At 48.6% G+C, this 282767-nt stretch overlaps 8 protein-coding genes across 47 annotated transcripts in view; 3 read left to right on the top strand and 5 right to left on the bottom strand.

Annotated features, from left to right (window-relative positions):
• Window positions 1-104, bottom strand: part of CPLANE2 (ciliogenesis and planar polarity effector complex subunit 2) — an 8865-nt gene extending 8761 nt beyond the window's left edge. Inside the window, exon 1 of one of the 4 annotated variants that reach the window (XM_023635694.2) lies at window positions 1-104. This exon is cut by the window's left edge and continues 82 nt beyond it. The gene's annotated coding sequence lies outside the window, so the exon portion shown is untranslated. The other 3 variants (XM_023635693.2, XM_070260904.1, XM_001488699.5) reach the window with 3 other exon arrangements.
• A 9268-nt stretch (window positions 105-9372) lies between these two features.
• Window positions 9373-97423, bottom strand: FBXO42 (F-box protein 42). Of its 2 annotated transcripts, XM_023635692.2 has the most exons (11): window positions 97149-97396; window positions 67055-67142; window positions 57091-57357; window positions 53031-53147; window positions 44425-44559; window positions 21645-21798; window positions 20749-20859; window positions 16088-16184; window positions 15547-15603; window positions 14723-14839; window positions 9373-14228 (listed from the first exon to the last, which is right to left on the bottom strand). In XM_023635692.2, exons 3-11 carry the CDS (start codon window positions 57338-57340, stop codon window positions 13122-13124), a joined length of 2145 nt encoding a protein of 714 aa, XP_023491460.1. In that variant the 5' UTR covers window positions 57341-57357; window positions 67055-67142; window positions 97149-97396; the 3' UTR covers window positions 9373-13121. The 2 variants fall into 2 exon arrangements, with proteins under 2 accessions (XP_023491460.1, XP_001488712.2); XM_001488662.7 differs by lacking the exon at window positions 67055-67142 and having other exon boundaries at window positions 97149-97423.
• Window positions 97424-103456: 6033 nt separating this feature from the next.
• SZRD1 (SUZ RNA binding domain containing 1) lies at window positions 103457-125059 on the top strand. 2 transcript variants are annotated; one of them, XM_005607493.4, is made up of 4 exons: window positions 103457-103592; window positions 118309-118358; window positions 120139-120390; window positions 121933-125059. In XM_005607493.4, exons 1-4 carry the CDS (start codon window positions 103542-103544, stop codon window positions 122033-122035), a joined length of 456 nt encoding a protein of 151 aa, XP_005607550.3. In that variant the 5' UTR covers window positions 103457-103541; the 3' UTR covers window positions 122036-125059. The 2 variants fall into 2 exon arrangements, with proteins under 2 accessions (XP_005607550.3, XP_001488645.5); XM_001488595.7 differs by having other exon boundaries at window positions 103465-103592; window positions 120136-120390.
• Window positions 125060-125624: 565 nt separating this feature from the next.
• Window positions 125625-179058, bottom strand: SPATA21 (spermatogenesis associated 21). Of its 12 annotated transcripts, none has more exons than XM_070260876.1 (15): window positions 176357-176584; window positions 175543-175658; window positions 174793-175037; window positions 172580-172731; window positions 170388-170607; window positions 167759-168057; window positions 167325-167373; window positions 160706-161154; window positions 160243-160331; window positions 159251-159388; window positions 157175-157246; window positions 156944-157061; window positions 127376-127551; window positions 126347-126524; window positions 125625-125803 (listed from the first exon to the last, which is right to left on the bottom strand). In XM_070260876.1, exons 4-15 carry the CDS (start codon window positions 172705-172707, stop codon window positions 125746-125748), a joined length of 1974 nt encoding a protein of 657 aa, XP_070116977.1. In that variant the 5' UTR covers window positions 172708-172731; window positions 174793-175037; window positions 175543-175658; window positions 176357-176584; the 3' UTR covers window positions 125625-125745. The 12 variants fall into 12 exon arrangements, with proteins under 12 accessions (XP_070116977.1, XP_070116980.1, XP_070116981.1 ...); XM_070260879.1 differs by having other exon boundaries at window positions 167759-168054; XM_070260880.1 differs by lacking the exons at window positions 174793-175037; window positions 175543-175658 and adding an exon at window positions 174208-174331 and having other exon boundaries at window positions 167759-168054; window positions 176357-176552.
• On the top strand, window positions 178460-195272 carry NECAP2 (NECAP endocytosis associated 2). Of its 2 annotated transcripts, none has more exons than XM_070260885.1 (9): window positions 178460-181390; window positions 181696-181956; window positions 184071-184171; window positions 186444-186548; window positions 186634-186715; window positions 187702-187810; window positions 190031-190205; window positions 193094-193178; window positions 193995-195272. In XM_070260885.1, the coding sequence occupies exons 2-9, from the start codon at window positions 181865-181867 to the stop codon at window positions 194041-194043; spliced, it is 798 nt and encodes a 265-aa protein (XP_070116986.1). In that variant the 5' UTR covers window positions 178460-181390; window positions 181696-181864; the 3' UTR covers window positions 194044-195272. The 2 variants fall into 2 exon arrangements, with proteins under 2 accessions (XP_070116986.1, XP_070116987.1); XM_070260886.1 differs by having other exon boundaries at window positions 181177-181390; window positions 181728-181956.
• A 417-nt stretch (window positions 195273-195689) lies between these two features.
• Window positions 195690-248129, top strand: CROCC (ciliary rootlet coiled-coil, rootletin). Of its 7 annotated transcripts, XM_070260865.1 has the most exons (38): window positions 195690-195920; window positions 199583-199694; window positions 208410-208551; window positions 209791-209945; window positions 214700-214885; window positions 214981-215064; window positions 215139-215200; window positions 215284-215449; window positions 215998-216104; window positions 218467-218703; window positions 219162-219258; window positions 219917-220000; window positions 220435-220668; window positions 221462-221661; window positions 224053-224235; window positions 225150-225294; window positions 226010-226156; window positions 226584-226814; window positions 227578-227771; window positions 228043-228170; window positions 229285-229454; window positions 230955-231134; window positions 231909-232043; window positions 232392-232535; window positions 232953-233191; window positions 233667-233826; window positions 236059-236226; window positions 237394-237766; window positions 241158-241327; window positions 241432-241552; window positions 241857-242020; window positions 243411-243626; window positions 244309-244533; window positions 244948-245097; window positions 245453-245653; window positions 245838-246149; window positions 246691-246870; window positions 247559-248129. In XM_070260865.1, exons 2-38 carry the CDS (start codon window positions 199650-199652, stop codon window positions 247643-247645), a joined length of 6222 nt encoding a protein of 2073 aa, XP_070116966.1. In that variant the 5' UTR covers window positions 195690-195920; window positions 199583-199649; the 3' UTR covers window positions 247646-248129. The 7 variants fall into 7 exon arrangements, with proteins under 7 accessions (XP_070116966.1, XP_070116968.1, XP_023491424.2 ...); XM_070260867.1 differs by lacking the exons at window positions 195690-195920; window positions 199583-199694 and adding an exon at window positions 207456-207600 and having other exon boundaries at window positions 245838-245969; window positions 246691-246849; XM_023635656.2 differs by lacking the exons at window positions 195690-195920; window positions 199583-199694 and adding an exon at window positions 207456-207600 and having other exon boundaries at window positions 245838-245969.
• A 1206-nt stretch (window positions 248130-249335) lies between these two features.
• Window positions 249336-256642, bottom strand: MFAP2 (microfibril associated protein 2). 9 transcript variants are annotated; one of them, XM_023635670.2, is made up of 9 exons: window positions 256521-256642; window positions 253246-253323; window positions 251879-251968; window positions 251642-251668; window positions 251475-251561; window positions 251313-251357; window positions 250430-250517; window positions 250085-250158; window positions 249336-249846 (listed from the first exon to the last, which is right to left on the bottom strand). In XM_023635670.2, the coding sequence occupies exons 2-9, from the start codon at window positions 253280-253282 to the stop codon at window positions 249743-249745; spliced, it is 552 nt and encodes a 183-aa protein (XP_023491438.1). In that variant the 5' UTR covers window positions 253283-253323; window positions 256521-256642; the 3' UTR covers window positions 249336-249742. The 9 variants fall into 9 exon arrangements, with proteins under 9 accessions (XP_023491438.1, XP_023491441.1, XP_023491439.1 ...); XM_023635673.2 differs by having other exon boundaries at window positions 251879-251965; window positions 256521-256633; XM_023635671.2 differs by having other exon boundaries at window positions 256431-256608.
• Window positions 256643-258682: 2040 nt separating this feature from the next.
• ATP13A2 (ATPase cation transporting 13A2) lies at window positions 258683-278539 on the bottom strand. Of its 9 annotated transcripts, none has more exons than XM_070260869.1 (29): window positions 278333-278539; window positions 271401-271495; window positions 271101-271283; window positions 270724-270782; window positions 270491-270605; window positions 270134-270213; window positions 268816-268893; window positions 268551-268620; window positions 267565-267699; window positions 267409-267475; window positions 267203-267334; window positions 266455-266610; window positions 265829-265939; window positions 265698-265744; window positions 265423-265611; window positions 264021-264227; window positions 263446-263541; window positions 263202-263361; window positions 262973-263093; window positions 262708-262832; window positions 261848-262008; window positions 261607-261723; window positions 261411-261490; window positions 260939-261091; window positions 260754-260850; window positions 259705-259928; window positions 259469-259620; window positions 259190-259359; window positions 258683-259098 (listed from the first exon to the last, which is right to left on the bottom strand). In XM_070260869.1, exons 1-29 carry the CDS (start codon window positions 278361-278363, stop codon window positions 258967-258969), a joined length of 3543 nt encoding a protein of 1180 aa, XP_070116970.1. In that variant the 5' UTR covers window positions 278364-278539; the 3' UTR covers window positions 258683-258966. The 9 variants fall into 9 exon arrangements, with proteins under 9 accessions (XP_070116970.1, XP_070116971.1, XP_070116972.1 ...); XM_070260870.1 differs by having other exon boundaries at window positions 270134-270210; XM_070260871.1 differs by having other exon boundaries at window positions 270134-270183.
• Between the last annotated feature and the right edge of the window lie 4228 nt (window positions 278540-282767).

Below are 282767 nucleotides of genomic sequence, written 5' to 3'. Positions count from 1 at the left end.
GTCCCCGCGAGCGAACCGGCGCGGGCAGAGACTGTCCCTTTAAAGGCCCGCCCCGCGATCCCACCGCCCAGCGCGCCGGGCCGCTTCCGCCCGGCCTGCGTCCTGCTTCGGCGCGCGCCGCCAGCCCTGGCGCCGGTGCTTGAGACGCTTGGGGAGGCTGTTGTCATGGAGACGCGGGGGGCGGGGTTGGTCTCTCCTGCATCTGCAGCTACCACTGCGCAGGGACACCCTGAACAGGACCTGCGCCTCTGGGCCATGGGTCTTCTCCTCCACTGCTCATTCCGAGCCCGAGCTTTTCCTCCAAAACTTGATCTAATCCCCCTTCTCCAGGAGCCTTGCCTGCCGCTCGGTGTCTCAGAGACGAGTTTCCTCTTCTATCAAGTAAAGGTCAAATACTATTACCTCCCAGGGTTCTTTACGACAGTGCCGGCCCATAGCAGTGCTCAAGTTTACTCATTATTGTTGCTATTATTGCTCTAATAATCCTGTTCGGCAGGACCTCAAGATGAGTTAGACACCTCTGGCTTCACAGATGGGGAACAAGCAGCTGAGAGGGCTCGAGGGATTTGCTCAAGCTCTCAAAGGTGAGTCAGAGGCAGGCTCACTGGACTGTACCTTCCAGTCGTTGATTGATTGACTGATTGATTGATTGATCCCATTCATTCAACAATAAGCACCTACTACGTCCCTGGCAGTTCGACCTGCTGGGAATACAATGGCGGGTGAGACGTTGTCCCTGCCCTCCTGGAGCTGACGTTTCAGCACTGAGGCCATGAGCCCCTCTCCTCTGTGCCAACAATGGGCACCCGGCCTGTTGCCCAGTAGGCGGGTGCTCAGTAAACGCCCGTCAGTTGGACAGGATGCAAGTGGGTCATTGCTGAGAGGTTGTCTATTACACTTAATTTTTATCAGTATCTTCACAGGAATAACCTTTGTTAAGTGCCAGGCAGTGGGAGCTTCATAGAGGTTACCTCATTTAGTTCTGTAAATAAATCTGTGTAGGAAATATCATTATCCCTCTTTTCTCTTACAGTGAGAAAACTCAGACAACGTAATATTCTGAGGTCACACCACACAGGTGGTCAGTGGGAAAACTAGACTCAGAACCCAGGGTTCCTGGACTCTGAAGTATGTATTTGTTCTGCCAGATTGGGTTTTGTGTTCTTAAAACTTTGCCCCAAGCCACTAGGAGGGCTGTTCCCACTAAAGCTGAAAGCAGGCAGAGGGCCACGAACTCACAAATCATTGAGGCCCATTATGTCCAACGGGGTAGAGGGGACGAGGACGTATAAGCCAGGGCACTTGCCCTCAACTTGCTTCCACTACAGCTAGGCACAAATGCAACAAATGTATAACCATCTGACAGGATTCTGCAGCTTGAAACCATTGCCCATACTCCCAGGTTCCCCTTCTTGCAGTTCTTACCACATCTGCCCAGGGTCAGGCATATTTTTACAGCTGTGTGGAGCTCTCTCCATGGACCAGGAGTGCCTCAGTGGCAGGGCTGAGATCTGACTTATCTCTGGGTTTCCAGACTTCACAGCCAGCCCCACCCCAGTTTGGCTCATGGAGGGCTCAGTGAGAGTGAGAGGGAATGAAGCAACTTGGCAGAATGAGCTTGTCGGCTAACCCAGAGGCCAGATAAGATGTGAAGTCCTCTTGGGCACCGAGAGGGAGGCTGGCAGTCAGACGAGCTAGTGGCCAGAGGGTTAGGGGAATCAGTCTTCACTGCACTCAGGAGCTCACGGAGAGGACACTTCAGTGAGCACCAGGAGCCTGGCCAAAATATGGATTCTTTGCCCCCCCGGGATTCTGCTTCAGGGCGTTGGATGGACCTGTGAGCCCGGGCATTTACCAAGACCACTGGGCAGTCGGGCTCTGTACTAGTCTGCTTAGGCTGCCGTAACAGAATACCGCGGGCTGGGCTTAAACAACAGAAATTTATTTTCTCACAGTTCTGGCCGCTGGAAGTCCAAAACCAAGGTGCCAGCGGGGTTGGTTTCTGGGGAGGCCTTCCTTCCTAGCTTGCAGGCGGCTGCCTTCTCAGTGTCCTCACATGGCCTTTCTTCTATACATGCACACCCTTGGTGTCTTTTCCTCTCTTTACAAGGACACCAGTAATACTGGATGAGGGTCCCACCATTATGCCTCATTTAACCTTAATTACCTCATTAAAGGCCCGAACTCCAAATAAGTCACATTGGGGGTTAGGACTTTAACATACGGGCTTGGGGGTGTGGGAGGGACACACACAATTCAGTCCATAACCGGGTCCACAGACCTCACTTAGATAAACACCACAGCTGAGGACAGGAAGCCAGGCAGTGTGGGGGCCTGGGAGTGAGGTGGTCAGAATTGCGTTGCAGAAGGATGCCTGTGAACCACCTTGGTCTGGTGAGCTCCCCTCTCCTATGCCCCTCTGACCATTAAACTGTGTCTCGCTAAGCAAGCTGCTCCTCCTCTTAGGGACTCAAGTAAAGCAGACGGACCATCCACCTACGGGCCTTTCTAGTGTAGAACTCTCAGATTAATCCACTCACTTCTTCACAGTTTGGTCTTCCCCCAAATTGACTGAGCACCTCCTGGACATGGTGCCACAAGGCTTCAAGAAGAGGATTTATCAAGGCAGGGACACAGTCACCAGCCTGGAGGAGGTGGGCTAGGTGGGCAGACTCACACACAGGCTGGAGGATCCGGAAGGCAGGGGTGGGGGTGGGTGGGACACCCAGGGAGGGTACATGAAGGGCCAGGGTCAGATTTGTGTTTCCATCTTTTGCCTGGACTCTGCACCTGCTTCCCTCGGGGTTTCCCTGCTTGCTCTCTGGGACACCACACAGGTACCAGAGTGATCTTTTTGCACCATAAATCCAGTATATCACACCCATCATAGTCTTCCAATAGTTTTCATTGTACTCAGAATAAAATCTAAACTCCATGCCTTCCTTCAAGGAATGGAACACATGCCTTCTGTGACCCGCCCCCAACCACCTCTTGCTTTCCTTTCAACTACCACCCTCTTGCCCGCGTCTACTGTACTCCAGCGGCCCTGCCTTCTGCTCCCCCTTGGGGCCTCTGTGCTGCAGCACCCCCAGTGCCTCACACCGACAGCTGCTTCCCCTTGCTCAGGCCTCGGCATGAATGTCACCCGCACAGAGGCCTTCCCCTCCACCACTCAAGGATCTGTCCCCGAGCCCCAAGCTCACTCTTTCACACCATCCTATTTTTGATCCTGAAATCTTAAAATTTATTGTCTGACTCCTTCACCGAGGACACACGCTCCTTGAGGATCGGGGCCTTGCCTCTTCCTTCTCTTTTGTTCCTGGAGTAGTTTCCTAGAGCAGTGACTAAGTGCCATGGACTGAGTGGCTTCAACAGACATGTACTTCCTCAGTTCCGGAGGTCCGGAATCGGAGATTAAGGCGTTGGTAGCGGTGATTCCTTCCGAAGACCGTGAGGGGAGGAGCTCTTCCAGGCCTCTCCCTGTGGCTTGCAGGTGGCCATCTTCTGTCTTCACATGGTCTTCCCTCTGTACCAGTCCACGAACAGATTTTCTCTTCTTTATGACACCAGTCATATTGACCCTAATGACCTCATTTTACTTTAATCACCCCAGTAAAGACCCTATCTCCAAACATGACCTCATTCGGAGGTACTCGGGGGGCTAGGACTTCAACATATGAACTTTTTGGTGGGGGAGGACACAATGCAGTCCATAATGATCCCTACTACCTAGAATATGTCTGACATTTAGTAAAAACAATAAAAATGTGTTGACTGACTGACTGGCTATGGCTACAGCTTAGAGAATGGCCTGAAGAAGGTGAGCCTGAAAGACAGACCCGTTAGAAGGCAGGGTGAACATTCCAGGCATGAGTGGACAGGACGTGCATTTGCCAAGTATTTACAAGCACTCTGTGCCAGGCCAGACACTGGGAAGACAACAGTGAAAGAGATACACACCTTGCCCTTGTGTATTCCACACACTGGTGGGGACTAAAATCAAATAACTACACAACTGCATGTATAAGCAGGGCAGTAGGGTACAGAGAAGGGGCAAATTAAACATGTCCAGATTCTATCTCAATATAAGATTTGGGGCTGGAACTTCCAAATCATACCCAGGGAGCTCTTTTGAGGCTGGGATATGCCAGGCCAGGACCTGGCAGCAAGGCTGGTGTCCTTGATCTGAATAGCCTCATCTGTCACTCACCTGCTTAAAACTCCCTAATGGCTTCCCACTGCACCTAGAATAATGTCCACCACCCGCCCCCCCATAGACTACAAGGCCCATCTGCACACTCTGCTCCCACTCACATACTCTAGCCAAAATGGCCTTTCCTCTCCTCCTTGAACTTGTCAGAATTCATGCTGGCCTCAGGGCCTTTGTTCTTGCTGTTCTCTCTGTATAGGATGCTCTTCCCCCATCTTCCCAGGGCTGCCGCTTCTTACGTTCAGGTCTCAACTGAAATGTCGCCTCCTCAGAAAGGCCGATGAGCCCCACTCCATCACACTTTTGTCACATCCCATTTTTATTTTTATGATACTCATCTGGAATGATCTTGCTTACTTGTTTACATATTTGTCTGTCCCTTCTCCCCCAACCCCCACTGCAATGTAAACTCCACAGGACAGGGACAGTGCCTGGCACACAGCAGGTACTATATATCTGCTTAATGCAGGGAAGAGAGCTGGCCAGACACTTCCACCTCCACCCCTAGATCCAGTTGGCCACCAGAAGCTGATTTTTCTTCCCATATGCTCTATCCTCGTTGTTGTCACTGCCTTGGTCCAGGCCCCCATTCCTGGCCCTGACTGTCCCCCCCATCTCCCACTCATTCTGCAGTTCTGCCCTGTCCACTCCAGTCACAATGACCTTTGCAAGGTTCCGCAAGGCCCAGTCACACTCGGATCTCTGTGCCTTTGCATGGGCTGTTCCCTCTGTAGGAGTACCCACCCTTTTCCCTTCTTCCTCCAGCACTTGCCATAACTCCTCTTATCCTTGGTTCTTGGGGCTCCCAAGCACTTTATCTGACTTCTCTCCTTCTAATTGGAGTACAAGTTTTTACCTTCACTGACTGAGAGGTTTAAGAAAGAGAGCTTTGTTTCCTCCGACTCAGTTTAACCTGTCTCCGCCATGCAGACATTTTAATCTGGTAATTTCCTGGTAAGCTTCAATTCAGTGGTTTCTCATTCTCTATAGCTTGAACACTGTCTCTTCACAGCTGTTTCTTTTCATCTTCCCCTCCTCTTGCCCTGGGGCTCATGTTCAGTGGGGTGTGGGGTGGGGGTGGCGGGGCTTACCCAAATGCCAGGGAAGTGTGGTGGGGTGGGGGGTTCCCACTCCTTGGGCATCAGCCCTCCTGGGCCTCTGTGGGCCTCCTGCTCCAGAGAGAATCTCCTCTGGGCCTCTGCCACGGCCGCACTCGTGCTGGCCTGTCAGAGACGTTCTCCTCCCACCATGGATTCTGGTCATGAGCTTCTTTCCCTGCTACGTCTGAGGATATGACCTCTGGTCATCAAACCCACACAGGTCACTCTGCATTGTCCTCAGCCCCAAGCACAGGCCCCTGGACATGCAAGACCTTCCACAGCCCTTCTGCACCCTTCCTGGAGCACAGCAAGTCTGCCTGTCCAGTCTGAGTCCTGCAGGCCTGTCAACATCCTGCACCACCGACTGCCAGAAGCCAGGCCTGGACCCAACCCATCTGGGAACCCCCAGAAAGGCTCTATCCTCATCTGCCCCCTGCCTCAGTTTAGCAGGGTGAGGCTGCAGCGAGAAGACCAACTTCTTAGCCCTCTGACTTCCTGAACAGCTGTCCCACCCCTGGCTGGCGGTGTTGGTTGCAGACAGTTCTAGACTCTACCTCTTTCCTATCTTTTTAGTATGACACCTGGACTATCTTTTGGCTTCAGAAGCTCAGGATTTGTCATCTTTGTTCAGCCCAATGTGACACCATCCTGGTGTGTGAGGTTGTGAGCTCCTCCAGGGGCAGGTTTCTTTTGAGTCATGTGTGTGTCCACGTGCCTCAGAGGTCAGTGCATGCTCAGGGAATGCATGCTGAGAATGAACGATCCCCAGGGCAGTCCTGGGCTCTCCTGGCCTTGCCAATGGGTGGATGGCAGCCCTGGCTCCCCAGCCCTGGGGCAGGAGCTTCCTTCTTCCTCCCAGGCTTCTGCCTGGAAAGGCTGGGCTCTTACGCCTCCTTCTCTTCCCTGCAGTGGGTAGGCAGACAGGTTCCCGGGGGGAGACGGGGGGCATGGCACACTCTGCCAGGCCTCTTAGGCGTTCACTTAAAACGTTAGCTCAGCTTTGTGCATGCTGACAGGGCCTGGGCCCAGTGCCCAAGCCCAGGGCCCAGCCCCACAGGGAAAATACTGGCTTTCCCACAGCTGGGGGCTGGGGCAGAGGGCAGGCTCACCAGCCTGATGGTGCTCAGAAGCATGGCAGAGGCCAGAAAAGGGGTCCTTCCCAGGCTTTACCAACAGAGGCAGGAGAGAAACGGGTAATTTTTCTCCTCCACCTCATTCAGTTTCCTTCTCAAGACTGCCTCTGATAGAGCGCCCAGGACTCAAAACCTTTCACAGGGTGCCCCCACGTGGTCTTTTGGGGAATCACACCCACTCCATAGGCTGGCTGCTGGTTCCAGCTAAATTGCTAACTTGTGAGGCATCATTGGTTTTTAGTGATAAAACTGAGGCTCAGAGAGGTGGATGACTTGCCCCAGCTCAAAGTGACAGGGCCATCTTTTGGACCAAGGTCTTTCCTTTGGTCTAAAGTCCATGCCTATGTCCCTGTCCTGCAGCCTCTTTAGGAAGTCCTTTCTGAGTCCACAGAACCACTTCTCGAGAGTTGAAAGGGCATGTAGGGGTCCCTTGATCCCATTCTTATCTGATGCATAAATCAACTCTGTCATCCCCTCCCATGCAAATGATTAGTCTCTGCCTGAACACTTCCAACAATGGTAAAATCATTACCTCACCAAGAATCCACAAGAATGCTGAACCGCTTTTGTCAGTGGTATACTCTAAGGAGAAGAGCAGAAGGCAGACCTTAGCTGGGGATGCTCCCCTCTGCCTGCAGGTGGTGAGAGGCACAGAGAAGCAAGGGCACACTGCAGTCACATGTGGCAGCACTAAAAGCAGGCCAGCCTGCAAGATTTCAGGGTGATGCCTCTTGTCCTGCCTGACCCAACGATGCTCAGAGCCTGGTCTTCCCCGGGTTCCCTGGATTAGGGTGATATGAGGCAGGCGGCTGAGGAGCTTGCTCGGGGTAGTGGTATGTGCAAGGCCTTGGTCTTCTTGTCTGAGTTGATGATTCCTGCACTGCCTCCTCACAGAGCCAGCTGGATAAGATTGCAAAGACCCAGGAAGGAGAAAGGACAGTGTGGAGCTGCCCGTTCCCTGGCCAGGTGCTGTAATTTTGACCCAAATGTGGCCCTTCAGTACCCGGGGGAGTGGCCAGGGAGCATGGTGCTAGGCCTACACGGGAAGGCAGTGGCTGCCGACTCCTGCAAGGCCTTGGGTGAGTCATGCGTCTTCTTTGAGCTGTGTTCTCCTCAACATTATCAGCCAAGTTCCCCCTTCTTTGCTCCCACACATCCTCTGACCTGGGGCCGACCACATTGCTGTCTTCATGTTCTGATCTCTTTCAGAGCAAGAGGAACATGCTCATCAGAGGCTGTCCATAGTCTCTGGCATGAGAGACTGAATTAGGATGCAGTCAGGGAGCCTTATGGGACTGACCTGCCATGAAGGCTGGGCATGTGGGGACTTCCCCAGGACCACCAATTACCATTGGCACTCTGTTCACCCAACATCATCTCCTCTATAGCATCCCACAGACTGACTATCCAGGCAATGCTTGAATTCCTCCAATGATGCCAAACTGGTTCCACCCACTACACAGAGCTCTGACCAGAACAAAGTTCTTCCCAATGACCCTGGAATCTCTTCCCCAGAGCTTCTACCCACTGGACCTTGTTCAGACCAACAGATCCACAAGAAGCAAGTGCAACCCTTCCATAAGGGCAACTGTGGAAGCAATCAAAACAACCATTCTACTCCTACCACCACCATCTCAGTAGCTGCCAACACCTAGTGCTAGGCCCTTTGCACCCAAGGCCCTTCCTCACGCCACCCTCTGGTTTGCTATGTGCCTCAAAGTAGAGTAAACAGCATAGAAAGCATCAGATCACATGTTGTTACAAATGGAAAAGTTTCATCCTGCAGCCTGGGAAAACAAACGTGCAGATAGGATAAGAGCTGCAGGCTTACAGCACTTGAGCCAGCGACAAGGCTGATAGTTAGTATGTACTGCATGAAAAGAATTAACAGTGCTCGAGACAAACACTCAGGGGTATAAAAAACTGGCACATACTCAGCAAGTGGCTCCAGGGCTGTAGTCCCTACCCTCATGGTGCCTGGCTCTTCCCAGGCCCCAACACGGGTGGGCAGAGTCATGTCATCAGCCCCTAACTGACATTTCCACAGTGGAAGCCAACTGAGTGTGCCTCTGAATCCAGGCAGAAGAATACATTATGTGCCAGAGGCTGAATTCAACTGGCAAACCAAAGAATAAAGTCCAAAAGGGAGACTAGACAACTGAGCCAATTCTGACTCGACTTATGGCAGCAGATGCTACTTATTACTCTCAGGAGGCAATAGCCTCAGAGGTTCTCATGGCGACGTCTAAAAGATGACCTAGACAACTGAGAACAAGCACAATCCTTAGATTGGCATGCTTAAAACAATTTACACACTGAGTCCAGCCCTTTCCTACAAGACCCCATATCTTCTTCGAGCACTAAGTATGAATAACAGCCACCATCAATTGAGCACTATGTGCCAGGCACTGTGCTAGTGCTTTTCATACACAACTTCAATTAATCCTCATGATCCTGTAAGACAGGAACAACTCTATAGCTGAGGAAACTTGCACCCAAAGTTAAGTGTAAGCAGAAGGCGGCAGGATTAGATCACAGGCCACTAGGACTTCAGGCTTGTGTTCTCAACCACCATTTGCTATGCTGTTTCAAGAGCCTGGGGCCCTGTATCTTCATCTTTGCTTAGGAGACCAGTGATGGCATGGATGTCTCCTGGCCCCTGGGCCTCTCCTCTAAGCTCTTCACCTCTCCTGTGTCTCTACTGCAAGGTGGTACTGAGGCTCTGAAACACTGAGTCCTTCAAGCATGATGGAGAGAGCTGCTTCACTATTAAACGGCACTGTCCTCAGGGAAGGGCAACTCTCCACCTCCACCCGAAAGCACAACCCTCCTAGAGGAGAATGAATAGCTTTCCAACTACTTTGCTTCCAACCTCAACTGAATACCATCACAGCTTTCTTTCTTTTCTACTAATAAAACAGTAAGACAATTCTGTCCATTTTGTTTTATTTGTTAAATTGCTAAAAAGTCATCAAGGGAAACATTAACAAAAAACGAAATTGACAGATTTAAATATCAATGAAATCAAATCCACTTTTCATTCCTACACTGTATGTGCCTAAAATGATCATCTCAGGGTAAGCCACCCGGGACCCCTGAGTCGTATGGAAAACATCACTCACAGCACCAGCTTCGCCAGGGCACAATGGGTGTGCGCTGACATGAACCCTGGTTGGTGGGAGGGGAGCAGAGCGGGGAGAGAGAGTACAGGTGGAGCCAATGCTTAAGGGTTGCTTTCATTTGACAATGAACCTGGTGAGAGGGAGCCACTTACTGGTGACCATGCAGAACATGCCTCCTGCAGTTCGTGGGGAGGCTGCACCGGGACGCAGGCCTTGCAGTTCAGCTTCCTTGCCCCTGGGTGTTCAGATCCTCCCCCTGACTTGTGTGCTGGCAAGAGACCACAGATAATGCAAAGCAGAGCACATCACCATGCCAGGATCGCCACACAGACAAGGACAAACAGACAAACCAACCAGGAATATCACCTTTAAGGGGAAGAAAAGCAGCAGAGCAGAAGGAAACCCAGAAAGACAGAGTGAAAGGAAAGGGAAGCGCCCCTTTGTTCTCCGTCAGCTGGCGGCATTCTGTCCCCCAAAGTCAAGACTTCTTACGTTGGTTTTCTTTCTTCCTCCTCTTCTTTCCTTTATTTTAAAGAGTTCCAACACAGTTCCTAAATAGTTCATGGTTTCAGCTCTTGATATAAAACTCAAACATTAAAATCAAAATCAATCCGCAGAGGGCTGGGAGGAAAGTAAGCCCAGTATTGCCTTACAACTAAACTTAAGCTTGTTTCCCCATCTAATTTGTGCTCCCAAAATGTGTGTGTGTGGGGGGATCATGGAGCCCACCACCCAAGTGTAGAAGGGTGAGAATATGAACGAAAATACAGAAGCCTCTCTGCCGCACAGCCTGCAAAATAAGAAAAGCGGAAGCTCTGTCCAAGAGGGTAGGAAGAGACTAAAATTCTCACGAGGTCAACGAGGTGGCCGATGAAGTCAATTCGACATAGGGGCTCTCAAAGGCACACTTGCAGGAATGGAAGGGGTTAAAGCTTCAAGTAGAAACAAAATGCATTTTAAATACTTAAATACTGATAAATATTTGCTTTAGGTGCTCCTGGAGGGTTAAAAAAAAATTCTGTCTCATTTTTCTCAGCGAATTTTAAGACAAAATTGGCATCATGTCAAAACTGGAGCTGCGGTTAAATCTGATCCAACTGAAGCATCCACGGCGCTGTGGAAATAGTCACTCAGCTGAGACATCTGAAGTTCCCCTGCACGTGGCCTGAGGAGACGATCGCCTTGACTGTGCTGAGTTGCTCTCCCAAGGTGTATACGCCCACAGTGCCCAGGAGCCACCACGACGAACACCGCTGGGTGCAGACGAGGCAGATTTTCCTTCAACAGCTGGAAACAGACAGTCCGGTTCTGAGGGGTGTGGGTAACACTGGGGTGCCAGGGAGTTCCAGGGAGCTGGGGTACTTTCTAGGAGAACCAGCATCTCAATGCCTGCCTACCTGGGGAAAGTAGAAGGAATCAATAAGCTAACAGCTGGCTTAGGAAGGCCACAGGACAAAGGGAAAGATTACAAAGTTGAGATTCTGAACTTTCAGGCTTCCAAATACTTTCTATTTAAATAGGAACTGAATTTGGAAGCACTGTTCATGCACAAGTGCAATGTCATAAACAACGTTCAGCAGCAGCAATAATGCCAAAATTGCTTATCTTCTAGGCTAGCTTTCTCTTGTAAATAAGGATCCCATATGATCTAACAGTCTTTGCCAAAGAAGGGCTGCAAAAGCCCCAGAGCAGGGAGTCTGGAAAGCGAAGTGCTGAGCTACAAGCAGCTGGACACCACAGTACGTAGGCATATGGTAGTTTCCTCATCTAAGGGAACACAGAGAAGCTTCTGGAATACATATCCCTCCCTGTGAGCTGGCCTTTCCCTGGGCTTGGCACCAGGGGGGCTCTTCCAAGACCACATTGTAAAAGCTAATGGCTAGGGGAAAGGATTCAACATGATGTAACAGGAGAAAACACACTTATCAGACAGACTGCTAAGTGCTGAGTGAATGCCAGGACCCAGGGTCAGCTGCAGCAGGCTTTGCTTGGGAAATGTTAACAAGACAAAGGGGAGTGTGGGGATGGAAAATGCAATGCTTTGAAATTTAAATCCTAAAGGCAAAATAAAAATCCTCTTTCCACTGATAAGAAATAACCAAAAATCCACATTTATGTGGTGCCAACATCTCCTATGTCCAGGCCATGGGTTAGAGACTGGTAATTTGTAACTTCCCGTATCAACCAAAGAAATGCTCTAGTTGGTTGCACCTTATCTCAGAAATGACGTGAAAGTAAAAACCCAAGCCTTGCTTGGGTGGCATGTGAACAAGACAGTCACAATGAAGGAGCTGCTCCCAAGGTCAGCCATGCATCAGAGGCCAAGCAATCACCACTCAACAGCCAAGCAGAGAAATGCATGTCATGACAGGGGCAAAAACCATTTCTAGAAGGAACTGTTATTGGGATTCCCTTCTAAGATCAATTTCCACATTCTACAAATATAGATGGGTGTGCCCAATGGGCTTTGAAAGTAAAAAGCGGCCCATATGGAAAAAAACAGCATCTTTTGATGCTTCAACGACTTCTCATGATACTGGCATCTTGGAATTCCCTACTGGCCCCCCAGAGAAAGGTTCCAGAAATATTTCTAAGAGATTTCTCTGGGTACTTGAGCTTTGTAAAAGAAACAGAAAGTGAGAAAGGTTTTAGGGCCTAAAAAAAAGAAAAAATCCACATACGTTAAAAAAAAAAAAAGAAAGAAAAGCAGTCTAGAAATGAAAAGGCAGCCTCTGAGGATCAAGTTTTAAGGGAAGGAAAAGAAGAACAAATGTGGTTTTTGGCAACTTGCAACCAAATATGATTGTCAGAAAATTCCACAATCAGACACCAAAACATTTTCAGAGACGTGGAGGGAGCACTCAAAAGACCAGTGCACACTAGGTGGGCAGGCACAGCTGCATAAACATTGTTTCACGATGATCCTGGCACACAGGCGCAGAAGACAAATCCCTTGTTGGGTAACTTTCCTCAGTCACCAAGGGCAGAATGGGGCCAAGCACAGGGCACTACTACAAAGAAGTCTTCACAGGTCCTCTGTGGTTTTAGAAGGAGAAGAACGATTTCCTACAGGTTACTTTACCTTGCCCGCACCTGAAGGATGTGAATCTGAAACCTCTACTTGTGCATCTTATGCATGCCCTTTCTTTTTCTAACTCCGAGAAGGCCACACAAAGATTTACAGGGGGCTCTTCAGTTTCTGTAGGAAAGTTCTGATGTTAGTCTGTTCCCTAAATTCTTGGTCTAGTTACCAGCAAAGTACAAAAAGGCAGCACAGCCTCTGCTAAAACACAGCAACAATTTATCTGAACCAGGACGGAGATCTCTCCCTCTTTGTAAACAGAGTTGGCTATATAATATATATTTATATGTTTATATATAATCTTTTTTCTTAATGGAGATTTGATCCCAGCCTGGAGTGAGTGAGGTTGGGAATTGGGGTTTTGGTTTATGGGAGTAATTTTGTCCTTTGTTTTCCCAATTCTCAGTCCAAATGCTTGCACACTGGAAAATTCCAAATTAAAAGCCACAGAGAGGGAAAGGGATTTAGAACACATTATCTCTTTGCTCGCACAAAGTACAAGGCGTTTGTTTTTGGATAGTACTTCACATTCTGCTTCTTGTCCATGAGCCCTCCAAATACGATGAGCTCACCCCTGCCTTGCACCACTGTATGCAGGCTGGTTTCAGGGGGCCCGACCACAGAGCTGCTATTAAACACTTTCCATTTGACCCGCCCCTTCTCCTTGGTGTCTTTAATGTCCAGCACGTACATCTGCATGGGCTTGCAGTTCATACTCTGGTACAAGGGTTTGCCAACATTTAAGGACTGTGGAGGGTGGTGGCCCAGACGGCGGGCAATAGGAGGTAAGGAATGTCCATCTCCTTGGGCAGGCCCCGAGCGGGGAACGGGCGCTGTTTCTCCGCTGCTTAGGTTCTGGCTCCCGGGGGAGCCTGGAGAAGACCCCAGAGGAGGACTTAGTGCTGCAGAGGCCGAGGGGCCTTTGGATGACATTGCTTTGATCGCTTCCAGGCTCCGACGCAGGGCACTTGGGGAGACAGCTCCTGCAAGGGCACTGGCCACATGTGGTGGGGTATGCACACCATTCGTCTGTTCAGGAGGGTGTCTCATACTGCCCCCAACTGTCCTGTTGTCCACACCATCCATGTTGGAACTGGGTTTCAGGTCCCAAGCTAGATCTATTGCCCCTAATCGCAGGTCTTTCTGGTCTGGCAGTGACCCTCGTCGGGGGCCCAAAGAAAGCCCCCTTTTTAGGTCACATCCTTCAGTGGCAGAGGGGGTGCTGGGAGACATGGCTTGGACCGGGCTGTCCAAGGAAGGGCCGCCTACAGCCGCTGTTCCTGGAGACAAGCTCCCACCGTTGAGGAGGGGAGAGCCATCTCCTCTGGCTGGGGAAAGGCTCCCTTCCCGGGAACTTGACGGGGTCTGCCTTTGAGCTCTGGGCCTCAGTGTTCCCCAGCGGCCATTAACACAAGGAGCTTCATCCATACTTCTCACTGGAGACTGAGAGCGGTACTCTCGGGTTTCGGGAACCAGGGCTGGAGGAGTGGCACTGATAGGTGAAGGGCGAGAGTTCAAACTGGGACTGAGTGGGGCTCTCCCACTAGGAGCCTGGCTGAAGACCACCACACACTGCCCCACCTGGAAGACACAAGACCTCTGTTTAGCTCTGATCATTCAGCCATCAAAATTTTATCATGAGGATCTGGGATGTGGCACGCATTTTGTAGGTACCGAAATATAGAGATTAAACTGATATAGTCTGCCCTCTGGGCTAGGAGGGGAGACAGACGTGGGAACAATTTGTTGCTATAGTGTGACCTGTGCTATCATTAGAGTGATGCCTACAGAATAGGGGTAGAGTCGGGGGAAGAATCAGTTTTCGTTTAGGGGATCCTGAAGAAAGTTTCATAGACAAAGAGATGCTTAAAGCTGGCACTGAAGGAATGAGTGGGATCCGCATAAGTTTTCCCATCTAGCGGCTCACATATGTGAGAAATGACCAAATGTCCACCTCTTTTGTGACATCTAGGTGTTTTCAATTTCCATACAAATTTGCTTGGAAATCTGAAAAGTTAATTTGGCTTTACAGTTTAGGACCTCTCCTCCTGCTGGCCTGTCAGTTCTCCACTTACCCGGCAAGCTGGATGGCACCACAGTTCTGGGGCCCCATGATCTTCGTTTTCTACCTTGAGTGGCTGCCAGGCCCAGGGACCTGAGTGAATGTGCAACAACCATGCATCCTTGAACAGCTGTAAGAGAAGGACCGACAAGAGGACTCAGGTGTGGTACATGTTACAAAAACATGCACAGCTGGAATCTCAAAGCTGTGCTGTCTGGTCTAGAGAGTGTGTGGACTCTTCAGAGAGTGTGTGGGCTCTTCAGAAAGAACAGCAAAATCTTTGGCTATTCATTCATTCAAACCTTCATTCATTCATTCATATATTACCACTGCCCTGGCACATGAAATTATGCTTATGACCCATAAATCAATTTTAAGTGGTTTTGAATTTTGCCTATGCTTTTTATATGTGTGCGTTTATTAGGGGGATGGAGAGGTGGTGGGGGAGAGGGTAGATAATATCCATAACTTTCTGAATCTGCATTCTTAAATAAATTCCATGTGAACTCTGGCAGTTATCAACCAGCTTTTCTGTCCCACTCCTCCTTGAAAAAATGATAGCAGCAAACGTTATAGTCTAAAGACGAAGTGGGAGTAGGAAGAATATAGATATGAATACTGGAGACAAATGTCTCTGATTAAAAGCACTCCCGGTGCCCCAAAAAGAGCAGAGAAAAGGACCAGGAAATGCAAAGACTACATCCAAAGTGGAAAAGGAATTCTCTAAATGAAAATACTACGGAAATGGTCTGTACATTCTTACAAGATGAGACAGGGGAAGCAAGTTTTGAACATTTAGCAGCATGTGCATGGAAATGCCACATCAGCAGTACTCACAGCATTGGGACCACCACACCCTCCAAGGATTAAGATAGTTGCATCATCTATGACAATCTGGGGAGAGGAAGAAATTTAAAATAAACCTACAAAGACACAGTTATCTGACCTCCTATGCTTTAGTGGTACATGAAAATAGCCTATCCAGCTCCCACATGAGAGTATTCTAGTTACCATAAACTTTCCATTCTCCCAAAACCACATCAGTTCTGACTCCTGTGAACAAATTACTGACGATTCATCTGAATGAATATATTCTTTGTTGATCAAATATTAACATGAGAGTGTCAACCACATAAAATGCAAGGTTCTCTTGAGAAATGAAATAGCAAAGTAAACGCTTTCGAGAGAGGCATAATATAAAGCTACTGGAAATAAATATAACCCATTAGAAGTTGAAAAACAAATACCAGCAAAAAAGAACGATAAATTCTCTTTGGCTTGTGCACGTTGGCATCTTACCTGATTCCCTCCTCCCTCTCCTGTCCTAACTGAAAGATGCTACAGTGTTTGCTGAATAGTTATTTTAATTCCTGAGCACCTGAGATTGGCCACCTCGAGGATGAGGACTAGGGCCGGAGATGTTCGGCTTGGACCATGCCCACTGCTCAAGGTCAAGGACCCAGACATCGTTGCTCCTGTAAGATAAGAACATAAGGATGAAGGAGTTGGGAGCCCCTGGGGACCAGAGCTGATATAAATGAAGGTACATTTATAAAAATGCCCAGCAAAGTGCCATGATCATAGCTAGAACTTAAACTATATTTTTCTTCCCCTCCTTTCCCTGGAACCCATCTCAATACTTTCAAACCTTTGCTCTTTCCATTGACCCATAGGCCTCATTTGAGTCGTATCTGTAGCCACACACTAATATCTAAAGTAAGAGCTAACTGGTGATAGCAGGAAATAGCTACTGGTCAAAATATAGTCTTTCAAAAGCAAAAATCACAAGGAAGACAAAAAAAGTTATTCAAAAGGTAGTTCTATCATTATCCAGGAGATAAAAGATTTATCAATTCTGGCTACAAAAAGTAATTTCACTATGGCTAATGAGAGCTGCAGTTTTATCAAGGACAAAGTGCCACCTCTTACCCTCAAGGGACCAGTATGGCAAGCATAGACTGCTTGATGGCAGTCTCTACTTTATGGTCCCTTCTCTAAGGTCATTCAGAGACCTTAGAAACACAGGAATAAGATCTCCAATACTTTAAGCCCTAAACCCTTCTCAACAGAAGGGGAGTTACATAGTCTCTCCCACAACTGTCTGAAAATAGGAAGATGGACAGTACCCTGAGAGAGAACAGGGTTGGGTCTGGAAGGGTTTTATTGCTGACAGCTCATCAACTTCCATTTCAGAACACAGGGGAAATGACCACCACTACACTATTACTACTGAATTAGATAAACAGTGATTCAGATGGACTGCTCTGGCTCTGGACTCTTTGGCCTGAGCAGGCCAGAGGTGGAGAGGACAGTGGGTAGGGAGAACAGCCTCAAAGAAGTGTGTCAGATCTGACACAATTTCCTTGCTCCTACCCACTCCCCCAGCCCATCTCATTTGGAGAGTGAACCATTTCCACTTGTCCTGTTAATCTACCTCTCTCCTCTAAAGCTCCAAAGGACACAAGCTGGGCCATAAAGGAGAGCAAGCAAAAACACTCTGAGCTTCTGGGAAGGTAACCTTCTGTAGGCGCAGGTAGAAACAGACAAGGTGGTGGCTCCATCAGAATCTGATCGCACTGATAGACTCCATACCAAACAAAAAGAAATTCTACATAGCCCTGATTTTATGGAACAAGTTTTTCAACTTATTGGTCTGTGACTAGGGGATCAAAAAATGGAATGCTAGGGTGAGATAGCTGTGTACTGCTTAATGACGAGGATATGTTCTGAGAAATGTGTCGTTATGTGATTTCGCCGTGACGTGAACATCTTAGAGTGTATTTACACAAACAGAGATGGTATAGCCTACTATACACCGAGGCTATATGGTATATAGCCTATTGCTCCCAGGCTACAAACCTGTAAAACACGTTACGGTACTGAATACTGCAGGCAAGTTTAACACAAGGGTAAGTATTTATATATCTAAACATATCTAAACATTGAAAAGGTACAGTAAAAATAGAGTATAAAAGACAAAAAATGGTACACCTGTTCGGGCACTTACCATGAATGGACCTTGCAGACTGGAAGTTGCTCTGTGTGGATCAGTGAGTGACTGTGAAGGCCCAACGCATTACTGTACCCTGCTGCAGACTTATAAATACCGTACACTTAGGCTACACTACATTTATTAAAAAATTTCTTTCTTCAACGATAAATTCACCTTACTATAACTTTTTACTTTATAAACAAAATTTTTGACTCTTTTGTAATAACACTTAGCTTAAAACATAAACACATTGTAGAGTTGTACAAAAAATATTTTCTTTCTATCCTTATTCTATAAGCTTTTTTCTATATTTATTTAATTATTCTACTTTTAAAATTTTTTTATTAAAAACTGAGACACAAACACACATTAGCTTAGGCCTACATAGGGTCAGGATCATCAGTATCACTGTCTTCCACCTCCACATCTTGTCTCAATGGAAGGTCTTCAGGGGTGACAACACGCATGGAGCCGCCATCTCCTGATGATAACAACACCTTCTCCTGGAATACCTCCTGAAGGACCTGCCTGAGGCTCTTCTTTTTTTTTTTTAAAGATTGGCACCTGAGATAGTATCTGTTGCCAATCTTCTTTTTTTTTCCCCCTTCTTTTTCTTCTCCCCAAAGCCCCCCAGTACACAGTTGTATATTCTAGTTGTAGGTCCTTGTAGTTGTGCTATGCGGGACGCCGCCTCAGCATGGCTTAATGAGCGCTGCTAGGTACGCACCCAAGATCCGAACCGGCAAAACCCTGGGCCGCTGAAGGGCGGCGCGCAAACTCAACCCCTCTGCCATAGGGCCAGCTCCCTGACGCTCTTCTTGAGGAGGTGTCACTCTTTCCAGAAATCCATATATGGTGGTTTGGTTTGTTTCTTTTCTTCATCAAAGATTTGCTTATAAGCAGATAACGCACCATGAACATTCCTCTCTATTAATGAAAACCTTTTGGTGTTCAGGTCAACGTTTTCAAACTTTTTAAGAAGCTTGTGAGGGCTGCAAAAGCTTCTGCTAAACCCTTCACTGTGTATTTGCTTGGGGGTTCTTCTTTTTCTTCTCCTGTGGTCTCCTTTCCTCTTGCTGCGTCTTCATCTATGCATTCCTGTTCCCATTCCAACAATGCGTCTTCAGCCAATTCCTCAGGAACAACCTCTAGGAGCTCCTCGGGGCCATCCTCATCCACACCCAGGTTAAAGTTGCTTGCCATCTCAACTACAGCCTTGTTGGTTTTTGCATCTTCCTCATCTTCCCCATCCTTGCCAAATCCTTTGAAGTCATGGACAAACCTCTTGAGTTTCTTCTTCCAGATGCCATTCATGCACTCCTTGGTGACATCACCCTAAGTCCAAGCGAGGTTCTTGATGCAGTCATACATGTTGTAATCCTTCCAGAATTGTATCAGTGTCTTCCCCAGTCGCAGCAATAGGTCCTCCTCAGGCACTAGGCCTCAAAAGCTGCTACAACTTCTTGATCCATTGGTTAGATCACAGAGGTGGCATTTGGAGGGAGAAACACCGCTGCGATGTTAGGATGAAGACTGCCAATAAAAAGGAGGATATCCTGGAGCATTAACAACAATAAGCAAAATCCTGAAAGGTATGTTATTCTCAAAACAGTACTTCTCCAATTTGCTGGCACAGCAATTCAGGAGGGCATCTTGGAAGAGGAATTGGGTCATCCATCATTTCTTATTACTTCTGTAGTACACTCGCATTGTGTGCTTACTGGTATGCTTGAAGGCCCTAGAGTTCTCATTGTGCCTGATCACAAAGGGTTCCAACTTGTAGCCTGGAACATTGCCCCCAAAACAAGACTGTTATTCTGTCCTTAGCCTTGAAACCCGGCATTGAGTTGGCCTGCTTATGGATGAAAGTCCTTTCAGGCATCTGTTTCCAGAATAGGAAGGTTTCATCCACACTGAATATTTGTTCTGGCAAGTAATTTTCCTCTAGAATCAGTTTATCTATAGTTTCCAAAAATTCTTCAGCTGCCTTCACAAAAGCATTCACAGATTCACCACTCACTTTCACATTATGCAATGAATAACAATTCTTGAATCATTTAAATCACCCAGAGCTAGCAGTAAATTCAACATCATAGTATGATCCAAGCTTTTCTTTGAACATCACAAACAAACTTCTTACTTTGGCCATGACTGTCATGGTGCTGAGAGGAATATACTTCTGTGTCTGGTCTTCAAGTTCTGTCATTACAAATTTTTCCATGTCTGATATAGGCCCTTCTCAAATTTTTGTTAGTCTTGTTGCCTTCAATGAAGCAGATCCTTTAACAGCTTCCGTCACTTTGTTCTTGTTCTTCAAAATCATAGCTATGGTGGAATGGGACATGCCTGACTGGTGAGCAATAACCATCACTGACTTTCCACCTTTGTAGTCCACAATCACTTTTAATTTCGTTTCCAGGTCAACCGTTCAGTGTGGCCTCTTACTGACAACATCAACAGTGGATTTTACACGCTTAGGGACCATGATGCACAAAACAACACAACATTAAATCAGACACAAGAGAAAATGACGTAATCAAGAGACAGAGTAAACACGAAATGTAGGAGGCTGCTGCCGGCATAACATAGCATAGAGTTTTACAGTAAACATTTTTTTTATAAGTAGGAAGACCACACTCTAAAATAATGACAAAAAGTATAGTATAGTAAATACATAAACCAGTAACATGGTTTTTATTATTATTATCAAGTATTATGTACTGTACATAATTGTATGTGCTATACTTTTATATGACTGGTAGCAAAGGTTTGTTTACACCAGCATCACCATGAACATGTGAGTAACACACGTTGCACTATGATGTCCCTCGGCGGCAGGAATTTTTCTGCTCCATTATAATCTTATGGGACCACCGTCACATACATGGTCCATCACTGACTGAAATGTCATTATGCGGTGCGTGACTGTAACTGGGTTAATTAGAACCATGTTCCAGAACACTAACCCTGACTAGTTCACTTTTCTGACCTTTATTCCCAGGGGTATGTATTTTCAGGTTGATAGGGAGCGAAGCAAACATACTTACATTTGCCGGGATCCTAAGGAGCCACCAAAGACAATCATTTTATCATCTATCACACAGGAGGAATGGCCGGCCATGGGGGGTGGCCCATGAGTCGTCACAATGCAGTTCCACCTAATATAAAAAGACAAGAGGAAGCCAAGAAGTCAGCACTGTCTGCTTCTGGTCTTATGTGTTCAAGGTGGAAAACAGTAAGTAGGCATCCATTTAAAATGACAGTCCTATCACCTGAGGATAATAAATGGAGGATGGTACAAGGTATTTATGCCTTTCCTACAAACCTGCAAAAGTTATGTTCCCTTTCAAGTTCTCAATGTGTATGGCTTGGAGGTAGAGTGTGGGGATGAGAAGACAATGATAAGGGACTCCATCACAGTCCCCTGGCTGCTTCAGCCTAGTTTGCTGAAGGAGTGCCACCTGCCACTTCTTTCTACAGTCCTGATCAGTAGCAGCTACCAAGAGCCCTGTACTAAAGAGTCCATTCCAAGAAACAGGTTACCATCATTTAAAAAAGACATGGTTGAAAAACAACTGGGAGTGAGTGTGGGGGACACAGCAGAGCGTAAGGATCATCTGGCTCCATGGCACTCCTGGGGAATTGGCAGCCAAGGCTGAAGAGCTCCCTCTTCTTCAATTGGCTCATTCATTTTTCTTGGAAAAGGAATAAATCTCTTCTACTTTTTCTCTTTGGAAGAAGGGTTCTTAACTTTAGGTGTTAAGGGGGTCCTGTAAACCCTCTGAAACTGCAGGCAAAACCTGTGCCCATGTAAGATTCTTTTTCTGGGAAGAGTCCAGAGCTTTCACCAAATTCTCAAGGAGATTCCTGGACACAAAAAAAGATAAGGAATCCATTCATTTAAAATCTTTTATTCCAGATTGAACGGATCTTTGTGGCTTACCAGTTTTTAGAGGGTGAGTAAGTGTGTATTTCATCAAAGAATCTCTCTGGTTGGTGTAGGGGATAAGGGCTTGGCCGCGTCCAGCCACCAAACAGCACCAGCAGGTCCTTGTACACGACCAGAGTCGCTCCAGCTTTGGGTGAGGGATAGGACCCTGTGAGAAGTCACGAACAGCACGGTTAAGATTCAGGGTCTCACAAGAAGCCAGAGGTACACTGTCTATAGATCACTTTTCCCTGAGTGACAAAATGGGAACCAATACTGCAACGCGTAAGGGAAAGAGGGAGACAAAACTGGGTTTCCAAGTCTGAGAGAAAACCACCACCCATTTATACATCTTTTATAATTAAAACAGAAATCTCAGTTAGAGGAATGTTACTTAGCCTCTCTCAGGCTTAGTTTGCTCACCCGAAATCAAGGATGAGAGTACCTACCTCACAACGCTGTTTTCATTATTAAATAATACATTCAAAGCTCCTAGGCACAGTGCCTCGCACAAAGCAGGGGCTCAGTATTTGCTGACTTTCCTGCTCATTCCTTTAATAAGCTTAACAGAGATCACAAAGAAAAGAATGTAAGGGGTCCAAGGAGGAGTATATATAGAGGCTAGATAAATGGATACAACAGAAAAACAACAGCGGCTACCAAATACAGGTTAAAAAGGAGGCAGAATGCGGTTCTCGTTTTCCCTGAGTCAAACGTTAACACAAGCACCTCTAGGCCCCTCTGTACAGGCTTCTCCAGCACAAATGGGAGTAGACTCTGAAGGCTCGGTATGAAGGTATTCCAACGAAACTGCATGCCTTACACCAAGAGTGGCTACTAAGGCCCTTCAGGCTGGATCTCTGAGCCATGACGACCAAATTTTGAAACAGAAACTTGGCTTATGCTGGAAAACTTTAGGGATAACAAATGTCCCATAAGAGCATAATTTTTCAGAGCTTTTTGTCTTTGAAACAACAATTGCTATTTCTCCCAATCCCTTACTCCACACGCCATCTTTAGCTTGCTCAAGACTGAAGTAATTTGTCTCAATATCCGGTTATCAGTAAATATTGGAATATTAAAAAGAATTTTGTTGTTGTTATTAAAGCTGCAGGATCCATTTTTCAAAGGAAATCTTAAGTAGAAGGAATTCAAACAGTCTATTAACCTGATAGCAGCTGAGGCGCTCCAATTTAGGTAGAGAGCTTGGCCGCCCCCTTCTGAAAGGGGTTATGGCAACGTGGTTTGAAAAGCTCAGACTGCTTCAATGGCGTCGATTACAAAGTGTTGTGGTGGAGCAGAGGACTGTTTTCCTTGGGATCCAACTTAAGAGTAACTCAGCATGATTTACTGAGAAGGTAGCAGTCCTCAGAACACGGAGTGAGCATCTAAGAACACCTTGTGGCATCAGCTATTCTGAAGACCTTCCCAAGAGAACAGACATCAATCCAGACAGGATCTGGCCACAGAAATGAGCCTTCTCTAGGAACAGTTCTTGTGTCAATCAGCAGCGCCGAGACACTGGCTTCAGTATTACACGAATTAGTTCTTGCTACCCTCATAATCCACAGGAATCATGACTAAGACGGCTACTCATGATCTGTTGTCCTTCATAGAGTCTCGTGATCTCTGGTTAAAAACTTTTGCCTTCCTAGGAGGAAGCTTCCTAGTCCAACTAGAAAATCTAACTAATATAATGGGTCTAGTTAAAATGCTAGTGTTACCCCAGAATGATTTAATTTGTGAAATACTGAACAAAGCTTCAAGTTCTTGCCCCTATCCTGGAACTCATAAGTACTGTGAAAAAGCTGGAAAAAGCAAATAAAATAAGCAATAGACTTGGGCAGCGTAGTAACTTAAAAACCTTCTAGACTGAAATTTGGATTTGGATTTGAGATACTAGAAATCCTGGCTTTTAAAATCAAGCGTATAAAGCGAAGAAACAGACCAAGGGTCTCCAAAATAGTGAAACACAGAAACAAACAAAAACAAAACTTTTAATGTGAACTGGGCAATTCATATCAAAAAAATTTAAGTGCATATGCTTTGAATAGCAATTCCATTTCTAGGGATTAATCTAACGAGATAGCTGGGCATTGAAAAAAGAAATAGAGACAAAGATGCTCATTTTCAGCGTTTAAAGAGATCAAGGAATATCCATATAAAAGAATACTATGTGGTAATTAAAAATTATGTGGCTCTTTATTTATCTTAGAACAATGCCCATGCTCTAGCAAGTAACGAAACATGAAATAACAATAGCTAACAGTTGATGGGGATTATGTTCCCGGCACTGTTCTAAGTGTTTTATGCATTATCGATTCACTTACCCAAGGAGGCAGGCACTATTGTAATCCCCATTGTACAGATAAAGAAACTGAGGGACAGAGTGGTTAATTTCCCCAAAGCCACATATTCAATTAGTGGCAGAGAAGGAATTTGAATCTAAGCAAACTGAGCCCACTTAAAATAATCTATTTTCCTGTATGTGTTCATTACACATACAAGACAGTTTAGAAGGTCAGTAATAGTTGATCTCTCTGAATGGTAATATTACAGATGATTTTCATTTTCTTCTCTATAAACAACTTTATGTATTGGCTGAACTTTGCAAAAAGTGATACTTGATCATTGTGATGAGAAAAAATAAAGCTATTTCAGTTGTTAAAAATGAGAAATATGGGGGCTGGCCCCGTGGTCGAGTGGTTAAGTTCGTGCGCTCTGCTGCAGGCAGCCCAGTGTTTTGTTGGTTCGAATCCTGGGCGTGGACATGGCACTGCTCATCAAACCATGCTGAGGAGGCGTCCCACATGCCACAACTAGAAGGACCCACAACGAAGAATATACAACTATGTACCAGGGGGCTTTGGGAAGAAAAAGGAAAAAAATAAAATCTTAAAAAAAAAAAAAAAGAGAAATATGACTCCAATGCAACTCTCTTTTCCTGCACCTCACCTAAACTTGCTCCATTTGATGAAGGCCTCTATGAGAGGCCATATGCAGCATACATTCTCAATCCCTTACTCAAAATTCCAAATCCTCAGAGTTTTGAAAACCCAACTTTTTAAAAACTCATTTGGCAACAAAACTTGACCTGAAAAGATGAGGCTACATATAGTCTTTAATCCGCTTAGTGTGAGAATTCATACGTGCTGCTGAAGAAACAGTAAGAAGTTTGATTACAGGGTGCTGCTTCAGACTCCATCAGAGGTATTATGAAGGCATATGAATCATACTCCCACCTAAAAGATGAAAAATTCTGAATCCCAAAATGCAATTAGCACCAAGGTTAAGTTTAACACCAAAGAACCAGGGTTAAGAGCAGAGGCTCTGAAGTGAGTGTGCCTCGAGTCAGATTCCAGTCCTGCCACGTAACTAGCTGTGAAATTGACACCAGTTGCCAGATAGATCTCTCTGCCTCAGTTTCCATATCTATAAAACGGAATAAGAACAGCACCTGCCTCACAGGGTGGCTGTGAAGATTAAACAACTTTCAATGCACTTAGAACAGTGCCTGGCATTGTTACCACTGTTGTTAAAGTAAGTTAATAAGGGGTTAATACCAGGTCAATGAGCCACGGACATCTGACAGCACAACTAACTACACGGCACAAACTTTCTGGGAACAGAACTAAACTGGTAGGCATATTTAACTATCAGTATACTGTTAGAGCACTTCTGGCAGAATAACTATTTAACTCAAGAAAGTACAACAGAAATAAAATTATAACTGAGAGTAGATGCTATGAACTGGAAGTCATCTCAAGTCCCAGAAAGGTAAGTCAAATACACTGAACGTGATTTGGAAACAAAAAACAATGGTTAACATGAAAAGACTAGCTTGGGTTTGCTCTTTCATGTGTACTGTTTCCTGTAACATCTTTTAAAATAAATTAGTGACACTTTATGAGGCAAGGCAAACCAATGTTTACCAGTTCTGGGTTCAAAGAGATTACAAATGTAGTGTAAGAATACATACCTCTTAAGGGGAAAAACTATTCACAGAATTAAAAAGAGTGTTGATAAAACATAATGATATACATAATCAAACCCAATGGAGGACTACACTTTAGATCTGCACTGTCCAACACAGTCACCATTTAGCCACATGTCGCTAGCGGTTACAGAATCGAAAGTACAGATATAGAACATTTCCATCATTACAGAAAGTTCTACTGACAGTACTACTTTAGAGACAGTATTTTAACTTTATAAATCATGTGCCTATGTTTAGGGGATGTGGGGAAGGTGGTAGAGAGAGATGGGTGACTTTATCGACTTTTAAGTGAAATTACAGTTACAGCTACTTATAACTATTACTACTGCTACTATTACTAACGATGACTAATATTTATTGAGTATTTATTATATGTTAGGCACCTTTCTAAGTGCTTGGCATGTATTAACTAATTTAATCCTTCCAAACTAGTTTCATTTCCATTTTACAGATGAGAATACTGAGGCACAGCTCATTTAAATAACTTGCCCAAGGTCACAGAACTAATAAGTGGCAGAGCCAGGATGCCAATCCAGGAAGACTGGATTCTTAAAAATTTATTTTTATTCTTGTTTTTAAATTTTTCCTTCTTCTCCTCAAATCCCCCCAGTACATAGTTGTATATTTTAGTTGTGAGTCCTTCTAGTTGTGGCATGTGGGATGCCGCCTCAGCATGGCTTGATGAGTGGTGCTAGGTCTGAGCCCAGGATCCGAACTGGGGAAACCCTGGATTTTTAAAACTCATTCTCTTAACCATTATACTAGACTGCTCTTCATTCATACAGATACATTCCTTCTGAGTAGTTGCCACAAACAAGTCAGACACCTTAAAAGGTCTGAGTATTTCAAAGCTGAAAATGCTCTTTCTTAAATCTTAATTTAGTTAAGCCACAGACCTAGAGTAGACAGAGAAATAAATAAACTGAACAAAAGGCTATTCTTAGGACCTGTTTTTCTCCATGAGGTTCTGGGTCACACTCTACCTCTAATACAGGAGCCTTTACTTGTTCTCTGGACTCTCCAAGGAAAGGTAAGCTAAGGCCAGTGACAATGACAAGTCAACCCTTAGGGATTATCTTAGGTAAGGGCTTTCGAAAATGACTTCTCAAATATCTTGACCGGCTATCTATCAAATCTATCTAAATCAATCTATCTAAATTTATCTATCTATCTATCTATCTTGCTAAGGAAGATTGCCCCTGAGCTAACATCTGTGCCAATCTTCCTCTGTTTTTTACATGGGATGTCGCCACAGCGTGGCTTGATGAGCAGTGTGCAGGTCCATGCCCAGGATCTGAACCTGTAAACCCTGGGCTGCCAAAGCAGAGCACAAGAACTTAACTACTACACCACTGAGCCAGCCCCCATATCTTGACCCTTTATAAAGTCAAAATCTTTCCCCCTACTTCCTATCTCAAGGATTGGGAGGGGGCTGGCCCCGTGGCCGAGTGGTTAAGTTCGCGTGCTCCGCTGCAGGCGGCCCAGTGTTTCGTTGGTTCGAATCCTGGGTGCGGACACGGCACTGCTCATCAAACCACACTGAGGCAGCGTCCCACATGCCACAACTAGAAGGACCCACAACGAAGAATGTACAACTATGTACCTGGAGGCTTTGGGGAAAAAAAGGAAAAAATTAAAAAAAATCTTAAAAAAAAAAAAAAAGGAGAGGGAGAACTCCCTCATCCAGCATTTCCAAGGTCTGTTTTATGTTACAAATAGGAGCTTTAATTTCAGCATCTTACTTAAATATCTCAACAATTAAGTAAGGTCATACTAAAAGTTAAATTAATTGTGCTCCTCCACCTCTATTTGTAAAGAAAATGGGAAAAAATTACCATACAATAACAAAGAGGAGAGAGGGCACAGAATTTAACATACAATCTCTATACAGTAGAGGTCAAAGATACTGGCTATAAAATTTTCTACAACTCAACTATGCAAATCATGTTTGCAAATTGGTACTTTTAAATTCTCATTTAAGAATCAATATTGTGAAGCCTTTGTAGAGTCCCTAATTTAACCATTTCTAAAAATCTACGTATTCCATATTTTGAATTTGTTTAAAGCAGAGGATCTTTAACTCCCCTGCCAATTATTTTAATACAGGGTCCACAAATCCAATGAACTAATTTATGGTGAGGACAGAGACTGCAGAGGTCAATGAACTTCGGTGATCTCTATATCTTAAAGAATAAGCAGTCTCCTTAGCCAAGTGGAGTTCTGGAAAGCAAACAGTAAGTCTTAACTAGAATTGTGAGAAAAACAAAAAAACTCACGTCCACATTACCTACCTTTATTCACTGTTTTCAAGTTCCAAGAAAAGCAAGCTATTTAAAGAGTACTTACAAACTTTCTAAAAAATACATGACCGTACATTACTAGACAAGGGAAATAACTTTTAAACGGACTAGCTCTAGATAACATGTCTTCCTAAACTTGGAAGAACAGCACCTATGTGCACGCAAGTCATTTCGTACAGCAGCTAGAATGATACCACATAGTACAGACCACACAGTACTAACCTATAACATTACAGACTGACTGATTCATTGAAGATCTTGTTCAATATAGGGCACTCTGACAAAAGCAGACCCTCCAGTTAAAAGGCCCATCATCGTCATGGTGACATATGATGAAATAAATACCCTTCCCCCAAGAAAACTTATAAATGAAGGTTTTATACTCAGTAGGACATTTGCTGATCTGCCTTCAAAATAATGAGGCCACTGGGCCTCTAGACACAGTCTAAATATCACTTTATCACAAAAGTGGAGGGAGAAAGAGTGTCGCTCCCATGTAGGTTCTCATCAAGCACCAAAGGACCAAATGTGCCCAAATCAAACTTAGATGGACATGTTTCTCGAGCTATTCCCCCAGAGCCAACCGTTATCTCCACAGACTTCATTCTCCAAACACACCAAAGGCCTCCTAATCACACGGCAGATAGGATCAATGAAGCAAATTTCAAAACAAGGCACAAGCCCAAAAGGCAGCTGTGGGAAACTGGATAATCAGATAGGCAGCCTACACACAGAACTAACATTCCCTAAAATTGCTAACCGGTTCAGATGTGTCCCAAGTTTCCTACAAAATCAGGAGAAAATTTCACACGTGAAAGACAGTGGTAGAATCACAAGGCATTCTTGTCTACTTTTGCAAAGAAGATAGTAAAACAGTGAAGCAATTTCAAGTTCTGGTTTGGTTTCTACGCCAATTTCCCACAGTTGTAGTTTCTATCCATGTAGAACCTAGGACCAGAAGAGCAGCTCAACTGTTCGATACAAGATAAAACAAGCACCTGTTTTACTTGGCAATGCCTGTATTGTTATGCAAGACTAAAAAACTATTTTTACATCTCCATACCTGATCATTATTTATTAACATTATTAATTTATTATTAAGGTTTCATAAAAAATAAAAAACCATTCCCCTAGAGCTGTAGTTCTCAAACTTTCAGCTGCATCAGAAGTAGCTGGAGCACTTGTCCCAACACAGATAGCTGAGCCCACTTCCGAGTTTCCCACTTGGCACATATCGGGTGGGGTCTGAGCAGTTCCACTGCTAACAAGTTCTCAGGTGACGCTGAAGTTTGAGGACTAGACTCTGAGAACTACGTTGTAGAGAGTTAAACAATCCTTGAGTGGACCTGTTGGACAATGCTCCAATATGACAGTAAAAGGGCATGCAGTCATCCTTTTGTCTTATTTCCAATTTTAAGCGGTTTTTCTTAACACTGAATCTATCCAGACTTTTTCTGTGCATACACTCTGTATATGACTCTATGGAACCCTTCAATTCAAGAGCAGAGTAGGGACTTGGGTCAAAGTGGCTTTTTCTTGACAGATGCTTTGATTAAAACGGTGCTGAAAGAAACTACTTCAACATTTTCAACGTACAAACATTTCCCTGGTTGTGATCATCTGCATGTCACTGAACCTACACTCTGCAGTAAATAAAGGAAAAAAAAATTGTTCCGCCTACTGCCTTCAGGCAAATCACTTTAAGTCTTATTTACAGCAACATGAGTGACTTGCTAAGAGTTCTCCATGACTGTGAAAACAGAAACATCTAAGACTAGGAATTAGAGACTTACAAGAGGTAGTAAAGTTTGAAAACCAGAAAACCATGAGCATGAAAATTTTAACCACGGTGCTCACTAGCATGCCAAAGAATCGAGCAGAAAAGCATTGGAGAAAAAAATTTCCACTTCGCTCATGGAATTCCAGAATGTTTTGGTGTGTGATTTGCTTTTTAAAGAGGGCAAAGTCAAAATTCCTTCTTAACTGGCAATCAAAAAATTTTCCCTGGATGCTTTCAAATTATTTTATTTTATAGTAATGATGCCAAAGGGGACATTAAAGAATGAATAATGGTACTGAGGTTTCAGGTCATAGTCTCCATTTCATATTAATAACTCTTCACATGCACTCACTTTCTCAGGGTAGGTCCAATGAAAGGCATCCACTCGCAGTTCCATATGCTGTACACTAGTCCTTCCCACACAAAACTGGCCTTGAGGGCAAAATAAGATCAGATAAACCAGATTAACCAACAACCCCATCTCACAGTTTCTTTTGCGTGGGTACTTTTATGTTTGGTAGTGAGGAGCCTTGAGTTGGTATGTGTATGGGGGTGGGAGAGATGAATTTTGCTGATAAGACCCAAGCTGGATCTTGGGAAGCTGACCAAGCCTTTGTCTTGAGAGAGCTGTCATCATGGTAGTATGGTAGTGTGTGAAGTGACTGACCTTGATAGCAAGAGTTCAGAGGTCAGGAAGATAATTTGGAGAGGCATTTCCCAGAACACCATATTAGCAACTGAATCAGAAAACCTAGAGGGCACAAGAGGACAGGCTGGCACTAATGACTTAGGAGGCAAGAGATTCTTTAAAGAAAAACTACTAGAGTTATAATTTAACTGCTTACATCTCTAAACTTTTGATTTTATAGGTAATATTTTGTAATGGGGACAAGAAAAGCATGTTTCAAGGTTTTTATGGTTTGAGGAATGGGGAGACAAAAGGAAAATTGAGAACACTTCAGAATTTATGAGTATAAAGTCTGTCTTGGGCTGTAAATCCTTGAAGACAAATCCAGAATGGTCTCCAAAGTATACAGTCAGGGCCACAGGGGTTCTATCTGGCAGATATCTTCTGATGATAAAATGTTTCCAATTTAACATCAATGTGGCCAATAATAATTACAATGTCTTTGCATTTATATATGTGCCCATAGAGGATACAAAAATATAATGCTTACTTTAAAGAAAGAAAGTAAGAAGCAAATATGGTCACTCTTTGGCAAAGTCACTACAGAACCCCTAAACTCCTGCTTTCCAAGATCGGTTCTAGCTAAGTGTGCTCTGTAACTCAGTCTAAAACAGGGATTTAAAGTCAGTCATCAAGGACATGATACGGGATGCAGAAGATTCTTCTGCCTAGGCAGGGCTTTCTTCCGGACCTCTGCCAGCACATCCCTTCCCATGCTGGGCTAAAAGTTGTCTTAGGGGAGGGGGGGTGAACAGGGAAGGGACATCCTATATGGACCTCAATCCAAGCATTTAGCATACCATGTTGAAATTAGCCATTTAGAGTCTCCCAATAAGATTATACTATCCTAGAGTACAGAATTATTTCTTATGAAAATGTTTGCTGAGCTGAACCATCATGGAAGCCAAATGGTTACAGATCCCTCATGAGGTGGGAGGAGAGCTGGCTCCAGTTAACCACAACCTACCTGGAGGCACCAGTGGGCGTTTCAGCAGGGGAAAGGTCAAACACTTCTTTGGGTGTTCTCTCCACACTCCAATTTATTTATTTATTTTTTGCTTTTCCTATTTTATTCCTCAGTTGCAACATGGCCAGAAAGTTACTGACTGTTATCGAAACAACTCACTGATAACAGACAAAGCTTGTCTGGATCTCAGCCTTCAGAGCATACATTTTTATTATTACAATTATACCTACATATTTAAAAACATCACTCCTTGGGTCGCTTACAGAACATCCAAAACAAGAGGAGCTTTTGTAATGGGCATGAGAAACTTTTAGATCCCGTATAACTATACATGCTACAGGCATCAACAACAAAAGAATTTCCCACTGGCATTGTTTTCACTTCTAAACAAACCCACATGAAAGACCACTTGATGAATAGGGCAGCACACATCAGCTAAAAATTAACAACACGAAAACCAGTAACAGCTCTTCTTACCATTTCAAGTAGTCTTTTGATTCAATTTCTGGGGAAGGAGAGGAGGTCCAGAGGCTCAGTTTAATCTGATAATTTTCTAATTGTAGTGCTAATGGGGGGGGGGGACGGGGGAGTACTCTTTTAAGTGGCTCCATTTAGAAGTGAAAACAGTGTTGCTAGTCATAAAGTTTCCAGCCTGGTGTCAAAAGAGGAAAATTCTACTCAGGCAGGAGAGAGTTAAACTGAAATATGGTATAATCTTATTTATTCTCTCCTTTGGAGGACCCAGGGTATTTATGCTATGCAAATTTTCCCACTCTTCTCACCAGCAGGAGAGAATGTGTACCCACTTTAGAAAACCATGTACTCTGGAAAAAACCCAGGATCTGAACTTTATAAAATAAACAGGAAGGATTCCTTCCCTTTCTAGGGGAATCCACTGGCTCTGCTCTCATGCATATCTCCCAAGACCACCATAGATCCAGGTTGTTCCAGGACTGCACAGGGCTAGGGGAGGTAAGGAGACATCAGCAACTCATAAGGAAGATTGACCAGGACCAGGTCCATGGATCAGGAAGGAGCTAATACAATAAAGAACTTAAAGTAATCACTCAAGTAACATCCTATATCTTCTTCATAGAGGTTAGCACATGCATGTGGTGTCTGGGCCTTGGGTACCTTCCTTCTAGGAAAACAAAAAAACGTAGATGAAGATTCAAATTCTCCATAGTCATTTTAATCAAAAGCAACATCATGTTAATGTTAACAAACAATTGGCCTCAGAAATAAAATGTAACAAATTGTGAACAGAATCCTAATTCGTTAGCTGGCTACTTTTCTCCTTATAAACTAGATTTCCTTTAAAAATCTATCCATCCTGGGGCCTGCCCCGTGGCTAAGTAGTTAAGTTCGCCAGCTCCTCTTCAGCGGCCTAGGGTTTCACTGGTTCGGATCCTGGGCGTGGACATGGCACCACTCAGCAGGCCATGCTGAGGTGGCATCCCACATGCCACAACTAGAAGGACCCACAACTGAAAATGCACAACTATGTACTGGGGGGATTTGGGAAGAAAAAGGAAAAATAAAATCTTAAAAAAAAAAATCTATCCTTATAAGTCCTAGCTCTATACACATTTTATAATTATTTTAAACACCCCCATCTACTCTCTCGAATCACCAGTTGTTTGCTACTTAGTTCTTTATGTTTTCTTTGTATTGATTTATTTCTTTATTGTCTCTTCCCCCAGCAGACCTTGCTTCTTGTGCACACCTATGTCTGCAGCACTCAGAACAGCACTGGGTATAAATGCTCAACAAACAAACGCATGAAAATGAATAAACAAAGGACTGAATGCAGTCACTTCAAGCTCCAGGAACTCAAGGATAACTCAGGACCACTCTCCACTCCTTGGCTAGTACTTCAGCACACACAAAGGTGTCAATTTAATCAGTCTCCACAGCCCACCTCCATCTGAGTATTGTACTGTATGTAATCTGAACTAAAACTAGGAAAGGTGGCTATTACCATCTCTGCCCTAAAGGAGAGGCAAAGGAGACGTTAAATCACCTAAGGTCACCTAGCTACTCAGCAATAGAGATGGGATGCAAACCTGTGTTTGCCTGGCACAGAAACTCTGCTCTTAATGGTTTTACCAACCGGCCTCCCTCCCTCCCACAACACATTCCTCCCATAACTTTAGGTCATGAGGCAATAATAATAATAAAGAAGAAGAAGGAGACGGAGGAGGAGGAGGAGAAGAGGTCTTTCCTCCTTAAACCTCTATAATACTTAGTTATATCATCAGATTTTCCCACTTAGAGCAGGACTAGGTGAATAGAGAACTCTCTGGGATACTTACTGTGTCTAGAATATTTCTTAAAGTTGACAAGTAAGTCTTAAGTAAGAAATGAGTACATATGTCCACAAACAAACTTATATAAGGATATTGAGGGCTGGCCTGGTGGCGCAGCGGTTAAGCGCGCACGTTCCGCTTCGGTTGGCCCGGGGTTTGCCGGTTCAGATCCTGGGTGTGGACATGGCACCACTTGGCAAGCCATGCTGTGGTAGGCGTCCCACATATAAAAGTAGAGGAAGATGGGCACGGATGTTAGCTTAGGGCCAGTCTTCCTCAGCAAAAAGAGGAGGATTGGCAGCAGATGTTAGCTCAGGGCTAATCTTCCTCAGAAAAAAAAAGAATGTTGATTGCAGCTATATTCAAAGCGGAAATAACCCAAGTATCCATCAACAGGAGAATGGGTTAAAAAAAAAAGTGGTATACATATTCATAACATGGAACACTCTCAGCAATGAAAAGGAATAAAACCACTGATAGATGTAACCACGACGAATCTCAAAAGAACCAAGACGAATCTCAAAAAAGTTTGTTAGACATCAGAATAGTGGTTACCTCTGCGGGGAGAGGTATTGACAGGAAAGGGGCATGAGGGCACTTTCTGAGGTGACAGAAGTGTTTTTATCTTGATCTGGGTGATGATCACATGACTGTACATACATGTAAAAAAGTCTTCAAGTTGTGCACCTAAGGTTTGTTCATCTCTATATGTAAATGATGTCTTAATAAAGTATTAAGAAAAAAAGAACGGCTAATGTCAAAGCTGGCATAGTGAACTGTAAACCGTGTTTACACTGTTGTCACATGGCATCACCCATTGCTTTCACTAGGAAACAGAAAAACCAGCAAAATACCAGAAATACCAGAAAAACAACAATATCACCAGTAAAGAGCAAGACCAGCAAATACCAGCAACTGTCAGAATTAAAACACATTATACGAAGTCTTCGAGAACACATTCCTCACATAAAATGCAAACACTCTGCAACCTGCATATGTAAATCAAACAGCAAGAAATATTTTAAGATTAGGCAACGGGATTTCAGAAGGCTTACTAAAATGGGAGAGAAGGCGAAACAAGGAACACAGTGTAAAAACCAACAAATCAAATATAAAATCCATAGCCCATAATCACTTCGAGAGAGAACTACGGAAAAGAGGAAATTATCAGGGCACTACTTGTGTGAAAAGCAGAATTCATTAAAGCATAGTTCAAAAGTTTATCTCCCAAAAAAGAGATGAGGGGTAGCTTCTGAGCCTTGATAGGATAAGGTAGTCTCCCATAACCCAAGCCGCTACTTGTAAGTTAATAAACGACCAATCATCACTCTCACCCACCCAGGAAGAGCACTCTGTAGAGTCTTTACAAAATCTCCTCGAGTCCCAAGAGCTGGAAAACTCGAGAAACTGGCCTGATCCTGATTGTATAGAGAATGAACAGCCAAACAATGTGCACTGGGCATGAGGTGGTACATGGCACTGCAGAGTGTCTTGGGAACCAACACGGTCATTCACGGGGTTAGAAATGACTCAAGGACAATCTCTTTTGTGTTCCCAGGTACAGGATTAGCCTTCTACAGTTTCATTCAGGACATAAAACAAAGTTAATAAATCCATACTGCATTGGAGATACACGGGGATATGGCATCATACAAAATGAAGTTTACCGTGGTCATGAAACATGAAGTGTTGTTGGGGGGATTACGTGGATGCCTGGAACAAACAGCAACACTACACGGTCTGAGAGTTTTACTGCACAGGGAACCCAAGAGCAACCAAAAATTGCTCGTCAAGATGGCAGGCAGACAGGATCAGGATGCGTAGATGTGAAAGCTCAGAATTCTAAGGGAAGTCACTGCTTATAATCAGTGACTCTCTGGACTTCTATCTAAAATAAGGAGGTTTTAACACAGGATAGAAAAGGGTCATGAGTTGGATCAAATGAATAAAAGTTAAAGGATGCAGGATTTTCAACATGAAAGACAAAAAGCTAAGAACAGATTTCAATATATTTTGGTAATAAAGATCCGTAGGTAGAAATAATTGGGCCTTCTCATTCACAAAGAAAATATTAAAACAGTGAGATCAATGACCTGTGTTTAAGAGAGAAAATAGAAGCTTGGAGTGTATCTGAAACGCACGCATGCCCTCTTGTTCCGTGGTCGAATATTTACCACTTGCTAAGCACCCACTTCTCCCCGATCTCCACAGACCACACGTTCTCAGAACACGTTTGCATATACTGCTAATTTCATAAAATGTTTAGATGCAAAACAATGCTAAAAAGCAGACTCTAATGCCATTGAGTACACTAACACATTATTCTTAAAAATTCCACGTCCAGCTATTTCTATATCAGCATTAACACCTGGGACCTAAGCTAAGGGAAGGACTGGGTGACCTTTTCCAGAAAAGACTCTCCTGTCAGCTGTTTCAGTTATACCTGGTGCCAGGTATCAGTCCCAGACTCCCTTATTTGTTTTGACGTTTCCTGGCACCACTACCGCAGGCTCAGGAAAGGGTAGTAGAGACCCTCAGAGTAAGCTTTTCCACTAGACACAGAACAGAAAACTTCATCAATGGATCCAAGAGCCCTATGTGCACCATTTTCAAGGTATCATTTACATAGTAATAGAAACAATGACACTCTGGGCAGTTTTTTTGGATAGTTCCAGCATTTTCCAGCTTCTAAGGATATCCTGGCCTTTCTACAGACATCTGACATGACCAATACTCTTTTCTTTTTCCTGCCTCTGTCTCCAAAAGTAAACTAGCTTTTCTGCAGGATTACTCAGTGATTTTGGAAAATGTGGTTATTCTTTAAAAGAACAAAATTATTTCCAATAGAGCTTCTGACTCTGGATAGCTGGAAAGATCTTGATTGTGTTAGGTCATTAAAAAAGAGATATGCTGGGGCTTGCCCTGTGGTGTAGTGGTTAAGCCTGGCACACACTGCTTCAGCGGCCCAGGTTCACAAGTTGGATCCTGGGAGTGGACCTACACCACTTGTCAAGCCATACTGTGGTGGTGACCCACACACAAAATGGAGGAAGACCGGCACAGACGTTAGCTCAGGGGTAATCTTCCTCAAGTAAAAAAAAGAGGAAGACTGGCAACAGATGTTAGCTCAGAGTGAATCTTCCTCACCAAATAAATAAATAAACAAATAATAAAAAAGAGGTAAGTTGTCTTCAGCATCCTGCTCCCCACCAAAAAATTTTAAAAGGCAAGTCATGTCGACATTTAAAAATTCTCTAAGCTGTGAATAGATTTCTTCTAATGACATACCCTCTGCCCATTATCCTTTCCTGACTGTGATGACAGACATAATAGCCAGAGAGTTTAGTTAAGCCCCCAAAATTCAATAGAATGTCAAGGACCATGGGCAAAAGTAATCACAGGAAAAGAAAGAAAAATAAACCATAAAAAAGAATTTTAAAAGGGTGAGAAAAAAAGGATAATTTTACAGTGGAGAAATCTGAAAAACTCTCCTCAGCCAGCCAGGTGATCAAGGTTAACATCAACGCAACACATCAGGTTGGCAGTATGTAACCTGCATACGATGCGATTAGAAGGGTACTTTACTGCTGTGGTCTTTCTCCTAAAAACTCTTAACTCTAGTCTAAATACAAGAAAAACATCAGACAAACCCAAACTGAATGATAGTCCACAAAATATCTGACAGTATTCCTCAAAACTGTTAAGATCATCAAACAAGGAAGTCTGAGAAACTATCACAGCCAAGAAGACCTAAGGAAGACAAGAAGACTAAATGTAACGTATCCTGGATGGAATCTTGGAAGAGAAAAAAGACATTAGATTAAAAAAAATAAGGGGGCCAGCCCGGTGGCATAGTGGTTAAGTTCACACGCTCTGCTTTGGTGGCCTGGGGCTCGTGGGTTTGGATCCCAGGTGTGGACCTGCACACTGCTCATATACAAAATAGAGGAAGACTGGCAACAGATGTTAGCTCAGGGACAATCTTCCTGTCACCAAAAGGAAAAAAAGGAAATCTGAACAGAGTATGGACTTTAGGAAATAATAATGGATCAATATTGGTTCATTAATTGTCATAAATGTACTACTACGACCAGACGTTAACAACAGGGAAAACTGGGTGTGGGATATATGGGAACTCTGTTCTATTTTAAAGTTTTTAAAAGTCTGTTTAAAAAGTTTTTAAAAAACTGATAATGTGAAGTAAATTACAGAAAAAATAAAACTACTCACAGCATGGCATGGTAAAAAATGAACACAGACTTTAGGGACAAAATCTCAGGTTTCCATCACTGCTTCATCATTTATTGGCTGTATGATCTTAGGTAAATTACTAGGTGATTCTCTGAGCTTTAGTTTCCTCATCTGTAAAGTGGGAATAATAGTGCCAACCTAATCGGGTTGGTCTGAAGGTCAGATTGTACGCAGGAAGAATCTGGGGCATCCAACACCCACCTCCAAACCCTCTCACAAGCACTTCCTCAGACAGCGGGCCTCTCCGGACTGACTGACTGAGTGACTCACTGACTAGGGTAAAGGCAGTATTTTCAGAAAGGAGCATGGAAGAGAGCACAGAGCAGCCTCCTTCTTCCCCAATAACAACAAAGGAGTCCAGTTTGGCATGTTACACACCCACCTAACGGACTGTGATAACAAAGTGAGGTCGCAGATTGCACAAAAAGAAAGCAAGAAGATACACAGGAATCCAGGGTTTCCAAATTTAGGTAGGTTTAGAATCAACTGAGACACTTTCTCTTTTTTAAAACGCAGATCCATCACGCTATCCCCAATCCCCTGAGATCAGGTGAGTGAGTCTGCTATCAGGCTGAGGAATCTACACTTTTAGTAAGCTTCCTAGGTGATCTGGACAAAGGTGATCTGCTATGTGGTTTTTAGGAACAGCTATTTGTCCAACCTCCTCTAGTATGCTCTGCTTTGTTCACTCTGTTCCAGTCACACTGGATTCCTCATCATCCCTTCACTGTCCCAAGCACACTCCCACCTCTGGACCTTTGCACTGGTTATTCTCTCTGTTTGGAGTGCTCTTTCCTTATATACCCACACGGTTCACTTTTTGCACCCATCAAGTCTGTGTTCTAACGTCACCTTCTCCACGAGGCCTACCCTGATCACCCTAGTTACAATCCCCCCGATTCCTGATCTCCCTTACCATGCCATAGTTTTGCTTCAATAGCATTAACTGTCTTCTAACACACTATATTACATATTGGTCACTTTTAATATCTGTCTTCCCTCATTCGAATTTAATCTCCATTAAGAGTGGGTTTTTTGTCTGCTTATTCATTCATGTATCCCCAACATCTAAAACACTACCAGGCACACAGTGGGTAAACCATAAATATTTGCTGCATGAACAAACGAAGGATGAGAGAAGAATTAACTGAACAAAAGGAAGGATTGTGCTGTCATTTAGGGGAATTCAAGTCCTCTACTTTAAATGCCAAACTCTCATAATAACAATTATATACATGATACCACCACTTAAATGCTTAAAGAGACCAAAAACTAAACTTCCTCCAAATATTTATTCTCCATTTCAGCAAATGGCCCTACTGTCTACCTAGCTGCACAAACCTGAAACCTAAGTCAGCCTTGAGTGCCCCCTCACTCTTCCATATTCAATCCATCAAAAAGTCCTGTCAATTTTAACATAAAAATTCAACTCAAATTTATCCACTTTGCTTTATCACCACTACTAGGACTCCAGTTCAAGCCATCAGTCTCTCACTTGTACTATTTTTGATAGCCTCCTATCTGTTCTCTTTATTTTCTTGACTTCTTCAATCCATTTTGTATATAGCAGCAAAACTGTTCTTTAAAATGTAAATTGGTGGAGGCCAGCCCCATGGTCAAGTGGTTAAATTCGCGTGCTCCGGTTTGGAGGCCCAGGGCTTTGCTGGTTCAGATCCTGGGGGCCGACGTGGCACTGCTCATCAGGCCACACTGAGGCGGCACCCCACATGCCACAACTAGAAGGACCCACAACTAAAAATATGCAACTATGTACCAGGGGGCTTTGGGGAGAAAAAGGAAAAATAAAATCTTAAAAAAAAAAAAAGATTTTAAAATGTAAATTGGATCATAATACTCCTCTGCTTAAAATCTCAAAATCTCACAGAACTTGGTTTATGAATGAGTTGGCTCCTGTCTACATTTTAACTCTATCTGTGCCACTCTACCCCCTGCTCATTATGCTACATCCACAAAGGTGTGCTTTCAGTCCTCCAATACATCCTAGTCTTTGCTGCCCCAGGGTCTTTGCACATGCTGTTCTCATTTCCCTTCACTCTTCATCCTTAAAAACTCAGCAAAAAAATGTTGATCCCTGATCATATAGGTAGTACACTCTTTGACAATGAACTTAAAAAGAATTTTTCGAATACCATGTCTTCTCAGACAAGGGAAACAAAAGAAAAAATAAACAAGTGTGACTTCCTCAGACTAAAGAGCTTCTGCAAGGTAAAAGAAACTAGGATCAAAACAAAAAGACAACCCACCAACTGGGAGAAAATTTTTGCAAATCATATATCCAACAAGGGGTTAATCTCCATAATATATAAGGAACTTACACAACTGAACAACAAAAAACACAAACAGCCTGATCAAAAAATGGGCAGAGGATGTGAACAGACATTTTTCCAAAGAAGATAGACAGATGGCCAATAAACACGAAAAGATGTTCAACATCACTAACCATCAGGGAAATGCAAATCAAAACTACACTAAGATACCATCTTACGCCTGTTAAAATGGCTATAATCACTAAGACTAAAAATAACAAATGTTGGAGAGGGTGTGGAGAGAAGGGAACCCTCATACACTGCTGGTGGGAATGCAAACTGGTGCAGCCACTATGGAAAACAGTATGGAGATTCCTCAAAAAACTAAAAATAGAAATACCATATCACCCAGCTATCCCACTACTGGGTATCTACCCAAACAACTTGAAATCAACAATCCAAAGTAACACATGCACCCCTATGCTCATTGCAGCATTATTCACAATAGCCAAGACATGGAAACTATCTGAGTGCCCACTGACAGATGACTGGGTAAAGAAGATGTGGTATATATACACAATGGAATACTACTCACTCAGAAAAAAAGACAAATTCATCCCATTTGCAACAACATGGAAAGAACTGGAGGGAATTATGCTTAGCAAAATAAGCCAGTCTGAGAAAGACAAACATCAGATGATTTCTCTCACATGTGGAGTATAAACAAGCACATGGACAAAGAAAACAGTTCAGTGGTTACCAGGGGAAGCGGGGTGGGAGGGTGGGCACAGGGGGTGAAGGGGAGCACCTGCGTGGTGACAGATAAGAAATAATGTACAACCAAAATTTCTCATTGATGTAAACTATTATGAACTCAAATAAAAAAAAAAGTTGCTTCCTGTATAAAGTAGCTCTCCCCTTCCTGTTCTATATTTCATTTCTTGTTTGTTTCCTTCATAATTTCTAAGAATTTGCTTACTTGTGTTTTGTTTCTTCCTCATTACAACATAAGCTCCATGCAGATAGGGACCAGAACACCAGGTGTAAAAGGGAGGAGGGGGAGGGAGGTGTCTCACTGGAAGCGTCCGAGAAGTACCAGCTTAGGTCTCCCTCAGCTCTAAGAGGTGTCACTACAACACTCTTCATCACCACGCTCCCTCCAGATGGAGCATTTCTATCATTTCAAAAGGAACTAAAGACAAGGTTTCATTGACAAATTACATTAATTCCAACTGTTAAGGACTGAATTATGTCCTCCCAAAATTCATATGTTGAAGTTCTAATCCCAATGTGATGGCATTTAGAGATGGGATCTTTGGGAGATAATTAGGTTTAGAAGTCATCAAGGTGGGGCCCTTGTGATGGGATTAGTGCTCTTATAAAAAGAGGAAGAGACACCAGAACTCACTTTCTCTGCCACATGAGGACAGAGCGAGAAGGCAGCTGTCTGAAAGCCAGGAAGAGAGCCCTCACCAGCACCCTGATCTCAGACTCCCAGCCTCCAGAACCGTGAGAAATAAATGTCTGCTGTTCAAGCCCCTCAGTCTGTGGTATTTTGTTATGACAGCGTGAGCCGACTAAGACACCAAGCAAAGTGAGGACGCTCCAGTCTCACCTGCAGTATGACTGAAAACATAGAAAGAGATAACCGAGGCGGCAGTGTTCTCTATCAAGGTTTTCTCTCCCAACCCACAGTGCTCCACTGCGTGTTTGATGCTTTTCTCCACAGAGCCATACTTTCGGAAACTGCTTGCAAATACTCAAATGATAGAAGGAGACATCATACCTGGCACCAAAGGATGGTGGGTAGCACCCTCCCCTCAGCCACCCTCCAACCGACCCACATCTGTGCACTACAATGGGTGAATCAGGCACACCAAGACATACCAACAACTGCGTTCTGTTCAGAAAGACTCAGCGGTGTTTCAGTTAGGAAGCAGTTTTGGTTGGGACTCATGACAGCAAACAGAAACGTTTCCTCAGGCAATCTTCCCACGGGATTTCTGCCTAAATGAGAATCTCATAGGACTTTTTATTAAACTATTGTTTGTTTGTTTTATTAAAAAGTAGACATTTCAAAAAGTTCAGTTTTTCCCCTCTAAAACTAGGCTCTAATTGCAGATTAGAGTAAAGCAGCAACTAGATTCTTTGAGACACTGTTAGAAAATTACTTTAAACATTCAGGAGCTTATGTTTTAAAAAAGGGAACAGTCTAACATTGTATTTGTAAAATACACTGTTTTTCTCTGATACTTCTACCCTGGGGATTTCAAAACACTCTTCAAACTTAGTGGTTTAAAAAAAAAAAAAAAATCCCATGTCCATCTTACAGAAGAAATGGGAAAAATAAGGAAAGTAGTTGGCAACAGGCTACGAAGGCCCCCAAGTCCAGAGGTCTACTTCTACAAGAAAGAGAAACACTCATGCCACATTATCAAAGGCATAAAACTTGGTTACAAAATAGAGAAAGGAAATATTAGTATTTCATGATTGCGACAATCAAAGCTGCTCTGAAATTGGGCCTGGACACCAAGTAGAGTGGCAATAGGATGCTTAAGCTGAAAAGATGCTCTACATTTTAGAATCTGTGATTCTAAATATTAATCAATATTGCATTACGTCCAATAGTGAAGAAATGGCTAGAAAAGGGAACTCTCTGAAGTGTAAAATTCTGAGAGTACTAAAATAAAACTAACCTTCAAAATTTTTAGAAGATTAACACTATTTCATCTTTCCAATAATTTTAATAAAGAACTTCATCTATACAAAACCCAGCCCCACTTGTAAGCATCCAGTGTCAGTATGCTCCTCTCTCCTATATTTGCCTATTGCAGGGGGAAGAGACAGGAGCTTACAGCTTTGGGGAAGCAAAACGTAGCTTCTTCTCATAAAAAGGTTTTAAGCCACTGGCCTAGACATTCATAGCAGTTGTCATAAAAATTAAGGGAGGGGCCGGCTCCGTGGCCGAGTGGTTAAGTTCGAGCGCTCCGCTGCGGCGGCCCAGGGTTCGGATCCTGGGCGCGGACATGGCACTGCTCGTCAGGCCACGTTGAGGCGGCGTCCCACATCCCACATCTAGAAGGACCTGCAACTAAGATATACAACTATGTAAAGAGGGGTTTAGGGGCATAAGGCAGAAAAAAAAAAAAAAGAAGATGGCAACAGTTGTTAGCTCAGGTGCCAATCTTTAAAAAAAAGAAAAATTAAGGGAAACATAAACTAGCCTTCCCAATCCATTTAAAAATAGAATCTAGTCCTACTCTGTTATTTCTCCCAGAGAGATGCAGTCACTTGTTCATAGTCACATGGAGAACTGGTGATTACGCCAGGAAATGAAACCCATGTCTCCTCACTCTTAGTCTGGTACCCTTTCTAATATACCATGTTGCCTCCCATTTAGTAATCAAAGTAGCAGTAAATCAAGACCTAAAGAAGTAAGGAATCTGCCTAAGAAAAACCAGAGTCTCCTTAGTCCTAGAATGAATTCTAACCTTGAAAAGCAAATGAAGAATGTTTGAGAAAAGCTTGCCACCAAATCTAGCAGAATACTTTATACCTGGTACTCTGTTTCTCTATCACGCTAGCTCCTCCAATCTTATAACTGTGCCTTTTCAAATTGTCCTGCTTCATGAGTACAAAAACAATTGTGTTCTTATTCCCCCCCCCCCCCCCCAGAAAGGTTAGGTCAGAAAGGAGAAAATAATCTAGTTTCTTTCTTGCAGCATTTTGGCATACTGGGACTGTGCAGGAATGTACCTACTTGTCGAATATTCCCACACTCCTGAGTCGTTAACAGTAACCAGCAGAGGCATGTTCCACACACACCCCAAATATCTGAGCTGGCAACAACAAAAGATATTCAGAGATCTTAGCCCTGGGACAATAGCTTCTGTCAGTCAACTACAGTTCTCACGACTCTGTGTTTCTGCTCTTACTTCAACTTCATACCAGAGAGCATATTACACCTGTGCAAGTGCTTGAGAAATCACGCAAACGAATTCGCACATTAGCACAATTTTGGCAGGGCACCTATACTAATAAAAATGTATAAATTTTTTAAAAAAAATTCAACTACCTTACACAAGCATATTACTCTTAGCATTTACACAGATTTGACAAAGGACCTGGGACCCCAATAACTCTTCCTCAAGACCAATACCAAAAAGGATCAGGTGGAGTTTCCATGCAAAGGGAGTTACCCAGTAAGAAGGCAAAGATGAGCATTTTCTCTCTTACCTGAAGCCAAAGGTCGGATCCACTCTTTGCTATTTAGGTCAAGTCTCCAGAGGTCATTAAAGGCGGCATTGCAGCTGCTCTGGGTACAGCCTCCAAATACGTACATAGACTGATTAGCATCATAGTAGCATGCACCTAGAAAGAACACAGTAAATTAATAACTGATGTCTAATTCTGAAGTCCCTCTAACACCTTAACCAAGGCCCATATCTTTCAAAGATCAATTTTCACACATTTTGCAACTCTGTTCCCAGGTAGCAACCTTCTATAATCAGGCTCTTGTTTTCAGGTTGGTCAGTATCACACTAACCTTTAAATAAGGCCCAGAGAAAAGCTATGGAAATCTTATTTCTGAGCACACTAAGCAAACTGACAATGATGCCATTAAATAAGACAATGTAATTCCAGCATGAGCATACAAGATTCATATTAAGGGTGCTCAATGAGTGAAATTTCAGAGCAGCTGCATAATTAATCTAAATCTGCAGCATAATCCTCCAGGGCTAGGCAAAAGATAGTCAGTGCTAACAGATGTACTCTGTCCCCATTTCTCTCCTCCAGTCCTTCACTTATTGCTTTTGCTTTCAAATGAAACCTGGAACACAAACCAATAAACAAATCTTTATATGAAAGAGAACGACAGAAAACAATTTTAATCAATCCCAGTAAGTAACCACACATAAAGACCAATGTAGCTTGGGGATCGCAAAAGTAGGATGGTCTCAAAACAACTGAGAGAAAAAGCATGAAAGTCATTAAGCCCCTAGATGTATAAAAAAACCCACCAAGGCAGGCTGGTTGACGTGGAATAGAAAACCAACGCAGCAAGGAATATTTACAAAGCACCAAGGTCTCTGAGAAGAGCCTTTTAAATTAGATGATTATATACACTTCATGAATGGCCACCATTCCAAAGAAAAGAGGCAATGACTGTGAGAGGGGCTGTTCTCTAAAACTAGAAAGACCAGCGTCAGAGTCTAACGAGAGGCATGAGAGCTAAGCTCTGGACCTTGCTTCTCACTGGAAAGCTCATTTAGTCTTTCTTTTGGAAAAGATGACCACATTCCTTACAGTCCTACATTTCCCAAGTTGGATCTCAGGAAGAGAGCTGAGCAAAACTTTCCTTTCCATTGTTTTCACGCATACCAGCAAGGAAAAAAGACCTCTCAATGTTCACGTGAAACTATGCTAGAAGAGTTAAGCGTCACATAAAAAGAAAGGGAAAGGGAAAAGAAATTAGGAGATCCAACCCACTAGTGCAGGGTTTCAGTGACCATCCAGCTTATTTGTAGGTCTAGTTCAGTTCAGCACACCACTGTTTTTAAGATCTCTTCTGAAATCTGGCACCACTTACTCAAGTTCAGGAAAAGGGAAATGCCACTGCTATAATTACCTCTGTGAGATATACTAACTCTGGGAATAAACCTCTTTTTCCCCCCCTTAACTCAGCCCATCTGATTGGCCCTTTAAGGAATCTACACTAGGGAGGCCAAGTTAGAAAATCAGATGAGTTAAGAGGTAATAAAAGCAGTGTGTTTAATCACTTGACCCAGGAATCTCAGTCAGTAGGAGTAAATCCAAATCATCTGACCTGTGACACTGCAGTAATGGAGCTGCAGACTTGTCAAATTAACAAAGAAATTAAAGAAACTAGAGATGTGAAGAAATGAAATATCCTCTAATCATCAATAGGTTCACAACTGCAAAATACTAAATACATTCCCAGAACTCAGACATGCTACAATGGTATATGAAGATTTAAATGATCTTACATCTTCCACTTTCTTTGCCTTTGAAAATAACTTCTAATCTATATGTAAATCAGTTTTTTAATCCACAGCCCAATAAGAATGGTTAAGAATTGCAAATAACAAAGGATCGAGTTAGACAACATTAGTTAAACAAAAAGGAAAATTACTGAAGTCACATTTTAACCTCCACTACAGGAGGTGAGCTTCAGATATGCTGGTCTTCTCATACCTTTCTTGAACTAGGTACTACAACAAAGGGGACAATTTTGAAGTGAACCAACTGATGCCAACTCATAAAAGAATATTCTTTCCCTCTTGATAATCCATATCACCAGAACAGAAATTAGCAACGTCCTATGGCTTCTGAAACCTTAATTTGTGTACATTATAACAATGTTTAATAAGACAAGTCCATGATTTCCCAACTAAAAGAGTCAAAGGCTCATTCATGCCTCACCATTCCTCGAAGATCAACTCTCGCCAGCTGCTTCCTTTGTGCAGCAAAAGAGCACAGTGCCTTTCTTTCTCAAAGAGGCAGCAAACATGCTGCTTCTCTATTTGGAGTGAAAACCCAGCCAGCAGCTGGGCCCCAGGAGGTCCTTACCACGTGTATTTTAATCCCATACTAAAATAAGACAGTCGGCATTTTCCTGCTTCTCTTTGAGCAAACAAAGGTTTCTGGAAGAGGAAGGTACAGCCCAAACTATGCAAAGCTAATGGAAACTGAAATGACCAGTTTCACATACTGTATTTTCAATGTCCAGCAGTCAATTATCAACGACACTTGGAGAGGAAGGGAGTCAACTGAGGCAGCTATGTTGAGAACTCAGATAAAACGCAATGAGAAAACCATCAATAACACACTCAAATATTTTAAGCATCTTACTGAACTTTGTCTATTTTTATTTAAGATACCTCCACGCTGGTATGGGTGGGGATGGGGGGACTCAACAACTTCAATAGGCCTTTTAGAAGAAATTAAGAATTTAAGCAAATACCAGTGCTCAAGTAGTCATTTCCCTTTTACCAAAGTTCTCCACCCAAAGAGGTTTCCCTTTCAGAATATTTAGACCATTGGAATGTACTATAAAAAAGTAACAGTTCAGAGTACAGTATGAATACTCTACTAAGAAATAACATGGAGAAGGTTTATTACAACTACTAGATTTTTTCAAATTTTCTCAAATGTGCTTGACTGCTCCATGAACAACTAGTGCAAGAGATACTGGTTAATATCTAATAATCCCTATTAAAAGACAAGTCAAATATTCACAATTACGCACACAGCAAGCAAATGGCCCTTTAACATTCTGAATACTTCCCTACGGTATTATAATCCTCTTGAGTGTAAGGTCTTCCAGTTGTTTCATATTTTCTGTGGTGCCTGTAGTCACTCAATAAATGTTCACTGAACTCTTTTGCACTTTCAGATGTTAAATACTCTTTTGTTTCCCCACTGTTCTCCAGGGAAAGGTCCTGAGGCATTTATCCCATACTTCAAGAGACTATGCTGTCATGTGTCTTACATCCACAAGCCAGGACATATTTGATAAGGCCTGTAATTACATAACTATGGAACAAGCAAGGTTGGTTATCTAGTCCAGGCCTGCTGGCTACTGCAGAAGCACGATTAGCTTGCATGTGGGATGACCTGACCATATTTGGAGCCTGAACACTAAAATGTTTTTCAAAGCATGATGCTGGGGACTCACCAGACCCCTCCGTCAATCTGAAAAGGACATCCTACAATCTGAAAAGGATATCCTATGTTAATCAAGGCTTGCATAATTGGTCATGCACAAACTCACCAAAAACTAGGGCTACTGGCTTCATTTTACTTCCCCTGCCTTTTTTGTCCCAGACTTTTACATAGGCAAGAACCCATACTGCTCAATGTTTGTTAAACTTAATTCCACAGAATTTAATAGATATCAACTCTGACCAGGTGTTATGAAAGGTGCACAGACGTCTAGGACACGGAACCTGCCTGTCCTCAAGCCGACAACAACCTTGTGGAGGAGGCATCACCATCATCTTATCATTTTTCAGTTTAAAACATGTTTTTTAAAGCGTTTCCTCAATTAAATTTCCTAGCAATCTTGTGGTATAAACGGAATTTGTCACACACATTTTACAGATGAGGAAATTTGGGTTACAGAAGTCAAGGAACTTGCTTCCCAAGTCTAAAATTGTTCTTCTGCACGCAGCTTCTCTTAAACAGACAATTATGGTAAAAGACAGGTGGCAATAAACCGTCAGAGGAAGGTATGAAGAGTCTCTCAGGGGAGTGCAAGCAGAGGAAGAAGAGCTTAATCTCCATGGTGGGGAATTTGAGAGGAGTTTGTGAAAAAGGTAGCTTTTGGCTTTGTCTCTGAGATGGGTTTTGGAGGACAGGACATTTTCAATCAATTAACAAGGGGTGAACAATTCTAGGGATGGAAAAAAATGGGAGGGAAGCAGAGAATGAAATCCGGGCATCCAAGCAAAGCTGTGAAGTGGAGAAGTTTAAAACACAACAAGAAGCCTCGTGTGGGTGGAGCCTGGCTGTGTGAGGATGAGGCAGTGAGTCAGGCTGAAGGGCGAGCTAGGGCCTTGAAAGCCAGATGGACTGGTAACTTCTACAAGCAGTGCAGAAAGGCTGAGCCTTTTGGCAGAAGAACGACATGGCTGGTTTTACGTTTCAGACTTGCGATGTTCCCTGACAGGGGCTCCCGTCATTTTGGAAGATCACAATTCTTTATGTGTAGAATCATCCCATTCACTGCAGGACATTGAGCATACTTGGTCCTTGCCTACTAAATGCTTGTAGTGCTTTCCACTCAAGATATCTAACAATGACCTTACCCATTTCCAAAGGCCCCAGTTTTAGAGATGGTTGCCACCAGTGTCTATTCCAGGTTCAGATGAAGAGAGAGGACAAGCAAGAAGACCATTTAGGAAAGATTCAGCAAAGACTGAATGATTAGATCCTAAGTGTGAGTAATGGGGAAAAACAGGAAAGATATGAGAGAGATTGCAGAGATGGAATAGAATCAATAGGATTTGACTTTTGTTGTTGAGGGAAGGATAGGAATTGAGGATGAATCCAAGATTTTAAGCTTATGTAACTGAGAGAATGATAATGCCATTAGGGAGAGGAGAAAATCTGGGGGGAAGTGAATTCCACTTTTAGCTGACTAAATATGAAACATCTGTGTATCTCTATGGCAATATGAGCAAAGAATTAAAAATGTCAATTTAGACCTTAACATGAGTCAGGAATAAGAAACAAAATTGAGCCCAAGAGAGAAATATACATAGGAAGAGGAAAGAAATTAAAGGAATTCTTTGCTTTCAACCTATTTTGAAAACTGCCCACTTCCCTGCAATTGTCTGCTTCAGTGTGCCACTTAGATAGCATTCAGAGACAGACAGAAGGAAACAATGTGGGACAGACCAAAAGAGACAATGAGACACAGAAACACCTTTTAAAACAATCCATGACAACTTTTCTTGGATTTCAAGTGAAGATATGAAAAAAACTTTTGAATAAAAACAACTATCAGAACCCACCAACCTCTGAACTTCTGTGAGCTGATTCACTGTACTATTCCTTTCCACTCCCCCTTCAAACAATTGCCTCTATTTTGTGGTAATACTCTTTCCAAACGCTAGTTAAACAAAAAATATTTTTTTTCCTCTCTCATCACAAAACTGAACTATTGCTATGATAATTATTCACCTCTGAATATTTCCTATTCTCGTTTCTATTTTATCCAGATTCATTTAATTTTCCTCATTTAGGGCTCCAAAACTACTCGTTTCAAAAAACCATCAAAAAAACCCAGTCTTCATTAGAATGACAAAAATAACTAAAACTAATAGTAACAAATGTTGGAGAGGTTGTGGAGAAAAAGGAACCCTCATACACTTCTGGTGGGAATGCAACCTGGTGCAGCCACTATGGAAAACAGTATGGAGATTCCTCAAAAAATTAAAAATAGAACTACCATACGACCCAGCCATCCCACTACTGCATATCTATCCAAAGAGCTTGAAGTCAGCAGTTCCAAACATCCCATGCACCCCAATGTTCATTGCAGCATGATTTACAATAGCCAAGACGTGGAAGCAACCTAAGTGCCCATCAACAGATGACTGGATAAAGATGTGGTATATATACACAATGGAATACTATTCAGCTGTAAAAAAAGAACAAAATCATCCCATTTGCAACAACATGGATGGAACTTGAGGGAATTATGTTAAGTGAAATAAGCCAGATAGAGAAAGACAATCTCTGTATGACTCCACTCATATGAGGAATTTAAAAAGGTAGACAAAGAGAACAGATTAGTGGCTACCAGGGGAAAGGGGGCGTGGGGGCGTGGGCACAAAGGGTGAAGGGGTGCACCTACAACACGACTGACAGACAACAATGTACAAGTGAAATTTCACAAGACTGTAACCCATCATTAACTCAATAAAACATTTAAAAAACAAAACAAAACAAAAACCCAGTCTTCAGCCTTTAGAAACCGTGTCTCTATTTCTTATTCCAATTATCTACAGGTAATTGAGTCACCCCTCTCTCAACAATAAATACTGGGCCTAACACAGATCCTCCTGTACTTTCATTAAATATTCTCAGGAAGGATTCATTTACAGTTTATTGCAGCAACTGTCAAAGTGTGGTCTGTGGACTCCTGAAAACATCTGTGACCCTTTCAAAACTATTTTTACAACAATAATAATAATGAGGAGGATGAGGAGAAGGGCGATAAGAAGGAGAAGTAATTAACTGCCCTTTTCAGTGTGTTGACATTTGCACTAACAGCACAAAAGCAATGCTGGCTAAAACTGCTGCAGCCTGTGCATGAATCAAGGCAGGGGCACTCCACTATTGCAGAGATCACTATATTCTTCACTGTCACCCACTCACCATCTAAAATAAACAAACAAAGCCTGTTCTGACTTCACAGACCCCCAAAAGGGTCTCATAGACGCCCTGCTCCCCAGAGGTCCAGGAATCCCACTTTGAGATCCACCGCTCTAGAGAGTTGACAACAGCACAAGTAAAAATAGCTCCTTGAGAGAAATGAAAACACAGCAATAGTTTGGCCTGTTCCTTTGATCTATTTTGATCCAATTAAAAGACAAGACTTGTAATTACAAAGAGTTGTAATTATTTACTAAACTCTCTTCTGGATAGGAGAGTATAACTTATGGTCTGGGGCAGCCTCCGAGATGGCCTCCAATGATCCTCACTTCCTGGCATTTACACCCTTGGTCAATCCGTGTGTGACCAAGAGAACACAGCAGAAAAGACGGCATTCACTTCAGAGGTTAGGTTGTAAAAGACACCATGGCTTCCATCTTGGTGTGCGTCTCTTTCTCAGATTATTCGTTCTGTGGGCAGCCAGCTGCCAAGCTGTGAGCAGCTCTATGGAGAGGTCCATGTAGTAAGAAACTAAAGCCTCCTGTCAACAGTTCCTGGAGTGAGCTTGGAAGCAGACCCTCCAAGCCCCAGTCAAACCTTGTCAGCCCTCACTGACTGACTCACTGCCACCTCATGAGAGACCCTGAGCCAGAACTTTCCAGCTAAGCCACTCCCAAATTCCTGACCCTCAGGAACTTTGTGAGATACTCGATGTTGTTTTAAGCTGCTAAGTTTTCAGGTAATTTTTATGCAACATGGATAACTAATACACTCTCCTTACCCTCAAGAGTTCAAAATATAGTTAAAAGAAAAAAAGACACATACGCATAAGCTAACAATGAAAGACAATGTGAGTTCAGTGCCAAATTAATATTCCAGACAACAACATAAGCTCAGAACAGGAACGTTTCTTCTGTGGGCTAGAGTTGAGAAAAGATTTTGTGAAGGAGCTAGAACTTCAACTGAGTCTTCAAGGAGAGGCAGGCTTCAGCTAAGTGGATGGGAATACTCCAGGGAGAAAGAAACAAATACGGCAAAATGACAGCTTGAAAAAAGAGAGCTCTTGGAAAAAGTTGGGAGATCAAGTGGTAAATTTAGACATAGGTCAAATTAAAGAGGGCTTTGAACATAAACTAAGTTTAGCTTTTATCTTGTAGGCAACAGACAGGCACTGAAGGTTTTTGAACAGGGAAATAATATAATGAAAGCAGTAATTATGAGAACTCTCTAACAGGTCCCTCCTCCCCGCAATGAGCTTTCTTTATGCAGCACTATTAATGGCCTTTACCGGCCTAAGATATGCCACATCTCAACCTCACTTTGATGGAGGGATATGAATCACTAATAGAATAAAATGGTGTCTACAAAAATCAATTAACATGGAGAGTTAGTTCTAGAATAATTCAAAAACCCTAAATTATGTCTATTTGCCAGAACGTTTTATTTATAATTTTACTATTTAAATTTGAATTTTATAATCAATACCCTTTAGGTTCAAAATTTTTGTGTGATCCCAGTCAAATTCAGTGTTTGCTGAACATATAGTATGTTCAAATAAAGACTTATTGTTAAGACTTCGTGCTAAACTCTGGCTACTCCCTAAGCAGGATCTTAGAAATACCCTCATGTACACCTTTCCCTTGTTGTCCTCTTACATGTCAGATGTTTAAAAGTCTAATCAGCATAACACCTTGACCTCTTTGGAGCAGAGATATGAAAATCCAATGAAAAATTCAATGAAAAAGCAGAATATAAAATTAGAGTGCCTACAATGTATTCAGGCTCATGCTCTTCCCTAATTCTGACTGTAAAACTAATATAAACCCTCATTTTACACTCTCTTCATTAAAAAATCACATAATATCCATGCCTCCAAAGTAGTTTTTGGAAACATGACCGCAGGCAGGGTGTGATCCGCTTTCACGGTAAACACTTACTGTGTGAGAACCGCTGGGTGATCGGGGTTCCAGGATAAGGGTAAGTCCGACTCTCCCACTGAATGTTTCCTTCCTGGACAGCCTTTATGAAACCATGGTAACACTGGTGGGCTACACCTAAAGACAAAAATAACACATGCCTCAGCCGGGACATTTCACTTGTAAATCAAATTAGTAAAACTGCGTCTATTAACTGTCTTATCATTTTTATAAGACACAGCTTCTTTGAGGAACTCCAAATTTCTTTGATTTTTCATTCAAAGAAAGAAAATCACAGAATCTCCAAACTGGAAGATCCAATCGTCTCACTTTACCAAGGCTGGGTAAGGTTAAGTGACTCACTCAAGGTCACCAAATTAGCTCACACTGTAACTCTGCTCCCCTTGCTGTCACAACCATGAGGCAACACATCAAAATACCTGGGATTATTCACTCCAAGGCAAAGGAGCTGGGGGATAATTCAGCTTTGTGAGAAAGAGTACGCAGATCAGCGTCTGGAATATGACAGGCGTTTAGTAAATACCTATGGTTAGACCATAGCAATCAAGCATTCTCCATCTTAAATAAGGAGATAGTAGCTGACAGTGGATTATGAAATGATGAAATTATAACTAAAGAAAGCTGTTTTAAAAAGAGAGCTTTTACTATAATGGGGTTCCATGTCATTATACATTTGTCTAAACCCACAGAATGTATACTAAGTGTGAAGCCTAATGTAAACTATGGACTTTGGGGGATAACGATGTGTCAGCTGTAATAAATGTACCACTCTGGTGGAGAATGTTCATAGTAGGGGAGGCTGTGCACATGTGGGGGCAGGGGTTATATATGAAATCTCTGAACCTTCTGTTCAATTGGCTATAAACCTAAAACTGCTCTAAAAAATAAACTCTGATAAAAAAACAGTGAGAGGCTGGCCCCCTGGCCTAGTGGTTAAGTTCAACAAGCTCCACTTCGGTGGCCCAGGTTTAGTTCTCGGGCACGGACCTACAACACTCGTCAGCAACCATGCTGTGGCAGCGACCCACATACAAAACAGAGGAAGACTGGCAACAGATCTTAGCTCAGGGCATATCTTCCTCAGGAAAAAAAAAAAAGAGAGAGAGCTTCATGTTTCTGGAACAATCTATTTTTCTAACACAAGAAATGACCATTTCAAAGAGCAACATTTTGAATGAAGAGTACAACCAATTATGTTACATTTTCAAAGAATGTATCATTCTTGAATTTATGCTACCTTAGTGTATCCTTAAGCAGGATCACAGTACTTATACATTTTTTCCAATGATGATCATCATCTCTTGGTTGAACTCACAGTTAAGAACGGGAACATTAAAAAGACATGGCCATTTTTAATGTGCGACACCACTGCCAACTATATACACTGGTGAAGAAAGTAACAGATTTGCAAATCTTTTAAAAAATTAATTAATTCTATTGAAGGATAGTTGACATTCAATATTATATTAGTTTCAGGTGTACAACATAGCAATTCAACATTTGCATACATTATGAAATGACCACCACAAGTCTAGTAACCATTTGTTACCATACAAAGTTACTACAATATAACTGCCTATATTCCGCATGCTTTACATTACATCTTGTGAATTATTTTGTAAGTGGAAGTTTGTACTATTTAATCCCTTCACCTACTTCATCCATCCTCCATCCCTCTCCCCTCTGGTGACCACCCAATGTGTTCTTTGTATCTATGAATTTGTTTCTGTTTTATTTTGTTTGTTTAGTTTGCTTTTTAGATTCCACATATAAGTGAAATCATACAGTATATCTTTCTCTAACTGATTTCACTTAGCGTAATACCCTCTAGGGCCCATCCATATTGCCATAAACAGCAAGATTTCATTTTTTATGGCTGAGTAATATTCCATTGTGTATATACACACACTACATCTTCCTTATCCATTCATCTATCGATGGACACTTAGGTTGCTTCCATACCTTGGCTACTGTAAATAATGCTGCAATGAACATAGGGGCGCAGGTATCTTTTCAAATTAGTGTTTTCCTTTTCTTTGGATAAATACTCAAAAGTGGAACTGCTGGACTGTATGGTAGTTCTATTTTTAATTTTTTCAGGAACCTCCATACAGATTTGCAAATATTGAACTGAGGTAAGGCAATAATGAATAAAAGACAGATACATAATGATTGAGAGGGCAAAAAAAAAAGCTGTCTTGGCAGTTACCTCCCCCAAAAGATCTAAGACTGTGAGTACTAGGTTAGGGTTCCTCTCTCTTAAGAAAAAGATCAAAATCATAAGAACAGCAAATAAAACCTAAGAATAAATTCACATATTTGATTAGATCACAGTCCCTCACCTGTGATTCTTCCACCTCTGTTTTAGAGGTTAAACCATCTATTTCCACAGTGTGGGGAGCCAATCTCTCCTGAAGAGACCATTACCTCTGCAAACAGAAGCAGGCTGTGCACACCAGTATTAGCAGTTGTGAGCAGATGAGCACAGGGCCCAGCGAACAGTTTCAACACAGATGGTCCTCAGCTCTCCAGGCTGGACTCTAGGGAACTGACAATGAACCCACTCCCCTTGAGAACCACCCCAATGCAAGGAAAAGATTTTAAGATTGATTCTGAACTCAAGTTTTTTCTCTCTTATCTCTGGTTCCCTTATTCCCACCAGGAAAGAACAAATTGATACAACCCTTGCTTTGATCAAAGATTATTCAACCATTCAAAAAATGGGCTCTTTCCACCTAAAATGGAATGAAGCCAAATAACTTCCATCTATTAATTAAAAATACAGCACAGCTGGGGCTGGCCAGGTGGCATAGTGGTTAAATTCACATGCTCTGCTTCAGTGGCCTGCAGTTCACGAGTTTGGATCCCGGGCACAGACCTACACATCACTCATCAAGCCATGTTGTGGTGGCATACCACATATTAAAAAAAAAATAAAGGAAGACCAGCATGGATATTAGCTCAGCAATATCTTCCTCAAGCAAAAAGAGGAGGACTGGCAACAGATGTTAGCTCAGGGCCAATCTTCCTCACACACACAAAAAACAACAAAAAATCCCAGCACAGCTAGTAATCTCAACATTTAGCAGAAGTTGAAATCTTGATTAGAAAATGAATGGCAACAAAGAAGAAACTTATTTTAAAAAGTAAAAGATAGGGGCCAGAAAAATGGCATAGTGGTTAAGTTTGCATGCTGTGCTTTGGCAGCCTGGGGTCCGCGGGTTTGGATCCTGGGCGTGGACCTACACATCACTCATCAAGCCATGCTGTGGCAGCGTCCCACATACAAAATAGAGGAATATTGGCCCAAATGTTAGCCCAGCAACAATCTTCCTCAAGCAAAAAGAGGAGGATTGGCAACAGATGTTAGCTCAGTGCCAGACTTCCTCACCAAAAAAAAAATAAGGAAAGAAAGAAAGAAAAGAAAGTAAAAAAGTAAAAGATATGTAAAAGTAAAAGATACAAAGCCTGTGATGCTTAGAGATAAAATCAAGTAGCAAATGCTTTCTCAACCCCCTCATTTGCCACAATTAGTTGCTTTACAATATGGTATCCTCATAAAGAACATGGACTCTAAAGCCAGACTGCTTGAATGTGAATCTTTGATTTTCCATTTACTACCTGTGTGACCTTGGGTAAGTTACTTAACTGTCCCTCACTCAGTTTCTTCATCTATTCATAGTTTGCTGAAGATTGTAAAGCAGTTACAATAGTGCCTGACAATGGTATGAACTATATTAATGTTAGCTATTACTGTTATCCCATATTCATCTCTACTTTGCCTATTCAAGAACAAGAGAATTTACCAGATCAACTCTAATATGCTCAAAAATGACTCCTCCTTTTAAAACTGCAAATTGGGTTAAGTACTACAGCATTCAAGCTATTCATAAAACTAACCAGGACAAAGAGAAAGAAAAATGTACGGTCTTGTCTAACACTAAATTTTAGAAGCACAATAAATTTAAGGAAGAAAACAGAAAATGAAATTGGAGTTTAAAAATAAATCACTCAAACAAATTTTAAATCAATCGATCCATCTTTCCACTTTGCACAGTACCTTTGATAAGTCGATACCACTGTTTGCAGACAAGGGCTGCAGTTTTGTGTTCCTGGTACGGTGAAAGAAAGGACAGGATATACTCCAAAACCTCTTCTGGCAGTTCAGACATGGACCTATTATGTCTAGTCTCCTCAACCTCCAATACTGGGTGGGGCTCCTCATCTTGCTCCATTGTCCCTTCCAACACAGTTTCTTCTTGGTCCACAGCCATGAAACTGTCATCTTCACTGTCTGAGGAGCTGGCCATGACATTCCACTTGATAGCTACAGTGGGAAAGAAACAAACATCAGCATACATTGTCAGAAGCTCTGAAATAATGCAGGCATGTGCATACACGCTGTTCATTTCTTTTAGACCCTCAATATGAAATCTGTTCTTCAGCACTTTCCCACACTAGTTTTCAGCCACCTTAATTTGATAGGTGCAGCTCAAATACCAAGCCCATCCCAAATATCTAACAAATTCCTAAAAGCTTTTGATTGTATTTTTTTCTTTCCACTGAAAACCAGAATGATAGCCAGGTTCTGGGATTACCATAAAACCAGAAAACTTATTCTCTAACAATTCCTCTAACTCAAGGATCTGACTGAGTAGTCGATGTCGAAGGGAATAACAACTAGCCTCCCTTGGTCAGTAGCATGATTCAAGACCTCCAACTTAGAAGGAAAAACCGTAGGTCCTACAAAGAACAATAAGAATACTCTGAAGATGTGGGTTAAGAAGTAACAGTGTTTCTAGCTTTTACACAAGACTGTTCACTTAGGAAGATAATAAATTTTCCAAGAATAGGCTTAACAAGCTAAAATACCAAATAAAAGGCAATATTTATACTAGAAAACGAATTTCCTGGATCATTAACAGATCCAGGGAGTAAACAAATGGAAACAATACAAATGCCCATCAAGAAGAGAACAGATAAATTGTGATGCATTCACATGATGAAATACTATACAGCAAGGAACCACAGACATACAGATAAATCTCTCAAACATAATAACAAGCAAAAGAAGACAGAAGAGTACATTCTACATGACCATGCTTATATCAAATTCAAAACTAGGAAAATTAATTTATGCTGCTGCAAGTGAGGATAGTGGTTACCTCACTAGGAGGCTCCTGGGGTGCTGGTAAAGTCCTTTCCTGATTGGGTAATGGTTACACAGATGTGTTTACTTTGTGAAAAATTCACCAAGCTGAATACTTAACGCTTAATACTCTTCTTATTTACCAAAAAAGTCATTATCAACAGTTACCTCTAGTGGAGGTAATTAATTAAAAAAAAGCATTACGGGTAATTTTTTTTTCTAAAGATTTTATTTTTCCTTTTTTTCTCCCAAAGCCCCCAGGGTACATAGTTGTGTATTTTTAGCTGTAGGTAGGTCCTTCTGGTTGTGGCATGTGGGATGCCGCCTCAGCGTGGCTTGATGAGTGGTGCCATGTCCGCACCCAGGATTCGAACCGATGAAACACTGGGCCGCCTGTAGCAGAGCGCGTGAACTTCACTCAGCCACGGGGCCGGCCCCTGGGTAATTTTTAAATTTCTTCTTTGTGCTATCTGTATTCCCTAAATTTTCTAGAAAGAGCACATGTTAAAACACACACACAGGCAGGCAACTCATTTACACCACTCCCCTGACGTTTCATGCAAAGCCCGAGGTAAAAATGGTAAAACGAAGGAAATAGGGTAATTTATGTAAATAGTGTGTTGCAGGTTAGATTCTCCAGGAAGCAAATGCTAAAATAGAATTAGGAATGAAAAAATTTTAATGGGAAGAACTCTTGTGAGAAAGAAAGGAGGAAGCAGAATGGACAGGAGAAGCCATCAGACCACAATGAGCACCTGACAAAGCCTGTCCAACAGAGAGCTCAGGAGCAAGGACGGCCAGTTAGGACTAGTATTGGGAGAGAAGGCGAGGCTCTTATACCTCTACTCTGCCCAGCCATTGGCTGGGGGCTGCCCTGAGAAGAGCACGACCTTGGCTCCAAAGCTGAGGCAGATCCTAAAGGGACTAACAGCTTTCTTTAGCTACAGTCCTTACAGATGGGCAGCAAGTCCTTTCTTGACGGGGCACCTGAGTTCATTTTACTATTTTTTAATACATCTATTCCCCATGACCATACATACCTACCCAGACCATTCACTATGCCATCCACCTTACGAATTTCCAGCATTTCCTCTAGCCCTGATGAGAAGAATAAGAAACAACAGGAAGAGAAGAGTGATTCTGAAATGTACTTTGGGGCTTTGAGAAAGATCTGAAACATTCCAAAAGGTGAGGCGGGTGGGGAGAGCAAAGAACAGAAACGTCCCACCTCGTCTCTACCACTGCTGTAATTCATATACGTGATCTGGATGATCACGTTAAAGAAAAGGAAAACAGGAATCAAAACTCATGAAATTTCCTTCCAAGATATTTACCTACCAAATTAGTTCATAATACTGCAATGTGTCCCAGCAAAGAGACTGCCAGAATCCTGACGATGATGAACAACTGGTGGCTAATTGAAAGCAGTGGCATAACCTAAGTTCTCCCAGCTGGAGGAGGGGAGCAGTGGCAGAGGGAGGGCAGCAGCAATTACCTCCACTCCCCCAGAGTAGAGAAACGCTGGAACAGGTTTGCTATAAACCGCATTAGATAAAGGATCCTAGAGTTAGCTTCCTCAGCCTCACTTTGGATGAGCTGTTTTTCCACATGCTTAACTTGTTAAATGAAGACCCACAAGCCCTAACTCCTACCCTGAAGAGTGCAGTCATCTAAAATACAAAGCAAAATTAAAACTGTTTTCTGGCAAAAAAAAAAAAAGAGATGCCTTTTTCTACTAGAAAAAATATCACTTCCCATGTTCCCTCTTACTCTTTTCCCTGCAAATTATTATTTCTCATCTCCTATTGGCTATGCTATCTCCCTTAATTTACTGACTTTCTCATATTTTTAACCCCCATTCAGCTCTGAAATTCACCAAGGAAAAAAGAGTTAAAAGAAACAGATTCTTTGAGTTTGGCTGCATCTTTTGAATATAGCATCTCAAATACAATTGTTCTCTTACACATCTTGACAGATTTTAAGCCTAGGGTCTGCTTCAGAATAAACTGAATCAATGAAGACTGCAAAAGGTTATTTACGGTACTATTTCTTTTCCCAAGCAAAAGAAATCTGTTTGGCTCAATAAAACAACTTCTTACTCCCTTTCGAATTGTCAAAGTACAATTAGCAAGCCTAAATAAAGGGACTCACACTTTTGTAATACCCAGTTTGAAGCAATTCTCACTATTCAACCACTTCACTGCCCATAAAAGCATCAAACCTCAGGCCCCTGAGGGCATGTTTGCTAACTTGGCCCTGAGCACAGATGCCAACGAGAATGCACGGGGATGGGCTCAGATGCAATTCCTCTGTAATTACATGCCCAGCATCAATTTGCACAGCCCTTCATTTTCACTTCCATGATTAGGTAATAAAATCATCACTCATACTCTCAGAGGATAAAGAGGCATTTTGAAACAGTTTTTTGCTTTTTCATGCCAAAAGAAGCCCTACAAAACATTTCACATGAAAGTGTATTAACTCAATGAATGTGATTTTCATGAAAGTCTTTAAAAGAAATCTTCACCCTTCTCAGTTTCCCCAAAGTGATCAAGTCTTTGAGAGAAACCACAAACTGAAGTCAACTTGCTGGAATCTGAGCTCCTTGAGGGCGAGACCATTTGCCTAGGCAACTTGTCTTCCTAGCACTAGTCGTTCAAATGAGCATAAGGTTTACTGACATTTCTACTCACAACCTTGAGCTGACTTGATGTTATTTTATAATAGAAATTACATCATTAGTACATCCAGGAAGTAGCAGACCCTACCCTTATGCGTCACTGGATGCTGTCAAGATATTTTATTGGTCAGAATGAATATACATCTCTGGTTCCTTGAATTTTGACCTTTTAAGGTGTACACTGGCCTGAGAGTCTGCTGCCAGACTCTTGAGCCATACCCAATGACCCTTTGCTAGATCAAGAGGGATGGTACTGAAGAAACCATTTATTTGGCCCAGTAGTATCTCTTCCTTTGAAAAAACTACTATACTACATCCAACTAAATACAAACCAGTGTTTAAAATCAAAACACCTTACCCTTCTGAAGTACAAATTAAGGTCAACATTTTAAGACTGGGAGATGTGGCTACGTTTCTAGCTGTAATGCTGTATGACCTAGGCTAAGTCATACAGAGTAAAAACAGAAAAATCTCTCTACCCCTAAGTAATCCTAGTTCCCCACCTACTTCATAAAGATTCTGGAAAGATAGCAGATATCAACAAACTACTCTGAACTCACTGGAGGAAACTGATTAACTGGTGAAGAGTTAAAACCCATTCAAAGAAATTCAAGATGGGAATGAAACTACTCTCTTATCCACATAAAAATCACCGCTAGATCCTAGTACTATACTTGATTAACTGTGCCTCTGATACCTATACAGCTAGACATCTGACAATCCTCTTGGAATAAACACATCTTAACAAAAATCAGAATACACTTCACTTACCTAAAAGGAAGCTGTAGATTTAAAATGCAATTGGGCTTATTATTCACAATTTCAAAAGGTTTTAAAAAATGCAATTAAGGGAACTCCTTACTGGTGTAAACAAAGTGCTGAGACTTAACTAAAGAATGTGTGGCTGGACTGAACAGAAAGTACCCAGTCATCCCTCAGCAGGAGGGCTTCTGAGGCTTCAGGAGCAAAGCAGCAACCTTGCACAGATCTCATCATGAACTCATGAAGTTACCTCAGCTACACTAATGTGAGCTAAAAAGTACTAAATGCTACTTTTGGTGGTGGTGGGAGAGTTGGCCCTGAGCTAACATCCATGCCAATCTTCCTCTATTTCGTATGTGGGACACTGCCACAGCTGGCTTGACGAGTGGTGTATAGGTCCACGCCCAGGATCCAAACCAGCAAACCCTGGGATGCCAAAGAGGGGAGCAGGAACTTAACCATTATGCCACTGGGCCAGCCCCTAAATGCTACCCTTGAAAATATAAAACACTGTTGAATGAGGATTTACAGAAGACCACAATATGATTCCAGCTAAGACGATAATAAGCCTTCTTATTAATACACCACCTTATTATTATCACTGTATTAAGTCATATGAAAGTTACAGGAAGTAGAAAAATGGTAAAATACAAATTTCTACCTTACCTCATGCATTTAACAAACATCAACGGAACATTTGCTACATGTGAAAATACTGTGCTTAGATCCCATGGGAGTTACAAAAAGAGGCTACGCCACGCCACTATTTCCTCCCAGAGATTAACCCAGTAAGAGTCAAAGACACATAAAGAATACCAACACAGGACAGACCTGTGGCACAAAACAAGAAGCTTTTAGCAGTTCAGGAAAGGAAGACATGGCTTCCAACTAGTATGAGAAGGGAGTTACACAGAGGCAAGCAAGTGAGCTTTGAAGAGTAAGTAGGATTTCAAAGAACAGAATGGGAGAAGGTGGAGAGATGAAAGACTCTCAAATTGTTGTCTCTTGAACTGATACTCTTTGCCACTTACAGAATTACCTTTAGGACAAAAGGATAAAACTGCATTTTACTTGATGGGTGTTTCACCACATGCACATATACTTAATATTTTATCTACATTAACAGACGCTCATAATCTGGGGACTCTTTAGTTCCTGACTGTCAATGTTTTAACAAAAAAGTCTAGAAATAGAAGAATTTGGCATAACTACTGTTGCTATTAGCAAACTGTGAGCTGTTCTGACGAGCAAATTCAGAGAGTTGTTTCTATAAAGCATGCCAAATTTAATACCAGATATCAGCTGCAGTGAGTTTTTTTAAATGGTTAACTCAAGTGTGTGTTATCCAATTAAGATTCCCTTTAATGAAATAGAAAAATAACGTATTTCCCCAAACGACCCATCAGTATAACTTTCTTATCATTCTTTACAATGGTTGATATTAAATGAAAGTGCTTTATGTGTGTTAAACAGAGTACTAGCAGAAATGGGCCAGTTCTCAGGGCCATTCTCCATATTCATACATGGCAAAGGATTGTTATTATTAAGTATAAACTGTCAAGAAAAATGTACTGGTTTCAATTATCAATGGAGATACTCTAGATTCTGAAAATTCCCTATGGAGAACCATACATTCTAGGTTCAGCAAAACATTTCATTTGGTAGAAAAAGTACAATGGAACTTTAATACCCAAAGTTATACTGTGTAAGAGCTTGAATTTTCAGATTTTAAGAGAAGCTGGTAATAATATACAAATACAGAATAATTCTGATTGTAATAATTTAAAATATAATAGTAATTTTAAATAAAGCACTTTCATTTGAAATAGAGTACAAATCAGAGGGGAGTTAGAGGGGAAAAAAGGTGCATTAAAAGGTGCATTTTGGGGCTGGCCCTATGGCCTAGTGGTGAAGTTCTGCACGCTCTGCTGTGGCAGCCTGGGATTGTGGGTTTGGTTCCCAGGTGTGGACCTACACCACTCATCAGCAGCCATGCTGTGGCGACGACCCACATACAACACAGAAGAAGACTGGCAGTGGATGTTAGCTCACGGTGAATCTTCCTCAGGAAAAAAAAAGGTGCATTTTCTGGGCTTAGAAATTTTTTTCCCTCTCAAAAATATTTAAGAAAGTAAGAAAAATGCAAAAGGGGCAAATAACCATATTGTAACAATAGTAAACTGTATTAACTCAAAATTGACTGCATCAGGCTGCAGAAATGCTCAAAGCAGATCTATCTCTCCTTCTGTGCTCACAGAGTACTAAATACCTGCCTCCACACTAGCAATTACTACACTTAGCTGTCTGTCTGTTTCCTCCTTTCCCCTTGGAGCACAACAGAAATAATTGTTTTCTGCACCCACGTAAGCACTCACCAAAAGTTTGCTGAATATATAAGTAAACATAGCTTTATGGATTCATTTTATTTTATTTTTTATTTTATTTTTTTCTTTGGGTGAGGAAGATTGGCCCTAGGCTAACATCTGTTGCCAATCTTCCTCTTTTCGCTTGAGGAAGATTATCCCTGAGCTGACATCCGTGCCCATCTTCCTCTATCTTGCATGTGGGACACTGCCACAGCACGGCTTGATGAGCAGTGTAGGTCCGTGCCCAGGATCTGAATGTGTGAACCCCGGGCCGCCAAAGCGGAGCAAGTGAATTTAACCACTATGCCACCGGGCCAGCCCGGGATTCATTTTAGAGTCAACAAGAAAACCTAAGTGTTTATTCCTAGATATTCTGATGAAAAAAACAGAAACTTCATATCAAAAATTAAAATAAAAAAATAAAATCAGAGTTCAGATGGCTAAAGACAAAACTACAGGAGGGAGAGTAGAAAGGAGGCATGAAGAAGTAGGAATTCTTATTCTTAAACTAAAAAATATACAGTATTCGAAGCAATTCATTATGGTTTTTAAGATGTTCAGCTATTTCTGCCATTGTGCACCCTCACTCTGACAACAAGGGAAGAGTGTGCAAAAACCACTACACGCCAGGATTCTCCCAGCCTTTCGGGGAAAGGTTCTATCACAACGGTTCCCAGACTTCTGAATTTCACAGATCAGCAATTCTTTTTGGACCGACATAGGAGAGGACTGACATAGGGGTCAATAACTTTATTTCCCCAAATAAGGACAAAACAAAACCCCAGACACATGCACACCCCTTATCATCTACTATCATCATGATTTAGTAAAAGGACATTTAAAAACCTGAACAAGTCGGAAGACCATAATCTCTGAATAAAGGCCTCCCCTTCCAAGATAGGAAGCCTTACACACATACACATACACACAAGCACACACCCTCAAGACAGTAGGAACATGAACCAGTATTTTTGGGAACCACAACTATGTCATGCTGTTTCATTTTACTACTTATTTGCTTTGCAGAAAAAAAATCTCACAATTAAAACAAGTCATATAGTCTGAATTTTATTTTTAAGAAGTGTGTATCCTTTTTCAAGGCTAATTCAAATTAAAACTAGTTGCTCCCAGGATGCTGGGAAACCATTTCCTAATGCTAGAAAAACAGAGATACGGCTACTGGAAAGAGTGTATGAAAGATGAATGCAACCTGATTTCTTTTAGAAATAGCTTAACTGCTCCTTTTTTCAGCTGGCTGGTAAACTCATAATGTTTTTTTACTCATGTGTTTCCCTCAATAAATCCTTAAAATCCATATTTTTAACAAGATTTCACTCAGCACTTTTTCTCTTTTAAATTGCAATTGAGTGCATCAGTCAGATTTATTGCTCTTACTGAGGTACTACAGGGAAACCACGGAGCTTCACAACTTTCCCCAGAAGCAGTTTGAACCACCAGGTTCTCGTGCAAGATGCTATTTTATGCTACTTTCAAAAAACAAAAAGAGGAACAAGTCCAAACCTCACTCCAAAATGATGTAAGTTAGAAAACTCTCCAAGATCCAGAGGAAAGTCTGCTAAATAATAAGGAAAACAAAAGTCTCCCCTGGGTCAAGGATGGCTAACACAATCACTTCCCGGGCTTCAGTTTTAAAAAGGGCTAACCAGCACCCTTCCGGTTCATTTGTCCACTGCAGATCTATTTCAACGAAAAGAATAATTTTTTTCAAGCAAATGCAGTTTACTTTTGCACAATCGGTTCTGTATCATTAAATGAATATTTTCCCCACAATTAAAAAAAATTAAAGGCCACTTCTACTTTGATTTTAAATTTCTTCTAAATATATCTAAATATCTTACACAGGTATTTCTGCTATTGCACAGAAATACCTGTATAAGTATTTCCTTCTTCAGAAGGAGGAAAAGTTCATATAGAAGAAGGAAAAGTTCAAGACTGTATTGGATGCGGCAATATTTATCAATTTAAAATGTGCAAACCCTTTGACTCATCAAGTTGATATTCAGCTATCTGTCCAATACAAATATCCATACACATGCCCACCATGTATGCAAAAACGGAGGTTTCTTGCATCTTCTTTGTGATGACAAAAACTTGTGACTACCTAAATAGCCATTAATAGGAGAATGGTAGATAAATTATGTTATATCTAAACTACAGAATTTAAGCACCAGTATTACAGCAACCAAACCGAAATCTCTGGGGGGTTGGACCCCAGTCATTTTCACTTTTAATGAAGTACCCAGACAGCTCTCTCACAGCTAGTTCAACAACAACAACAAATCAAAATTATATATCCACATAGATATCTGTCTATATATATATATATATATATATATATGCATAGAAAAATAATCTAGAAGGACACACATCAAACTTAAGAGCACTGTCTCTGAGGAGGGAAAGAAGAAGCCTTTGCCTTTTTAAAATTAATTAATTTATTTATTAATTTGGTGAGGAAGAGTCACCCTGAGCTAAGATCTGTGCCAATCTTCCTCTGTTTTGTATGTGGCACACTGCCACAGCACGGCTGATGAGTGGTGCAGGTCTGCACCTGGGACCTGCACCTGTGAGCCTGGGGTGCCGAAGCACACCATGTGGAACTTTAACCACGTGGCCATCAGGCCAGCCCCTTTTTAATTAATTTTTAATAGCCAAACAAACTGTACATATGAAACTGCATAGAGGTGCAGCCACTATGGAAAACAGTTTGCTAGTTTCCCAAAAAATTAATCGGAATTACCATATCCAGCAATTTCACTTCTGGGTGTATACCCAAAAGAATTGGAAGCAGGGACTCAAACAGTATTTATACACGCGTGTTCATAGCAGCATTGTTCACAATAGGGAAAAGGTGGGAAACAAACCAAATGTCCATCAGTGGACAAATGGATAGACAAAAGTAGTGCATACACACAATGGAATGTTATTCAGCCTTAAACAGGAATGCAACTCTGACACATGCTACAACACGGAAGAGGCCTGAAGACATTATGCAAAGTATAACACAACAGACAGAAAAGGAGAAGCACTGTATGATTTCACTTACATGTGGTACCTAGAGCGATCAATTCATAGTAGTAGTAGTGGTAGTGGTGGTGGTAGCAGTCAGAAAATAGAATGGTGGCTGCCAGGGGCTAGAGGGAGGGGACAACAAGGAGTTACTGTTTAATGGTTAGGGTATTTCAGTCAGGGAAAATGAAAATGTTCTAGGATGGACAGTGGTGATGGTTGCACAACAATGTGAATGTACTCCATGCCACTTAACTATACACTTAAAAATGATTAAAATGGTAAATTTTGTTATATTTTACAATTTTAAAAAACTGTATAGAACACAGATGCACAATTTAAAAAATAATAAAATGAACCACTGTGTACCCATGTCCAAATTAGGAAACAGAACATCACCAAGATCTTTAGAAGGCCTCTGCATGCTCCCTTCATTACCATCCACTTCTGACTCGATCAGAAGTAACCGCTATGCTGTTTTAGTTATCACTTTCTTATTTTTCTTTATAGTTTTACTACACAAAGATATCATATAAAAATATATTCCTAAGGAACATATTGCTTAGTTGTTGGATGAAGTTGTAGCTCATGTTCACTGCAGTGTAAAATTTCATTGTATGAACACATCACAATGTATCCATTCTACTGTTAAAAAGAATCAATTGTCTCCGATATTTTGCTCTTAGGAAATAACGAGCATTTTTCAGTTTCTCTAGAGTGACAGCTTTCAAACTTTCTTGACAGCAACCACAATAAGAAAATACATTTCACCTCACAAATCAGTCCACCTACACATACACAACTGGGAAGAAGTTTCTCAAAATAATATCTTTACAATGAGGTACACTGATATTTTCTACTGTATTTAATACTTTAAAAGTTGTTGGATGGGCCAGCCTAGTGGCCTAGTGGTTAAGTGCAGCGTGCTCCGCTTCAGCAGCCCAGGTTCAGATCTGGGGTGCAGACCTACACACCGCTCATCAAGCCATACTGTGGCAGTGTCCCACATACAAAATAGAGGAAGACTGGCACAAATGTTAGCTCAGCAACAACCTTCCTCAAGCAAAAAGAGGAAGATTGACGATGGATGTTAGCTCAGGGCAAATCTTCCTCAGCAAAAAAAAGAAAGAAAAAAAGGTTGGTCAGATGCCATTAAATTGTCTTCATTCTTACTACTGGGCTGCAAGCCACAGATTGGAAAACCATGCTCTAGAGTACATATTTTGGAGTGAAATTGTTGGGTGCAGGGTATAGGCATGTACATCTTTACTAAGTAACGTCAAATTGTCTTCCAAAGTGATTACTCCAATTTACACTCCCATGTGCAGTGTATGCTGCAAGTGATTTTAATTTGATTTGATTTTAAAATCATAAACAAGTTTTTAAAGTTTATCAAATGTTTTGCTGCAATTATTAACATATCACATGGTTTTCTGTTAGTCTTTTGGTGAAGCAAATTACATTAATCAATTACCTAAGGTTAAAACAAACTTGCATTCCTCAGATAAACTGAACTAGGCCATGATTTATTATATTTTTAACAATGCCAGATTCAGTTTGCTAATGTTTCATTTAGGATTTCTGCATGTACATTCATGAGAGACATGGCCTATAATTTTTTCCTTCTTGTCCTGTCTATCTCTGGCTTTGGAATCAAAATTACTCTAGTTTCATAAAGTGATTTGGGGACTGTTCCTCCCCCCTCCCCCCCCCCCCATTCTCTGGAAGAGTTTTTAAAAAACTGAAATTATTTGTTCCTAGAATACTTGGCAGAAATTGCGTGTCAATCTATTTAGGCCTGGTGTTTTCTTTGTGACATTTATCTGTCCATGGATGCCATTTCTTTTCTAATAGGACTACTTGAGTTTTCTGTTTCTTCTTGAGCTAGTTTTGATACATTCTATTTTTTTCTGAAAATTTATATGTCATCTAAGAGAAAACACACTAGTCAGAATCAATTATAGCTTTCCTTACCCACATAATTTAAACTCAGACTACTGCACTGACAAAATGTAGAGATTAGCTACAAATGTCATCTAAGTAAAGGGTACATACCCTTAAACAAGGTACATTTGCTCTGAAAACTTTCAGTTTATGAGCCATTTAACCTTTTCTAATCTCCAAAAGATGTCACCAGAAAGTCTGTTCACCTATACAGCCCCTTTTCTCTTTATGACCTACTTCTAAATTTCATTTTACTTCTTTGTATATCTTCTTTGGAAAAATGTCTGTTCAGATCTTTTGCCCATTTTTTAACTGGGTCGTTAGTTTTTTTGTTGAGATGTATGAGTCCTTTATATATTTTGGATATTAACCCTTTATCAGATATATGGGTTTGCAAATATCTAGATCGTACTAGATCGTACACTACTTGAAAGCAGAGAGTAAGTCACATCATCTTATACATCTGGCACACCAGCAGACACCTTATCAATATCAATACTTTTTTAATGAATGAAGATCACAAGGTCACTCACTGAAGAGGTTAATGTTACTGACTCACTTCTGGTTGCCAAGTGTACTCTCGAGGTGTTTAGTGCTTAGTGCTGAAGGACTCCTATCGGACCATACTTTCACATTATCCTTGTGACCAAAAGCACAAGCCTTCTGTAAGACAGTTTGCCTTAGTTGAGAGTAGAACACAAAATAGGTTTTCCTTCACTGATGAAGTTACTGAAATAAAAATAAATCTTAAACTACTTGCTGCACTGAACTTGCTAATCAAATGAGCCAACCACCTAAGTCTAAAACTGTAAACTGACAATAGGGATAATACATAAAAATAATCTGGGGGTGGGGCCAGCTCCGTGGCTGAGTGGTTAAGTTTGCGCACTCCGCTGCGGCGGCCCAGGGTTCGGATCCTGGGGGCGGACATGGTACCGCTCGTCAGGCCACACTGAGGCAGTGTCCCACATCCCACAACTAGAAGGACCTGCAACTAAGATATACAACTGTGTACGGGGGGGGTTGGGGAGATAAAGCAGAAAAAATAAAAAAGATTGGCAACAGTTGTTAGCCCAGGTGCCAATCCTTAAGAAAAAAATGAAATAAAATAAAATAATCTGGGGGTTATATGGAACAACAAAAGACCCGGAATAGCCAAAGGAATCCTGAGAAAAAAGAACAAAGCTGGAGGTATCACACTCCCTGTTTTCAAAATATACTACAAAACTACAGTAACCAAAGGAGCAGGGTACTGGCACAAAAACACAAACATAGATCAATGGAGCAGAATGGAGAGCCCAGAAATAAACCCACACATTGATGGACAGCTAATTTTTGACAAGGGAGCCAAGAACACAATGGGGAAAGGAAAGTCTCTTCGATAAATGGTGTTGGGAAAACTGGACAGCCACATGCAAAAGAATGAAAGTAGACCATTATCTTATACCATACACAAAAATTAACTCAAAATGGATTAAAGACTTCAATGTGAAACCATAAAACTTCTAGAAGAAAACACAGACAGTATGCTCTTCAACATCGGTCTTAGCAGCATATTTTCAAGTACCATGGCTGACCAGGCAAGGGAAACAACAGAAAAAATAAAGAAATGGTACTACAACAAATTGAAAAGCTTCTGCACAGCAAAGGAAACCAACAAAACGAAAACACAACCTAACAATTGAGAGAGGATATTTGCAAACCCATATATCTGATAAAGGGTTAATATCCAAAATATATAAAGAACTCATACATCTCAACAAAAAAACTAACGGCCCAATTAAAAAAATGGGCAAAAGATCTGAACAGACATTTTTCCAAAGAAGATATACAGATGACCAACAGGCAAATGAAAAGATGTTCAACATCACTAATTATTAGGGAAATGCAAATCAAAACTACAATGAGATATTACCTCATGCCCTTCTGAACGGTGATAATTAACAAGACAAGAAACAACAAGCGTTGGAGAGGATGTGGAGAAAAGGGAACTCTCATACACTGCTGGTAGGAATGCAAACCAGTGCGGCCACTATGGAAAACAGTACGGAGATTCCTCAAAAAATTAAGAATAGAACTACCATACAATCCAGCTATTCCACTGCTGGGTACTTATCCAAAGAACATGAAAAGACAAATGCATAAAGATACATGCATCCCTATGTTCACGGCAGCATTATTCATAGTAGCCAAAGACTTGGAAACAACAAATTCACCCATCAAGGGACGAATGGATAAACAAGATGTGGTGTATATATACACAATGGAATACTACTCAGCCACAAAAAGATGAAATCTTGCCATTTGTGACAACATGGATGGACCTCGAGTGTATCATGCTAAGCTAAATGAGTCAGAGGGAGAAAGAGAAATACCATATGACCTCACTTATAATTAGAAGATAAAAACAACAACAAACACACACATACAGAGATTAGATTGTTGGTTACCAGTGGGGAAGACAGAAGGGAGGAAGGCAAAAGGGGTGACTAGGCACATGTGTATGACAATGGATGGGAATTAGTCTTTGAGTGGTGAACATGATATAATTACACAGAAATCAAAGGAAAATGATGTACACTTGAAATTTATGTAATGTTATAAACCAATGTTACCTCAATAAAAAAAAATTAGGTCAACAAATATGACTAGAAAAAAAAATGATCACGGGGAAAAATGCCAGGAAACTATTCTATGTCATATTATGACTAATTGTCATCATTCAATTTCAGATTCTATGATGCCTGGCTTCTTCAAAGACACAACTATTCCTTTATGAAAATCTGCATGTTACCAGGGGCCTAGGTGAAAAAACAACAAACAAGCAAATCCCCCAAGATCACGACTTTCAATAGTGACAGGTCCCAGAAGAAAACATCAAAGGGAGACGAAAATGAGAAAGATGAATGTTAGAATCATAGCACTTTAGAGTTAAAAGCAGGGCCTAAAGTCATTTTGGCCAAACCATTTTTTTAAGCACCTTAAAATTCAAGTAAAACTTTCTGTCCCAATCCACATGTGTCAAAACCCATAGAACGTTACAGCACAAAGAGCAAACCTTAACATATGCAAACTAAAAAAGAAAAAAACTTACTAGGAAGGACTGAGACCAGGACAAAAGAACCTAACTGTATTACAAACAGTATATATAAAACAGCCAAGGGTGGAAGAAAGGTGCTGACCTAAGTAACTTTGAAAATAAGTCGCATTTACAAGACTAAATAAATGCAAAAGGAACTGTACATGAGCACTAGATTCTACTTGATGAAGCAGCTTCCCACAGGAGCATAGTTAATAATTCCAACACAACGATACACGTATACCGGAATTGAACAATTAAGTAAATGGATGGCAGATGGCTGGAGCCAAATTTCTCATTGTTGGAGTGGGAATTCACAGATAAGCAAGGAGAGGAGAGGAGGGTAGAATGATCATGTGATAACGGATTAGCCTGAGAGGCATTAAAATGAACTCATGTTTAGCTTAATATAGATGCAGATGGTTACATACAGAAATATTTACATATTTATGTATATACATGCATTAGTATACACACATATATTTCCTTGCTCTGTCAGTTGCAAGGGCCTAGGATCAACACCACCCTCAGCAACAACAAACATACTTAGCACTCAGATCTTGATTTCTAACACCATTCTCCAATGAAAGGAACTAAGGTTCCTTGGCGAAATGGCAGAATCTAGGACTGGGACGGGAATTATACAAGATGAGCCTGGGTAATCTTGTAGTGCCAGGAAGTAAGGATGTGATTAAAAACAAAACAAACCACTTAGGGAATGGTGTCAAAGGGACACAGGAGACAAATGAAAAGAGCTCCTGATGGCCAAGGCTGAAACAATTTGAGCACAAAATAAATATCCCTGAGTTCATACTAACATAAATGATTGAAAAAAAAAAACAGGAGACAAATCTCCCCTGCAGATTTCCAAACAATTCATGTGGATTCTCCCCCTTCCAGCAGGTGGAGCTTAATTTCCCCCAACTTCCCAACTTGTCTTCACCTAGGTAAGATTCTTAGCAGCATACAATGTAGCTGGACACTAAGGCAGTCTTATAATGGAGAGAAAATAATTTCAACCAGAAGACTGATACAGCACTTCATTCTTCATATCTTGTGCTAAGAAAACTGTTGTGTATATCTACGCCAGAAAATTCATAACGGGGAAATGAAGATTAAAAATAAAGAAATGAAAACCCCTAAGTACTTTCCATGAAAAAGCATCACCAAGGCCCCCTAGACCTCATCTCCAACTGTCCTATGATTTCCAAGCTTTGCTTACCCCCAAGCATCCTTCATGTTTGCACATCCAGAACTAGACTCCGCTAGTTTGAGTAGCTGACTTAATAATGAAATAAGTCAATCACAAAACTGTTGCTTACAAACTATTCTTCCCTTAACCGAGGTGAACTATCAACATTTATTAAATATATCAGCTTCTGTGCAAATGAAAAATCAAACTAGGGATGGTAAAAGAGCTGCACATTAAAGGCACATCAACATTAAGGAGGCCTCCATCGACCCCGTGAGAGGATTTTCTGAAGCCTGGTTTTGATTACGTTATTAAGCAAACTCTTAAGATCTGCTATTCATTTCCTTTGGGAATTTTCTTGAAGTGACAAAAACACAACGTGCTGATGAGGAACTCTCAGTCCCCTCTGTTACGGACTGAACGTTTTGTGTCCTCCTCAAAGTCGTATGCTGAAGCCCTAACCCCCAATGCGACGGCATTTGGAGATGGGGCATTTGGGAGGTGATTAGAGTTGGATAAAGTCACGAGGTTGGGCCCCTTATAATGGGATTAGTGCTCTTATAAGAAGGGACACCAGAGAGCTTACTCTCACCCTCTCTCCCCAAAGAGGTCATGTAGGCAACAAAAGGAGAGGGCAGCCTCCTACAAGACAAGAAGAGAGGCCTCAAAGTGAAACCCACCTTGCCAGCACCTTGTTCTTGGACTTCCCAGTCTCCAGAACTATGAGAAATACATTTGTTGTCTAAGCCACCTAGCCTTTGATATTTTATGGCAGCACAAGCTAAGACACCCTCCTTCCAAAACAACCCACAAAGGTCCAACCTAACTAAGTACACAGGAAGTAAACTACAATGGATTTATAGAATAAATCATAATAAACAAACTAACATTTCAAAGGACTTAGAGAGAATATATAGTATCAGTTACTGGTAATATTTCATTATCTTTAATATTCAGTCACTTCTGATAGAGCATATTTTTCCTCAGAAAAGATCCATTGATTTAGGAATGTCCTTTTATACATGTTCCTTTGTTTCCCCCCAAAAGTTACTGATAAATTGATTGATTCTGGGATAACAGATATGGGGAAAGGGGAAACAAACAAAATAAAAATGTCACTGCCTCTTTACCATCTTCAGTAAATTTAATCACATATACCGAGAGCTCTGCTTATACTTAAAAATGATACTGCATTTATAGACTAAACTTTTAAAATTTCTCCAACATAGTAGGAAAGGAGATTACTTTTATTACTATTATTATTACTGAAAGAAGGAAGATTAAATATATCTCTTTATCTCCCCAAAAAAAGAACATTTATGGAACAGATGAAAAGATTTAATGGACACAACTTTGATATAATGTCACCTGGACAGAAAGCAAATAAAGGTATCCTCCTGGACCCTGCAAAATCTATCTTACTTGGTTTAATTTTCCCATCAACAATACGATTGTTTTGATAAAATGAATAAAATTACCAGGCAATAGCTACCAAAGCATGCCAGGGATTTAAGAATGAGAAGATTAACTGCTCTTTCTAACAGATTGCAATTCAGCCATTTTGAGCTACTTGTTCCTGAAATACTCCTCTTCCTAAAATGCCATTCTCCTACTTGCCAGCATGGCAAATTCCTACTCCTTATCTAAGAGGTATCTGTTTTGTGAGACTCTCCCATCCCCTCCAGCCAATTAAGTACTTTCTGGCCTTCTATTTATTCTGTGCAGTATCTTCATTATCTCAGAGTTGTATAAATATTTGTTGAGTTAGGCGGCCCACAAGACCTAAGCCAACATTAGATAAATAATTCAGATAGTTTCTACTTTCCACCACTTCACAAGTTACAATTCTGCTCATTAATAACTTGCCTAATTAAAACCCGTCTTTCATTTCTTATTGCTATGGTTTCCAAAAAAGTCCAGACAAAGGCAACAGCACAAAAGGCAATCAAGAGGCAACAAGCATAGACAGAACTTTGCTTTAAGGCAGGCGATATGTGCTAAGATAGGGTATCTTAACAAGACTATGTGAAAATTGCCAATGCCAATTGCCCTTTTATATGTGTTGCATCATACTGTGCACATAATGTACAAGGGGTAGTGTGATGGCTGAAAATCTTTAACAATGTTTCAAATTTAGGAGTCTACATTTAAAAAGATGGAACTAATTTCCATCTTTGACTTTCTTTAAATTCGCTATGATCTCAGAGAAACTGATTTTTCTTTTTCTTCTTTAAGATTGGCACCTGAGCTAACATCTGTTGCCAATCGTCTTTGTTTTTTTATCTTCTTCTTCTCCCCAAAGCCCCCCAGTACATAGGTGGTCATAGGTCCTTCTGGTTCTGCTACGTGGGATGCTGCCTCAGCATGGCTTGATGAATGGTGCTAGGTCTGTGCCCAGGATCCAAACCAGTGAAACTCTGGGCTGCTGAAGCAGAGCACAGGAACTTAACCACTCGGCTACAGGGCCAGGCCCTGATTTTGCATAATATATCAATTGTCTGGTAAAAAATAAATTTCAAAATGCAGTATTTTGCACCATTTCTATAAAAATAAGTGAAGACTGTGCAGAATACAAATGTATTCAGAAAAAGCTTATAAGATTAAATTCAGCTACCAGACAGAAAGAAATACGTGAAGGCAAAATTTTGTACTTCATTTAAAACTGATTCTCCAGACAAGACTAACGCCCTCATGAAACACCTCACTGGTGCTTGGAGCCAAAGGTGAACTGCACAGTCTATTCTAAATAGCTGACTTTTAAATATTTTTTAAAAGAAACCCACAAGTAAGAACATAAAATGAAACTAAATGCCCCTAATTTCATTGCTTCATATTTACTATTCTGGATCAATATACAAACTCTAAAATCAAACTGCCATACATTTATAGAATTCCCAACCACACAATAACATTATCACACCAAAGAAAGATAACACCTAGGTTGTTAGGAATTATTTACTTCTCTGTTACTTCTTTTAATCTGCAAACCTTAAATCAAAAGTTCAAACAGCAGAAATGTTAGAGTGCATGAAGATGAACCATATAGGCAAACAGGTATGCAGAAACATTCAAATTCTCTTATTCTTGTAAATTCTTTGGATGAAAGCAAACATACATTAAATGGAATTTTAGAAAGGCAAACAGTGATCTTGAGATATTGTGAGGAAGAAAAGAAACTATTTTAAGAAATAAAATTACCTATTTTATATCAAGTTGGTGGCATAACACCACAGAGAGAAATTAGTTCAAATATCTTTAAAATACAATATTTTTGACTACACATCTTTCGTGAGCTACATTTTACGTATTAAAAAAAATCCATGGGAAAAAATAAAGCTGTATTTAGTAGCCTTATTTGTAGTAAAAATATTGTCAATATTATTTTGAAACTACTATAGGTATAGTGTAGGATAAAGCAAATAAGTGATTATGTTAACATCATTAAAAACCAAAAAAATTCAGCATAAAAGAAAGGAGATACAAGTATAAAATTAAAGATTAAATAAAAACCCTGTAATTGTAACTTTGGATCAGACGTATTAGTAGGAACTCATTTTTTTCCTTCTTAAAAGAAACTCTTTCCTAGCCTTGTCCACTGGAAAAAGATTCAGCAGCAATGACATTTCAGGAGCAATGAGTACCCCTAGCACCCAGACTGTGGCCTTTAGACTCTCTTTTCCACTAAAAAGAAGCAGGCCTCCTTGGAGAAATGGCTGTTTGTAAAATTGCAGCAGGAAATGTACAAGATGAACCTGGAACATCTTCTTGTGCCTGAAAGCAAGGAGACCACTAAAGACTAAAGTGGTCATGTTAAAAGGTCACAGGACCCGACTTGAAGGCACTTCCACATGCCTAAGAAGAAACAATTTGAGCATCAAAAACACAAAAATCAGGGGTTGGCCTGGTGGCACAGCAGTTAAGCTCGCAAGTTCTGCTTCGGCGGCCCGGGGTTCACCGGTTACAATCCCAGGTGCAGACCTACACACTGCTTGTCAAGCCGTGCTGTGACAGGCATCCCACATATAAAGGAGAGGAAGATGGAAACTGATATTATTAGCTCAAGGTCAGTCTTCCTCAGAAAAAAAGAGGAGGACTGGCAGCAGATGTTAGCTCAGGGCTAATCTTCCTCAAAAAAACAAAAAACAAAACTACTGTGGATTCAAACATATGAAATATACAAAAATCTGTAAGTTTAAAATGATACTAAAGAAAATTAATTGGTTACCAGGGGAGGCTGCTAAGGGACTAATTTATGATTACTGTAAAACTTGATAAATAAAAGGAATGAATCAAGTCCTTTTCCTGCCTTTCCTGTAGTAACCAACAGTTCTTTGTGAGGAATCCCATTTACATGAAGAAGGAATGACAGAAGAAAACTATCATTTTGCAAACCCTAATGATTTATAAAATCAACAAAGGGTGCTAAAAATATTATATGAAAGATTGATGGAAAACATTCTAATGGACAGATCAGGCTAATATCATCTGAATCAAGAGTTCAATCCAAACATAGGTAAAAGAGAGATCACCAGGAATTATGCCTCATGAGGGATACAATCAGAAGTATGCAGCACTGTCTGTGAAGCATTCTTGCTTTAAATTATTAATTTAATCATGCCTCTAGATCAAGCTAAATGATACCATGAGGAAGCAAGTAGATGAATCCAAACTATGGGACATTCTGCAGTTTAAAAGACTGATTGCCCAGGCTTTCTGCCTGGAGGCAATTTTTGGACCTCAATGAAGTGAGGGGGAACCAAAGGAGCCCATCAACCTCTCTGAGTTGACGAGACAGATAACAGAGTTCACGGAGGATGAAGAGGCTGGAACTTGGGGGGCAAAATTCCAGAAAGGAAGGAGGCTACACAGAAAAAGAACTCCAGAAATCTGCATAGCATCCTCTTGAATCTTTGCTAAGTACTGGGTAACAAATGCATAATGAAACTCCACAAAGTCAGGCAAACAATGACAGAGAATTTGTAAGCTGATCAATTCCCATAGCTCACGAGCAGGAAGATGGTCAAGCCCCAGGAAATCAGAGTGGAAAGTCGTTGGTGATCACCTAGGATATTCAGTGGAGATTGCAGAAGGTTCACCCCTTAGTACAGGGCTGAACTGTCCCTGAAATGAAGACTACTCTAGATGCACTCTAGCAAGACTCAAAAACAGACCTCAAAAAGAAGAAACTGACCAGCAGTCAACTTAACTGTTTGCCAAAATGCTCTTTAAAGAAAGACAACAAAAGCCAGACAGTCATCTAACACCTACCCAAAAATCATAGATGTGCCAAGAGACAAAAAAGAAAAGAAAGACCCATACTAAGAGAAAAGTCAGTCAATAAGAACAAACCCACAAATGACAGATGGAACTAGAAGACAAGGACATTAAAATAGCTATAAGAAGTATACCATTATATTTTCTTCTTCTTCCTCTTCCTCTTCCTCTTCCTCTTCCCCCTCCCCCTCTTCCTCTTCTTCTTCTTCTTCTTCTTCTTCTTCTTCTCCTCCTCCTCCCAAAAGCCCCCCAGTACATGGTTTAGGTCCCTCTGGTTGTGCTACGTGGGACACCACCTCAGCATGGCTTGAAGAGTGGTGTCATGTCTGAGCCCAGGATCTGAACTCACGAAACCCTGGGCCACTGAAGGGGAGCATGTGAACTTAACCACTGGGCCATGGGGCTGGCCCCAGCAGTATACCATTATTATGCTCAAGGACTTAAAGGGAAACATGACCATAATAGAGAAAGAAATGGAAGGAAGATACTTAAAAGAAAAAAAAGGAGCTTGTAGAGATGAAGAATACAAGAAATGAAATATCACTCTATGTAATTAACAGATTTCAGCACGCAGAAGAAAAGAATCAGTTGAAATTTAAGATATAGCAATACAATCTAAAATGAAACACACAGAGGAAAAAGACTGAAAAAAATTAGCAAAGCCTCAGTAACCTTTGGGACAATATCAGAAGGTCTGACATACATGTAATTGGAGGCCTGGTGGAAAAGAACAGAGGGGCCAGATAAAGATTTCAAGAAATAATAGTGAAAAATTTTCCAAACTTGATGAAAACTATAAACCCAGAGATCCAAGAAACTGAGCAAACCAAGCAGGATAAACACACACACACACACACACACACACACACACAGACAAAACCACACCAAGGCACATCATAATCAAATTGCTGAAAACCAGTGATAGTGAATAACAGTCAGAAACTGTGAAAGCCAGAAGACAATGAATATCATCTTTAAAGTGCTGAAAGAAAAAACAATCAACTTGGAATTCTATATGCATGAAAATATCCTTAAAAATAAAGGTGAAGGGCCGGCCCTGTGGCCAAGTGGTTAAGTTCGCACGTTCTGCTGCGGCAGCCCAGGGTTTCACCGGTTCGGATCCTGAGCGCTGACATGGCACTGCTCATCAAGCGATGCTGAGGTGGTGTCCCACATGCCACCTAGAAGGACCCACACCTAAAAAAATATAACACAACTATGTACCAGGGGGCTTTGGGGAGAAAAAGGAGAAATAAAATCTTTAAAAAAATAAAGTAACATAATACAGGTGACATAGCAGGCAAGGTAGAAAGAACGTAAGACTAGTACACCTGCATGACAAGAAATGTTAAAGGGAGTCCTTCAGGTGGAGGGATGATTACAGCTAGAAATCTGGATATACACTAAAAAATGAAGAGCAGAGGAAATGATAGATATATGGGTAAATATACAAGACTTTCGTTTTCTCACTTTTAAAAGGTACATGTTTAAAGCAAAAATAATGTATTGTGATGTTTACAACATATATAGAAATAAAATGTACAGCGACAATAGCACAAAGAATAAGGAACAAGGAAAGTATACGGTTTTATATGCAAAGAGGTATAATATTACACCTCTATATAACAGACTGTAGATAAACTTCAAATTCATATTGTAGACTATGACAAATTAAAAACGTCTATTGTAAATCCTAGAACCACACACACACACACACAAATGAGGTATAGCTAATAAGCCAACAGTAGAGATAAAATGAAATACTAAAAAACATTCAATTAATCCAAAAGAAGGTAGGAAAAGATAAAAGGGAAAAAGCACAGATGGTACAGAGAAAACAAATAGTAAGATAATAGATTCAAATGTAACTATATCAAAATACATTAAATATACATGGTCTAAACACTCCCATCAAAAGACAGAGATTATCAGAATCATTAAAAAAGCAAAGCCTAACTATACACTGTCTACAAGAAATGCATTTTAAACATAAAGGTGCAGAGAGGCTAAAAGTCAAAGGATGAGAAAGATACAAGCGAAACAACAAGGGAAACTACTAGAAAGATACAGTGTCTGTATTAATACCACACATTGTAGACTTCAAAACACAAAGTACCATGAGGAAAAAAAAGAGGGACATTTCACAATGATAAAGAGGTCAATTCATTAAGAAGAAATAACAATTCTAAACGTTTACACTCTCAATAAGAGCTGCAAAATACAGGAAGCAAAAAATAAAAACAAAAACCCAAGACCGAAAAATCAGTTAAAGATGAATATCTAAGTATTTATTAGTGAAATGATAGGATATTTAGAGTTTACTTTAAAATACTCCACCACTCTTCTGCCCCCAAGTGGGGAGATAGAATGAAATAAGACAGGCAATATATTGGTAATTCTTGAAGCTAAGTGATGAGTATATATAGATTCACCATATTATCCTACTTATGTACATATTTGAAATTTTCCATCAAAATTAAAAACGGAGGCCGGTCCCTCCTTCTGGCATAGTGTTTAAGTTCAGCACACTCCACTCGGGCAGAATGGGTTTGTAGGTTCAGATCCCGGGTGCAGACCTACACCACTCATCAGCCATGCTGTGGCAGTGTCCCACATACAAAATAGAGGAAGATTGGCACAGATGTTAGCTCAGGGCTAATCTTCCTCAGGAAGAAATAAATAAATAAAGTTAAAGAAGGAAGAAAGAAAAAGGGTTTACTGAACTACCAGGCACTAATTAAAGGCACATTACTGATGGGGGGTTGCTGAAAACAGTGGCAAAACTGTGATTCTACGACAAGAATCTTCAAAACAAAGGCACCATTTTAGTTGTCCAAATGTACAAAAACACCTCTATACACATATGAATAAAACCAGACTTGAAAAGAAAGTATTTCCTGGAATCACAATTGCCTGAAAAAATTATATTTAAATTTTTAAGTTCTATTTTAAAGTTTCTTTAAAAAGCCTTAGTTTCCTTAGCTATAAAATGTGGGTAATAATACCTATCTCATAGAACCATTGTGAGGATTAAATGCTTTAATACATATAAATTCTTGGAAAAATGTAAGACATATAGTAAATAGTCAAACGGTTTTTGCATTTTGTTTTTACATTTCTATTTGCAGAAGTTATGGTTAAAGTAAAACATTTTAAACAAGCTGGTAGTGAAAATAAACTTGTTTTACCATATATACCAACTTTACACCAGAAGATGTATTTAACTAAACAGTTTCCTTTGAGGAAAGTAGCTGTATATTCTGAAACAATAAATTACAAGAATCAATCCTTTTAAGAAGCACAAAAATATAAACATACTCAGCTTTATTTCAAAGCGCTTAGCAAAACAGTGTGCCTTATACACTTACACTGGGAGACAAAAATTATTCAACAAAAAATCTGCCCTATATAATCACTCATGTCAACAGTTTTAAGCCTAGCTAAGAAATTTCCATTGAAAGCAGGCCATATACCACAGGTCCAAAGGGAGACAAAATAGTCTGCCAGGATCAGTTTCACTTGATTTTGGTTTCCAATGAGCATAATCCTTTAGTCAGAGCTCATTTGGAGTTGTCTTTATACACACAAGGCACACGCAGACAAATAATAATCTATATGTACATCTCTATATATTCTCTATCTTTTTAATGTCAAGTAAGTATCCCACAATTCAAAATCTCATGCTATCTTTAAAATTTCCTAAAACTATTTTTCATCATGAAAAAGAATATATTTCTTGATTTCCAAATGATTTTATAATCTCTAGTTTCATTTTAACAGAAGAGTCTGCTACCATTACTTCATACAAATAATATTCCTATTTCTGCCTTCTGAGTGGAGCAGAACACTTTGCATATAAATTTTAAAAATATTTTCTTTTAAATTTCCAAAAGCAAACAATTTTCTAATTAAGATCCTTTACAGAAATTATATTTACTGGTAAAGTAACTAAACTTAGGCAATTTATTTATACTAATACTCATCTGCTTAAATATTCTTCTCTTATTCCCCCTCCAGAATGATTCCCAGTTGACTTCTTGACTAAAGTATTCCAATTCAGGAAGCCTAATGCCAAGAAAACTTTCTTTTAAAATCAGCTTAGCCACAAGTTCTGTTTATGTAAATTTTTATAAAATGCAGCAGTATTTGAGGGAAGTCCAGAGTTTTATATTTCTAAGTGTTTATTTTAATTTTATTTTTAAAAAGCCTGAGGCTGGCCCAGTGGCGCAGTGGTTAAGTGCACACACGTTCAGCTTTGGCGGCCCAGGGTTCACTGGTTTGGACCCCGGGTGCAGACACGGCACCACTTGGCAAGCTATGCTGTGGCAGGCATCCCACATATAAAGTAGAGGAAGATGGGCACGATGTTAGCTCAGGGCCAGTCCTCCTCAGCAAAAAGAGGAGGATGGGCAGCAGATGTTAGCTCAGAGATAATTTTCCTCAAAAAAAAAAAAAAGCCTTCCAAACTAAAACAACAGATTAGCATAATTAATTATCTTTATTATTAATTCCTATTTACATAGTGCTATGGCCAAAAGAAGGAGCTATCTGCAAACTTAAAGAATTGAAGGAAAAAAAATATTCTTCAAATTTGAACAACACAATTGAACCAAATTCTCAAATGTTTGCCACCTACCAGAATCTTTTTCAGAAAGAAATGCAAAAATCACACGTGTGTATATATACATATTTGGGGAGGAGGATTTAAAATTTAGATGTTACATAAAAATTTTATTATTAATAATATTCACTTGCAGTGGTACTGATATCAAATTTGTAATAATCAAGATGTAGTCACTTATATGCAGAGATGGAATCACCAAGATTCTTCTATTTTACCTTTTTTTTAGTAACTGCTTTTTCTCCCCAAATCCCCCCAGCACATAGTTGTATATTTTAGTTGTGGGTCCTTCTAGTTGTGGCCAAGATTCTTCTATTTGTCCTACTTCTATACTGAACTAAATTTTCAAGTTTTCTAGTCAGAATTGACAATGACAGTTTTTAACACTGCTGAGCCCCCTCTGCTGGTTTAGCAGCAGTAGTTACCCAAAAATTAGCTGAAGAACTAATGAATATACTTTTCATTAAATTAATGAAATACATTAATTAATATGTATTTCATTAAATATACATTTCATAAAATGTATACTTTCAACTTTCAATTAAAAGCAAGTTGTATGAACCTTAGACCTAAAAAGTAAGGGAAGTCATTAGTAAAAAAAAAAAAAAAAAGAAAGTTATGTATGTTAGTAACGAAAGAGATGATTCACCAACTCAATTTTTTACATTCACAAAAATGACTTCATAAAACAGAATCTAAATTGTACAGTACTGCCCATTTAAAAGTAAAAATTGACAGACCAGCCCGGTGGCGCAGCAGTTAAGTGTGCACATTCTGCTTCGGTGGCCCGGGGTTCACTGGTTTGGATCCTGGGTGCGGACATGGCACCGCTTGGCAAACCATGCTGTGGTAGGTGTCCTACATATAAAGGAGAGGAAGATGGGCATGGATGTGCGCTCAGGGCCAGTCTTCCTCAGCAAAAAGAGGAGGATTGGCAGCCGATGTTGGCTCAGGGCAAATCTTCCTCAAAAATAAATAAATAAATAAACAAACAAATAAATTTTAAAAAATTGACTGTCATTAATATTAAGTAAACACCTGCATAACAATACTATCACTATACTGTGTTATGAATATATAGTAAACATACAAACATGCATAGGAGTGATAAACACCAAATTCATCACGGTTATGTTAGAGAGACAGAAAGGCAACTGGGATTGGAAGGGGAACACATAGGGTTCCAACTGTTACCTGTATCTTGTATTTTCCTTCAAAAACAAAATTCTGAAGCAAATATAGCAAAAGGACAAACTTGGTAAAGTTGAAAGCTTAAAAAAATTGTATTGTACCTAATAATATTTTTCTGTAAAATGTGGTATAAAACATTGTATTTCTTTTTTTAAAGAAACTAGGAAAATGCAGTATCATTCTTGAATCACTCTACTGGGTATGTCAAATCAAATAAGTTAAACATTACAGTGAAATTAAACAAACAATCAATTTTATATATGGGAAAGATGAAAAAACTGCTAGGAAAGAGGTTTGTTTTTTAAAAAGTAAGAATAAAGAAATCTATTACTGTTTACATAAAAATGTGAATATACTTACTGCACTAGACTATACATTTAAAAATGGCTAAAATGGTTAATTTTATGTTACATATATTTTGCCACAAAAAAGAAATGTATTATGAGCCAGGCCAATTTAAATTGAAGGAAAACAGTATTTTATTTATAGGTAAAAACTAAGGACAAAAATTCCAGATAACAGCAGAAATCCAAAACTGAAAGCACAGCTGACTGGCACACTAATCAGTTATGGATCAAAAAATACGGAAAATGGCACAAGAGCAAAAGGAAACTTAAGATTACCCTGTCATCACTCCTATGGACAAAATGAAGTGAAAGTGCAAACCTTAAATTTATTTGAAAGAGGGGGCCGGCCCCGTGGCCAAGTGGTTAAGTGCGTGCACTGTTTCAGCAGTCCATGGTTCACCAGTTTACATGCCGGGCACAGGACCTACACACTGTTCTTCAAGCCGTGCTGTGGCAGCATCCCACATGGAAGAAGCACAACGACCTACAACTAGGATATACAACTACGTACTGGGGCTTTGGGGAGAAAAATTTAAAAAGAGGAAGACTGGCAATAAATGTCAGCTCAAGGCCAATCTTCCTCACCAAAAGAAATTTATTTTAAAGAAGAAATTTCTGAAAATTTCCAACTTTGTCTGTTATCACTATTTTGCTTCCTCAAATTCAGTTTAATCCTTGATGACTAAATGTTCCCCTTGGTCTCTACTGCTTCTCTGACCCCTCATTTTGAGGTTCTTTTCTCCTTTCATACAGTAAATGTGGAGGAGGCCCCTAAAATTCCATTTTTGTCTTCTCCTTCCTTGCTACATTTTCTCCGTAGGCAATCATATAGTTTCAAATATAACCACTAAGAGAATGACACACTAGATTGTGAGACCCTCGAGGTTACAGACTGATGTATTCATTTGATATGCCTGGCAAAAGGCAGATGCAATTAAACATCTGTTCGGATGGATGCATGGACAGACAGATGGATGAATGAATCACTCCAAAACTCATCTCTAGGCCTGATTCTCCTGAACTATACACATCTCTCCATTTTCTTATTTTCAGTTGCCTTCCGGACAGCGGACACCAAATTCATATTGAACATTTTCCCAGCCACCTGCTTATCCTCTTGTTTACCTGACTCAAAACCTAGGAGTCACCTTTTATTTTTCCTTTTCTCTTTCCTCCCACATCTAGTCAGCTGTCAAATTTCTCTCACAATCACCCTTTCTCCCAATTTCCTCCACTGCCGCCCTACAGGCCCAAGTCATCTCTTAACTAAACTACTGCTATAAAGAGGATTAGCTGGTTTTCCTACTGCTTACTATTTCCTTCTCCAATCCAGCCTTCATTTTGCTTCAGGATTACTCTTCATGGTGCAAATCTGGATCAAAAACTTTCAGCGATCCCTCAATGTCTATTCTTTAATATTCAAGGTCTTTAGCATTGCATTTTTTTGTGTTTATTTTATTATTGTAGTAAAATACACAAAATATAAATTTTTACGTTTTAATCATTTTTAAGTATACCTTTCAATGGCATTAAGTGCATTCACATTGTACAACCATTACAACTATCCATCTCCAGAACTTTTTCATCATCCCAAACAGGAACTCCATATCCATTCAACACTAACTCCCTATTTCCCCCTCCCCTCAGCCCCCAGTAACCACTATTCTACTTCCTGTTTCTATGAATTGGACTACTCTAGGTACCTCATATAGGTGGAATCATACAATATTTGTCCTTTTGTGTCTGGCTTATTTCACTTGGCATAATGTCTTCAAGCTTCATCCATGTTGTAGCATGTGTCAGGATTTTGTTCCTTTTTAAGGCTGAATAATATTCCATTGCATGTATATACTACATTTTGTTTATCCATTCATCTGTCAAGGGACACTTGGGTTGTTTTCAACTTTTGGTTACTGTGAATATGCTACTATGAAAATTGATGTACAAATATCTGATTGAGTTCCTCCTCCCAATTATTTTGGATATATACTTAGAAGTCAAATTGCTAGATCATATGATAATTCTATGTTTAATTTTTCGAGGAACTGTCTTCTACAGCCACCATAGCATTTTAAAGTCACCACAATCTGGATCTAACCTCACTTTTGTGTCCCTCTCCCCACTCCAGTCTAGTCCTCTATCGTTTGACCAAAGTGAATTTCGATAGAAGCTCTTCCTTCCTCCTTCTATGATCCCTTGCCCTTGGTGCTCTCTGTTTGGCATACAACTTCATACGTGCAAATCCATCTATCTTTCAAGGCTGGCTCAAGCACCACCTACTCCAGCAAACCTGCCTGATTTCTCCAACTAGAAGAAATTTCTTTTTCTGAATTCCCTTTATCTTTCCTTCTCACTTTCTACCATATATAATAATCAGGTACACTTCTTTCTCAGCAAGAATGGGTTATTTGTCTAATTCATATATGTACTGCCTTCAGTAACTAGCAAGTAGTACACAACGGATAAATGAATAGACTGGATCAATGATAAAGGAATAAAGATAAAATATAACTCAAGATTTCCACAAAATCATTCCATTTGCAATAACATGGATGGACCTTGAGAGAATTATGTTAAGTGAAATAAGCCAGCAAGAGAAAGATAATCTGTGTATGACTCCACTCATATGAGGAATTTAAAACTATGGACCAAGAACAGTTTAGTGGATACCAGGGGAAAGGTGGGGTGGGGGGTGAGCACAAAGGGTGAAGTGGTGCACCTACAACATGACTGACAAACATTAATGTACAATTGAAATTTCACAAGATTGTAACCTATCAATAACTCAATAAAAAAATATATAACTCAAGATTTCTAATCAAGTTAAGGACTGTCAAGGAAAATTAAACACTACCTGTTAAAACCTTTTAAAAAATGTTATCTGTCAACATTTTAAATGCACATATCAGATGACCCAGACATTCTACTTCTAGGAACATGTCTGAACTAAACCTGGGGACAAATGCAAAAACGATGTTCAATGCAGTGCTGTTTTAACAGCAAAAGAAAACAAAAACACAAGAAACAAACTAAATGTCCATTCATGTAGGAGAAGACAAAAAAATTATGACACAACCATAATCCTAAGCAGCTGTTAAAACGGAGGTAGATTTATTATGTACTAACTCAATACTCTACAACACACTGTGAAAAAGTCTTTTCTGCCTAAAAATGTGAGGGTGAATTTTTTTGTAAGCACAGAAAAAATTTCATTTCAAACTGTTAAAAGTAGTTATCCATGGCAGTTTGTAAAAGGATTCACTCAGGTGAATTGGTTACAACAAGCAACTACTCTGTAATTTCTTAAAAAGTCTCCCAAATTTTCAGTAAATCCAACTTAGTTCGATTTTAAAATGTAGACATACACATTTAAAAGTAGAATATTCTGTAGTATAACTTTAAAACAAAAGATACTCAGGAGAGTTTACAATATCCCTGCCAAAAATAAATAAAACAAAGCTAGCAACTTTGTAATATTTAGAATCAAAGTGCTGAGTGGTTTGCCCCTTACAACTGTGTATCTTTAAGTGTGGGGGGGAAGCAAACGGTATAAATGAGTGTTCTTCAAAAAGAACTAAACCTCAAGATTTAACACTATAGCTGAAATTGTTTAAAACTGCCCAGACTTTTTCAGGCTTCATTACTTTAAAAAGAAAATCTATACAATGAATGGATACATCTCAAATATTGAGCAAAAGAAGACAACAAAAGAATACATACAGTATGATTCCACCTACGAAAAGCTGACGAACAGGCAAAACTAAACTGCTGTTTAGAGATATACACAAAGGTGATAAAACTTAGGGTGACAAAAAGGTGATAGCGTATAGTAAAACCAACCTGCCGAGGTAAAAAGAGCAACCACACGGTTAGGAACTCAGATGAAAAGGAGGAAGAAATCTCACCGGAAATCTCTTAAGGTTCTGATGTTTCTCAAGTTTTAATGTGGATCTCGAACTACAGATCTGGATCCAGCAGGCCTGGAGCGGCACCTGACAGTCTGCATTCTAACCCTGGTGATGCCAGTGCTGCCAGTCCACAGACTCTGAGTACCAAGTCCTTAAGCAAGGTCTTTAAGTAACTATTAGTCTTAATAGTCCTTAGTAACTTAATAGTTAGTAACTTAATAGTCCTTAAGTAACTATTAAAATGCAGTGGCTGTCAAGACTAGATGACAAAAGGAAAGGGAATCAACAGATATTGAGAGTATGCGCCAGGTGCTGTATCTCATTTAATCCTTACCTCAACTCTAGGAGGGCCATATTATCAGTCATGTTTTACAGATGAGGCTAATGCGGCTCAGATAAATTAATTTAGCCAGGATTACACACATAGCTTTGTAAAAAGAGGAACCAGAATTTGAACTGAATTCTATGATTCCATTTTTTTTAAAGAGATAGCACAAATCAGTCCCTGAAATTAATTTAAAATAATCCTCAAAAAAATAACTATAACATGGTCATTACATGGTATCTTGCATACAGACTTTCACCTTCCCCCATTTGCCCATTCTTCAAAATGTCCTTCCTTTATTGTTTTTGTTTTTGCTGAGGAAGATTTGCCCTGAGCTAACATGTATGCCAATCTTCCTCTATTCTGTATATGGGTTGCCACCACAGCATGGCTGACGAGTGGCATAGGTCCACACCCAGGATTGAAACCTGCAAACACCGGGCTGCCAAAGTGGCACGCCGGACTTAACCACTATGCCATGGGGCCAGCCTCTCCCTCCCTTTATTGTCATTCCCCCTGCTATGATGCTGGTAATTGTCACTCATATTTAAACTACTGTAGCAAACACCTATCTAAATCTAACATCCCTGACTCCAGCCACTAGCTCCATCAATCTGTTCTGAAGTTTCTAGGAAGGAATTCGCTAAATGTGAGCAAATGAGCAGAACGGTGAATATGATGTTTCAGGAAGTAGAATTCAAAGTACTCTACAACCCCACAATCTTCCTATCAAATCTCACAGTTTGCATATAGAGCCAGGTTCCTCACTGACACATAAAAATATTCTGCAAAGAACATAATACATTTTCACAAGATGCAGTAAGGGAATGGAAATTTTAGATTCTGCTCATATTTTTTCTGGTGGTGGTCAGAGCAAAGGAATTCTTGAAAGGTAAGTAATGTCTTGACTACTCCCTATCCCCAGGAAACTTAAAGGACAGTCAGACGCAGATGAAGTAACTCTTTGTTTCACAAGCTTGCTTGACCATAAAAAATCACCTAGTAAGTAAATTTCCTAGAGATTGCTTCAGAAAACAGGGATGGGTCCAGGAATCTTAATTTTTTTAACAAGCACCACAGCTAATGCAAGTTCATAAAACTATTAGTACTTGTAAAACTTAACCTTATGTTCTCTTTTAAAGTATTCCCATTCCTTAAATAGTTTATTGAGCAATAGTTTAAAATATGGCTAATGCAACTTCCAGAAATATATAAAATATTATACTAGGACATCTTAGAGATTATGAAGCAACTGAACCCTTATTTTACAAATGAGGAAACAGGTCAGAAAACTTAAGTGACTTCCTTAAGGTCACGCTGTCAATTAGCAGCCAAAGAGAATCTGTATCTTCTGTCTTCCAGCTCAGTGCTCCTTCTAATACACCACACCAAAATCTATTTTTAAAAATCAGCAGTAACACACTACTTATTGATGTCCATCAAGAGGTAACTAGTTGAACAAATCTGGCACACCCACACAACGAAGCTGTGGAAACGATTAAGTATTATCTCTATTCCAACATGGCATGGTCGCCAAGAATAAGTGAAAAGAGAAAAAGGCTGAACAGGGTACATAACATGGCAACCTTTTGTGTAAGAAAGGCTAAAAAAGAATATATGTAGATATTTGCCTATTTTTGCAAAAAGAAACACTGAAAAGATAAACCAGAAATTAATAAAAATTAAGAAGAGGATGAGCCAAGCACCAGCCATGTGGTACATCCTAGCAATTCCTTCTCATGGTCCCGGCTCTGAAAGTGGCGGCAGTGCTTGAGGTGGTAACCCCTTCGCCATGTTCTTTAACAGTTCCGGTAACATCATCCATCCCTTTTCTTCTCCCAGCTCTTGAGGTAATAGTTTCACCCTACAGTTATTAATCTCTAAGTTACCCTAACCTACTTTTTTTTTGCGCTTTCAGTCTTGCAACATACATATAACCAATTCCACATTTTAAATCTCCTCTATTTGATACATCATATATATTTTCCATTTTCTTGACTGGATCCTGACAGAATATTCTAAGGATAAAAAGAATCACAAAGAAATCTTAAATTCACCTCAGTAATTTTGTTAGTAGTAATACAGATACTATATTTTTAAAACTTATATATACTGTAGGTTAAAGCAAATGTGAATAGCACTAAAAACCAAGATTTTCAGTTTAAGAAGAGACAAATACAAAATCTAAAGGAAAAAAAACCATCATATGTTCAAATTAAAGTGGAAATATCAATATGAAGTTTTGATTTCTAAAAATCATATTTTCTAGCTCTGCCCATCGAAAGGATCTAGAAATAATGAAGACCCAGTAACACGAGCATTCCTAGCACTCAGATCTTAGTTTCTACTAATGATGTTCCCTGTACAAGAAACTAAGTCTTCCTAGAAAAATGACTGATGTCAGGTCACAGACAGCAAGAGCACAAGGTGAACTTGGTATTATCTTGTGACAGAAAACAACCTAAAGACCAATGCGGGTATGTCAAAAGGACAACATGAGCTTGAAGAGACTGATACCGGCCAAAGTTCAGCATCAAGAAGACTAATGGCTGTAATTAAGTGTAAGATAATGAATAAATAAAAATTCATGTGCCTAGAGTGATACAGAAAATAGCAAAGAAACTCATTTGCTACCACGGAGGTGACTATTCTTTACTAAGAAAATTTACAATGAAAAGGAAAGAATTAAACACCCTGCCTTATTAGGAGAGAATTTCAGTAGCTCATTCTCAGTTGATGGTATCTTGCCAACTGATAAATGTGGAACAATCATCATCATCATCCTTTTGCAACCTCCAATGAAACAACTGATTCAGGCAAGATCATTAATGGATGCTAGAACCAACAGGTGAAAGATGGTTGAGGAACAGCATAACTGCATTGTGTTAAATTGCCACCCCACAGATTACTTGATCACTGTAAAGGGAAATCTTCACAGTGGAAAGATCTAGGACTTTCACTTAACCAAGTGATGAAATTTAGCACGATTATAACAAAAAAATCTGACATCAAGTGTGATACAATATGAGTACACAGTATCACAAAGGAGTGCAAATATGAACATAATCAAGCCTTCAGACTTGTCTTAAAAGGCAATAAAAGAAAGGAGTTACATGACACAAGGAAACAGAGACAAATCATGCATGTGGAAGAGTCTACCAGAGAACCAGACTGGTCTCTTCAAAAAGTCAACGTCATTGAGGGAAAGAAAAGAAAAGTGGGGTGGGGGTTGCTTTGATGAAGCAGCAAAAGCTAAATAACAGTCAAATGCAATTTGGGAAACCTGACTGGATCCTGGTTCCTACTTTAGTCCTCTGGACTTGCTGTTTCCTCTGTTCCCTAAACTTAGCATTAAACATCCTGCCTTGCGTCTTTGAGCCTGAACATCACCTTCTCACTGAGGCCTTCTAGCCACCCAATCTCAGTGAGTCTTCCCCTCTGTGCCATGTCATTATCACATCACCCTGTTTTAATTTCTTCAGATAGTGCTTATTACTGTCTGAAATTTTGTTCACTCATAAATTGCTTTCCCCAATCTCAAATGTAGGATCCAGGAAATTAGAGACCTTGCCTATTTTGTCCACTGTATCCCTAATACCTTGAACCACGCCTAGCACATCGGAGCACTCAATAAACGTCTGCTGAATGAATGGACCAATGGACAAAAAGGCAAGAAAGATTCAACAGACACCTGGGATCACACAATGCCTCAGAAAGCTCATGAGGAACACCAACCCATAAAAATCAAACGTCTACAGTGAATGACTATTTGAGTGCCTAATTTGTAAACACTAAATGTGCCTACGAGGCACTAAAAATATTACATAAGAATTATACTGCCTGATATACCCCTTTTAAGCTACTTGGCAGGAATCAATTAGCACGATAACTTTCTTTTGGGATCTTAACTTTAACCTAATTGCAGAAGGGCAGCAGCGGTTAATGGCAGAGCACACAGGACGTACTCTACAGAGCCGCGCAGAGTAGCTAAACGAAAAAAAGGCCTCCTACCTAGGAAGATGAATGTTCCAGCTGTAGAAATGAACATGATATACATGAGAGGCAGTGACACCAGCCTGGATGGAACACTCTGCATGATGGGTGTCACGGAAAATAAGACTGGAAAGGAACAATGAGGGCCATACGGAGAACTTCAAAGATAAGTAGGGGAGCTAGGCAATAATGAGGTACCACAGGTTCTTGATCAGAGAAGAAACATTCAGATAGTAGTCCTTTAAGACTGATCTGTCATAATACTGTCACCTCAATCTTTTTTTTTAAGATTTTATTTTTTCCTTCTTCTCCCCAAAGCCCCCCGGTACACAGTTGTATATTTTTGGTTGCAGGTCCTTCTAGTCGTGGCACATGGAATGCCACTTCAGCACGGCTTGATGAGCGGTGCTAGGTCTGTGCCCAGGATCTGAACTGGCAAAACCCTGGGCCGCTGAAGCAGAGGGCACAAACACCCAATCGGCCACAGTGCTGGCCCCCGTCACCTTAATCTTAACCATTTCCAAAGATTACCAAAGAGAAAAATTCAAATAATAGCAGCTACTGCTTATTGAGTGTTTACCATGTGTTAGGCATTTAGTCAAATATTTTACACATATTATGAGGTAGGAATTGTAATTCCCATTTTGAAGATGTGAGAGACTGAGATCATACAAGTAGCAAATGGCAGAGTCCTGGCAATAACTAAATAATAAAGTCCCAGCGAAGAACTGTAATACTAATGCAGGCTGCCTTCAGCTCATGAAAGTCTGGTCTAGCATCATGGCAGCAAACACAATGAGGAAAAGAGAAATCTGAGGGATGCTGAGGAAGGTAATACAGAACTACACGGCAGAATACAAGAGATGAAGGAGAGTATAAAAAAGCGATTCCCAGAGTTACGGTCTATGAGACCACACCAAAATTATTCTACCTACAGAAATGTGAATACTGAGAAGGGCATCTGGTTAGTGAAGGTTTCTGTCTTAAGGGAGGAGAGAGATGAAATAAAGGACTCAGTTGTGAACACTCAGACAGCTGAGTTAGAAGACATGCTCTATAAAGTCCCTGGAAAACCCAGAGGCATAAAAGAAAGATCACATCTAGATGGGTTTCAGAGACATCAGGGCAGTGGTGTCAAATGAAGCCATGAATAAGCCCAGTTCTCCAATCAAGGATAGAAAGAGAAGCACATGGAAAAAAGAAAACATATTCTTGCTACAGGACAAGTATGCCACTGGGAGTACACTATAAGGAAGTCAGGAGATAAGTTCCCCTGCTACATGTAACAAACTGTCACAATATAGAAAAATAAACCGATTCTATAGAATACTTTAGTCTAGTTCTGGTGTAAGCTGTCAGCTTCACCCAAAAGGAAAAAGACCTTCTCATGTTATTTATTATTGAGAGAAAGGAGACAGTACTGATAACCACTTATAGTGAACATTCTAAGTGACTGACAACTAAACATTAACTAAAAGTCAGCAAATTAAAATCATACAGTGCTTCTTATCCCAGTTTACAAAATAAAAACAAAAGCTTTATCACTCTGAAGTTGTCACCACTTAGTAATCTGAGATATTTTAATTGCAGCTGCAATGTTTGTCTTTGTTGTCTGTGCGTATGACTCACTCTCAGAAAGGTTCTCCCAACACTGTTGGATTTTTGAGAATGCAGAACCCAGAAGTGGGCCATACTGTGTGGGAAGTGTCATGACAATGAATGAATAAAAAGGGAAAAGAACTTATGACAGAATTTTTTAACTTTTTATAAAAAGAAAGTCACTCTCAAAAGGCAGATTTTTCTGCAAAATAATAGGAAAGGTTGGGGAAAGCCATCCTGGCTCTGCCTTCCTGATCTCAAGCCTTCCTTGATTCCCTTGGTTGGATTCGATGCACTTTCTACACTACAATATATTTAACTGGTTTCCTTGTCTGGCTCCCCAACCAGACTGCAGGCAACTTGAGACCAAAAGCCATCTTAACTTAGAATCATTAGTATCTACTTCCCCAAATGCCCAGCACATAAAGGGCCTTCGATAGGTGTTTTCATAAAATTGATTATTCAGTAATCCATCTTACATTTGCCTTTTATTTTATAAAGTACTTTCACAAACATTACCTCTTTTGATCCACATAACAATCTTGTGAAGTGGGAAGGGCATTATTTAACCAAATGGCTTTGGTTTTATGAAGAGTTAACTCACTGACTAAAACAACCCTGAAAATCACAAAGATAATCACATTTTTGTTCCTCTTTGAGATAACTTCTGCGGACCTCAATATCCTTCTAAAACCCAGCGGTTTTGCTAGCATTTTCTACGCTTGCTCTTCATAATAGGTAGGAATCATACAGCTCTGAATCTTACAGAAAGGTTTTAACTACATAAAGCAATGTTAGACGAAGGCTCTTCTAGAAATCAGACATTAAGAAACAGCCTAAGCTATTTTCTCCTGACCTTGTTCTTTTTATGATTCTGAGAAGGTAAGGAATTGCAAAAGGCAAAATGCTGGAGAGTGAATGATGTCATGGATGTCACGAACTTGCATCAATACCTGATGATGATGTAGCACAACAATGCAACACATTATGCCAAGAAGCAGAATGTCAAACTACCAGGATGTTCCACTGCATTAATTTCAAGACTCTTTATTAGCAAATTGAAATGTACAGGGGCTCTCCAATTTTCTACAACAGAGAAGTTGTTGGTCCAGGTTTACGTCCCCAGCAAAGTCACTAAGAAAATCTACAAATCTCCACGGAAAACACTTTAAGAAAAGGGAAAAATGGTCAAAAGATTAGCTAACATTAAACTAAACAGTTGCCATTTTAATACTTAAAAGCTTTTCGAAGGAGACAAAACACCCGTAACTCGACGCAGACTGAGTAATATATTTATACTGGGCTCGTCAAAAACAAACAGTTACAGGGTATAAAATGACAACATATGATAGAAAGGGCACCCAATCAGATTATACACATGAATATGACCAAAGTTAGGAGTTTGATACAGAGCATCTCTATTCACTGTAAAAGCTACTGACTGAATTTTAAATGTTCAATTCTAAATGATGATTATTTCTCTCAAATTTTCCTTGTCCCCTTAAACCCACGATGGCATCATTCTTAAGCACAAGCAAAACGAATTTAAGTTACAAAAGGTATTTGGTGTGTCCAAACCAAAGCCATCGCCTCAACAATTCCCCACAGCAGAATTCCAACTGAAGCCATCATTCCTCAAGGAAAAGACCACAAGGCTTCAAACCGGCTTCCCTACGTGAGAGAAACTAAATCAAAGTCTCCAAATTAGAATTTGAACAATCACAAAAAAAGTTGTTCTCAAAAAGGAATAAGCATAGCTGAACGGCCCTGCTAGCAAATGAGACCTGGTAACGTGTCTGAATCTTCACCCAGAGGAATTGGAATCACACCAGAGAAAAGTCCAAAGACTCTGGCAATTGAGAAACGAAGCTTTTACTTCCCTAATAAAATCAGATTTAACAGACAAAAGCAATTGGCTATTCTGAATCTTAACAACCCAAAGGTTTCAAACGAAACGAGGACTTCGTTAGTACGAAGTTACTCTGCAGAGACTATCAAGATCTCAAAATTGTTTTCAATTCGTTTACAAATTCGTCCGCACCCTCCACCGTTCCCTTTGCACAAACAATTCTCACCAGAAGCCTTCCACAGTCACAACGTGGACTGCTGTCTCAACGAAGGAGATCCGCAGTTCCCACTTCCCGGGGGCACACTCAAAAAGCTAAGGGGCAGGAAAGCCTGCTTGTATTTTATTTTTAAAGCCAATTCCAAAACCTTGCCTTTGCAGCTGCAGCTTCAGAGATGCTGGCCCCTCGCCGCAGCCTCTATTTTGGAGGGCACCGCACTCCGGCTCCTCTCGCGGCGTTAAAGATTCGGGGGCGGGGTGAAAGATTATCTGACACCCCTACAGCCATCCCTGCCCTGGTCGCACACCCCTTCGCGGCCCCTGTGAGGGGACGAGAACCGCCCTCCTTGAGGAGAGGGGCCGGGTCCACTCCCATCCCAACAGCAAGCTGGAAAGGGGCTCTCCTCCACCCTGCTCAACCCGGGGACGCCGAGGATGACGACAGCCAGGCCCCCAGCCAGCCGGCCCCGACCCTCGCGCGGGCAGCAGGGCCTGCGCGGCCCCGGGGCGCCCACTGCCCCCTGCGAGCCCCGGCCATAGAGGGCAGGGACGCCGGCTTCCCACCGCGGCCCCGGGAAGGGGAGAGGCCTCACCTGGCCCAGCCCGCGCCACGCTCTCGGGTTCGCTCCGCTGGCGACGGCGGGGAAGGAGCCGGGGACACGGCCGGAGCAGAGGCGCCCCGCCTCAGGCCTCGCTTGCCGCACTCGACACTCCTCACCGACGGCGGGACCTGGAGCCGCCCGGAGCCGCCATCTTCCTCCACTCAAACGCCGCCGCCGCCACCACCGCCACCACCGCCACCACCGCCGCAGCTGCTCTTCTGGCCGGGAGAAGACAGCACAGATCGCGCATGCGCCAGGGCCCGGCGCGGAGGACGCGCGCGCGCAGTCACGTCAACGCGACGGGCTCGCGCGGGGCGGCCTAGATGTGGCGCCATGTTGGGAAGGGAAGTGGTCCGGGGCGGAGATTCTCCCGAGTTTGGAACGCCGATTGGGAGAGCGGAGCTGGAGTAAGGAAACGTCGGTCTTCCGCGCCTGCCTTCCTTGGGTCCCTAGTGCCGACCGCAGAGCTGCACTGCCTGGGGCAGCTGGGCAAATTTGCCAATGACTGGGGATTCTGGTAGACCTTTGGCCAGGAAGTAGCTCATTTGTACCCCCGCGGCCCTGTGACCACCAGGGAGGGCTGTGGCGGATGAAAGTGCTCTTGGATGTGAACTGAAGGAGGGAAACTCAGTGCCTTGGTTGTACAAGCGACACCTCCCTTAACTGAGCAACCTCTGTGTGACTTGTTACTAGCTCCATTTTGAGATGAGGAAACTGAGGCCAGAGAAGCATCAGTCGTTTTCCCAGGCCACACATCTCGGGGATGGGGAGAGAGCCGGGCAGAATTTGAGCTCAGGCGAGTCTGGTTCCCAAGCTCCCGTACTTCCCACTGTCACTATCACCAGGCGGTGGGTTCCAGCAAAATCCCCCTTTCAAGGGAGCAGGCTGGTGTGTAGATGAAAACCTTCATGAACTCATCCGTACTGCATGAAATGCCAGAGATTCATAGTCCAAGGGCTTCAGTCTTCACCCCTTGCACCTAAAACTGAAGCAACCTTGAGCTGCCAGCCCACCACTCTGGATAAAGTGGGCCTTCTGGGATATCTCTTGGGACATCGGGCTGCGTCCAAAACCAAGTCTCCTCTCAAGTTGGTAGGGCAAGGCTGTATTGAAAACATTTGCGTCAGGCTCACTCTAGAAAGCACTAGATCTGTGTTCCTCAAACTTGAATAATGCAGAGACACCTCAGAATTCACTCACGGAATCTCTGTATGAGAAACACTGGTTTAAGAAACTCGTCTTTTTTTTTTTTTTTTTTTTTTTTTTGAGAAAGATCAGCCCTGAGCTAGCATCTGCTGCCAATCCTCCTCTTTTTGCTAAGAAAGACTGGCCTTGAGCTAACATCCGTGCCCATCTTCCTCTACTTTATAAGTGGGACGCCTACCACAGCATGGCTTGACTAGTGGTGCCATGTCTGCACCCGGGATCCGAACCGGCAAACCCTGGCCACTGAAGTGGAGCGTGCGAACTTAACTGCTGCGCCACAGGGCCGCCCCGAAGCTTAAGTCTTTCAGTTAGGAAATGTCACTGCAAAAGAGAAACTTGGCGATTATAACTGGTAAAAGAAATATTTAAAAAGCCCAAGCTTAAAAATTGTCATCCAACTTGTCACCAATCCTGCTACCCCCCCAAAATACCCTATAGAGCTCAATATTAGAAACACTGGACCAGCTATTAAGTGCTTCCTTTTAAAAATGCACGTTCCAGGGCCCACTTTAGACTTTTTCTAAAGCTCTGTAGGGATTCTGATGCCTAGAAGGGTTGGGAACTGCTGGATCACAGAACAGGTTCAATTACAGAAACCACTCCGCTGTGAGTCTCCTAGCTCGAAGACAGCTGGGATTCTTGCCTGTTTTGTTCACGACTTTACCACCTAATATAGAGACTGGCACACAGTGGGCACTCAACTGGGAATTTGACAACCAAGAAGGCACTCAGTCAATAAATATTTAGTAAGCACCTACTATGTGCCAAACCATTGATATGTATAGTAATATATTTTTAAATAAAACTAAGTCCCTGCCCTCAGGGAGGGTCCCTGTAGTCTACTGGGAGAGACAGACAATAAACAAGTAAATAAGCTAATATAAAATTATGAATTGTGATAAGTACAAAAGTATCATTATTAAGATTAAATCTTCAATAATAATCACAGTTGATGTTTACTGTGTACTCTTATTATGTACCAAACACTGCTAGTAGGTGCTATTATTCGGCTTATTTTGCAGATGATGAAACTGAAGCTCACAGGGATCACAACCCCGTGGTCACAGGCAGGGTTTGAACCCAGGTGGTCTACTTCATAGCCTGTGCTATTGAACTCTACACAAGGTTGCTTCTGACAAAGAGGAAGAGGTAAGATTGAGGCCAGTTTATATGTGGTCTAAAATATCAGGAGGAAAACGAGATATGACCTCCTAGGTCATGGAGCTTTGGGGGCAGGAAGGAGATGTAATGACAATGGTGTTTTAGAATAATGTCTGCAGTGTGGAGGCCATTGGGGCATGATTGGAGACCAGGAGACAAGGGATGAGGCTAGGATGAGAGGTGGCTATCACCTCTCTAATAAGTATAAATGAAAAGTAAGTTTTCCTTGAGTCTGTCCCAATAATCAATTACTGAAATTCATTTTTCATGTATGTACTTATTTAGAATAAGTAAACTATGCACATGGAACAACATTCAAAAGGTACAAAAGGGTATTTAATAAAAATTAAGTCCATCCTACCAGTTCCCCAACTACCTGGTAAACCTCTCTCCTCCACCAAGGTGACTACTGTTACAAGTGCCTTATTATCTTCCCAGAGATGCGTACAACACACACACACACATACAAAGATAAATAAATAAACATACAAATAGCAGCAAACTACACACACTGTTCTGTACCTTGCTTTTTTCTTTTTTTTAACTTAAATAGTTCCTTGAGATCACTCAATGTCAGCATATTTAGGACCATCTAAATTTTGTTAAGAAATTGCATTCCAGGGGCCAGCCTGTGGCATAGTGGTTAAGTTCTGCGTGCTCTGCTTTGGCGGTGGAGGTTCACAGGTTCAAATCCCAGGCATGAACCTATACCACTCATCAGCCATGCTGAGGCAGCAACCCACATACAAAATAGAGGAAGATTGGCACAGATGTTAACTCAGGGCTAATCTTCCTCAAGCAAAAAATAAAAAAAGGAAAAGAGGAAAATTGGCAACAGATGTTAGCTCAGGGCAAATCTCCCTCACCAAAAAAACAACAAAAAAAATTGCATTCTATTCCTTTGTATGGATGTACCATATATTTTTTAAACAAGTCCTCTAGTAATGGACGTTTAATTTATTTCCATCCTTTTTTGATTATAAAAAAAATAACAGTGAATATCCTTGTACTTTTGTTATTTGCATATGAACAAATGTATCTACAGGGAAATTTCCTAGAAATGCAACTGCTGGGTCAAAAGGCATGTACATTTTAAATATTTGTAAGTTGCCATTTATTTCTTAACACAGTTGTCCATGTAGCCTCAGCTTGTGCTTCGGTTGGAAAGTTTTATCTCCCTATGGGCTTTGCTCCTGTGTTCCCATCACACGTCAGGGTGTTTAACGTGGTGTATCAAAAGTGCCTGCAGTCAGGATTGCAGGTCTCTAAGCCCCAGACATGAATGCTGCATCAAACACATTTCACAAGAGAGCACCTCATGCTTGAGGGTCTCTGCCAATAGCTGTGTATGCCACTGCCTCAACTTTTTGGGGTTTCCCCCTAGAGGAAGAAACCACCACCACTTCCTCAGTTTTACAGCTTACTTGGTCCCGTCCTCTCGTTTTACAGTTGAGGAAGGGACTTGCCCAAGGTCACAAGGGACCTTTGATTAACTACGGCTGACCTCCTGATTGTTCATTTGGTGGAGCGAAAGCTATTTCCTTTGCAGCATCCTGAAATGATCTCCAAGATCTCTATCTTTGTGGTCTCCCGGAAAATTCAGTCCCAGGAAAGCCTAATTCCTTTGTTGGGGCTCAGAGCCAAATATAATCAAATTGTAAGAAACTATCTCCCTCTGCTGGCAACATGCTATAACTACAAAGACTAAAACTAGAGTTGGATCTATGGAAAATTAATCCTGCCTCAAGAGTGAGACTTAAGTGCTGTCTGATAGTCTCATCCACCATGCTGTCACCAAGGCTCAGTCAGGATAATTCACTTAAAAGAATGGTTCACGGGAGAATATACTTAAAGTAAATATCGTTCCAGAGAGTGAAGAATGATGCGGGGTCGGTGAGCGGAGGAGTCGAAAGAAAGATTTCTTGGACTCTCAAGGTCTGGCAGTAGTGCTCTTTTATTTAGAGAATAGTGTGGAATAGCATGGGGACAGGACCCATGGGCAGTAAAGAGCTTCTGCATGGGGACAGGACCCATGGGCAGTAAAGAGCTTCTGCATGGGGACAGGACCCATGGGCAGTCAGAGCTCCTGCTGCTGCTCCGAGTTGAGGGTTAGGGCTAAATTTATAAGGCATGGGTACGTGACTTATTTTTACTGGAAAAAGAAAAGATGATGTAAAAAGTCGTTAAATGATTTCAGTGCAGATGGGGTCTGGTTATTGTGCGGTCATATAACTTTAGATACGAATCTAGTCATATAGATCGGCATGTAGGTGAGGATGCCCTGGGCTTCTCCCTGGGGCAGCCCTAATTCATACCATAAAAATCCACCAGGTAATATAGTTCGGCATGTAGGCCAGGTCACCTTGGGCTTCTCTAGCTGGGGCAGCCTTAATCCACATCAAACAAGACAAAATCTTTCATGTTTGAAGTTGGTCAGGCTGTTAACAGAATTAGTTGTATTTTAGACATAGAGAATTTGAGCCGCTAGTGGCACATCCATGTGGAGATGCCAATAAGAAACTTAGAGGTATGACTCGGAAAGAGCAGGTCAGTTCAGGGCTGGAAGTCAAATTTAGGAGTCTTTAGTATACATTGGGTAGCTTATAACATGAGCATCTAGGTAAGACCAGTGGACTGAGGACAGACCTAGAGATGAATGATATTTCAGACAGGAAGTCAGGAAACCAGAGAATTAGTAAGCATCTCACTTTAATTTCTAAATAAAGACTAGTAACATTCAACACATGACTGCAATTTATAATAATAATAATCATTAGGAATACAAGTTGCAAGGTTTCACGACAGGAAGCTGTTACTTCAGAAAGATTAATGACATACTCGAAACATGAGAAAAAATCTATTCCAATTCAGATAGCTTTATTATAGCAGCCAAATGCAACACTGTTGAATGGCGTATTTTTAATGATGACAGGCCTATAGGAACATGTCAGTGAGAAGAAAAACACGTGGTGTTTGCTTTTTCCCCTGCTTTTCTGTTTTGGGGGGGAAAAAAAGGATGATTAAGAGAGATGAGAATTATGAATCTTCTTAAGGCAGACAAGACACCTCCATAATGATAATAGCTAACCGTTAGAACTCTTACTATGGGTCAAGTGCTGTTATAAGCTTTTCAGCATAGTAACTCGTTTAATCCTTACAATCTACCTTCGAAGCAGCTACTATTATTATTATTTCTTTTTTTTTTTTTTACACTTTGGGAAACTGAGGCACAGGAACCTTAAGTATAACATCATACAGTTTGTTCAAGTTGGAAGTGGCCAAAGTTGAACTTTAAAGTCCAAAGTCTCCATTTCTATACTGGCGAAAAATAAAACAGGAACATTGTTTAGGAAGATGCATAAAGTTTTTAAGGTAATTGTAATAATATATTCATCCGTCATTAAAGAGTCAGGAGAACTTTAGTAGTTCTGGCTGTCCAGCTCAGGTGCAGTATTATCAACTAACAGTAATGTTTTTACCTCAGCGGTAGAGGATATAAAAGTGTTAATAGGTGCTTGGAATACTGCTTTATTAACAGGAAATACTGTAATCATTTTCACCTTATCAGAAATAAAATGTTTTATGCATCAGCAGATATTTTTCATCCTTTATTGAGGTATAAATGTTTTCAGAATTTTGAAAAAAATTATCTTCACTTTACGAAAACTACGACTCGCTTTAAAAAAAAAAAAAAGTTTTCAGCAATTGCCTGCCCTTAGGAAAGATGGCTCCAAAAAACACACTTCCGGTACCCAAGAGGAGGACTTCACGTGGACCCCCATTCGGTACGAGAGAGAACTCGTTGCCCTTAAGGAAAATGGCAACCTTCGGCTTTCTCTGCCCCCTTCCAAGATGGCTTCCTCAATGCTCTTGGGCCCTAGCCTGGTGCCTCTTCCGGGCTGGGCAGGGGGCGGGGTCCATTGAGTAAAGCCTTGCGTGCCGGCGCCCGCGACGGAGGCGCGCTTCAGGGCGCAGGCGCGGGGAGAGGGTGGGGGAGGAGGGAAAGCGGCGAGTAAGATGGAAGATGAGGAGGTCGCTGAGAGCTGGGAGGAGGCGGCAGACAGCGGGGTAAGGAGGAGCCGCCGCCCCGGGGCAGGGCCGGGCGGGACCTGGCGTGAGGGAAGCCTCCAGGGAGCGGGTCTGGGGATGGTTCTCCCTAAGGAAGGGCCCCCCACGCCGGGCCGGGGGTGGAGGAGAGGCCCCCCGGTCCCTGAGCGCCTTGAAGGCCTCTTAAAGGGGCCGCGTTCCATTTCTCCCTCCACCTTTGCCCAGTGCGCCTTCCTCCACCCCCCCAGAGTGCGCGTCACCCTGGGCACCCCACCCGCCACCGAAGGCCTCCTCTCCTGGCCCCCGCGCCCACTCGCCCCGGGCCCCTTTGACCCTTCCTTTCTCGTCAGATCCCCCGCCCGCGGCACCATTTTAAAGTTCCTGTGCTGTGATGAGGAGCTACACACCATGTGGGGGGTGCGCGGACCGGGGCGGCGTGCCCGGCTCCGGGGCAGAGCGGGAGGAGGCAGCGGAGAGCAGGAGGGGAAACAGTCGTCTCCGGGCGCCTCACCTCCGCTAAAATCCCCCACCGCTTTGCTCCATCCGCCACGGTGGGCAAGTCTGGGTTTTTTTCTCTTTCAGTTTTACTGAGAGCCCGTTGCAGGCGGGTCTCCCGGAGATCCTGCCAGAACAACCGAAACTCCAGCGGGCAGCCCCTCTCCCCGGTACCCACCCAACGATCTGAGCCCCGGGGGAGGGTCTTGGGGGGTGCTCGCCGGGGCCGAGGGGGGAGGGGTGCGATATCTAAAGTAGACGCATTCTTAGGAGGGGACCGTTCGACTTGCTTTTGGAGTTTTTTGCTGTTCTCCAAAAGCTGTAGGAAAATAGTTTATCCCGAGCCGGAACAGCCAATTCTGTTAGATTCGTGATTAATTTGGTCTTTTCAGAGTTTGTGGTTCTGTGGTGACCCTTGTGAAGATGGGGAGATGTCTTTCTGGCCTCCTCGTGTTCGTGTCTGTTCAGTGTTGGCTCGAGTGACATCCACCTTAAGGCTTCTGTGTTGAGAGTAGGGCGTGGAGAGCAGAGACAGGAGCTGGGTGTTTCTTCCCCGAGCGCCTTTAAGGATGTTTGTCAGCCCTGGAAGAGGCGGAGAAATTGATCTCGCAGCCGTGGGTGTATCTCTACGGGAATACTGAGACTTGGCTTCGGAGTTTTTTCCGGTGGTTCAGCATTTCGCTCACGGTGTTTGTGTTTTTCCACTTTGCGTAATTGAGGATTGGAAGAACTAATTCGTTCAGTAGGTTTTTAGTACAGATGTTAGTTGCCGATCATTTTTCTTGGATTTTGACTGAGTTAGAAAAGCAATTGAAAGATTTTATAGGGAGCAACAGGTGTGAGTTGGGTATTTATTTATTCAGCAAACATTGTTTTGAGTGTCAGCTATGTGATCGGCAGTGTGCTTAGCAGTGACTTTGTGCCACAGAATGTAGCATTTCCGGTCGAGGCGTTGATTCCCTACCGCTAATATGAGTGAGTCATTCAGACACCCTTCATGGCACCCCCTGCAAAAAAACCTTGGCCTGCAATTTGTGACTCAAATGATAAGTTTCTTGAGCATCTTGGCCTTTCTTTGTTTTCTTCTCACCTGTTTCGAAGGGACCTGAGTTTCTCATGTTAAGGAAGTAAGAAAATGAACAAAAATGAATGTAGGATTCAAAAATTGGGGATTACTTTAGTTTTTCAGAATGGGTAAATTGCTTAGCGATCAGCAAACCCAGTCCTGCCTTTTATAGCTGAATAAACCCCAAAGATGTAAGATTTAACTTAGATCTTTCTGATGCTTGTCCTGTATTCTTCCTACTATCCTTTACTTTAGTAAAACCCTTTAAAAGTGCCAGGTCCAGAGATGGAACCCAAACCTTGCCTCGTTGACATAGTGAGCAGTAATGGCCAGAATGCAAGTTCCGTTATATATCTTTTATTTAACTGAACCATTGAAATAACCTGTAGAGACGTTATTCTCCTTCCATCAACAAGGAAACAGGTTTAGAGAGTAACCTGTCTTGCTCAAGGTCACACAGATAGTAAGTGGGAAGCTGGGATTTGACCCCAAGGCTGTCAAACTCCGAAGCTGGGTTCTTTCTCTAGCATTTTCTTGCCTCCCTACCTGGGAACCTGTGGAAGACTTGGGAGCTGGGCATTAACTTTTGTTTTTAGGATGTTTGCTTTGGACTTTTATTTGAAGCTCTCTTGAATTTGATTCCCTTTTCGAATTTCAGGAAGGGTCTTGTAAATGTGCACTTTTGAAAGAGGGGAGCCGGGGCGGGGCTGAAGCACTGTGTCCACATCACCGGGAGACCGCCTGACTGTACATGTCTTTCAGATGTAGCCAGTTGCATATGTAAAAGTCTTAGCTTCAGGTTTCCCTCTCTACCAACTGATATATGGTAGTAAGTGTTAAATTCCACCCCAACCCACACCCTTGCAAAAAAACCAAAAAACCTGCATGGCAAGAAGACTAGCAAATGGGGATTGACTGATTCTTAAAGTGAACATCCAAACTTTACATAATCCCGAGGCAGTTCTAATCCTTGAAAGTAGAGGCTTTTGGTGATTCCCTGTCCTCCAACACCACACAAAAAATTTGACATCATGCTAGAATTTCTTAGTCAGTATATCTGAGGTCATTGTCTCCTGCATATCTTCAGAATACTCAGTATCAAATCCTATTGTGTCATTCAGGGGAAGACTAACTTTGAGAAACACCTCAAGTATTCTGTAAATAGGCTGCTTTTTTGCTTTTAGTTATTATTATTAGGTATTTTTGATATTATTTAAAATTATTATAATAATATTATTATTAGGTAGGTGAACTTACCTAATATAAAATCGTTCCTTTACCTGTTTCCTCCCGTGGAGTTACATCCCCAATCAAAGGACAATTCAAGAAATATAGCTTACATTCCACCAAGGAAATGCTTCTTTAGAAATACACTCCTTTGAGAGAAATGAAAATTAAAAATGAGTTAATCTTGATCCAAACTCAGAATTGTGTCCTTCATCTTAAGCGCATCTCAAGGGACAAATAGAGCATTTTGTAATTGCAAAACATCTTTGTGCTCCAAAAAAAGTCAGATCAGCATTTTGCTCGATATCTGATGGTTTGAAGCTTTATATCCACTTGTTATTTAGACCAAAAAAAAAGAAGGCCTTGTGTATCTTGTTGGTGATGCACTAACCCAGTCCTAGGGGAAGGAAGATGGTACATAAATGTAAAACATTGGTAACCTCTCTAATTTCCTTACAGCTCAAGAGCTGCCTTTTTTCTTTTTTGGAAGGGCAAGTGTTGTAGCTGATGAGAAGAAAATGCGTCTTAAGTGATTTAAAGGATGGCCGGTCTTCTGAGCTAAGATCTCAAATTTATGTTTACTTTCTACCCTCATTGAGCCAGTCATATAAACATTACCCCATGAGCGATGCTGGATGGTGTCTAAGTCTATAGGAAGGCATCAGTAAACATTGAATACCTACTGTGTGCCAGGCAGTGGGCACAGTTCAGTAGAGGAGTGAAGGCAGCACTTTCTTTGGAAGAGGCGTAAACGGGGTACCGTGGCTGAGATCAGAGGCAGTCTTGTAGAGGAGGTGATGCCTAAACTAAAATTTGAAGGACCACTTGATTTAAGCAGTGGTAAGTCTGGGAGGGCCGGGTAGAATGTAGGGCCAGTGCACCCAGAGGCAAGGAGGCAGGGAGAGAAGAGTGTGCAGCTTTGGGAGAGCTTCAAGTATTTCCTTCTGGCTGGAGGGTAGGGGCTTGGCAGGGCTGAGTGGAAAGAAATGAGGCCAGAGAGGTATGCAGGGGCCAGATTGGGAAGTGCCTTCTTGTACGTGGTTTTGGGGAGCTTGGACTTTGTCCTGAAAGCAGAGGAGAGCTTTGAAGCTTTTTTTTTTAGGACAGTAGTGACATAGATTTTAATTTAAGAGATAAGAACTTCTATTTATTTCTCTTTCTGTGCAAAAGAGGCCATTCTTCCTGAAGTGTGGCTGCCACCTCACCTTGGGGTCTTCCACACTACCTGTAACTGCTCTCGTTATGGAATGTGTGCAGTGGCTCTGGGGAGTGGGCAAATAACAGATGGTTATTTAGGGGCTACCTGGTGCTGATTTCTTTATGTCCGTCCTTATAGTAAAGAAGGCATTTAAGATTTGTGGTATCAGGAAGCACAAATCCAGGTGTACCATGCCTGAAGGGACCATTTCTAAGGTATTCCCCATCATTTTGGGAAGATTGAGTCCTAGGAACTGTGATGTCCTCAGAGGGGGTTTTCTATAAAGCAGTTGCCAGTTTAGACATGATTGTGCTGAGCAGTGTGTCCCTGGGACTCTGGAAAAAGATGTTTCACTGTGGTTTCAAAGAAAGGAGGATAATGAGCTTTTCTCTAGTAACTTCTCAGCTCTTTTCATTGAGGCTGCATGGGGGGCCTGTTCCCAGCATGCTCCCGGTGTTCAAGAGTGCTGCCATGGTTGCCGTGGGCTGGAAATTTGGGCACTCACAGGCCTTCTTGCTTTTCCTTCTACAAGAGGAGAGAACTTAGTGTATCTTTCTAAAGCTTTTGGCAAAATCTTGCAAGAGAAAAGACACTGTTGTGTAAATCTGATGACTCAAACATATTCTTGGGGTCAGCCCTTTCCTTCCGGTTTCCACTTCTACACTGTGATGGGCCCCCGACAGGTGATGTCGGTTTCTGGCTGTATCAGGTAGCTAGCCTTCACAAGGTGTGTGTTCTTTCCTGCACACTTTCCCCACAGGACAACTACTGACTTGTTGGTTTGCTAGAAGATTGAGTTTAGCTACTAATATCTGTGACCAAAATACAAAATGAAAATGATTTTTTTGAAGTAGTAATCACAGAGATTTCTCTTCCCAAGTGTTTTTAATTCTCTTAGCCTCTGCCAAGCATCCTTCTCTTTAACATTCACCTTGATGCAGGGTGCTGATGGGAAGGTTAAGGTGAAAACCAACCACCACAAAAATTCTCAACAAATCCCAGCAGTGGTCTGTATGTAGATAGAGAATCTTATCCCTGATCGTAAGACGTTTCAAAATGTTCCTCACAATAACTCATCCCCTCCTCACACCCAAACTCTTTCCCTTATAAAATGAACACAGGAAATAACAGTCATTCCTTTCTAACAGGAGTAATAAATATGTACAACTAAAATTGCATTCTTCAGGGGTGCGATCCGTAGATGAGATGGGACAGGGCAGTTATGACTTGAGTCTGGAAAGGTCAGGCTTGTCACCACTCTTCATTGACCTTGAGAGCCGCATTCCCAGCCCTCAGGCTCTGGCCTTCTTGGCTTACAAAAGCATTTGTGGGGCCGGCTCTGTAGCCGAGTGGTTAAGTTCACGCACTCCGCTTCAGCAGCCCAGGGTTTCGCCAGTTTGGATCCTGGGTGCAGACATGGCACCACTTGTTAGGCCGTGCTGAGGTGGCATCTCACATAGCACAACCAAAGGCACCCATAACTAGAATACACAACTAGAATACAACTAGTTGTATAACTGTGCTTTGCGGAGAACAAGAACAGGAAAAAAAAAAAAAGGGAGGATTGGCAACAGATGTTAGCCTAATTGCCAATCTTTAACCAAAAAAAAAAAAAAAGGCATTTGTTACCCTCCAACTGTCAGTTCTGTTTCTGCTACCTAGTTGCCTGTCTCACTGCTTGCCCATCTCATTGGTAAACAGACACTGCCCAGAAGCCCTCCAGCTCCCAGGTCCCACGGGCCCTTTTTGGAAGGACTTCTTAGACAGCATCTTGAGGGCTCACTATAGGCCAGGCAGAGTGCATTTTACATTCCTTATCCCCCTCAGTCTCAGTGACCTAGTGAGGTGTAGGGACTATTAGTCTTGGTGTCCAGGAAATCACATGGTCATCCCAGCCCAGGCTGTTGGTCCCCTCCTGAGCCCACTCTCGGAGGGACCTTTTTGGAGGGTTTGTTTACCTTTGCTCTTCAGCAGGTGATTAGTTAGTTAAGTGCTGTAGGATGCTTAGTTGCAAGTTCCTTTGAAGTGTGGTGTTTGTTTTGCTTGGGATTGACCTCCTGCTTCTGTAGCCTGGGTGATGAGCTAATAAATTTCATGTCTCTGAGAAACTTGAACTCTGTGCTCAAGAGTCAAAAGGATAATGCTGCTGTCAGTTGTAATACTAAGAATAGTGACTGCAAGTGAGGTGCTGGTTGAAACCTTGATCATAAATGGGAAATAACTTTTTACTGTCTGGCCAAGTAGAATGAGATAACATAAATCATCTTTGCTCGTATCTCTTGAGAAGATTTAACAGCTCTGCTCTCTTAGGATCCTTATATCTGTAGTTGCAAACTGGCAGCCCTCAGGTATTCAGCCTATAGACTTTTTTGGGGTGCACCTTGTTTTTTAAATATTGAATTTGAGTGCCTTCCCCTGGGTCTAGGTTGCTCTCCTCTCCTTGCTAGATACCTATTGTGTTCTGTCCTGCCTTCTTTACTGGCTTGGTCCTGTAGACATTGCGCTGTCCCTCCTGAGTGCCGAGATTCTCAGTAACCTTTGATGACAACACCCTTGGGTGTTTGAATAAAACCTGGTATGTGGGGAGCTAAGAGTGACTTTGTTCCTTCCCCCAAAGTCTGTATGCCTAATATTTCCTTTGGGAGTAGGGCCTTTCTGTCTTCGTTATAAAAAGTAGCAAGAAATGATAGGTCGCCTCTGCCGGTCAGTGACCCACTTTCTCCATCCATGGCAGTAGAAGTCAAAAGAGTAAGCTAAGGGTTCAAGTGCCAGGTCTGATTTTGGTGCAAGTCACTACCTACCTCTCTCTCAGCTTCATTTTCCTCCTTTGTAAGATTGGATTAATAAAATCTGCCTTGCCTGGTGGTGAGAGTTAAATCAAGCACTTAGTAATGCATCATTCAAAGGCAGATGTTGGAGCAGAGAGTGCTGCTGCCCTGAGTGTGAGGGCGGCTCTCCAGCCCCTGACAGTGTGGCCTGGTCGGGTTAGGGTGTGAAGTTCCTAAGACTGACTGAGGAGTCTCTTTGTTGCTGCCTCTGAGGACTGATACACTGTTTCCTCTAAGCGTTGCGGTGCTTAGTGTTATATGCAAAAGAAAGGGAGGAGCAGTAAGAAACATGGAGAGAGGGGAGCCCCATTAGGCTCTACCCCTGCTCTATTCAAAGGTAGGACTTACCACCATGACTCCCACCCCTGCCCGTTCGCTCCTTTAGAGCAAAGGGCTGGATGGATTCCCTCCGCCATGGAGAGAGACCCTTTGAAGAGGCACTCAAAGCAGAACAATACATTGTCTCAAGGTGGCAATGTACAGAGTTTCTGAGGCACTCCAGTTTTGGATACATCTAAATTGCTAGGCCTGTTCTCTGCTGAAGAATTACTTCCTTTTGGATACTTATTCATAGATTTAAGATCTGGACTTTGGAATGCAGCTCTGTTGTGGTCTGCTACTGCTACCGTCCTTCCTCCGGAACCCTGGGCTGGCAGGTTGGTGTTAACCTGTCAGCCTTTATCCTACCTTATTTGTTCCTGTGGCCACCCACCAGCCGCTCTCCTGAACCTTTTTGCTTCCTCCTCTTGAGGTTTAGGGTTCAGTTCTGTCACTTGCTAATTGAGTGGCCTTAAGCAAGTCACTTAACCTCTGAGCCTGCAGAGTTATTAGTTTAGGAAGTATCTTATTTTGGATCCCTTTTCTTTTTTGTTTCCCTCTCTTCATGTTTTCACTCCTTTTCTCCCCAATGTTTTGTAATGCCCCCTCTTCTCTTCTCCTTGAAACTCTTGTCCTTTATGTCCCTGCAGCTTTCCCTGACCTCTCCTAGCAGGATTGCTCCTTCTCCATTTCTCTTTCCAAAACACTGTTCATACAACTGATATAGCAACTGCCATTTGCTTGTGTCTTCTCCCACCTGGCTGGGCTCTCCTGGTCGGCAAGGATTGCCTTCTTCCCCTCTGAGTCTCCAGCATCCAGTACTTTTCCTACTTTATAGTAGGTTTTCTATAAATGCTCATCTCCAACTTTTTTTGTTACAGGGAAGCAGAAGGAAAATGGCCTTTGAGATACATTAACAAAGCATGGGCTTCCTTAGAGAGTGAATTTTAGAACCATATCCTGTGCCCTGCGGTGGCCCACTTCATTAAAGGGCAGCAGTTGTCCTTGCTGTGGGAGTAACAGAGGCAGGAGGAGTGTTTTGTGGGAAATGGAACCTTCAAACAGACTAACCTGAGTCTTTTATTAAAAAAGCAACCGATAAATTCGTGACCCACAGGTGCCCCCATAGATCTTCTCTCAGCTGCTGAATTCTGTGTTTTTTGACTTATCCAATCGTGTTTGCCCAGAAGTTTCGTTAATTTATTGAACCTCACAGTTGTCTTGAAGCAACACTGTCGAATCAAACCTTGGGTGCTTCCCTCCCTGGAGTAAGGCGGGGGAGGTGGAATAAGCAGGAGCATTGGAGATGGCCAGCCCTACCGGGGAAGGACACTGCCACACCACCGACGGAGAAGCAAGGCAGGGATGAAACACAGAGTTAAACTAATTGCTGTGAAGGTTGTTTGGAAATGTCTCTCTGGATTGTACATCTGGACTTGAAATAGCCAGTGAGTTACAGAGTTTTTTATCTGTTACAGATAAAAAAGTTACAGAGACCTTTGTATCTGATAGTTTTAGAGCAGATTTTGCTAGATCTTCCTATGAATTCTTTTGCTTTATTCTTAAGTGAAATTGAGACTCCCACGGGAGGAGCCAAAATCGCATCCAGATGTGCGGTATGGGAGACATAGGTGCCTCGCTGGGAGACTGCTCTCCCAGGAGACCCTAACACAGGCAACCCTGTAGCCACTTAGGACCAGCATAGGCACTGCCTACTATGGGGGGAGTTCAGGGCCAGAACGTGTCCCGCCTTCTACTCCTTCACAGCATCTTTCTTCTCTTTGCTTTTTCTGTAGTGGTGGCAGTGTGTGCATCAGGACCTGTCATGCTCTGGTTCTGAGAGAAGCCCTTGTCCTCTCAGAGTTCCTGTCTCTTCATAGGTCCCCCAGTACCTGCTCATAGCTGGGTGCTCCCCAACAGGGGCTAGTTGGGCCAGACCAGATGAGCCTATAGGATAAGGTGGTTCACAGAGAGCCCCAGACCAGTCATTATTCCTCACATTTGAAGGGAAAGTCAGAAAATTTCATCTTTTGAAATGGAAACTGACAAAGAGAGGCAAATTATCTGAGAAAAGTCGCTTAAGTAGTAACTGTTGCTGATAGACAGAGATTATTTCCTGACTCAGAGCCAGTGCCTCTTAGATCTCCACTTAATACAAGATTACGTGGATTCTTAGGAGCTGTGTTAGTTGCATTAGTGACCAGAGGATTCCAGTGATCTGAGAGAGGGATGCCCTGGTGGAGCAGAGCAGTTCGCTCCTTTGGCACCAGGGGCAAGGCCCTGGGGAGCGGGCAGCAGCAGGTCAGGCACCAGATAGAGTGAGACACCCACTCCCACCCCCGTAGTGTAACAGATGAGGATTTGGGTTTGTTCACTCTGTCTCTTATGAGTTTGGCTAGTTGGAATTGGTTCCCCCCCTGGGGCTTCATCACCCTGAGGTGAACTGATAAAGTCTGTTTCTTGAACATTCAGGTCTGAGTGCAGCCATAATGGTGCTGTACTTGGTACCAAGGCCCAAAATAGCCTATTTCTCTCCTTTGCATTTCTTCCTCTCCTCTCCCTTTCTCACCTTTCTTCCTTTCTCATCCATCTCTTAATGCTTTAGGAGTGAACTTGTCATTATCATCTGCCTGCCCTTGCAGATATGTCCCTATCCTTTTTGTCTCCTTTGTTCCTTTTGAAGATTGTGACTGTGTGACAAACTAGGCTGTTGGAGGTGGCCCCTTCCCTGTTCTTCCCCTCATATGCTTCCCCCAGCTTTCTGCCGGACGCTCACACAAGCGTGGCCGCTGCAAGGTTAAGGGCATCAGCAGCCAGTGAAGCTGTGCTTCCTCCTCAGGTGAGTTGAATTTGCAGATGTTGGCGTCTGAGTTCATTCACCTTGTGGCTTCGGCCTCTCCTTTAGCTCCCACAAAGGACCAGCCGTGTCCAGAACCACCCTCCTCCCCACTCTGCTTCTTCGTGATGTCCTGCCTCCTCTCTTTCCTTCTGGTTTTGCTTGTTCTCTCAGACCATGAAGTATATACCTCATCTTTCTAGAGGCGTAGCCCCACAGGGCAAGTGATACCTGTGTTTGGTACAAGAGATCTTTTGCTTAGGATTTAGGCCCAAAGGGAGGAGGCCACCCCACTTATCAGAGCACAGAGCATCATCTTCTGCAGTCTGCTCAGTGCTACTTGGCAAAAAATAAAGAGCCTTTCCAGGAGATGCCATAAGAAATCAAGCTTTCTTAGCACCTCGCCTCTGATGTGCTTGTGCCTTCACGCTTGCCTTCTGCCTGGTGACCCTTGCTCAGAGCACAGTCACAGAGTGATGAGCTTATGGATTTCTTCACTAGCCATGGAGGCTGGGCCTCTAACATGGGAGCCTTGACCTTGGGCCAGGGCTCTGTACATCCTTGTAAAAAGAGGAGGTGCCCTTAGGTGATAAGATTCCTTGTTCAGGCTCACTTCTAGATGCTTCCTCACACAACATTCTGAGGCCTGCTTAATTCTGTGGGGCCATTGCGGCTCTGGAGGAGACTAGCATTCTCCTTGTAGTATGCCCTGTAGGAAAGTTTCGACCTGCTCCAGCTCTTCAGAGCACGAGTTTGAGAGCAGATTGATTGCAGGGCCTTGTCCAAGGAGATAATGGACTGACTCATGATACCTGGACAGACTCCAGAGCAGGTTGCAGTGCCCTCTCCAGCTGCTGGCAGAGCAGTCCCTCTCCTGCCTGGACGGCTCAGAGCACGCTGGTGTCCAGCTGGCCATCTGGAGATGGCCTGGATCAGCTTTCTACCAAAGCCGTTGGGTTTATATCCCGTTCTCTAATCTGATAGAATTCTTCCTCAGCTCTGATAAGCCATCCTGCCTGATGTGATAGGGTTTAATAGAAATGTTGGTTATCAGAGTACCGGGGAGCAATGTGGAACTCAGGGGAGATGAAGAGGAGGCGATGAATATCTAATGGCTTTGCCAGGCGTTTCCAGGAGTTCGAGCAGTTGTGGGTATGCAGCAGCCTGGGGTGGGGCCTCCCAGGGCTTTCCTAGGGGTGCCTCTACGCTGTACTGCTGCTCTGTGACCTTGGGTAAGTTCCTTAGCTTCCCTGAGCCACATCACCCTCATCTGACAGAGAAGGATACAAGCGACTTAGTCTATCAGACAGGGTTGGTGGGAGCAGAAAATGAGTGTTTGGGAAAGTGTATTGACAGCCAGTGAGCATTATATTGACGTAAGGCACTATTTTTAAAGCCAGTAGCTTTGTATTTTGTGCCAAGTATGCTGGTCATGTTCTAGTTTTGGGACAGAGGACGTTTACTCAGACACAGTCCATATGCCCTCTTGAAAGGCTTTTGTCCACCCGGGCTCCATTTGCTGGGCCTGGGCAGATTCTCTGTCTTCCCTAAAGCCTGAGAGAAGGAAGGAAGCAGTTTGCTTTCCTGAGAGGAGAACTGGATGATTCCTCAAATCCAGCTAATATGATGTATATTTTACCACAGTTTTTTAAAAAATCAGCTAATGTATTAGGCCTATTTGCCTATATGTCTTATTTGGCCTTCACAGTGATATGGAAGCAAGAGTTCATGTAATAAAGTTTAAAAATTTAGAGCTTTCCCATAAGAATCTTGAATTTGATTTCCCCTAAAATGGCAGCTCTGGCCCTCTCAGCCAAGGCTCGGCTGCCTGCTGTGGGCAGGGCAAGAGCTCTTGGGTGCCTTGTGGCCCCTTCAGCTCCCCACTGTGCTCCCTGCATGTGGAGTCTGGTTACTTGCCCAGCCTGTGGAGGCGTTTGGTTTTGACCCTGTATGAAGACATCTAAATCCCACAGATGTTAAACCCTGCGTTTATGATGGAGAAACTTGAGCAGGCAGTCTCATTTTCACACTGGAGCAAAATGATATAGTGTGGAACTTCAAAACCATAAGTAATCGGTGGAAAGCCTTGAAAAGCCCTTAAAAGGTAATGTGAGACATAGAGCAACGTGAGACATAGTATTTGCTCAGGCAGTAACTCTGTTATTAATCAAAGAACTTAGAAGAATTACAATTCTGACGCAGATTAGCTGTGGGCATAGATTTTCTTTGAATGTCCATCTGTCAGTTCACAGAAAACATCCAGGTCATTCCCTCACTCTCGGTGCACCTTTTCCATTTAGTCATTAAACAGTCGTTGGACGCCAACTTGTGTCCCAAGCTTGAGTGAGAGGTTTTCATTCTGGAGGCTTCCTAGCGAGACAGTTGACGGCGCCCTTAGAATACAGAAAACAGTGCTCTGCTTGCCTAAGTGTATTTTGAGTCTTTCATAAAAACAGCTTTCAACACACCTCAGCACCCATCAGAATGAGTGTCAGTGTCGGACTGGATTGATTTTATTTATTTATTTTTTTTGAGGAAGATTAGCCCTGAGCTAACATCAGCTGCCAATCCTCCTCTTTTTGCTGAGGAAGACTGGTCCTGAGCTAACATCCGTGCCCATCTTCCTCTACTTTATATGTGGGACGCCTGCCACAGCATGGCTTGCCAAGTGGTGCCGTGTCCACACCTGGGATCCGAACCGGCGAACCCTTGGCCGCTGAGAAGTGGAACGTGCGAACTTAACTGCTGCGCCACTGGGCCAGCCCCGTCAGAGTGGATTTAAATCTAGCTTCATATGGTTAGTCTAGCTTCATACTGTTTACAGGAGACAAAAATGAGGACGTGGAAAGATAAGACGTAAAAGATAGAGAACAACATATTCTAGGAACACTAACCAAAAGAAAACTGGCGTAGCTTTGTTAATATTAACCAATAGATTTTTTTTATGAGTTTTTGTTTTTGTTTTTGTTTTTGTTTTTTGAGGAAGATTAGCCCTGAGCTAACATCTGCCAATCCTCCTCTTTTTGCTGAGGAAGACTGGCCCTGAGCTAACATCCATGCCCATCTTCCTCTACTTTATATGTGGAATGCGTATCACAGCATGATGTGCCAAGCAGTGCCATGTCTGCACCCGGGATCCGAACCAGCGAACCCCGGGCCACCGAAGCAGAACGTGTGCTCTTAACCGCCGAGCCACCAGGCCTAACCAATAGATTTTTAAGGCAAGGAAGATCGCTTCATAATAATAAACTGTTTAATTTACTAAAAAGAATAGTTCTTGGTTCTTTCCATAGTGAATAGATCCAAATCAGTAAGAATTTGGAAGATTTGAACAATGCAGTTAACTAGCTGGAACTGTGTCAACCAACTGTAGAATGCAGTCGTTTTCAGAACATATAGAACATTCGTGAAAACTGACAACACACTGGGCCCTGAGGTGGATCTCAGCATATTTCAAAGACTTTCTCCTAAGGCAGTGATTCCTAACATTTTGCAAGTAATAGACTCCTTTGAAAATACCAAGTATCTTGTAGGTCAAGGTTTTTCAACCTGGGCACTATTGATGTTTGGGGCTGGATAATTCCTTGCTGTGGGGGCTGTTCTGTGTATTGTAGGATTTTAGCAGCATCCCAAGACTACCCACTAGATGCCAGTGGCACCTCTCCTCCAGTAGTGACAACCAAAAATGTCTCCAGACGTTGCCAGATGTCCCCTGGTGGGCAAAATCACCCCTGGTTGAGAGCCTCTGTACAGATCTTCTCTCCAAGAAGTGTATAATTTTGCGTACAGTTTTTCCCTCTCCAGTAGCTAGATGGTCTTGCCCTCACTGAGCATGGTTGAGTGGGACGTTTTGTAAGAAACGGCAGTGGGACAGCCAAGGATCCTGGAGGTTTGGTCTTTGCTCTGTGCACAGCTTCCTCCTGTCCAGTGCATGGACACTGGTGCATAAGTGTGTGGAGGCATCATGGAGTTTCTGATGCTGAGGGCCTGAGGACTCAGACTGCCATCCGGTTCCACACATGTTAGGCTTCTGTCTTGTTCTAAGCCTTTTGCTAGGTGCAGCCAGAGTTCAAGTCCACAGCAGTAAAACAGATTATAAAATCTGTGATACATGTGATCGTGATGGAATGTAAAAGGGAGAGCTTATCTCTGAGGAGCAGGTGATTAACTGTGTGTAGGATCAGGCAAGACTTCACAAAGGAGTGTGGACATCAAGCTGGGTTTTACAGGATAAATGGGAGTTTGCAAGGGGGGAGGCCCGTGGAGGACATGTGCACGTGGACCAGCATGCTGGGCTCTAGGGATTAGTAGTAGCTCATTTTTGCTGTGCTGTAAAACAGGATCAGAAGATGAAGGAAGGTATGGGCAAGGCATGCTTACGAGGTTGGACTTGATCCAGCAAGAGGTTGAAGCATTTTAAGTGGGGAAGTGACATGATCAGATTTCTGTTTAGAAAGTTGATTTGAGTGCCTCTGTGAAGGACAGATTAGAGCCTGGGAGACTAGTTAGAGGCTATGCAAAGAACCCAGCTGAGTGGCGAGGTCTAGAACCATCACCACGGCTGTGGGGATGGAGGGAGATGAACCCGAAGGAGTCAGGTCCCCACACCCCAGAGTCTAGTAAAGGAAGGTTTACATCCATTACCTCAAAGAACACAGTAATGTCCCTGGTCAGAGAGAGGACACTGCCCTTAGCTCAGAAAATAAAGACGTAAGTTTTTATTTGAGAGAGATTTTTTTCCACTTTTTATATACATTTTTTTCCTCTAGGAAATAGACAGACGGTTGGAAAAAAAACTGAAGATCACACAAAAGGAGAGGTAAGGCTGCTGTCTGGTCTGAGGGCTCATGCTCTCTGCCATTTGAGAGCTGGGCAGTCAGTGGTGTTCTCCAGCTGGCTGTTAGGTTAGCAGGTCAGTCTCCTGGGCAGGAAACCTTTCCCTCAGGGACATGGTGGCTCGAGGCTTTGGGAGTGAGGCGGGAGTGTTGCACCTGCCTCCTACCTTAGTGGGCACCTGTGTGAGGTGATCTGATGGAAAGTGGGGAGGTGGCAAATCAGAAGGCTTGGGTTTTAGGTTCGGCTCTGCTCCCAGTTGCTCTGAGGTTTGGGGCAAGTTGTTTCCCCCTCTGGACATCAGTTTCTTTCTCTGTGATATAAGAAGGTTGGACAGATGATGTCTCTGGGCCCTCTGTGGCTTAGTGGCTTAGGGAATCATGGCGGTATCCTGGAAGAAAAGATTCTCAGAAATTCTTTTAGAGACCTTTAGGGATAGTTTTTTTCCCCACCCAGACAGCAGAGAAAGTGGGTTTCCAAAGCAGGTGAAAATTGACTTCAGCAGTGGTCTTTGGGCTTAGATAACCTGTCAGCTTCCCGCAGAGACAGGTGGCAGGGAGAAGAGGGCCTCTCGGGATTTGCTTTATGGGCTGCACAGTCATTCCCAGGGAGCTCTGGGCTGCCCTGCCCACCCGCTAGCTTTCCTGGCTTCCTGCGGCTTTGGTCGGATTGCTGGCCGCTTGTCTGTCTGCTCGTCTCAGCAGCACTAACGCCTGTTGACAGTCCCCTTGCCATGCCGTTCCTGTCCTGCCCAGGACTTGCTCCAGTTCCCATGGCAGCAGCTGAGCTCCTCTAGTCTGCACCCCTCCTGACAACCACAGCTCTGAAAACAGGCCCCTGCGGGCTGTTTGGTTCTGAAGAGAAGCTAGTTGACTGCTCTGGGGAGGGTCATTGTGGCTGTTGAGGGGTGGTCCTTCCTGCCTGGATCCCTGTTTCTCCTGTGGCTTTTGTCTCTTTCCCTTCCCTTGTTTCCCACCTCTCCTTGTGGACACATCGCCTGATGTGCACATCCACCAGCCTTGGACAATGCTTCTCCTTTGAGCACTGCCAAGCATTGTTTCTAGGATCGTCCTTCACCCCAGTCCCGCCGCGTCCAGCGTACCAGAGAGCCCTGGTGAGGGAGGTGCCTCTGCTCAGAAGCTCTTCTGAAGAGGTGATCCAGTTGTCTGGTGTAGCTTGTCTCTGGGAGGCACAAGTCACTCATCAGAAGGCTGAGGCAGTTTGGTAAATCCTGTCGTGATGCCAGGCAGGGATGGCGGAGCAGGCTCCTTTGTAGTGTTTGACTGGTTGGAGCACATGTGGTGAAAGCCCTTGGCTGGGGGGAACACTTTGCTGACCCTCAAGCTAAGGGGCTCCCGCCGCACCAGTCTGTTACACTCCGGTTTGTGTAGGAAAGCTGGGATTTTAACTGAAGTCATCAGATTGTGGGCATGAAATGTTTTGACGCAGGGGCCAACAGTGGTTGATGTGACTGTGATGAACTTGGAGATGGAAGGCCCAGAGTAAGCTGGTGTTCCCGCCCTCTTTGCCCGGGATCAGGTCTGAGGAGCAGACCTGTGGACTGCATTAGCTTATGGCAAGGTTGCTCTTTTGAGAAACCCTTCTTGAGGAGTGAGAATTGTGATGTCTGGTCAGAGGCCAGAGAATAATGAGTAGCATTAAGAGGGGGGAGGGGGAGAAAAGTGATGGGGGTAGGTGTGGACATGGATGGGGCCTCTGTAGTCAAGGGCAGGACTTGTGAAGCTGTGTTTGCTCTTCGTCAGCAGGAAATCCAGATCTCCTCCCAAAGTGCCCATCGTGATTCAGGACGATAGCCTTCCCGCGGGCCCCCCCCCACAGATCCGCATCCTCAAGAGGCCCACCAGCAACGGTGTGGTCAGCAGCCCCAACTCCACCAGCAGGCCAGCCCTTCCTGTCAAGTCCCTAGCACAGCGGGAGGCAGAGTACGCCGAAGCCCGCAAGCGGATCCTGGGCAGTGCCAGCCCCGAGGAGGAGCAAGAGAAACCCATCCTCGACAGGTGAGTGTAGCTGGCAGAGCTGACCATCGACCACTCCAGCAGGCCACCTTGAGGAGAAGGAGGAGAGTGGCCTGGCTGTGTGTAGAGTAGTGAGAAGCAGCAGAATCAGGGCTGGCGTCATCACAGCTCCAGCTGCCAACCCAGGCTGGTGGGGCTAGTTTGTTGTCTGTACCCTGTTGGCTCGGCACTGCTCTGAAAGCTTTCAGGAAGTCATGGGTTGCTGGCATGCTGCCTTTGCAGGCACCAGGAGGCGGTGTGGCAGAGAGGCTAAAGGCATGGTCTTTGAGTCAAAACCTGCTGGAGTTTGAGCCCACTGCTGCCACTTACTTCTGCTTAACTTAGAGCTACTTAAACTCTGCCTTCATAGCCCAGTCTGAAAACCAGGATAATGAGAGCGCCTGCCTCATCAGGTGGTTGTGCGGTTAAATGCACATGGGCTTCTGAGAACCCTGCCTGGCACGGCGGAAAGAGCCCAGTTAAGTGCTTCGATGTTATCTTCTGGGTCTCCTAATCGCCCACTGTGATGTTTTTGTGAATTTTCTAAATTATTTTTTATTCCTGACTTTTTCTTTCACTGCAGTCCTAGAGGTTGTGTTATGTAGGATTGTCACCTCCTGGAAAGGCAATATTTGTTGAAACAGCCTCATTGTAACTTTGAGAGTCCTGCTTGGACTTGGTCTTCTGTGACTTGAAGAACTAATCTGTGTACCTTCTTCTCTCTATCTCTTCGTTATTTTGATGACATCCATTACCTCTCCTCTAAACTTTCACTTGGCAGAGTGGAAAAAGGCCATTTCCTTTTAGTCTTCCATGGTGATATGAGTTGACCATTAATCACATGATTTGGAGAGAAGCAGGAGGGCACAAATGGTGTGTACTGGGTCACTCTGCTGAGCTCTTGGTTAGGGGTCTTTTTTTTTTTGAGATTGGCACCTGAGCTAACGTCTGTTGCCAGTCTTGTCTTCTTCTTCGTCTCCCCAAAGTCCCCCCCCAGCACGTAGTTGTATATTCTAGTTGCAAGTCCTTCTGATTGTGCTGTGTGTGACGCCACCTCAGCATGGCCTGGTGAGCAGTGCTGGGTCCGCACCCAGGATCCAAACTGGCAAACCCTGGACTGCCAGAGCAGAGCGTGTGAGCTTGGCCACGGGGCCGGCCTTGGTTAGGGGTCTTTACCTGGTCTGACATCTGGAGAGTCTGTGCCATGTGGTTCTGTGGAGGGTGTGCTGTCTATGGCCACTGCCTCTGGGCAGGAGGGGCCCTTGAGCACTCCCCCTGCCTCCAGATGAATAGCAGCAAGCCAGACTTGGGGGAGAGTGCTTACAGGCATGAGAGGTAACCGTGGACCACCCACCCTTCCTGCCCACAGGGCTTCGCAGCTTAAAGATACCCTGAGTCTGCTTGCCAAAGCAGCAGGCTCAAGGAGCCAGAGTTGGTTCATAGCCACTGTGACTTCTGCCCCAGCTGCAGGGGAGGTTGGTTTTAAGATTTGGGGACCTCTCTTATATCCTTTTTCAGACCTCCTTCTGATCTTCTTCCCTTCAGGCCAACCAGGATCTCCCAACCCGAAGACAGCAGACAGCCCAGTAATGTGATCAGACAGCCTTTGGGTCCTGATGGATCACAAGGCTTCAAACAGCGCAGATAAGTGCGGGCAAGAAAGGATGCTGCCGCCATCATCGCCTCCTGGGTCGTCCGCCACGGGTCGCACTGCCGTGGCAGACAGCTGGACTTGAGCAGAGGGAACGACCTGACTTACTTGCACTGTGATCCCCTTTGCTCCGCCCACTGTGACCTTGAACCCCATGCACTGTGACCTCCCCCTTCCCCCCTTCCCACTGTGATTGGCACGTCTACAAGGGCTGTCCCAAGTCAATGGAAAGGGAAAGGGTAGGGGTTCGGGGAGGGTTGGGGGGACCCACCAAGGACTCAGAGTAGAGAGTCAGTGCCACTTGGGGTAAAGCCAGTGCCAACAATAACAGTTTATCATGCTCATTAATTTGGGATTTTAAAACACAAATGAGAACTCCCGTCCACCCACCCCCAAGTGCATGTCTTCATCACTTAAAAGCAAGTTCCATTTGAAAATATCCTTTTTTTCTTCCTATTTTTGTTTGTTTATACAAATATCTGATTTGCAAGAAAAAGTGCATGGGAGGGGTTTTAGCAGTTTAATGAGTTTTTAATTGAGAAAGGGTAGTTTGGTAGTCTACTTAAAAATGTTTCTGGGAAATTCACTAGAAACATTAACCAATAGGATTTTGGTGAGCTTAGCTTCTGTATTCCTACTGCCGCCCAGAAAAGGGGCAGGGCTCCATAGCCCAGGACAGATGAGCACCCCATGCCTATACCTCCCTCCCCCAGCTAAGTCCCAGGGCATCTTGGCCCTGCCTGGAGACTGGGCTAGCTCTATAGGCTCAGAGAGCCTGGGGAGGGTGCCAAGCCCACCTCCAGTATTTTGGGAGACAGGGAAAGTGAATAGACTTCCCCTTCCCATACCCCTCAGGGTGGTTCCCTACCAGCCAGGCTTGCTGCTTCTAGAAAAGAGCAGGGAGTGAGACTGCACTCCTGGGCGTAGGTGTGAGGGATGTGAGACTTGCTCAGCATTTTGCTGTCAGCACAAGGAAAGCCAGGAGAGAATCTGGCTCCAGGACTTTGAGCTTCCTGCCTGGTGTGGTCAGGTGAATAGATCCTCCCACTTCAGCAAGGCCTGAACTCGCATGGGTCTGTGGAGCGTCATCTCTGTTGATGGCACCAGCTCAGTAACTACCTGGTACATTTCCTTTGTGAAATCACTACCTTGGGAGCAGCCCATTCTGAATACACTTGGGAAAAGACAAGCTGTGTATTGCAAAGATTGGTGATGACAGGCTGGTTCCCTATGCAGCTAGGCTATCGTTCACCCCTTTTTCCAGAGCGAGGGCCTGGAGTGAAGGCAGTTTCCCCCCGGTCCCTGGAGCCTAGCGTTTTACTTTGGCTCCTTGAAGTGGAAGAGCCTAAGAGGCAGCTGCCCAGAGCAGCTGTGTGTGTACAGTCTGGCCCAGGCTTTGTGGTCTCTTCTGTAGCACTGCGCCTTATCCCGCAGCCAGCCAGACGTCCTCCCCACTCAGTGGATGAGTTTTGGAGTGGGTGGTGTGATGTTTTGTGATCAGGACAGTCTGAGGTGGCCAAGGTGGCAACTTCAGTTTTGCAGGCTCACTCCAGCCTTGGTTCACTGGCCCTCAACCTTGCCCTGTGGGAATGCAGGCCAGGCCCCACAAGCCACACCCCACAATGTCTTCCCCTTAGGAGGAAGGGCCAGCTGCCAGCTGAATCAGCAGCTAGTTCATAGCACGCACAGCCTTGTAACTGTGTGAAGCCAGGAAATTGTCTGTGAGCAGAGCTGGAACAGCTTCAGTCAGTGAGAACCCGAGGGGTGTTGAGTTGTGCCCACAGGCTGTTCTGGGGGTAATTACCTCCATGAGTGGGCAAGGGAGGTTGGCTGCTGTCTTTATAGTTCCACTGCCCTGACCAAGTTTCCTCATTCTAAATGTATAGTGTCCATCCCTCATGTAATAGTGGTTTCTGGCCTAGGTGAGACTGTCTTTCAGTTGGAGAAGGGTACAGAGGTAGGCCAGGTGGGAAGGCCAGAAGTGCTGATTGCTCAGCTGTTGGGACCACCTGCTGTTGCCCCCCTCCCCTGGCGGGAGCCAAAGGGCAGGCTGGCTGACGGGTGTGTGTGGATTGAGGATGTAGTGGGGACTGGTGCTCCCATCCCCTCCAGCCAAAGACGGGGCTTTGCCCGCTGTGTGCCTGTTCCACCCACCAGCAGTCATACCCTTGGCTTCTCAGATGGAAAGGCGGCAAGCAAAATTTTAAAAAAGAAAGAAAGAAATGAAAACAGGAGACTGTATTGTGTTGGGGGGAGATGGGAGAACGGTTTGGATTTTGTGTGTGGTTTTTTTTTGTGTTTTTTTTTTTTTTTGTAGTCGTCTGTAACTTTCCTTAAGTGCTTTTTTTTTTTTTTTTTTTTAAATAAGCTGCAGGCTTTGGCTTGGAAAACCCCAGGGGAATGGGGGGCAGAAACTTGAGGCTGCTGCCCCTTTATCTGCCTTCACGGTACTGTCCCCTTCCCCGAGCTCATCCCTTACCCCATGAGCCAGGCCTCAGACCTTCCAGCTAACCGCTTCCCATGAGCCACTACTCTGAAGTCAGCCTATAACCAAAGGAGCTGGGGGTCCGGGCCTGGTGACCAACCCTTCTCAGCCCACTCAATCAGGGTGCTCCCCACCTGCAGGCAGGAGGCAACACCCTATCTGCTACCATCAGCCCCTTCCAGAGCCCACTGCCCCGCCCCACCTGCCCTGTCCAGCCCAGCCATACCCTGCTCTGCCCCATCTGGGGATGCTCTGCTCAGGGATGGGCCGGCAGGGCTGCCCCCAGCCTCCCTGGTAAGCAGAGACTCTGGAAACCTCTGGGGTCCTGTTTTCTGGCCGTGTGATCCCAGGGGTACACATGGGCCCCTTGGGTGTCTGAACAGAAGGGCATGGGGGGAGGGCCGCACCCCTGCAGTCCTGCTCTGCTGGTCTAGCGGGCAGCTGCCCACCCCACCCCACCCTGCACCGCGGGCTCCTGAGTCGGCAGATTAAGCATTTTATAAATTGTATTTTAAATACATGTTTTAAACTTGTCAGAGCCTTGTCCTCATTTCAGTTCCTGGCCTCCTAACCTTGCTGTGGCTGCTTGTTTAAGCACTGGGGAGCTGCTGCTGCTCAGTCCCAGGGAAGGGCTGTCTCTGTCACACAGGCCTGGGGTGGTGTGTGGGGTGGGGGGCAAGGACCCACACCCTTAGGCTCCAAGGGAAGGGGACCCCTGGGTCCTGGGGCTCTGTTGGTGAGAGCGTGGCCAAGGCCCTTCTGCCCTCCCATGTTTAAGGGCCAGGGTTTTTCCCAGGTAGCTTCTGTTAGGTTCGCTCCTCCCTGCGAGCAAGTGGGGAGAGAGAATTCCTGCCCTGGTGGGGCTCCTAGTCCAGAGGGGGAGACACTCAGGAGAGACCCAGCTCTGTGCTTTGAGAGTACACAGAAGGTCAAGAGTGTGCCCAAGGCCACCCCCAGCAGGACCCCTGACCCTGGGCAGAGCTTTGAGGTGAGTCTTGCTTCAGGGGTTCTCAAGCCTGAGGGAGGCTGGGGCCCTGTACTCTGAGAGCCAAGTGGGAGGATGAAAACCTGGGGCCCTTCCCTGGCACCAGGCACAGAGGCTGAGGTTCTTGTTGTTTATTGGCTTGCCAGGCCACAAAAGCAAAATCCAGCAGCGGTCCCTGCCTGATGACACGTCCATCTGCAGGCCTTGAACAGCTGCTAGAGTCAGGACTCCACAGGGTCAATGCGTTCGTGCCGGCACGGAGCTGAGCCACTTTCGGCTATCAGAGCCGTGTTCCCTAGGGAGAGAGGTGGGGGAGAAGGGTGGGAGGAAGTGAGCCTTCCCTGTGTGCCCAGGAGAGGAGGAGGCCCTCCCTGGGAAGTGGCGGAGCCCGCAGTCCGACTGGGGCCGATTCCGAGCCCAGTGTGCTTTTTATCCCAAGGTGCCTGGAGGGGCCCTGCTGTGGGGAAGCCTCCCTCTGCCCAGCTGCTAAGCCTGTTTCCTGCTACTCCTGGCATGGAATTAGACTTGGGCAAGGGACTTGAGAGTTAAACCCCCTGCATGAGAAAGGCAGGTAGTGCCACCCTAAGAGAAAGACGATATGTGCCACTGAGTCCTGGGCACAGGAAGGTATAAGTACCCTGACTTACGATCAGTCTACCCGGTACACAGGCCCTCAAAAAGGTTAGTTTCTTCCCCCTTCCATCCTTTTCTCTTTCTCCACTGTGGAGCAACAGTCTCCCGGGCGTCATCTCTTGGAAGGATGGATTCCTTTGGGTTAGGCCAGTAAGGAAGGGAGTAGATGGGCCTGAGTTGGGGCCGCTGCCCTCTGAGTACCCACCTATTTCCTTGAGATCCTGACTGGAAGAAGAGGCTACGGATGTCAGGGGCCAGGCTGGGAGGGGTGCACTGGTCCAGCACGTAGTGGCTGCCCTGCTTCCGGCGGGCCATCTTCTTGTCCAGCCGTGGGCAGAACGGGATGCAGGGCACCTGGGCATAGGGGCTCTGCAAGTTGGCAGCTGGCAAGGGAGGCGGAAGCAGGGGAGGGGAATGCTTCAGAGCATGCCCAGCATTGGGAGGCAGGCAGGCCCAGGTGAAATCCTGGCTTTGCCACCTAATGAGCTGCATGGGTTTGGGCAAATCACTTAACCTCTCTGAGCTTCTGTATAAGCTGGAGATGATGGTGGTACCCACCTCACAGAGTTGTTGATGAGGATTAAAAAGATAATAGATGCAAAGCACTCAGGTGGATGCTGAGCACAGAGTAAGGGCTAATGGCTTAAGAAGGAGCGGATGTCTTTGCGATGGGTCCTGGCAAAGTCTGGTAGGCACACTCTAGAGAAACTCTGGAATGCTCCTAGCCTGTCAAGTGGCACACAGCAGGTGCCTAATAAATAGTACCTACTATTATGGGGAGGCAGCCTTGCCCAGTTAAAGAGCACAGATTTTGTAGTCAGATCGGCATATAAACTCCCCTTTCTGACGCACGCTAGCTGTGGGGCCTTGGGCAAGTTGCTTAATCTTTCTCAGTTTGTTTTCTCATCTGTAAAATGGGGTAAATATGTGGTTATGAGGATTAAGTTCTAGCGCATCTGCAAAGGGCCTAGCACAGTGAGTGACCCCACTGGGTGTTCAAAAATTGGTGAGCTGGGATTGCTAGTCCCTCCCCCTTCTCAGTCCAGGCTCTTGGGACCCACCTGGGCTCAGGGCTAAGGCAGCGGGGCTGGAGATGGGCTGTGGCTGATGCACACAGTTAAGCCCAAAGTGGGGAACCCGTTCTCCCAGCCCCTGGGTCTGGCTGTGGGGGGACCCAGGGAAAGAGGCCAGGTGACCAGGAGAGCAGAGCCCCCACCGTGCCCAGGGCCCTCACCATAGTCTTGCTGCTTCAGCCGGCTCAGGATCCTAAGGACCCTTCCTTCTGGAACTTCCACAGTGTCTGCCTGCTGGGGGTTGTAGGGAAGCTTCTTCCGGGCCCGCAGCCGGCCAATGGCCGATTCCATCTCTCGGGCCTTACAGGTGCCTTCCTTCAGCTTCTTCTGGTAATAGCTGGGGAGGGAGTGCCCACCCAGCTCAGCCTGGCCGTGTTTAATTCCCCCTCCGCCTCCCTCCTTCCTGAGCCCCTATTCTATTTGGCCAGCTCTGGAGAAGGGACACAAGCCCAGGAGTTAGGAGACCTGGATTTCAGTCCCTGCTTTGCCATTAACTTCCTGTGACTGTGGGCAAGTTGCTGCTCTGCTTTGGGCCTCAGTCACCTTGTGTAAAGTGGTTGGAAATGGTCCTCTCTACCCTGACACTGCAAGTCACTTGACTCTGAGCTTCAGGCTTCCCCCGGGTAAAATGGACCAACGGTCCACATGTTACAGGGTTAAGAACCAGACCCATCTAGCATTCGGCAGATTTCCTGGCCCATGGAAAAACCTTGGTAAATGTTACCTATGATTTCTGTCGCTGATTTTGTGTGTGTGTGTGTGTGTGAGGAACATTGTCCCTGAGCTAACATCTGTAGCAGTCTTCCTCTATTTTGTATGTAGGATGCCACCACAGCACGGCCCAATGAGCAGTGTCTAGGTTTGCGCCCAGGATCTGAACCTGCAAACCCCTGGCTGCCGAAGCAGAGCACGCGAACTTAAGCACTATGCCACCGGGCCAGCCCCTTATCACTGATATTTTTACTTAGATGGACAAGTGTTTTATAAGTCAGCTGTGCAGTTAATGCCTGTGCATCTTCCAGATTTCAGCTTAAGGGCCATCTCCTCCAGAAAGTCCTCTCTCCTCCATAGACTAGTGAGGCTCCTGCTGCAGGCCCTGTGACGGCCTGTATTTACCCATCATAAACCCGTGGCCCACTTTATTTTCTAACTCATTGTGCTTGCCTTTTCCCCATTGGACTGCAGCACCATTCATTGATTCAACAAATACCCTATGAGTGTTTACTGCATCTGGTCACTCATCTAAGTGCTTGGGAAAGAGCGAAGCAGGAGATATCCATATAAGGTCCCTGTAGCATAGTATCAGCCCCACCCACTGCTGCAGCCACACCTCCACCCAGACTGCAGCCAGCGTTGCACAGGGACAACCTGAGCACCTCAAGCCTGAGCCTCTTGCTTCTCGCCCCAGAGCTTCTCTGACACACACGCAACCCAGAAGGGCAGGAGAATTAAACACCTGTGGGGGCCACCCTTGACCAAAGGAGCCAGCAGCGAAGGTATACAGGCTTCTCTCTTTCTTCCCCTGACAGTTCTGAGCCATCATTCAAGTCTCCTCAGAAGAGCCTGGGAGTGTATCCTTGTATTGGCTCCTCCTCCTCTGTTCACATCCCTTCCCTCACTCCTGCTTCCTGGAATCACTTTCTAAATCAACTACCTAGGCACATATCTAGTGGGAGAGTCGGACCATGAACAAATGAATAAAATATGATAGCATGTCAGTGGTGATGGGCGCTCTGAGGAGAAGTGAAAGCTGGAGGGGTGGGTAGCGATGAGGGGCTCTTGGCTCACAGTGGTCAGCAAAAGTCTCGGAGGTAGTGACATTTGAGCAGAACATGGGAAGGGAGCAAGCCAAATGGATATCTGGGGAAGAGTCTTTCAGGCAGAGGGAACGGCACGTGAAAGGCCAAGAGGTGGGAAAGACCTTGGTGAGCTCTAGGAACAGCAAGGAAGCCAGAGGGTCAAGAGCCTGGTGTGCGAGGAGAGGGAAGGATGTGGGCAGCAAGACGGCAGCCCAGACCACGTGGGGCCTTGTAGACAGTGGTGACGGGTGGGCATGCTACTCAAAGTGTTGGGAAGCCTAAGGGCTTAAGCTGATAGTTCTGCTCAGGCCTCTGCCTATCCCTGGGGCCTGGAATTTTGAGTTTTAATGGGCTTCACATACATAATAGAGAAAATTAACACAGAGCCCTCACATGAATATTGGATCTAGACTCCTGTGTAAAACCAGGACCTGAAAAGGCAACACGCTGAGTAAAAAGATGGACTAGAGAATAACTTCGCCCCACAGGGACCAATAGAACATGAGCAGAGTGTGTGCAACTCTCTTGGTCACAATTTTAAAGGAAATTGCTTGCTCTCCACTTCTGTTCTTGCCCCTTCCTGTGGGCTTGAATTCAGACGTGTTGCTGCTAAGTTGCCTTAGGATTGACCTAGAGAATGATGGGACAATGTGTTGGAAAGAAACTGGGGGCTTGGATGGCCTTGTCTTCCTACCTGCTTCCTCTGGACTATCAATACAAGAGAGGAATAAACTGTCTTATTTGAACTATAGAATATTGGAGTCTATTCCTTAACTAATACACCAACCTAGAATTCTATACCCAGCTAAACTATTCAGTAAATGTGAGGGTAAAATAAACATTTTTGCAGACATACAAAATCTCAAAGATTTTGGCTTCCCATGCATCCTTTCTCAAGAAGCTACTGGAGGACATGTTCTTCCAAAATAAGGGCATAAACCAAAAAAACAGAAAAGATATACATACAGAAAACAGAAGACCTAACATAGGAGAGAGGCAAAAGTTAAGAAAGATGATGAAGGGAGATCCCACAATGGCAGTGCAACTGCCATAAAGGACAACCAGCTTAGATTGGTCACTATAGCTTAAAGGACAGAAATTTCAAGAGCTGGCATTACCCTACCTGTTGTTGAATTACTGCTTTTCTAACCCAAAAAATGTGCTCCCATTCTTTTTTTAAGCAAACCAAACAAACCAAGAATGAGTAAGACATGTGATCCAGCAAACAGAGAATCCTAATCAAAGGAAAGGAAGAAAGAATTCCTAGGATGACAACAGACTCCCAAGATGATAGCTTTGCAGTAGGCCTAAAAATAAATTAATCCAAAAGCAGGAAAAATGGAATTGTTTAGAACACGCCTCCAAGAAAAAGAAACTCTGGGAAGGTGCAGGAATTATCAACGAGTACAAAGAAAAAAACATCAAAACAATTGTCAACTTTAGGAAATTTTAAAAAATAAGAAAAGAAATGAGGGGCCGGCCCTATGGCCAAGTGGTTAAGTTTGCGCTCTCCGCTTCGGTGGCCCAGGGTTTCGCTGGTTCAAGTCCTGGGTGCGGACATGGCGCCACTCATCAAGCCATGCTGAGGCGGGGTCCCACATGCCACAACCACAAGGACCCACAACTAAGGATGCACAACTATGTACCAGGGGGTTTTGGGGAGAAAAAGGAAAAAATAAATAAATAATAAAATCTTTAAAAAAAAAAAAGAAATGTAATCATAGTACACTAAAATGCTCAGCTATGAATAATTGCATAGCCATGATAATAGAAACCCCAAATACTTATTTAGTCAGAAATTATAATATATTGGAATGAGCAAGAGGGAGATGAGGCGATAGTTGTATCAGACAGGAAGTCAATAGATACAAATCTAAAAATCACTAACTAAAACACTGTAGTGTATGCGTATTATTTAGAAGTAAGGTGGGAATCAAAAGTGCCTTTGGAAAGAAGACTTCAAGGAGTGGGGAGCGTAGTGAGGAGTTGGGTAGGGAACCGCAAGTGTTTATTATGAATCTTTTTGGACTGTGTGGCTTTTTAAACAATGTCCACTTAGTACTTTGATTTAAATTTTTAAAAATTAACTCAAAAGATAAAGTTATATCAGTTGAATACTAACCAAAAGAAAGCTGATATAGCCATACTAATATTTTAAAAACTAGGCCTTCAGACAAAAAACATTACTGGAGACATAAATAATTATTATCTAATGACAAAATGTTCAATTCATCAGGAGATACACAATTCTAAACTTGAAGTATATGGCAAGACCTGAAGTAAATACAAGGAGAAATAGACAATTTCACCATCGCAGAAGTAATAATAAATAACTACTCAACTCTGCCATTGTATCATCAAAGACTCCGTGGATGCTATGCAAATGAATGGGTGGGACTTTGTTTTGATAAGAGTTTATTCATAAAAACAGAGCAGACTGTCTATGGCCTGCATTCCACAGTTTGCCAAACCTTGCACACTATAGACCTTTCCTAAAACTAAAATCCACAGGAGAAACAGAGTTTGGATGTTGAGTCTTACAAAGTTAGAGGGCTGGGGCTGGCCCCATGAGAGAATGGTTAAGTTCGTGCACTCTGCTGCAGGCTGCCCAGTGTTTCGTTGGTTCGAATCCTGGGCACGGACATGGCACTGCTCATCAAACCACGCTGAGGCAGCGTCCCACATGCCACAACTAGAAGGACCCACAACGAAGAACATACAACTATGTACCGGGGGGGGCTTTGGAGAGAAAAAAAGTTAGAGGGCTTAGGAAATGCCTGGACTTTTCACATATATGCCCTAAGAAGTAAAAAACCAAGCCTGCACAATTTCAAGATGATCAGCCAGGAACGGAACTGCCTACAAGAACAAAAATTAACACTCATCAAAGAAAGACAACAGAACCCAGTTTCTAAACTATACCATCCAAAATGTCCAGGACACAACAAAAAATCATCAGATATGCAAAGAAACATGAAAATGTGAACCATAGTAAGGGGAAAAACTAAACTTATAGAAAGAAACCCCAAGATGGCCCAGATATTGGATTTTGTAGACAATGGCTTTAAAGGAGCTATTAAAAATATGTTCAAATAATTGAAGGAAAATGTGATCTTAGTGAATGAGCAGAGAAACAGAAACAATAAACATGAAACAGACGGAAATTCTAGAACAAAAAAGTACAATAACTGAAATGAAAAAGTCACTGAACGGGCTTAACAGCATATTGGAGACAGCAGAAAAAGGAATTAGTAAACTTGAAGACAGATCAATAGAAATCATCCACTCTGAAGAACAGGAAAAAAAATTGAAAATGAGTGAACAGAATTCTGTTTCTGGCCATGATGGAGCAACTGGTACTGAACTTGTCCTCCTGTTATAAATAATTAGATACATGAACAATTTACATCAAACTGTTTTCAGATATTGGATAACAGACAGCACAAGACTATGATCACTCAGTGAAGAGAAACCAATGAGGGGATCCTTCTGATCTCCCTAGAATTTTGCCTGGAGGTACTTTCTGGGCTTCAGTGCAGGAAGTGGGATCCCAAGCAGAACACAGGAGACTCACTGAGGTAAGGAGATAGACACTGGAGTTTGGGAACTTAAACACCCCTTTCCACAATTTAACACTTTTTTTTTTGAGGAAGATTAGCCTTGAGCTAACATCTGCTGCCAATCCTCCTATTTTTGCTGAGGAAGACTGGCCCTGAGCTGACATCCATGCCCATTTTCCTCTACTTTATATGTGGGATGCCTACCACAGCATGGCTTTTGCCAAGTGGTGCCATGTCTGCACCCAGGAGCCGAACCGGTAAACCCTGGGCCACCAAGGTGGAACGTGTTAACTTAACCACTGCACCACCAGGCCGGCCCCCACAATTTAACACTTTAAAGAAAGAAAAAAATCCAGACATTCCATAAAGGAAGTGTCACAATATCCAGCATCCAATCAAAAATCAGCAGACATGAGAAGAAGGAGGTAAGTGTGACCAATAAAAAAGAAAAAAATCAGTTTAAATAGACAGATCCAGAGATGACAAAGATGATGGAATTAGTAGAAGCAGACCTTAAATGACCCAATATAAATATGCCAAGGATTTAAAGGAAAATATGGACATGAGGAAAGAAAAACTATGAAACAGAACCAAATAAAATATCTAAACATGACAAATACAACAGTTGAAATGAAAACTTCATAGGGTGGGTTTAAGAGAAGATTAAAGACACAAAAGAAAATATCAACAAACAAATACTTAGTAATAGAAATTATTCAAACTGAAACAGAGAGAAAAGGCTGAAAAAATGATTAGAGCCTCAGTGACCTATGAAACAATTTTAACTGGTAACTATGCATGTAATTGGAGTCTCGGTGGGGGGCATATAAAAGTAATATTTAAAGAAAAAGTGTATAAAAAAAGGAAAATTGATGAAAACTATAGCTCATAAATCTAGGAAGCTCGGTGAACCTAAAGTAGAATGAGCACAAAGAAAACCACTCAAGGCTCTTTGTAATCAAATTACTCAAATCTTACAGTGATATAAAGAAAATATTAAAACCAGCCAAAGAAACACAATACATATAGGAGAACAAAGATAAAAAATGCTGACTTCTGGCCAGAAAATACAAACCAGAAGACAATGGAATGACACCTTTAAAATGACTAAAGGAAAAAAAAACAACTGTTAATATATATATTCTATCCAGCACAATATTTTCTAAAATTGAAGTTGAAGTAAAGCATCTTCAGATAAACCAAATCTGTGAGAATTTGTCTCCAGCAGACCTGCACTACAAGAAATGTTAAAGGATGGTCTTTAAGCAGGAGGAAAGTTCTACTAGTTGGAAGCTCAGGTCTACACAAAGGAATGAAGAGTACAACGTAAAAATATAGAACACTTTTTCTGGTTTTTAATTTTTTAAAAGATAATTGTTTAAAGCAAAAATCGTAACAATATGGGCTTTATAACAATATGTAGAAGTAAAATGAATGACAATAACGCCACCAGGAGGGGGAAATGGAAACATGCTATTGTAATGCTGTTACATTGTACGTGAAATGTTGCATTCCTGTTTCACGTGGAAGACTGTGGTATGCTAAAGATACATTTTCTCAACTCTAGTACAACCACCTAAAAAAGAAAAAGGAGTATAACTATTAAGGCAATAGTGAGATAAAATGGAACGCTAAAAAAATACTCAATTATCCCAAAAGGAGACAGGAAAAGAGGAAAAAAGGAAGAGAGAACAGATGGGATAAATAGGAAACAAATAGAAATATAGTAGACTTAAATCAAACTAATTTTTTGTGCATGTGTGAGGAAGACTGGCCCTGAGCTAACATCCATCGCCAATCTTCCTCTTTTTGCTTGAGGAAGATTGTCACTGAGCTAACATCTGTGCCAATCTTCCTCTATTTTATGTGGGATGCTACCACAGTGTGGCTTAACAAGCGGCACTAGGTCTGCATCCAGAATATGAAACTATAAACCCTGGGCCGCTGAAGCAGAGCTCATGAACTTAACCATTACACCACTGCGCCAGCCCCTCAGACTTCCTCAAATCTTCCTGAGGAAGCTTTGCTCTGACCTAACATCTGTGGCCAATCCTCCTCTATTTTGTATGTGAGCTGTCACCACAGCATGGCCACTGATGAGTAGTGAAGGCCCAACCTTGGAACCAAACCCAGGCTGCTGAAGTGGAGCACGCCAGACTTAACCACTAGGCCACCAGGGCTGGCCCTAAGCCAAACTACATTGATAATTACACTGAGTAAATAGTCTCAGCCTTCTGATTAAAAGATAGAGATGGTCAGACTGGATAAATATAAAGATACAAATAACTTAAAAGTAAAAGGAAGGAAAAATATATGCCATGCAAACGCTAATCCAAAGAAAACTGGCATGGATATTTCAATGTCAGACAAAGCAGACTTTAGAACAAGGAATATTACGAGAGCAAAGAGTATCATATCATAACGATAAAGGGGTAAGTTCATGAAGAAGAGAAAATGATGCTAAATGTGTATGCACTTACTAACAGAGTTCCAAAATCCATGAAGTAAAAACTGACAGAACTGAAAGGAGAAATAGATAAAACCACAGTTATTGTTAGAAATTTCCATGCTCCTCTCTCAGTTATGAATAGAACAAGTAGACATAAAATAAGTTAAGGATATGGAAGACTTGAACAGCCCTATAAAACATGAGCTAAAGAGCAATTATAGAACGTGCTGCCTAACAACAGCAGGGAGTCCATTCTTTTCGAGTGCAAATGGAACATTGGCCAAGATAGACCATGTGCTAGGTCATTAAAAAAAAAACCCAAGGGGCCAGCCTGGTAGCATAGTGGTTAAGTTCACAGTCTCTGCTTTGGCATCCTGGGGTGCATGGATACCAGATGTGGACCAATGCACCACTCATCGAGCCATTCTGTGGCAGCATCCCACATACAAAATGGGGGAAGACTGGTACAGATGTTAGCTCAGGGACAATCTTCCTCAAGCAAAAAGAGGAAGATCGGCAATGGATGTTAACTCAGGGCCAATCTTCCTCACCAAAACGAAAAACAAACAAACAAACAAAACCCTCAATAAATTTGAAAGACAAACATAGAATGTTTTCTTAGAATAATATAATTAAATTAGAAATAAATAACAGAAAAAGACATTAATAATCCAAATATTTGGAGAGCATACTACATAATTCTAAACAGCCAATGGGCCACAGGAGAAATAGAAATAAAAATTAGAGAATATTTTGAATTGAACGAAAATGATCATACAAGATTTACAAATTTAAGAGACAGAGCTAAAGCAGGGCTTGGCAGGAAATTTATAGTTTGAAATGGTTATATCAGAAAAGAAGAAAGGTCTTGAATTGACTGGCTAAACCTCACCCCTATAAAAAGAGGAGCAAATTAGACCCAGAGTAGAAGGAAACCAACAAATTAGAAAATGGACAAATAATAGAGAAAAACCAATAAAGCCAAAGGTGGAAAGGTCAATAAATTTGATCAACCTCTAGACATCAATAAAAAAAGAGAAGACACAAATGATCAATATTGAGAACGAACAAGGGGACATCATCATAGATCCTACAGACATCAGAAGGAAAATAATAATATTATGGACAACATGCCAATAAATTCAACTTAAAGTGGAAAATTTTCTTGAAAAACACAAATTATCAAAAATAGTCAAGAACATAGAGAAAGCCTGGATAGCCCTATACCTATTGAAGACATTGCCTTTATAATTAAAAATCTTCCCACAAAAAACACTCCAAGACTGAAGTGTGAGTTCTTTCAAATCTTTAAGGGAGAATGAATACCACGATTTCATAAACTCTTTCAGAATGTGAGATTACTTAAATCATTTTATGAAGCCAGCACTATACTGATAGGAAAACTAGACATTACAAGAAAATGAGCAATGGACGAAAGTTCCTTGTGAACATAAATGCAAAAATTCTTAAGAAAATAGCAAAATGATTGCAATGGTATATTAAAAGGATAACACATTATAATCATGCGGAGTTTTCCCAATGAACACAAAGTTGATTTACATTGGGAAATCAATTTTATCTGCCATATTAACAGAATATAAGAGAGAAACCTTATGATAATCTCAAGATGCAGAAAAAGCATTTGACAAAGTCCAACTCCCATTCATAATAAAAACTCTCAGCAAACTAAAAATAGAAAGGAACTTTTCCAACATGATAAAAGCATCTACAAAAATCCTGTAGCTAAAATCATGCTTAATGGTGGAAGATTGATTGCTTCCTGCACGATCAGGAACAAGGCAAAAATGTTTTCTGTGACTACCTTTATTTTACTGAAGGTGCTAGCCAGTGCAATAAGGCAAGAAAAAGGGAATAAAAAGCAAACAGATTGGAAAGGAAGAAGTAAAGATGTCTTTATTCACAGAAGGCGTGATTGTGTGTGTAATAGTCTTAAGGAATCTATTTGTAAAGCTACGAGCACTAATAAAGTGAATTTAGCAAGGTCACAGGATGTAAGGTCAATATACAATAATAAATTGTACTTCTACATACTATCAATGAATAATTGAAAAATGAAAAATATCTGTAATAGCATAAAATATGTACAAGACTTGTATCTTGAAAACTACAAAATCCTGTTGAAATTAGAGACCTAAATAAGTGGAGAGTTATACCATGTTCATGGATTGGAAGACTTGATATTATCAAGATGTCAGTTCTCCCAAAATGAACATGTAGATTCAATGCAATCTCAACATATAAGCACAAAAGCAGTCTCTTTTATAAAAATTGACAAACTGACTCTAAAATTTATATAGAAATGCAAAGGAGAAAGAATGGAATAGGATCTAGAACTCTATGATAAAGAATGAACAGAGAGTGACTTCAGCTTCAAGGCAGAGGGAGTTGTTCCCTTTGTCTCTGCCCTGTAAGTTATAACTAAACGTACATTCATTAACCAACAGAAGATTCCCTACACAGCACAATAGGACGTCTGAAAGATCCACACAGCCATACATCTGAAGGTGGGGGGACTGGATCCACTGGAAGCAGAGGAACTGGGTGAGCAGACTCTCCCCCCATCCCCCACCCCCCCCGCCAGAAGCGATCTAGGTTGTGGGTCCTCACACAGCAGCCAGCAAGACTGTAAGAGGAGGAAGGGACAACCTGGCCCATGTGTGAATGCTTTCAGAGTGGTAGCCAAGCCCATGGAAATTTCCACTGTGCCTCAGTGGCCCTACCTGTGGAAATGCTCCTCACCAAGTAGTGTGGCTCAGCCCCCACGAAGGAGCCTCCACCAAGTGCAGCAGCTCAGCCAAACTTCCCGTGAGTGTAGAGTTGGCCCATGCATGTGAAAGAAAGCAGCTCTCCCCTCTAACTAGCTGAGTGCAGTGGTCCTGCACCAGAGCAACCTGCTGGCAGAGCACAGAGGGTCTTACTTACTGGTCTTACTTACTGGCACAACTTCCAGCAGATGGGGTGGGATCAGAAAACACAGCTCCTACCCCTGCCCCCAAATGGTGGCAGGTGGAAACTGTAACCTGATACCACCACAAATGTGCCAGCAAAGGGTCAGTTCATCAAATGCCATGAAGAACTACATTAACACTTCAGAGCAGAAAGAAAATGACTCCAGAAGCCAATCCTGAAGTCACAGAAATTTACAACCTAAATGACAGAGAATTCAAAATAGTTGTCATAAAGAAACTCAACAAGTTACAAGAAAACTCAGAAAGAGTTCGGTGAGCTCAGGAATAAAATTAATGAGCACAAGGAATACTCACTGAAGAGACTGAAACTCTAAAAAAAACCCAAACAAATTCTGGATATGAAGAGCACAATTAATGAGATGAAAAATAATCTAGAAACCATAAAAAATAGAGCTGATGTTATGGAGGACAGAACTAATGATTTAGAGGATAGAAATCTAGAAATGCTTCAGGTAGAAGGGGAAAGAGAATGAAGATTTTTTAAAAATGAAGAAATTCTTTAAGAAATAGGTGACTTGATTAGGAAAAGCAACATAAGGATTATAGGTATTCCAGAGGGAGAAGAGAGGGAGAAAGGAGCAGAAAGCTTGTCCCAGGAAATAATAGCTGAGAACTTCCCAAACCAGGGGAAGAAATTGGACTTACAACTACATGAAGCCAATAGAACTCTCAATTACATTGATGCAAAAAGACCTTGTCCAAGGCATACAATATTAAAACTGGCAAAAGTCAATGACGAAGAAAAAATATTAAAGGCAGCAGGGTGGAAGAAACTACCTAGAAAGGAACCCCTATCAGGCTTTCAGTGGATTTCCCAGCAGAAACCTTACGTGGTAGGAGAGAATCAAATGATATATTCAAAATACTGAAAGACAAAAACTTTCAGCCAACAATACTCTACCCAGAGAAAATATCCTTCAGATATGGTGGAGAAATAAAAGGTTTTCCAGATAAACAAAAGCTGAGGGAGTTCATCGCCACTAGGCCTCCATTAAAAGAAACATTGAAAGGAGCCTTCCCATCTGAAACTAAAAAGCAAAGATTTGCAAAACATTGAACAAGGAGATAAACAGAATCAGAAAAATTTGAGCTCTATATCAGAATAGGTTAGTAAACACCTAATTCTAGCATAAAAGACAAAGGGAAAGAAAGCATTAAAAATAACTATAAACACTTCAATTTAGTCACAAACTCACAACACAGAAAAGAACAATTTGTAACAACAATAACTCAGAAGGGGAAAAGGAAAGGAATGGAACCTGCCTGGGCTAATGGAGACAAGAGGCTATCCTAAAATGGACTATCCCATCTATGAGATTTTTTAATATAAACCTCATGGTAACCAGTAAACAAAAAATCAGAGCAGAGCCACAAATCAGAAATAAAGAGAAAACCATCACAGAAAAGCACCAAACTGAAACAGCAATCAGAAATACAAGGGAAAAGAAACAATGGAAATATAGAACAACTGGAAAAGAGAGAAAATGGCAGTATTAAGCCCTCCTATATCAGTAATCACTGCAAATATAAATGGATTGAATTCTCCAGTCAAAAGACACAGCATGGCTGGATGGGTTAAAAAACAAGACCCAACAATATGTTGCCTCGACAAAACACATCTCATCTCTAAAGATAAACATAGGCTCAGAGGGGAGGGATGGAAGATGATACTCCAAGCAAACGGCACGCAAAAGAAAGCAGGTGTTGCCATAATTATGTCAGAGAAAGCAGACTGCAAGATAAAAAAGACGATGAGAGACAAAGAGGGGCAGCATATCATGATAAAAGGGACAGTCCACCAGAGAACATAACACTTATGAGTATATATGCAATATATGCTCCTAACACAGGAGCACCAAAGTACATAAAGCAACTATTAACAGACCTAGAGGGAGAAACTGACAGCAACACAATAATAGTAGGGACCTCAACACCTCACTTACACCAGTGGGTAGATCATCCAGACAGAAAGTCAACAAGGAAACAGTGGCCTTGAATGAAATACTAGACAAGATGAACTTAATAGAACATTCCATCCAAAAGCAGCAGGATACATATTCTTCTCAAGTGTGCATGGAACCTTCTCAAAGATAGACCATATGTTGGGAAACAATTCAAGACTCAACAAATTTAAGAAGATTGAAATCATATCAAACATCTTTTCTGACCATAATGCTATGAAACTAGAAATCAACTACAAGAAAAAGGCTAGAAAAGTCATAAATATGTGGAGACTAAACAACATGCTACTGAACAACCATTGGATCAATGAAGAAATCAAAAGAGAAATTAAAAAATACCTGGAGACAAATGAAAATGAAAACACAACATACCAATTCTTATGGGATGCAGCAAAAGCAGGTCTAAGAGGGAAATTTATAGCAATACAGGCCCACCTCAACAAGTGAGAAAAATCTCAAATGTCATCTCAAACTACACTAACAGAACTAGAAAAGGAAGAATAAACAAAGCCCAAAGTCAGCAGAATGAGGGAAATAATAAAAATTAGAGCAGAAATAAATGAAATAGAGACTAAAAACACAACAGAGGGGATCAATGAAACTAAGAGCTGGTTCTTTGAGAAGATAAAATTGACAAACCCTTAGGCAGACTCACTAAGGAAAAAGAGAGAAGGCTCAAATAAATAAAATTAAAAATGAAAGAGGAGAAATTACAATAGAGATGACAGGAATACAAAGAATTACAGGAGAATACTGTGAAAAACGATAGGCCAACAAATTGGACAATCTAGAAGAAATAAATAAATTCTTAGGCTCATACAACCTCCCAAAAATGAATCAAGAAGAAATAGAGAATCTGAATAGACAAATCACAAGTAAAGAAATTGAAACAGGAATCAAAAATCCAGGACCAGATGGCTTTGCTGGAGGATTCTACCAAATATTTGAGGGAGACTTAGTACCTATCCTTCTCAAACTATTCAAAAAACTTGAAGAAGATGGAACACTTCCTAACACATTCTACGAGGCTAACATCACCTTGACCCCAAAGCCAGAGAAGGACAATACAAAGATGGAAAATTACAGGCCAATATCACTGATGAACATAGAGGCAAAATCCTCAACAAAATATTGAGAAACCAAATACAGCAATACATTAAGGATCATACACCATGATCAAGTGGGATTTATACCAGGGACACAGGGATGGTTCAACATCTGCAAGTCAATCAATGTGATACACCACACTAACAAAATGAGGAATAAAAATCACATGATCACCTCAATAGATGCAGAGAAAGCATTTGACAAGATCCAACATCGATTTATGATAAAAACTCTCAATAAAATGGATATAGAAGGAAAGTACCTCAACATCATAAAGGCCCTATATGACAAACCCACAGCCAACATCGTACTTAAGGGTGAAAAACTGAAAGCCGTCCTTCTGAGAACAGGAACAAGACAAGGGTGCCCACTCTCGCCACTCCTATTCAACATAGTACTGGGGGTTTTTCCAGAGCAAGTAGGCAAGAAAAAGACATAAAAGGCATCCAAATTGGAAAGGAAGAAGTAAATCTTTTGCTGTTTGTGGCTGACGTGATCCTTTATATAGAAAACCCTAATGAATCCATTGGAAAACTATTAGAAATAAATCAACAACCACAGCAAAGTTGCAGGATACAAAATCAACTTAGAAAAATCAGTTGCATTTCTATACACTCTTAACAAACTAGCAGAAAGAGAAGTCAAGAATACAATCCCATTTACAATTGCAACAAGAAGAATAAAATATCTAGGAATAAACTTAACCAAGGGGATGAAAGACCTATAAGCTGAAAACCATGACACATTACTGAAAGAAATCAATGACTATGTAAAGAAATGAAAAGATATTCCATGCTCATGGGTTGGAAGAATAAATGTAGTTAAAATGCTCATATTATCTAAAGCAGTCTATAGGTTACATGCAATCCCAATCAGAATCCCAATGATATTCTTCACGGAAATAGAACAGAGAATCCTAAAGTTTATATGGAACAACAAAAGATACCAAATGGCCAAAGCAATCCTGAGAAAAAAGAACAAAGCTGGAGGTATCATAATTCCTGACTTCAAAATATACTACAAGGCTATGGTAATCAAAACAGCATGGTACTGGCACAAAAACAGACATACAGATCAATGGAACAGAATTGAAAGCCCAGAAATAAAACCACACATCTGTGGACAGCTAATCTTCAACAAAGGAGCTAAGAACATACAATGAAGAAAGGAAAGTCCCTTCAATAAATGGTGTTGGGGTCGGCCCAGTGGCACAGTGGTTAAGTCACACGTTCTGCTTCGGCTGCCCGGGGTTTGCCAGTTCAGATCCCGGGTGCAGACATGGCACCGCTTGACAAGCCATGCTGTGGCAGGCGTTCCACATATAAAGGAGAGGAAGATGGGCACGGATGTTAGCTCAGGGCCAGTTTTCCTCAGCAAAAAGAGGAGGATTGGTGGCAGATCTTAACTCAGGGCTAATCTTCCTCCAAATAAATAAATAGTGTTGGGAAAACTGGCCAGCCACTTGCAAAAGAATGAAACTAGACCATTGTCTTTCGCTATACACAAAAATTGACTCAAAATGAATTAAAGAATTGAAGGTAAGACGTGAAACCATAAAACTCCTAGAAGAAAATATAAGCAGTACACTCTTTGCTATCAGTCTTAGAAGCATCTTTTTGAATCCCTTGTCTACCCAGGCATGGGAAACAAAAGAGAAAAATAACAAATGGGACTTCTTCAGACTAAAGAGCTTCTGCAAGGCAAAGGAAATCAGGAATAAAATAAAAAGACAACCCACCAACTTGGAGAAAATATTTACAAATCATATATCTGACAAGGGCTTAATCTCCAAAATATATAAAGAATTCATACAACTCAACAACAAAAAAACAAACAACCCAATCGAAAAATGAGCAGAAGATATGAACAGACATTTTTCCAAGAAAGATACACAGATGGCCAACAGGCACATGAAAAGATGTTCAACATCACTAATCATTAGGGAAATGCAAATCAAAACTACGATGAGATATCACCTTACACCCGTTAGAATGGCTATAACTACCAAGAGAAAAAATAACAAATGTTGGAGAGGACTTCTGGTGGGAATGCAAACTGGTGCAGCCACTATAGAAAAAAGTGAGGAAATTTCTTTAAAAAATTAAAAATAGAAATATCATATGGCCCAGCTATCCCACTACTGGGTATTTATCCAAAGAACTTCAAATCAACAATTCAAAGAGACTTACGCACCCCTGTGTTCAATGCAACGTTATTCACAATAACCAAGACATGGAAGCAACCCAAGTGCCCATAGATTGACTAACGGATGAAGAAGATGTGATATACATATACAATGAAATACTACTCAGCCGTGAAAAACACAAAATCGTCCCATTTGCAACAACATGGATGGAGCTTGAGGGCATTATGTTAAGCAAAATAAGCCAGACAGAGAAAGACAAACACGGTACGATTTCACTCATTTGTGGCAGATAAACACACACATGGATAAAGAGAACAGTGATTACCAGAGGAGAAGGGGGTAGGGGAATGGGTGAAAGGGGTAAAGGGGCACATATGTATGGTGACAGATAAAAACTAGACTCTTGGTGGTGAGCACGATGCAGTCTATACAGAAACTGATAGATAATAATGCACACCTGAAATTACACAGTGTTATAAACCAATACGACCTCAATAAAATATTTTTTTTAAAAAAAGAATGAAGTTGGAGGACTTAGTCTACTTGATTTCAGTACTTACTATAAAGTTCTAGTAATCAAGACCCACGTGGTATTGGAAGAAAGACAGACACAGGAAGAGAATAAAGAGTCTGGAAATGAACCCATGTTATATGGTCAATTAATTTTGGGGGGAGATTTTTTATTTATAGTGCATTTCTTTTCTTAAGATTTTTTAACAGACTTTATTTTTTTAGAGTAGTTTTAGATTCACAGGAAATTGAGTGGAAAATGCAGAGAGTTCTTAAAAACTCCCTATTCTTCTCCCTCCCTCACAGACTCCCCTGTGATCAATATTCCTCGCCAGAGTGGTACATTTGTTAAAATCAATGAACCTACATTGACATATTGTTAGCATCCAAAGTCCATAGTCTACATTAGGGTCCACTGCTAGTCTGGTACACTCCGTGAGTTTTCACAAATGCAGAACGGCACGTTCTCACAGTCGCAGTATCATCCAGAGCGGTTTCACGCTCTCAAAGTCTGTGTTCTCCCTGTTCACCCTTCCCCCAGCCTCTGTAACACTGATCCTTTTACTGTCTCCATTGTTTTATCTTTTCCAGAAAGTCATCTAGTTGGAATCACATAGTACGTAGCCTTTTCAGATTGGCTTCTTTTACTTAGCAATATGCATTTAAGTTTCCTCCCTGTTTTTTCATGGCTTGATAGCTCTTTTCTCAGTAGCACTGAATAATATCTCACAGTATGGATGTACCACAGTTTATTTATCCATTCACGTATTGAAGGACATCTTGGTTGTTTCCAATTTTTGGCAATTGTGAATAAAGCTGCTATAAATCTATGTGTGCAAGTTTTTGTGTGGACTAAGTTTTCAATTCACTTGGGTAAATACCAAGGAGCACAATTGTCGGATCATCTGGTAAGAGTCTCTGCAGTTTTATAAAAACCACCAAATTGTTCTCCAAAATGACTGTACCATTTTGCATTCCCAAAAGCAATTAAATGAAAGTTCCTGTTACTCCACATCCTTGACAACATTTGCTGATGGCCAGTGTTTTGGATTTTCACCATTCTAATAGGTGTGTAGTGGTATCTCATTGTTCTTTTAACTTGCATTTCCCTAATGACACATGAGTTGAACATCTCTTCATATGGTTGTTTGTCACCCATATATCTTCTTTGTTGAGGTTTCTGTTTAGGTCTTTTGCCTATTTTTTAATCCATTCGTCCATTTTCCTATTGCTTAATTTTAAGAATTCTTCTGTATATTTTGGATAACAATCCTTTGTTGGCTATGTCTTTTGCAAAGACTTCCTTCCAGTCTGTGGCTTGTCTTCTCACTCTCTCCATATTTTCTTTTTTGTTGTTGGCATTTGCACTGAGGCTGCAAGAGCAATGGTGGGTAAAACTGGGCCTTGTCATAGATCAAAGAAGTGGCACCAAACTGCACGGAGGGTCATTGTACTCTTCAGTGCAAAGCCAACTGCACTGACAGTAAAAAAAAAAAAAAAAAAAAAAAAAGGTCCTTGGTGAAACTGAAAAATATTGAGCTTAAATCTTGACCCTTGAGTATATGTCTCTTTAACATTCTTTTAAGCCCTTCTGCTGCAGACTGAAGTGCTATGGTCGTCTTGAGGAAAAGCACCTGTGCAATTCAATTGCGGGCCAAACTGGTCGCTTTTTTCTTATGAAGGAGTTCAGGACATGTTATCCCAAAATATATTGCTTTGGTGTATTGATCATTCATTTTGAGTTAAAGGCACTTGAAAAACAGCAGATGCAAGAAAGGACATTCTGACCTTCCTTTTTTTTCTAAAAGCAGGAGAGAAAATTCCCATGTGAAAGGTGCCTCCCCTTTAAAGGAGGAAGAAACATTCTTATCACAGAGATGGGGAGTCAAGGCCGAGAGAACTCTGCACAAACAGACCTTGTGAAAAATAGCTCTTATTCTATAGTTTCTGACAAGGATAGGATGGCACTGGCCGGGACACTCTGCTCCTCTAGGAATTGCAGCTGAGAGATCCTGGGACCTGACCAAGACAGCAGAAGATAAGAATTCTTACCCTGTCATCTCCCAGACTTCTGTCTGTAGTGTCTGTAGCGCCTTCTCAAAGGAGGAGGGTAGTAAAGTCTTCTTATCCCTTCCTTTCCAAATTCAGATTGGCAGGAGAAAATCACTTCTAAGAATTAGTTCTTTGGCTGTGACTCTCGTGAATTTGATTTTGGGTACCCACTGGTTATTGATCCTTTCCCTCCCAGGAGCAGCTGTTGCTTTCCTGTTGTCTGATCTTGTGTCCTGAGATCTTGGCTTGAATTTCTCCTTGCTGGGCCATGCAGGCTGTGCAAGTGGTCATTTGCCAGTTTGAGAGCCCCAGGAATTTGTAGATTGCCGGACGGAAGTGCGGGTTGCACTTTATCAGCAGCTAGCATCCGATGGACCATCGCCAGTCCTCAGGGAGCTTATCTCAGTCTCGTTCTTTTGCTCTTTGGAAGTGGCTCTGGATCTTGGTAGGGCTGCATCTTTTGCACCCTCTTTAAAGATGCCTCTTGCATCCATGGTTAAATCATAAAAGGCTTATTAGTTTCGACGTGGAGTCACTCAAAACAGGTGTATCTTTGGTTTTTTTTTTTTTTTAAAGGAATTCAATACTGCCAGGAAAATTTACTGTTTATTCCAGCTGAAACCTGACAATAAGCTATTTGAAAGGATTTTTTAAAGGAGCTATGTGGTTAAAAGTTGGCCTGATATTTAGAGCTTGATAGGAATTATTTTTAGACCTTCTTTCCTAAGCTAAAATAGAACTATGTACTCAGAGGGAAAGAAAACATTCTAAAGCCTTTGTGGAACGATTTATTAAAACATTCCAAAGACACACAGTTCTAAATCTAGAACATAGGAATCTTTTGAATTCCTTCTTAGTTGGAAATTTTCTCCCTGATATAAACAAGCAAATTCAAGATAATGTAATTGGAAAGGTGGGTCACCACCTTTGATATCGTTCAGGCTAGGCCCCAATTACTTGAGAAATTAAAAGCAACTGTCCTTGTTTTGCAAGGCAAGGCTTTACAAAAACAGAAATGTGGCTGTAGGAGTAATTCGAAGCCCACTTGTCCTTCTTACTAATGCGAAAACCTCCTTTATTCATCACAAGACACTTTCAGATACCGTAAAAGGTCGGGACATTAGAAGCAGAGCTGATTTGCACTTAAGAAAAAGAGGGCCATGTGGAAACAAACTGGCAAACGAAAAATCTTAAAAGCTTTCTCTACAAATGTTAGTAAAAAGTGTTAGCCTTCTGCTGGCTAGCCTTAGCTTGTTCCATCTGCCAGAAATACAATTTGGATCCAAGTACTTTTTTTTTATGCTGGAGAGTTTTATATTATTGTACCTATCTCATGGCTAAGAATCTAATATGAAAGCTATAAGATCTCTGTTTTCATCTGTCTGTGTGTTTATGTATGTCTATATATGTATGTAATGTTTTTCTACCTCTGGATGGTATTGCTAAAAATTAGCTTGTAAAAAAGCTCTATTTAATTGTCTTAAAGAAAAAAAGTAAGTGCTTATATAAATTAAGACTAGTCAAACAAACTTACGTTATCTCTACTAGACGTTTAAGATTATAGTGCTATAAATTCAACCTAAAAACAAAACATACAATAAAAATGAATTGCTTCATGTCTAATGTCAAGCATGACAGTAATTTTTTTTTTAGAGGAAGATTAGCCCTGAGCTAACTGCTGCCAATCCTCCTCTTTTTGCTGAGGGAGACCGGCCCTGAGCTAACATCCATGCCCATCTTCCTCCACTCTATATGTGGGACGCCTACCACAGCATGGCTTACCAAGCGGTGCCATGTCCGCACCTGGGATCTGAACCGGTGAACCCCGGGCCGCCAAAGCAGAATGTTCACACTTAACAGCTGCACCACCAGGCCGGCCCAGTAACTTTTTTTAATACAAAAGAGAGAGAGCCATATGTTTAACTTTTTAGGTTTTTGGCTTTAGTAATTTTTATATTTGCCTGATTTGTCAAGAAGAAAAATAACTTAAGATGACGGTTAGCTATTTAATGGCTCATGAAATTTACATGAGTAACCTAAGCATAATTGTTAAAAACAAGGAAGTTAAGTAAATCTAAGAGGGGTAAAAGTTTATAATAAACTTTTCAACAATAATTATGTTTTATAATATGTCTGCTTAAAAATAGTTTCCAAAATCTTTTTGGTAACTTGAAACCTTGTTATACTAAGTTAACTTAAATGTTAGACATTCATTAAATGTCTAGATCATTTCCAAATAGGAAGAAACACTGAAGTATTAATCATTAAACATAAATTTAAGTTTACTTTGACTTCTTTTTTTTTTTTTTTAAGATTTTTAAATTTTTTTTTCCCTTTTTCTCCCCAAAGGCCCCCGGTACATAGTTGTATATTCTTCATTGTGGGTCCTTCTAGTTGTGGCATGTGGGACGCTGACTCAGCATGGTTTGACGAGCAGTACCATGTCCGCACCCAGGATTCGAACCAATGAAACACTGGGCCGCCTGCAGCAGAGCACGTGAACTTAACCACTCGGCCACGGGGCCAGCCCCGACTTCTTTTTTTTTTTTACAGAGAGACTAAAGATATTTGGGTCTGTTAGTAAACATGTCCTTTGCTACATTTAAAAAATTGAACTATGAGAAAGCATATGCCTCTAGAAATTATGAAATGATGTATTCATAAATTTACTAATCTACTACAGGATACTAACATATGACACTCACAATTGCTTACTTCCTAATTTTCACTGGAAATTAGGGTTACTAAAGGTTAAAAATTCTGTAAACAAAGTATGCCAGGAAAATAAGATGTATTTGTGGTAGGAGAGGTTTGAGCTATGAAAAATGCATTTCTGCTATAGAAAAGGAGAGTGGTTTTTAAGGCTATTTAAAGATTGTTTCAAAAAACGGAGGAAAATAAAGGACAAAAACCTAAACCTAAATGGGTATAGGAAGTCAGAGAGAGCGAGAGGAATGGAAGGAGCGGGGAAGAGAGGAAGGGAGGGAGAGAGAGAGAGAAAGAAATCTTATCTTGTGTGGTCAAGCTGGCTAAAATTAAATAGATTTATTATAAGAGTTTTAACAATGAGCTTTACTATCAATAGTGTGCTTATACAAAACTAGAATTTGCTTTTCTTTCTCTGTTAAAAGGACAAAGTTTTCTTGGATTATTGTAAAATATTTTTCTTTACCTATTTAGTAATTTGCCTAGAAGGCAAAGAGTCCACTTTTTTTTTTTTTAAAGATTTTATTTTTTTCCTTTTTCTCCCCAAAGCCTCCCAGTACATAGTTGTATATTCTTGGTTGTGGGTCCTTCTAGTTGTGGCATGTGGGACGCTGCCTCAGCGTGGTTTGATGAGCAGTGCCGTGTCCGCGCCCAGGATTCGAACTGACGAAACACTGGGCCGCCTGCAGTGGAGCGCACGAACTTAACCACTCGGCCACCGGGCCAGCCCCAAGAGTCCATGTTTTATCAAAATAATTTCCTATGCTTCATTGTTGTCTTTATAAGGTCTTTGAAAACTTAGAAAAACTGAGTCTTTTAATATTAAAAGCGCTAAGTTTTTTACAGCTATGTAACTTTTTTTTTAAATAGACACTGATCATTTATTATTCTTTTCCCAGATTATGGAGGTAACACTTATTTGTTGTAGAAATCTTGAAAACCCAGAAAAAGCACAAAAAAGAAAATATAAATTTATCCATTTTCTTGCTTCCCTCTCCGAGATAGTTGCCTTTATCATTTTGATTTATCTTAATAGACTTCTCATCATGCATGTGCACCTCGGCCTTCATCTGGAATCTCACTCTCCCTAAAGATACAAACAAATTAGATCTCTTTCCAGGTGTGTGCAAAGTCCAATAAGTTTCTGAATATTTCTGCAAATTCCTCCAGGCCTGGTGGCAGGCGGAGGTGAGGGGAATTTGGAGAGGGCTGTCACATGGCCTCTCTAGCTCTGATTTCTTGTCTCTGGAATTCCTGCTGTCTGCTCAGGCAGCCCCTTTGTGATTTACACACATACCACATGTGAGGCTCTTCTGTGCCCAACTTTACCGAAGGTTTGTGAAGTTTCGAGAAGATGGAAAGAGTGATAGAGATTTACTTCACTGCAATATAAACAGCTACAATTGAATATTTAACATCCCTGTTCTTAAATTCCTTTTACAGCTATGTAACTTTTTCTATTTGCCTTCAAAATCTTTTATTGTCGTTTTGGTTAAACACGTAACTAAGTCTTGTTTCATAGCAATCTGTGATCCTAATCAAGTGTTCAAACCTTTGATATTTGTTACAAACTTCCCCAAATCAAATTCTAAATAAAGTCTTTTGTCCTCAAACTAACTCTGAGATTTCCCAGAGGGAAAATTTTTCCCTGGAAAAATCTCAAAACAATTTGTTCTCTCACCTTATAAAAAGAGAGATATTAAACTGATTAGATTTATTTAATATGTTAAAATACATGGAAAGCATTATCAAGCGAAAAGTGATACTGCACGTTCTATAGGTTATATTTGTATGGATATATGTTATTAATATAAGTGTACCAGAAATTGTATAAAATTCCAGAAATCTGATGTTCCTGGTATAATGTTATCAGTCATAATTCCAGTTATCATCTTAAAGTGTTGTACGTCACGAAAATAATCAAGTATCAAATCAAAATCAAATAATTGTGGGGCCGGCCTGGTGGCATTAGCAGTTAAGTTTGCAGCCCAGCGTTCACTGGTTTGGATCCTGGGTGCAGACCAACGCACTGCTCATCAAGCCATGCTGTGGCAGGCATCCCACATATAAACTAGAGGAAGATGGGCACAGATGTTAGCTCAGGGCCAGTCTTCCTCAGCAAAAAGGAAGAGGATTGGCAGCAGATGTTAGCTCAGGGCTAATCGTCCTTAAAAAAAAAAAAATCACATAATTGCATTTAAGTGAACTCTCATCAGGTCCTTAACCGTGGCCATTTGAAGTCGTTTTGATTCACAGGCAGTTATTGTTTGGCACTGATTCTTCTCTGAAAGCTTTTACGGTCAACTGAAGACAAAAATGTTTCTTCTTCAAGGAAATTTATGAAAAAGACTGACAAGAACTCTGGATTACAGGTTTCTGATAACTTTACGATCATATCACCGAACTGGGTAAGAATTTCCAAACTCTGATGAAAAAACTGATGGATTCATAAAACTGCTAATACAAGATCAAGCAGAACGAAAATCAATTACAGGAGACTGAGTGAACTGATGAGGATGATTATAAGTTTTATGACTTTTTGTTTGAAACATTGCAAGTTCCTTAACGTTTTGTTTTCCAGATTTAACAAACCCGTTTTGTCTTAAGCTATCTGTAACTTACAACAATTTGGTAAAATTTTGCCTTTGTAAACAAAAGTAAAACACTTATCTTTTTCTCCCTACCTGATCCCTCTGGAATTCAAAAACTCTTATTGAATATTCCTATTTTCATGGCAATATAGTTACTTACACAAATTCAATAAGAATCTGTTCTCCTTGTTACAGGACATATTAGTTATATTGGTTATATTACCAAAGCTTTGACACTAATGTCACATTTGAAATTGGTGGCTGTAGGTCAAATACAACCAGACAGATTTCAGGAACGAAAGTTGACTTTGTGGAGCCAGCGTTTACAAAGCTCTCATAATATACTGGCCTGGTGCCTGACCTACAGGGTTCCGGGTCTTGCAGATTAGTGCAGGTCTCTTATTGGAACCTCAGGATATCTTGGGGACTTTGAAAAAAAAGGAATTCACCCGAGTCTACAGGTATTTCAGGCTAAATCTGATGGCAAGTTCCTGATTTGGCTTCTCAGCCTCAAGGAGCTTTAAAAGTCCAATCTGAGATTCCTTCTGAAAATCTCGGGAAAACAGACTTAAAAAGAGCCTGTATGATCACTCTTCTTGCTACACTTATGTCAATAGTCAAGACAAGTTTAATGAGATTAGACTTATTTTTACAAACAAATTAGTCTTACTTTATCTTTGATAAAAATGAGACTGATTGTAGAGAGAAAAAATTCTATGTTTCAGTAAAAGCTATAACACACCCTTGTGGGCTCTTGAATAGTGCCGCGTTCACTGATTTTGAGTTTTTGTCCTCTTTATAAATTGGCTCCCGCCATTTTGTGCACTTCATCAGTAATTAACATTTCCAGTTTTTTTCCACCTTCCTGACTTGGCATCACTAAAAACTAGGACTGCCCTTTCCCCAAAGCCCTGCAAGCTAAAGCTGAATGGCTTAATGTAAACTTCAAAAACAAAATCACCGCAACAGATCACGTGTAAGCGACCTTTGTGCCTGCCACTATATGGGCCGCTCTAAAGGTTCACCGGAACACCCAGTGCCATCAACAAACGCGTTCAAACTGCAAACCAAAAATTTCATCAGATTGCCCCCGTCTGCCTTCACTCCGCTCTCTAAAGGCTTTGCGCCCAACCTGCAAAAGTCTTCCTCACTGGCTGCCCTCTGGACTCAAAAACTGAGTTTGTAATTCGTTCTGTTAACCTATGTTTCTCTTTTGTTTCCAAAGAAATGCCCCTTATTAAAGACCTGATTGCTCACCATCCAGAGGCCTAACTTAGGTGGGTACCCCACTTCCACCTACACCAATGCCTCCTGAAATGAGCTGCAACTGTCTGACTGAACTGACCTATTCTTAGGATTAAGAGACTGATCCAGCGAAATACGGGGTAATTTGCTTAGATCTGTTCTTTTCCGCTTGTTCTATGTTTTTCTCCCCCTTTGCAGATCTCTTACTTCACAACTGGTAACTTGAATTTCTCTCCACGGCCATCAATCGAGCTTTCAATATATGGAACTTCTAGAGAGGTTTCAGATGGGGGAAACAAAGGAGTTCAGGACATGCCACCCCAAAATATGCCACTTTGGCATATTGATTATTTTGAATTACAGGCACTTGAAAAACAGCAGATGCCAGAAGGACGTTCTGACCTTCCTTTTTCATTCTGAAAGCAGGAGATGAAATTCCCATGTGAGAGGTGCTCTCCCTGGACAGGAGGAAGAAACATTCTCATCACAGGGAGGGGAATCCTCTACCAGACCTTGCTAAAATAACTCATCTTCCTTTAGTCTGCCCATACATGTTAGTCACTTTTCTATAATTGCCACTCTTTGCTAAGTCTAGTGTCTAAGAATTTAGGCATAGTCACTTCTTCGGGTCTTCATCTTTCTTGTGAGGTCTCCCATGTGCATGGAAATAAAATTCATATGCTTTTCTCCTGCTAATCCATCTTATGTCAGTCCCAGCTGGAAACTCTAAAGCATAAAGGAAAATGTTTCCTCTCCTACACACCAAATGCCATTTTTACTTGGGTATTTGGCAGATATTTTCTCAAAAATGGATGAAGGATGAGCCAGCGCTGATGGCCTAGCGCTTAAAGTTCCGCGCTCACACCCTGGCAGCCTGGGTTCAGTTCCCGGGCGCAGAACCACACGGCTTGTCTGTCAGGAGCCGTGCTGTGGTGGTGGCTCACACAGAACTAGAAGGACTTACAACAGGAATAGACAGCTACGTACTGGGGCTTTGGGGAGGAAACAAATGGATGAAGTTAGCCCTCACTTCAAGGAAAACAACTGAAAGCATTTGTTGCCTATGATGAGATTTGAACTTTCAAGTAAAATTAGAATTTTGCAAAATTTAAGTCCACTATCATGAGCATATACATGTCCATATACAGAATAGTTTAAAGCAGACAAAGTGAATGAAATACAGCCAAACACAACACTTCTAATTCTTAGAGACCTTTCTGATATTAGTGGTGATATAAATAATTATATACATGATATACATAATAATTATAATGAAATGTGTCAACATTTAAAAGATCTGCAATCTTTTCTAAATGACCAAAGCATGTTACAAAAAAAATTCATGGAAAAAGATCCATTCAAATTACAAAACAGGCCAATAGATTTTTATTCAAAAGAATTTGAACAGTTCATTGATATGGTTTCAGATTCCACATTGCAACCAACCTTTAAGACACTACCGTTTGTCAAGTTTGGTGTGGTATCAAAGAAAAATATCCACATGATATGTGGATATTAAATGAAAAGACTATTAGAATACTCCCTTCTCCAATGACATGTTTGTGTGAGGCCAGATTTTCTTCATATATGTCAACCAGAACAACATATTGCAACAGATCGAACGCAGGAGCAGATATGGGACTCCAGCCTTGTTTAAGGTCAGACATCAAGGGATTTGCAACATTGTAAAACAATGCCCTTCTTCTCATTAACTTTTTTTTTGTTTTGGAAAATATAGCTATTTTTCCTTTAAAATGTTTTTTATGTTAAAATGTAATGGGGTTCTTATCATTAAATAAATTAATAAGTATTTTAAAATTTTCTGAGTTTTAAGTTCAAATGTAAAAAATATTTATACAAGTTCTTTGGTGTCCTCAATAATATTTAAGAGTGTAAAGGGGTCTTGAGACCAAAAAGTTTGAAAGTTGCTGCTCTGGAGAAACTTTTGCCCATGAGTCCCAGGAGACATACGCAAGAATATTCACACAGTTTCTGCCATAGCCGGACACAGAGCAGAGCCTAATGTCCAACAGCAGAATGAATAAATACATTGTTATATAGTCATACTGCATACTAGTACCCAGCCGTGGAGATGATAAATGATCCATAGCTACACATGAGAACACAGATAAATCACAAAAACAGAATGTTGAGGAGAAAAAGCAAGTAACAGAAGATTTGCAATATGATTCCACTCATACAAAATTCAAAAATGTGGAAAGCTAAACAACAAAGCATTCATGAATACAAGCAAATGTAAATAAAAACCAAAGTACCACCGCATATCCAACAGAATGACTGAAATGAAAAAAGACTGATGATAGTGAATTTTATAAGATGTGGAGCAACTGGAACTCTCTCATGTCGTTGGTGGGCGTGCATAATGGTGCAACCACTTGCAAAAAAGTCTGGTGATTTCTTAGAAGTAAAATACGCCTACCTTATGACCCAGCAATTCCACTTCTGGGTATTTACCCAAGAGAAACAAAACATATGTCTACAAAAAGACCTGCACAAAGGCATCAATAGCAGCTTAATTCATTATAACCCCAAACTGGAAACAGCTCAGAAATTCATCAGTAAAAGAATGGATGGACAAATTGTGGTATATTCACGTAATGGAATACTACTCAGCAATGAAAAGGAATGAACTGTTGATGCCCACAACAACATGGAGGAATCGCAAAACCATAACGCTGAGTGAAAGAAGCTAGGCATGAAAGACTACATAGTGTATGTTTCCATTTACCTGACACTGTTAAACAGGCGAAACCAATCCGCAGTGGAAAAAAATTAGAAGAATGGGTGCCTCTGGGGGGTGGACTGAGGGACCGACTGGGAAAGGTCCTGTGGGCACTTTCTGGAGTGATGGTAAAGTCCTACGTACCTTGGCAGGCAGTCAGATTGCTGGGGTTGGGCATTTGCTGAAACTCACACACTGATGATTTGTGCATTTCACTGAATGTAAATTACACCTCAAAAGATGAAAAAAGCTCTAAACAATTATTGATCTTTAGTTAATAATACATACGCTGAAGTATTTAGAGGGAAAGAATTATAATTTACCTTGAAATGAATAAAAAATAATACAGACTGATGAACAGATAGAGGAATGGATAGAAAAAAGATAAGTATAGAAAAATGACAATGATAGAACCTTGATGGTGGGTGTATAAGCGTTCACTGGAAAGTGTTTTCAATAAACGATGAGGGGAAAAATAAGCAGTGAAATTTTATAAGAAAAAGCAAGGGAATAATGGTGAGTTTGGGTTTGGGGGAAAGTGTTTTGTGATTCAGATGGGGCGCATAGGGACTTCAAGTTTATTAGAAATGATCTACAGTTGGGCGAGCCCGGTGGCACAGTGTTTAAGTTCACACACTCTGCTTTGGTGGCCTAGGGTTCACCAGTTCAGATCCCAGGTGTGGACCTACACACCACTTATCAAGCCATGCTGTGGTAGGCATCCCACATGTAAAATAGAGGAAGAAGGGCACAGATGTTAGCTCAGGGCCAATCTTCCTCAGCAAGAACAAATAAATAAAAATAAATAAAATGTTCTTTAAAAAAAAAAAGGAAATGATCTATTGTTAAACTTAGGAAATGGGGCTGACTCACCGGAGTAGTGGCTAAGTTTACATGCTCCACTTTTGTGGCCCAGAGTTCCCAAGTTCGGATTCCGGGCATGAATCTACACACCACTCATCAAGCCATGCTGTGGTGGCGTCCCACATACAAAGTGGAGGAAGATTGGCACAGATGTTAGCTCAGGGCCAATCTTCCTCACCGAAAAAATTAAAAATAATAAAGAAATTAGAAAAGTTTAAAAAAAACCTGAGGAAATGGATATATAGGAATTGGTTTTATTGCTTTTAAAATTATACATTTATGACCATGAGAGTTATATATATTTAGAGTGATTTATAGATGCTAGGAAGAAAAAAGATCTCTTGCCTTTAGGATTGCTAAGTTGGTGTTGCTGGAGCAGCCTGCAATCACCCCCCAGCCCCAGCCCCATGAGGAAAGGGCCTGGTCTGTGGTAGGGAAAAACGATCCAGCTTACTGAGTGTCAGAGACAAGCCTCTGTGTGACACTCAGCAAGACCAGCTGTTGCATGCAGCCATCTCTTCCTTAGATGAACCACTAAGCACCCACCAGCCCACCCTGGAAACATAGGGAGTCTTCCATCTCTCATTTTCTCTGGCCCCAGGTAGGCTCCATCACATTCCTTTTCTGGGGTTGTTATGTGGGTACTCCAAGAAAGAGCTCCTCTTGCTGCTGAGGTGGCTAAACTATGAGGACGTGAGTAATGGAGCTACCAGTTGCCATCCTTCCCACTGTGAGAAGAGCCTAGCTGAGCTTGAATCCAATGCACAGAGACAAGCAGGAGAGATAAAGCCTTAATGGTATCACCTGGTCTCCTGGATCCAGCCATTCCTGAGGCCCTGACCAGTTGTGTGAGCCAATACATTCCCTTTTTGCTTAAGCCAGTTTTATTTGGATTCTTTTACTTGCAACTAAGAGTCCTAACTATCAAAAGTCTTCAGTTGCTGAAATGCCGGGTGCCATTTCCACGTCCATAACCCTCCACCCCCCAAAAACCAGCCCCACTCACTTGGTGATCTCTTCTAAGGCTGCCTCGGGTAAGGCCATCATCTCCACCAGCAGGGACAGGATCTCAAAGAACAGAGTGTGGGGGTTCGGGGGAGCCATGTCCGTCAGGGCGTTCTGCTCTGGGGACACGGGATGGTGGCTGCCATTACCATTTGGCAGTCCTGGAAGCTCCCACCCCCAGCTGCCTGGCCCCTCCCCCAGCTCTGATGGCCCTGGGCTCATCCCTGCTCACCCACAGAGCAGAAGAAACGCTTGGTGTCTGTCATCACAGCCAGGAAATCTTTGAAGCCCACGTGCCCATCTCCTGTGGAGGCCAAAGGAACAATGGGGTGGGCGGGCATTGCAGCCCCAGCGTGGTCATTAGTATCTACTCATGGGTTTGATTATAAAAGTAACGCATATTCAATGCAGAACGCATGGTGCACACAGGATGGTGGAAAGTAAAAAAGGTGGAAATTAAAATCTCCAGGATTAGAAGCTCCCAGAACTCGGGCCCTGGAGGCAGCCGTCTGGGTTCATATCCCAGGTCCACCACTTACTACCCGTGTGACTTTGGCAAAGTCTCTTAACCCCACTAAGCATTCGTTTTCTCATCTTCAGGGTGAGGATGGCCATAACACCATCTCAGGGGAGATAAAGTGAGGCAGGGCTTGGAACAGGGCCAGGTTTGTAACACGAGCTCCCTAGACGTCAGCAACTGTTGTTCCTACCGTGTGCTAGGCACTGCGTGAGAACACATATGTACCGGTGAGATCCCTACCCCGGCCTTCAAGGCCCTGCAGGACCTGCCTGTTTCCCGTCTCCAGCCTCAGTGGATCCACACTCCCCCAGCGCTAACGTGCTCTCCCACCAGGGGCCACGTGCTTTCCAGTTCGGGGCCTTTGCACATGCTGCTTCCTCTTCCTAGAATTCTCTCCACCCCCCTCCAACTCTTTCACTTAATGCTTCGGCTTAACCATCACTTCCTCAGAGAAGTCAGAGCAGCCCAGGGCGGACCCCGTCCAACACTCTCATAGCAGTCCTGCACTTCAACCACATACTCGCAAGATCTGGGACTTAACCGGTTTCTGGGAGGCAGGAACTGGGTCTGTTTGGTTCTGCACTGTGTCCTTCGGGCTGAAGACAGGTGGGTCTTAGCACTTGTCCTCTGAATTACTTGCCAGATTAATGGATGGTCTCTAATTAAAACCAGCCTCTGAGGCTGCTTAATACTCTTATCGCCATGTCACAGATGAGGCCTGAGGCACACAGAATAAAGAAGGCAGTTGCCCAGGCTCGTGCCGGGGCTGAGCTGGGGTCAAGTCCTGGCTGGTGTGTGAGGATTCAAGCTGGTACAGTGATGGAGGCGGCAGGGTTGGACATGTGGTGGTCAGGAGCCCAGGCCCCACAGCCCCACTGCTCGTTCCCTGCCTCTGGCCAACCAAACCACGTGTAACTCCACTCACCTCTTCCCTTTGTCCAGGTTATTTCTGCCACCAGGAATATCCCTCTTCTTTCTTCTCTCCCTGCCTAACTCCTGCTTAATCTTTCACAATTTGGCTCTGGCATCACCTCCTCCAGGAAGCTTTCCTTCCTGATCCCTTCCTCCAAGCAACCTTAAGTGCTGCTTCCTTTGATGTCTCTTACTTCTGTGTCACTGGCTATGTGAGCACCCGGAGGACAAGTCTCATGGGTCTAATATATCTCTTCATTCTCGGTGCCCAGCCAGCGATGGGCACACAGTAGGCATTAAATAAATATTTAGTGGGTGAATAATACCAGCGGCTAATGTCTCCTGGATACATTCGGTGTGCACAGCGTTGTGCTCATGTAATCTCCGCAGCAGCCCGGTGAGGTGGGTACTGCTCCCAGCCCCATTTACAAATGGGGAAACTGAGGTTTGGTGAACTTCAGTGACCTGTCCAAGGTCACACAGCTGGTAAAGTGAGTGACCGAGTCATGGAGGAATGTCCAATGAGGCACACAGGAGGGGCTAAAAAGAAGTGATCTCAGAGATCACCTACATCTTGGGGTCAGGAAGTAGGTCTTGGGCATCTCTGGGTCCCCAGAACCTGGCACTGAGTAGGTGCTCAGGGGGCATCAACTTTTGGGGCCAGACCAGCTACGTAATTTGTGGGGCCCAGCACAAAATGAAAACGCAGGACAGGGCCCCTCATTTAAAAATTCTTAAGCATTTCTAGACGGTGACAGCAGAGCATGAAACCAAACTCAGCACCTTTCTGTGCAGAGCCCCGTGCAACGAGACAGGTCTCACTCTGCCCGCAGAGCCGGCCCCGCCTGGGACCCAGCGCAAAGCCTCCCGGCTCACCGTCGATGTCCGCGCTCATCAGGGCATCCTCCACCTGCGCCGGCATCAGGGAGATGCCCACGAGCAGCAAGATGTTCTCCAGGCTCTGTGCGTCCACCTCGCCATGGCCGTTGAAGATCTCAAAGTAGCTTCGGAAGGCTGGGGCGGGGACAGTGTCCGTTCCCACCATTCATCCCGTCCCCTCCAACCACCTCCTGCCCAGTGTCCTCTATCACCATGGCCAGGTGGACAGTGCATTCAGGGAGGGCAGAAGAAGGGGCCACTCTGGCCAAGAGGGACTCAGACTATGGGGAGAGGCAGAGCGCGGAAGCAGGACACACCTCCGTTCTTCAGGGTCAGCGTGAGGGGTGGCTGGGTCGACAGTGTGCACAGAGGGAGGGCATGGTGCCCACTCCTCCTCGCAGCGTGGGTAAGTGGAGTCACAGGGCCCAGCTGCGAGGACGCTAGAGGGCAAAGGTCACAGTGCCTCACGCCGGATAGGTGTTCAGAACTTTCTGATTGTTTGGTGGAGGTGGGATCAGTGGGAAATGGGGACCTGTCCAGGGGAGGCCTTCTCGTCAAATGGTGAGAGATGGTTTAGACATACGGGGACTCTGGAGGCCTGCTTCCCGTCCAGCCTGCCTCTACGGAGAACCAAGAGACCGGGCTTGGTTGAGGGAGGCGGAAAGGCCCCCAGGGCCAAAAGCACCTTGCAGGCCTTGTGTCCTTCACTCAGAGAGGCGGCTCAGGGGCTGGGAAGAGAACTGGACCCCAAGTGAGAGGACCCTGTGTGCGTCCTGGCTCCCCTACCCAGCGGTGTGTGAGCTGGGGTCAGCCTCCTAGCCTGCACAGTGGCCCAGCCAAGTACAGATAATCCCCACTGGGCCCCCCGCACAGGGCCGTCAGGGCAGCGGTGTGATCTGTCACTCCCCCCACCCTGGACCTATAAACCCCGAAGGTCTGAGGGCCTGGCCTGGCCTGCCCCCGCGAGGGCCTCCGCTGGCTCAGCTCACCCTCCTCCTGCTTCAGGGTGAGGTGGTCCTCGGCCCTCTCCTCCCAGTTCTGGTGCAGCTTCAGGAGGCAGCGGTCTTCTGGCTCCTGCCTGCAGAGGACAGAACCCAGGCCCGGGTCACACATCCAGCCGCCCGCCCTGCCCCACGCCCAGAGCCAGCGGAGGGCCAGGGAGGAGCCTCGGGGAGGCATTGAGGGGTCAGGAGCGTCTAAGAGTGACCGGGCGGAGGAGTGAGGCAGAGGTGAGGGGAGACTAGGGAGAGACACCATCGGGGGGAGTTGGAAAGAGAAAGGGGTCTGAAAGGAGAAAGGGGACCTAGATGTGGGAGAGAGTGCGCCGAAATGGAGAGGGGACACAGGCGGGGGACAGACAGGTGCAGTGACAGGGCGAGAGTCTGGCAGACAGATGCCAAGGACACAGGGACCCAGGCGTTGACCCCGCATACCCTTTCGGGGCGCTCCTACCGTGCTCTGGCATAGCTCAGGCTCCTCTGGCAGCTCTGGGGCAAGAATTCTGTCCTTCTCCAGCCCAGGTCCGGGGCAGAAGCTGGCAGGGCCGTGGCGGGCACTGAGGCCAAGACCGGGGCTCCCACGGAGGCAGGGACTGGTCCAGGGGCTGGAGGCCGGGCCCAGGATGGGGCCATGGGAGGGGTCTGAGGAAGGGTCAGAGGCAGGCCCAGGGCTGAGTTGGGCACAGGGGTCGGGGCCCTGGGGGACTTCCAGTTTGGCAGGGCCTGGGCCTTGGTGGCCTTGCGATGCGTGGCCTCCTCCTCCTCCTCCTCCACCTCCAGCAAGCACTTCATGAAGCCCTGGCAGAGGCTCCCAGGGTTCTGGGCCCCTGTGGCCACCGTGGGTTCCTGGGGCTGCTTCTGCACATGGTCCAGCTCCATCCTCTCTCCAGCATCCCTCACCTCCTGGGGACAGGACAGGGGTTGGGGATCGGGGAGGCCTCTGGCCAACTTCTCCCTGCCACCCGCTCTCCAGGGATCCTCACATAGCCTGTTGCTCTCTGGGGCCCTGGAGGATGTTCCCCAAATCTCACATGCATCCCACTAGGCTCCCACCCACTCGACCTGGGCTCTGCCCCCTCCCAGCTCTCTGAGCTGTGGGGTTTTTTTTTTTTTTTTTGAGGAAGATTAGCCCAGAGCTAACTACTGCCAATCCTCCTCTTTTTGCTGAGGAAGACCAGCCCTGAGCTAACATCCGTGCCCATCTTCCTCTACTTTATATGTGGGATGCCCACCACAGCATGGCTTTTGCCATTCGGTGCCATGTCCGCACCTGGGATCCGAACCAGCGAACCCTAGGCCGCCGAAGCAGAACGTGCAAACTTAACCACTGCGCCACTGGGCCGGCCCCTGAGCTGAGGTCTTGAGTGAGTTACTCCTGGTCCCACCACTCGTGTATTTCCTTCCTTGCCATCAGCATGCCCTGCAGTGGCCTCGTCCATGCCTGTTGTTTGCTCAAGTGACCAGAGGTAAGCTCCACGAGGGCAGGACCTTGTCTGTTTCTTTTATCCATATCTACCCAGCAATGAGCACACGGCAGGCGCTCAATACTCATTCATTCAGCAAATCCAGCCACCGCCTGCCTCTGCCCCTCCCACTGCAGGGATGGGCAGTCCCCCCAACCTCCAATCAGGCCGTGCCACGCAGGCTCCAGCCCAGCCCTTCCTCTCCATCAAAGACGCAGCTCTTGCCCCACACTGGCTCTTCCTGGAGTATCAGCTTTGCTTTCTCTGCCAGATCACTCCCACCGGCAGGTCAACACGCTGTGTTATCTCCCTGCCACACAAAATCTCTCCTGACGCTACGAGCACCTCCAGCTGCCACCCGAGTTCTCAGCTCTTCACTGGGGGCAAAATTCCCTGGAAGAGCCCACTGTCTTCCATCCCCTGCTTTCCTCCCGTCGGCCTTCCCCCGCCACTCCCCACGGCTGCTCTTACAAGGCCCCGGTGAGGTCTCTGCCGCCCCTCAGCAGTGGGAGACGCAGACGACCTCTCCATCCTTCCGGAAATGCTTTCTTCTCGAGACCCCCGCTCTCTCAGTGGCTGCCCCTCCCTGGCCTCCTTTGCTGGCTCTCGCTCCATTTCTAAGTGTTGTGGAGACCCAATGATTTGGCCTCAGACTTCTTCCTGCTCTATGTTCGCTCTCTCCCTAGACGCCGTTTCCATTTTTCTCACATTTACGTATCCAATCCTGCCTTCTCTGTCCTTCCTAACTCCAGACATCCTCCTTGACATTTCTCCTTGGCTGTTATAACACGACCAAAGCAGAACCTTAGGTTCCTCCCACCTGCTTGTTCCCCAGCGCCACCACCCCCGTTAACGACACCGCCTGTTGCTTGGGCCCCAGACCCGGAGGCCCCTTGGCTTCCTCTTTCTCCCACCTACTTTCCACCCATCCCTGCCGCCCACCGGCGAGTCCTGTAGTGCCACCCCCTTGAAATCTGTCAGAGCCATGCCCTCCCCATCTCTGCTGCTGCCGCCCTGGTCCGAGTCATGCCGCCATCTTTCTCCAGTGTACCACCACAGTCTCCACCTTGGCCCCCACCCAAGTTCATTATGCCCCCAGCTGCCACATCAGTGTTTCCAGCCTTCACCAGCTCATCTCACTGTCTTGCCTGAAACTCTTCAATGGCTTAATGTAGACTTAGAATTCATCCAACCCCCTCACCCTGGCCTTCAAGACCCTGCGTGGTCTGCCACCCCCACGCCTCTGACCTCGTCTCCTGCCCTCTCCCGCCCTTGCTTCCTTCCCAAACTCCGGCCTTCCTGCTGGGTGTAGTGTTGACGGCTCATGTCCCACCAGGGCCTGGCCACCTCTGTCCAAAATGCTCTCCTACATCCGTGCACGCCTCAGCCCTGTCTTTCAGGCCTTGACACAAATGTCACCTCTGGGACCACTGAACGCTCCCTCAGAGAATCCGTCATCCGCCTGCATCCGTCATCCATTGCCCCATCCCTCATGACTCGCTCCACAGCACTGTCACTGTCTACAGAGAAACTGGATTTATTGGTTCACGTGTTAATGGTCTCTCCCCAACCAGATGGTAAGCTCCATTCAGCATTAAGCCCCCAATGTCACTGTGGCGCATCGTCCTCGATAAATTTGTGTTAACCAACGACTCTGATTATTCCATTTTTCTTTTTTTAAAAATTATAGTTGACATGCAATATTATATTGGTTTCAGGTGTACAACGTAGTGATCTGACATTTACATACACTATGAAATGATCACCACGACAAGTCTAGTTACCATCCGTCACCATACAAAGTTATTACAATATTATCAACTATATTCCCTGTGCTGTACATTACGTCCTCGTGACTTATTTATTTTATAACTGGAATTTTATTCTCCTTAATCCCCTTCGTCAGTTTTGCCCATCCCCCCACCCTCCCCCTTTTCTCTCCGGTGACCACCAGTTTGTTCTTTGAATCTGAGTCTGTTTCTGTTTGTGTGTGTGTGTGTGTGTGTGTGTGTGTGTGTTCATTTGTTTTGCTTTTTAGATTCCACATAGAAGCAAATCCCGCAGTGTTTGTCTTATTCCCCTGTTCTTAGTGACATCTGAGGAGATGTGAATACAGCAGCTAGCACAGAGTAAGTGCTCAGGAAACGCAGCGTTGAAAGTAACTACAGTTGATCTTCTGCAGCCCAGAGGGGAGCCCCAACCTTCCGCCACCTAAGACCATTGTTCTCCTGAATTAAGGGCAAACTCTCAATTTCTGTCCGGCTTAAAACAAACAAACATCAAAAGCAGTTCTGGAGCTCCTACTCCATTGTGGTGGGCGAGGTCCTAGGTGGGGACCCCAAGGGGCAGCCATGAGCCCAGTCTGTCGTCGCCTCTCCCGTGGCCCTCAGGGCTGCCAAAGTCCAGGGCCTGTGGCCCCATCTCAGCTGCAGAATTAGAGCCCCGGGAGGCTGGGCGTCTGTTTCGGAACCTCCCCCATTATTCTAGTACCCAGCACTGAGCTTTGCTCCCGGCAGGTGCTCAGCCTGCAGGTGAAGGATGATGCCAAGGCCATGACCTCTTTTCTTGCAGCTTCTCCACCCCTCCACATCTGGACTCCTCCCTCTGCGCTCACGGAGCCCCTTCCACTTGGCACAATGTGTCCCGCGCTTGCTGCTGGACTGACCTCCGTGTAGCTCGTCCTCTGCCACTGCCCTGCGATCCCTCTGACCTTCAGATCCATCCCCACCCGCCCATGCGATGCCTCCTCACAGTCACGTGGATACAGGCATGCCTAAGTCCCCCGCCCCAGGGTGCTTCCACTCTAGCATTTATCTTAGCCCCACTTTGTGCAAAGCACTGGGGGACATTGGGATGCCAAGTCCAACACGTCGCTCCAGCACTGGAGGCCTCACATCACGGCCCAACCTAGCTGTCCACCCGCCTCATCCATGATACCCAATATTCTTGTCCCACGAGGCCCATCTTTCCATTGTCACCCCTTGCTCCATGTTCATTCCCGACTCTGTACCTTTGCTTGGGCTGGACCTGCTGCCTGGGTGCCCTGGCTACTCCCCAGCTTTGTCCAAATTCCACCCACCCTGCGTGGCCTGATACCAGCCCTCCCCCTCCAGCCAGCCTCCTGGTGGGGACCCCAGGCCTCCCTCGCTGAAGGCCTGCAGCGTTCCCTGTCTGGGATCCCTCGTCTCTGCCTCACACAGCTGGTCCCGCTGGCTCAGACGCAATCCCAGGGGCAGGCTGCAGTCCTCTGCTCTGCTTGCCCTTCCCTCCAAGCACAGGCCCTGGCATGTCACATACTCTCGGCACATGCTGTGGAATTGAATTGTGCGCTCTCCTATCCCCTCCAGGATCCAGCCCAGGCTGTGCATGTGGCAGGGAGGGAAGGGGAAGGAAACGCACACACAAGGACTATTTCTTATTTCTCCTCTGACTTCTCACCAGCCCAGAGAAATACCTCATACTCTTCCCATCCATTCATTTAGTCGACAAATTCATATTAAGCACCTGCTGTGTGTCAGGCATTGTTTTAGGCACAGAGCATGGAGTAGTAAGTAAAACAGAGCAGCTGCCCTCAGGGAGCTTATGATCTAGATAATGAATAAGTCAAGACTTTAATAAGATAATGTGAGACGGAGGAAGTTCTACAAAGACAATAAAACGGAATAATGTGTTGGAGTGACCAGCCACTGAGATCAGGCGGCCAAGGAAGGTCTGCCGAGAAAGTGACATTTAAGTTGAAACCTGAATGACTCCACGGAGTCAGCCATGAGAGTGTTGCGGGGAGAGTGATGGGCAGAGAGCACAGCAAGTGCAAAGGCCCTGAGGTGGGACTGAGCTGACCATATTCAAGGTATGCAAGTCAGACCAGAGTGGCTGGACATAGGTCCTTGTGATTCTTGGTGAAAATCCCGGGTCTTATTCTAAGAGGATGAGGTTTGGACCAGGGTGGAGGGAAGGGATGGAGTCAGGATTTATTTTGTAGGCAGTGCTAGGAGGGGCTTCCTGATGCATCAGGTGTGGAGGGATTGTGGAGGGAGGAGGAGGAATCAGAGGTGGTCGTGAGCACTTGAGTGCATGGCAGTGTCGTTTGCTGAGACGAGGAAGACCAGGGGAGGAGCAGGGTTGAGGTGGAAAATCAAACGCTCTGTTCTGGTCACATTCGGTTTGTGAAGTGAATTAGCCACCCAGTGGAATTCAGTTAGGCAGTTGGATAGATGAGTCTGGAAATTGAAGGCAACATCTGGCGTGGAGATGTGGATTTGAGAGGCATCAGAGGGACTGAGTGGGATTCCCCAGGGAGAGAGTGGAGATGAGAAATCAGAGGGTGGAGCCCCAAGAGTAGAGAAGATGAAATCCAGGGGGCAGAGGGGGAAGGAGCCTGCAGAATAGGCGGGCGGCAAGGGTGGGCTGTCCTGGAGCCTGAGAAGACAGCGTTGAGGAGGAGGGAGGGGCCCACTGCGCCAGGTGGGCTCTGTAAGGACAGAGCTTTTCCCGTTGATTTAGCAAAATAGAGATTTTTGAGAACTCCGTTGGTCTCATATTGGGACAGGTTGAGGAAAGACCAAATGGAATGAGTGCATGGACAACCGTAGAAGGGAGCAGAGAAAGAAGGCCGTCACTGGAGAGGCGTGGGGGCCAGGGGAGGTGTTTGTGTCTGGTTTTTAATATTGTAGATTCTACCCCATGTTTGTACGCTGATGGGAATGATCCTGTAGAAATGGAGAGACTGATCATGAGCCAGAGAGCGGGGAGGGGACGGGATCTAATGACCAAGTCAGGGGCCAGCTGTGGGTGGGGGCAAGGACCTATCTTCACGGCTTCCACTGTAACCCGTAGAAGGCGGGGGTGGTGGGGTTGGGGTGGGAAGATGCACGTATCATTCTTATCATTTGATGCTTCTCGCCTTTCAGTGTCACAGGAGACCAGATCACCAGCCAAGATGATGGCATGGAGAGCGCTATTGTGAAATGACATCCTGGAGCAGGCACGAGGCGGGGGCAGGGGGTGCGGGTGATGGCCAGGGAACGGCAGAGGATTGCCAGGAGCATCTGACATTGGTGGTCATTGCTTGAAAGTGTAACCCATCAACAGGAAGATGGTTTTTCTCCAAGCATGTTTAGCAGCTCGGGTGCAGGTGGAGGGTAACTGGGCGGTTGGGTTTAGCCAGGGTTGGGCTTTTGCCGGTGAACACAGCAGAAAGCGACAGGGCCAGATAAGACCATTCAGAGCTGGCGGGGATGGGGCCGGCTGGCAGGGGTTTAGAAGCCTCCTAAGGGCTCAGGGAAGCTTTGGGTTGTGTGGCAGGGCTGAGGGCAAACGGGCAGAAGAAATCCATGCTGATGTGGGAAAGGCCATGACCTGGGGTGAACCCAAGAGCTCCAGAGTGTAACAGCATCCTTGATCCCCAACCCAAGATGCACACGCACGCAAACACACATGTACACGTGTAGACACACATGTACGTGCACACACATAAATGTGCACATTCACACAATCACACAGGCACACGTTCACGTCTTTCCTGGTTTGACTCCATTTCCACTTCTGCCCCGTTCTCATCCTGAGTCCCCACCCCCACCCCAGCCGCAGCCCCACTACGGCTCTGCTTACCGGTGGAGGATCAGGCCCTGCTGCCGGCTGGGTCTCCACAGCCCGGCCCCTAAACAAGGGAGAAACCCCCCAAGAGGGGAGGGGCTCAGCGCAAGGCTTCCCCTTGCGCCTCCCTCCCCTCAGCCCCAGGACACTCTGGCCCACCACCCAGCCTCATCCCGCTGCCCTTCTAATCTCAGAGGGGCTCCTCATCCCCTCACATCCCCGTGAGGGGACGTGCCCTTAAAGTATAGGCCTACAGAGCAAGGAATTCTGGTCTTAGAGCTATTATACAGATGGGGAAATTGAGGCACAGAGGGGCATGACTTGCCCAAGGTCCTACATCAGGTCTGGTGCAATCAGGACTAGAATTCACCTCACCTGTCACTCAGCAGAAGAGCGATCTTTCTGGGGTCAGGGAGTGGGGCTGCGGGTGGCATAAGAGGACGGCTTACCCTTCTTTGGGTGTGTTTGGCGCTGGCATGGATGGCAGGAAGCAGTTGGCTTTCTTTTCCTCCAGAGTTGCTGTGGGCATTAGGGGCATGGCTTCCTGGGAACTGTCTTCATATCCCCCTGGGCCGGACTCCGGCAGAGCCCCTCGTGGCCGGATGTGTGGAGCGCCTGCCTCTCTGGGGGGCTTGTCTCCCAGCTGCTGTCCACAGCTGTCCAAGGGGCAGCAGGGCTCTGCTGGCGGCTCCACGTCTGACTCCTCCGCTGCCTGGTGACCTGGGGTAGGCTGACACTCCAGGCCCTGCTGAGGATGAGGACACCAAGATGGGAGCCCCATCCTGGCTCCCAGGTGAACCTCAACACTCACCTGGAGACCAGTTATCACACGCTCACTCCGGTCCGGGCACTGCGAGCATCATCTGACTGAGTTCTCCCAGCATGCCTAGAAGGTAGCACAGGTTCCCCATTTTGGGGGATGAGGAACTTGAGACCCGAAGGAGGCGTGGCCTACCCAAAGTCATGTCCATGCTGCTCTGTGGAGGTAGAACGGGAGCCTGGAGAGAGTGAGGTGACCGTCTTTAAACGGAATTTCTTAAGGGATGCTTCAAAGAACAAGAGTCCTTCATGCCGTTCCCTAAAAAGGGGGTTTTTACACTAACTGATTTCAAGACTTACTATAAAGCTTCGATAATCAAGATAGTGTGGTGCTGAAATAAGGATAGGTAAATAGATGAACGGGACAAAGTAAACAGTTCAGAAACAGACTCACACATATGTGGTCAATTGAGTTTCAATAAAGGTGCAAATTCAGCAGAGAAAGGACACTCTTCAACAAACGGTACTGGAATGACTGGATAGCTATTTGCAAAAACTGAGCATTGATCTGACGCTCACGTCATACACAAAAATTAACTCAAAATGCGTCATAAACCTAAATATTAAACCCCAAACTGCAAAGTTTCTTGGAGAAAATGTAGGAGAAAATCCTGTCTGACCTTGGGTTAAGCAAAGATTCCTAAGAAATAACACCAAAACCACTAGCCATAAAGAAAAAAATTGATAAACTAGACTTCGTCAAAATTAAGAATTTCTGTTCTTTGAAAGTCACTGTTAAGAGAATAGAAAATACAGCTCACAAACTGGGAGAAGACATTTGCAAATTACATGTATGATAAGGGACTTGTATTCAGAATATACAAGGATTCTCAAAACTCAATAAGAAGAAAACAATCTAATTTTTTAAAAAAAGGCAGAAAGTGAAAAGACAATCCATAGAATGGAAGAAAAAATTTGCAAATTGTATATCTGAGAAGAGTCTAGTATCCAGAATATATAAAGATCTCAAATGACTCAATAAAATGACTAATCCAGTTAGAAGAATGGGCAGAGTATTTGAATAGACATTTCTTCAAAGAAGATGTACAAATGGCCCATAAGCACATGAAAAGATGCTCAACATCATTAGTCACTAAAGAAACGCAAATTAAGACCACAATGAGATTCCACTACACACCTATTCGAATGCTTAGAGTTAACAAGACTGGCCATATACCAAATTTGGGGGAGGATGTGGAGCAAGTGGAATTCTCATACATTGCTGGTGGGGATGTAGAAAGACACAACCACTTTGGACAAAAGTTTGACAGTTTCTTAATAAGTTAAACATACATACACCATATGATCCATTCTACTCCTAGGTATCTATTTGCCCAAGAGAAGTGAAAACATATATCCATATGGACATGAATGTTTGTAGAAGTTTTATTTGTCATAGTCAAAAAGTGAGAACAAAATAAATGTCCGTCAACAGATGAAGGGATGAAGAAACTGTGGTATATCCATTCAGGGGAATATTACTCAGCAACAAAAAGAACGAAGTATTGATCCACACCATTACAGATGAATCTCAAAATAATCATGCTGAGTGAAAGAAGCCGGACAGGAAGAATGTATACTGTACGCTCCCATTTATGTAAAATTCCAGGAAATACAAACAAATCCACAGCCACAGAAAGCAGGTCAGTGGTTGCCTGGGGATGGGAGGCAGGAGGGATGAGGGATGACAAAAGGGCACCAGGGAACTTTGGGAGGTGACAGATGTGTTGCTTTTCTTACTTGTAATGATTTCGTGGGTGTATAAATATGTTCAAAACATCAAATTGCACACTTGAAGTATGTGCAAGTGTATGTCAATTATACCTCACTGAAGTTGTTTTAAAAAAAACCATATCATAAAGTAAAAATAACTGAAAAGGTATTTTGTGGTCAAATAAGTTTGGAAAAGTCACTGTCCGACCACCTCTTGCAAGGTCCCACCGAGCTCAGCAGCTGAGAAACAGCTCCTAGGATATCCTGGCATAAAGAAACCTGTTGGAGCTTTATCAAACCCAGCATGTCCCCATTTTGATGGTCAGCAGAACCCCCCACCTCCCCCCTGCCTCCAGCACCCATGGGGCCCCTCTGGAAACAAGGCGGAAAGGCTTGCTGTGGACAATGAAGAATATCCAGAACATCCCAGTGACCCGCACGGACGCCTCCAGCACACAAGTGCCCCAGAATGGGGGGCATGGAGGCTCCTTCCCCTCCCAGGTGTGGGTCATTCCGTTCTCCCTGAGCACGTCTTCACAGACATACCTGGCAGCTCTCGGGGGCCTCACCCTCCACCGTCCCCGGGGTCTGCTGTCCCCTCTGCTCATCCTCAGTCTCCTTCCCTGAGCCCAGCTGCTTCATCCCTGCATGTGCTGCAGGGACCCCGGAAGGCAGCATCCCCAGCTCACTTCCTGGCGTGGCCTGGTCCTGGCCCGCTTGCGGCTCCCCGGGCCCCTCCTGGGGGCCCCAAGGTGACCGCTTCTCCCTGCGGAGCACAGACAAAGGGACACGTCAGCTTCTGGACTGGGATGTAGTTTTATATTCTCATACTGCTTTGTAGTTCCCAGAGCACCTGTGCAGAGCTAGGCACACAGCAGGCGCATACCTAATGCCCGGGAGAACGAATGAGGGACTGACGTGAATTCCCTAAATCACAGACACTTTGATGTCAATGCTTAGAGGAGTTAGAATTTAATATTTTATTAATGTTTAATATTTTGTTATTAATTTTAAAAACATAAAATCAGAGAGAACTGGGATTCAGAGAGGTTGAGAGATTTGAGCCTAAAGTCATAAAGCCGAAGTTGACAGCTCAGGATTTGAGTCTGTGCCCGCCTGATCTCACTTTAATGTTCTGGGCGTTTCCTCCAGGCTTCTTCATGTGGATATATACACAGATTTCTTTTTTTTTTTTTTTAAGATTTTATTTTTCTTTTTCTCCCCAAAGCCCCCCAGTACATAGTTGCATACTTTTAGTTGTGGGTCCTTTCAGCTGTGGCATGTGGGACGCCACCTCAGCATGGCTTGATGAGCGGTGCTGGGTCCGTGCCCAGGATCTGAAGCAGCGAGACCCTGGGCCGCCGAAGCAGAGCGTGCAAACTTAACCACTTGGCCACAGGGCCGGCTCCTACATATGGATTTCTAATGGGGATTTATTTAATTACCATCTTCAAATAATTGCAAATTCTACAAAGTTATAATTATATTGCATATACAATTTTATAACCTTTTTTCAAGTAATATTATAGCCTAAATTATTCCCATGCCAAAAATCTTTCATAAATATGCTTTTTAATGAAAGTATAAAATTCTGTATTTTATAGATAATCATAATTTACTTAGCTGTTCCCCTGTTGTGGGCATTTAGAGCACACTGGCATTTCCAATTTTTTGGTATTTAAAGTAATGTGGCAGTGAAAATCTTTGTGCGTAAAACTTTGCCTGAATCTCCAGTTATTTCCCCAGGGTATATTTCTAGAAATGAAGGTAAAGACAGTTTGAGGGCAATTTACACAAGTCGCTAAGTTGCTTAAGCAGAAGTGTTGAAATGGTTTGTATTTCCGCCGGCGAGGTATGCTGCATCTGTGTCAGGCGGCTCAAGCCTGGCCGTAATTGATTTCTCTCTTTTCATGGAGAAAAGGTTATTCAGAGGTTTTAGGTTACAATCAAACTGAAATGATAAGCTAACTAGTCTTTACTATTCCTGTTTCCCATGCCTTTCTCTTTGCCTCTCTCTGGCTCTGTCTCGATTTTCTATTTTTAAAAAGAATACATTCTCAGGCAGGCCTTGTGGTGTAGTGGTTAAGTTTGCATGCTCCACTTCAGAGGTCCAGAGTTTGTGGGTTCAGATCCTGGGTGCTGACCTAGCACTGCTCATCAAGCCATGTGGGGGCAGTGTCCCATATACAAAATAGAGGAAGATTGGCACACAGATGTTAGCTCAAGGACAATCTTCCTCAAGCAAAAAGAGGAAGATTGACAACAGATGTTAGCTCAGGGCCCATCTTCCTCACCAAAAAAAAAAGAAGAAGAAGGAATACATTCTCACTGTAAAGTTTAAAAATATATACAATACTTAGAAAATAATAACAATAATACCATGTAAATGTGTGTTTCTGTGTCTCTCAGTCTCTCTTTTGTTAATTCAGTGAATACATATTTTATGTATTCTTTTATTAATTCAGTGAATACATATTTATTGAGCATCTACTGTGTGCCAGGCACAGTCCCAGGCATGAGCATTTGAGGCTGAACAGGACACATAAGAGGAGCTTGTGGTCTAGTGGGGAGCTCAGACAAGAGGCTACCCCAAGTCATTTTGCATGTGCCTCGTGCTGTGAGAGAGGGGTGCCGGTGCGGTGGCTGGGAGGATTGACCTGGCTGGGAGTTCTCTCTCCCCGCCAGGTGGCTCACAAGGGGTTCCCTCCTGGACTGGCTTTCTGGAAGCCCCAGCTCACCCTGGTCCCGTCAGATGCCTCTGCTCCTGGGTCCTGACCTCTGCAGGCCCCTCCTCTGATGCTTCTCTGTGTCCAGGCCCCTTCTCTGGCCCTCCGGGAGCTGACAAGGGCTGCTTCCTGCTGCTCATCCTGACAGCATCTGGAAACACCACCTGGAACAGAGATGCCCACAGTGCTGGCTCAGGGGCTGGCCAAGAAGACACATTCCCGAGGTCTCCTCCCACTCCCTGGGCATCGTCCCAGCCTCAGCGACAGAGAGATCCTGTGCCTAACTGGGGAAGGCGCTGGAGAGCGGCGAGGAGGAGGCAGGAGCCAGGGAGAGACAGAGGTTGGGGTGCAGGGCCCGGCCCAGCCGAGAGGCTGCCAGTCAGCACTAACAGCTCCAGCCTGAATCTGGCGTCCGGAGTGGTGCCTGAGCCAGGGGGTCTCACTGAGGACAGCTTGCCAGAGCACCCTGGAGGACTTCAAGACCCTCACAAGGTCGGAGAGAGGCTTCCACAATTTCCACGACTTCAGAGCTCAGGCTCTGGAACTGGGTTGTGTTGCCCATCTGGGTCTGTCACTCCCTAGATGGGAGACCTTGAGCCGTGACTCAGAGCCAGCTCCAAGACTCGTCTGAGTCAGGACACTCTGGACAACCCGGCTCACGCAATTGGTGATGATCGTTATAATGCAGGATTCCGCCGCGAGCCAACACTGAGGGCACCTGCCCCGAGGCGGAGCCCGTGCCCGGCGCCTCCAGGGACGAAACCCAGCTAGTCCTCATCGTGACACACATGGAACAATGAGGTGCGAAGGGGTGCAGCGACATGTCCCAGGTCACACAGCTGGTTGAGTGCCAGGCCTGAGACCCCACGACTATGCTCGCTGAAAAAATCAGTGAGTGAGTGAAGGAAGCCCTGAAGGTTTGCCCCAGCCTCCTTCCAAGACCCCCCTCCAGGCTGTCTCCCTGCCCCCAGGGGAGCCAGGATTTATAATGTTGACTTTTTATGGTGACATTTTTGGCTCTGGGGAAACTAGATGGGGAGGAGGACCTTCTCCGTGCTTTTTCAGTTCACACCACTTGGTGCTTAAAAAAAATATTTGATGGAAAGAGGCTGAGAGGTGTGATGAAAGCTTAGGATACAGGCTGGGGGCTGGGGAGGGTCATGGATGGAAGCCTCGGGCAGCTGCCAGGGAATAAAGGTTATAAGGGAGCTGGAGGCCATGGAAGGCACCAAGTAGAGTAAGCAGGCAATTCCTGTTTTGCTCACCCAGCATCTCTGCTGGTAACAGAAGCCAGCATTCTTTCTATGGGAACCTTCCCTTCTCAATTCGGCCCATGGGGCTCAGTGGAGCCAACTGAGTACCACCTCTGGCTCCATTGTACCAAGAGATCCGGGCCACTCTGCCCTGCCACAGTGACTGGTTCAAGGTGAGCATGCGACCACAATCTGGGCCAATGACAGTGATACCAGAGAGTTTCTTCTCCTGTTGGGGATGCTATGCCAGAGGATATAAGATGTGAAGATGTAAGCCTGGAGTGGTCAGGGCAATTCCTGCCATCTTACAAGGAAAGCCTGCCTGGGAATGGCACAGAGAGAGGCAGAGCCAAGAGAAACTTGTTTAGCACCTTGATGCAGCCATACCTGAAGTCTACTGGTAGCTTTGTCAGTTACCCAAGCTGTTGTGTTCTGATTCCTGCCTGATCCAGTTGGAAATGGGTTTTGTGTCACTTGTAACTGTCTTAATTAAAGCAGTTGGAGAGAAAACCTGGGCAGGGGAGGGGAAAGGTGCCTGCTGGGAGTGAGGGATCAGAATATGAGGTGCAGGTCCCTACCTGGCTAACCACTGATCTGATGGGCTCAACACCAGCCCTCTTGCTGGCAGTCCTCAGGCCAGGACCTGGCCGGGCCCCTGGGGCCTTGATCCTACTCTCCATGTACACCTGGGCATTTCTGTTGTCCATTGTGCCAGGGCCAGCAAGGGTACCAAGTGAGGGGCATCAGCCACTGAGCTCCCACAGGAGAAACTCAATGACAGTTCCACCAAGCCCGTTACCTAACCGCCTCTTCAGCAGCCCACATGGAGCCTGTAATACAGAGGGCCAGGCCTGGCACAGGAGGAGGGTGCAGCAAAACCAGAGAGCAGCCACGTGCAGTTTACCCACATATGTTTCCTAATTCTCACAATGACCTGAGGAAGAGGAAGCTCTCTGGAGTAAAGTGACTCACCCAGGGTTCAATACCAACAAGGTCATAGACCAGGAATCAAACCACAGCCTGTTGGATCACAAAATCCGGGCACTCTCCCCGACGGCAGCATTTCCTCTCAGGTGTTCTCCAGAATATTGGTCCCACAAGGTGAATCACAAAAAAACGGTCATGAAGCCAAAGGTGTTTGGAAAGTGCTGAGTTAAAATGAAACCAGCTCTTTCCTGCAAGACTTTCTCAGAGCCTTGAATAGACGAACACGCGTTCTAAAGAGAGCCCAAGAATGTCATGGTTGCTGCTGCTATACGTGAAAACGCCAAGCTCTTCTTGGGACTAAGGAACCGGAGTTGGGAACATCTGTCCTGGGGACCCTAAGGTCTACAGTGGCAATATGTAGTTTGCCAAAGCACCCCCACCCTGCCCTGGACACTGCTCTTTCCAAGGCCTTTCTTAGTGTCGCTCCTTCTGCCTCTGCCATCCAGCCTCAGATTCGGCCACACCACCATCCCCCAAGCAGACGCTCTGTTCTGGTCTGGGCACACCCCTACGGTCCTAACCCCACAGACCCCCAGCCTTGGTGCTGGCCTCCTACTTCTGTCTCTCTGACACCTCCCTACCCCAGCCTTCAAGCTCCCACCTCTTCTCTAAGCTCCCAACCGCCTCAGCCCTCTCTCCAGCCTCTGAATTCCTGTGAAGCAACATCAACACCATTTCTATGGTACGTCGTGGACCCCTCTTCACCATTAACCAGTTTCTAGGGGCAAATCCTACCCCTTGAAGATCTTGATGGTGTTTCTTCCACTTTAAATCATAGCAGGCCAGCCATCACCCACGGAGGAACCTTCTACTTGCTGGACATGTTTGCAAATCGTATTCTCCTAGCCACCCTGTGACGTGAGTGGGTTCAGCCTTGTTTTAAAGATAAAGAGGGGCCGGCCCAGTGGCGCAGCAGTTAAGTGCGCACGTTCCACTTTGGCGGCCCAGGCAGGGTTCACCAGTTCAGATCCCAGGTGTGGACATGGCACCGCTTGGCAAGCCATGCTGTGGTAGGTGTCCCACACAGAAAGTAGAGGAAGACGGGCATGGATGTTAGCTCAGGGCCAGTCTTCCTCAGCAAAAAGAGGAGGATTGGCAGTAGTTAGCTCAGGGCTAATCTTCCTCAAAAAAAAAAAAAAAAAAGATAAGGAAACCGAGACGCAGAATAGCCTAGTGTCCTGTCCAATGCCACAGGCTAGTCTGTGGAGAAACTAGATTCGAACCCAGGCCTGTGGCCTCCCAAGGCTGCTTATCTCACCATATTATCTTGCCTCCAAAGAAGCTTAAGCCGTTCACTCATTTACCTACGCAATCAACAATCGTTTAATGACACGGGCCCGTGCTAGGCACAACGTCAGGCCTTGGGGACACACTGGGTGTTCTGATGGCTCTCATGGGTTACGAGGGGAACCGAGGAGGGGCCCCTCACAGTGCTGACTCAGATCCACCCCCCACTCCTCTCAACCTTACCCACCCTCCCATGCTTTCTGCAGTTAAGCCTGCACCCCCACAATGCAAATGAGACCTCCGCTCCCCTGGGACCCCTCACCCCAGGCGCAGCTGCAGGCTCCCAGAGGACCTAGAGATGTCAGGGCTGTGACCAGGCCCCTCTCTCTTCCGTTGGAGGGCCTCTCTTCTCCCTGCCGTCTCCCATCAGGGCTCCCTAAGCGTGCCTCTTCCTCTGAGCCTTCCTGCCACAGGGGTGCCCATCTGGGGGTAATTCCCCTTGCCCCCAGACTCCTCACACCCGCCCCTCATTGTCCACTGTCTCCACCTCAGAACCCTCAGGCCCCAATATTCCACAAGCTGAAGTTCTAGGAGGCCAGAGGCCAAAGGGGACCCAGCCCCCTCTCCATCCCCATCTGGAGCTTACAAACTCTGGGAGAGCTGGACAAGAAGGGGAAGCCCCAACCCTAGCAGAAGGCCGTGGAATCCGAGGACAGAACTGAGCGGGGTGGGGCACAAATACGGACTATGTCCCCCTTTCAGAGCACTTGGTCCTTTTTTTTGGGGGGAGGGGGTTGGTGAGAAGATTAGCCCTAAGCTAACATCCGCTGCCAATCCTCCTCCTTTTTCCTGAGGAAGACTGGCCCTGAGCCAACATCTGTGCCCATCCTCCTCTACTTTATATGTGGGACGCCTGCCACAGCATGGCTTGACAAACGCTGCACAGGTCCACACCTGGGACCCAAACTGGTGAACCCCGGGCCGCCAAAGTGGAACGTGCGAGCCACTGGGCCAGCCCCGTTTAGTCCTCTTCTTGTTCACAGATTTATTGAGATTTAATTCACATACCACACAACTCACCCATATAAAGTGTACCATTCAAAGGCTTTTAGTATATTCACAGAATTGTGCAATCATCACCTCAATTTTAGAACATTTTCATCAGACCAAAAAGAAACCCCACACGCCTTAGCCATCACCTTACTCCTTCCACCCCCAGCCCTAGGCAACAGCTAATCTACTTTCTGTCTCTATAGATTTGCCTGTTCTGGACATTTCATACAAATGGAATCATACAACATGTAGTCCTTGGTGACTGGCTTCTTTCACTTAGCAGAGTATCTTCAAGCTTCATCCATGTTGTTGTTCGTACAGCCCTTTATTCCATGATACAAGATCATATTACAGTTCGTATATCCATTCATCAGTTGATAGACATTTGGGTTCGACTTTTTGGCTACTATGAACAATGTCACCATGACCATTGATGTACAAATTTTTGTGTGAACATGCGTTTCATTTCCCTTGGGTATATACCTTGGGCTGGAATAGCTGAGTCATGTAATAACTCTATGTTTAGCCTCTTGAGTAAAATTGCCAGACTCTTTCCTGAAGTGGCTGCATCATTTTACATTCCTACCAGCAGTGTATGAGCATTCCAATTTTTCTACATCCTCCCCAACACTGGTTACTGTCTTTTTTTTAGTCTAGCCATCCCTGTGAGTGTGGGTATGAAGTGGTATCTTACTGTGCTTTTGGCATTTCCCCGATGGCTAATGTTGAGGAAATTTTCATGTGCTTATTGGCTATTTGCGTATATTCTTTGTAAAAATGTCTATTCAGATCTTTTCCCTGTTTATAAATTGGGTTATTTGTCTTTTTATTGAATGGTGAGAGTTCTTTATATATTCTAGATGCAAGCCCTGGTCAGATATATAATTTGCCAAATTTTTCTCACATTACATGGACTTTTGTCCTTTGCAGCACAAAGTTTTGTGTTTATGCTAAAGTCCTATTTACTTATTTTTCTTTTGTTGTGTGTGCTTTTACTGTCATATCTAAGAATCCATCAGATTCTTTTTATTATAACATAAATCCAAGATCATGAAGATTTATGTCAATGTTTTCTCCTAAAAGTTGTATAGTTTTAGCTCTTATGTTTAGGTCTATGATCCATTTTGAACTAGCTTTTGTATATGGCGTGAGGTAGGGGTCCAACTTCATTCTTTTGCATGTGGATACCTCATGCCAGCACCAGTTGTTGAAAAGACTATTCTTTCTCTATCGAGTTGTCTTGGCACGCTTATGGGAAGTCAACCGACTGTAAATGTGAGGGTTTATTTCTGGATTCCCAATTCTACTCCCTTTTTCTATAAGTCTATCATTATACCAGTACTGTACTGTCTTGATTACTGTAGCTGTGCAGTAAGTTTTGAAATCGGGAAGTGTGAGTCCTCCAACTTTGTTCTTTTTCAAGATTGTTTTGGTTTTGAGTGCCCTTTGGGAAGAGGTTTCCTCATCTGAGAAATGGGGGAATTTCTCTTAGCAATGTCTACAGTGGCAGAAAAATACAGCAAAGAAAGATAACAAGTGACCTATACTATATACTTCTGGAGGCCACCAGGGAAAGCTGCTCACATCAGACCCCCCACCTTGGCCCTGGACCTACCAGAAAGCAGCTGGATGAAACACAGCAAGATTCTGCTCCTCTGATCGCCTCCTCACACATGTGATGGGCTCTGTCTGAGCTTATGCTCTGCCTGTTGGGCTGAATTGAGTTCGTTTGGTAAGTAACGTAGTTAACCTGGTTGTTGACAGCAGGTCCAGTTATTCCCGGCAGCAGAGGTTCAGGAACTCGTTTTGGGAATGTCCAGCCATGTAGTTGGAGTTTGAGAATAAGGTAAAGGACTATCTGGCCTCTTCTGCCTAGAGGACACTGTAGTTTCCCTGGGCTGGTCACTGTTTCATTGGCCTCCATCACACAGTGAGGATGACAATCCTCACGCTGCCTACATCACAGGGATTATTGTGTCAAGGTAACCTCTTCCAGAGAGCCTTCCCTGACTGCCCCTAGGCTGAGGGAGGTCTTTCTTCTCTTCGCTCCAACAGGCCCTATGAGTTTCTTCCATCATAGTACTTTTCCCTCTGCATTGCAAATGACTCTTTTCCTGTCTCCTTGGGTCTGTGAGCTCCATGAAGGCAGGAGCTGGGTTGGCCTCATCTCTGTGGCCCCAGCACCCAGGACCTGGCATACAATAGGTGCTCAAGGCCCGTCTTTGTGAGACTGAACTGAACTGAAAGTGCTCTGGACACATCAGAAGACCCGGCTGCCCCAGCACAGGGTGATGATTCCCTTCAAAGTTCATGAGAGGAAGTTTTCCTATCCGTGGCAGCCACATGGCAAGGCCCAAAACAGTCACCATGGGCTGCCTTCACGTTGCTTGGCTTCCAGAGCAGAAGTGGTGGAAGTTGGTGCTGACGGTGGCCACTACCCCAAAGTTCAGCTCTTGAGAGCTGGTCATAGATGCTCTCCTAGCTGGAAGTTTCTCTGACTCATTGGGTCGAGGTTCTTTACTCCTGGGAGACCCTATTTTCCCCTGCGTTGTGCAGAATGTGAAAGAGAAAACATGGCGGCCTATCCCCAAATTGCCACTTGGCTTTGGGATGTAGCCAACTGAACACACACACACACACCCATTCACTCACTAATTCATTCACTGAGCACTTACTCTGCGCCAGGCCCTGTGCCACTGAATACAGGGGTCCACAGGCGGCAGGGACAGGGTCCTGCGTTCAGAAAGCTTACAGTCTAGTGGGAGAGCAGATAAACAGAATGATGAGAATGTGAGCGGCTAAGATTCTCAGTGTGGGAGTGTGCCCCCCCCTCCCCTAGCAACTTCTCTCCCCCTCCACCTTGTAAGGGGAGTTCTATCTGCTTCCCCAGGAGTTCAGGAAAATGAGAGACAGGATCAAAGAACTTAGAGGAAGAAACCTCATTTTCTGGATGATTTCTCAATTTCTTCTTTGTTGTGGAGAATCAGGGTAATGAGCAAAGTTGAAATGAGAGGTTAAATCAATTCACATAAACAGAGGTTAACTTCACACTCATCACGATGACTGTTATCAAAGAAAGTGGAAAATAAGTGTTGGCGAGGATGTGGAAAAATCAGAACCCTTGCTCAGTGTTGATGGGAACGTAAAATGGTGCATCTGCTGCGGAAAACAGTTTGGTGATTCCTGAAAAAACTAAACATAGAATTACCATGTGGTCCAGCAAGTCCCCTTCGAGATACGTACTCAAGAGACTTGAAAACAAGGACTCGAACAGGTGTTTGTACACCACTGTTTATGGCAGTATTATTCACAAATAGCCAAAAGGTGGAAACAACCCAAATGCCCATCAACAGATGAACGGATAAACAAAATGTGGTCTATCCATACAGTGGAATATCATTCAGCCATTAAAAGGCATGAAATGCTGACACATGGATGAAACTTGAAAACATTAAACTAAGTGAAATTTGCCAGTCCTAAAGGAGAAATACTGTATGATTCCACTTACATGAGGCATTGAGAATAGGAAAACTCATGCATAGAAACTAAAATAGAGGTTACCAGGGGTTCGGGGAGTGGCAAGTGGGGTGTTATTGCCTAATGGGTACAGAGTTTCTGTTTGGGGTGATGAAAAGTTCTGGAAATAGATACTGACGATAGTTATACAACATTGTGAAGTACTTAATTTCACTGAATTGTACACTTAAAATGGTAAAGTTTATGTTATGTATATTTTACCACAATAAATTTTTTTTAATTTAGGAGGTTAGATCAATTCTGTAGCAAAGAGCTTACACAGAGTGAATAAAAGGAGAGAGACAGGAGAGGGCAAAGGAGGGCAGAGAACGTTTGGGAGCATTCAGTGAATCAGAGGTTTGGGATCCGCTTTGCCCCTCGAGGGACCTGGCACATCGTAAGCACTTACCAAATATTCGCGGAGTGAATGAGAGTCAGGTCGGGGAGGAGGAGAGATTTTAAGCATTTGATTGTGGTTAGACATTGTATCCCCTGTAGCATTCTGTGAGAAATCCAAGTGAAGATTGGGATTATTTTTAGTTACTTATGTTACTAAACTTTGTTGCTTTGAACAGAACTCATTGTTGAGTCAAGGCCACAGGGGGCCCTGGGCACATGGTGGGTTAGGATGAGGGCGGCAGGGTAGGGGCATCCTACTTCGTGTGGCGGGTCAGGTAAGGATGTCTCTAGGAGGAGAAGCCTCAGTCGAGTCTTACAGAGTCGGGAGAAGGGAAGACATTCAGGAACAGCAGAGGGAAACAAACCCTGGACGAGAGAGAGGCTTCAGGTGAGCTGCGTAGGTAGCTACAGCTTTGAATCTCAGGAATCTCAGCCAGCTGGACCCCACGTCTAAGCGTTGCGGTGATGGAGATGAGCCATAAGCAGACAACAGTTTCTGATTACGCTGGGGTCGGCCTTGAAGTTTCCTCCTGGGGCCTTGTGGGAGGGGGAAGTCTCCTGAGGACCCTGGTCCTCATCAGATTGGCTCCTGGGTCCATTCGCCGCATGTCTTTTTTTTTTTTCTCTTGAACAGATACTTTTATTTATTTTTTTAATTGAGGTAATATTGGTTTATAACTATATAAATTTCAGGTGTCCATCGTTCTATTTTGACTTCTGCATAGACTCCAGCAGAGGGCGCGCGGGCGAGAGGGTGCTGAGGCCCCGGGGCGCCGCTCTAGCCTGACCCGGGTCATAGAGTCGCGGCGCTTCCGGCCCCGGCGGGCAAGGAGCCGGAAGTCCGGTGGGCCCCGGCGTCGAGATGGAGGAGGGCGAGTACGAGTCGGTGCTCTGTGTCAAGCCGGAGGTCCATGTCTACCGCATCCCGCCGCGGGCCACCAACCGTGGCTACAGGTGACCGCCCCACCGCCGGTCAAGCTAGCCCCGACACACCCACTGCGGGAGCCGAGGGCAGCCCCGGCCGGTTGAGGGGTGAGGGGGAGGTGATGCTGCGGCGCCTTGAGTTCGAGGCCAGAGCAGGGAGGGGGACCCAGCCTTTTGGCCGTCTGAGTCCGACGCAGGGGTCTTCCGGCGACAGGGAAGGCGTTAAGGCCGTGTCTAGCGCTTGGGGACCCAGTGGGCTCCCCGGTACCCTAAACGTGGTGGGGACCGGTCATGTCACAAACCTTTTCCTTTCCGCGCTGATGGCTTTGAAGGGATCCTTGAAAAGCCTTAAGGTGGGGGAGGCCCTATCATTCGCGGAAATCCCGGAGGGGAGGGAAGGGAGCCCGGAACTGGCCAGAAGGACCCATCCCGGGGAGCTTTAAGCTGATGGCCGCAGCTGAAGGCCGCCCCCCTGCCCAGCTCCCTTCGCACGAGCTTCCCCGCTCGTCCCTGCCTGTGGCGGTGGGGGGAGTCCGTCCGCGTTTCTCTGGTGAAATGTTCACAGGAGACGAAATGTGCTCGTAAATGTCTAGAGTGTCTGAAAGGGAACAGGAAACTTCCCTCGGGAGGGGGACGGGGGTCGGAAGGAGACTTCCCTTCGCTGCCCGCGCTTTTGTTCTGTTTGCATTTTGTTACCATGTGTGTGGATTCCCTATCGAAAGGGAACCGGAGATATAAAAGGAAAAAGATACACCTGATCCAGACAACCTGGCCTAGGGCTCTTTCGTGCCACTTGGGCGGGGGGGGGGGGGGGGGGGGGGTGCGGTTTGGGGGGGAGGGCTCTTGAAGGTGATATTCGTGCTAGTTATTTGGAAATACAGGATTGGCCTGCACCTCAAGAATGACAGAGTGTCCACATATCTGGCCTCTTGTTAGTTTCCAGTTGTGTGGACCCAGGCTTATAGCTGATTTTCTGTTGAACAAGTATTTTATTGAACACCTACTACATCGGTGACATAATTTTAAGATAGTATGAAAGCAACAATAGTAACAATAACAAAAACGTTTATTTTCTATCATCCAACCAAGCCACCAACCAAGGATGGTCGTCTACCCCCACCCCCTTGAGTAGAATGGGTTGCGTCCCCCAGAGGGGGGAGGTTACCAAGTGTCAGGGCCGGCTGGTTGGCATAGAGCTCGGCTGAGCCTGAGTCTAAGGCTTGTTGCCCCAGTAAGAGGAACTGAAACTGAGTTGGCTGACTTGTGAGTTGAGTGTCTGCATTTGTGTGGCCTTCAGAACAGCTTGCGCCCACAGTTACATTGTCTCAGAGTTCTTGAGAACTGGCGTGTGCTTAGGGACTTCCGAGAAAAGCCCCCTGGAAACACCCAGGATTCCTGCTGTTTGGGGGTTTTACTGAGCTGCTGCTTAGAGCTAAAGTGTGAAGTCATTGCTTCAAAAATGCCAAAAGTGGGCATTGCTGTAGGGCCATGGGTTCCTGGGTTTCTTTCTGCCTAGGATACCTTTGAGAGTATGTTTCTTAAACGCCCACGCACTTTCCTCACTGGAACTACTGCTCCCCTCTGTCCTTTTCCTCCAAAATGGTCTCGGTGGTCCCAAATGGCCACTCGGACCACCTCAGCCTAGCAGCATCTTAAACAAACAACAGGCCCCAATAGCTGCTTCCTCTGCAGAAAGAAAACTGGAAGTCCTTCAGACAAGGGCTCAATAGCCTAGAACAGGAGCCGGCAAACTACAACCCACTGTGTTTTTGTATGGCTCGCAAGCTAAGAATGGTTTTCACATTTTTGAATGGGGAAAATTTAAAAGGAGAACATTTGATGATGTGAAAATTATATGAAACTCAGATTTCAGGGTCCATGAAGTTTCACTGAACCACAGCCGCGCTCGGTAGAAGCCATTTGGTTGAGATACTTAAAGCACCAGCTCTCACGTGCTGTCTGTGACAGCGCTCACTCTCCAACGGCACAGTGGTTGTGACCGAGATCTGTGGCCCTTCGCAGAGAGAGTTTGCCAGCCCCTGGTCTAGAGCCAGCAGCCCGCAGGGCCTGCGCGTTCCCGCCCCGGCATTGGAGTGCTGGGGCAGGAGCCTCTGGCCGAGGCTCAATGGTTTTTGTCCCCTTAGGGCTGCGGAGTGGCAGCTAGACCAGCCATCATGGAGTGGCCGGCTGCGGATCACTGCAAAAGGGCAGGTGGCCTACATCAAGCTGGAGGACAGGACCTCAGGTAAAGGCAGGGGAGGCCTGTGTGCGCCTGCTCTGTGAAGGGAGAGGCAGCCTGGGCCTGGCCAGTCCGCCCAGGGGTCTGGGCACCTTCAGCCTCCTCCGTTCCCCCATCTTAGTTGTGGAAACCACTGTCCCCAGGTCTCAAGGGGAGTATTTCCTGTCAAGCGGCTGTTCCCTCTGGGGGTCCTTAAGAAAATGCTAATTTTGGAGCCCAAGGAGAGCAGACCTGCGGGTTGGTCCCGAGTAGGGAGCCCTGGAGCTTGCCTTGAAGATCAGCTGGGTGAAGATGCACAGCCCCCTGCTGCTGAGCTCCAGTTCCTACTCAGGAATTCTGTTTATCGACTAAATGGTGACTCCCCAGACTGACCGCGCCCGCTAACGGAAAGAGCTGGAAACTGTCCTACTCAGCTCTTTCTGCGGTGAGAGGACAAGCCAGGCTGGGCTGTGTTGGGGTCAGCTGGCAGATGTCACCTTTGGGGAAGTCTCTCTGGAAGTCCTGCGTCACCGCTGCCTCTGGGTGAGCTGCGGAGGGCGACAGCGCCTGGCATAGCCCCGGCCCCAGCCCCCAGAGCAGCGGTGGGGCGCAGTGCCCACTCGGTCAGGTGCCTCAGCTTTCGGTCGTTTATTTTCTCTAATGCGTAGACGTTTTCCTTTATGGGGCAGAACAAAGTGCAAAAATTCATAGGCAGAACTGGCTGCCTGGTCTCAGAGCTGTGTCGCTCGTGTCTGAGCTGTGGGACCTTGGATGAGCCATGTGACCCCTGGCGCCTTGGCCTCCTTTTTGTTGAAATGGAGATCACGTTATCTCCTACTTCACAAGGTTCTTGGAAATATGAAGTGAACACATATTTATCCAGTTGCTGTGTGAACCGTGAGGTGACCCAAGGCATTGATTTGTTCTGGAGCGTGGGGTTGGCAGGGTGAGTATTGACTGAGGAGGAGTCTGAAGAGATAGCTGCCACGACTAGGCTGGAGAACTTTGGCTGTGAGATTGGCTGAGATGTCCCAGGTGGTGTCGCTTTGGGGAATGGCAACACCTATTCTCTGGGAGCCTTGAGAACTGACTTTAAGGTGCCCGCCTAGTGTAGCAGCCACTGCCCAGGGCTGAGCCTCGCCTGCAGGACCCTGGCTCAGGGTCATGCCCACTGGGTCATGTTTGTCTCTTGCTTTCCAGTCATTCTAGGTCAGGATTTCTCAGCCTTAGCACTAGTGACATTTGGGGCCAGGTGAATGTTGTGGGCTGTCGAGTCAAATTTAAGATATTTAGCAACATCCCTAGTCTCTGCCTACTAGATACCAGTAGCACCCCCCATGTTGTGACAACGAAAAACGTCTCCAGATGTTGCCAGATGTCCCTTGGGGGAAGGGAGAGCAAAATTACCCCTGGTTGAGAACTGCTGCTCTGGGCTGAAGGCATCCGGGAAAGTCCCAGATTCCCAGGTACCAAACTAGGGGGGCGGCAGAGAAATTGACGAGAAGCTCCAGGCTCTGGGGCCACTGATTTTGTTCAGTTCAGCCTTGATTGCACGGTCACCTCTGAACCATAGGATCCCGTAGAAAATATTTGGTTAAATACTTAAAGCGCCATCAGAAGTCAGAACACATGCAGATGATGCCGGTCATAAATGCTCACAGTATGTGTTTGTTGCACTGCGCCCTAGGGATCTGTGGCTGACAGTGGGATGTATTTCCCAAGGGCTCCTTTTAAAACCAATCCCTCTTTTGTCTTGTCTCTGAGATTAAATCAACCTGCTTCAGATTTTTTTCTCTGGGTAGAAAACTTCCTCCTTTCCACTGGGTTCACAGCTCCTCTGCAGTCCTGCCCCGGGTACCAGGCCTTTTCAGAAGGTGTGATGTACCTGGACCGGGGCTCACCTGCTCAGGGCCCTCAGGGTGCAGGCAGCTAATGAAAGTGGGTGAGGCAGATGGAACGGCTGTTCAGCCCATCGTTCTCATGTGCGAATTCAGGCCCCGCATTGCTAGAGCTTTTGATTTTAAGAGAAGCCAGAAATCTAGATTATTTTATGTGTAATTTGATTCTGAAATGTTTGGCAGTTAAATTAAAAGTATTAGAACTGTGAGCTAGGTCTGACCTGTAAGCCACCTCTCACTTTCCTTGGTTATGTTCCTGTGTCTTCCCTTCAGCCAGAATGGATTTGATTTGAATCTCAGAGTAAGGTTTGCCCATCTGCCTCGCAGGAAAAAGGCCCCAGGATGTGATAGAAAGATCAGGGTGGGAGGGGCTCAAGGCTCACCCTAACTTTTGCTTTCAGGGGAGCTCTTTGCTCAGGCCCCCGTGGATCAGTTTCCTGGCACAGCCGTGGAGAGCGTGACGGATTCCAGCAGGTACTTCGTGATCCGCATTGAAGATGGAAACGGTAGGCGTGGGTCTTGGTGCTTCCTCCTCTTGAGAAGGGTTTCCTCTTCCTCGGCAAAGTGGCCTGATCATGTGTTGTCCGCCAGGGCGACGGGCGTTCATTGGAATTGGCTTCGGGGACCGAGGTGATGCCTTCGACTTCAATGTCGCATTGCAGGACCATTTCAAGTGAGTGGTTCCAGGAGGCACGCACTCAATGCCTCCTCCCTTCTCTCCCTGGACAGGCTGATTTCCAGGGTTGGGGTACCCAGCTGGTTGCGTGTGGTTTGTCTGCCAGCAGAGCCTCAGGAAAACTCACTTTTCCTTTGAGGCAGGCTGCCTTCTCTGTGCACTGCCAATCCTCACCTCTGCTTTGAAGTTGTCTCTCTTTCCCAAGGCCATCTCTGTCACCCTTGTCAGCTGGCCCAGCCTTTGAGGTGCCACATCTCTTCCCTCACCAGGCCCCTGAGCAGCCAGAATCCTTGTCAGGCCCCTGTGGCCTTTCTGGGCCTGTTCCCCCGTGATGTAATAAGTGTGCTGGGACTCCCAGGCCACCCACCAGATGCCCTGGTGGTCCTTTCTGAAGCTAAAAGGCAGGGCAGGAAAGACTGCTCTCCTGCCGTCCGTAGGCCTCCCCCTCTGGCTCCGAGCAAGTGTGGAGCGTGCAGCCGCTTGCGGGGGGTTCTGTGGCTTTTCCCTTATGTGGTGCCCCTCCCCGGGTGGCTCCTGGATGGGTGTTGTATGGAGGGTGGGGATCTCTGTGTTGCTGTCTGCCTCCTGGATGTGTGCCTGTCTCACCTTTTGCCTTGTGAGCCCTTAGGAGGTGCTAAGACCTTGTCTTAGTTCTCATGCCTTGTGCTTGGGAGGAGAGGGCTAGGTTCCCAGGTGTTCTGAAGACCGGTGTTGGGACCCTCTGCATCGGTGATCTCGTCGAGCACTGATGGCAGGCTTTAAGACAGAGAATTGTCATCCTGTCTTGCTGATGAGGAAGCCGATGTGCATGCAGCTGCTTACGTGTCAGAGCCAGGGTTTGAATTCAGGCCTAGCTCCAAGCCTGGCTCTTTCTCCCACGCTGCTGCAATAAAAGCCTCCTGTGGACTGATGCAGGTCTGAGTGAGCGAGTGAAGGGGGCAGCCGGTCTCTTCCTCACCTGTTTCTTCCTGTTCTCTCCCCAGGTGGGTGAAACAGCAATGTGAATTTGCAAAACAGGCCCAGAACCCAGACCAAGGCCCCAAATTGGACCTAGGCTTCAAGGAGGGCCAGACCATCAAGCTCAACATTGCCGTGAGTTCCCCCCTTGGTTGGCTGTGTTGCCATGGTCAGGTGATACTTGTGGCCACCACACCAAGCCTAGCCCAGCGCCCATCACTCTTGTCTCACAGTTCACTTCTATCGGTTCAGCAGATGTTTATTGGGCACTGCCCTGTGCCAGGTACAATGCTGGGAGTGAACCAGAGGGCTCAGCTGTCATAGAGCTCACAGTTAAGCTGAGACAGGCGAGTCAAGATGTGATCACAACACAACATGGCAGGAGAGGTGCTCCGACTTAGGAATGTCCTCAGTGCCATGAGCTCCTAGAGGAAAGGCATGCAGCCCAGAGTTAGGGAACCAGAGAAGGCTCCCTGGAAGAGGTGACTGGTAAACAAGGGAAGAGGGGTCAAAGAGTGGTTCAAGCAGAGGGAACGCTATGTGCAGAGCCTCTGAGATGAGAAGGAGCATCAGTCACTTGCTGCTGGAGCTGGCGTTTCTGTCCTGGATCTTAGAGTAGGGGTGGTCTGTTCATCCCAAGCTGCATCTTGGCCTCGTGCCTTGAGTAAGGAAGACTTGGGGGAGCTCCGGGCAGGAGGGCGTCGAGGTGAGTGCTGGGGGTCTCGGTAGCTTCTGCTGGTGGTGTTGTCCTGCCTCCCTGTGTCTTCGTCCTGAGCTGCCCTGCATCTGGCTTTCCCCCCTTATCTCCTGTCGAGAGCAGGAAAAGGCTGGGCTAAGATGTTGCCTTGGCCTGGCTACAGGGGTGGAGTTGGAGTGATTTGGGGGAACCAAGGACCAAATGCAGTGTTTTTTGAAGAAATTTTATAACCCTGAAATAATGCTCTTCCTCTTTACTTACTGTCTCTTTCTCCTCTTTTCTGCTTCGTGCTGGTGATGATTTGGGACCCTTGAAGTTGGCCAGCTGGCCCTTAAGAGAAAATACAGGTCCTATCCAGTGGACTGGTGGGGCTGCCATTCTTTCTTTTACTTGGAGGAAACTAACATTTAATGAGCGTCAGCTGTGTGCCAGGTAGTGTTTTTTTTTTTTTTTTAGGCACTTTCTCTTACGAATTACGCATCCTCCCCTTTTATTAATGAGGAAATTGAGGCTTAGAGAAGTTCAGGGACTCGCCCAGGGTCATGGAGCCAGAAGTACCCAGCACAGCTGAACTCACACTGAGGTCTTCGAGGGCTTTTGACTCATTTGATGAAGCTGCTGCTCTCCTTATGAGTGGGGAACCGTATTGTCTTCATCTTTGTAACCCGTGCTGGTTTCTGGGTCACACTTGGTGCTCAGGTTTTGGTTTTTGTTTTTTTAAATGTTTTATTGAAGTATGGTATGCATATAGAAACGTGCACAAATTGTAAATGCAGAACTCAGTGAATTTTTAAAAACCAAATTTAGGCAGACCAGACCCCAGATCAGAAGCAGAAGATGATGAGCCTCTGGAAGGCCCTCTCCTGCTCCCTTCTAGGAACTGCCCCCCTGAGTAACTACTGTCCTGACTTTGAATACCCCGGATGTTGTTTTTAACTTATGAATTGAATCATAAGCTTGGTAATCTTTTGTGTATGACTTCTTTCTCTTACTAACTTAGTATTTGTGAGAGCATCTGTGTTGTTGCATGTAGTGTGTTCATTCTTGTGGTGGCGTGCTCCATCATGAGAACATGTCCCGTTATTCACCCATTTAACTGGTGGTGGACATAGTTCCCAGTTCGGGGCTCTTACGGGTCGTGCTGCTGTGAACGGTCACGTGCATGTCTTTGGTGCACATATGTCTGTATTTCTCTTGGGTCTGTATCTAGGAGCGCAGTTGCAGGGTCCTCAGTTCATATGTTCAGCTTTATGGATTCTTTCAAACGATTTTTCAAAGTAATTTTCCCAGTTTACACTCCCCCAGCAGTGTGTGGCTGTTCTGGTTGCTCTATACGCTTGGCAGTATTTAATATTCTGTGTTGTAGCCTTTCTGGTGTGTGTGTGTTGGCATATCAGTGTGGTTTTGATTTGCATTTCCCTGATGATTAATGAAGTCAGGTGCTGAGTTTTGAAATTAAATGTCTTTGCGATAGTTTTAGAATAGCGATGCATTGACTGCAACTCATAAGGATGAAAGTGCTGGACGGCCCGTAACCATCTTTTTGTTATACAGACTTCTGGGGTCTCGGGGATCGCCTTGGCCCCCCTCGTGGGGTTTTCTGATGGCAGTGGGACTCCAGCAGAACCGACTGGTTCCCATTCCTTTCCTCTCTTTAGAACATGAAGAAGAAAGAAGGAGCAGCTGGGACGCCCCGAGCCCGGCCTGCCAGCACAGGAGGACTGAGCCTGCTTCCCCCTCCCCCAGGGGGCAAAACTTCCACCCTGATCCCTCCTGGGGAGCAGTTCTCTGTGGGGGGGTCCCTCGTCCAGCCAGCAGTTGCTTCCAGCTCAGGTCAGTGCTCGGGCCTAACTGTACTTGCTGCTAAACCTGCACCTGCGGCTCCCTCTTCCACCTGGCAGCTGGGGCCGCATGGCTTTCCTCCTTCACTCACGCTCATCCCTCGTTTAGTACCTGTATGTGACAAACTGGAAGGTGGGCACCACAAAGCTGATCCTGCCACACTGGGTAAGGGGTTCCTCTGTTCCCCTGATAGCCACCATTTACCCCTTCAGGGCGTCTGTCCTCCCCTGATGGGCAGGGACTGCAAGTCGTTTTTTGCTGTGAAATCATCAGCATATGGGTCTTGGTTCTCAGAGGCTGCCCAGTGGGTATTGAGTGAGTGGGTGATGGAGACACGGTCTGCTCATGGGGAGCTCATAGCTAGTAGGAGAGGGGGGTTCATGGGCACATAGACCAAATGTACAGGGACCAGACTGACTGCTAGCTGGTGTCATCTGGGTAGGCTTCATGGAAGAGGTGGCATTGAGCTGGGCCTTGAAGGGAGGAGATTGGGGCAGGGGACACTTGACATCCCAGACAGAGAGAAGAGCGTGGCTAAGGCTCAGCACCTGATGTATGTAGGGAGCTGTCTGCAGCATAAGTATGCCGAGGTGAGTGGTGGGAAATGAAATTGGAGATTTAGTTTGGAGCAGGCTCCTGAGTGAGGCCATTGGGGTGCTCACTGAGGCAGCTCCCCCGCAAGCTGTGCTGGTGCTTGCTGCAGGGCGCAAGGACTGCCTTTTGGAGACTCCTGCATTCCAGAGGGTAGTTCCTAGAGCCAGCCTCTGACAGTGCTGGGATGCCAGCCCACTGCCTCGACCTCCCCATCCTGCCTGCTGGGCCCAGCTTGATGCTCCTGGCCTCCCCCAGGCTGGGAGATTGTCACTAGTGCGCTTCCTCCTCACAGCTCTCACTAGGTTCTTCAGGCAAGAGCCTGCCTTTTAAGGGTGCTGGACATCGGCTCCCCCATCTGGAGGTCAGGCTTCAACCCTCAGCCCTGTGGGGAACACCCCAGCCCAGGAGAGTGGCAGGAGAAGCAGTCAGCAAGCCCCTGCCCTGCACAGGAATTACTCTTTGAGCATTGTTTCCCAGAGTGCGGTCATAGGACCACCTGCCTAGGTGTTGCTTTGGGGTAGGGGCAGGAATCTGCATGCTCACAAAGATCTGGAAGTCCCTGTGTTAAGCCTTCCCTCAGTTGCTGGTGCTTTTTTTGTGTGTGAGGAAGATTGGCCCTGAGCTAACATCTGTTGCCAATCATCCTCTTTTTTTTTTTCTCCCCAAAGCCTCAGTGCGTAGTTGTATGTCCTAGTTGTAAATCATTCTAGTTCGTCTATGTGGGACACCGCCTCAGCATGGCTTGATGAGCAGTGTGTAGGTCCACGCCCAGGATCTGAACCAGCGAACCCCAGTCCGCTGAAGTGGAGCTGAAGCACCCCCTGCCCCAATGTCAAGCGAACCCAACCCCTTGGCCAAGGGGCCGGCCCCTGCTGGTGCATTTTTAACGACTAATAGGAAGTACCTGCTATGTACCAGGTAGCATTTTAGCCCCTGGGGACACTGCAAGTACAGTACCAAGATCCTGTTCTCAGGCTTCTGTTCTAATGTGCGAGACAGACAGTGAGCATGTCTGCAAACAAAATGATGTCAGATGAGAAGTCGTGAGTTGCTCACATTCATTGAGCACTTACTGTATGCTCCGAAACCAGACCAGCCGAGTTCACATTCTAGCTCTCCAGTTGTGCAACATTCAGAAAATTGCCTACTTCCCTGAGCCTCGGTTTTCTCATCTGTAGGATGTGGGTGGTAATGATACTACATACAGGTTTCTTGTGAGGATCAAATGAGCTAATCCACGCACAGCACTTAGGAACAGTACCTAGAACTTTGTAAGCGCTCACTGAATGTTAGCTCCTATTTTATTAATATTGTCATCGTCACTGTGTGCTAGGCCTGTTCTAAGCATTCTGCATATATTAACTCATTTAACCCTCAGACCAGTCCTAATGGAGTAGTTACTGTTACTGTCCCCATTTTAGAGAGAAGGAAACCGAGGCTTAAGTGACCTGGATAAAGTCACACAGTTGGTCCCGGCCCATCTTCCCCCAGGGACTGTGTGAGGTTCAAATGAGATAATGTCTGTTAAGCATGTTGTGAACTGTAAGACTAAACTGTCGAAGGCCCTGGTTTCTCTGGTCTCCCAGCCCAGCACAGATTGGAAACAGCGCATTCAGGAGAAAGTGGAGGGCGGCAGGTGTAGGGCCTTCAGAAAGGACAGTTGGCAGCCCTGGGGGAGGGGCCGAAACACAGAAGCAGGCACTGCAGCCCATGGTGCCACCCACATCGCTGGAGAGGCATGCACAGATAGTAGCTTCTGTAGGACCTCTTCTGGAAGGTTCTCCCTAACCCTAACCAGTTTGGCTCCCAGGGCTTGGTGCATGTCTGGCACATCATTTTCTCGTTTGGTCGATCCAGACACTGAACTAAAGGCTCTGTGTGAAGATGACCTTGCACTTTGGCTGAGCATTCTCCATTCACGAAGCTAGGGCAGGAGATGGTACATTTTAAACAGATTTCCAACATAAACAGTTGAAAACAAGGTCAGCTTCAGGTATGAGTGATGGATGACGTGTGACTCGCCCTCATGGGCGCCCCTCCCCTCCACCCTGTATGTGGCTTTCTGCTTTTTCTGCAGGAGCCTTCAAGAGCTCATGAGAAGATGCCAGAAACATGGCAGCTTATTGGTGTTTTGTTGCCCAAAATTACATCTGTGTGTGTGTCTTTGTCAGCCACTTGGCATCACGAGACTGATTGCAGGGTCACTGAGACAGCCAAAAAGAGAGGTCTCTGACTCCTCTGTCTCCTCTTCTCTCCCTCCCCGCTGGACTCGGGGACATCGATAGGAGGTGCCACCGTGTCCTGGCCGCAGCCTAAGCCTGCCACTCCTGCCACCGCCGACATCTGGGGAGACTTCACCAAGTCCACAGGGTGAGGAGGGTCACGTTCTTTGTGGTGGGACTAGGGCCAGGGCTGCTGCTTTAAAAACCTGGGGTTGCTCCAAGTGCCTGCCTTCTGACGTAGTGAGCAGGAGCTCTGATTTGGGCATTTTCAGGCTAGCCTGAGGATGGAGCCCGAATGCCTGCTTTGGGTGGCACTCTCTGTCGGTTAAGGCATTTTGCTGCTCACTACTGCTAGGTGGCCCGGGACCACCTTGTGAAAATTTTTCTGGTCTTGAACCCATCTCGCCAAGTGCTTTGGCTTGTCTCCAGTACCTCCCTCTCCCCCCACTCCTCCCAGCTACCCCAGAACCCTGGGCTGAGGGTTAACCTGGGTTCTAGCCTTGTCCCATCCTCGTGGGGCCTCTGAGGCAAGGTCTCTTGCCTTCTCTGCCTCCATATAATTTCAAGCCTTTAGTTGGGGTCGGGGTGAAAAGATGCTAAATACCTATTGCACCGTTGTTTATATGGGCAGGCTGTGGGACAGGAGTCAGCACACATTTTCTGTAAAGGACCAAATAGCAAATAGTTTAGACTTTGCAGGCCATATGATCTCTGTCCCACCCACTCAGTTCTGTTCTTGTAGTTCAAAAGCAGCCACAGACAGTAGAGAAATGAATGGGTGTGGCTGTGCACCAGTGAAACTTGATTATAAAAACAGGCGGAGGGCTAGATTTGACCCCTGCTCCAGAAGGTTCAAGGACTAACTTCTTGGAACGGTTTCAGCCCAGAGCAAAGCCGCATTTTATCTGCTTTGTATTTTCAAACATTTGAACTCTGCCACCCCCTCCCTTTCTTCCCTTTATAGGTCGCCTTCCAGCCAGACTCAGCCAGGTGCAGGCTGGGTCCAGTTCTGACCTGAGCCCAGCTCTTCCCTCATACAACTTCTGGAAAGGAGCCGCTGCCTCATCTGGGCCAAACGAAGGAGGACACCGCACTCCCTGGCCAGCCTCTGTTTGGAGCATGACTCTCCCCTTCCCGCCTTGCCTGAGTCTCCTGACAGACTGGACATATTAGGCAGTAAACTGGCACCGTGTCACACTGTTTCCTGGGATTCAGGTGTGCAACCAAAACCCAGGAGAAGCAAAGCTCCAGGACCCCTGTCGCTGTCTGTGCTCCTGACGTGAGAGAGACTGAGACTGCTTCTTCCATCACAGTGACCCGCATTAAACACAAGCCCCCAAAGAAAAGAAGGGGTTGCGTTTGCTGCCTGGACTCAGATCAGCCCTTCTCAGGGGTCACAGGTGTCACGTGATCACCGTCCGAAAGCGGGGGCTTCGTGCTGTCCCATGGGCTGCAGTCACTTCAGTCAGGGCACCTTCGGAGGAAGGATTCTTTCCTGATTTCGAGCAGGTTTATAGGCTGCAGCTTGAACAGACAATCGGGAGGGAAATTGGGAGTATTAACCAGCTTTTAAAGAATTTTTAATATTTGCTTTGCTAATGTGCTGATCTGCACTAACTTGTTGTCTTTGCAAAAGGGACTGCTCCTGCAGTAGGCCCCTGAGGGGCCTCTGAAAGCCTTCCTCACTGGCGGCCGCAGGAGCTGCCAGAGCTGCAGGCAGCAGTGTTCATCTCGGCCAGGAGGCCTGGTTTCTTGCCTCCAGGCCAGGCGGGCAGTGCAGGGCCGAGGCAGGCGCTGGAAGCCAGGTGGAACAGTGTTTGGGCAGGAGAGAGAGTGAAGCTGTGCTTATGGAGGTTGGGGGTCCAGCCTTCTTGTCCGCTGGCAGCCCTCTGGGTTCCCAGGCTCACCATGCAGTTCCTGGTGGACTTGGGTTTTCTCCCTGGTGGTTTCTGAAGTGCCTTGTCTGCAGACAACCTCTTACTTGCTTTTCTCCTTCAGGGACTGTACATGACAGACAGAAGGAGCTCTGAGTGAACTGGAAGTCCAAGGTTGCCTGGATTACTGGTTTATGAGAAATAATTTTATCTGAGCACACCTCTAAAATTGCTTTTGTTGACATCCTTTACCTCTTAATTGAAAGAACTTTTCTTGAATGGTCAGGCTGATGAACTGAAAAAGTGTTGGCCTTTTTGTGGGACCATATTTCTAAGATTAAAAAAAATAAATATTTTTCCTTCTGTCATTTTATGTCAGAGATGAACATATTTTTGGCAGCATGGCTGCTACACCCTCCGAGAGGCCGCAGCTAGACTCGCAGCACCTCTCACCACTGATCGTGTGTCTGGATTTAAAGTCTGGGGCCAGGATGTCAGACTGGCCAAAATAAGAGAATGTGGCCCTCTTGCCCTAAGACGACCAGTAACTTCCTGCTGATGCATCCAGAAGAATAGTCTTGTTGCCATTCTGGGACATTCTGGGCTCCTTGCCTTCTAATGTGGGAGGGACCCATGCCTCCTACCAAGACCTCCCAGAGGAAGCGTCTCTCTAAATAGTAAGGGTGTACAGGCACACAGAGGCCAAAAATAAAATTAAAAAGGCCACGGGACTTCTCCTGCCTTAGGGTTCTGAAGAAAGATGCAGTTTTTATTGTCGTTTCTAGAAATAGCTACTCTGGCTGATAAACAGTGTGAGAGAGGAGAAAGAAGACTGAAGCAGAGGATCCTCGTGCCTTTTGAATAAGGATGAGGAAATGGCGTCAGAGGAGTCTCGGGAGAGGTGGACTTCCGTGTGTCTGTTGCCCATTACCTCCCCCTCCTGTGTGAGTGCTCGGAGGCTGGACATGAGGAGGCGCGGGTGGAGAGGAGCTCTTTAGAGCTGTGGTACACTGAAGGTGAGCACTTGGGTTCTGGAGGCAGACCTGGGCTTCGGATCTAGGCTGTGTGCTGCTTAGGTGTGTGACCACAGGCTCCTTCCTTAAGCTGGGTGTCACTCAGATGAGGCACTTAAAGTGCCAGCAAGTGCCCATCCTATAGTTTGATCTTAATCACCTTTGTCTAGAATCAGGTAACATCCCCAGAGCTGTTCCTCATAATGGTGATGGAGAGGAAACGGCCGTCAAGGATCTAACCTGAAAAGCATCTTGAGGGGTCTGGGGGGCAAGGGACAGATTGGTGCTCTCCGTCACCATCCACCATTCTGGGATCCCAGCAGAAAAAAACCTGCTATGGGACCAGGGTCCCCAGGAACACCCCTGATACCAAATCAGGCATGTCTTCAATTATACCTCTGGACTGAAGCTTCCAAATGGGTGGGGGTGGGGGAAAACGGATGGTAGGAGCTGGGCACTGGGTTGGGGGCTGTGCGATTTGAGCTGCTCTCTATACAGCAGGAGGGTTTGGATACACTGAGGTGTGGCACAGATGCTAAGGTGCACCCCGCAATCCCCAACTGGTGTTCACACCCTTGTGTGTAATTCCCTCCTTTCAGCGTAGGCTCGACCTGTGACCTCTAACCAGCAGAATAAAGCAAAGATGACAAAATTTCTCTTCCATGATTACGTTGTATAAGATCACAACCTCTGTCTTGCTGAGAGGTTCTGTCTTGCTGGCTTTGACGAAGCGAGCTGCCATGTTGTGTGAGCTGCTCTAGCCGAGAGTCGAGGTGGCAAGAGCAGCCGGCGGCTGATGAGGAGCTGAAGCTCTTAGCCCAGCAGCCCAGGAGCCGAATGCTGCCCAAACCATGTGAGCTTGGAAGCTGATCCTTGCCAGGTGATCCTTCAGATGGGCCCCAGCCCTGGCCGACACCTGGCTGCAGCCTTGCAGAGGGCTCCTGAGCACAGAAAGTGAGAGGGGAAATGTGTTGTTTTAAGCTGCTGAGTTCATCGTAATATTGTTCTGCAGGAAGAGAGAAGTCATACAAGAAGTGAACAAAGCGTATCTGAAGCCGGCATTGGTGTGAAAAGATCCGGGCAGATTGATGGCTGTGTGGCCTTGGGAGGTCACTTGCTGTGCTCCTGCGGGCTTGCCTCTCCCCCTCACAGGGAGGGTAGCTATTGCTTATGTAACCCTCACTCTGCTAGGTGCTGTTCTGTGCGCTTAACGTGAAGCTCCTTCATCATCCTAGCAGCCCCACAAGGCAGGGGCTCCTCCCTGTTTACAAATGATGAGATGGAAGTACGTGAGATTGTGTACTTGCCCCAAGTCACTCAGTTGCTAGGTGGCCGGCTGGGATTGGAACCGAGCAGCCTGGCTCCAGCATCCGTGTTGATCTACTTGAGCTGCCCGCAGGGCCGGCACATAAGACCTGCCTAATACGCGCCAGTTCACATTCCCGCCACATGAGTTAAAAAGGCCCTACTATGGCAGGTACTCAATGACAGGCAAGGGGTGGGGCTTTATCCCATAGGTGATTGGAAGCCACTGAAATGCATCATGGGCACACAGTAGGCGCTCAATAGCTGTTGATTCTTTGGAGGAAGTATCAGGAAGATACTATGTAGGCAGAGTGGACTGGAGTAGAGAGAAGAACAATTTTTCCTCACTGCAGCTTGAATGCAGACAAATACTTTAATGTTTTCTTTCTGATTACTGATGTCATGCAGATATGAAAACAAAAAATACTAATCATCTGTAATATTGTCATAGCAAACGATTGGAAATAGCCTACATGTCTACATTAGTTATCTATGCTGTGTAACAATCACCCTCAAACTTAGCAGCTTAAACAGCGCAGATTTATTGTCTCATGGTTTGTGTGGGCCGGGAGTCCAGGTGCAGCCCAGCTGAGTCCCCTGTCTCTGCACCTCTCTCAGGCTGAGGGGTCGTCTGAAGGCTCGACGGGAAGGATCCCTTTCCAAGCTCACTCACATGGTGCCGGCTGCTGACAGAGGTCACTCACATATGCTTGCCACGCGGGCCTCTCCATCATTCACAACTGGGCAGTTTGCTCCATCAAAGTGAACAAGTGAGAGTGCCAGGAAGATAGCCATCACAGTCTTATCTCAGAAGTGACATCCCATCCCATTGGCTGGATTCTGCGGAGGGGAAGCAGGTCAGAGGTGCCACCCACACTCTCGGGCTGGGGCATTGCACAGGGTGTGAGTCCTGGGAGGCAGGGATGGTCGAGGACCATCTTAAAAGTTACCTACAAATTTGTTTCCTGTGACTGCTGTAACAAATTACCACAAACTGGGTAGCCTAAAACAGCAGAAATTTATTCTCTCCCAGTTTGGAGGCTAGAAGTCAAATCAAGATGGCAGCAGGGCCACACTCCTTCCAAAGGCTGTAGCATTCCTCAGCTCGTAGGAGCCTAACTCCAGTCTGCCTCCGTCTCCACATGGCCTGCTCCCTGTGTATCTGTGTGTGTCCTCTCCTCTTCTTGTAAGGACACCCTCCATTGATTTGGGGCCCACCCTAGATTTAGAATACACCTAAATTTTAGGATTTCATCTCAAAATCCTTAACTAATTACATCTGCAAAGGCCCCGTTTCCGAGTAGGGTCACACACACAGGTACTGGGCATTAGGACTGGAACGTAGCTTTTGGGGAGACACAATTCAGCTCACCACAGTCTGCCCACTCCAGTGGCCATCAGTCAGGGATGGGTTATATAAATTTAGGTATGTTCATCCAGTGGATTGTTAGATCCCTGGGGGAAACAGAGAATGGAAAAACTCTATATATTGATGGCAATGATCACTAAGCTTTAGCAAAGGCAGGCAGCAAGGTGCAGAATAAGGAGTAGAGAAAATATGCTCTCTGCTGCATAAAAAAATGGGAAGGGAAAGTACACTCTTTATGTGCGTAAAGTACCTCTGGAAAGGTATAGAGGAAACAGCACCCCACAGGTTGTCCACAGGGCGAGACTGGGTGACTAGGAGACGGAGAGAGACTTACTTTTAATGTATAACTTTCCGTACTATTTAAATTCAAACCATGTAAACATACCATCTTTGTGTATGTGTGTGTTTGTGTGTGTGTGAGAGGAAGATTGTTGCTGAGCTCACATCTGTGCCAGTCTTCCTCTATTTTGTGTGGGATGCCACCACTGTGTGGCTTGATGAGTGGTGCTGTCTGTGCCCGGGATCCGAACCTGTGAATCCCAGACCACGGAAGTGGAGTGCACGAACTTAACCACTACGCCACAGGGCTGGCCCCTATATCATCTTTTCAAAGAAAGAAAATCTATGTTTAAAAGGTCAACTGTCATACCAACATCCAAAGATAAAAAGCAGGGTTAACATTTTAATGTCTTCTCATCTTTTTCCTAATACATCTATATATAAGAAGTACACTTTGGCTGGCCCTGGGGCCGAGTGGTTAAGTTCGTGCACTCCGCTTTGGTGGCCCCGGGCTTCACTGGTTCAGACCCTGGGCGCAGACATGGCACGGCTCATCAGGCCATGCTGAGGCGGCGCCCCACACAGCACACCCAGAAGGACCTACAACTAGAATATACAACTGTGTATTGGGGGGCTTTGGGGAGAAGAAGAAAGAAAAAAAAAGATTGGCAACAGATGTTAGCTCAGGTGTGAATTTTTCTTTTACAAATAGGGGCTTCTTCTGTCCTCCTGCTCTGAGACCTTCACTTAGTGTCTTGTACCCTGTCTCCAGTCACTGAATGCTCTTCGGCAACATTTGGAATGACTTCATGGTTTCCCATCAGGTGAACAACCCATGACTTATTTATACGTGCAAGTCACTTATTGCTGGACAGCTTTGTCTTTCTAATTTTTTTACTCCTAAAGTCAGGCATTGTAGAAAGACCTTGCGAGTTAGCCTTAAGCTATCCCGCGAATCCAGTTAACCAAGCGCCCGTCCTCTGAGCCTGCTGGTTGATGTGGCTTTGCTGGTGGTGGGCAGAGTCCAGCGCAGCCTAGTGCCCGGATTTGGCAGGCACTTGGCCCTAGCAACCCGGGGGTGGTAACTCCAGTCGCTTGTTTCCCTGTTACCCGAGTGCAGATTTAGAACCCTCCACAGTGAGCAGGTGAGCACTGGCACAACTCCCTTCTGGTGGCTGGTCTCAGGGTTGCTGGGCTGGGTGCCACCTGATTATGGGACAGGGTGACTGGTGGGCAGCAGCCCTGGGGATTCACATGACCACAGGCCAGGCTGAACGGAGCAGAGCCGCTGAATCAGCACAGCAGGGGACCGAGCCCCTTCACAGAGAGGGGAGCCAGAGGCCCCCCCCGAGGAGCTCCCTGCACAGGCTCCTGTGGGCTCCAGGTAAGAGGGTAGAGGAGAGAGGAGCCATATTTGCTGTCCCTCCCAAAGTCTCATGTGAGGCAGCACGGTAGAAAGAGCGTGGGATTAGAAGCCATAGAACTTCCTGCTGTGTGTCCTTGGGCAAGTGACAGACCCTCTCTGAGTCTTGGTTTCCTCATCTGTAAAATGGAACTAATCCTAGAACCAACTTTGCAGCCTACCTCCTGCTTCACAGGAGTGTTCAGAGGGGCTGAGGACAGAATGAGAAAATACAAGAGGCAGCAGCCAGCACCGTGTGGCACGCAGCCCCTGTAGCCTGCCCACGGGGTGCGGGTACTGGTAACTGAGGGAGACCTGGTGGAGAGGGGCCTGGGCAGGCCCAGGTGACAGGCAGGTCCGCTAGAGGGAGGGGCAATGGCAGGGCCAAGTGCAGACCCTGGTGCTGCAAGGAACACTCCAATGAGGGCCCCCGCAGGGGCAGGCAGGACCAGAAGTGGACTGGTGAGGCCAGGAGCCTTTCAGGGTCTGGGTAGGGACCCAGCAAGTCTGGGGACTCCAGCCAGGGTGACACAGACCGGGGCTATGCTGGGGCACGTGCGGGCTGGCTGTGCGTACTGGCAGAGGTCAGTCAGCCCTCTTTCGGCTGGGCCAGGGACACCTCAGGGGAACTGTGCTATTTTCCTCTCTACCTGGCACCCCACTCGCAGCCACACGCCAGGGACGGACCCTGACCCCAATCTCCCTCGACCAATAGCTCTCAGCCCTGGCCCAGGCCACAGCCTTGCTGCACCCTCTGGGGCCTCCAAGCCCGCAGGGCACATGAGCAGCCTGGAGTGCGGTTTCTCAGATATAAAAACCAGGCTCCTCGGTAACAAAGATAGAACGTGGTACCACGCGTGCCCTCCCACCATGGGGCGACGCAGAACCCGCAGCTGCAGGCCTGACCCCGCAGCTGCAGGACTGCCGCTTTGCTTTCTGGGCATTTACTGTTTTCCAAGTATCAAATCACAAAATTAAACATGCATTTTCAAACAGAGCACACCGCTCCCTCAGCCTGGAGCTTCAGACCCGCCTCCCTTTGAAAGTGGATGATTTGATCCAATGCCTTCAAGAACAGCGGCAGGCGCGGGCCAGTGACCGGACGGAAGCTAACCTAGTGTTAGAACAGAAACACGCACCCCTGTTTAGTTTCAGTCGCGTGGTGTCCTCCACGCTCTCACCCCATCCTATTCGGGGAAGGCGCGCGAGCTCGTGAGAAGAAATGGGCAGCAGATGGGGTTCCACCATTTTACAGACGAGTAAACTGAGGCCAGAGCGCCGCCTCCAAGGTGGCAGGACAACAGGAGAAGGGAGACATTCTCCCCACGCTCAAGTCACAGAAGCCTCAGTGCTGCTCCTGCGGCCCCAAAGAGGCGGGCAGGGAAAGCCCGCAGTGGGCCCGCGCCACGGGTCATGGCCGGGCTCAGGAGGCGAAGGCCTTTAAGGCGGGCCAGTGAACGCCGGCCGAGGCGGCAGGGGGACCCTGCAGCTGGGTCTGGGTGCCATTCTGCTCTGCCACCTTGCAGCTCCGAGACCTTGGGGACTGCCAGTCTTCACTATCCCGATTATGCAGAAGGCGCTAACAATCCCCGCCTGCGGGGCTGTCCGGAGCAGTCAGTGCGACCGCGTCGGAGGAGCCCTCCTCCCGCGCGGGTGCCCAGTAAACGCTCCGCGGAGGGAGCCCGCTGCACGCTGCCTGCGGCCGCCCCGCCCCGCCCCGGCCCCAGGGGCGCGCCCTCCGCCCCTGGCGACGCGGGAACGGGCGGCTCGGGCGCGGGCTCCGCCCTCCGTCCCCTCCCGGCCCGGCCCGCTCGGCCTCGGCGGCGGCGGCGGCGGCGCGCGCGAAGGTAGGAGGCCGGCGGCGCGCGCTCCCGCGGGCCAGGGGCTCGGGCGCGCGGGGCGCGCTCCGGCGGGAGGAGGCCGCGGGGCTGGGATGCGGCGCGCGGGCGGCGGGCAGGCGGGCGCGCGCCAGGGGGCGGGCTGGAGCCGCGGTCCCGGGCCCGGGGGCGCTGGGGGCGCGGGAGCCGCGGTCCCGGGCCCAGGGGCGCTGGGACGCTGGGGGGCGCCGTCGCCGGGGGAGCGCGCCGCGGGCGCTGCGGACATCCTGCAGGCCGCCCTGCTCCCTCTCCGGCCGCTTCTTGCGGGCGCCGGTGGGCCGCACGAGGCGGGGGCCTGCCCGAGCTGGGCGGCCTGCAGGCGCACGGCGAGCGCCCCCAGCCGGGGGTCCCTCGCTCCGCCGGGCTGAGCTGTCGTGGGCGGCCCTTCCCAACGGTCACCACGAACAGCAGATCCCTTCCTGCGGCTTCCTGTGGGCCGGGCACCGTCCCTGCCCTCCTGGTGTGCGATGTCACTTCACCTTCAGTGCGGCCCTGCGGAGTGGAAAATAGCTGCATTTTACTAACGAGGAAGCTGAGGCCCAGAGCGGTCAATGGCGTTGCCCAAGATGGCAGAGCCTGTGCAGAGATTTGGGCCCTCCTTGGGTTTCTCGAAATGAGGCCTGCGGCCCCCTGTGCCAGTCTCTGAGCTTGGCATTTTGAACGTGATTTTTATGCAAACCCAAGAGGACAGTGCTCTGGGCCCATGTCTGTCCCGTGGTGGCCAGTCTCCCCAGCTCCCTCTGGGGCCCGGACTTGTCTAGGGGATTGGGACCCTGGGGGAGTGATCCATGAGGCTGCCTTCTGCCTGTTTTCATCTGAGATTTCCCTTTTCCTTAGCTGAGCCCACAGCAGGTGCTTAATAAACAAATCCCTTGGCAGGAGTGGCCGGAGGCTAAGCCAGGCCTGGCTCCTCAGTCGGGAGGGAGGGTTCAGGAAAGACCACAGGAGTCAGGATCCGGGGATCTTAGGAGTTTCCCTGACTTAGCGCCTCCTCTCCCATCTTTCTCTCAAGCTCTGGGGACCGGGGTCAGCCCTTGGAGACTAGGCACCCTTCCCACCCAGGAGTCCTGTGGGGGGCACTGCCTGATTTTCCCTGGGATCCCTGAACTCCTGCGATGTGGCAGGTGCTGGATATGTGTTCACTGGCGTCCTTCTGGGATCCCAGTCTATGAGTAACGTCATCCATGGGCAAGACTTGCCCAATGTAACCCCCGCCAAAGCCCAGGGGCATTGTTTCTTTTTCTTTTTTTTTTTCATTTAGTTTCTATATTGTTGTCTCTTCGCATTCATTCATTCATTCATTCAGCAGCTGTTCCTGGTATTTTGGGCCTTAGGCATTGTGGAGACAGCAGCGAACAAGCCCCACTGGTCCCTGCCCTTGGAGGAGACAGACAACATACATGTTGGAGAAAACAGTGACTGACTACTGGCAGGGACCGCTTTTGCTGGGAGGTCAGGGTTTGCTTTCTCAGAAGGTGACATTTTTGGCCAAGGTCTAATTGACAAGCAGGAGTGAGCCATGACAGGAAGGGGGAAGAACATTCCCGCAGAGAAAATGGCAGGTGCGAAGGCCCTGGGGTGGGAACATGCTTGGTGTGTTTGAGCATCAAGAAGGCCAGCATGGCTGGAGTGGAATGAGCAGAGAGGAGAGGGAAGGAGAGGAAGTGGGAGAAGCAGGTTGGGGCCAGATCGGGCAGGCCTTGTATGCTGTGGCAGGACTTTGAATTTTATTCTGAGTGCGAGAGGAGGCAGTGGGGTGGTAGGGAGGGGGGTGTTTGAGCAGAAGAGGGATGTGATCTCTACTCTCTGAGAATAGAGTGGGGTGGGAGGAGAAGAGGGGAATGGGGAGACCCATGAGGAGCCATCTCTGCCATGAAGAGATGGCACTGGCTTCTGTACAACACATCAGAGACGCAGCATGGTGCCTGGCACACAGTAAGTGCAACATAATGGTAGCCATTGCGTTATTGTTTAAAACTGTGGAGCCAGGCATACCTGGGTCTTAGCTGTGGCTTCAGCTCTTCGTGGCTGGGTGCCGTTGAGCAAGGTATTTAACGTCACTGAGCCTTAGTGTTGTCATCTGTCAAGTGGGTAGAACAGTACCTACATATGGGGCTGCCAAACAGATAAGGGTCGGATGCAGAGTTCTGGGCACAGGGCCCGGCTCATGGCTGGTTCAATATTTTTGTTATAATTTCTAGTTAGCAACCAGAGAATAAAGAAGGGGTAAGTGGGCAAGAACAGCTAGTATGGTTGAAACTCCCGAGTCATCTTGGAGGGACTTTTTGGCCAGTTCCTGCAGCCAGACCTGGCAGACAGCAGGTTTGGAGGGTGGGCAAGGGCTGAGCAGGGGTTGGGGGGGGGATGGCGCAAAGGGTGTCCCCTCTGTATTTGTTCCCCAAACAATGGCTGAGGGTCTTCTGTGTACCAGGCACAACGTTCTAGGCTGGGGACTGAGACGAGCGAGGATTACTAATGACATAATGATAACAGGAACAATAGCCAACACTTAGCCACCATTGAACTTAATTACCTCTAGTAATTAAGGCAATGCTAGCTGATGTGATGGTGAAACCCCGAGATCTCAAGAGGCTTAACACAACAGAATTTTATTTCTGGTTCATGAGAAGTCCTGCTGGGTGTTGGCAGGTTGCTTTCTGCATGGTGACCCATGGACCCAGACCCCTTCCATCTTGTGGCTCTGGCATCCTGTAGGATTTCAGCGTTATTTCCAGTTGGTAGACAGGGAAGGAGAGAAACAATTCTTCACGGGAGGTTTTTTTTTGTTTTTTGTGGGTTTTTTTGCTGAGGAAGATTTGCCCTGAGCTAACATCTGCTGCCAATCTTCTTCTTTTTGTATGTGAGCCGCCACGACAGCGTGGCCACTGACAGATGAGTGGTGTAGGTCCGCACCCAGGAATGGAAGCCAGGCCACTGAAGTGGAGCATGCCAAGCTTAACCACTCTGCCACCAGGGCTGGCCCATATGGGAGGTTTTTATAGGCCAGGTCTGAAGTGGCAAACATTCTTTCTGTCTTAATTCTACTGGCCAGAACTTGACTACATGGCCATATCTGGCTTCTAGCCATTTTCCTAAGAAGGATCCGAAATTTTTTTGGTGAGCACATGGCAGTTTCTGCCACACTGCATCCAGGCACACAGCTAAGCATGGGTCATCTTATTTAATCCTCAGGTTAGAAGCAGACACCATTATTGTCCCATTTTACGGATAAGGAAACTGGAGCTCAGAGAGGCAAAGTCACTGGCCCAGCATCACCCAGCTGGTGGGGAGGCACAGCCAAGATTGGAGTCCCGGCAGTGAGAGGCTGAGGCTGTAGCATCCAGACTTTTCCTATGAAGAATTCAATCATTGTTTCAAGAATTGGATGGAAGCTGCAGGTGTTGGAGAGCGGCACACACGCAGAGGGCTTAGATATCATTTCTTGGGATCTGCAGAACCCAGTAGGACTCTAGCGGGAGAAGTTTGGGGGCAAAGCCAAGGGTTGGTATGACCCAGTGCCCAGGGTCCTGGCTTCCTGCTCCCTTCCCCCAGGCCTTAGGGCACTGGCTGGGGGAAGACACAGAATAATTCAGTTCAGTTCGCCTCACGCATCTGGGGCCCTCTGTCTGCAGAGCGGAGCAGGCAGGGCTGGAGGTCCCCAGGGGTGTTCGTGGCCTCCCCCTGCTCTCATGAGGGTGTGCAGCCTCTGGAGGGGTTTCTGGAAGGTCTCCAGAGGTGGGAAATGGGGGTCCCAGGTTTTGTAGTGACAGCTGTCTGCCTCTAAATCTGGCCTTGGTTGCCATGGCCACTTGGCGGCGCTTACCTTTTTGGCCTGGTGTGACCTGTTTCCTGATTTTCCATTTGCAGAACAGATTCCCTAGTTGGGGGTGAGGGGTCCAGGCTGGACTAATGTGCGTTCATGCAGCACCTGCTGTATTCCTGGGTCTGACCTGGACTCAGTGGTAGAGTCTTAAAGTGCAGATGCCCCAGCCTTGCCCTCGAGGCACTTCCTAGGAGGCTGTGTGGCCTACACGGAATGAGCTGTGGCCTTGCCTTGAATAGGTGGGAGCCCCAAACACTCGGAGCCTCGGTTTTCTCATCTGGAAATGTGTGGAGGTGAGGATTTAATGAGATATCATGAATGTGCCTCCCATGGGACACAGCACTTAGCGCAGAGGGCGCCCTGAGGCCCAGAGGCAGCAGGAGCCTGGACCAGGGAAGCTGATGGCGGTAGGAACAGGAGCCGCCATTTACTGACTGCTGGCTACCTGCCAGCTGCGGTTCTCTACCCCTTACACCTTGCGGCCCATTTCACCCTCAGCCTCACAATAACTCTCCGTGGTAGTCCCATTAGTCCCATTTTAGAGGGGGAAACTGAGGCTCAGAGAGGTAACCTGTCCAAGGTCATACTGCCAACTGGTGGCAGAACTGGGTTGCCAGTGCGACCCCAGATCTGACCCTGACTCCAGAGCTGCAGGCCTAACCACTGTGCCATCCAGCCTCCTTGGCACAGGAAAGGAACAATGCGAGGCGAGGCAGTGGATGGACCTCTGAGCCCCAGGCCCCTGCGATATGGGGACTGCGGTACAGGGACTGCACACATCAGATTTTCAAATAAATGAAGTTAGTACTTAGCGAATGCTCTCTCCGAGCCCAGCGCAGAAGCACACAAACTTTATACACACTCGATGTTTTGTTTAATCCCCGAGAAAACCCCATTCAGTGGGTGCCAATATTATCCTCATCTTACACAAGTACTCAGGCTCAGAGAGGCAAAGCTGCTTTCCCGAGGGCACACAGCCAGTGGCAGGGTGGAGGTGGGAGCCCGGGTGTGGAGGATTCAGTTCCTTGATGGTCTGGGCGATTCCACCGCTGACTTCTTTGCCTTACACCTGATGACGGAGGTCACCCCAGCACCCTGTAAATACAGCAAACCATGTGGCCCCGTTCTGGGTCAGCAAAGATGGTCTGGAGGACTCTGGCCTTTCATGCCTCCTGGATGCTGACCCCACCCTGGACTTGGAGGGCTCTAGGGCCCAGCTGCTGGGGAGAGTGGAGTGTGTGTGTGTGTGGGGGGGGGGGAGGTCCTCACCTCCAGGTCCCTCCCCACCCCCTTGCCTTTCTCCTCCCCCTCCCCCCCTACCCCTCGTCATCCTTCCTCTTCTCTCTGTTCCCCTTCCACTCCGCCTCGCTTCCCTCCCCTCCTCTCCTTTCCATTCCCCTCCCCCTCCCGGGGACCCGCCCACCTCCGCGGTCACGTGGTTGCACCGCGGGATTTAAGCCTAATCTGCCCGCTGCTCAGCGCAGCAGTCCGGCTGTGGGGCACGGGGGCTGACCTAGTCTGCGGGGCCCTGGAGGAGGGGGGGGAGGAGTGCCCACAGCCTCCCCTCCATGAGCTTGGGGCTGGAGGGGTCGTCCGAGGCCCAGCCGGCGCTGGAGACCCTTATCCAGGTGGGTCTTGGGGGCTCTGCCCACCCCGTCCAGGGCAGGGGATCGCGGCCTAGCAGGAGTGGGTGAGGGGCGAGCGCATCTGGGGGAGAGAGGTGTGGTGATGGGGTGCACAGGGGCCCCAGCTTTCCGCTCGGGCCAGGCTGGGGGTAGAGGCGTGAGTGGGACTCAACTGCTGTGGTTCCCTTATCCCCGTGCCCTGTGCCGGGTGGAGGGTCCCTACTCCCAGGTTTTAGGGTTGGGGTGACCAGTGCTGGCACAGTGGGGTCCTCACCCATCTAGGGTCGGAGCTAGATTGGAGCCCCCACCACTGCTTCCCCCACTGGGTTTGTGAGTGGGTGGCGGGGGTTTGGTTCATGTCTCTGGCCCTCAAGGGGGCCTCCTTCCTAGGGCAGGGGACAAAGAGTGTCCTCCCAGGGGCCTGCCAGTGGCGTAGTGGTTAAGTTCACACGTTTGGCTTCTGCAGACTGGGGTTCGTGGATTTGGATCCTTCCGTGGCCGGGTTCACGGGTTCAGATTCCAGGTGTGGACCTACAGCCTGCTCATCAAGCCATGCTGTGGTGGCATCCCACATATAAATAGAGGAAGATTGGCATAGATGTTAGCTCAGGGCAACTCTTCCTCACCAAAAAAAAGTTTCCTCCCTTGGGGCTTTTTCTGATCCTAACTCCCAGGCTTCCTTTCATTTTGGAGACCTCCTGAGGGTCTCCTGGGCACCCACATCTTGGGTGGCAGGACTTTGCCCCTTTCCCACCCAGGCCAGGGAGCCCAGGGTCCCAGGTACCCTGCCGACCCTCTTTCTTTTCCCGCAGACACTGGAGAGCAATGTCCTGGGGCTGGGCCAGGAGAAGGGCCTGAGCGTGCAGGACCCAGCCCAGGAGTGTCAGCTTGCCTGCCTGCCTGCCCGCATCAGGGAGATTGTCACCCGCAACTTCTCCCAGCCTGAGAGCCCAGGTACCACCTGTCCTTCTCCTGTTCCACGGACACTGCCACATCCCCCTCTTCTTACATTGCCCCCCTCAATGGTCATAATGATATTAATGATTTATCATTCATTTCTTGAATTTTCTCTGTGAGGGAGGCACAACCCTAGAATGGAGGGACCCGTTTTACAGATGAGGAAATGGAGGCTCAGAGGTGTAATTGCCCAGACTTGTTCCCCAGGCGATGCTGCTAGAAGGCAGGGCTGAGTGCCCCTCCTTGCTTGCCCACAGCCTGCTGCAAACACTTCAGCTCCAAACACCACGTTCCCTCCCAGGGAAGGTGTGAGTTGGCTGAACCTGAGGTTACAGGGCGAGGGCACCTCAGCTTAGCCCAGAGCTTTGCAGGAGTCCGAGGAGTGGTGCTGTCCATTCCCAGTGGGGAGGAAGGCTACTTTGCCCCTGCTCCTCCCGGCGGACGGCAGCCACCACCTCGGATGTGCTCTGAGCGTCCGGGAAGGCACTCAGCTGCAGCCGGCATGTTTGCAGCTCTCTTGGTGCCGTTTCTGGTGCTCCTGCCGCACTCCTTGTCCAACCTTAACCGCCTTGGGAGGACCAGGGATACTGGGGCCCCTGCGAGCCCCAGACAGAGAGCCTTAGAGAGCCTGCACCCCAGGCTGGAGGAGCCTGGAGGCCCGTGGTGTGTGTCCACTTCTCTGGCTGGGGGACGGGGAGCCCACAGGATGGGAGGACACTTTGACTTCTCCCTCTGGCCTTCCTCATCCTCCTCCTCCGCCTCCCCATCACCTGACCTACACTATCCTAAGCTCGGGCCTCAGAAGTTACGTGGAGCCCTTCCCTTCGATGAGGCTTCCCTGCTCTCCTGGTCTGGTTACTGTTCCACCCATTTCACAGATTGGTAAAACTGAGGCCTGCAGAAGAGCAGTAATTGGAGAAGGAAGGAGCCAGAATTCAGGCCTGAGTCTCCTGACTCCTAGATTCAACCTCCCTGGGTGGTTCACCCCTGGGCCTGCTGGGGCCACACTTCAGCTATGGTTGTGTCCACTCCACGTCTAGCTCCAGGCCTGTCTCTGCCCACCTTCCTGTTCTTCAGCTCTGTCCATGCCATCCAGTGCTGCATCCACTCCCACCAGGCTCCTCCTGGGGGCCTGGTCCATCTTCCTGCTCCAGTGATGGGCCGGGCACCCACAGGGGGAGAACAGCCCCCTGAACCCAGGTAGAAGCCAATCCTGTGCCCGCTGTCCCTCTCCAGCCCCTCTGCCGACCCCAGAGATGGCATCGATGCTGTCGCTGCAGGAGGAGAACCAGCTGCTGCAGCAGGAGCTGTCCCGCGTGGAGGACCTGCTGGCCCAGAGCCGGGCCGAGCGTGATGAGCTGGCCATCAAGTACAATGCGGTCAGCGAGAGGGTGGGTGCTGCCCGGGGCTGAAAGCTGGGCCTGGGGCTCCCCTGCTGTGAGGGTGGGGAGACAGCCGGGGCAGGCCCGCACCCGGGGCAGGATGTGGGCCCTGCCGCAGGCCAGCCGGGGTTCCAGCTGTGGCTCTGCCAACGTGAATGGCCTGGAGTAAATCACTCTTCTCTAAGTCTCTTTTCTGTAGTGGGGATGGTACTATGGTGTGGAGGAATCCCTGAGATAATGGAATAAAGTACCTGCCACTAGGGGTATCTCATCCTGTCTGTCCCAGGCCTGCTTGGGGTGAGGGGCACAGAGAATAAGACCCCTAGAGGCCCCTACCAACTTGAGTCTCTGGGCATCTCCCTATGCTCCCATTTGCATGGCCTTGGGGTCCACCCAACAGTGGCTGGCAGCTGGGACAGGCTGGGGTAGGCAGAGGCAGCTTTCTGCAGGCCCTCTGGGGTGGCCACAAGACCTCCTGCCACTCCCCACGGGGGAGGCCCACCCGAGGAAGGCAGGCTTGCTTGCCTCCATGTCTGGACAGGATTCACATCCCTTGGGGGCCTGTGCTGCAGGCTTGTGGGCGTCTCAGGGCCAGAGGTGCAAGTTGCTGTCGATGCCCTGTCTCCTTTGGGCCTCCAGGCTCATGGGAGGTGACCCTGGGGAGTTGATGGTGGCTGAAAGTTGGTAGGAGAGTTGCATGAGGGAGGGAGTATGTGTGCAGATGGGGGTGTGTGGGTGGTAGTAACAGTCGTAATCGTAGGTACCACTTATTGAGTGCCTACTATGTGCCAGGCACACGCTGGGTTCTTTACGTTTAATGCACCAAGGTCAGGACCGTTATGATGCTCATTCAACAGAGGAGGTAACAGAGGTTCAGAGAGGGAAAGCACTGTGATGGGGTCACAGAGCCTGTTAAGGCTGTTTCTCGACTCCCAGCCCAGGGCCCTGCACTACAGTTTTGTTTCCTGGGTCTAAGAAGAGATAACTGGGCTGGAAGTTCCAGGGGACAGCTGGCCCTGGGCTGGCACGACCTCAGACGTGATCCTCTGATGGTGCAAGTGGGAGACTGAAGCCCAGAGATTGAAGCTGGCCCAGGGTCCCCTGTGTGGTACTGGCAGAGCCAGGGTTGGCTGAGGGCCCCTGAGCCAGGCCTGTCTACGCAGGGGCTTGCATACCCGTGTTGGGAAGAGGGATCTGCATTTCTGTGTGTGGTTGTGGGGTGCGTCCTGTCCTGGTATCTGCCCGCCTGGACAAGCCCCCGACTTGTTGGGACTTGCAGAGGAGTGGGTGGGGGGCCCGCAGTGGCCCCTAGTACTGGGGACAGTGCAGAGCCAGCTTTCCTAGGGTTTGCAGGGGGTGCCCAGGGTGGGTTGGCCTGAGTCCCGCATGGTCGGTCGTGACGGGGCCCTGAGCCAGCCCCCTCCCAGATAGGTCTCTCCTCTTTTGGCCCCTGGGGCAGTGCCAGGCCCCAGGGGGCTGCCTCTTAAATGCCAGCTTCTGACTGACAATGAAGCTAGCGCTGCCCCAGGCTGGCAGGGGAAGGGAAGAAGAGGTGGGAAGTGGCAGGTCCCTTTTCTGCTAGGACACAGCTGCTGGTGCTGGGGCTATAGCATAGGGGGCCCTGCCTTAGTCTAGAAAATGCCCTCATGTGTCTGGGGAGGCGCCTGAGCAGCATGTCGAGGGAGGCTGGGTTTGACTGTGCCCTGTCTGAGATGGTGTAAGTGAGGCCCCCCCTGGAGGCTGGATTGTGTGAGGGTGACCTCGAAGCCTTTCCTTGGGGACAGGTCCACAGAGACCATCAGAGTCTGGAGATCATCTTGTTGCCGATGGGGAAACTGAGGCCCTGAGAAGGCAGCATGATAGGCCCAAGGTCAGTTGTAGAGCTGGGCTGAGACCCCTGGTCCGGAGCTCTTAGGTCCTGCTATACTGTCTCTCCGTGCTGCCACTTGTCCCTGTGCCCGCAGCTGGCGGGGCCTGCCCGTGTAGCTGTAACTGTTGCATGTAGGCAGGGTTGGGGGGCTGTCAGTGAGGTCGTTCTGGCCCTTTAAACCCCACAGCGTCCCTGCGATGGGGAATGGAGGCCAGGTCTGGATCTGTGTCCTGTTGACTGCGTGTAGGGAAACTGAGGCAGGGGCTCCCAGTGGCCACCTCTCAGGTCGGAGGGAGGACCTCAGGGCCCTGTGGAGGGCCCTCTTCTTCCTGTCCCTGAGGAGCGGGTGTTGGGCAAGGCAGCTGGGATGGGAAGGAGGGAGTGGCCACGCCTCCCTGGGCTCCCCCAGTGTCCATGGCAACCTGGACAGAGTGAGTGGATGCGGATCCTAGGGCAGCGGTTGCCAGGGGACACAGTAAACTTCTTTCGTCTTGGCTTGGTGGCAGCTTCCTTCCCTTTTGAATTACAAGTAAAACTGAAAGGCTGTTTTGTGAGGGGCCACATTTGTGGAAAGGGGTGAGGTGTGGCCGGGAGGGGCCTGGGTCTGGCTGTGAGCACTGGGGGAAGCAGGTGAGCACCCCGTGACTGCCCAAACCCCGCTAACGCACAGGATCAGACAGCACCTGGTTCGCACAGTTGTGCAAAGTATGCCACACACCAAAATACAACCCCGCCGGGGGATGCACACAGATTCACAGACTGGGCACCGCGTAATCTACACCCACAGCCAGCCGCCACACAGTCCCACGGGGCGCAAAGCATGTCACCCAGACACAGCCGCACCACTGTGATAGACCCATTCCTCAGACTACATAACATATTGTCTCATCTCGTGGATGTGCACGAAGTATGGGGTCACCGACACACCATGGACATATGCAGAGCCCCAACACACTCCCCAAACCCGCCCACTCATGGTCGTGCACACAGACGTACAGACACGTGAACACATGGGTACACTCACAGACATACCCAACGCCTGCACCACAATGTAGGCCTGTGACCACAGACGTCACCTCACCCAGGTCGCCGTGAAGGCCCAGACACAGAGGCACGTAGGGTCCCATGTGGAGACAAATGACAAAACACAGCCCAGGGGCTGGCCCGGTGGTGCAGCGGTTAAACTCGCACATTCTGTTTCGGCGGCCCGGGGTTCCCCGGTTCGGATCCCGGGTGCGGACATGGCACCACTTGGCAAGCCATACTGTGTAAGTGTCCCACATATGAAAAAAAGTAGAGGAAGATGGGCACAAAGGTTAGCTCAAGGCCAGTCTTCCTCAAAAAAAGGAGGATTGGCAGCAGATGTTAGCTCAGGGCTAATCTTTCTCAAAAAAAAAAAAAAATCCCACCCACACCCAGTGAAGTACAGCCACATCAGTGCACAACACACACGGCATCTTGGTGCCACTGCCACCACACACAGATGTGGACACTGCCCGCCACCTGACAGGTGGACCCCCGACACTGCCTCCCCCATCCCCTCAGACTCTCTTCTCCCAACTCAAGGTGATGCCCCCGAGCAGCCCCTACCAGTCCTTCCCTGTGGGTGGTACTCCAGTGGCCACCATTGCCCTGCCCCAGCGCTGTCCCTGGGGGGTGGGGGACAGAGATGAGGTTGTTTTCAGTTTTCTAGGCGGCTCATTGAGCGTCTCCTGGGCGTACTGGGTCCCAGCAGGCCTGGAGGAGCCTGTACCTGCTGCTGACCTGGCCTGAGCGCATTATTAGCACTGCTGAGAGTAGCTGCCCTTGCTCTTGGCTTCCCTGGGACCCAGGAGGGGTGGGCATGTGAATGCCCTGCCTGAGCTGTAGCCGGCCAGGCGCGGGGGAGGTGGGTGGTGAGTGTGGGCCAGTGTCACAGCCAGTGAGGCTGGGCTGTTGTCCCCGTAGGTTCTCCCTGGGCACTGTCACTACCCTGTTAGTCCTGCTCATCCTCAGCTGCCTCCTCCCTCTCCCATTCCCCAACAGCTGGAGGGGCCCCTGGGACCAGTGGGTGCCTAAGCAGGTTAAGGGTTTCCACCCACGGCTGGTGGGGGGCAGCCAGGGCTGGGTCAGCATCCCACCTGTGCCCGCAGGGTCTGCTGACGGAGGGGCTGTAAGCTGCCTGGGGGTGGAGGAAGCGATGGGCAGCAGAGGCGATGGAGGGGTGGGAACCTGACCTGGGCTGGGACAGAGGGGCATCAACGAGAGGGGCTGTGTATTAGAACATTTGTGAGCGCCTCTTACAAATCAGCGTTGTGCAGTGGGGAGTGGGGGTGGGGCAGGAAGTTCATCTGTGTCACCCTGGGGATGTTTCACACCACCTGTGTGTGCTCTGTGTACACATTGTCTCTGAGCTCAGATGTGCACACATGTATTGATGCCTCTGTTCGAATGTATTCACGTGTGCTCATGCTATTAATTCATGATCTCAGCAAACATGCCACAGTCACTGTTCTGGGTCTAAGATACGGTGGGGGACAGAAGCCAGGCTTTCCTGAGCTCACTCAGGCTGGGGAGACAGGGGCGTGGATCTAAGAATCCTCAACCACAGCCAGGATCAGTGTTTTGGAGGAGAGGCTCATGGTGTACCCAGGCTGCTAAGGTTTGCCCCCAGGTGCATCTCTGTGTTTTGCATGCACATGTTTGTGGGTCCACCTGCATGTGTCTGTGCACGCCCTGTCTGTGTGTCCATGCATGGCTACATTAGCCTGTGCAAACGTTCCTTGCATCCTGGGCTTGCCCACACGTGCCTGCAAGGCATTGTGGGTCTGGGCCCAGCCTGGCGCCCCCTGCAGAGACCTGTGCCTGCCTCCCCAGGAGGCCCAGGACTCTCACCTGGGGCCCTTCTCTGCAGCTGGAGCAGGCTGTGCGGCTGGAGTCCGGGGAGCTGGAAACACAGGAGCCCAGGGGGCTGGCACGGCAGAGCGTGGAGCTGCGCAGGCAGCTGCAGGAGGAGCAGGCCTCCTACCGGCGCAAGCTGCAGGCCTACCAGGAGGGCCAGCAGAGGCAGGCCCAGCTTGTGCAGCGGCTGCAGGTCAAGGTCAGGGTCACCCACTCCTGCTCCTACCCAGCCATGGGCTCACTTTGCCCTGCCCCCACCCCTGGGGCTAACCATCCGCTCGCACCCATCCGCAGATTCTCCAGTACAAGAAGAAGTGCTCGGAGATGGAGCAGCAGCTTCTGGAGAGATCCATGGAGCTGGAGCAGCAGCGGCTGAGGGTGGGTGCCAGGGCGGGGCAGGGCGGGCCCTTCATCCCTGGGTCCAACCTGATGCCCCCACTTCTCCCACGCAGGACACAGAGCACAGCCAGGACCTGGAGAGTGCCCTCATCCGCCTGGAGGAGGAGCAGCAGAGGTAGGGCGCCACACGGAGGGTGCGTGGCTGGCGTGGCGGTCCTCTCCAGCCATGTGCCCACTGCTCCCTTTTGTCCCACCCAGGAGCGCCAGCCTGGCCCAGGTGAATGCTATGCTCCGAGAGCAGCTGGACCAGGCGAGCTCGGCCAACCAGGCTCTGAGTGAAGACATCCGCAAGGTGACCAGCGACTGGACTCGGAGCCGCAAGGAGCTGGAGCAGCGGGAGGCAGCATGGAGGCGCGAGGAGGAGGTGGGCATGGGGTGCTGGAGGCCAGCGGGGCCTCAAGGGTGCAGCCTGACTCGAGGGGACCGGCCCTTGCAGAGTGGTGAGGACTCAGATGTTGGGAGAGGGAGGGCCCTTCTGGCCAGGGGAACCCTGTAGGAGAGTAAAGGCTTGTCGTAATAACAGCTGGCCGTGGTCAGCATGTCCCAGGTGCCAGGTGTGCATCTTCTCTGCTCCTCATAGTAACCGTATACGAGGTGCCATCATCCTCATGTTAAGGAACCTGCCCACGGTCCTGCAGCTGGCAGCGGGGATGCAGACCTAGGTCCCTGGCACTTTCTCCCTTTTGAGTTGTCTCTTGCAACCGGGAAAGGCACTGAAAGCCCGTTCCCTGTGTGAGAGGGCGGCTCCGGAGCGCGAGCGTGACAGCTCCGACACAGCCTCTAGGCAGGCCCGGAGCTGCCCCACGGGAAGACCTGCTCCCCGGGCAACGGTGCCTCCCGGGGTGGTGAGAGCCGGGGAAGGACGCGGGCCGGCCCTCGCCCCAGGCCCTCACTCAGCCGTGTCCCCCGCAGTCCTTCAACACCTACTTCAGCAGCGAGCACAGCCGCCTGCTCCTCCTCTGGAGGCAGGTGGTGGGACTCCGACAGCTGGTCAGCGAGGTGAAGATGTCCACTGAGAGGTGAGGCCTGGCCGGTGGAGGGGGCGGCTCGGGGAGATGCTGCGGCAGCAACTCAACTCAGTTGAACTTCAGTCCAACCCAACACAGCTGCTGTGTGCCAGGCCCTGTGGAGAGGCAGAGGCGACTAGAGATGATTAACTCTTACTACAGGCGTGGCAGTCAGCATTGCCAGGTGTTTACTCTGAGCTGGCCTCTTTGTACCGTTTACTTCATCTAATGTCTACAGCATCCCTACGAGCTGGGAGCTGTAATAATCCCCGTTGTACAGATGAGGACACTGAGGCTCAGAGAGAGAGAGAGCGACCTTCCCAAGGTCACACAGCAATAAGTAAGTGGCCGAGTCAGGATTTACAGTTCCTACTTTTAATCCGCCAGAATATTCAGCTTCTGCTACCAAGGACCTTGCAACCTCTAATGATGAAAAGATGTAAAGTCCCAGAATTCTACGCTGAGGAAGTGAGTGGTCAGTGATATGAAGGTGGAACAGGGAGAATGTCCCGGAGGCTCCGAAGGATGGGAGGGGTGGGGAGGTCAGAAAAACGGTTCAGAAAGGAGATGGAATTTGCACTGACCTCAAGGGTTGGGCAGGATTTTAACTGGCAGAGCTGGGGCACCTCAGGCAGAGAGAAGAGCAGGGGCAAAGGCTCAGAGGTGGGAGAAAATGGCATCCAGCGGGGCTGGAGCGAAAGGCAGGTGCAGGGAGGTCCAGCTGGGAAGCGGAACGTCAAAGGCCTGCCCTGCAGGCCAGCTGAGCAGGTGAGGCTGCCGGGAGAGCCCAGGGGCAGACTGACCAGTCTGTGTCCTTTTTTTACGTTAAAAATTTGTGTAATGAATGATCTTTTGTTAAAACCACTAAATACTCAACCAGTGTCCAAATTTCTAATTGATTCATCGATGTCACAGATGGTTTTGTTCACTGTTTGTCTTCACCATTTGTTTGAATCTGGATCCGCAGACGTTCACAAAGTGCAACGGGTTGATTTGTCTTTTAAGTCTGTTTTAACTTATTTGTTTGAGACACTGGGACACTTGTCCTAAGAGACTCCCAGTCTGGATTCTGTGGTGTCAAAAATGCCTTTGACCCCTGTATTTACTGTAAATTGGATGTTGGATTTAAGGCTTGATCAGATCCAGGATCAGTTTTTGGGTTTTTGGTGAGGAAGATTGGCTCTGAGCTAACATCCATGCCAATCTTCCTGTTTTGTATGTGGGATGCTGCTACAGCGTGGCCTGATGAGCAGTGTAGGTCAGTGCCCAGGATCCAAACCTGTGAACCCTGGGCCACTGAAGCAGAGCACATGAACTTAACCACTATGCCACCGGGCCGGCCTCATTTGGTTTTTTTCTTTTTGACGAGACTTCTTTGTGAGTGCTGTGTGCGTTTCCCTCAGGAGGCCCTTTATACCTGGGTGTCTCTTTTTGTGCTTGGCAGCGCCTGATGCTCAATGCCCAGATCCAGACATTCATCAGAGGGTGCAAACTCGCGATTGTCTCATTCTTAACTGGAATTCCTCTATAATGAAGCTCCCTGCTATTCAGTCCCCGGCGGTACAGTTCATTCCCGACGGGAAAGGATTGAACCTATTTGATGTATTTTAAATATGTTGTCTTTTTAAATTAGCATTTAAAGATTTAATGTTTTAGTTTTGAATAACTCACATATCCGCAAGGGTCACATTTCAGAAGGGTGTGCCGTGCAGTCTCCCTGCCCTCCTGGACAGGACGACCTGTTTCCTGAGTGACCTTCCGGGGTTCTCGTACACAAGCAAATGCCGCAGATCACACAGAGACACACACACCCACTTTTTATCTGTACTCTTGGTAGAATTTCATCTTTGCAGTTCTAGAAGCTGCTTTCTTCAGCTAATAGTTATGGTGGGGGAGGCCTGTATCAGGCTCTGAAGAGCTTCCCCATTCTTTCTTCTTCTCAGCTGCAGAATGTTCCACTGGATGGATCTATCATGATTTACTTAATAGCAGCCCCCTTTTGATAAACATGTGGGTTGCCGCTGGTATTTCTTACACGAGCAATGCTGCAGCGCATCGCCTCATACACAGGGCACTTACCTTGCATTGGGGCATATCTGTAGGATAAATTCGAGGGGTACCGGTGGTGGGTTGAAGAGCCTATCCATTTACAATTGTCAGAGCTCATCCTCACAGCCCTCCGTCGTGGTGACACCTGCTTACCCTCTCGCCAGCAGTGTAGCGGACTGCGTTTCCCCATAGCCTCACTGATACTGGCGTTATGTGACTTTTTTTCCCCAATCTGATAGTGACAAATGGCATCCCACTGTAGTTTGAATTTACACTTGGGAGCCCAGGCCCCATCCCATCCCCATCCCGGGTTCTCTTCCCCCAGGGACCTGCTGCAGCTGGGAGGGGAGCTGGCCCGGACCTCACGAGCCGTCCAGGAGGCAGGCCTGGGGCTGAGTGCAGGCCTGCGGCTGGCCGAGAGCCGGGCCGAGGCGGCCCTGGAGAAGCAGGTGCTGCTGCAGGCCCAGCTGGAGGAGCAGCTGCGGGACAAGGTGCTCCAGGAGAAGGAGCTGGCCCAGCTGCAGGTGCAGAGCAGCCTGGACAAGGCTGACCTCAGTGCCAGGTGGGTGCTGGGCAGACACCACGCGAGGCAGGCTTCCCTGCAGGCTGGGCACCCAGAGATGCACGGATGGGCCCTTCCCCTGCGCGAGGCCAGCCACTCTTCCCAGGCACCCCGTTTGGCAGAGGGGGAGAGTGAGGTTCAGAGGGCTCTTGCCCAGGGCACGTCATGAGCAGTTCACCCTCTGATGCCAGACTTTGGCTCCTCGTTCCTGCGACCTGGACACGTCGAAGAGTGCTTTCCCATGAGATAAAGTGGGGGGCAGCCTCATTCTCATTTTACAGCTGAGAAGTCCAGGGCCCAGGGAGGAGAAGTGACTTGCTCAAAGTCACACAGCGAGGGAGGTGAATCCTAGGGTTTCTGCCTCAGGCCTGGGGAAGCATGAAGGACACAGAGCTGGGGGGTTCGAGGAGAAGCCAGGGTGAGTCTCCTACTCACTTCTCTTGCTCCCCCACCTCCAGGGTGAAGGAGCTGGCCTTGACAGTGGAGCGCCTTCAGAACCAGAATCTGGAGAAGGATCGGGTCAACAAGGCCCTCACCGAGAAGCTGGAGGCCCTGGTGAGAGGCAGCTACCCCTGAGATGTGGCAGGGTGGGATCCATGGACACAGGCCGAGGGCTGGGCTTCTGAGACCACCCCTGAGCATCCCGCTCAGACTCAGTTTCACCCATCGTTAATTGAGCACCTAGTGTGTGTCAGGCTTAGTGGTAAACACAGTCACCTCCTTTATCCCATTCCATCCTCTCAGCAGCCCTGTAGCGTGATCCCCATTATACAGATGAGGAAACCGAGGCCCAAGGGGAAATGCTTGTGCAGTGTCTCAGAACCAGTAAGCTGGGGGATCAGGACTTGAACTCATGCTGTGCCCTGCTAGCCCAAGGCTCTTTCTCTTGGAACTCAGCTGCCTCCCCACCACAGGGACACTCCTTAAGTGTACCACCTGGGTCAGTCACCCTTCTCTGTGGGGTCTGGCCTGGGTTCTATGTCTAGCTCTTCTCCAATAGGCTGTGTGACCTGGGGCAGGATGCTGCACTTCTCTGGGCCTAGTCTATTCAGTGAGGGCACTGGGGCTGCTGTGGGGTCTACCAAGTGGTAGCCTATGGGCACGGCCTTAGAGGCCACGGTATCGTGGGTGGACCAGGGAGGGAGAAGAAGGTTGGGTTTCAGACTAGGTCAGAGGCCCTGACCCCCTTTCTGTCTCCGTAACATCACTCCAGGAGTCCCTGCGGCTCCAGGAGCAGGCGGCCCTGGAGACAGAGGATGGAGAGGGGCTGCAGCAGACCCTGAGGGACCTGGCACAGGTGCGCGGCTGGAGGGAGCAGGAGAGGGCTGGAGGGGGGAACCCTGGGGAGGGCAGGGCCAGGCATCCGGGGCCACCACGCCCTCTGGTGGCCGTGAGCTGAACTGCAAGTGGGTGGGGGACCTGGAGATCCAGGCTGCCTGGCGCCCGCTGTCGGGGGAGCCCCGGGTCTGAGGAGAGGCGGGGGACTTTCTGGGCCCATCTGTGAGGAATACTGAACAACGTCTTATCAATGAATGGGAGGCCTCATCTGGCGGGCTGAAGACTGTGAGCTAGTGGAGGTGGAATCAGGAAGACTTCTTGTAGGAAGAGGGCTTAGAATGTGCTGCAGAGTTTGAGATGAAGCTGGACACGTGGCCCCGCGGCCTCGCCTGGGCTTCCCTGCCCAACTAACCCCGCGGCTGCCCTCCTTCGGCCTCCCTACCCCACCCTCAGGCCGTCCTGTCGGACATGGAGAGCGGCGTCCAGCTAAGCGGCTCCGAGCACACGGCGGACGCGTCGGACGGCAGCCTGCGGGGGCTCTCGGGCCCCCGGACCCCGTCCCCGCCGCGGCGCTCCTCGCCCGGCCGCGGCCGTTCCCCCCGCCGAGGCCCGTCCCCCGCCTGCTCCGACTCCTCCACGCTCGCCCTCATCCACTCCGCCCTGCACAAGCGCCAGCTGCAGGTCCAGGTAGCTGGGGCCTGAGCGTCCCGGGGCGGGGCCGGGGCCGGGGCCCTGGGGGTGGGGCTTGGGCAGCCCGGGGGCGGGGCCAGGCCTCTGGGGGTGGGGCCAGGGCCCTGGGGGTGGGGCTTGGGCAGCCCGGGGGCGGGGCCAGGCCTCTGGGGGTGGGGCCAGGGCCCTGGGGGTGGGGCTTGGGCAGCCCGGGGGCGGGGCCAGGCCTCTGGGGGTGGGGCCAGGCCCTGGGGGAGGGGCTTAGGCAGCCCAGGGGCGGGGCCAGGGCCCTGAGAGAGCAACTGAATCAGGACCCTGGGAGGCGGTGAGCTCTGGGGCAGAATCTGAGCTCAGAGTGGGAGGGGCTTGGGCAACTGGGGGCGGGGCCTGGGGAGTGAGGGGCCTGGGGCTGAGCTAGAGTCCTGGTAGAGAAAGGAAGATGAGGTTCCAGGACAGATGGAGCTAGGACCCTGGGAAAAGGCCTGGGAGGAGGAGTCAGCCTGGGATGAGAGGAGCCTGGGGTAGAGTCAGAACCCGGGAGAGGAAGGAGCGGGCTTGGTGGTTTGTCTGGCATCCTGAGGGCTTCGGTCCCAGTTGCTGGGGACCCCAGGGAGATGGAGACTCAGAGCTGTGGCAGAGGGCCCGGGAGGGTGGTGAGGGGCACAGCGAAGGGAAGTGAAACCTAGTCTGGGGGCTTAGCCCCAGGCCCAGGCCACAGAGTAGGCTGGTGTACGTACCTGGAACTAGCAGAGAGGAGGCGGGCACTGGGAGCCTCCTAGGTTCCCCAGACCCAGTGATTCCCACGCCGCAGGACATGCGGGGGCGCTATGAGGCCAGCCAGGACCTCCTGGGCACCCTGCGGAAGCAGCTTAGTGACAGCGAGAGCGAGCGCCGCGCCCTAGAGGACCAGCTGCAGCGTCTGCGGGACAAGGCCGACGGGGCCACCCAGGCCCATGAGGACGCCCAGCGCGAGGCCCAGCGCCTGCGGAGCAATGTCGACCTCCTGAGCAGGTGCCCGGGGGGTCGGAGGTGGGGCCTCTGCAGAATCAACCTGCGCCTAACGCTAGCCCCAGCCTACAGACATGTGGATTTGAACTAATGTGGTGGCAAGTAGCCGTGGGTGGCTGTTAAATTTAAGTTGATTAAAAATTTTTAAAAGTAGAAATTCAGTCTTTCAGTTGCACTAGCCACATTTCAAGTGCTCAGTAGCCACATATGGCTACAGAACATTTCTATCTCAAAGAGTTTGTTTTTGTTTTTTTTGTTGTTGATCTGGATGGATTTTTTTTTTTTGAGGGAGATTAGCCCTGAGCTAACTACTGTCAATCCTCCTCTTTTTGCTGAGGAAGACTGGCCCTGAGCTAACATCCATGCCCATCTTCCTCTATACGTGGGACGCCTACCACAGGATAGTGTTTGCCAAGCGGTGCCATGTCCACACCCGGGATCCGAGCTGGCGAACCCCAGGCCACCGAGAAGTGGAACATGCGAACTTAACCGCTGCGCCACTGGGCTGCCCCATGGATGGATTTTTTTATTCCTTGGCTTTTTAAAAAATTTTTATTATTTTATTGCGGTCATACTGGTTTATAACATTGTGTAATTTCAGGTGTACGTTATTATATATCCGTTTCTCTATAGACTGCATCGTGCTCACCACCAATGGTCTATTTTTTGTCTGTCACCTTACATATGTGTCCCTTTGGTAACCACTCATCTGTTCTGTTTGTCCATGTGTTTGTTTATCTTCTACAAGTGGGTGAAATCATGCAGTGCTTATCTTTCTCTGTCTGGCTTATTTCACTTAACATAATACCCTCAAGATCCATCCATCTTGTTGCAAATGGCATGATTTCGTTTTTTCTATGGCTGAGTAGTATTCCATTGTATATATATACCACATCTTCTTTATCCATTCATCAGTCGATGGGCACTTGGGTTCCTTCCATGTCTTCGCTATCGTGAATAATGCTGCAGTGAACATAGCGGTGCATAAATCTCTTTGAATTGTTGATTTCCTGTTCTTTGGGTAAATCCTCAGTGGTGGGCTAGCTGGATCGCATGGAAGTTCTATTTTTCGTTTTTTGAGGACTTTCCCTGCTGTTTCCGTAGCGGCCGCACCAGTTTGCATTCCCTCCGGCAGTGGATGAGGGCGCCCTCCAGCAGTTCTATCAACAGCACTGTTCTAGACTCTGTTTCTTGGAGATTTTTGAGACAAATTAGCCATCTCTTAGCTGCCTGGTTGTTTTTTATTTTTTGTTGTTGTTTTTCAGTGTTTCTCTTGGTAAATGTAACCGTGTAATAAAAAGTATGAGAAATGGAGGGGAAATAAAAAGGTGAAACCTCCTCTCAGCCTCGCCTGCCCGTCGTCACCCCTGTTGGTGTGCTGGTCTTGCTTCCTGTTGTGTTTCCTGGCGGTGAGGTAGAAAGCATTTCCTGTCCACCTACTGTGTGCCAGGCTCATCGCCACTTGCTTTACCTGGATGATCTCAGTTTGGCTCCCCGTCAGATTCACTCGGTGCAGAACCGTTATTGTCCCAGGGTTGAGAGACTCGCCCAGTGATGTGGCTGGTGATGGAAGTGGAAGTCAGGTCCATCTCATAGCCAAACCAATGCTTCCTGTGCCCTGGAAGGAGGGGGCTCTTTATATAGTTGTGTTCGCAGTGGACACCTCATTTTCCATTCTGCTGGTTTTCCTTAACACGATGTTGCATGTTTTTCCCAGCTACTGCCAACCTTCGTATCTAGTGTGCTTACGGGCTTCCACTCCGAGTGGATGGGTGGGGCGTTGGAGGATATGACAGTGGTCAGCCCCCAGCCTGAGCTAGAAACCCCAGTGGCTCCGAAGGAGGCCTTCAGGACCCACCCCGTCCGTTGCTCGTGATTGCCGGGGTTGGAGGAAATGGCAACGCTCTGCGGATCTTCAGAGCTCCCAGTTGCTGCTCCTCCCTCCCCTGCCCGTGCAGCAGGAAGCTGTGGGACCTGGGCAGACCCAGCTCTGTGGGGCCTCCCGGAATTGAGGGGCAGGGGTGCTGTAGGGCCACTTCCTGTCATGTGGACTAGTGGAGCTGGCGGCAGAGTTACCCGTGTGTCCCAGGAGCCTGGCGTGGCCTCTTCAACCTGGTGGGGTGGTGCGCGATATGCCAGGGGCTCCATCTGTTCCACTGGGCCTCCTAGTCGGCGGAGTGAGGGAGAAGGAAAGCCGGGTTCCCTCTGCTGGGAAGGGTCAGCTCCTGGGAGACGTGCATGAAATGAGTTGGCCATGGCAGGATCAGGGAAGGTTTCCTGGAGGCGGAGGCCTTAGAGGATGACGGACGTGGCTCCTGGCTAGGGCGGGGGCACCATCTGCCCCAGCGAGAGCAGCCGCAGCAGCCCTCGGCTCCCCCTGTCCCCGTGCTGCAGGGAGAAGGACAGCCTGGCCCACAGCCTGCAGGCGGCCCAGCAGCAGGCAGAGGAGCTGCGGCAGGAGCGGGAGAAGCTGCAGGCGACCCAGGAGGAGCTGCGGCGCCAGCGGGACCGGCTGGAGGAAGAGCGGGAGGACGCCGCGCAGGACGGCGCGCGGACGCACAGGGAGCTCGAGCGCAGGCGAGTGGCTTCTGGCCTCCCTGCCCGGGCGCTCGAATGGGCCTTGGGGCTCCCGACAGCGTCCCTGGGGTTAGGGAGCAGCTCCTGTGTCCTGGCTCCCTGCCGTCTTGAAGGGTCCTCACAGCACCCCTCTGATGTAGGGTCTTCTAACCAGCCCCATTTGGGGAAACTGAGGCTCAGGGATGTATAGTCACTTATCTAGGATTGGAGAATTGGTAGGAGGTAGAATGTGAATGATGATGACAACCATAACTAAAGTGACAGTAGTAATATTAATATTTTTAAAAAATTTAAAGATATGGTAATAATATTAATGTTAATATTACTAATATTAACGCTAATGTTACTAGCCCACCAGACGCCATTTTAAGCACCGGGATTCTCTTATTTAACCCTCATGATAACTCTGATGTAGGAGCTGTTGTTACCCCCATTTTATGGAAGGTGAAACTGAGACACAGAGAGGTCATGTAACTTGCCCAAGATCACACAGCTAGTTAGTAGAAGAGCCAGGATTTGTGCCCATGTGTTCTGCCTTCAGAGTTAACCTCTTGACCCTTGCACTGTTTACTTCTCTGAGATATAGGTAACAGTGACGTTAGTACACTGTGGTAGCAGGTGTTATACTCGTTTCAGAAGGCCCTCGGGGAGATGTGTCAGTCATTCTTTAAGCACTTCCTGTTCAATAGGTCATGGATCCTTATAATAGCTTCACAAGGCAGGTGTTACTCCATTTTGCAGATGTGAAAACTGAGGCCCAGAGCCAAAAGCTGGTGGGCTTGGCTGCCCTTGTGGGTGAGACTCTTGTCCTCAGGGCTCCTGCCTCGGGCCTGGTCCCCGGCCCGCTCCAGCTTGTCTGGCTGCGGGAGACTCAGGGAGTGACCTGGGGCGCCTGCCCGCCCTCTGTCCCACAGCCATCGACAGCTAGAGCAGCTGGAAGGGAAGCGCTCAGGGCTGGCAAAGGAGCTGGTGGAGGTGAGGGAGGCGCTGGGCTGTGCCACGTTGCAGCGGGACGTGCTGCAGGCGGAGAAGGCCGAGGTGGCCGAGGCGCTGACCAAGGTGGGTCCCTGTCTGCCACACGACCACCCGCTTTCCTCCACCCTCAGCCCCGGGCCTTCTCACACTGGCTGCAGACTGACCCCTATTTCTGTCTGACCCCTGACCCTGGTCATAGACTGAGCCCTTCCTTTCGGACACAGGCTGACCTTTGACCCAGGCCACAGAGTGACCTCTGTTAGTGGTCATTTCCCTGCTTTTCCAAATGCTCCTGGGCCAGTGCCTGCAGCTCAGGTCACCCAGTCCCATCTCTGGACACAGGTCCTGGGGTCTCTGAGAGTTGGGGCCACAGTCCCTGGTGGGTGCCTGCCCCCCTCCCTGTAGTCTGGCCCCTGAGTAGCCTGCCCCTAAACCCCGCTCTGGGGACCCCGTGGCCCTGCCCCACAGCGTGAGCCCAGTTCATTTGTTCTTGCACAGCTGAGGGGGCGGCTTCTTCTAAGCAGCTTTGTAGGCAGCAGGCCGTCTGCACCATCGCTTTCTGTCTCGTGTGTGTCTTCTTCGGTCCCCTCCCCATCTCTGAGGGCCCTGTCTGTCCGTGCCTCTCCTCGTTTCTCTCCCACCCCTCCCTCCTGCTCTCCCCATCTCTCTGCCTTTCTCCCCATCTCTCCTGTGTCTCTGTGTCTCTGCACATCTTTTCCTGTCTCTCCCCGTCTCTCCCCTTCCCTCTGCATCTCTCCCTGCCTGACCGTCTCTGGCCACCTTGGTCCCGACCCTGCAGGCCGAGGCTGGCCGCGTGGAGCTGGAGCTCTCAATGACCAAGCTGAGGGCCGAGGAGGCCTCCCTGCGGGACTCCTTGTCCAAGCTGAGCGCCCTCAACGAGAGCCTCGCCCAGGACAAGCTGGGTCTGAACCGCCTCGTCGCCCAGGTATGCCGGGTGCCACCGGGCGCACCTGTCTCAGCCTCGTCCTCCCCATTCAGAGAGACCCCACCGAGGCGTCCCCGGCCCAGCCTCGGCCCACACCCCCCTGCACCCTGCCTCGCCGCACATCTCCCTGCACATCTCTGTCCCAGCACCTGTCTGTCTTGGTCCCCTCTCTTTCTGTCTCTGACTCTGTCTGTCTGTCTTCTCTCTTACAGTCTGAGAGAAAAGCGGCTCTGGGGGCCCTCCTCTCTACTCCCCCCTCCCCAGTGTCCACAGGCTCAAGGGCACTGTCCTTTCCCCAAGGGAGGCTCCCCCGGCTGGCTGTGATACGTGGGTGGGTGGAGGCGGCATCCTTGGGCCGGAGTGGCACCCCGTTCCCCGGGTGGAGGCGCTCGGCTGATCTGCTCGTACGCCTCCGCTGGCCCCACAGCTGGAAGAGGAGAAGGCGGCCCTGCTGGGCCGGCAGCGGCAGGTGGAGCAGGAGGCCGCCCTGGCCCGGGAGGAGCAGGAGCGGCTGGAGCAGCTGCGGCTGGAACAGGAGGTGGAGCGGCAGGGCCTGGAGGGTTCCCTGCGGGCAGCAGAGCAGGCCCGGGAGAGCCTGGAGCACCAGCTCCCCGCGCTCCGCCAGGAGCGCAGCCGGCTGCAGGAGCAGCTGGCCCAGGTGGGTGTCTCGGGGGGAGGGGAGCCGTGGGGAAGGGGTTCCAGGCCCCCAGCCTCCCATCCTGTCCTGGGGTAAGTCACAGGCTTGGGAGCCCGATTCTGGGTTTAATCCAGCCCTACCTCTACTGGCTGGGCCTTGGGCAAGCTCCCCATCCTCCCCGTGCCTCAGTCACCCCATCTGTGACATGGGGCTCGTAGTTCTGATCACCAGGGTTGTTCTAAAGAGTGCCCCGTGTGAGCGCTTGATGGGCAACTCAGCCCTCAGTAAAGGTGGATGATGTGACGGTAGGCAGAGAACTTTAGAGTCGGGCTCTTAGACTTGGTGGGATGTCATAGCTGGAAGGGACCTTAGGGTTTTAGGGATCCAGGGACCTTCATCGGTGTCTGTCCTCGAGGACCCAGTTCCTGGGAAGGGCCTCTAGGAGATGGGCCGTGGGGCACAGGGAACAGGGCTCCAGGTTCCTATGAGGCCTGCAGAGCAGCTTGCCTTTGGTCTTGTTTTATGTATTCAGCTTCTCTGGACATTTTAGGGTACAGAAAGGGTCCTGAAACTGCCCGAACTGAGTGAGGACCCTCATTTTTGCACGCTTGTGCATTGCAGGCTCAGAGAAGGCTATGATTTGCCCAAGTGCACACCAGCATGTCAGGGCAGAGCCTGGGCTCGAACCCGGGTCTCCTGCCTGCCAGGCTGCGGCTGGGTCAGGCTGGGTTGGGGTGCTGCATGATGAGCAGGCTGGGGCTCACGGGGCCTGGGTGGGGGCCAGCTCTCCCGGCAGCTGAACGGGAGGGAGCAGGAGCTGGAGCAGGCACGGCGGGAGATGCAACGGCAGGTGGAGGCGCTGGAGCGGGCAGCCCGGGAGAAGGAGGCGCTGGCCAAGGAGCGGGCCGGCCTGGCAGTGCAGCTGGCGGCAGCTGAGCGAGAAGGGCGGACCCTGTCGGAGGAGGCCACACGCCTGCGGTAAGGCCATGGGGTCTGCCAAGCCCACCCTGGGGGGTCTGCGTGGGCCACACAGTGACCAGCCACGCCCTGGCATCAGCCCGCGGGGTAGTTACTTAGGAGCCAGGCTTGCCAACATGCCCTAGCTATGGCTCGGGCTACCCCAGGCAGCGGGGGCCTGGCTGGGCAGGTAGGCTGGCACCTGCCCCACAGCTGGCCACGCCCTGGGATCGGCAGTTTCCTGGGCCTGGGCGGCCGAGTCCTGAGGCCTCGGGGACTGTGTGTGCCTCAGCGTGGAGAAAGAGGCCCTGGAGAGCGGTCTGTTCGAGGTGCAGCGGCAGCTGGCCCAGCTCGAGGCCCGCCGGGAGCAGCTGGAAGCAGACGGGCAGGCCCTGCTGCTGGCCAAGGAGACCCTGACTGGTATGGGGGCCAGGGCTGGGCGGAGGGAACACCAGGCTCGAGCCCAGGCTGTAAGCCGTGGAGTTCTGGGCTCTTAGGGAAGTTGGGAGCACTGGCTTTGGACGTTCCAGTCCTGGCTGCTGCCACTTAGATCTGGGCTTTCTTGAGCAAGCCGCTTCTCCCCTCTCTGGGCCGCAGCCTCCTCATCTGACAGTCGAGGTGATAGTGCCCGCCCTCTAAGGCTGTCGCCAGGATGAGGTGAGACAGGCATGTGGCGGCCGCGGCACAGTGCCTGGCTTGGCCAATGGTGGCTGCTGTTTATCGTCATCAGGGCCTTCGAGAGTTGTGGTTTCTGTAGAGCATCGACTGCTTTTCCGATGACTCTCTTGGCCCCGCCATCCCAGCCCTGTTTCCCTCCACGTTCCCCACTCAGTCTCTGAACTCGGCTTCTTCTCGCTCATCAAACATTTACTAAGCAGCTACGTGGGCTGTGAAAGTTAACTTTCCTGTCCACGTCCACCTGAGCCGGGCAGAACCAGGAAGGGAAATGCTGACCGAGTCTCTGGTGGGCTTCTGACCCCGAGATGGTTTGCAGGTTGTCCACAGTGGGGTACACCCTCCCCGTGGTCACCTCCATTAGTGCTGACAGTCAACAGTCCACCAAGTATGTTTAAGGCCATCAGTCGTTAAAGGAGATGTCCTATGGAATGCTGTGCAGCTCTGGGAAATTACCTGTCTCCTCTGAGCTTCCAATTCCTCATCTGTGAATTGGGGAGGAGATGTGGTACCTAGGCATGTTATGACGCTGTGGTGAGATTAGATCCGTCAAGTGCTCAGCCAGGTGCCTGACCCACAGTAAGCACAATAACGAGGGCCACCTCCTCAGTCCTTTCATCCCTTTGATGCCGTTCCAGGTAGGTAGGGAGGAGGACAGGGCCAGTTAGGCCCCTTCGGCAGGTGGGGAAAGTGAGGCCCAGAGAGGGCGAGAAGCTTCTCCAAAGGAACCCAGCCCAGATGCCAGGTTTGCCCTCTGGCCTCTGGGATTTTGCCCACAGGGCTCACCTGGCCTGCGTCTGCTGGCCCACACAGAGGTGCTGACCCAAGCCTGTCCCTTCCTCCCATCCCTCCTGTGCAGGGGAGCTGGCGGGCCTGCGGCTGCAGATGACCACTGCGGAGGAGAAAGTGGCTCTGGACAAGGAGCTGATGGCCCAGAAGCTGGTTCAGGCTGAGCGGGAGGCCCAGGCCTCTCTGCGGGAGCAGCGGGCAGCCCATGAGGAGGACTTGCAGCGACTCCAGCGAGAGAAGGTTCGGGCAGCAGGGTCCCTGGGTCAGGGCGGGCAGGGCTCTGAACTGTTTCCTCTGTGACCTCAGGCGAATCATCCTTCTCACTCTGCCTCAGCCTCCAGATCTGTGAAATGGAGCTTCATCTCTGTCCCAGAGGCCCTGGGGGACGCTGGCAGGGTCCATCGGGGATGCCTTATCAAACATGCAGATTCCCAGGTCCCAAATCTACTCTGGCCCTGGTGATCCTGATGCAGGGGGTCCACAGCCACGTTTGGGAAGTGCTGACCTAATGTAGAGTAGGAAAGCACTTTCATTTGCTGAGAAGTGCTGTTTGCATATGAAAGATCATTCTGGAACCTGAGCACATAGAAAGGTGATGACAGGCCAGGTTACTAGAAGAGAGAACAGAGCTGTCTAAAGACACCGGCTCTGGAGTTATATTGGCTGGATTTGGACCTGATCGTGGCCACATACTAGTTATGTTACCTAAGGTCTCTGTGCCTTCATCTCCCATCCGTAACAATGGGGACGATGCTAGTGTAGGATAGTGTGAGGATGAGATGAAATAATCTGTACAACGGGCTTAGCATAGTGACTAGCACTTCGTAAATGCTCCATAAATGCTGGTGGTTATTATTATTATGGTACCGAAATGCTCCCCAGAGGGACTTCGGGACCCATCTTGGACCCGGCTGCCTCCGACAGAGGTTCAGGCTGCACGACTCCAGGGGGTGCCCTTCACCCTGTACCCTTCTTGGATTTGGGTAGATAGTATCCCACTTCTCCAGCAGGTGGCGGCAAAGCATTTGAAGACGGGGCGCCTGGGTCTGTTTTCACCAGGGCGCTGGGGCCAGGCACCCCTGTGGACCCCGAGTGGGCTGTTCTCTGCCTGTGGGTTCTACCCACCCCCAGACCCCTTCATTCCTCACAGCCGGCCCAACTCCCCTCTACGCCGACCCCGGGCCCCCTTCCACAGCTTCTGAACAGCCCCCTAGTCTAAAATTCAGGTTGCTCCTCGTCACCCTGGCTTGAGGCTCTCTGTTGCCCCCACTGTCTTCAGAGTCGGGCCCATTCCTCTCAACAGCCCATAAGGCCCGGTCTGGCCTGGCTACCGCGTGGCTCTGGCCCCATCCCTCGCCATGTCCCCCTCGTGGTCCAGGCTCCAGTGACCTTAAAGATTGCGATTTCCCTGTCCGTCGTGTTTCCTCTTTCCTCCAGGTCTGCTCTGGGGCTGTGCTCTGGGCCTGGGGCTCTTTTGCTTTTCTTTACCTGGCTCACTGCTCATCTCTGTCCAGGAAACACTCTCTGACCCCAGGCCAGGTGCTGCTGCTCCTTGGGGCTCGCAGAGCCCTAGCATGTCCCGGTCACAGCCCTTATCACCGACCTCACCTTGTAGTTTACCTGGTTACCTTCCCTGTCTCTCAGGGTCTGGGGTGCAGGTGGCCCTTGCTGCCCTGAGGTTGGCGAGGGCCTGCCCGGGCCCAGCCTCGGGGCTCACACGTGCCTGGGCCTGGCCCCCAGGAGGCGGCGTGGCGGGAGCTGGAGGTAGAGCGGGCCCAGCTGCAGAGTCAGCTGCAGCAGGAGCGGGAAGAGCTGCTGGCCCGGCTGGAGGCCGAGAAGGAAGAGCTGAGCGAGGAGATCGCGGCCCTGCAGCAGGAGCGGGACGAGGGCCTCCTCCTGGCCGAGAGCGAGAAGCAGCAGGTGTGTGAGCTGTGGCGAGGCCTCCGCCGCTGTCCCGGGGGCCCCTGTTCTGGCGCCAGTCCCCCTCAGCCACCCAGCAGCAAGGAGCCCGGAGTCCCTGCCTGGGCTTCAGTTTCCTCCCCTGCAGGATGGGGAACCCGAGGGGTGTTTGTGAAGCGTCGCTGAGACGCTGTTCAGTGAGCCGTGCCTGCCATGGTGGGACCGGGCTGAGCGGCCGCCACAGGTGTGACACCACGAGCATTGGTTCCAGGGAAGCTGACCCTCATTCTCCCATGCCTCCTCCCCCAGGCTGGGCACGGCAGCCCCACGCCTGTCTCCTGAGCCGCCCCCGCGCTGCCCACGTGTGTCAGCTGACCCACCTCCAAAAGAACTAACTCCTGACTTTCCCATAACGTAGTGGAAACAGGGCAGCCTGCGCCCATCGCTTCTCCTCGCCCGCTGTGTCACCCTGGGCGAGTCCCTTTACCTCTTTGAGGCTCAGTGTCGTCATCTGTAAGATGGGAGTAGCGAGGGGTCCTGCTTCAGGACTGCTGCAGCAGGTCGGGGAGATCGCTAAGTTGTGTTCTGGTCCAGAGGCGCTGTGACTGCGGTGGTGCCCTGTTCTGAGGCCACAGAGGGGTGAGGCCGAACCTCTGCCCCCGGTCCACCTGTGGTGACCCAGTCGAGGCACCAAGCCCCCATGGACGTGTTTCCCAGGACAGGGTAGGGGAAGGCCTGAGCATGCCCCCAAGACCAACCGAGCCCCCAAGCCCTTTGCTCCCTGCCTCTGCCCAGGCCCTGTCCCTGAAGGAGTCTGAGAAGACAGCGCTGTCAGAGAAGTTGATGGGTACCCAGCACAGCCTGGCCGCTGTCTCCCTGGAGATGGAGCGGCAGAAGCGAGATGCTCAGAGCCGGCAGGAGCAAGACCGGGTAGGACAGGCCGGGCAAGTGGGCCTCTGTCTGAGCCGGGAGGCACAAGCCTGCCTGGAGGAGCCCTCGTCTGAGGGGGAGGCATGGGTCTGCCCTGGGGAAGCCTCCAGGCTAGGGGGGGTCCCCATCTGAGGGAGGGGGAACACCTCTGCCCCGGTGCATCCTCTAGTCTAAGGGAGACCAGCCACGTGGTCAGCACTCATTAGGCCTCGAGGGATCAACCGAGGGTCTGGCAGGCCAGCCTGGGTGGCTGGGTTTGGGGCTGAAAGTGGGCAGTTCAGCTAGCCCAGTTGGGAGTGGCAGGGGGAGGGGGTACCGCAGGACCCTCTGAGGAGCCCTGTGTCCTAGAGCACCGTGAATGCCCTGACATCCGAGCTGCGGGACCTGCGGGCCCAGCTGGAGGAGGCCACCGCGGCCCACGCCCAGGAGGTGAAGAGGCTGCGAGAGCAGGCCCGCGACGTGGGCCGGCAGCGAGACTCCTGCCTGCGTGAGGTGAGCGTCCGCCCCGACCCTCTCCCTAGCGCGCACCCTGAGTGCCTCGAAGAGGGTCAGATTTCTCCCTGCATTTGAGGATAAATGAATGGCCAACTTGGAAAGGAGGCAGCAAGCATTTATTAAGTAGCTATTGTGTACATGTGGGACTCGGGGTGCTCAAGGAGGAGCTGGAGGGGTCCCTGCCCTCTTGATGTCATTCCAAGGACAATCCTGATTGATGGTCATTTCAGACCAAAATCCTGCCAATTCCAGCATGTGTTGCCCCAAATCCTAACTCCCATCTGCGATCTGAGTCACTGCAGAGGGACAGGGCGGGCGCCCCATGGCCAGGGATCCAGGTACGGGCCGGGTTCCGCCAAGGCCCGGCTTGGGTGGGGCCCAACCCTGTCCTGTGGGCACGCACTGACCTCACAGGCAGAAGAGCTTCGGACTCAGCTGCGCCTGCTGGAGGACGCCCGCGAGGGCCTGCGGCGGGAGCTGCTGGAGGCCCAGCGCAGGGTCCGCGAGGGCCAGGATGGGCGCGAGGCCCAGCGCCAGGAGGCGGGTGAGCTGCGGCGCAGCCTGAGCGAGGGTGCCAAGGAGCTCGAGGCCCTGCGGCGGTCCAACGAGGAGCTACGGGCCGCAGTGAAGAAGGCTGAGAGCGAGCGCGTCAGGTGGGGTGATGCGGGGGCACCAGCCCCAAGTCCTTCACCGAGTTCCATCCTTCGCCCTGAATCTTGTCCCTGGAACCTAATTTCACCCCCAAGGTCCTGGGGAAATCGCAGAGCTGGGGAGTCTCTGCCCTCGAACCACAGCCCAGCACTTGGGTTGCTTTAGGTGATTTTCCTGCCTGAGGGGAGGGGAGAGAGGGACCCAGAGTTGGGTCCGGACTCTGACTTGAGTTGCTGTCATCACCCTGGAGGCCAGAGCTTGCCTCCCACCAGGAGTCACTGGTCCGCCTCTCGCAGCCCCAGCCGAGGGCTCAGCTGAGGACGGGGCCACATGGGCCCGCGGCACTTGGCATCTCCAGGCCGTGAGCCAGCAAGCCTCATTCCAGGAATTCAGGAAGGGACTTCTGTGCAGAGTCGCACACTATACTCTTCCCCGGGCCTGGGGCTGCCTCTGACCTCTGCCCTCTGCCCCCTCCAGCCTGAAGCTTGCCAACGAGGACAAGGAGCAGAAGCTGGCGCTCCTCGAGGAGGCCCGGGCGGCCGTGGGCAAGGAGGCCGGGGAGCTGCGGGCTGGGCTGCAGGAGGTGGAGCGCTCGCGGCTGGAGGCACGCAGGGAACTGCAGGAGCTGCGGCGGCAGGTACCCCCACGCGCCACCCTCCCTGGGCGCCTGCTGTGTGCACCCGGGCCAGCGCCTCTGTCTGGAGCCACGGTCCCTCGATGTAAGACCAAGGGCTTGAGCTGTTAGGCGCCTTCTTACCTAACCTTGCTATTGATGGCCTGGCTTTGAGGAGTCCTGGAACCCCCGAAACCGGGTGCAAGAATGCGTATGTGTGCGTGTGTGCGTTTACATCTGTGTACGTACTCGTTCACATTTCGCCAAGGAGAGGGTCCGGAGGTCTTGTCCAGTTCTCAAAGGAATCTGTGGACAACGCGAGGTGCAGATCCCATATATTAGGTCAGGAGCCGGCACACTTTTTTTGAAAAGCTCCCAACAGTAAATTTGTCCAGCTCATGGACCATCCAGTCTCAGTCGCCACTTCTCACGTCTGCCATCGGGATGGGGACGAGTCCTAGACAGTCTGGACTGCAGTGGCGTGTGTTCCCTGAAAACTTTGTGTATGGACATTATTTGAATTTTATATAATTTCATGTGTCCAAAATAGTGTTCTTCTTTCCTCTTTTTTTTTAATTAATTAAATTTTTTTTTTTTTGAGGAAGATTAGCCCTGAGCTAACCACCACCAATCCTCCTCTTTTTGCTGAGGAAGCCTGGCCCTGAGCTAACATCCGTGCCCATCTTCCTCTACTTTATATGTGGGACGCCTGCCACAGCATGGCTTGCCAAGCGGTGCCATGTCTGCAGCCAGCGAACCCCGGGCCGCCGAAGCGGAATGTGTGCACTTAACTGCTGCGCCACCGGGCTGGCCCCAGTGTTCTTTTGATTTTCTTTGAACCACTTGAAAATGAACCAGTTTCAACTCTTTATAAATGTGAAAACCATCCTCCGCTCAAGGCCTCGCAGAAGCAGGTGACGAGTGGGATTTGCCCGGTGGTTCGCTGACCCCTGAGCTAGGTGCTCTCCAAGTTCATCAACAACAGCAAGCATTTAACGAGCGCCTGCTGTATACTGCACACTGCCCTGGATGTGTGCGCTCAGCCTTTCCCACTAGAAGACCCGCAGGATGGGAAGCCGCCCCGTTTGGAGCCTGCGCTCTGCTTTACCCAGAGACCTCACAACCTGAGGAACGGATCCTCACATCTCCCACCACGGCCCCTCCAGCCCAGCCCTGTCCTGTGGCCTGAAGTCCTGGGAAACCACAGGATCCCTGCAAGGAGCTCACACTTGTGTGCCAGGCTCTTGCTCGGGGCTTTTCAGGCAGCAGCATGATCTCATGTGCCCCTCGCTATGGCTGTGGGGTGCGTTGGCCTGACCCCCCCCTCCCCCCGGCTCCTATGGGGAAAGAGAGGCTTGGAATACATCTTTACTTTTGACTTGTCTGGGGTCAAATCCCAGTCTGCTGCTTGTGGGCTGTGTGACTTTGGGCAAGTCACTTCACCTCTCTGAGCTCCAGTTTTCTCTTCTGTTAAACAGGGATAATGCTAGTACCTACCCTGTATAGAGGTGTGTGAAGATTAATGAGTTAATATATGTGACTGAAGTGCTTAGAACCGGGCTGGGTGCATGGGAAACACTCCATAAAAGGTAGGCATCAGGGGCCAGCCCGATGGCTCAGTGGTTAAGTTTGCGCACTCCACTTTGGCTGCCCAGGTTTGCTGGTTCGGATCCCAGGGGCAGACCTATGCACCACTTGTCAAGCCCATGCTGTGGCAGGTGTCCCACATATAAAGTGGAGGAAGATGGGCACGGATGTTAGCTCAGGACCAGCCTTCCTCAGCAAAAAAGAGGAGGATTGGTGGATATGAGCTCAGGGCTAATCTTTCTCATCAAAAAAAAAAAAAAAAAAAAGGTAGGCATCATTGTAGAGGTGAAAGGTGACCCAGGGAGCTGTGGTTGCTGCCCTGCAGAACTCCTTGGGCTTCAACACTCCTTCCCCCGGCTCCCCGTCGTAGGTAGTGGGAATTAGGTGGTAAACTGAGGTCATTGGTGCCCAGGTACCTGGCATGGCTTGAACTGGGTGGAGTTATCTGGGGCTGGCTCCCAGGGGATTTGAGGTGGCGTTTGATGTATGCGTCTCTAGAGCAGGGGGTCCTGAGTGCCCCTGTGCCAGGCCTGGGTTGGGCGGGGTATCTGGGCAGAGCTGGACAGGCTGCTGTCGGAGCCTGCAGGCACTCACCAACACCCTGGGCTATGGGGGCTGTGGGTGCTGAGAATGGTCCTAGGTCCTACCTCTGTCTGCCCTCTCTCCCAGATGAAGATGCTGGATAGTGAGAATGCCAGGCTGGGCCGGGAGCTGGCGGAGCTACAGGGTCGCCTGGTGCTGGGCGAGCGGGCAGAGAAGGAGGGCCGACGGGAGGCCCTGGGCCTCCGACAGAAGCTGCTGAAGGGCGAGGCCAGCCTGGAGGCCGTGCGGCAGGAGGTAACTAGTGGGTGGGTGGGCTGCCTGGAGTGGAAGGGTCCCAGGAGGCAGTCAGGCTGCCCTGTGCCTTCTCCAGCGGGACCAGGTCGGGAGTCCACTGCTGGAGTCATTCTGAGAGACCCCTCCCTAGGACTTGTCCCTGTCCCTGACTCCTTGAGATTCTTCCGCAGGTATAATAGTAAAAACAACAACTGCACGAACTGGGCAGCAGGGGGGAGCTCTGTAGACGTAATCTCGTTTGGTTCTCCTGCAGCCTCATGAGCTACCCAGTTAGCCCCATTTTCCAGAGACGACCAGACGCTCATGCTCAGAGAGGTCAAGGGATCTACCCAGGGTCACACAGACACCGAGGTCTGTCAGACTCCAAAGCCTGCATTCTTCCCAGTCTGCCTTTTCTGGCTGTTTCACTGCAGTGAATCTACTGGGTGACCTTGAGTAAGTCACTTACCCTCTCTGTGCTTCAGAGCACTTATGCAATAGGAGCTAGCACAGCGAGGGGTGTACACAGGCCTCTGGCATAGGCCTTGGCATCCAGGTGGTGCTCCGTAGATGGTTTCCAGTGAAACTGATAACCGTGAGAGGCTGACTCATTCTCTAAACCAGAGGGACGTGTGTGCGTGAGATCGTGCGCTCCATCAGGAAGTCCTTTAGTATGTGCCCCCATTGTGTGATTTACTGATAAATTGTGTGTCCTGAGAGGCAGCGTGGCCTAGTGGTTAAGAGAACAGCCTGTGGAATCAGAGTGCCTGGCTTTGAATCTTAGCTCTCAGCTCACTAGCTGTGTGGCCTTGGGCAAGTTATGTAAATACTCTGTGCCTCGGTTGCCTCGTTTGTAAAGCAGAGATGATTCATAGTGGTACTTAGAGCTGATTTTTGGAGAAGTTAACTTAGTGCCTGGCACTGGTAAGTCCTATCTATGTAAGTGTTAGCTGTTTATTACTCATAAACTGTGTACATTACAGGGCATATACACAAAAGGGAGAGAGAAACAAATTCTAAAGGTTTCCTCCCACACCCCGTGGACGTTCCTCTCCTGCTTGGGTGGAGACCACTAAAGGAACACACCACTTTTGGGCGGGTGGGCTCCAGGCTGGGCCTGGGAGGTGGGGCGTCGGGTTAGGGGGCGGCCCCGCTGACCTCCACCTCCCGGCTTCGTCCCCACCCCAGGTCCTGGGAGCCCAGCGGAAGCTGCAGGAGCAAGAGGGCGAGTTCCGGGCCCGCGAGCGAAGCCTGCTGGGCTCCCTGGAGGAGGCGCGCGGCGCCGAGAAGCAGCAGCTGGACCACGCCCGCGGGCTGGAGCTGAAGCTGGAGGCGGCGCGGGCCGAGGCCGCGGAGCTGGGGCTGCGGCTGAGCGCGGCCGAGGGCCGAGCGCAAGGGCTGGAGGCCGAGCTGGCCCGCGTGGAGGCGCAGCGGCGCGCGGCCGAGGCCCAGCTGGGCGGCCTGCGCTCGGCCCTGCGCCGGGGCCTGGGCCTCGGCCGCGCGCCCAGCCCCGCCCCGCGGCCCGCGCCCGGCTCCCCGGCCCGCAGCGTGCCCGCCGGAGGTGAGCGCAGCGCCGAGGCCCCGCCCCTCCTTGGATGACCGGCTTCGAACCACGCCCCCTCGGCGAGTCCCCGCCCCCTGGGCCACGTCCGCACGTGCTGGCCACGCCTCCTGGACCGGTCTTGCCCCGCCCCCTCACCGAGGCTCCTCCCTTTGGCTGATCCGTGCGCTCCCTAGATCGCTTCTTTGAAAAGGGGTGAAGGGGGTCGCTTCCTAATGCCCTTAGCTCCTCCGAGTCTTTGAGTCTCCGTCCTCTTTAAAAGGCCCCTGTCCTCTCTCCATCAGCACCCCATCCTCTTCATCCCAGGCCTGTGACCCTGGTATCTCCCCAGACATACACACCCAGCCAGCCCCCCCTTTCCAGGACCTCCTTCAGGAGAGATGCTCCCAGCCCACCTGCTCCCAAGGCCCAGTGGATGACGCTGGGAAAGTCAGCGCTGTGCTTCAGGGGGTGCCACGGGCTTTTAAGGGGCATCCTCTTGTCTCCGCCTGGCCGCGGTCTCCTCTTGATTCCTAGGGGCTAGACTAGAGCCTGTGGGATCTTAGAGCTGTGGGAAATTCGCTAGGGGATACCGAGTCACTGCCTCTTCAAATCCACAGATTTAGCCCCAGGATCTCATTCGCTCGTTCAGTAACTCAGTATTTATTAAGCACCTCCTATATGCCCCAAACAGTTTAAGCACTGGGGATGGAGCAGTAAACAAAAGTCAGGGGTATATGCTCTTGTATAGCTTATAGTCTGGGCAGGGAGCAGACAGTGTGTATAGCAATGAAATATAGAACGTGCTGGGTGGAAGTAAGTGCTGGTGGATAAGTAAGGACAAATAAGTCAAGGGACATCTCTGGTGGGTATGTAAAATGGTGCAGCCGCTGTGGAAAATAGTTTGGTGGTTCCTCAAAAAGCTAAAGTTAGAATTACCATATGAGCCAACAATTCCACCCCTAGGTATATACCCAAAAGAATTGAAAAGAGGACTCAAATATTAGTACACGCATGTTCACAGCAGCGTTGTTCACAACAGCCAGAAGGTGGAAGCAGCCTGGATGCCCACGGACAGATAATGGATAAACAAAATGTGGGGCATCCACACAATGGAATATTATTCAGCCCTAAAAAGGAATGACATTCTGGTACAGGCTACACCATGAACTTTGACGACATTCTGCTAAGTGAAATAAGTCAGTCACAAAAGGACACATGTACTATGATTCCACTTGTATGAAGTATGGAGAATAGGCAAATTCGTAGAGACGGAAAGAGATTATAGAGGTTACCAGGGGCTGTGGGGAGGGGAGAGTTGGGAGTTATTGCATAATTTAAGGTTACAGAGTTTCCTTTTGGGATTGTGTTAGTCCCCTAGGGCTGCCCTGACAGGTACCACAGACTGAGTGATAGAAAGAACAGAAACTTAGGTCTCCCATTCCGGAGGCCAGAAGACCGAGGAAAGGTGTCGGTAGGGCCAGGCTCCATCTGAAGGTGCTGGGAGGAGTGTGTTCCAGCCTCTCTCCCAGTGTCTGGTGCTTCCTTGGCTTGTGGCAGCATCACTCCATCTTCGCATGGGGTTCTCCTTGAGTGTGGGTCCAAATTTCCCCTTTTTATAAGGATGTCAATCACATTGGATTAGGGCCCACCCTCCTCCAGTATGAGCTCATCTTAACTAATGACATCTGCGAGGACCCTATTTCCAAATAAGGTCATGTTCTGAGGTGCCTGCTGTTAGGACTTCTATGTATGAATTTTTTTTCTGAGGAAGATTAACTCTAAGCTAATATCCGCTGCTGATCTTCCTCTTTTTGCTGAGGAAGATTGGCCCTGAGCTAACATCTGTGCCCATCTTCCTCTATTTTGTATGTGGGACACTGCCACAGCATGGCTTGATAAGTGGTGTGTAGGTCTGTGCCTGGGATCCAAACCAGTGAACCCTGGTCCGCCGAAGTGGAGAGCGTGAACTTAACCGCTATGCCACCAGGCAGGCCCCATACATATGAACTTTGAGGAGACACAATTCAACCCATGATAGCAGTGATGGAAGAGATTTGGAAACAGATAGTGGTGACATTTGCATAACAGTGTGACTATAATTAATGCCACTAACTTGTACAGTTAAAGGTGGTGAGAAAGACATATTTTATGTTGTATATATTTTATCATCATATATTTTTTAAAGATAAGGCAAGGGCGGGGGCTGGGGTGTTTGTGTGGAGACAGAGAGCCTCACCGAGCAGGTGGGGGGTAATGGAGGAGAGGCTGAGGACCGTGGAAAGGTGGAGGTGCCTGAGTGGAGGTACCTCTGTCCTGGGAGCAGCAAGGGCGACAGAGCAGCGGAGCGGAGCAAGCAGGGTGGAGAGGAGAGGAGGTGGGGACGTGGGACAGAAGACCTGCCCACGTAGTCCTTGCAGGCCACTACTCTGAGGGGATGGAGGCCCCGCGGGCGGTGGGTGGACGACCCGCTCTGGGTCCTGTGGGTGCTGGCGGAGCTTTTGGGCTGGCTCGGCAGAGGCAGGAGGATGCGCTCAGGCTGGGCCCCCTCCTGCAGTTCCGACCTTGACCTCCAGGTGGCGCCCTGTCTCTGTCCGCCCTGCCCCTTCCCCCATCTTCGTTGCCCATCATCTCCCAAGCAGGGTTCGAAGTTGTCTGCTGGGACGTCGGGCTACCTGGGTTCAAATCCTGGCTCTGGATCTTCCCAGCTTTAGACCAAGCAAATCAGTTAACTGCTTTGAGCCTGTCCAGCCTGGGAAGGGGGCAGATTGGTCCTTAGCCCTCAGGGAATTGTGAGGATGAAGTGGGGTGATATATGGAGAGCATTGGCCCCGTGCCTGGCACATAGTAAGCACACAGGACAGGGGACGTTGAGGCGATGGAGTGTCCGCCCTTGGGCTGGGCCCTGGGGACGCAGCCTGCATGGCACTTGTGGTCTGGGCGGGGAGGCAGACATGGGCACCCCATGAGGGTGAGCTGAGCTCCCCCAACCCACTGTGGGGTCAGGGAGCCCTCTGAGGAGTGATCCTTTACATCTGGGCCTAAAGGAATGGGCCAAAGAACAGCCATCGGGAGAGAAGGGAACAGCATGTACGAAGGTCCTAGTGCTGGCAGAGGGAATGTTCCAGACCTTGGGAGCTGAGGGTGATGTGGAGTGGCGAGCTTGTAAAGGGTGAGAAGGTGATGCTGGGTGAGCAACAAGGCCTTTGAGTGATGGCAAGAAAGTTGGGCTTGATTCTGAGGGCCGTAGGGGGTCAAGCAAGAGGTTGAGAGGACCCCACTTGTGCTGTGGGAAGCTCATGTGGGCTGCTGGTTGTGGCAGGATGAGTGAGCTGTGTTAGGAGCCTGCGGGCGGCATCCAGGCAGGAGAGGCCAGAGGCTCCTGTATCCATGAGCACGTCTCCTCCTCTAGGAAGCGGGGAAGGGCTCAGAAGCCCGAGCCCCTTGGAACGCAGCCCTGGGGCCGAGCCACCATCCCCAGGACCTGCCACCTCACCGGCTTCACCAGACCTGGACCCAGAGGCAGTGCGAGGGGCCCTCCGGGAATTCCTGCAGGAGCTGCGGAGCGCCCAGAGAGAACGGGTAAGGCTGGGTGGGAGTGCTGGATAGGGAAGCGGTGGCCCAGGGCCCTGTGAGGGGCTGCAGGGTGTCAGGCATTTTCCCTCCCCCCCATGTCGGGACTGCAGGACGAGCTTCGAGTCCAGATGAGTGCCCTGAGTCGTCAGCTGGCTGAATTGGAGGCCCAGAGGGACAACGCCACCTCACGGGCAAGGCAGCTGCAGAAGGCTGTGGCCGAGAGTGAGGAAGGTGAGTCTGACCCCTGGGTCCTTGCTTTACTCTCTTGTGCTCTCAGCAGCTGAGGTGGGCGGCTATAGGATGGCCCTGAGCAGCTCCTGCATCCCTGCCCTGGCCACCGTGACCTGAGTTGGGGGCTGGCTCCCTTGGGGAGCCCTCCCTGGTCAGCCCCACCCCATGTCCAGACCTGCAGACCTGCAAGGGCTCAGAGAGGCAGGCCCTGTCAGGGGTGGAGGGCAGGCTGGGCAGTTTGCGGCGTGTTTCAGGTCTTGGGCTGTGCCTGGCCCGGCCTGATGGGGCTGGGTCGGGACCGCAGCCCGGCGCAGTGTGGATGGCCAGCTGAGCGGGGCCCAGGCAGAGTTGGCGCTGCAGGAGGAGAGCGTGCGGCGCAGCGAGCGGGAGCGCCGGGCCGCACTGGACCAGGTGGCCACCCTGGAGAGGAGCCTGCAGGCCACCGAGAGTGAGCTCCGGGCCAGTCAGGTAGGCAGGAGCTGAGGGCCAGCAGGGGCGAGGGAAGAGTCTGTGTGCCTGAATGGAGGTCTGTGAGTCCTACTGTGTGCATCGCTGTTTCTGTCTGCCTGGGTTTCTCAGCACCCACAGAAGTGACCAGCCTGTGATGCTTTCTCCAAAAGCGTGTTCAGATTCCATCCTCTTGCTCCTCGTTGAGGTCACTAGGCTGTAGAAGAAAGAGCATGGGCTTGGGAGCCTGACAGACCTGGGTTCCAGTCCTGGTTCTGCTGCTTATCAGCCTGCCTGGTTCTCATCTTCCTCATCTGTTGAAAGGGAGGCCCGATAATTGTCTCCCAGGTGCACATATGCGCTTAATATGGAGGTGATGCTCTGGGACGTCTGTTTCCTTCGTCTCTGCAGAGCCACACGGTGGTATTCTGGGGTTTTGTTTCAGGGTCATCTGTGTGTGTGTGTCTGTCTGGGGCAGGAGGCGCAGGCTCTGGTGGTGACAGTCCAGGCTGCCGAAGCCTTAAGCCCTTCTCTGAGGTCCCCTCCCTCCCTCTCGCCTTCCCTCCCCTGACCCTCCATCACTGCCCCCACAGCCCATCCCCTGCCTCTGGCTCCAGGCCGAGCTTGAGCTGGATTGTTGTGTCTGCGGCTCCAGCTCTGGCCTTGAGCCCAGCCACAGGGGCCGCGGGAGGAGGCCAGGAACAAAGCTGGGCAGGAGCCAGAGCAGGGCTGCCGGGCCCAGACATGGCAGAGTTGGGGCTCTGAGCAGGCAGGCGAGGGGCCTGGTCCAGGGGGTGTTGTAAAAACGCCCGCTTGACCCGCCCTGTCTCCAGGAGGGTAGCAGGAGTGGAAGGACCCCAGTCTGTCTTCCTGTCCTCTCCCCACTCTCCAAGCCTCCTTCACTGTCTGACCCTGTGTGCGGGCCAGAGAAGCATCGTCCCCTAATGCCCTGTAGGGCTCAGGGCTCCTGCCCAACTCAGCTCAGGTCACACATGCAGCTTCTGGGCCTGCATCTGGAGTGACAGAGCAGAGGAAGCCCTGGAACCTGCATTTTTACAGCCCCCTCCCCTCCCCCGGGCTCTATGAACACCGGGTACCCCTGGACCAGTGCAGTCTCCCCACTGTACGGATGTGGAACAGGGCCAGGGAGCAGGATGGACGATCCTGGATCACACAGCCTGCTAGACTCAGTTAGAAGTGGAGAGTGCTCTGGCAGCCTCAGGCCACCCCATCCTGGGAACATGGGGAGACTGAGCCCCCAAGAGGGTCATGGCCGGCCCCAGGTCACACAGCGAGTGGTTGGACCAGCCACTTTGAGGCTGCCTCCCCACTTTCTCCTAAGAGTCCTGAGGGATGTGGGAGGTGTGGGGTGGGCTGGACAGCTGGGGCCTGAGCCCTCCCCCGTGCACAGGAGAAGGTCAGCAAGATGAAGGCCAACGAGGTGAAGCTGGAGAGCGACAAGCGGCGCCTGAAGGAGGTGCTGGACGCCTCCGAGAGCCGCACCGTCAAACTCGAGCTGCAGCGGCGCTCACTCGAGGGAGAGCTGCAGCGCAGCCGCCTGGGCCTGAGTGACCGTGAGGCCCAGGCCCAGGCCCTCCAGGACCGGGTGGACTCCCTGCAGAGACAGGTGAGTCCCCTCCCCCACTTGCAGGCTGCTCATCTTCACGCCTGGCACCAGGTGCTTTCTGGGGACTATGTAATCCTCCCAGCAACCCTGTGAAGCACGTATTTTCATCATCCCCATTTCATGGATGGACAGAAGGAGTTTCAGAGAGGTGATGTCATCACCCAAGATCACACAGCAAATAAGAGGCAGGGCCAAAATTGGAATTTAGGAATGTTTGACAACAGAATCTGCACTCATAGGAAGCATGTGGGACAAGTAAGAGACGTAGATTTCACTCTTTTCCCTTTTTGCCTTAGCTGCCAGGAAGCTCAGCTCTAACTGGAATGTTCAGTAACTCTGCTAGCCCTGCATGGTCACCCACCAAAGTCAAGAACACAGAAAATTTCAGGGTTATGGTGGTCATTCTTTCTCTATAGCAGGAAGGAGAGGGGAATAACAGGGAGGAGACCACGGGGTCTGAGACAACCAGGTTGCTGGCACTCCGGGTGGGGGTAGTTAATCAGCAGTGGGACGGGGCCTAGGTTGCAGTAGGCTGAGCCATTGGGAGCACATGGGAACAATGAGTATCGTAATGAAGGCCTAGAGAGATGTGGGGGGCTTGGCTTGGCTTGGCCCGGCCCTCCCTGCTGAAGGCCACAGCGAGAGCAGAGCCACTTGACCATCCTGTCTGTCCTCCCGCCAGGTGGCAGACAGTGAGGTGAAGGCAGGGACTCTGCAGCTGACAGTGGATCGGCTGAACGGGGCCCTGGCCAAGGTGGAGGAGAGTGAGGGGGCCCTGCGGGACAAGGTGCAGGGCCTGACAGAGGCGCTGGCCCAGAACAGCGCCAGCCTCGCCAGCGCCCAAGACAAGAACCTGCACCTGCAGAAGGCCCTGACCGCCTGCGAACATGACCGCCAAGTGCTCCAGGTATGGGGCCTCCAGGCTCTGCTGGAGGTGGACCCGGGGAGAGAGCCAATAAGGGCAGCCTTGGAGGGGCCCCGGTAGAGAGCCAGCCAATGGGCAGTCATATGGGAACTCTAAGGAGCCAATCAGTGAGAGCCAGCTCTGAGGGAGGGGTGGGCCCCATAAGAGAACACGCCCATTAGTACAGGCTTGGAGGGACCCAGGTGCAGGGTTAATGGGAGAGTTGGGGTCTGAGGGGTCCCCACCTGTGCTGGTCAGTGGCCAGGCTGTGGGCCAGGCCTGCTGTCTGGCTCACCCTCTGGGTGAGAGGACCACGTGTCTTATGGGCTGTGAACCTGGCCCAGAGATGCAGAGTAGAGGGGAGCCCTTTGCCTCAGGGCCCCCAGTGGCCTGGCACCATCAGCGCCTGTCCCCCAGGAACGGCTGGAGGCCGCTCGGCAGGCGTTATCCGAGGCGCGGAAGCAGAGCAGCTCCCTGGGCGAGCAGGTGCAGACGATGCGGGGCGAGCTGGCGGACGTGGAGCTGCAGCGGGCGGAGGCCGAGGGTCGGCTGCAGCAGCTACAGGAGGTGAGGGCAAGGGAGGGCCCCTTCCGTCCCCAGGACTCTGAGGCCCTCGGGATGGGGTGGGGACCTTCCCACTTGTCTGAACTTTATCCCAAACCAAAGCCCAGCCTCCCATGAGGAGGAACCCACAAGACCAGAAACGAAGCATGGTTCAGTCAGTCCATATCCCCATTGTACAGATTGAGAAACTGAGGCCCAGAGAGGAGAACTGGCTGGCCTCAGGTGACGGTTCCCTGATGTAGGCCTTATAATCGCCCTGCTGAGTGAGTGGGCACAGCAGGCTGGCATCACCATCCCCAGGCTTCAGATGCACACACTGAGCCCAGAGGGATGAGGGGCCTGCTGGTTTCTGTTACAGGTGCTGCGACAACGGGAAGAGGGAGAGGCCATGGCCCTGCACACGGTCCAGAAACTGCAGGATGAGCGGCGGCTGCTGCAGGAGCGCCTGGGCAGCCTGCAGCGAGCCCTGGCTCAGCTGGAGGCCGAGAAGCGGGAGGCGGAGCGGTCAGCCCTGCGGCTAGAGAAGGACCGAGTGGCCCTCAAAAAGACGTTGGACAAGGTGGGCTGTGCTCCCCTCACTTCCCCTGGGTCCCAGCCATGGTCGGTCCCGGCTACATGTCCCTAGGATCTGCGGGCCTCAGGTCCCACCTGACCCCTGGTCCTGCTGCCTCTAACCTAACACACCCCTCAGCACCCTTTCCCCTCCCCGGGCACCCTGATGCCCTCCCGCTCTCCCCTCCCAGGTGGAGCGGGAGAAGCTTCGCAACCACGAGGACACAGTGCGGCTGAGTGCGGAGAAGGGGCGCCTGGACCGCACCCTCACGGGGGCCGAGCTGCAGCTGGCTGAGGCTCAGAGGCAGATCCAGCTGCTGGAGGTCCAGCCCCTGCCCACCCAGCCCTGGACCCAGCCCCACCTTGAGTGCCAGGCGGTCCCAGGAGTTGCTGATGGCTCAGCCAACCCAGGGCCCTCATCCCCCTCAACCCACGAGCCCAGAGCCGGGTCCCAGAGGGAGAGGCCCTTCCTAAAGTGGCGAGAAAGGAGATGCTGCAGGCTGGTTAGCACGTGGGCTGTGTGTCCATGCATGTTGTGGGCACGTAGAGGTGTGAGTGTGTGTGGGAGTGTTGTGCATGTAGCGTGAATCTTGTGTTCAGATGTGATGAGTCTAAGTGTCAGGAATATGTTATATGTGTGTGTCTTTGTGTACAGACGTCTTCACGTATGTAGGGGTATGTAGGAGTATCAGGCTTTTGCACGTATGCTCGCAAACACAGGTGAGTATGAGATGCTCGCTTCTGTGCCTCTGTATGTGGCTAGAGACCTAGGTTTGAATGTGTCTGTGCGGGTCTGTGCCTGACTGAGTGGGAGTCACTAGGTACCCCGACCCAGGATTCGAAGACCAGGAGGGCCAGGGGCATGGGGGACAAATAAAGATCTCTTCTGCATCCCCGGCCTGCACTGGCTTTGCCCCAAGCGGCCTTCAGACTCCTACCCTTGGGAGGTGCCTGACACCTCCTCCAACACATGCATGCACGTACCGCCCCCCACCCCACACACACACACAGGGCCAGACCCCTGACTAGCGGCCCCTCCTGCAGGCCCAGGTAGTGACACTGGAGCAGGACCAGAGCCCAGCCCAGCTGGAGGCGGATGAGCAGCAACAGCTGGAGCTGCAGCAGGAAGTGGAGCGCCTGCGCAGTGCCCAGGTGCAGACGGAGCGCACGCTGGAGGCGCGGGAGCGGGCCCACCGGCAGAGGGTGCGTGGGCTGGAGGAGCAGGTACTCAGGCCTGGAGGAGGGGGCGAGGGCTGGTCATGATCTCTTGGGTAGAAGCAGTCAGTGGCACCCATAACTGAAGTGGTGCACTGGATCTATGCTGGTATCAGCTGTGGCTGCACATGGGCTCAAGTGATGTCACTGGAACCCTGTCTCTGCCCTCTGTGCTCCTCTGGCACTGTGCCCAGGCAGGCCCTCTCCCTGGGCAGCACAGGTGGCCTCAGCAGCTCCAGCCTCAGTTTATCCTCACAACCGGTGATCCCGGGGGGAGAAGGGGCCTTTTCCCAGAGAGCCACAGCAGAAATCCCAGGGATGATCCTCATTGGCCAGCTTAGATCAGAGGCCCCGTCCTGACCATCCCTGACTCAATCATTGTCTACAGGGCAAGGCTGCTCTGATAGGCCAGGCCTGGGTCACAGGTCCACCCTGGAGTCCGCTAGGGCCAGGCCTATCCAAGTGAGGAGAGTGGGGATGGGGTGAGCCTGGAAGCGATGCTGAGCGTCCAGAGGACACCTGACTGCTACATGGAGCAAAATGGGAAGGGAAGGAAATACTCTGGCTCTTAACAAGACCAGTTTCTCTCCTGAAACAGGCAGCAGTGGGTCCCTTCTAGGGTCCCAGCTGTGGTCGCCCCCTTTCTCTGAAGTTGGGCTGGGGGCCTGGGCTGGCCCTACCTCTCTTTCTTCTCCAGGTGTCCACACTGAAGGGGCAGTTGCAGCAAGAGCTTCGAAGGAGCTCAGCATCCTTCTCTCCACCCTCCGGCCCCTCAGAGAAGTGAGCCCCTTCCCAGCTGGCATCCTGGAAAGCAGGCCCCAGGGGACCTCCTCTCCAGCACAGTCCACCAAGAGCCTGGGCCCGGGGGGGACCTCCAGAGGTCGGCTCGGGGTGAGGAGGAACCGGGGCAGCAGTGCCGAGGGGCCAGGACTCCAGCGCCAGGCCAGACCCACCAGGGGCTTCCCCGCATCATCGGAGCCGCCCGCCATCTGTGGGCCCCACCTCGGTCCAGCTGCCCTCCCCCGGGATGAGCCGAAGCCAGGGGTCCGGGAGACCCCTTGTTTCTGGCCAGCCCTGGAGCTGGGGCTCGTGGGAAAGAGGAGGAGTCCCCAGGCCTAGGGCAGGGGTCAGAGACCCAGTCCTCCCCTGGCTTCCCAGAGATCTCTCCGCCTTAGTTCAGAGTCCCTGTATTTTTATACCTTTTTACAATGTTAACTGTTCAGAACTGTTGTGGTTTTTGTAACAAGAAGACGCATTTTCTAAAAACAGTTTGTACAGACGCGTCCCTTTACTATCAGTGCGCCTCTTCCCCCTGGGAGATGGGAGGGAGACAGGAGGGGCCTGGGGCAGAAGGGTGGGTCCCCTAGCGAGGGGTGCACAGGGCGCCTTTAGAGAGGCCTGGGGAACTTACCAGCCTCACCAGCTGTCGGGCTGGGAGGCTGCAGCGTCCTGCGCCACCCACCCTGCTTAACGGATGAGGCAGCCTGCACAGTCACTTCTTTCCAGCCAAAGCTTTCTGGCCCCTCCTTGGGACAGTGACCAGCCTTCCAGGCACTGTCGACAAGGGCAGGCCTGGGAGCGAACGTGGGGTCTTGCCCCAGCTCCGCTGAGCGAGCCTGGACAAAGCTGCTGGGCCTCCCAGAGCCTCGGTTTGCTCATCTGTAAAATGGGGACCTGCCTCACAGGGTCCTTATGACAAGTTCACATGGCAGGTGCTTGATCCGTGTTTCCAAGGAGAAATTCTGCTCACTCCAACGGAGTCAGGTCTGCCCCAGCTCTGCCCTCTCTAGCTGTGGACCCTTGGGTGGGTGACCTGGTGCCTCTGGGCTTAGTTTCCCTGCCTTTAAGATGGGGATAGTGACTGCACCCCCCCCCCCCCACACACACACATAGGCCTGTTTGGAGGGGTAAACAGGACTGTGCGCTGAGCCCTCACACACAGCCCATCCCCCCACGCTCAGGGGGAAGTGTTATAATGGCTCGCCCTGTTTCTGCCCTCTGAGCTGCACCAGCCCCCACCCCCAAAACAGCCCTTGCTCTCAGATCGCACCTACCCTGACCCCCTGCCTCATTCCTATATGCACCCCTGTGCGTCCACACAGGCTGCCTCCCATCTTGGCTTGCACCCCTCTCATGATGGGGGACTCCTACCCTCACCAAGCAGCCCTGACAACAGGAAAGCCATCTCCCTGAACCTTCTATTTCCCAGGCAACCCCCTGTGAGACACCACCCCCCCCCCCCCCCACACACACACCACACACACCCCGGGGCAGCTGCCATGGTCCACCTTTCTGGGCAGGTCAGAGCTGAAGCCGGTGGGGAAGGAGGCAGGGCCGGGACGGCAAAGGCGAGGCCACAGGTCCCCTGAACTGGCCCTTCCTCCCGAGGGGCCAGGCAGCCTGTCAGGACAGGTGGTGTTGGAGGCCCCTGGCCACCCTCTCTGTGCTCTTGACTAAGAAAGTGACTCTGAATCTTTTGTAAAAACTTGTTTTTAATTTTGTATAAAACAAAAGTGGTCTATGCCCGGGGGGCTGTAGGAAATCCAAGCAGACCAGCTGGGGTGAGGGGCATAGCCGACCTCGGGGACAGGGCAGGGACTGTCCTCAGAGGACTGAGAAGGCACGTCAGAGGCCCAGGTCCCACCGAGAGGCCTGGGATGCCCCCCACCCGGGGGCGAAGACTGGGCACTGGGGAGCCCCCATTGTGTCCCAGGGCTGGCCAGAGGCTGGGGGCAGGGCCTGAGACGACCCCCAGGGCCACAGTCCACTAACTTTTTACAGAATAAAAGGAATGTCGGGCTGGGGAGAAAAGCACCAGGTCAGGCAGGGCCGAGGGTCCTGGATCCGAGGGGGGCCCAGGGCTCGGGGTGCCAGCTTCACCCTAGCAGCCCCCACAGCTCCTAGCACAGGAGGCCGCCACAGATTGGCACAGGCCGCTGCTGGCCATCACGCCACATTTGGAGAACTTGTCCCGACACAGGTCAGCTGTTGTAGGGCCAGGAAGGAGCTGGGGTCAGGGTGGGGCTCGGTGATGGGAACTGCTACCCCCTCCCCACCCTGGTGACGGGGACGTTCTGAGGATGAAAAGCAGCTGGGAGGGGAGCTCGGATCCCTTGGGAGTGGCCCTGGCACCGAACACGTGTTCTAATAAATATCGGGGGGGGGTTGGAGGGATAAGGAGTGGACGGGGGGCAAGGGGGCATGGGGACGGAGGCCTTCCCACCTCGGAGGAGCTCCTCATGGGCACAGACTGTGCGCACACAGATCTCCTTGTTGACGACGTACACCCGGCGGAGGCTGAGGGGACAGCGCCAGGGGAGGTGTCAGCCCCACCCTTGCCCACAAGCCCCACTGGGAGAGCCTGGACAGGGCCTGGCATTGGAGCCCAGAGCCCTGACCCCCAGCCTGGCCATCACCAGAGTTGAGCTCAACTTCAGGATTCACTGTCTTTCCCCAGACTCCCACCTCGGCTGGCTGGAGCCGTTCCCACCCCCGACCCGGCTCCTGTGCCCCGCCCCCCACCCGCCCGGCCCCCACCCCCACCCCCACCCCCACCCCCCGCGCCCACCTGTAGAAGCAGACCTCGTTGAGACACTGTTTGCAAGGCTTGTGTATGGAGTAGAGGCGGGTGCACGGGTACTGCTCCTCGCGGCAGTCTGGTGACAGGTGGGATCAGTCCGGGGGGCTGCAGCTTGGGGCCACCTTGCCCACTGGAGACTGGCTCTCCGTTCCTAGGTAACCCTCTGGCCCAGCCCAGACACACACACATACACACAGTCCCCCCACATGCCCATCACACGCCACACAGCACTGCGGGACCTCCCGGGGCTGCCCGACTTTACACAATATATTTACACATACGAATTCACAACCACACTTAAAAGCATACAGTCAAACACACACAAGTTCAGATACAAATCCACGCACACGCACGCACAAGTCCACACCAACCTCACAGCAGGTCCGCACACCCTCACAGGGGCACACATGGACACACCGAGCTCAGGAGGTGAGCCAGGCTCCCTTCCACACAGTCTGCCTCTCAGGCTCCCGGCTGGGGCAGCACGGGCCCCGCTCAGCTGGCCTGGCTTCCTGTCCCCTCCTCGCCTCGCGTGCCATGAGCACCACCCAGTCCCACTGGCTGGCAGGAAGCCCCCAGCACGCTCCCTGCCCCTCCCCAGCGTCTGGGAGTAGAGGGCCCCTCCCGAGGCTGCAGCCAACTCAGCCTCCAGCCAGGCAGGAGGGCAGGGGAGGCTCCCCGAGCTGCCCAGGGGGCCCGGGAGTGGCCGGCCTAAAGCAGGGGCACGTCTGCAGGCCCCCTACCCCGCCACTTACCCCGGCAAGAGCAAGAGGCCTGGCCTTCTCTGGCCCACCAGCGCTGCACCCCACCCCACCCCACCCCAACTTCCGGGCTGTGCCTCAGTTTCTCCAGCTGTCAGGAAAGCTCTTACCAAGAGGCCCAGGCTCCGTGGGCTCCGTCTCTGCATTTCCTGGTTCTGGAGTTGGAGGAGGGGCGGGCAGAGGTCACTGAGAGGGGACCATTCAGGGCAGGGTGGGGTCACCTCTCCCAGCCCCCATACAGACCCCAGGGCTGACAGGAGCTGGTGGCCTACCTAAGGTGGGGGCTGGGATGACTTCCTGTTGGACTTGCTGCTGAGACTGGAACTGGAACTGCTCCTCGGGGGGCCGAGGAGTCACCTCTGCAACGGACGACAAGGGGTCTGCTGCCGCTCCCCGCCCCCAGCCGCCCACCCATCCTACCCTGCCCCTAGCCCTTTACCTTGATAATCATAGTAGTCCGGGTTGTCTGAAAGCAAAGATGAATGTGGAATGGGTGGGGATGAGGCTAGCCCCCAGCCCCAGGGGCAAAGGAGGTCCCAGCTGAGCCAGGGACCACCCCATGCAATTCCCATCGCTCTGCCCCACCTGGGCCCCGGCTGAGCCATGCACATCAGGGAGCCAGGCCTTGATGGTGTGGCAGGCCTGGGGGAGACCTGGGGGTGGGCTAGGCCCTTACCGATCTGGTCACTGTAGTGGGTGTACTGGACGTGGTCTGGGAACGGAGGCAGCGGGTCCAGGTCGTACTGGCCCTGAGCCAGCAGGCCTGCTATGGGGAGGCAGGGCTTGAGGGAGTGCCCCACAGAGAAGGCCAGCGGGGGCCCCGAGGCACTTCTCAGGAGGGCAGGTAGAGGTCCCAAAGACCCTAAGATGCTACAACCAGACTCTTAGGATCCAAACTCCTTCTTCGACCATAAAGGCCCTTATACTCCCTGGCCCTGTGTCACCTCTCTGACCTTATGTGCTCGTCTTCCTCATGCTGGCCTCCTAGCTATTCCTGGAGCTCAGTAAGCTCCAGCCTGCCCCAGGGCCTTTGCACTTGACCTTCTTTAGGCCTGTGATCCTGGTCAGCTCTCCTCCTTCAGGTCTCAATTGAAATTTCAGCTCTGCTCAGAGGCCCTCGCTGGCCCACCTCCCCTCTCCATCTCATCCTCCTCTGTTTGTTTTTTTTTTTTTTTTAAAGATTTTTTTTTTTCCTTTTTCTCCCCAAAGCCCCCCAGTACATAGTTGTATATTCTTCGTTGTGGGTCCTTCTAGTTGTGGCATGTGGGACACTGCCTCAGTGTGGTTTGATGAGCAGTGCCATGTCCGCGCCCAGGATTCGAACCAACGAAACACTGGGCCGCCTACAGCGGAGCGCGCGAACTTAACCACTCGGCCACGGGGCCAGCCCCTCTCCTGTTTGTTTCCATCACCCACAGCACTCAACATAATCGGACATTGATCACATCTGCTTGCTAATATTGGCCTCCCTTCCCTGGACTGGCAAGCACTACAGGGCAGGGATTTGTCTGCCTGGTTCATCGCCATGTCCCCAGGGCCTGGCCCAGTGCCTGGCACATAGCTGGAGCTCAAGAAATATCTGTTAAATGAATGAACGTTAGACTTGGCAGGGTTTTGTGATCCCCATTGATGACTGCTCATTTGACCAACAGAGAGACCCCTCCAAGGTCAAGATTGTATAGGATGGTTGGGGCTCAAATGGGTCTAGAACCCAGGCCCCCAGACTCCCTGCCTTGGGTGCCCCTCACTCCTGCACATCAGCTCCCAGGAGGGTCAGTAAGAGGAAAAGCATGGACTCCCGGGGCCTGGGCGTGTGCCCACTCTCCAGAATCCCGCCTGCCTGCTGTTGTGGAGGGCTGGGCTGAGGGTCTCAGACTTTGGGAGGGTGGCCAGTCCAGCCTGTGGTCCAGGAGGCAGGAGGCCCTGGGACCCTGGAAGCTGCGTTCTGGCCACAGGGCACGAGAAAGGCTCCCTGCCAGCTCCCTCCCCCCACAAAGCCCACGCCCACATAAGCAGAGCCCCCCAGCCCCGGGAGCCACTTACCAGGCAGGAATAGCAGGAAGAGGCAGGCAGCTCTCATGGCTACACAGTGAGGCGGGCTGGGCTGGCGTCAGAGGACAGCTGCAGGAAGAGGACAGGGCAAGCTACAGCGGGGCCCGCCGGCCCAGGACTGCAGAGGCCCTCTGCCCCCCGAATTCAGCCTGGGGAAGGAGGCACTCGGGACAGATGCCAGGCGTGTGGAGGGTGGGGAGTCTGATCGGGAAACTACTTTGAAGAATCATCTGTCTGATGGCCCACGAGGTGTTCAGGTCCCTAGGGACAAGGCCTCCAACCTGACTCTGGGGCTGACCTTGACAAACAGACAGACCCTACCCTGCCCTGCTCACTAAGGAGACATTTCTAATCCCCCACCTGCCCTGACCCTGCTCTCCTCGCCCACACCCAAGCCCACCCTCTGGCTCAGCACCTCCCCAGGTGTCTGATCATGCGAATACCTGACCCCAGGCCCATCCTGAGACCCTGGCCCTGCTCAGCCAACATCACGCCTGGACTCAGCAGTGTCTGCCAAACCCACCACCTGCTCCCAATTAGCCCCTGGGCCCTGAGCATTTTGCTCAGCAGGAAACCACATGCATGCGCGGCCCTAGGGGCCCCTAGGGCAGCCAGGCCTGGGCAGGGCTCCCACCCGCAGAAGATTCCTCTCCTGCCAGGCCGCCAGGCCTCCGGGCCTCCAAGACCTGGCTGTCTTCATCACAGACGCACGAGACTGAGACCTATTTGTCTGCGGCAGCAGGAAGCACTCAGGGTGGGGTCTGAGGAGGCTTTGCTGGATCCTAGAAAGGCAGGGCTGGAGGGGACCATGATGTCACCCAGCCCGGGGGTGCCGAATCCCCTGACATTGCGTGACAAATGATGTGTGCGTAATTTTGGGGGGAAAGGGCAGTGGCCCATAGCTTTCACCAGGCTCTTGAAGTTCAAGAACTCCTGGTCGAGTCCGGCCTCCAGATTCGGCCACACAGTGGACTTGGCAGAGTCCACGGGTCCCCAAGTCCAGTCCCAGCTCAGTGGAGGGCAGCCTCAAGACTGTCAGCTTTCTGCTGGGAGGCCTGGGAGAGAGTCCACGGGCTCGTCCGTCCAGGATGAGGGCCCCTTCCCCGCCACAGCAAAGGGAGTTTTTCCAGACAGCTAACTGGAAACCGAACTTGGCCATGTCTCTCCCGGGGCATCCAGGGAGAGGGGAAGAGAGGAACAGAAACATGGGCATCTCTCCCTCCTTCCTCTCATTCCGGAGACTTCTGTGACCCCCTGCCCATCTCATACACTCAACATCTCACTCCCTTCCTTAAGCCCTCACCGCAGCTGGGTGAGGAAGCCCAGGTGGGAGGTGGGGGGGTGGGACTCAGAGGCAGGGGACATCTGAATACCCCCGCATACCCATTCTGAAAACCCTTGGCCTCCTCATGGGGGCGGGGGTCGACTTAAAGACTTGGAGCTCCTTCCTTGTGACTCCCTGCAAGGCCTCCTTATCCCCTCCTTGTCCCCCAGGCTGGTGGTAGCCAGGCTAGTTGAATCTGTCGCCACTCAGGAGGAGGCCCTAAGTTGGGGCCTAAGGAGCCTTAAGGGCGCCGGGGGCGGACGGGGCCACTTCCGTCTGCCCCCCCAAGTCTCTCCTAGGCATCCCTCCTAGGCGTCTCAGCCCCCTGCATGGAGTCATTTCCTCTCCCAGAAGATCTGGCATCCAAGCCCAAGCTTATTGGGGGTAGGGGCCCCCAGCGCAAGAGGTGGGGGGCACAGAGGAGAGTCCTGGTGGGAGTAAAGGACCCCTCCCAGGGGACCACATCTCGGAGCACTTCTGGACTGGACTTTCTGGGCGTGGGGGAGGCCAGGACCTGCCTAGGAGGCTGCCCCGGCCCTGGCCCTTTCCACAGCCGCAGACCCCCGCCCCGCTACCTTCCTGGGGCCTGCTCGGAGCCCCCTGCCCCCACGCGCGCGGCTCTCTGAGACTCTGCCTGCTCAAGAGGCCGGCCTGGGGTCCGGCTGGAGGAAACCAGATGTTGCAGCCGCACAGCTGGGAACAATCAGCTACGGAAACTCGCTCGGCGCGCTCCCTCGCGCTCTCCCAGTCTCTGATCTCTCTTTGTCCCTCCAAGTCTCTGTCCCGGACGCTCCCGCTGGACGCCCCCGCCTCACCCGCCACATTCCAACCTCCCAGGGAGAACAAAAGCCGCCCCCATCCCCGACGCCCCCACCCCTGGCTCCCCCCAAACTCGGGGTCCCCTCCTTTCCCAACTCGCGCCCTCCCCTCAAAGCGACCCCAGACTTTCCAGTGCCCTCTCAGCATCTGCTCGGACGGCCCCGGGGTCAGGGTCCGGGTAGCCGCCCCCAAGATCCGGGACCCCCAGCACCTGGGGGCCCCCCGACGCCCCTGCCCACGCCCCGCGCCCCCCGAGCGCCCCCGCCGGGTCCAGCCGCCGGGCCCGCGCCTACCTGCCCGGGTCACTCCGCGCCGCTCCGAGTCCGCCCGCCGCAGCCGCCCCTCTGCCCGCTCCCAGCCCCCCTCCGGGCCCCCGACGGGCCGGCGCCCGCCCTCCAGCCCCGGCGCCGCTGGGTCCTAACGCGAGCGCCGCCGCGCCGCGCCCTCGGGGCTTCACGCTCGTCGGGGGAGGCCCTGCAGGGAGGAGGCGCCCGCCGGCCCGCGGTTCGGGGCGCTCCCTCCTCGTCTCCTCGGCACGCCCGGCGCGCGGTCGGCGAGGTGCGGGGGCGAGGGGGGCGTGCTACCCCGTATTAGAGAGAAGGAAACGAGGCTCAGGACGCGATTCACCCCGGCCGCTCAGCCAGAAGTCAGCCTTGCTCTCCCCTCTGGCTTCTCCCAGCTTCCAGGACCCCGTCCCCGCCCCGGGTTTCCTCCGGCCTCTCCGGCTGTGCCTTCTGGGTCTCCTTAGCCTGCTCTGGGCGGTGGAGGCTGCTTCCATCACCAGCATTTCTTTCGCCCACGGGCTGCAGGCTACTGGGCCTGGCCCCACCGGTGTCCCCAAGGCACATCAGATTCAACAAGGATCCAAATCCAAATTGACGACCTCCCGACCCGCCTCGGGGAGGGCCCCACCATCCTCCCCTGCCCTCAGCCCAGCACCCAGCCACTAATTGTGCCTCGCAGACATCTCTGGGTCTCTCCACTGCACCCCGCCCCCCTCCCCGCCGTGGTGTAAGCCGCCACCATCTCTTGCCTGGACTCCGTAATAATCTCCAATCTGCGCCTTCCCAAGCGGGCCCTGCCCTCCCCCCCACTTCAGCCTGGGGCCCCTTCCACTTCAAACCTTCCACTGGTTTCTTCGAGCACCTAAAATCAAGGCTAATCTCCCAGTGGCCTCCAAGAGCCCTTCCCTTCATCCTTCACCGTGGGCTGGCTCTGCTTCCAGCCACGTGGCCTTTTGGCAGTGTCTTATTAACCCCTTCCACTGCAACAAAGGCCACAGGGCCTTTGCTCAAGCTGTTTCTTCCTCCTGGAACACTGGTGGGGTCCACCTCCTTCAGGTTATAGATCAAACCCTTCCCTCCTCCGAGGAGCCTTTCCTTCCTCCCTGTTATAATCTTAAGCACCTTCTGCTCTGCTGCTCACGGCTGTCATGTTGTCCTGTGCCTGTGACCATTTGGATCCTGCCCCTGTCCCTGACGAGCCCATCAGCCACCTGAAGACAGGTATAAGGTCTGTTTTTGCTTATGCTTGGTTTTGGCTCCTTAGGCACAGTGCCAGGCTCAGAGCAGCTGTTGCGTAAACATTTGGGGAATGAATGAACGTACTCTCGATTCTCCTGGGAGAGACTGGCTGGGTGGCGGTGCAGGTCCCCGGCCTCTGGGGCAGTCCGTAGCCCTCCCTAGTCCCAGGAGTTTGATCCTGAGGCAGGGGGCTCAGGAGCAGGAGATGGCGATGCCTCTCAATTCAGGCCCTTGCCATCAGATCTCCTTGTCCCCAGTCATGCCCCCATGACTGTCCCTTAGACTCTGAATCCTATGAGACAGGGACTGAACGTGTCCCATGCATCATTTGTTCCCCAGTGCTGGCTTACTGAATGAATTACTCTCTGCCAGTGCCCCCTCCAGTATCTGTCGCACTGGGGCGGGGACTTGGGTTCCCGGGAGCACTGCAGGCCTTGTGGGCCAGCCCAGCCCTCTGTGCCCTCTCTTAGCCCCTCGCTGCTGCTAGACACAATCCCAGGAGGGTAGGAGAGGAAACTGCCCGGCGGAAATGCTGTCCCCTACACTTGACAAAGGGAGAAACTGAGGCTCTGACGCTGCCTACTCTAGTTCTGGCTCCCAGCCCCTCCCTGCTGTTTCTATCCACTGCCCCTAAGGACCCAAGCAGAGGGGGCAGCTCTTTGGGGAGGGGGCGGTGGGTGTGGGAGCTCTTCTTCCAATGTCCTTGGAGACTTGCTCCCTCCCTGCCCGCCTCTCGGGCCAGGTGATAAACCGCCCACAGGCAGAGGCCGCGTTTTTGTTCAGTGCTGTCACCTCTGTGCTGGCACATGACTGCTCGATAAACGCATGAACAACAAACAGGCGAAGGGCAGCAGAGTGACGTGAGCCCAGGCCTCTCCCTGTGTCCTCCGGCCCCCCCTGAGCCATTGCTGGTGATGACTCAGCGCCCAGAGCAGGAGGTCTGTGATGTGCCTGACATTACGAGTTACCTTTCCACACCCCACATCCCTTCGCCTGTTGATTCAACATTTAGGGGGCTCCTTCTAGGGCAGGCCTGGGGATGGCACCAGGGTTTCCAGTAATGAGCTTGGTGGGGGTTCTTGGAGGGCAGGAAACAGCCTTTCTTTCCGGGCTCCTCTGCCCAGCACAGATGGGCCAGATGGCCGAGTTGTCTTCAGTGGACCCAGGCCAGTGTCCCAGTGGCCGGGTGAGGTCAGAAGCACCCACCCTTCCCCGGGAGACAGTGCACGTGGTCCTGTCTGGGAGATGTGGGCTCAGGGCCTGGATTATCATCTGAGGGAGGAACTGGACCACAGACATGTCCCAGGATGTGGGGAGTCGGGGGAGGAGGGAAGGGAAGCGCCTCGGTTAAGGGGCTCCCGGGCAGTGGCACTCAGGGCCACTTGCGGAGCCAAGTGCATTCTCTTCCTGCCCCTGCAGGAGGGCAGAAGGTTGAGGGTGTGGCCCCTAAAGTCAAAGTGATCCGGGGGCCCGCCTCTGACTACGTGTGCAGTAGCGTCTAAGCCTCGGTTTCCTTATGCGTAAACTGGGGAGAGTTCTCTGCTGGTGTGGGCATGACTTGACGATGCACATAAAATGCTTCACAGAGCGCCAGGCACATCTCACCCGGAAACATCCTTACCGTCGGATGAGGAAATGGAGGCCGGGGGGAGTTGTGCAGCGTGATCTGAGAAGTCAGGGGGTGCCGGGAGCAGACACATGCCAGGGGCTGCCAGCCAGGCACCCGGGTCCGTGGTGCCAGGTAGGAGACAGGTGCGTTGGAGCCAGGAAAATATCATGACTTTATTAGCTACACTGACAGCAGCGCTGAGGGGGTTGGTGGCTGCTGTCGCTGCGTGGGATGGTCCGAGGTGGGGGACCACACTAGTTAGCATTTCCCCAGGTGGGGGCAGGGAAGGCTGGGCCGGGCAGACGTGGGACAGGAGTGTGACAACCGCCAACCTCGGGGCTGCAGGAGTGACGGCGGTGGTGTCTCTGGAGACGGGTCCCAGTCGGTGGCTCAGAGGCAGGGAGATCCAGCATCCAGCATGCCGGATGGGGCCTGCATTACCTCCCGGGCCCGGGCGGCGGCCACGGCTGCTCAGCCAGCTCCTGCTCCAGCTGCTTGAAGCGCTTCTTAGAGGCCCGTTTGGGCCGGAGCCGCAGCAGGCAGCCCGGGAGGCACTGGTCCAGCACACTCTGCAGAGGACAGGGAGGGTGCGAAGGGACAGCTGTGGCCGAGGCCCACCCCCAGAGCCCCCCTCCAGTCCCGACCTGGGGCGAGCCCCACCTCCAGCATGAAGGCCCCCACGAAGTTGAAGGCGACCAGGGCCAGCAGCAGCAGCTTGAAGCAGGTGTCGGCAATGTTCCTCAGTGCCAGCGGCCCCTGCAGGAGGCCGGGGACCAGGAGGAGGCCCACCAGGATGGAGCTCAAGAGCGCCAGGGCCACCAGGAAGGGCACTGGGGGTGGAGGACTCCGTCAGGCCAGGGAGCCCCTGAACACACACACACGTGCCACACCAGCCCCCAGCCTCCCTCCACCCGCACCAGCCCCACCACGCGGCAGCACCGTTGGTGTAGATCGGCCGGCGGAAGGGCGCCCCCTTGGACACGGCCGCGGCCAGGATGAGGTACTGGAAGCTGGACAGAGAGAAGACCACTGTGTTCTCATAGTTGGGCAGGTTGTCCGGCGCGGGCACTGTCCTGTTCAGTGGCACGAACCTGGGGGCACGGGGATCGGGGGTCAGGGAACGAGCGTGGAGAGGACGGGGCGGGCTGGGATTTGGGGGTGTGCTTCCTCCTCACCAGGGCTGGCCTACGGTCAGGAAGTAGCCCCCCAGCTGCACACTGGCCACCAGGGCCACCTGCAGCAGCAGGCTGCCCAGCACGGGCACGCTGAGAAGTGCCCCCGGCGGCCGCGCCCGCCCCAGCTCCAGCGCTGGCCCCGTACGGCTCATGAGCACCGCCACCGTGGTGGTGATGACCAGGTCGATGGTCAGGAACTGCAGGTCGCCCAGGTTGGTGTTGATCTGCAGGCAGGGGGCGGAGGGCAGAGGGGAACCTGAGACGTGGCTTAGCCCAGCCCCAGCCCCAGGGCAGCCCCTCGTCTGACAGGGGAGGTACCAGTCCTGCCTGTTAGGGTCCGATGGGGAAGGTATCCTTGCCCTCCAAGCTGATGGTGGGGGCAGCAGCCTCCTGCCCCTGGGGAAGCCCCAGTCTGAGGGAAGAGACACTGCACTGCCTTCAGGGAGTCCCTCTCCCACTCTGAGCTGACCCTGGGAGCCCAAAATCTGCTGGGGCAGCTTCCCTGTACCCGCAGGGCACCCCCAGCCTGAAGGGGAGGCATAGGTTCTGCCGTGTGGAGCCCTCAGTTACAGGGGACACACAGCTCCTGCCCTCAGGAAACACCTGGATTCACAGGGACAAGCTCTGCACTGCCCCACAGCGTTGTCTGCGTTCAGCGGGGGCGAGAAGCACATGCTCAGAGCAGGCAGGGGAGACGCCCTCTGAGTAGGATGTGGGAGGCCAGCCAAGGCCCGGGAAGGCAAGTGGGGAAGTGGGTGGACCCGTGGGAGCGGGGCACAGGCCTGGGCTCTATCCCACTCGTGCCTCCACCTCCTTCACTCCCACCCGGGCTCTGCCTCAGTCTCCCCTGCAGACAGGGAGCTCCCGAAGGACAGCTGCTCCCGTTTCTGAGGACCTACTGTGCACCAGGCTCTGTGCTCAGCACGTGGCAGAGCAGGCTTTGAGGCCGCACCAGCTATTCCTGAACCTGCCGGGTCCCTAGCCACACTGCCGGATGCCCTTGCCCTGGCCGGGCACGGGGCCTGCTCTCCGCCCCTGCAGACACTCACCGTGTAGAGAAGCAGGACGGAGATGAACTGAGTCAGGCTGTACAGGGCCATGTACTTGAAGACGCTGAAGGACGTGTCGAGCGAACAGCGGCCCTCCCTGGAGAGCAGGCTTGGGGTGTCAGGGGGCCCAGCCTGGCTGACGGGCCCTGCTGAATCCCTGCCCGCCAGCCCGCTGCCCATCTCACCTGATGACCATGGGCACACACTCGATGCTGGCCACACTGGAGGTGAAGGACGAGACCACGGAGGCCTCGGCCTGGGAGAGTGAGATGCCCACGTCAGCCGCCTTCAGGGCCCCACAGTCGTTGGCACCATCCCCACACATGCCCACGCAGTACCTGACAGAGAGGGACGGGCGGGCGTGGCCCGTGCTCACACGCTGGCGCTGAGCCTGCGAGGCGCCTCCCCATCTGTGAAATGACCCCGCCTGCCTCACGGGCCTGCTGGCAGAACCAGGGATGGCCAGATCCCCACTGCCCACAGGGTGCCTGGTACGCATGGTGGCTGAGTGGGTGCAATGACTACTTTGAGCCTGACAGATCTAGAGAGGCTGCTGGGGTTCCCTGTGAGGCTGACGGCTCTCTAATACCTGAGGTGGGAGGCAGGGCCTTAGGGACCAGCTTGTCCCCCATAGGCCGCTCACCCACATGCACTCACTGAAGCTTCTGCAGCTCGCACACCAGCTCTGTCTTCTGCTCAGGGGCCATTCGGGCAAAGACGGTGCCCTGGACCAGGACCTGGGAGCACAGGGGAGGAGCTGAGGCGGCCACAGGGTGGGGCTGGGAGAGCCAAGAGGAGGGAGCAGAGCAGGCGGAGGCAGGGGCTGACCAGGGAGGCTCGGGGACAGCCCTACCTTGGGCAGCAGCCTGGGGAAGTGCTTCATAAGGACACCAAAGGTGGACCCGCTGAGGGCCAGGTGGCTGGATCGGGGGTCTGGCTCCACGATGTAGCTTGCAGCCTGGTCAGGATCCTGGGGGCCCAGGAAGCTCGGCTCAGCTCCCCCTGCCCACCCCGGAAAGCTGGGGCCTGGGTCAGGGGACATGGGGGTGGGGTCACCAGTGGGGTGTGTGGCTGGAACTCTGGGTCAGCCTCACCTTAGCCCCGTTCTCGGCTGTGGAGGGTTCCACTGGTAGGAGCTCGAGGGAGGCGGGCTGGCCTCGCTCAGGGGGGGTGGCGTGGACAATGACCAGACGCTCCTGGGGGCCCACCATGCCACAGCCCCGGGCCACAGTGACCGCTGTCTGCAGGTTGTCCCCTGGGGAGGTTGGGGCAAGGTCAGGGTCCAGCTGCTATCCAAGGGGGCCATCCTCCCCTGACACTTATAGACGGGAAACTGAGGCTGGACAGAATCCACCCGCCATGACTGGCTAAGTGAGCTCAGGCAGGTTATCAACATCTCTGAACCTCGGCTTTCCTGTTCACAAAATTAGGCATTGAAGGTCTTAGGAGAAACGGGCCTGGGTTTGAGTTCCACACGTGCTGCTCAGTGCTGTGAGACGTCAGTGCAAAGCATGTGGGGGGGAGGGCCGGGAGGACAAGGACACCTCCTGACCTCCTCCATGTCACCCTGGCTAGAATCTTTCTTTTCTTGCTCCATGAAATTGTCACAACTTTTGAGGCTGACATAATTGCTCCTATTCCTCAAAGGTGGAAACTGGAACTTAGGGAGGTCACCCAGCAGGTGAGTCGCTGGGCTGGCACCCAGGCTGTCCAATGCCACTGAGGGCTCTTTGGAAGTGACTGTACGCCTTCGAGTCTCGCCTTCCTCATCTGTCAAACGAGGCAACCAGTACCACTTGGGAGGCATGGTGTGGAGATCCGTGAATGTCTGAAGAGGACCTGGCCTGAAGCAGGGGCCCAAGGAGAGGCCCCAGGAAGGGATGCTGGGTACCCTTCTCTCTGCCCTGGACGGTTTGCCCAGATTCTGCCCTCCCAACCCAGGCCCTGCTGGCACCTGTCACCATGACGGTGCGGATGCGGGTCCTCCGCAGAGCCTGGATAACGGGTGTCGTCTGTGGTTTGAGCAGGTTCCTCATGACCAGCAGCCCCAGAAGGCTCAGATCCTGCTCCACGGTATCCCTGGCGGGTGGGCAGAACGAGGTCAGAGGTCAGGCAGTGGCCAGGGCATCTTCCCCGGGCTCTGCCTGCATGAGGGCCTCCGTCTGCCCATGCCTGGGCCTGCGGCTCAGCCCCTGGGTGGGGACAGCGGACGGGCCCACCTCGTCAGTTGCTGAGCTGCTTCCAGGCTGGGTGCGATGGGCAGTGGCTTGCTAGCGAGGGCCACCACGCGGTAGCCGGCAGCTGTGTAGCTCTGCAGCATCTGGGTGAAGTCGGTGGGCACTGCCAGGGAGAGGCAGGTGTCAGTGGGATGAGGTGGGGGCAGGGGCTGGGTTCCCACCCCATTCTGTGCCAGTGCTGACCAGCAGACTCAGGGGCCCCCCCGTTCACCTGTGGCGGGGTTGCAGAGGCCCGCCACCAGCTCCGGGGAGCCTTTGACGTAGGCCTCAGGCTGAGCGGCCCCCGGCCAGGCCACTACCACGTTCATGCGCTGCAGGGCTGACGAGAAGGGAAAGCGGCCGAGGATGCTGAGCGGCACTGGGGGCTCCTCCTGCAGGTGAGAGGGGCAGCTGAGGGGCTGGCCTGTGAAGCCCACTCCTCCCACCCCACACCCCCAGGCACACCTTAAGCTCACCGTGCCCTGCAGCTGGGGCTCCCGAAGAGGGGGTCTCATTACCGCCAAGACCTGGGTCCCAAACACCGAGTCTGCAGCTGGCCCCTCCTCCAGGACCTGGGAGGCAGGCAAAGAAGGTTGGCCTCCGAGTGGCTGGTGCCGGCTGGGCCTGGGGCAGCCAATCCTTGGCCCATGGAGAGAGGCAGCAGGAGAGACTCAAGTGAGACTCATGGAAGACTTCGTTCCTGGGAGACCAGATCGAACAAAAGGCCAGAACACGGGCTTTGGAGTCGGGTGGACCCAAGATCAAACTCTGGCTTTGCCACTTACAAGCTGCGTGGGCAAGTTAGTCCACCTCCCGCAGCCTGTTTCCTCCCTGTGAAGCAGGTTTTAAGCTTCCTTCCTGGGCTATGGGGAGGAGAACGTGAGGCCAGGGATGTGCAGCCAAGTGCTGGCACACAGTAGGTGCTCAGCACGTGGCCCTGGCCAACGTTATTGCTGACGGTGGGCATGACAGAAACCACCCTGGACATCCTAGGATGAAGTCAGGGCCCTGCTGCCCAGAGGCAGGCGGCTGACCTGCTCGGCCTCCTCACCCAGCCAGTAGATTCCACCATCTTGAGGTCCATGGGGTCGCCCACTGGGGTGTCCTGGAGCCGGCTGAGGGCATGGCAGGTGGCCAGTGCTCGGAGCAGGGGGCCCGTGGGCAGGCGGTGGGGCTCTGGGACCAGGGGCAGGAACGCCTGCCCCTTCAGGGGCACCACCCCCATCACATCCAAGCTGTCCTCAGTGAGGGTGCCTGTCTGCGGGGGACAAGGGGGCGGGCCAGGGATAAGTCCGGGGTGAGCCGCGCCCTGCTGAGTTGGGTGCACACACGTCAGGCCAGGCGGGTCCCCTGGGAACCCCAGGAGCCAGAGCTGGAGTCAGAAGAGGCCCTCTCTTGCCTCCAGACCCTCGCACACGTGGGTCCCCCTGCCAGGGTCGCCCTCCCCAACCCCCACTGTTCCTTTGGCTGGCATCACTTTCACCAGGAAGTCTTCTCCTTTAACCCTACAGCTGGGCCAGGTGGTCCTGGCTTTGGGCTCCCACCCTCGGCCTCTTTGCTTCCCCTCCATTTGTTCACTGCGGCACCAGGAAGACGGCCTGGCCACGCACAGTGCTCAGTGTACTTACTGAATGACTGAGTGAATGAATGCAGGAGTGAACGAACACCTGCATTTCCCACACTGTATCCCAACCGCCCAGTTACACACCCGGCTCCTTTGCTGGCCTGGGAGCTCTCTGAATCTGATCACGCCCCACCCTTTCAGTTAAAAAACTCTCCGTGGCCCCCAGTGCCCTCAGAGTAATGTCCACACTCCTCACCAGAGCCCGCCAGCCTCTGCCCGATCAGGGCCCTGCGCGGCTCGTCCCGCCCCTCCTCCCCACTGCTCCCCAGGCCCCAGGCACACAGTCTGCTCCTCCAAGGAGCCACAAGCCACGCTGCTTGTTCCCCTCCATCCCGCTGGCCCTCCCCACGTCTCAGTGTGGCCCACCGCTCCCTGAGGTCACCCAGGGACCTGCTCAGAGGGGCCTTCCAGGACTGCCCTCCCTCTAAGAGGGGACCCCCACGAACCATCTGTCATGTATCCCACTAGCTTCCTTCCTAAAACCCATTGCCACCTGTGGCTCTCTGTGCTCCCCAGGTCTTACATTCTGGTCAGGGGACATCTCTGTGTGGGGCACTACTGTGTTAAGAGCAGCACTGGGCACACAGTAGGCCCTCAGTGGTTCTCAAACAAATGAATAAATGATTTAAGACATCTCATCTCCCAGACCATGAACTTGACACGGACGGGAGCTAGTGGGGGGTTCCTCTGACTCTTTCCACTCCAGGACGGGACCTGGCGCCCAGCAGGCCCTCGATCAACACTGCTGAATCAAGAATGCAGGTGTGGAGGCCTGGCCATGGTGCCCCTGCCCCCCAGCCCTGAGCCAGCCACACCCTGTGGTCCCCACCTTGTCGAAACACACCAGCCGGAGCTTGCCACCCAGGTTGATGCGCAGCGGGTGGATGCAGAAGATGCCCTGGCTCCGTAGCCGGCTCTGGGCGTACAGCGTGCACACAGTCATGGCGGCCGGCAGGGTGGGCGGCACCACCACTGTCACCAGGTCCAGAGCCCGGATCACAATCTCATGCAGAGGCACCTGGCAGGAGGCCCCATGAATGCCAAGGCCAGGCTGGGTGGGCCCTGGACCTCCCTGGCGGCCTCCACCCGGCCCCCAAGGCTTACCTGGTTGCGGTGTAGGATGAAGATGCTGTAGATGGTGCCGAAGAAAGCTGAGGGGACAGCAAGGGACTCAGCGGGATTTGGCATGGGGCCCCAGGAGCCACTGGCAGAGTGGAGTGCAGGGCGACACTCACCCAGGACAGAGAGGGCAGCCAGAAACTTCATGCTGTGTTTGTAGAACTTGAAGTTGATGGGCCGGGGATGCAAGATGGAGCTCACTAGGCCCCCCTTAGCCGTGCAGAACCCTGGGAGGAGATGGGGAAACTGAGGCAGGGGAAGCCAAGGGTCAGGATGGTCTCCCCAAGCCCTACCCCACCCGCACCTCTGGAGTTGTAAGACATCATGCTCCCGGGGTTAGCAATCGCCAGTTTGGGGTCATGCAAGATGGTCTCTAGGCCTTGCCCAGCCCTCATTGGGTTTGGTAAAAACTGAATTAGTGGATAGCATCTGCAAATTGGGTGCTTTCACTTAAAAATCCAGATATGTGGCTTTTGCTGAAAAAGTCAGATCTGGTGACCCTGGGTCCTATTCCCATGTGGCAAGAACCTGCTGGAGTTGTGCAGTGCTGCTCCCTCCCAAGGGGTGGGCTCCTTCCTGCTCGCCCCATCCCTGCCCCCTCCAGCCTACCCCGGTCTGGGGTGGGACTCGCCCAAAGTCTCACAGCGGGGCAAGGCAGAGATGGCCCCGCCCGGCCCCACCCCGCGTCCCCTCTCCTCTAGGTGCTGGGCACAGCACCCCTCCCCACTTCCCCGACTCCCACCTGTCCGGGTCACCACCGCCAGGACTTGGGGTCCTACAAAGGCGCGGGCCTGCAAGACGAGGGTCCCGCAGAAGAGTGTGTGCCGCCGGTGGGTCTCTGGGCAGTAGGGCCCCGGCCCCTCCGGCAGGGCCGTCTTCAGCACTGGAACGCTCTCCCCTGGGAGGGACGCGGTGTGAGGCCCACAGGGGCCTCCGTGCCACTCCCTCCCACCAACAAAACCAAGCGTTCTGCACAGACTTGTTTCATAAGGTCTCATTTAATTCTTGTAACCATATGTGAGAGCTCAGTGCCCGCGTTTGACAGAGAGGGACACCGAGGCTCAGAGGGAGCAGAAGACACAAAGACACAGTGAGACAATCCTGGAGGGACGTGTGCCAGCCAGCTACCAGGAACCGTCTCTCGGGGGAGCCAGACAGAGCGTGTGTGTGCACGCATGCGCACAGTAGGGGGCACTGGGGAAGACCTCCTCCTTCGGAATTATCTTCTAACAAGCTGTGTTACTTTTACAATTCAAAGCAATGAAGGTACTGACACCAGGGGGCTTAACCTCCGCGCAGCCCTGAGCAGGCCGCCTGGCAGAGGAGCGTCTCCTACTGAGTCTGAGGGGCGGACGATTAGCAAGCGCTGAAGCCAGGAGTGTTACCTGAGAGAAAGGAAAAGAAAACTCCAACTCAAAGTGCTGGTGCAAGCCAGGCAGAGCGGGTGGGCGGCAGGGAGGCAAGCGCAGGGGGCCGCGGGCGGGGCTGACCTGTTAGGGAGCTCTCGTTGACCATGCACTCGCCAGCCACCAGGGCGGCATCGCAGGGCACCAGCCCGCCCTCCCGGGGCAGCACCAGGCAGTCTCCAGGCACCAGCTCGCTGGAGTCGACCCACTCCTCCTCTGCGGGCAAGGGGAGCCTCAGCATGGCCCGGCCTGGCCACCGCCCCCCGCCTCCCTCCCTTCGCGGCTCTCACCTCCCCCAGGCCGGCACACGCACACCCGCACGGACAGCTTGACCATGTCCCTCAGGGTCTGGCTTTGCTGTGGGCAGGGGGACAAGCGGGCAGTGGGTGGACGGAGGCCCCCTCGGGGACTTCCCTGCCCTGCCCCGTCCACTTCCCACCACCTACCTTTCTGGTCTTGTACAGCGACAGGCAGATGGAGACGGTGGAGATGAGGAGGATGCACAGGGCGTACCAGTAGTAGTGGTCGGCCAGCCACAGCCCGATGCTGAAGGCCTGGAAGCCATAGTAGGGGTTCAGTGCCTGCGGGGGAGGGGCGGGAGGCAGCATCAGGGCCGTGTGCCCAGGGCAGCCCAGCCACAGGCCAGGCCTCCCGTGCCCACAGGAGCAGAGGGCCCGGCAGCCGCCAAAGGACTAAAGCCAGGCCTTTCTCCTGGTCATCCCATCCAGACGTCCCTTGAGCCGCCAGCCTCTTGGCTCTGAAGAGACAGGGGCACGTCAGGGCCTCCTAAGCACTTCACCTGAGTGTCAGACAATGTTGATGACGATCCACAAGGTGGATGCTACCATCAGCTCCATTTTACAGGCGAAGAAACTGAGGCACAGAAGCGTTAAGTCACTTGCCTAAAACCACACAGCTCCCAAGAGGCTGACTGGCCTCCAAGACCTCTCCCTTCATGGGCGTCTGCCCCGGCTCAGAGGGCTGGGGTGTGGACCATGTGCTCTAGATGTCACTGCCCCGGTCACTGGCTTCACCTCGTCCCTGTGTGACCTTGGGCGTGCCACGTCCCCCCTCTGAAGCTCGGGTTCCTCGTGCGTGAACAGTATCCCTACTCACGGGGCTATCTGCAGAATGAAAGTATGTAATACACAGAAAGGACCCGGCCTCTGGAGCTTGGCTCCAGGCCCGCAGTGGGAGCCCAGGCCGCGTGGGTGTGCCACTTGGCCTCCAATCCCCAGCCCAGCCTGGACCAGAACCTTCAACTCCACCCCCTCAGATGACTGGGCTGGGTCTGAGATGACGCTCCACTACGGAGGACAGGACAGCTGGTCCAGTCTGCCACTGTAGAGTGGCCCAGAAAAGGCAAGCCCCTGGCCAAGGTCACACAGCCCACCCAGGCCAGAGCTGGGGTGAGGCCCAGGGACAGCCCTACCTCATCCACCAGCAGCTGCGGATAGGACTTGACTGGTACGCTGATCACGTTGGGGCCGTAGATGGTCTTCCTGTAAGAGGAGTGACAGAGCCATCAGGGGGAGGGGGTTGTGACAGCTGGACTCTCAGGGGTGACAGAGCTCCCCACTTTACAGCTGGGGAAACTGAGGCCCAGAGAAGGCAGGTGACTGGAAGAAGGCCACTCCTGGAGGGGCAAGATGGGGGTCCCCAGCTCCCAGGACATCTCGGTCCAGGGCGGCACCCACCTCACGGTTTGGTCATGGGGGCCGAGGCCGGAGCGGGAGTGGTGGATGTCGTCACAGGTGCGGCCATGGTCCAGCAGGCTGGGGAGGGCGGGGCCGCATGTGGGTGACGAGGCCTGAGCTCTGGTTCCCTCACCCCTTCTGGGCCACTTCCACTACTGAGCTCCCGGGAGAAAGCAGGACCCTCACTGATTCTGGGCTTAACTTTCTCCTTTTGTTCCTCTGACTGGGCTCCAAACCAGTTATTTTACGGAGGAAGGAGAAGAATGAGTGATGATAACATTCACAGTGACAACAGCAGCTATTATCTAGTGACGCCGAGTGCTGTTTACAATGGTGATGCCTCAGGGAAGTCACCTAACCTGTCTGTGCCCGTTTCCTCATCTGCAGAATCGGGGTGGGGACAGCCCCTGCCTCGCAGGACTCAGTGGATGGAAGGAGACAGGCCCACAAAGTGCATGGCGGTGCCCAGCACCCACTAAGCCACAAACAAGTCAGAGACTTTTTGCCCTTCTTACACAGCCGAGGCTGCTGGTGCCACCCCCACGGCCCCTTGGCACTCACCTGTGCACGATGCCACAGCTTACGGCCAACACCTGGCTCTAGCAGGGGCCTTCTCCTGGCTGGGTGAGTGCGCTCTGCCCAAGAGCCAGGAAGGCCGGCAGCGCGGAAGCTCGAGTCCCCGGGAGCAGCCCGCAACCAACAGTGGTAGGCAGGTATGGACAGGTGCCCTGGCCTCCGCACTCCCTGGTGAGGGCGCCCCAAGGTGCGGGCTCTACAATTGCTCAGGGAGATCCCCAAGGGGGCTGAGCGCCAGGTGCCCTGACACCCCCACTGGCTGCCTTCCTCTCCCTGCCTCACTTCCCCAGTGTTTCCTGGGATCACCTTCCACACCATCTCCCCTTGAATCCTTGTCTTGGGGTCTGCTTCTTGGGGCTCAAACTGAAACGTGTCATGAGCTCATATTTATGAAACGCTTAGCAGGTGGCAGGGCAGGGACAGGACCCCAAAAAGATGGTCCGAGGCCAGAGCCTATGGTCTGATTCACAGCGGCGTTACCACTTGGCCAGAGCTGCGCTGAGCCTGACACGAAGCTTGGACACTTCACCCTCAAAATAAGCCGGGGAGGCAGGGATTCCCTTCCTATTTACAGAGACCCCGCGGCCCGGAGAGGCTCAGTGGCTTGCCCACAGGCACAGGGGGCTGAGGCACAGAGCTGAGAGGGGAGCCCGGTGGGGCCACCCCTTCCGCCCGCCCCAGCACTGGCGGGAGGCAGGGTGACGGCGGGAGGCGGGGTGACGGCGCCGGCCCGGACCCCTACCTGACTTGGCAGAAGGCCTGCTGGGTCTCGATCCAGACGTAGCGGCGGCCCTGAAACAGGTAGTAACGCAGCATCCGCTGCTGGGGGAGAGGAGAGGCTGGGCTGGAGGCGGCCCGGCCGGCAGGTGCAGGGACGGCAGGGGAGGGTGGGGCAGGCAGGGCCAGGGCCAGGGCCGGGGCCCAGGGATGGAGGCGGGAGAGGCTGGGAAGTGTAAAGGTCACCCAGCACCCCGGACGGTGGGGACAAGAGAACCAAATGTGCCTGGAGCATATGGGGTCCACCCCCTCGTGGTACAGAGTGTGAAACTGAGGCCCAGAGAGGGGCAAGGACCTGTCCAGAACCCAGCCGTCCACTCACCGCCTCTTCGTTCCTGTGGAGCTGGGCGGTGTCCTTCCATGCGCCCTCTGGTACTGCCCCCACGGCCGCCTGGCTCCGGCTGTCCCCTGCCTGGGCCTGGGGGGGCAGCTCCAGGCTGTGGAGGGCGTGGGGGTTACTGTGGAGCTCTGGGAGCTGCCCCAGTATCAGAGCCTTCGTGGGAGGGGGTCCGGGGGAGCAGGGGCTTCTGGGAAGGGACGATGGGGCTGCCTCACCTGTCTTCACTGATGGCCTCCGTCTGCACCTGGACAGTGTAGAGCTGCCAAGAACTATCCTGGAAGACAGAGGTGTGGACTCAGTCCTGGAAGAGACCCTGCCCCTCCCCGGCCCCTCCCCACAGGCAGGTAGCCCCTGCTGGAGGAGGCAGGGATCCAGGAAACAAGTGACTGCCCTCAGGAAGCACCTCGCCTGCCCCTTTGGCCCACTGCTCAGATGGGAAAGCTGAGGTCCAGAGAGGAGAACGACCCGCGTAAGGTTCCACAGAAGGTCAGCGGCCAGGCCAGGCTGAGCACCCAGGCGTCCTCCACCCCGAACCCTGGCCCACTGCACCCCTGTCCGGCTCCAGGCTGCCCCGGTTGGGCCCGGCCCTCACCTCTTTGTCTCTTATTTCGATGACGAGTGTTTCCGCGCGGGCCAGGTTGCATGGCTGGAGCCGCAGCCGCACCCCCCACACGGGCTTCCAGCGGAACAGCAGCAAAGGGATCCCCGCCATCATCCAGACCACGGCGTGATAGCCGATGACCCTCCACGGACTGCCACAGTAGCCGCTGAGCCTCTGCGGACGCAGGCAAGGGGCCGGGTGGGCGAGGGGCAGGGAGGAAGGAGAGACCGAGGGCGGGGCGGCCGGGTACCAGTCCCACCTGGAGTGTCCCTGCCCCTCCCTGCCACGCACCACGGATGAAACTGAGGAGCTGAGGGGATCGACAGACGTCTCTATCGTCAGGGTCCCATAGCCGGCCGGCGTGTTGCCCACGAGAGGGCTGCTGTCTGCAGACAAGGGGAGAAAGGCCATTCGCGGGGCTCCTCCTCCCCTTTCTTTGAGTGTAACAAGCATCGCCATTCACAAGCTGGTCTGATAAACCCGGTAACGCGAGTCCTCCCGGCTCTGTGACCTGGTGGTCCCGTCGCCTCTCACTCAGGGTCTTGTTTCCTTGTGCATCTGGCCATTTCTGGCTGGGTCTGGGCCCAGAATTGGGGGACAGCCCGGTGAGCACCCGAAGCTTCTAGAACACCCACACATCCAGCCAGTGGATTCCTGTGTCCCACATCTCCATCCGGGCCCCACCTGAGGGCAGGGGTCCCGGCTGCTCCTCCTCGTTCAATGCCCCTGCCCAGCACAGGCCTGGCAGCGAGGAGATGCTGAGAAGCCGAGTCTGGACTCAGAGAGGTTGGGCCCATCCTGAGGGCAGCCAGCAAAGGGGCAGCCCCCTCCAAAGGTGAAATGAGGGGGACCCAGCCACTGAGAGTGGGCCGGAGAGGAGGGGTGAGCCGAGCACACCCCCAGGCCTGAAGAGCGAGGTGGCTCCTGTCTGGGCCTGGCTGAACAGTTCACAGGCTTCCTTATTTAACCCTCTGTGAGGAAGGGCCTGCTATCACCCCCATTTTACAGATAGGTAAACTGAGGCTCAGGGAATAGCTCCGGGCAGCCCCGCTGTAGCAGTTCTTTATTCTCTTGCCTCCCCCACTAGAGGGCCGTGGCCCAGCGGGGCAGGCAGGCAGAGGCGTGCTGGGGCCCTGGAGGGTTGGGGCTCCCTGCTCCCGCCCTGCGCAGCCTCTGTTGGGCTTCCTCTAACTGCGGTCCTGGGCTTCTTGGAGCATCTGTCAGACATGAAGATGTGGCCCTTCCCCAGACCTGCCGGAGCAATGGTGGCTGGGCATCTGCATGCTTCACAAGAGCCTCTGGAAAATGTGATTAAGGGTTCGGGACAGCCGGGCAGGTGTGCGGCGGGCTGCTGACGTTCTGGGCCCCACCCCCTTCCCTGAGCAGAGCCCCAGAGCCCGGCAGAGGTCTGACCTAAAAGCGTCCACCCAAAAAGCCCAGGGTGTCCCAGGAAGCGGCCACTGTCACAACATCCCCAGCCCCTTGGCTGCTCTGTCCCCAAACACTTGGGCTTCTAGAGCTTCCCGAGCCCAAGAGCAACCATAATAGTCAACGCTTCCCGAGGGCTCACTATGTGTGGGCTCTGCTCCTGGCCCTTTTTACATGGCCAACACAATAACTCTGCCACGTAAGCACAATCATTATCCCCTTTTTATAGGAGCAAATGAGGCTCAGAGAGGTTAAGTAACTTGCCCAAGATCACACAGCAAGTACATGGCAATGCCAGGATGCAGGCCCAGGCAGGCTGACTCCAGGGTGGATTTTAATCTCTCTGCTACACCACCTGGGAACACCTTGAGGACAGCCATGTGTCCCCATCAGACCAGGCAGAGTCTGTCCTCTCCTATACCAGCGCCTCCATCTCCTCTCATGACGATGGGGATAATAATCACTATGGTAATGACCACAATAAGAGCAGCCAGCATCCATTAGGCACTTCCCAGTGACGAGAGTCACTGGAAGCCTCTCCCCGAATCAGCTCACTTAACCTTCTAGCAACACGAGGAGAGCACTCTCAGGAAGGAACTGAGGATGAGAGGCGCAAAGACGCCCCAGGAAATGGGGAGCCAGGACGTCGGAGGCCAGATCCTGTGCTTCGGGGGCTCTTGTGGGCCCTTGCAGAGAACAGGGTGCTTGCCCTGCACCTCCAGAGGCCTCCTCAGCCGGGTGACTGAGCCCCACCCACAGCCAATCCCTCCGGCCACACCACCAGCCACTCGCCACTCAGAAAACAAACAGCACGAGCTCCAGGAAGAGCCCCCAACCATTGGGGACCGGCTCACAGCCGGAGGGGCAGGAGGCTGGGGGGCCTTCTTCCCTGGGGCTCAGGAGACCCCAGCTCTCTGGGGCAGCCCCGGGGAACTCCTCTGGCTCCTGGCCTGGGGGGCAGAGGAGCAGGCACTCATGACTTCGCAGGTCCTTGGCCACCTACAAGCCATAGCCCTTGCTCGTCCCTCTTGAAAAGGCTGCAGCCCCAGTTGCTACTGGAGTCCCACCTGTCTTTTTTGCCAGAGGCCCTTGCCCGCCGTGAGACAGGGTCCAGGGCGGCTAGTTTCTCCTGCCATGCGGCTGTTCTTGGGACGTCTCGGCAGCGGAAGTTTATAGGGCATTTTATAGGGCAGACAGAGGCCAGGCGCCCTTCAAAGGCTTTACATCCACCAAGGCACTGCCTCCTCACAACAACCCTATGAAGCAGGTGCTTTTATCTCTATTTTACAGATTAGGAAACTGAGGCCCAGAGAAGTGAAGGCAGTTGCCCAAAGGCCACAGAGCCAGCAAGCAGTGGGATGTGGACCCAGGCAGTCTGGCTCCAGGGTCCACGCTCTAACCATGGCCACACCACCACCACCATCGTCATTGTCGTCTCCATCAGTAATTGTGCTCCCGGCTCTCTTACAACCACGCCGGGTTTTATAAGCCGAGTGCCTTGGCCTCTCTGGGCTTCCATGTCCATCTTAGGATCATAACACTGAAGCAGCTGGCACATGGGGTGTTTGAAGTGTCTGAAGTGTGGGTAGGGCCTGGCTCCCCAGCCAAGGAGGTGTGGCTCTGCTCTGAGCCATTCCTCAGGCTCCCTTCTCTTTTCCCATCACCCAGTCTGAAAACCCACAGCTGTGTCACTGTCCCGTGTGCTCTCAAGGGCTTCACCCCGTACCTTAGACCCTCAGGCCAACAGCTCGGCCGGGGATGCAAAGACGCCTGCAGCGTGCCGAGCGGCCCTGAGACCCCCAAGTGGCTCACTTTTGCTGGTGCTGATCTGATTTCACCCTGCGACAATCTTGCAACTTCTCTACTTCACAAATGAGAAAACAGCCTCGGAGCGGCAGTCTGCCCACCAACTTGGATCGAAGCTAGAAGGGGCCTGTCTTGCTCTAAAGTCCTCTCTGCCACCTCACCCATATCCAGTGATACCCATCATGACATCAGGCCCGCATGAGGCATCGCCCATCCTGCTCACGGTTCCTGGCACGTGGCTGCGGCTCAGGAACCACTTATGGAATGAACGAACGCCTGCACATCTCGCGGACATAACAGGGCCTGGAAGCCACGGTGCTAGGAGTCTCAGTGTCCATCGCCTGCCTCTGGGTCAGTCAGCTGGCAGGTGCAGAGGAGCGAGCCTCTTCTTGAAGGGCCCTGCCAGAGCGCCTTGTGCCACCCTCGCTTTCTTGCTTCCCCCAGGATCTAACACTGTTCCCTCTGGGAGGTTCTTCCTTGTGCCTCTCACACACCTGTCATTTCACACATCAACCTTGGGAAGAAAGAAGGGAGAGGAGCAGGAGGAGGAAGTCGCAGCTGCGGAAAAGTCTAGTCTCCTGGCAGGATCAAGCCCAGGGCCCCTCCTGCAGGACACCTGTCAAAACGCTGCGATCTGCTGGTTTCGCTCTCTGCACATCTCGGCCTCCCCAGGGACGGCACAAGAAGGCCAGGCAGTGTCTCATCTCTCTGGGTACCACCACTCAGGCCAGCCCAGCGCAGGCACACGCGGGCCGTGTGGCATGAGAATACTTCCACGATGAGTGTACTCCTCTTCTGAATGGAAGCGACTGCTCTTCACGCACAACCCTCTGAGGGAGTGACTACTATTATCCCCATTCTACAGTCGGGGAAACTGAGGAACAAAGCTCTGAAGTGCCCCACCCAGGACACTTCATACAGCTTGAAAGGGAGAAGCTGGACATGAGTGGGTCCGAAGGAACACATTCCTCTTGGTTCATCTTCATGGCCACCCCAAGATAAGTATGAACTAGGATCCCCATTTAAAAGGAGGCGCAGGGGCTGGCCCCGTGGCCGAGTGGTTAAGTTCGCGCACTCTGCTGCAGGCGGCCCAGGGTTTCGTTGGTTCGAATCCTGGGCGCAGACATGGCACTGCTCATCAAACCATGCTGAGGCAGCATCCCACATGCCACAACTAGAAGGACCCACAATGATGAATATATAAGTATGTACTGGGGGGCTTTGGGGAGAAAAAGGAAGAAAATAAAATCTTTAAAAAAAAAAAAGGAGGGCCCAACAGGTTAACGTGTCTGAAATCACACAGCTATCAGTGGCCGAGACTACGAGACTAGACCTGAACCCAGCCTGACTCCTGGCCCGGGGGCAATGCTGCCAGCCGTGCAGAGCAGGGGGCTGGAGTCAAAGCCATCTGAGAACGTCTCGTTTCCTGCGGAAGCCCCGGTTTCCTGCTGGTGGCCGGGCAGCAGCCCAGGGCAGTGTGTCCTCCTCCTTCGCAGTGGTTCCCTGTGGCCAGGGGCTCTTCTCCTCTGCCCGGCTAGCAGGGTCAGGGGCAATCTTCCAGCAGCACCCCGCTCTTTGGCTCTTTGGCTCTTTGGAGAGTCTGGGGCCATCTTTCCTCAGCCTTTCCCCTCCCTCACCCTGAGTGCATTCCAGACTTTGGGGGGTGGGGAGCGAGGGGGCAGCTGGGGAAGGAGAGACCTGAACTGAGGGGTCTGCAGCTGAGAGAGGATGCTCAAGCCATGGTGGGCCCTTTGCTAAAGCCTGGGGTGTGAGTGACCTGCACAGAGATGAGATCCTTCTGGAGAGGCATGGTCTATTGGCCCCACTGGCATGGGTAGGATTTAGATCTCTAAGAAGGATGGGCCTGGGACCCTGGGGTGGGCAACATGGAGTGTGTGGTCCTTGGACCTGGGTGCTGACAGGCTTCCTCGGGGGGCTGAGGCAGGGGATTGGGAGTGGGGTGTTGTCCCCAGGACACTGACCCAGGGACTCAGGAGCCCTGGCTTCTCCCACCGCATTCATTCATTCGGCCAAGACAATACTGCCCAGAGGCCCCGGATGCGGTGGCCTCCAAGCCTTTTCCCCGACCTGGGCATCCGTCCCTGCGCAAGGGAGTCCAGCGGGAGTGGGGCATCTCCCCAGCGCCCCGCCACCGCGGGCCCCCAATTACCCTCTTGCACAAGCGCCGGTGGTTCCTCTCCCAGGGCTGCAGGAAGGCGGGGTGGGGACGGCTCTGCGCGGCGCCAGCCCCGGGCTCCGGGCCTCTCTGGGACGGGCCCGGGGGCTGACTCCTCGTGACGGGGGAGGGGGCAGGGGCGGGGATCCCCCCGGGGGCCACTCCTCTGGCCCGCGACCCCGCGGTGAGGGCGTCGCTCCCACGGCAGGTGCGACGACGGGCGGCCCGGGGTCCGCACCTGGTTCCCGGTCGGCCCGGGCTGCGCACTCACCTGCGCTCATGCCGGCTCCTCGCGCTCATCGCCGGCCCCGGCGCTGCGGCCCGTGGCCCGGGCCCAGGCGTCGCGATGCCCCGCGGCGGGGGCGCGAGGCGGGAGGCCGGGGGCGCGGGGCGCGGGGCGCGAGGCGGGGACGCGGGGCGGGAGGCCGGGGAAACCTGCAGGACCCGGCAGCTGGCGCGCCGGGGAAGGTGCCGCAGTCGGGCTCTGAGCGCCGCCAAGCCCCGCCCGGCCACTGCGGCCCCACGTCCGCCCGCCGCGCCGCGCAGGCTGCTGGGACTTGTAGTCCGAGCCCGCGTCCGCACCGCACGCGCAGGGCCGGGGCGCTCAGAGACGGACCGCAGGGTCCCCAGACAGACACGCTGACACAAAGGGGGACGCTCAGGGAATCCGACAGGATGACCTTCAGACACGTGAACACACAGACACACACTCAAAGACAGTAACCCTCAGACACACAAACACGAGTACACAGCACCCCTCGCACCCCAGACAGATTCACACAGAGAGGTGACACTTAGAGATACAGGCACAACAGCCACAGACACACACGTAGATACACCTGCAGCGAGGCCAGAGTCCTAAGACACAGTCACAACACAGTCACGCACAGAGGTGACACTTAAGAGACAACACAGACATACGCAGTGGTGCGACACTCAGAAACATAGATATAACAACTCCCCACTACACGCTCCACACGTGGAGTCAGCCCCAGCTGCATACCATAGTGGTTAAGGACTATGCATGCTAGTTTAAGCTGGCCTCCATCTGTTCCAGGCTATGTGACCTCGGACGAGTCACTTAACCTCTCTGGGCCTCGTTTCCTAACCTATAGGATAGTGATGACATTAGCTTCATAGAGTTGTTGTGAGGCTCACATGAGAAAAAGCATGTAAAGCACTTGGGACAGTGCCTGACACTTTTCCATAAATGCCCAAGAAGGAAGACACACCTGCCCAGAGACCCACATGGTCAGAGAAGCTGCACAGAGATACGTGTGGACACGGGGAGTCTCTGTGGTGATGCACAGGAGGCCTCCCAAATGCCAGAGAAATAGCAGAGGTGTAACCCAGACCCCAGAAGCCTCACAGCATGACTGCAGACACAGCTGGGACGCATGCAGGCCCCTGGGAAGGCACTGGAGACCTCATGCTTGTATGCAGCATCATCACACTGCCCATAGTGACAGGCACAGACACGGTGTCCCCTGACCCTGGGGTTGGTGGCCTCTGGACTACGGACCTCCAAAGGTGGCGGGTGAATTAGAGACCCCAGGCTCCGGGGCAAACCAGGAAAGGATCATGTTAGGGCCGAGGATAGGGCTGGGCCCGGGCATTGTCACTTATCCAGTATGAATTTATGGAGTCTCGGGCACTGCAACACTGCTCGGCATTGAAGAGGCTGCATCCTCTGAGCCATCTGGGAGGGAGCACCTGCCCCCCGGCCCATCGCCTTGGTGGGGCAGGAGGCCAGGGGAAGCTTCCTTCCAAACCACAGAGGATGTGGGAGGCCCTGCCATCTGCCTGGGGTTACCTTTGGGGAAGTGGATGTCGAGTGTGGTCATCTGGGTGGTCTGTGGGCTGGGCTGCAGTCACCTGTGGGCCAGGACAGATGGAAGAGCTTCTGTTCCGGGGCTGCCGCTCCTTTGGGGGCCCACGGGAAGGACATAATACTCCTGGCAAAAGGCTTGAGAAGTCACTAGTTTGGACTGGTTTATTCTAGAGCACAGCTTCACTTCTCAATTTCTCTAGTTTCCCCAGATTTTTGAAACAAAAGGGGATTTTCTTATCTAGTGACAAACCGCATGACAAGATTATGGCTGGCTAGACACATAAAGTCAAGTTTCAGCAATTTGTCTCCTGGTTTCCCGGGCAAGGAGGAGGAGGGCAGGAAGAGACTGTGAGTGACGGGAGCCAGTCCACGGTACTCCCTCCCTGCAGCAAGCAGTCAGCGTGATGTGAGAGAGGAGAAATGAGCACGACTGGCCCTGTGCAGAAAGATCATCCTCTGAACAGGAGGCCTCTAACTCTGGCCAGTCATGTCAGAAATATGCCAAATTGTCGAGTCCAGAGGGCTGGGAAGTAATCACCTTTGTAGTCCACACAGCATCCTTTTCACAGAGTAGGTATTTGAGACAAATCAGTTAAATTGAATTTATGCCCTACTGCAAATGCCGTACTGCAGGCTAGATGTTCACATTTATTGAAAATTAATATACGTTTTTATTTATTTAGAAACATTTTTCAGCTTTATTGAGGTATAATTGACAAATAAAATTGTAAGACATTTAAAGTATGTGACGTGATGATTTGATATACTATACATAGTGAAAGGATTCCTGCCATTGAGTTAATTAACTCATCCATCACCTCATATATTTACTTTTTGTGTGTGTGTGTGTGTGAACTCACATTTCTTCTTCTTTTTTTTTTTTTCTTTTTGAGGAAGATTAGCCCTGAGCTAACTACTGCCAGTCAGTCCTCCTCTTTTTGCTGAGGAAGACTGGCCCTGAGCTAACATCATGCCCATCTTCCTCTACTTTATATGTGGGATGCCTACCACAGCATGGCTTGCCAAGTGGTGCTGTGTCCGCACCCGGGATCCGAACCCACGAACCCTGGGCCGCTGAAGCGGAGGCCACCGGGCTGGCCTCCATATTTATTCTTATTTAGACTTCAACCACCATTCTAAGAGGTGAATGCTGTTAATTCCCATTTTACAGATAGGAAAACAGAGGCACAGAGGTTCAACAACCTGTCCAAAGACAAGGTAAGAAGAAATGGCTGGCTTTAGTGCTAGAGAAACTCGGAGCGTTCCGTAGCATTATTTTTGTGAATGAAGGCGCATCGTCTGGACACCATCAGGGCATAGAAATAGCATAAAGGACAAAATCCTGTCTTTTCTTTGGCCGAATCTGCCGTTTTATTAGAAAAATCTTTGTGCCTGTTGTAATAGAACATTTGCCTGCAATCCAATGAAAGATGAAATAAGCAGTAAATTAAACTACCAGTTGATAACATATTCCAGTTTAGCTCGAGTTAAATGGAGTTAGTGACCTGCAGTTGCAAACTTGATGTCTGATGAAGCTGATCCGCGGTGGCCCCTCCCCAGCGCATCCTGCCTCCTATCAGTGGCTGGGGTGGCAGAACTCATCTTCACGAGCCATTGAGCTACTCATGAGAAAAACCCATCTCTCCCTACAGGTCTAGAGATTAGGAGCAAGGTCGAATTGCCCATGAATCCAAGGAACGTGCCCTCCGCTGGGCTGGCAGAAATCCGTTTGGTGTGAACAGACAGGGAAGGCAGCTTCTGCCTTACTGCCCTCCAAATACATGGTGTGGGATCTGCCTGAGGTTTTTCAGTTCTCACTTCCAAATTGCAGGCTTTAACGCCCGAGGACTGGGTACGCGTGGTCTTACCGAGGTGGGCAAGAATTCTGAGCTGCCTTACTTAAGGGCAAATGCCTTGCTCTCTAAATTTCTAATAATTCAATATTTATTCCCTTTTTCTTGGTGACCTTGCTCTTAGGTGGCAGGGAACAAATCTTGTTCATCTTCACCCCCAGCACCTCACTTCCCACTGTGCTGGAGATGAACGCTTTTGTTTTTGTTTTTAAAGATTGGCACCTGAGGGGCCGGCCCCGTGACGCAGCAGTTAACTGCGCACATTCTGCTTCAGCGGCCCAGGGTTCGCCGGTTCGGATCCTGGGTGCAGACATGGCAGCGCTTGGCAAGCCATGCTGTGGTAGGCGTCCCACATATAAACAAAAAGTAGAGGAAGATGGGCATGGATGTTAGCTCAGGGTCAGTCTTCCTCAGCAAAAAGAGGAGGATTGGCAGCAGAGGTTAGCTCAGGGCTAATCTTCCAAAAGAAAAAAAAAAAGATTGGCACCTGAGCTAACAACTGTTGCCAACTGTTGTCCTTCTTCTTTTTTTTTCTGCTTTTTCTCCCCAAATGCCCCCAGTGCATAGTTGTATATTTTAGTTGTGGGTCCTTCTAGTTGTGAAATGAGTGTTTTTGAATCGCCCCTTTTAAAGCCAGAAAGGCTCATTAAGGTTCTTTCCCGGTGAGTCAGACATTTTCCTTAGCTGCCTGCCTCCAGATGTAAGACGCCTTTGTTTTCTGGATAATCTCACGACTACAACTTAAAAAGCATGCTTGGAATATTCCTAAGAGTGAAACGCGTCCATCTGAATGTGAATTAGCAGGGGAAATGGTGAAGTAAGCCACGGTGCATCTACCCTGCAGAGCACTTAACCAGTGATTAAAAAGCTAAGCTAGAAAACGAATTTCACACACGTACACATCTTTATTAGCACCAGAGTCCCTTATATTCTAAAATAGAAATCTATTATTCACGATAGCTAAAACGTGGAAGCAACCCAACTGTCCATCAATGGGTGAATGGATAAGCCAAATGTGGTAGATGCATACAATGGAATATTACTCAGTCTTTAAAAAGAGAATTTTGACACATGCTACAACATGGATGAGCCTTGAGCACTTTATGCTAAGTGAAAATGTGTCACAAAAAGACAAATACTGTATGATTCCACTTATGTGAGGTGGAGTAATCAGTGTCACAGAAACAGAAAGTAGAATTGTGGTTGCCAGGGATTGAGGGAGGGGGAATGGGAAGTTAGTGTTCAATGGGGACAGAGTTTCAGTTTTGCAAGATGAAGAGTTCCCTTTTTCCTCTCCAAAGCCCCAGTACACAGTTGCATATTCTAGCTGTAGGTCCTTCTTGTTCTTCTATGTGAACCACTGCAACACGGCTACTGACAGACGGACGGGTGTTGTGGTTCTGCACCTGGGAACCAAAGCCCGGCCATTGAAGCAGAGTGTGCCAAACTTTAACCACTAGGCCACCAGGGCTGTCTCAAGATGAAGAATTCTGGAAATGGATGATGGTGATGGGTGCACAACGATGGGAATGTACTTAATACCACTGAACTGTACATTTAAAAATAGCTAAGATGGTAAATTTTACGTATTGTATCACAATTAAAAAATGGAAAATAGCTGATAACAATTATATCATAGGCAAATTGATACTGAACGTCTTAATCTCAAATTTGTGTGCCCGAGTGCAGTAAACCAAACAGTGAGACATCGGTGCTGGGAGATGGAAAAAGGTTTATTCATTTTGGTCAAGATGAGAAGGTGGGAGCATGGGTTCTCTCAAATTCGCCTTAACAAGAGAAGGAAGCAGGGGCTTCTACAGAGCTAAGGGGTGTGGAGGAGGAGTTTTGGAGAAACAAAGGGGTAATTCGTGTTTCTTTCACTCTCAATAGGCCCGGGGCAGTCTGACTTCTGGGTCAACAGCAGCTGGGGGCTGGTTATCTGGTGATCCCTGAAGGCATTCTCTTTCTTCTGTAAAACAAGCTCATAAATCCTCGTGACACTTGAGTTACCCCTCAGGTTAAACAGGAAAACAGCAAACTGACCAGATTAAGCTCTTTTCGTAACAAGGGCAAAAGGTAATCTTACTGAATGTTTACAGTAACCCTCAGGTATCCAGCTTCATAATTTTGAAGGGAAAGTTTCATGTATGCCAGACATTTGTAATGACATAAAGTTCTGGAAGGAGATGTGTACACTGGCAACAGGGGATGTAGGCCTTGCGGAGTTGGGGGGGGGGTTCCACGTTTTACTGGACATGCTTTGCTCTGTTCGTTTTTGCAATGGGAGTCACTACTTTTGTGATAAGCGTCAGAGCCAAGGCTGCAGTGGTGGGAACGCATGCTTGCCATGAGAGGTCTCTTGAGGTCATTTGGGGAATGAACTAGAGTTCACAGCTGACCTGGGTCACTGTTCTGTACTGAAGGAATCTCAAACCTTGCCTAAATGAGATAGAAAAAGACTTACCAAGATTTGGCTTTAAATAATTCTAAACTGAAAGCTGGGGAAACTGGGGTGCTATATGATACTAGGGGCTGGTGTTTAGTGGGCATTCTCACACCACATG

This window comes from Equus caballus, chromosome 2, assembly GCF_041296265.1.
Source record: "Equus caballus isolate H_3958 breed thoroughbred chromosome 2, TB-T2T, whole genome shotgun sequence".
Lineage (NCBI taxonomy): Eukaryota > Metazoa > Chordata > Mammalia > Perissodactyla > Equidae > Equus > Equus caballus.
The sequence above is the reverse complement of the archived record's forward strand: the minus strand, read 5'-3'. Positions and strand labels throughout refer to the sequence as shown.

Bases quoted from the DNA above. Each gene is read 5' to 3' on its own strand.
- SZRD1 (XM_001488595.7), top strand. From the start codon at position 103,542: ATGGAAGATGAGGAGGTCGCTGAGAGCTGGGAGGAGGCGGCAGACAGC. The intron at 103,593-118,308 runs GTAAGGAGGAGC...TTTTTCCTCTAG, and splicing joins AGGAGGCGGCAGACAGCGGG to GAAATAGACAGACGGTTGGA. The intron at 118,359-120,135 runs GTAAGGCTGCTG...GCTCTTCGTCAG, and splicing joins AAGATCACACAAAAGGAGAG to CAGGAAATCCAGATCTCCTC.
- ATP13A2 (XM_070260869.1), bottom strand. From the start codon at position 278,363: ATGACCACACTCGACATCCACTTCCCCAAAG. The intron at 267,476-267,564 runs GTAGGTGGTGGG...CCCTGCCCACAG, and splicing joins CGCTGTACAAGACCAGAAAG to CAAAGCCAGACCCTGAGGGA. The intron at 262,833-262,972 runs GTGGGCCCGTCC...CCCACCCGCCAG, and splicing joins GCAGCTCAGCAACTGACGAG to GGATACCGTGGAGCAGGATC.
- FBXO42 (XM_001488662.7), bottom strand. From the start codon at position 57,340: ATGGCCAGCTCCTCAGACAGTGAAGATGACAGTTTCATGGCTGTGGAC. The intron at 53,148-57,090 runs GTACTGTGCAAA...TTTTGTCTTTAG, and splicing joins GTGGTATCGACTTATCAAAG to GTGTAGCCCACCAGTGTTAC. The intron at 15,604-16,087 runs GTGCTCAGGAAT...TCCTCTCCCCAG, and splicing joins CTCGAGGTGGCCAATCTCAG to ATTGTCATAGATGATGCAAC.
- CROCC (XM_070260863.1), top strand. From the start codon at position 207,541: ATGAGCTTGGGGCTGGAGGGGTCGTCCGAGGCCCAGCCGGCGCTGGAG. The intron at 215,201-215,283 runs GTAGGGCGCCAC...TGTCCCACCCAG, and splicing joins CTGGAGGAGGAGCAGCAGAG to GAGCGCCAGCCTGGCCCAGG. The intron at 233,192-233,666 runs GTGGGGTGATGC...TGCCCCCTCCAG, and splicing joins GCTGAGAGCGAGCGCGTCAG to CCTGAAGCTTGCCAACGAGG.
- MFAP2 (XM_023635670.2), bottom strand. From the start codon at position 253,282: ATGAGAGCTGCCTGCCTCTTCCTGCTATTCCTGCCTG. The intron at 251,969-253,245 runs GTAAGTGGCTCC...GCCTCCCCATAG, and splicing joins CTTCCTGCTATTCCTGCCTG to CAGGCCTGCTGGCTCAGGGC. The intron at 251,358-251,474 runs GTAGGCCACCAG...CTCCAACTCCAG, and splicing joins CATCCCAGCCCCCACCTTAG to AACCAGGAAATGCAGAGACG.
- SPATA21 (XM_005607491.4), bottom strand. From the start codon at position 179,011: ATGGAGGCCAATGAAACAGTGACCAGCCCAGGGAAACTACAGTGTCCT. The intron at 167,374-167,758 runs GTAAGCCGTCCT...TCCCTTGTTTAG, and splicing joins CCAAACACACCCAAAGAAGG to GGGCCGGGCTGTGGAGACCC. The intron at 127,552-156,943 runs GTGAGTGGGGCT...CTCCCTCCCCAG, and splicing joins GCCTTAGAAGAGATCACCAA to CTATTACCAGAAGAAGCTGA.
- NECAP2 (XM_070260885.1), top strand. From the start codon at position 181,865: ATGGAGGAGGGCGAGTACGAGTCGGTGCTCTGTGTCAAGCCGGAGGTC. The intron at 187,811-190,030 runs GTGAGTTCCCCC...TCCTCTCTTTAG, and splicing joins CCATCAAGCTCAACATTGCC to AACATGAAGAAGAAAGAAGG. The intron at 190,206-193,093 runs GTCAGTGCTCGG...GGACATCGATAG, and splicing joins AGCAGTTGCTTCCAGCTCAG to GAGGTGCCACCGTGTCCTGG.